Here is a 280,418-nt window from a genome sequence, read left to right on the forward strand (position 1 = left end):
GGATTTGGGGGGCAAAACGCCATCCGCCAGGGTGGTTGCGCACGAGAGCTGATGGAGAGGAGGACTCAGCAGCCTCCATCTCCCCGCGATTCCTGGGTTTCCACACCAAAACACTGCAGCCAAGAAGCTCCGAGAGAGGAGTATGGTGGGTGCTGGTGTGGGGGTGGCCAGAGCATCCCAAAGGTGCTCATCACCGGAGCTGGGAAGTGATCCCCTCTACCGATGCATCCATCCAGCTGCAGGGCTGCAGCCCCCAGCCCCGCGTGCCCCCCAACACCCCACATCACCAAGCTGCAGGGACGCAGCCCCTGCCACGGTCACACCCTGCCGGCAGAGGGGACACGGCTGGCTCAGTAGCCTCTGCAGCACCTCTGCTGCTGCACCAAGCCCCAGCAGAGCCGTGGAGCTGGGAGGATGGTGCCACCATCCCATTAAGCGTGGCCAGTGTCACTGTCCCGCTGAGCACAGCCAAGCACGATGAGGCTGTAGTTCCTCCGCGGGAGCCAGCACTTGGCAGCTGCTCGACTTACCATGCAAGTAGCTAAAGCACTATTTAACATTATTAATGCTAGATTAAAGCATTATTGCTAGTTAAAGCTTATTATGCTTAATAATTAAAGCAATAATTTAGCTTGGAGGCAGCCTAGCCGGGAGGGTAAACGCCTCCAGCCCTCGGTGCGTCCACCCTGGCACCACAGCACTTTGGGGACACTTGTGCATCAGGACGTGTGGCTGCAGAGGAGCTGATGGCCCTTGGCAGAGCCTCCCAGAAGGGCTGAGCCTTGCAGCCATCGCGGTCTGGCTGGACCCTTCCCCAGGGCACCAGAATTTGAGGAGATGAGCAGCTCCTGCTGAGCACTCAGCTCATCTCCCTCCCGAACGCAGCGCTGGCACCGGGAGGGCAGCCAGAAGGCAGATGGGATGCAGGTGGTACCAGAAGAATTGGGGATGCAGGTGGTACCAGAAGGATTGGGGATGCAGGTGGTACCAGAAGGATTGGGGATGCAGCAATGGGCCCCCCTCTCCCTGCCTGGGAGCATGGGGCCAGGGTGAGTGCCCCGCCGGTGGGGTCCCTCCGCACCCCCCAGGAATGAAGGGGCTGAAGTCAGGGCTTTGAAACTCCAAGCTTTATTCAGTTGCTTCGGCAGCGGCGAGCATCACACAGAGGGAGGCGGGAGGCAAGGCCATGGGGGGACAGTGGTGGCCGAGGGAAAGCTTGCTCCGCTCCCTGCACCCCGGCACGGGCTGGGGGCTCTAGTTGGTGGGGTGGTAAGCGCCGCGCTGGTGCCACTGCATGTCCCGGATGCGCCTGACCGACTGGATCTGGGGGTGCTGAGCGCCGAAATCTGAGCTGTCTTTGTAGTCCCCCTTTTCAAACAGGTACTGGTATCCCCTGTAGCCAGGGTACTGGTATCCCACCCACCTGGCGAGGCAAGCACGGGTGTCACGCATCGTCACCTGGCCCAGCGGGTGGGACACACGGCACAGCCAGGGCGGCTCAGCCCCGCGATGCTCCAGCATCACCCGGGTCCCACCAACCCCTGGTACTCACGTGCCGCTCTGCACCCGCACGGATGAGACCTTCTCCTGGTAGCCGTGCGCGTGGAAGCTGGGCACGTCGTCATCGATGATTTCGATCTTCTTGCCAGTGAAGCTGGGGTTCTCGTACAGCACGATCTTGTGCTCCTGGCTGTCCTGCAGCGGGGAACAGCAGAAATCGGGGGGCATCAGCAGCCGCCGGCACCCGAGGCTGGACGGGGGGCGCAGAGCCCAGGGCTGGGGGGGGGAACCAAGGCGAGGGGTTGGCACCGCGTGCCACCGTTCCCAGCGGTGCCAGGGGTGCTCCGCATCCCTCCTTCCAGCTCAGAGAGCCGGCACCCGCACTGGCGCTCGCCAGACTTACCAGCAGACGTCCTCTGCTCTGGGGTCACCTGCCACTGCCCCCGTCCCCGCACGCCCTCCGCCCCCCTGGGCTGGGGCGAGGGTGCGCAGGAGGGGGTGCCCCTGCGCCCGCGGTGCCGGGGAGGGCGGGGGAAGACTGGGGAAGCCTTCTGGCTGCAGACCTTGGTCTGGCGGGTGGGTAGTGGCTGTCTGGGTGCTCTCACCACTTTGATGGGTCTCAGGGAAGTGATGCTGTCGCTTCTCCGGCTGTTGGTCCAGGAGTCCCAGCGGGGGTACTCCCCCTTCTCAAACACAAACTGCTCCCCTTTGCAGCTTGCCTGCTCGTAGCCCACCCAGCTGGAAGAGAGCAGGGGATGAGCTTCAGACCGGGGAGAGGCGCAGGGACAGGCACCTGGGTACCAATCCTAGCAAACGCCCTCAGGCTGTGCCCCCTGGCAGAGCAAAAGCCCCTCTGCTCCCTGGTGGAAGCTGGAAACCCGCGGGGTGGTGCCTGGTGAGGTGCTGGCAGCGGTGCCAGGGTGGGAGAGGGCAGCTCTGCCTGCAGAGCGTTTCCTTGGTCCAGCGCATGGAGTCCTGAGGCTCTGCTGGCACCCACACCACAGGAGATGCTGCCGTGGATGCTGCAAGGTGGTGGCCACCCACCTTTGGTCCCTGGGGACCCACAGAAAGATAAGATTGCCCATGTCCCAGATGAGTCTGTGCTCCTGCCAGGATGCTCCACAGCTGCCCTGTTGTTCCTGGGTGCAGCGTATAGGCAAGAAACTCATCCTGGAGATTCCCCAGGTGCTTTGCGGGGGTTCCCCATCGCCCCCCACCTGGGATCACAGCCCCTCTCCAAGCACACAAGCAGAGGTCAGTGGGTGGATGGGGAGAGGAGGTGCCACCAGCAGCACCAGGCGCTGCCGAAGATGCCATCCCATCTGCCCAGGGACCAAAAGGAAAGGCATCAAACTGGGGTAAAACACCCCAAACCATGTCCATATGCCTCCAGCTCCCCTCCTGCTGAGCAGGGCTGGGGAACACCAGGGGACCCCAGCACACCCTCCTCACCGCAAGCCCCCACCAGGGTGGGGTGGGGAAGCAGCACAACAGCATCAGCTGTGTGAAACCTGGGGTGCAGCTCAGGTGCCAGCAGCGGGGTGACCCCCCCTCCACATCCCTGCCCCTGCCTCCCTCCCAGGCACCACAGCAGCCCCCAGTGCCCCTGCCACATACGGTCCAGAATGCACGAGGATGGAGCCCACTTTGTCCACACCGGCTTCCTTCAGGTTGGGGCAGGCACCGCTGAGCTCATGGCAGCGGCCCTGGAAGTTCTCCTGCTCGAAGATGGCAATCTAGAAGAGAGCAGGAGCCTCAGAGCTGGTCCCTGCAAGTGATGGGGACGCACTGTCCCCAGCCACCAGCTCAGCCCCACGTCTGCTGCAGCCCACACCTCTTGGTGGCCCCCCAAAACCTGCATGTCCATGGATTTTAACCAGACTGCAAGCAAGAATGAACATTTCCATGACTCTGAGCACGCAGATCTTACTCCAGGATGTCTGAAAGCTCCTGCCAGCACCAGCCCAGCCCCCTGGTGCTGCTTGCAGAATGATGCCTGCACTCACACCAGGCTTCAAGCAGCCCAGGCTCTGGCTGGAGCATCACAGCGGCCAGCGGGACACAGCGAGCAAGCCAGGCACCCAGCACACCCCGGGGAGGTCCCGGGACTCAGCGCTGCCAGCTCAGCACATGGATCAGCAGAACTGCTGCGTCTGCAGGGGTGGTGGGAGATTAGGAGTCGATCTGTACGCACCCACCCAACCTGCACCAGGACCACAAACGCCAGCAAAATCCCGTGCATCTCCTACCTCACTCCCCATCCCCTTGTCCATCTGCAAACAGCTCAGCACGGCAGCTGGTGATGCTCAGCACCTGCTGTTCTGCTGCTCCCAGCCCAGCCAGGACCCCAGGACATCCCAGGGAGCAGATTTTGGTCCTCAGCGAGGCTGAGCGTGCCCCGGTCTCACTGCAAACCCAAGGAGAAGCCACACACTGACCTTGGAGCTGGCTTGCTGCTGCTTGGAGGCTGGCATTTGGTGCTCGGAAGCCATCATAAGCTGGGTTGTCCACTGCCTTGGGAAGAAAACTCAGAAGGTTGAAAGCTGCCACCGAGGGCACTCCTGGGATTGTGCTCGTGGGCCCCATTCCTGTGCCCCCGTCTGTACCCCACAGCCCACTCGGCACTTGGTTGCTGGCTGCCTGGGCTGCCAGGCTCACTGCAGGGCACAACCAGACTCATTTTGCAAGGACCAGTCACCTTCAGGACTGCTCAGCAGCACAAACCTCCCCAGGCTCACGGAGGAGCCCAGGCAGCGCTTCCAGCACAACATCACCCATGACTGGACCTGCCAAGGGTCTCCAGCCCAAAGGATGGGGATCACGAGCCCAGGGCATTTCCAAGTCATTCCCAGCAGTGTCCAGCCCCTGTGGCCAGGCAAGGGACAGCTGAGGAGTCTGTGTCCCAGGTACCAGAGGAAGCTGCTAGGGAGAAGCAGTGGGGCTCCCATCGCCCGCCCTGGCCATGTGTGTGCACGTGCAGGGTCCTGGCACAGCTCTCACTACGAAGGACCCTCATCCTCAAGCCCAGCAGGACCCTCAGTGGCTAAGCAGGCTCCAAAACAATTGAAAACAGCTCATTCTCAATAAAACAAAAAGGGAACCATGGCTGGGCAGCGATACTGAGCTGGCCACCTGGTTTGGGCTGCAGAGACAAGGCTGTCCCCGGGGCTCATCCCTGTGTGCCTGCATCCCACTGCCACCACCGCACCTCTGCCTGCTGCTGCGGGAGGAGGCAAGGACAAAAAAAGAGGGCAATAGATAGAAAAGTCTTACCCGTTATACCAGTACCCGCTTGAGCCAGTGAAGGGCTGGGGACGAGAGGTGGAATTTATACCGAGCCGCAGAAGAATAGTGCCAAAACTATTTACAAAATAGTTAAAGCATGAGTCAAAGCGAGAATCCTGGATTAAAACCCAATGAAAACCAAGGTCAGCTGATCGGCCGCAGCCTTTGTCTCCCCAAACACCAAGTCGGGGAGTTATTTCATTAGCTTTCACATTCGCGTCGCCCGCTTTGTTGGGTTTGTTAGCAAGGAGATTTGGAGTTTGCATGCATCAGCCAAAAACATGCCAAGACCCAGCTCGGCCCTTGCAAACAAAGCGCCCGACAGCCCTGCTTCAGGAGTTTTGGAGCCAGAGACTTTATCCCACCAACAAACCAGCGAGCCGCCCCATCGCTGGAACCACCAAAAACTGCTGAAGTTGGCTCTTTCCGCGCATGATAAAACAAGCCTTCAAATAACTGGTAAGCGTCTGGCTTTGCCCATTTGCGTCCCCAGCCAGGGAGCGCCCGCGCCCCGCAGCCAGCGCCGCCGCACGGGACCCCGCGGGCTGCTGGGCACCTCAGGAGCCCCTTCCCACCGCAGATCCTGGGCTCTGGGGCTGGGCAGGGGCAGGATCCGGCCCTGGGGGTGCAGGCAGGGAGGCACCGCTCAGGCAGCATCCTTAGAGAAAAGCCAGCTCGGGATGCAGGGACGCCCGAGAGCCAGGGGTCGGGCTCATCCTCCAATATCACAGAATGGTTTGGGTTGGAAGGGACCTCAAAGCCCAGCCAGTCCCACCCCTGCCATGAGCAGGGACACCTCCCACTGGATCAGGGGCTCCAAGCCCCATCCAACCTGGCCTTGAACCCCTCCAGGGATGGAGCAGCCACCCCTGCTCTGGGCAGCCTGGGCCAGGGGCCTCCTCATCCCCACAGCAAAACATTTCTTCCTGGTATCTCACCTCAACGTCCCCTCTTTCAGCTTAAAAATATCTCCCACCCTCCTAGGGTCTCTAAGAAGCATCGCAGCCCCACAGGGCATCCCCTCCATCCTACCAGGGCCAATCCAAAGGCAGCAGCAGGTGCTCGCAGCCCAGGACGCGTCCCCAGAGCCGAGCTGTGCCTGGGGCAGGCGGCACCACCCAGGATGGGCTGAGGGTCATGGGCAGCAGCAAAACCCCTTTGCTGGCGTCTCGCTGCCGGCTGACCCAGAATGGGATGTCAGGGCTGGGGGTTGATTCTGGCTGTGGCAAACTGGGTTGCCTGGTGGGGGCAGGGGTGTGACAACACAGCCACCAGGCTCCTTAGGGGCTGTACAGCACCCACAGCCCCTCTCAGCCCCTGGAGAAGCAAGACACACCTTGTCACCCAGAAAGTGTCACCCAGGGTTAACGTTGCCCACGCCAGCTCTGTTCTGCGCACGTTCCTCGAGGGTCCCACAGAACATCATGGAATGGTTTGGATCGGGAGGGACCTCAAAGCCCATCCAGTCCCACCCCTGCCATGGGCAGGGACACCTCCCACGGGATCAGGGGCTCCAAGCCCCATCCAACCTGGCCTTGAACCCCTCCAGCGATGGAGCAGCCACCCCTGCTCTGGGCAGCCTGGGCCAGGGCCTCCCCGCCCTCACAGCAAAACATTTCTTCCTAAGATCTCATCTCAATCTCCCTTCTTTCAAAAGAAAACCATTCCCCTTCATCCTTTCCCTGCCCTCCCCAATCCAGAGCCCATCCCCAGCTTTCCTGCAGCCCCTTTCAGCACTGGAAGCTGCTCTAAGGTCTCCCCGCAGCCTTCTCTTCTCCAGGCTGAACAACCCCAACTCTCTCAGCCTGTCCTCATAAGGGAGATGCTCCAGCCCTCACATCATTTTCGTGGCCTCCTCTGGACTCACACTCAGAGATGTGCTTCAGCCCCCACCACCCCTCAGCACGTTCAGACACTCCCAGGAGAGCCACACACGGCGTCACGAGAAATCCCACCGTGACACAAAGGAGTCTGTCCAGTGAGGTTTGTTAGCAAGCGCCTACAACACTCTCGGCTCTCCTACCATCCTTCTCCGCTCCCGTGCCCTCTGCTGCGGCACCGCAGAAGGATCCAGCCCCTGCCCTCCCCCTCTCCCAGGCTAATTCTCAGGGTTCCCTGACCCAGGATCCCGCTAAACCTTCCCTGGTTCCAGTGTCCGGCACAACCCAGCCCCTCGCACGGCCCCGTGAGCAGCAGACACGGCGCTTGGCGCGGCCGCGATTCCCTCCCCTGGGCTCTGCCAGGCTCAGCCCTGGGCAGCGGCGATGCCGCCCCACACCTTGTGCTGCTCAGGGCTTTGATGGCTGCAAACCCAGACCCAAAGAGAAGAAAATCTCTGGAGCAGCTGTTCAGTGAGCAGGACAAAGCTCTCAGGTGGCCTCAATCCTCTCTCCCATCTCCGCCACCAGCCCCAGGGGTCCCTGGTGTGGCCACCGTGCACAACCCCGCACGGCTGAGTTCATCACCGCTGGGACACCCAGCTCCCTGCCCACGTCCTGGGGCTCTTTAACCCCAACCTTTGCCACCAAAACTCTCTCTCAGAGAGGCTCCCCAGGCAGCAGCAACCCTGGGTGTTAGTGGGAAGCTTCCCTGAAGCAGGGCTGAGGGCCCTGCAGGGTGCTGGGGGCACTCGCATCCCTCATCCCATGTCCTTTGGGGTGCACAAGACCTGGCACGGCTGTTCACGACATCCCCATCACTCCTGTGCCCCCAGGATCCCCCAGAGAATCCTTTGGGCTGGATCCCCTCCTGCAGCGAAGCAGGCAGGGCTGGGGAAAGTGGGAAAGGAGCCACCAGCAGAGCTCCCCAAGCCCAGACAGATACTGTGAGGAGGGGCAGAGCCACAAGAAGAGCTCTTAGCAAGTGCTCCGAGACCACTGTGGGCTGTCCCAGCACAGAGCTCACCCCAGCACCACTCTGGTCATGCCAGCACCACAACACAGCACGGCTGGGGGTTATTTTTGGAAAGCTACAGCCTTTATGTAACGCTGCAAATACTCGCTCTTTCCCTATTTCTGCTCTGCTCTGCCCAGGAGGTGTTGGGGGCACCACCACGGCTTCCATCCACCACCCAGCATCCCCGCAGACCCCCCGAGCATCACCCCAACCCCATCCCCGCACCAGGCAGGCCCCTGGCAGCCTCCAGCTCAGAGTTTATTGAAGTTTTTGCACAAAATAAACACCAAGGTCACAGCGTCAGCCGGTGGCATCGTGTCAGGCAGCCCCCGGGGCAGCGTGGGGCTGGGGCACCCCTCAGCTGTTCTCGAAGGAGCCCCGCTGGTGCCACTGCTGGTCCCGCACGCGGCGCACGGACTGGATGAGGGGCTGGTTGGCATCCCACTCGTTCCAGTGGCGGTACTCGCCCTTCTCGAAGACGTGCTGGCGGCCCCGGTACCCGGGGTACTCGTAGCCCACCCACCTGCAAGGGATGGAGGTGATGCTCAGCGGCATCCTCTCCAGGTAGAGCGGGAGGGCAGCAGCCCCACGCCAGCCAGGAGCCGAGACAGCGCCGGGGACTCTGCTCCCCACAGCCACACGATGCCCTGCAGCGCTGCCCAGGGCCACAGCTCCGCTGGCACCGAGCGTCACTGCCAAAACAAGGCTGTGGGGGCAGAGCCGTCATCGCGCTGGGAGGCAGCGGAGAGCCCAGAGCAGGGAATGGACCACAGCTTGTGGACTCCACCGCTCCCACAGTAGTGTCCTGCTCTTGGGGAGAGGACAAGGAGACATCACGCAGCACCAGGGATGCTGCCCTGGTCCTCATTGTTGCCTGCGGGCCAGGGGAAGGTGGCAAGGGACACGATGGGCGTGAGCGGCACCCTGGGGGCAGCTGCCCTGCCCTGCTGGAGGGGCTGTGCCAGGCATCCAGCCACCACCCCACCGTGACAGACGATGGGACCTTGTCAGAGCATCCTTACGTTCCGTTCAAGGCCCTGACGCTGGCCACGCGGTCCTGGAAGCCATGGGCCCAGAGGCTGGGGACATCATCATCCACGATCTCCATCTTCCTCCCTGTGTAGCCCGCGTTCTCAAAGAGGTGGATCTTGTGGTCAGGGCTGTCCTGGAGGGAAGAAAAGCTCAGGGGCTGCCCTGAACATCCCTAACACCCCCTCCCCGACCCACCCATCGCTCCCACCGCGCTGCTTGTCCGTGGGGACGCAGACCCTGCAGCAGAACCGCTCGCTACTCACGATCTGGAGGGGGCGGATGGACATCAGGCTGTCACTGCTGTGGCTGTTGGACCAGGAGTCCCAGCGCGGGTAGTCCCCCTTCTCCAGCACAAACTGCTCCCCGGCGAAGCCTTGCCGCTCAAAGCCCAGCCACCTGCGGGACCAGGGAGTCGGGGACGGCACAGCCACCCCCGCGGGGACCAGCACCCCAGCACGAGGCAGAGCGGCTGCTCCCTGGGAGCAGAAGGCAGGAGATGCTCTCACTGAGACCCCCCACACCAGGGCTTGTAAACCTTCTGCACCCTGGACTTACGGGCCAGCCTCCACCTGGATGGAGCCCACCTTCTCCAGGTCTTTCTCGATGATGTTGGGGAGCTCCTCCGTCAGCTCGCATTTCTTCCCCTGGAAGTTCTCCAGCTCGTAGATGGTGATCTAAATCACGGAGAGATGCCGTTGGCTGCTGCTGAAGCCACTCTGGGGAGAGAGAGTCCTGCGCCGCTGCAGGATCCCCCCCTTGGCAAACACAAGCAGCAAAGTGCTCCAGCTGTGTCCCCTCCACCCATGCCAACATCACTTCTCTCCCACAGCAAAGCCAGATCCTGCTTCGTGCGTGGCTCCCAGGCTTCACTCCATAGCCAGGTATTGGCCAAAGATGCTCGCTCTGTAAAACACAGGCTGATATTTCATCTGTGACAGGCTGGAAACAAGTTGACCAGCTCAAATACAGCATTAAAAACACAGAGGGTTTGTGCTAAGAGATCTCCAGGGCTGGGGGCTGTGGTCTCCTACCTGCAGCCTGGTCACAGCTCCTCCTTTCCTTCTCACTGCTCCCTCTAGATACGTTCATTCCCATGCCCCAGCCTGAAACAAGCTCATTTTTTGGCGTTTTCCTCTAAACTCTGCCTGGTGCAGAGACCACAACGCCTCCCCAGGACCTCCTGCTCCTGGCAGGGCTTTGGTGCTGAGCTGCAGGATGAGTTCGAGCCAGCACCAGCGGCCGGACACAGCGCTCGCAGGGACCAGTGGGGTCTGCAGAGCAGCCAGGCTGCACACCCCTGTGGCCAAGCACCCCCAGACCCTGCCTCAGAGGGGTCCCAGCTGAAACCCCAGAACAGACACCACGTCATGGGGGGTATGAAGGGACAGACGTGACACCCAGGAACTTCTTTCCACCCCAAAGCCATCAGCAGCCCAAGCTCCCAGCACCTCTTTACCCACTTTGCAGGCTCTGCTCCCACCTCCAGCGTTCCCCACCAGGAGAGGCTGTGCCCAGCTTCCCAAGCTGTGGGAAAGTCTGCAGCTAATGCCATACCTGCAGCTATTGCCATACCTGCAGCTCATTTCCCTCTGCCCAACCTACGAGCGCAAGAATTACAGCTTAAAAAAAAATGCACAAGGAATTCCACTGCTCAAACCTACAGCCGATCCGAGCCGTGATGGGATAATTTATCTCCCAGCTTAAAACGCTGCGCGGCTGCATCCCAGAGCAGCAGGCAAGTACTTGGCAGCTATAAACGCAGCGAGCAGCGTCTCCTCCTGCCAGGCAGCAGCAAATCCCGCAGCCGAAACCTCCCAGCCTGCAGCCCCGTGCAGCTCAGCGGGCGAGGAGCAGATTGAGCAGAGGGAACGGAGCACGGACACCAACGTCCTGCTGCTCCGGGAGAGCCGCTTGCTTCCCCAGGATAACTTGCAGAGCTCTGACACCGGTACCGGCCTCGCACACTGCAACACACGGTGACCGACAGAACGCCACGGAGTCCGGCCGCAACCAGTTGCCCCCAGTATACCTTGTAATTGCCACCTTGCTCACCAGCACCCTCCCCAGTCGCCATCTGCTCGGGGGGACTTTGCTGCTCCGTCATCGTGCCTGGAAAACCCAAACGGTCGGAGGTTAACACAGCGTCACTGTCCTAGAATCATAGAATCACCAGGTTGGAAGAGAATCGGCCTTTAAAGTGATTGCTAAAACAAAAAAAGATGAAGCTGGCATGGCAACAGGTAGCAAAACTTAATAGGGCAGCTGTAAATCCTCAGGGATGTCCGGGCTAGAAGGAAGCATTCCACTACCCGTCCTCCTCTCCCTCCTGCCCACGGGCCCCGTATCCTCACCCCAGCATCACCGTGGGGTCAGAGAGCCCCTAACTGAACCAAGCAACATTTCAAGCGGCACAGGATCCCTCTCTGACCCTGGGCAGCTCACCCAGTTGCTCAAACTCCTGTCTAAAAGCCCACGCTTTGTTTCCATCGGGAATTTGCCAGGTTTCGGCTTCCAGCCGCCGACATCTTTCCCCGCTAACGTAAAGGCTGGCTGCTCTCCCTTGCTCCCACAGCCCAGCGTCCCCAGGGGGATCAGACCTGGCAGCTGGAGCTGCTGCAGCCACGTTGGCTGGTGGGACAGCAGCGAGAGCCTCCTCCTTGCTGTCCAGGAACATCTCACAACGTTCCTACTCGAATAGGAAACCCCATCCAAACACGCCTCCCCCATCTGCTCTCGCTACGCTAACACAGAGGGTTGCCGAGAGCTTCATCGGAGATGAATAAAAGAACTGGAGTTTGACTGGCATCCTTAATCAAAACCCTGTAGCATCACTTCTCGACAAGCATTAGCAAAACAGTCACTATAGCAAGACCTCCACGCAGACATGCTAATTCTTTTTTAAAGCCCCTTCCAGTCCAAGCAGTGCCACCGCTACCTCTCCCGGCGTGGTTCCGCTCTGCCGGCCGGCGCGGGCGGCCCTGCTATTTATGGGTTGCTTCTGAACAGAACAGCACATTATTTGGACGCTGATACAGCAGCTGTGTCTACTGAATTCCATCCATGAGATTTCATCTCAATAGCGCGGGCTCGCAGCGCGCCATGGAAACGTTATTCAGATTTCTCCCGGCTGCCCTTAAAAATGTGCCACTCGCTTTACAGAAGATTAACGTCAAAACTCACATCAGCACGTTCACGCTGCTTCTTGCCAGTTTCTCTGGAAAACTCTCCCATCAGCAGTTAACAGGGGGAGTTCAGCCTAGAAACCAAGCACAGCGCAAAGCGAAAAAAAACCACGCTAAATATTTACAGCTTGTTTGGGCTCAAACACAAGACGAGACACGGGGTCGGCATCAGCTCCTGGGAGCTCTGCTGGAAGCTCAGTGGGGGAGCTGGATGCGGCAGGTAGCACGGCAAGAGAGCAAGGCTGGCACTTGAGATTTGGGTTCTCACTCCAGCTTTGACCCTTACCAGGAGGCATCATCTCCATCACCTTGTTTACACCTCAGTTCATCTCCCTACGCTGCCTATTCAGCACCTGCATCCACACTGCTCTGGGCTCAGGGAAACCAACAGGATCTTTTGGGAGCCAAGTAGATGGGTTCATCCATCTTTACAAGCAAAGTGTGTACCCAAGCGGGGGAAACACCATCCTTCTGCACCAGATGCCAAGCTGAGAGCTTTTTACTTTGCTGGTGGTGGCCTCGACTCCCTCTTAACACTAAGCTACATTCCACATATACACATTTCATTCTGTTCCTGCAGGATTTTCTATCTGCTCTGAGTGCGTCTCGCCCTGAAACCAGGAACTACACATGAAATATTTACCAAAATTGCCAAAAAGTTACTCTACTTGGCCAGGATGGGTGAACTTAGAATCATAGAATAATTTGGGTTGGAGGGGATCTTAAAGATCATCTAGTTCCAAACCTCCTGCCATGGGTAGGGACATCCCACTAGATCAGGCTGCCCATAGAATCATAGAATAGTTTGGGTTGGAAGGGACCTTAAAGATCAAAAATACCTGGGCAGATAGGGCAGATAGCTGGAGAATTGCTCCACACCAGCACCCGGAGGGGGCTCTGTGCTGCGATTTGCTGTATCACACCCCGCACTGGAGCTGCTCATGGCTCTTCATCCCCACCCCGGCAGCTCAACAGCACTTGTTGTCACTGGTCAAATGAGATTTTGTACCTACAGAGACCCCAGCATGGAGGGTGGTTTGATAGAGCCCGTTTCTATCCCAGTTCCTTTTCACACTTTCATCTTTTCTTTGAATACAGAACTGCTTGGATGTAAAATATGAAAGCGTTTCCGGACAGGAGGACTCGAAGGAGAGCACAGAATGGATTGATTTGTCTCTCTTACCAAAAACACAGCATCTGTTTTCAACAGCTTTGAGTTTCTCTTACCAGCCCGTTCCTGGCCAGCGTCCTCTTCACCCCTGGGCTCGGCAGGGGCTGCAGCGCCCATGGATCTTCCTTTCCCAAACTCACATTGATAAGGCAATTGCAGAAACATGACAGAAGGGGCACTAGATCTCAGTGATTTGTCTCCCTAACAGAACTCAATTTCCTTTTGCTGTCAGCCTCTTAAATCCCTTTGAGAAATGCTTATACTGTTAGAAAATAGGGGGTATTTTTCTTAATATCTACTTGCATCGTAACTGCACAGCATAATACACACAGCCAGAACGTCTTTATTCCTTAGGAAGCTGTACAAAGTATTTCCTATGACACTATTTAGCGTGACCCATATTCACGTGTTCTGTAAGGCTATGTGAAATGATATAAACACGTTATCTATACATAAAAACATTTTAAAACAGCTTAATATCACATTAATGCAGAAAGAAAAATCTGTAAGCCATTAGACCATATTTCTCCTGCTTCTCCAATCCCATGGGAAGAGAAGGAGAGACAAGGTCTAATGGCTTATTGGTTTTTCCATTAATTCATCTGATGATGTAGGAAAAGCCACCGAGAGCTCTCATGAGTGCAAAGCTGAGTTGATAAGAAAACAAACATTTGCTTTTCCTTTACAACATTCCAATTTGGGGGCCTCCAGGTAGGAGATGTCCAGCTCTGGTACTCACCCTTCAGGACCCGGGGGGCTGCAGCTGCACCTACACCACAGGCTTGTGCAAGCATCCTTCGGGAGGATGAAGATGATCTCTGACCGACAGCATCTTCTTCAGGCGAGCACAGCTATGGTGACACCACAGCCTTTGTGAACAGTCCCTCCCCAGCTTTCCTGGAGCTCCTTCAGGTACTGGAAGCTGCTCTAAGGCCTCCTCAGAGCCTTCTCTTCTCCAGGCTGAACAACCCCAACCCTCTCAGCCTGTCCTCATCTGGGAGGTGCTCCAGCCCCCTCATCATCCTTGCAGCCTCCTCTGGACCCATTCCAACAGCTCCATCTCCTTCTTATGTTGAGGATTCCAGAACTGGAACTCCCCACCTCCCAGCAAAACAAGCCATCCCAGGAGAGAGCGCGGCTTTACTACTCAGAGTTCGGTATCTGCAGTAAGTGATCATGAAATCCCTCCCACCCCAGCATGTGTGGAAATACCAAACTCAACTGCCTTGACAATTTCTCCCAGACCAGAGGCAGCCAGGTCCGTTCTGGTGACCCCTCTGAGCGCAGCTGGGGTGCCACGTACACAGCCTGTCCGGGTTGGGACCCCAGGAGTGCTGGAGATACAGTTCCTCTGGCTCCCCGCAATGAAGTTATCCATGTCATAAGGATGCTCTTGCTTCCCCCACATGAAGACACCAAGGGCAATTACACTGCAGTGCCAGCAACACTTTTCATAGTACAGGGAGAGGCAGAAGTGCCTTTTGCCGGGGCGCAGACTTTTAAAGCATCGTATTTAAAACTGTTTATATGACATTTGTCTTGGCACTGCCCTGATCCCCACTGAGCTATTGCAGTCTATCAGCTCTCCGTCCAATGCCTCAGCATCCACCCACAGCCTTGGGTTAATTCCTCGGAGAGGAGACACATTTCAGTGTTTGCACAAGTACTAAAGGTTAGAAACTGCTGCTGCGCCAGGTGAAACAGTCGAACAGTCTGCGTTTGTCAGTCTGACACAGTGCATTTCACAGTTTGGCAACAACTGTTTGCAAACAAGTAATAGGGTGAAAAGCTTCTGTGGGGCAGGAAAGCGTGGGGGTCAATTCCTATAGGGCCACATTGTCAGACCTCAAGGGCTGAAGGACAGACACGTTGCCTCTTGCTGTGCAGGAAATAAAACCAAAGCAGGAAAGCTCTGAACAGCTACTCAAAGTAAAGGGCTCGAAATTACACAGACTTTAAAGAAGTGATTCGCAAACAGAAGAATCAAATGGAAGAAATTCATAACTGGGGATTTCAATAGTCACTGAATGGTTTGGGTTGGAAGGGACCTCAAAGCTCAGCAAGTCCCACCCCTGCCATGGGCGGGGACACCTCCCATGGATCAGGGGCTCCAAGCCCCATCCAACCTGACCCTGAACCCCTCCAGGGATGGAGCAGCCACCCCTGCTCTGGGCAACCTGGGCCAGGGCCTCCCCACCCTCACAGCAAAACCTTCTTTCCTAAATAAAAAGACACAGAAGGGCAGCATCCATCTCCAAGTGACAAACTAAACCAGAGGGAGGAGTTCTGGTAACGAGAGAAGTGCAATCCAAAATGAAGGATTTCTAAACACTACAAACTACATACTCTCAGTTTTAAAAGCTGTTACTCTACTGATGTAGGTTTTTAAGCAAGAAAAAGCAGCCAAGCAGCTCTAAGGGAAGGAATGAGGACACTGCACTCCTCAGGGGGTGCCAGCATCTCCATCGCATTTGTGACACTTGGGATACTGTTAGGACAAGGGCTGAAAACTGCTCTCAGGCAGGTGCCAGTAGTTATCAAAAAGCATACCTGAACAAAATGCCAAAGCCAGGAGCTCCCTCCCATCTCCTGTTCTCAGCAAAAACCCCAAAGGTGGCAACAAAAGTAAAAGCACAAAAAAATTCAACAAGCATTATTTGGCACGAAAATAGAATTGTATAAAATGTATTACAGTATGTTCTATCATTTAAGTAGTAATAACATATTTATAGATCTTTTATTACATAGCGATAACCTGAAGAGAAGGAAATCGATGGTCAAATCCACGTACAACAAAGAAATGATAGAGCAGAAAAAACCACTTTCCCATTCAACACCATTCTAAAGATTCTTTTTAATTAGACATTTAAGCATCAAACATTTCTCAGTAGTAGGTTAAACTACTAAATACAGTAAGTTTCAGTGCATTGTCCAAGCAGATGTGGAAATGCAGACACATTCAAAGGGCTTTGTGGAAACCTAGTATTAATCCCCTCAGTTTCCTCAAACGCAGAGCAAACACTGCCAGTATGGAGTTTCTGACCTTCCTTTATTAGACCAAGAACCAGTAAATCCTCCAACTCTTGGCAAGGCAACACTGTCGACCGGCTGAACTCGAAAATCAAGCCTGTGTAAATATTCTCGTCAGCGGGGGGAACTTACCTGATTTCTAGACACTGTTTAAAGTAAGCCCCACGTCATCTGAGGAGGAAAAGCAATCATCGTTCTTCTCTTAAACCTACAAATGCTGCAGCTCCAGGCTGGCCAAAGTCACACAAGACACTTGTGTGTCACACGTGGTGTACGATCGATCACACACCTTCAGTGCTGCCATAAACCAACCCCAAAGGACACAGACGCAAAGCTTATTTTAAGAGTCGCCTTTTCCACCATCATCTAAAGGAAAGGGAAGAGGATAATATGTGCAAAATTGTGAAATCAGCTAAGAGGAGTTCCTTAACAGTCTGGTCTCAGCCGCACCCACACAGAGGTCCATCTCCCACCCAGGGTTAAAAGCCACATGGGATGAAATGCTCAGCAGAAATCTTGGGTGATCATTTCTTAAAGTGATTTCTTGGGTGAACAGCAGCAGAAGGGGCTGCAAAACTAACAGTGGCAACAGCTCTGATGGGAAATAGGGCAAAGAAGCAAGTAAGGACTTTTTTATGTAAGAAAAACATATTCATTCCATCGCCACTAAGAACAGGGAGCTGCTATCGGAACTAAATCCGGGAGAGAGAGATGCACATATGGGACTTGCCTCCTGACATACTGCTGTTATCTCCTACGAGCAGACTGGGACTAAAAATCACCTCATCTGTGACTCCTCCATGAGAAGAATTGGCACATGGATTTGGCAGCTACAAGCTTGATAGACAGCAGACCAGGCATGGTGGTAACCCCACGGAAATCAAGCTTTCCGAAACGCTGATTATAAAAAAAAAAAAAAGGAAAATGAGTTCAAGTGCTGGTGCTTAATCTTTAATATTAGAGAAGCCCATCAGCAGGACACGAGAAGTGCAACGTGAGGAGCAGCATCTGCTCTGGCTCCAGGTCTGCCTGACCCCGCGGCTGCAGGAGGCACCAGGGCTCCCACCATCCACGATGCTGCTTGCTCGGTCGAGTTGAGAGAAATACTGACGCCACACGAAAACCTCCCTCGCTGGGCTACATTGTTAAAGGTTTACTGAAAAGAGCACTTATTTGGGGAGAGAATAAAGTGTGTCTTAAAATGGACATCTTGGTTGATATTTCAGATTCTGTATTCAAAGATTAACATATTTGAGATATTAGTGATATTCACCACACCCGTGTTATGCATGAGATATCTATACCGCTAGAATAACATTGGTCTTACCAAAAGAAGAGTAAATGAAACTGAAGATCACATTTAGGTTATCCCACAATCAGCATAAAAATAAGAACTTAAACCTGGTATTTACAGATTAACAAATAATGAAGTGGGACTGTCCAAACTGCTATTAAAGTGACATTCAACAATTATTAACTGGAACCCTGATATGAGTGTAACATCCTCCCTCTTCCCTTACTTTTTTGTTATAAAAACAGTATTTACATGTATTTTTTTTTTTTAAAGAGAACTGGTTGACATTATTGCTTGATCCTTTTTAGGAAAGACATTCCAATGAAGCGATTATTCCACATGCTGACAAAACACAGAATATACCATTTCAAGAGTGACAAAAATTAACATTTTGTTCATCTAAAAATTATCTTCATCTGCTCGGTCAGCAGAAAACATGTAAATATAAGCCAATCAAAAATACATCTTACAAAAAAATAATCAAGTTTCCTTTTGCAGTATGGCAGTAAACATCATTTGTTCTTTCACTCTCACCTTCCACAAACTTCATTCTAAACAAGAGCTCACTATTTTTTTCCACCAAAAACAAAAAAAAAAAAGATAAATTCGATTAAAATTGTTATTTTCATAAACAAACACAAAGCCCAGCCTTACACCCAACGTGCCTACTCAAAGTCACAGTTCTGCGGTGCTGGACACCTACGTCAAAGTGCAGGCTTTGTTCAACAGCGAGGGGACTTTCCTGGTGCGCAGCACTCCTAGATCAAACATTACAATCTTCCAAGACTTTCTGAGACGCTAACTCCTTCCGGGCAGGCCCGAAGCGACCGCCCGCCCATCTCTGGATAGATACAGCTTTGTATTTGACTATGAATATTAAGCAGCTTTCTCCACAAAACAGGAAGGCACCATGCACATAGCAGTTGAGGCAGGAAGCAAACAGCAGCAACATGACGTGTGAAGTTTAGGTTCAGATGAGTTAAGGCTTCTGTTAAACTTCTTTATCTTCATCTAGTTAGAATCGCTATCTGGAAAGAGAAAACAGAAGCAATTGAAGTAGTGATATGACACGCTCAAGAAAGCGGTCAGAGCCCTCTCGGTGTCTGTAACGGGAAAGTTCCCACAACTGCATGTTGCTCTCGTAGTGTCACCTTGGTCTCATCCTGTTTAATGTGGTAAACACCCAAGAGCTGCCCAGAGCACTCCTGAAACAGCACATACCAAGGTTTACAAACTGGCGTGCAAGCCTGTTATTCAATGCTCTTGCTTGATGGAAGCACTATGAAGAGGCAGCACAAACAGACTGAGTGTGGTTACAATAAAATTATCTGCAGAGAAGCAGTGAAACTGCATCACTCTGAATGAAAACTTCACTCCTATGCTCTGCCCCACACAGAATTACTTTACACTCCTGGGTAGACCTTTCAGAGTAAGTCTGCTTTAATATTTATGCTTAGTGTGTCAGTATAACAACTCTGTAAGGAAACACTTATTTTAATCACTGCGTATGTTCGCTTAGCAAAGCCTCTCATTTTCTCAAGAGGTACCTTTTCAAACCTGATTCTCATAATGGCTCTGTCTCTTCTTTGATTTCAGCTCCTTCAGCCACTGAGGAGACTTTTCTTCTGACCTAAGACACAGAAAAAACCACTCTTTATTCCTTAATTGTAACAACTCATTGCAGAAACAAATAGTCATACACCATTTCCATACAACCTTGGGATGTCTATTTGTATTATTTATTTTTTCCCCACCCAAACGAGTACGAGTATCTTCCTGGGACTGGTAGAAGCCTCTCACCTGTCCTCCTTCTCTACGCTGGAGGGCAGCACTCTGCTGCCAGGAGTTCCAGGCTGCGGTTTAGGGGATTTGACGAGCTGAGCAGAACTCATATCCCCAGCACTCTCAGACACCTGTCTTTTCCGCAGCTGGGCCTAAAAAATAAAGAAGAAAGCTCGTTTTCAAGGCAGCACTCAGACTTTTGGAATGCAAACCAAACAACTCAGACTGATAAAAACAATCTCTGCCTGAATACAGTGAAAGGGCTCTGTATAAACCACATGGTTCTGAAAGCATGTTTGCTATTGCAAAGCTAATTTTTTTTCCAGATCATTTAATATCTCTCGCCAACAGTTAAAAGTGAAGAACATCACCACAAAGTTTGTCTACATATCACACCCACCCCCTCAAACAACACACAATGACACATCTGCAAAACGTCCTGGTTCTATTTCTAGAGAGAAATTTGAGCTGCTGAACCGGTCTGACTCATTGGTTGCGTTCTCCCTGTGCTCACCTTGAGAACAGAGTGGTCCATCCCTGGAAACACAGGAAGCCTCTGAGCATGTACAGAAGATGATCTTACAGTATGTTGAATCTTGTCTTCCTCATCAGAATCCTCCTGTTGCATAGTTTTCTTCTCTTCTAATTAATTGTTTTAAAAAAAAAAAAAGCAAAGGGGAGAAAAAAGTCAGAAGGCTTTTCACCTATACCCCTCTCCAGGTGTCTTCCATTTGGAGATGTATTGACAGTAATATCACCGCACCTCAGGACGGAGTTTAATCATAGAATCACAGAATAACCAGGTTGGAAGAGACCCATGGGATCATCGAGTCCAACCATTCCTACCAAAATGCTTCAGTACAGATCAAGGCAACAAACATATGAAGGACTCACAGAATCACAGAATAACCAGGTTGGAAGAGACCCACCGGATCATCGAGTCCAACCGTTCCTATCAAACTCAGCAACAAAAAGATTTCTTGCTGACAGAGATACGGGAGCAGAGGGTACTGCTAATTTAATCAGCGCTCCTGCTTCTGAACATTTCTTGTTCTGTGATCAACTAAGATTAATTCGGATTGGAAGAGACATCTGGAAGCTATCAGACCCAGCCCCTGCTCAAAGCAAGGCTTTGAATCAAAGAGGCTGAGCAGAGAAGTCTGCACGCTACAGAGATGGATGCGATGGGACAGGTGCCTTTAAGACACATTGGGTCCTTGGCTGATAATCACTCTCTAGCTCCCAGAAAAGCATTTCTTATCAAGGTAAGGCTTCAAAATAATCTAGGTCTGTTAGACCTGCCCGAAACCAACCACCACACAGATAACAGTCTGTTGATTAGGAGGCTACAGAACAAACCTGACTTTTTTAATAGGTCCTCCTCATTCCAAAAGCATCAGCAGCAACAGCCACAATTCCTCCGCTCAGAGGATACCAAGAGGATATCTGCAGCATGTACCTCATAGCACCAAAGTGCTGCAGGCACCATATCACAGACCTATAATGACTGTGTGCATTAAACCAGTCATTCACATCCATGAGCAAGGATTTTCAGTGCCTGACGCATTTCCTTATTGCATCCTAAGGAACAGGACAGGTCAGGAGGAGGATGTTTTTAATAGAATGGATTTGAAGGAACTCATTTATCCTTAACCGGGCCTCTCCAGTCCTGTAGTACTTATAGACACTACAAAGAAAGAACATTTATGATCCCCCCTAGAATATGAAAGATTGCAGTTGCAGAGCTTCTCACACATCCAACCGCAGCAGTTTCTAAACTCAGTATTTTCTCAGTGAACAAAATTCTCTCAAGTCAGCAGCCAGAAGTGAGAGGGAACTGCACCGAAGCTCTCCTCGGCCCTGGCCTGCCATCAGTCTGGCTACTGCAGCTCCTCTCATTCCCAAAGCCCCAAGGAATGGAGGGGAAGCCTGGATTAGAGGATGACCCAGCAGTGGGAGAAGGAGGCTGTTGTTATGCCTTGATGCAATTTCAGTAATGTTCTACCATCTAGAAATCCCTGCCCTTTGAACCAAGTTAATTACAGCTAATTATTTCACATAGTTGAGGGATACCTGTGGAATCTTTAAACATCCAGGTATTATCTGGCTCTTCCGTCAATGAAAATCTGTTTTCAAACTCCTGCCCTCTACTTCTTCGAAGAGAGTGAGAAATAGGAGCCCGACGGCGCCTCTTTTTGCTGAGCTGTACCCGAGTTTTCAGCGCACTGGAGTCCAGAATAGTGGTTTGCTAGAAAAAGAAAAAGTCTTTACTTCCAACCAGCCTGAAAATAAGAGTTTTCTCGTTCATAACAATTTCCCAACCTACTTCAACACATTAACCCATTCAGCTTAAACACATTTACCCAATTATTATTGTAGCTACTTAAAACTACATTAAAGAGAATTTATGATGAGGATAATACTATATTGTTGCTTAGTGCTACCTGGTTCTTCAGTCTCTCTTGGCCATGCATGTCTGATCTGCATGAATTATTTTCACTAAGCTAATAAAAAAATAACTGCAATAAACAGGATTTTGGGTCCTAGAGTGTTTTAAGAATACAAACCTTACTAGTTACTTCAACAGTTGAAGACTGGGATCTATAAAAAACAACTACACAATTCTCTCATAGTAAAGCGCTGTAATTCCATAGAATCATAGACTGATTTGAGTTGAGGGGCCTTATAGATCATCCACTTCCAGCCCCACTGCCATGGGGGGTTGTTCTTATGGGTTGCCATTCACAGGAATTTCAAGCCAATCAGAAGCAACAAGGAAACTGCAAGTGCTGGGTCACAGTGTTCAGAAAAATCTCTGTGGTCAGTCACTTCAAACACATCCATCTCTGTGCACGATGGTCAGACAGTAGCATTTACAGGGCAAAGGAAGGAAGTGGAAGTTATTTATTTAAAGTCATTTATTGTTGGAGACCTGTCCAGAATCAGCAAATATCACTGAGCCTTCTGTTCTTCAGAAGATGCAGTTTTATTTGTTTTCAAGAGATTTCAGGTCAGGAATAAACTTCTCATTGAAACAGCACCTCACCAGCTGTATTTAAAGCTAATAACGTTTTAGAGAGATGCCTTTAGCTGTCTGAGGAACGGCACAATACCTGCACTACCTGCAGAACCACCGACAGGGACAAAACATCACCGGCACTGCTTTGGGATACTAACACTGCCTTTACAGAGCAACAAAGTGCACTTGGGATGCCCTGCCAAAGGCTTGTTAACCAATTCCACAGCACACACAGATAGGGACCTCAAAGCAATGGACCGACACATGTAGCCTCTGCTTCAGAGCAAGAAGGGCTGGGAGACGAGAGAAAAACGCAGGCTTCTGCAGTTCCCCATAGATGACACCACCAGTGGAGAAGGGAGCTGGCTGGGAGCCCTTTCGAAGAACCTACGCAGGAGGCAGCTGTGATTTTAACAGTCAATTCTGCTGCACCAGACCAAACTGCCTCCAGCACAAACCTGCTTCCATCCTGCCTACGCTTCACAGAGCAGTCTACTTGACAACTCAGGAGGCGTTATGGCACTTTGACAGGCAAGGCAGAGGATCTGAGACCTTCCTTGCAGCTGCAGGATCCACTTCAGCTGGGAATCTGGCACTTAACAATGGATCTGCCATTAGATACTATATAATGATAAAAAGGTGCCCCAACTCTTACTAAAGACGAAACAATGATTCCCAGATGCTGTACTGAAAAACTGCAGCTGCATTAGTGCTTTCAAAGAACACTAAATCTCATCTGCGCACGACCAGAACTTACTGCTTTCACACCAGCAGCAAGATTCTGAAGTATAAAAAAGTCCTTTAAAGTGGAATTTTAAGCTACTACCAAAATAGATCAACCGAAAAAAAAGAAAACTATTAGTAAATGTCCTTATAGCCTTAAATGTGCATGGCTTATAGCACAGTAGTCTGTACTGATTTGTGCTATTTAATGGTTTTTCCCATGTTAGAGCCATTTAACTCTTCTATTACAGCTCATTGAGGAGCAGACAGAGAAAAAGCAGCTTTATTAAGCCACCGAGACATTAACTGAGGCAAGTAGCTTTTTGGAATCTCTTAGAACCTAAGCGTTACAGGAACTAGGAGATCTTTGTAGCTTTGACCTCAAAGTTTTCAGGCATGAAGTCAGCTGGGAAAATTCAGTGTGATAAAGAAAAGGCAGAGAAAGATTGAGCGCAATGTTTCACAGTGACGAACACAGGGAACAACACAATTAGTCTAGAACTGCAGTTTCCCATTATGGTAACTTACATCAATGAAAGAGAAATCAGTGGTCTTTTCATCGGGGTTGGTGTCTCCCACAGGGGGTAAATCAGTCCCATCAGTAGAGTCCCTATCAGTGCTGGAACGGTCCAAACTTGTACTCCTTTGGTCTTTTGAGAAGTCATGGTGATCAACCAGGGATGCAGGTTCCGTTTGAGAGGACAGTGAGGACAGGTGGCTATTTGGATGCTGCTTTCTCGTGGAAATGACATCATTTTCTGAGGAAGGGGATTCAGGCACAAAGCTGCAAATGAAGAAAATGAGGTCTGTGAGACTTCAGGGTAAGCAAATACATGCAAGTATAGCTCGGATCACACACACGCACATCTGAAAGTATTTTCCAAACCGACTGTTTTCCTAAAGAGCTTGTCTCTGATCTGAGGAGGAGCTGGTGAGAGGTGGGCAGCAGGTGGCAGCCAAGGGCTCTGGAAGCACAGGCTTCCTGGGTGCCTGGGGAGAGCATCCAGGGCAGCAGCACCTGCTCTCCCAAGCACTCCCAGAAATCCTCCCTTCGCCTCGACTAATAGAAATGAGCTGTAGTGTCAAGACCGAAAGCTGTATGCCACTATACATCTTGCTTGGTCACATTGGTTGGAGTGTTCCTTTCAATAGCAGGAGAGGGTAGTCAACACAGAAGACCCTTATTTATCAGTAAAAATAGAGCTGTCTTGCTTCTAATTTTAGAGACTTCTCATTTAAAAAATAAATCTAATGTATTTAGGGAGTTTAGACTATTTTTTCCTCTCCTTAACAAGAGTATTTTGTTACCAAGCGCCTTTTCTTGAGCAAATATCTAGGAAACTGCTCTAGAACCAAAAAAAACAGGACCACATATGTATTAATATACGCCTGTGTTTTAAACACTAGATCTTGGTATTTGGTACAGCCCACTCGATAGCAATCTCGGGAGGAAAACCCTTAGGAGTCTCCTGCAGAATAACAGCTTCCTACCCAGCAGCAGCGCACGGTACAATTTCCAGTCTGGCACAGTGAGCGCTGCACAGAGGGTTCCCAGCACATGAGCAGAGTGAAAGCCTCTTCCCTCCTTCAGCAGTGGGCCCCAGGATAATTAAGAAATTATACTAATGAGCTCCAGGGGGAAGGTTTTGTCTAGTATTCTTGCTTCAAATGATATCCGGTAACTGCAGCATTAGGCTTTAGATCCCCTAGAATATGGAAGAATGCAGAGATGAAGACTATCTGCAGACTTACCAGCATCCATGGAAATTACAATATTTATTAAAAGGCTCCCGTCTGATTTGTATCTCTCCAGAAAGCCTCTTCCTTTCTACATCCTATGGTTTCATTAAATGCAACTCAGCGCAGTTTTTCATCAAGGATTTGAGAGTAAATAATGATGGAAATACAGATGAGTTGATGGTTTTTATTTCACAAAGCTTTCTAATGGATTCTCCTCCAGAGTTCTTGCACAATTACAGATCCTTACACACCAAACACTGCAAGGACGACTCAAGCACACACACTGTTGTGCAGAGCGGATCCTTTCCATCTGAACAGCAAATCAGGCAGGAAATTCCTTTCAGAATAACAATCAAATATTGACACTTAAACCATTTTCACTTCTCACTACTGAGATGTCTTATGCATCTTTTTCTATTACTTCATTAGGTTTTATAAGCATATCCATAAGGTACCAACAACGTTCAGCGGGTATCATTTACACATACCTGCTCCTCTGGGAAATTACCCTTGATGCATCGTGCATAAATAGCAGCAGAATGGTTATGGCAAATACACAATAAACTGAGATCAACCTTCACATTCAATGGCAATTAAATTTAAGTAGTTTTAGGCAAGACTGTGCTGAAGAGGCCACAAGGAATGTGTTGCTTCATGTGAAATTAGGAGTTAAAAAGTGAAGGTATCTTCACAGTAACAAAGCCAGAATCAGAAGGCTGCTGCCACCACTTGCCTTGGGCATCACACACAAAATAATATCCATTTAAAATGCCGTTTTATACTGCATAACTGCAGATTCACGTCTTTTACAGGTAGCTGACACCCTATAGTTTTCTTTTCCAACTCTTTGTTGTAATCCAGCTTCAAGGATTTGAAGAAATCAATAGCTAAAACCTTATGAAGTCAAAGCTGTACAGATCCATCACCTGAAAAACAGGCCAGGTTGGATGGGACCTTGGGCAGCCTGATCTAGTGAGATGTGTCTCTGCTCATCGCAGGGAGGTTGGAACTGGATGATCTTTAAGGTCCCCTCCAACCCAAAGGGATCCATGATGCCTTTTATAGAAAAGGGAACCATTTATATTTATGATGACTGTTCTGATCTGAAAGTAAGAATTTTCTATAATGTCAGCTTGGAAAAGCTTACTATAGCACTCAAGAAAAAATAAAAATAATATCTTTTAAATCAGCTAAGAAAAACACAATTAACGCCTTCAAATTAAACCTTGTTCTTCTCCAAAGCCCACTGCAACCAGCCAAGAGCAGCCCCTTATGCTTATTCCATAAGCATATTTTAGTAGTGACTAAATTCTAGTTAAAAATGATGCTTCCTCCACCTTCCCAGAAGCAGAAGGACTCCATTTATGCTGTCACTATGCAGTCATGGCTTTTTATTTTATCATTCTCAACTTCAAAAGGAGTTCATTCACAGGTGCCTTAACGAAACACTCCTAAAGGGGCTAAAATAATCGCTTCATGACTCAAATCCTAGGAAATGCCAGGAACTGGAAGTTCCTCCAGCACAGCAGCAGTAGGTTTTGTCCCTGCTGCGTCGGTGCTCCCCATCTGCCCCCCAGGTGCCCTCCTTGGATGCAGGGCATGGTGCCTGTTCCACTGCTCTGAGCTGTGGGTTCAGCTCACGGCCAGATGCCAGCCAGGAGGACATACCAAGGTGCGTGAGGAAGGCAACACCACGGGTCATACGGCTGGCAAGACAAAAAGTCTAAGGGAAGTGAGCCAGGCAAAACAGGAAAGCTGAATTATCAACATCTCCTGTAAGTTCCTGCCTCTGGGCCGAGCAGAGGAGGAGACACCAAGCGCAGAGATGTGCTTGAGTCACCCATGGTGAGATGAGAAGGGTGTCTGCTCTTGTCCTGGCTTCTACTTCATAAACAGTAAACTGCAAACAGAACACAGTTTCAGTATATTCCTGGAAGATTCCCATTAAAAATTTAATATTTAAAGTACATTACTCTCATTCCTCTCCAAGTGTTGGAATTGATACACCAGTAATTGCCCCGTGAAGTACAATCAGTCAAGCTAGAGCAGAGCAAGGGGGGGCAAAATGCTGAGAAGTTACTATACTGTCATCACCCCACTGTAAAAAAAAAAAAAAGGTCTTATAGTGGAAACCAAATTCAGGGAGATTCAGTTCAATATTTGAATAATCCAGAATTTTTAGGTGGAGCTTTTCCAAATCAGCAAGAATCCTCCGGGTTTGAAATAGCATTCACACACTGTCCAGTCTGGAGCTGAGACAAGCACCTTTGTTAAGAAGGTGTCTGTAACTTACTGAGTCAAAGTTAATTTTACAGATGATGTGGATGTCACTCTTGGCATGTCACTTAGCTCACTGAACTTCAAACTGAAAGCTACCCGGATTTCATAAGCAATAAAGTATTTATAACACACACTTCTCAAGTGTACAACACACCAAACATAACTGGCATTAATGTCTGCTCTAAGATCTCAACAAATATAGCCTTAAAAAAACGCCCAACCCAGATAAAATGCTATTTTCATGCTACACTGAGCAGATAAGACATTGGCTAAGACAGCGCAGATCAAGCTATAATTTACACAACAGGTGTAAGCTATAAAAAACCTCGCACTTCAATGCTCTAGGCTTATCTCATTAAATTGTTTTAATAGCAGAAAAGCATCGATACCATCTTTCATTCAACTGATATTCCACTTCATCCTCTACTACACCACAGTAAAATGCTGCAGAGCTGGTGTGATGTGCATGCCGTACCCGAGGGTTTATCAGGACACATGAAGAGGTACCCTGTATATCGTCCAGCACCCATTTCCCATGGCTTTTGGCCCTTCAGCCTATCTGGCAGCACAGCTTTTAAGGCAGTGCTAACTACAAGAAAAGAAAATGCTCAAGAAAAGGCACTTAGTAACAATTTGGGAACGACCGAATGGATAAAAAACATAAAGCAACCCCCAAATCTCTTAAGCGCACCCTGTGTAACCATAACCAGACACGTCCTTATCTGCCTGAGATGGAGGAAATCGGACCATTTTAGCAAAATCTCCCCAGAATCCTAGTTGGGCCCATCAGAGGCACTTTCTAAAGGTGAAAGCATCTAACAAATATATGAATACAAATCCTAAAGAACAGTTTTACTACCCATGTTCATCTAGCAAAGCCATTTATTGTACTTTAAGGAAAAACTGTTTCTCCCATATCTTCTTTTGACCATTTTAGCACCAAAAAATAACATCTAGCTTGTGTTTCACTTGCTAGCAGACTTGTTAGATCTATTCCAGTCTGGTTTTGTCACTGCTTATAAAAGGGCTGATGCTACACTCTCCCTGGAGGATGGAGCTTAAACTTCAAACTTGATGGCAATTTGCAGATACTAAAGAAACACTTCTTCACCTATAGGCTAAAGAAACTGTATAGTCACTGAAAGCGAGCATGGAACTTTAAACAAAACATACATGCACACACACACACAAACCAATGGCTTCTCCCCCTTCCTCAGCTAAGCAAGAGCTTGTGTGCATAGCAGGGGGACCTGGCTCACCCTTACCTGTCCCCACTGCGCCGCTGCTCATTCCAGGTACCGTACCGGCTGTCGGGCTCCTGCACAAGCGTGTCTGTGTCCTTTGCTTCAGGGGGGTGTCTGGAGAAGCACTGCTTCAGCTGATCCTGCAACAGAACAATCACAGCGCTTCAGCATCCCTTTAGCCCTTGGCTAAATGATTAGCAGATTTTATTTGCTATAGTGATTACGAATTTACTAATTAAAGTCGGTCAACATAAAACTTGGAATGATCTTAACCATGGAAACAGCTCTGAACGCAGAACAACAATTCTCTATAAAATAAGCAGTGCTTTTCTCAGCAAATAACTGGTTCCGGAGGCTGGAATTGAATCTCTGGTTTTAGTACCTCCATTAAAATCATTCTGATCTCAGGCACACACAATTTTTAGAAGCACCTATGCAAACACAAAGAAATCTGCTGGGGACTGCATCGAATCTCCCCGAGTGCACAGAGGAAACATCAGCTCTGAAACATCAACCCTACAGCTCTGTTCTCAGATTTAATAAAAGGACTTTTTTTAGCTCCTTCTGGGGAAAACATTCAAAATAAAAATAAAAAGCATGAAGAAAGACGCATAAAGACACGCAGTAGAAAGTCTTTGACAGATTGATGTGTGCTAAGGTAAAGTTCAACCACAATGTACAGCGCAGAAGGACAGACCAGGGTGTTTTTTCTGTTTCTACTCCAAACTCTCATTCCCTACGTATTCTTATTTCAAAGATCTGCTGTTTTCATGAGGATAACACTGCACGCAAGGACCCTTCCCTTCCAGGGGAGAGAAGTGGGTCAGCTGGGTTTGCAGCAGACCAACATTAATACGCCCCAGAATACACAACTGCCACACCTTTTGTTTTGCACTTGTACCAAGTTACACGCTGGAGCTAGACAGTTACTAAAATAATACATTGTGCGCAGATAATTAAATGTTGGCCCCTTCTGCATTCATTATCCTGAACACACACAAGTATGGCTTTCAGTGCAATATCAGCTTGGCTCATGAAGATCTCAGCAGACAGAAGATTACGTTGTTTTCCAGTTGACAGAAGATTTTTCTCTCTTAAAAGCAAGAGTCCAAAAATAAAAAGCAACATCACTCACTCACCCCCTCCAACCCACCTGGTGGAACCCACTGGTGGAAACCACCAACACACCTATTCCACTTCAGACAGGATGTACAAAGTACCAACCATATTAAATTCAATAGGATCCCTTAATATTAATGAGAAAAAAAGATTGCACGTTTTCTTGTGCCCTTAATTTTATAAACCTAAAGAATGCTGCCTTAAGATTATAAAAATAGTGACATTAAGGATAATTCACCAACACTGGTACCTGGCTACTGAAGAAGCCCTACAATGTTTGGCTATTTCCATTTTCTTACCTCAGCTCAATGACTCCCTGCTGACAGAGTGGTCCATCTTAATGCAGAGCAAAATAAACAAACTATTACAATGCACCATTAAGAGACAAAACAAAATCCTCAGTTTGCAATACCAGATAGAACAGGGAGTCTGTGAGCTACCAGAAACAGATGTTTCCTGCTTTTCATCTTCCAGATGTTCCCACAGCCTAATAATTCACTGGCAATAACTCCTACACTTTATATACAGATACATACATCTATGTCGAGGGGTAAGCAAAGTTCTTACATTTTTTCAGCCCCTTCCAGGTATAAGTTTTAGCCCCAGTACAAGGCACATACCTCCAACAGCCAGAGGACTGGTAGGGGAGAGCCTGGCATTTCTTAGACTCCACCAGGCATTCCCTCCTGCTTGGTCTGGGCACATGTTTTGGTTTCCACAAATTCCTTCTCTAGCTTCATGATTTCATACTTTGCATCAAGGCTAAACTCACACCCCTGGGCTCAGCCTTCTGCTGTCACCTGGTGGCCACGTCACCTTCGCCAAGTGGATTCACTTCTAGGAAACGTGCTAACAAATACAAATCATTTTCTCTCCTTCCTCCCGGCTGCTGATGTGATGGGGTTTTTTTATTTTTTTTTAATCTCAATTTCACATTCTAAGTTACTGCATCCTTATAATCAATATGAACAGAGTATTTATCAACTTTTGCCACTTTCTGCACAGAAAATGTTGCATCCACATTAGGACCCATAACCACAGTATTTAAGAGCCATCTTTTATAAAAAGTGTAGTGTTATCATGAACGTGATGGTTGCAAGAAGAAAACATGCACAGTCCAGATAATAGCATTTTGGCAGCAACAGGAAAGAAATTTAGATGCAAACATATTGTTCATTTGAAGGCTCAGTAACTCTCAATAAAAATTTATACTGCAAATGAACTGATCAGCACATATTCCTCAACTTCAGGGAATATTACTTGATGTAATAGGTGCCTGAGCTTTGAGGTGCAGTTCTATAACCAAAATGGCACAATTGGCACCAAGACAATGATTTCAGATTCTAAAACCAGAACAAGCCTGAGAAAGAGATAACGCTACTACTTCTGTAGACATCATGAACTTCAATTCAATAAAACAGACTGAAACATCTAAATGTAAGGAATAAGACACTTCAAACTCTAGGAGATTACTATGTTGAGTAATGCTGTGCATTTTGCTCCTGGAGGAAGCTCCATATTTCAGCAGTCGACTGTGCATTTCCCAACCCATACTTTTTAATAGGCTAAATGACCAGCTGGAAAAAATAAACCTTCATTCAAGTCTACAAACGTTCCCTTAGGCCTAAACTACTTAAAGAGTCTGGATTCTGTCAGCTGAGAACCACAGAGCATTTAAAGCTGTGGGATAACCTGGTCAGCCAGCAGGGAGAGCAAAGGTACCAAGGACAACCCCAACAGGGAGAGGCAAGAGGAGCTGATGCTCTGTGGGCCTGGGGGGAAGGTGTCATCTGGGGGAGAGAGGTGACAGAAAAGCAATTTATCACCCCTGCAGCTTGGAGGAGACGGCGTGTGTTGAAGAAGGAAGTGACAACAAGCCATCAAGGTTATTCTTTCCAGCACATGATTATTAACAAGCACAAGGATGATGAGTTGTAGCTTTTCTTTTGAAGATCTCTTTCCTCTTTTTGAAGATCTCTTCTTTTTGAAGTCCTCTTCACTGCACTCCAGAAAGACTCAAGGTAATCTGGACATACAGAAGGCGCTGGGCAGCAAGACCTTGGAGGTGCTTGGGAAAATCCATTGCCTTCTTTTCCAAAATGTTTACTCTCAGCACAATAAATTTACTTTAAGAAACAGTAGAGGCTTTTATAAAAACAGAGGGATCACTTCCTCTATTGCCACCCCTTTCCAGCCTTTACGCTCTCTGGGTAGCACTTCATCACTGCTACTAAACTTTTGGGGTTTTAAATACCAGTCAAAATTACACAAGTTCCTAGAACCATACGTATGTACTGTTGTGTTCTAAACTAAAATCACATCTCACACATACATTTGCATTGCCTGGCATTAACATTTTACTTGGCACAGTTTGATGCTACAGACAAAGAGCATGAATGAAGAACAAACTGTGATTGCAAAACAAAAGCTTTAAAATATAGGATGGAGTGGGAAAACACTCTCTGTAAGAGACAACCACCCATTATTAACTCAAGAAGCTTGTGCTAATACTTGTGGTCCATTCTCTTTCATTACCCATCCCTGAGAGCAGGGACCAGGTTTGAAAAGAGGAGCAACACGTGGAGCCAGGCCACGTAACAGCCATTGCCTCGATAAGCAGAATACTCCTGATACAGTTAAAACAGACATTGCAAAGGAAAAAGCAATTAAAAGAGGAGTCTCGTCTCTTCTTGGCACACAAAATAAACAGAAATTAGGAATTTTCTTAGTTATAATCACAGAAAAATCTTGACAATCAATTAAACACTGCTCTCGATCCCCTATTCAAATGCTGTAATTCTCTGTGCTTTGATCTTTAACTTCATAATTCTTACAACAGGAGCCAGGAAAAAAATCAACTTAATTTTCATATAAAATAAAACAGCCAAGCTGTAATGATTTGCCTCTAGTTCTTCTTCTAAAATGAGACACGATGATTATGCCTCTTTCAGTACTCCCTTGGAATTAAGCTGGCTTTGGCAGCAGTCCAGGACTGATTACTCCTGCAATTTCCAGTTCCTGAAAATGATGCACATACAATATTGGTCCTACCGGCAGAAAAATTGACTGTAACTAAGAATGAATGCATACATTTACGTGAAAAAAATCCTTTGCACTGATGTGAAATAAAGAGCTGGCATACAAGGAATGTCAGCTGAAAGAGATCTCATGAGTCAGAACCTGCACAGACAGTTTCAAAAATATCTTTGTTTGCAAAAGAGACCAAGACATCAGACAGCGGAAACGACACCCCTCGGCTTGAAGTGCAAAACCCAAAGTTAAAATCTACTGCATATGAAAAGATAACCCCACAATGGGGTTTTGCATTAACAAGGCAGATGGTTAAAACTCAAAGAGGAAAAATTTTGCTAATTTCTTGAAAAGCTTTTATTTTTTTCCTATTTCTCTTTTTTTTTAATTAGAAGAAGTTGGAAGTTTGGTCAAATCATCTATATTCATAATTCCCCTGCCCCTTAAGTGTGATACTGCACTTCAGGGGAGTTTACAAGTCCTTAGAAATCCAGAAAACCATCCTAGTTGTTCCCCACAACATGCCAGGAAGATGGCAACGCACCTTACTCTATTAAAATTGTGTTTATTATTTCATGGTTGACTCTGCTTTGAGCAGGACACTGGGCTCAATGACCTCCTAAGGTCCTTTCTAACCTGAATTATTCTACAATTCTTCTAATGATTCTAAGGATTATTACTAAGATTAGATAAGAAACTATACCATATATACTAAGAATATAAGAAACTATATATTTTGGACCTCTAACAGAATTATCAAGAACAGAACACCGTATCAAACCCAAACCACCAACAAAAAACACTGCAACAAGAAGCCTTAGGAACTCTACAACATTTCACAACCCGTGTTATTTTCTCTTTGCAAGTACAGTAGGCAGAAAGTCTCCCTTCACACAGCCACCTTCCTAGGGTTTCATATATACTTACTATCCGGCGAATTAGTGCTGCCCACAAGGAGTAAGTCATGGTTCCAGACCAAGGCTCCAGGTAGTTCCCTAGCAACCAGGCAAGAAGATTGACCAACCCAGCCTTTAACCAAATTGTTGAAAGGAGTCACTGCCTCAAAGAAACGTCCCTGGCAGACGGCAGCACCTTCTGCCTCCCACCCCACCCTCCATGCTGCAGGGACAGATAAACACTTCCAGGAATTGCACATTTTCTTTCTGACCTCACTGATGAGGAAAGTTAAGAGACCTCCAGCACAGGCTCCACCCACGGGCATCCGTGCACGAGGACAACTTCTTCAGCCCTCCCAAATCCTCAACTCAGCGCAGCATCTTCAAACCAGGGATACACTTCTCAAACGCTGGAGACCAAGCCAAAGAGCAGCGACAAAAGTAATTGGATGAATCGATCTCATAACCTCAAGGTCTTTACATTACTCTACAGGCCCTCTCCTCTGCTGCCAGCAGGAGAAAAGACCAGAGCGAGCAGCCTTGGTGCCTGCTCCAGAGGAGCACCCACCTGCCCCCGTGCCCTCCAGGGAGACGACAAGCAGGTTTAACGTGCCAAACCGAAGCTGCTGCCGGGGGTCAGAGCATCCAAAAGTACTCGCACACTATATTTAGCACTGCTACATCCTAAGGAACTGCACTGCTCTACTCAAAAGACCTTTAAATCATAAATGTTTAATTTCTCCATGTGCAGAGGAGTACGTACCAAGTCCCATGGTATAAAACATTCCCATAAATGATATCAGCCACTACATCCTCACTGTTGCTATGCAACCCAGGGCTGCCACAGCCATATGTGTTTTCTCTACCTCTTCCACCAGGATACAATAGGCAATAACCAATCATATCCCAAATGTTAAAAGCAGTCAGCGTTTACCTCATGAAACGTTGGTTGGTTTTAGAGGGTGACTGGTTTAACTCCCCACCTTTTCACAGATTCCCAGCGTGATGCACAGGCCTGAAACCCAGCCCCTTCCCCTTGGGAAGGCATGATAAAAACAGCCAAAGTGCAGACCTAGTTTCGCAGAAATAAGGGGAAAGGCAAATGTCCTTTCCAGCCCCAAATCCGTGGAGCAAATGCCAAGAGCAAGTTGTGAGCAGCTGGTACTAGGAGTAGCTGGGTGGAGAGGGCAGAGCACACCCCAAGCCGCTGCATCCTACGTGCAGTGTTAGCTCAGCTGCTCTCCTTTAAAAGGTTTGTCCCACAGCCTTGCTGATGGGGAACACAGCCTTGGTCTTAAAAGCTAAACTCTTTTAGCTTCAATAATGTATTTGCATTGAATTGAAACGAAGCTAAATGCACGTATTTAACATCTGTCCTTTTGAAATGTTTACGCGCCTTCTATACAGTAAAAATATTTTCACCTGTACCAGAAAACCCAAACTGTGCAGACCCAAACACTAAAAATGATTCCACAAGGGGGTCAGTGCAGAGCCGACAGGGAACCTCCTCCCCACATCAGCACAACCTACTCACTGCAAGCAGCAAAAAAGCAGCCAGAGGAAACCCCTGCCAGCAAGTTCAATGATTTACTCAAGTTCAAACAGCACGGTCCCAGCAAAACCTTTCCAGCCTAAACTTGAACTCCTAAGAGGCTCAACTGTCACAGCTTCCCAAAACCCAGCATTTTCCACAACTTTTGAACATACAAAATGACTTCCCTTGCTTGCTGGTCTTTAGCTCATCGCTTCTCCTACGTTCATGGACCCTTCATGCAGAACCCCAGCTACACTGTGCCTCCGGGAGCCAGGTCCAGCCAAGACATTCACAATTTGAAAAGCAGTGGCACCAAAGGGCGACCCCAAGGCTATCCAGAGCTGACTGGTCACAACAGAGAAAGTAGCCAAATTGATCCAGATGAAGCTAGTTTTGCCAGGAATCTGGTTACCATCATGCAGTGAAACCTACTCACTGCTTTGCAGGGACTCTCAGTGACATTAACCTCCACGCTCCACTGCGGGTTTCAAAGACATTTTAGGGTTTGCCATTTTTAAGCCCCAAAAACAGAACTGCTCTGACTTGCTGTGAACACTCACCACACACAAACCATGTGGTTTCAGCACAAGGCTGAAGACAGCAGAGGAGGTTGAGCTGATGTGCCAAAAGCAGACAAGAACCAAAACTCTAAGGACACACCTTGCTGCAGCTGAGCAAGCCATGGCAGCGCCTTCTCCGAGGAGGAAACCAAAGCAGAGCAGAGTAAACAGTTGGGAACACCTTTAAAATCCCTCCTATATCAACACATTACATTTTCTTTTCAGTCTCAGGCAGCTAAAAAGAAATTAAACCCCAAGAAGCCAAGCCCAGCAGGATGGGAGCCAGCTGGTCCATCAGGAAGAGTCTGAGCACCCTGTCCCACCTCAGAGACAGAAACTCACTCCCAGAGGGCATATCTAGCTCCAGAAGCATTAATGGAAGTTGGCAGTAGGAGTTGAACAGGATCTCTCATCTCCAACATCACAAGTTACAAGCCAGAACATGACGATTTTACACTGGTATGGCAGGAAGGGAATAGATTTGCTGCTTTTGAAAAGCTACTTGCTTGAAATCAACACCTCCTACTTGAAATACTTTATTTCACAGGTCTTCCGCACAGTTACTGTTTTTCCACACAAGACACAAGCTAAACTTCAAACAAACATTCCTGGGGAAAAAAAGGGCTCTTTAGTTTAAAGTCTGGATTTAAAGATGTACAGAAAGCGACAGGATTTCTTGACAAGTGACTAACAAACAAGCAGACTTTGGGAACCGTGCACTGCTCGTTTAAACAAAAACCTCAGACAATTTAGATGATATTTTAGAAGAGAGCAGTCAAAATGCACACAGGCCAATGAACACCACTAGTATTTCCTGGAACAATCACAATGGTACAAAATTTCAATAAAAATGGGTTGCCAGCACTGACTTGTGTTCAGGCAGGTTTTGTTTAATGCAGTTTATTTCCCTCTGAAAATTGTTACCACTCTGTGCTTTAAAAAAAAATCAAAATAAGGTGAACGAGCACAAAATGTCCAGCTCTACATATATTTATGTTCTTTTCTTATGGTCTAAGAAAACAGTAAAAATCAGCCCCTTGCAGCCAGCCTAAATAAAATCACAGAGTAAAGTTGTCTAAGTGATTATTCCCATCAAAATAACAAGGGAAGAACAAAGGCAGTCTACTAAATACCCATCACTACAGTTTTATGGCCCAGATTTACGCTGCCAGCTACGTTCATGGCCTGTTAAACCAAAGAAAAGTTATTAAGAATGAAAAAGAATGAACTGTTCCAGTATTGGCCCTTGTATCTTCATTAATTAAACTGAACAGCTTTACTCCTCCCCCCAAAACAAGACAAACAACTCATTTTGAAAGCGTATTTCGGCAAACACGCTTCACACCACCATAACGGCTCTCTGGAATTTCAAAGATAAAAATCAATTCACTGATGGGATAAAAAAAAAATATTTAGAGAGCAATTCATTGCGCTTTTGGTGAATATTGGGGCAAAATAGTTCAGCAGCTTTTTGTTGTAGAGTCTATATAAAAACAGCAGAGGTCAAGATAAAAATGCCAACTTGGATTAACTTCTTTTTACAGTTTGCTGAAAGATGTTCACCAGAAATGACAAACGTTTGCAGACAGACCTTGGGGTCACAGAATCAATCATTTCTGTTCTATCTCAAAATCGTCTCCCAAAGAATCCTGAATACCTCTGAGGTTTCCCGCAGCTTTGTTGTTGATGCCAGCAGTCTGAAAGCAGTTCAAGTTAGAAAAAAAATTAAGTACTGTGCTTTCTTAGTGGTGTGAAGGGACAGATGAGGAACTGAACCACCACCCTGTTTGTATTGTAGGGTAACAAACCTAGAGATCCAGAATTACTGCTGGCTGTGAAACCAGATGCGATACCTACATTAGAAACATGACTGGTATCACTATGATTAAAACAGAGGCAATGTTTAATGCAAGCACCTCTGCTCACCCTGGAGGACAAGGTTGGATGGGGCTTGGAGCAACCTGATCCAGTGGGAGGTGTCCCTGCCTGCGGCAGAGGGTGGAACTGGATGGGCTTTGAAGTCCCTTCCAACCCAAACCATTCTATGGTTCTATCACAACAGACACCGAGCTGATGATGAGAGGAAAAAGGGGAAAAGCCTCAAAAAAAAATCTGGAAGAAAAAAACAACTTTAATGTAAAAGGTTTCACCAGAAAGTAAAGACTTCTGAAAGCTCAGCTACAGATTCACAGGTCTAATATTAATATACCAGAACAATAATGACATGAAAATCGGTCCCATGACATCATGTGCGGACAGTTTTCAGTGCACGGACCTGCAACAGCAGGGCCCCACCACGCCCGGGTGCCGCAGCCAGCAGGTTTCCTCAGCCCCCGGTGACACCTTTTTTCCTTAAATTAAATATGAGAACACCACATTACATCTATTTGTAGAACATACTCTCAGAGCAATTAGATTCAGTGTCAGTGGAAACAAAAAGGAGAAGTGACGAGCTGGGAAGATACAGCTACAGGAATAGAGCACAAGGCAAAAGGGAAGAAGGAAGGAAAAGCTTGCTGGGAAACAGCAGCTGATGAGAAACACAGCGTGCACTGGGGTTGTGCTGTGAATGAAGGCAGGACAAATGACAGTGTTCCATTTCAATCAAGAAATTAATGGGAGTAAAAAACGGAAAAATTATAATAATTTTAAGTCTTTTTCCCAACAGCCCACTGTGGAATTTAACAGAGAAACTCCTGAAAATAATTCTTCCGGCAATCCTGTTCTTAATTTGCACATCTTAAGTTCTGACTGACGAGCTGTTGGTCTGAGAACCACAAGATAAATTAAATCAGTGTTAGCTCTTAGGCTCATTTTATCCCTTTCTTGGCTTTTAAGCAATTCTTACGAACACAGCTGTACTTTCTCTAGGTTCAGAATCAGCGTGCCCTGTGTTAACCAGGTGTAACCCAAATCAAGAGAGAGGACAAATGGACAGCAACATCCATGCAGTGGAATGCACTCTTACACCTCCACTATCTTCAACATCAGCAGAAAGTTTATGCACAATATCTTAAAGTGTGCTGGTTGACTTGAGTTTTGAGAGGTTTCCTGGTCTTGTACAATGCCGAGTTCTCAGCCACCAGTGACAGCAGAGAAGAGCTGAACACCCCCAGCCCTCGCACAGCAGGCATGGGGTCAGGAGCTAGCCAGCCTGCCTGGTCCTTGCTTAAAATCTGCATTGCTAAAAAGTCTCAACAGAGTGACTGCTCTAGAATGCATCCCTAAAGCAAACAAGTCAGTTTATGATGAATTACAGGCTTTATACTAATTGCATAGGTTCTTTATAGAAAAATGTCAGGACTAGGTCAAACCAGGAACCTGCTCCAGCCAGATGAAACAATCACAGGTCAAGGTCTGTGTTCAACGTTGTTCTGCACAAGCCAACGGCACAAACTTTCACAAGTGCCAAGACCTGAAGTTTGAGCACAAGAGTTGGGTGCAAGTGAAACAAAATTCATGCATAAAGCCAAGTCCATGCAATATTACAACTGAATCTGAGGAACAGCATCTCCGATGGCCGTTGCCAGTGAATTACCTGGAAAGGTCACCCTGCATCTCACCATTTCTGCTCCGTAAGCAGCACAGTACAAGGACAGTAGGACAGTTGCCCTCTGCAGGTTCCACATTTCCTTGTTGCAGTCCTCACTTCTTTTAAACAAGTTCTTAATTCAGATGGTTCTAATAAATTTAAGACACCAGCTTAAAAAAGCAACCAACAGAACTTCATCATGCTAACACTGTAACAGTGGTTACCAAATATTTATCTCTTCATTCTTGTGCTCACTTGACAATATTTCCTTTTCCACTACAGTCAAACAGGAGATTAATTGCAAGCTAGGACAAAAATGCTGTAGCCATAACTGATAAAACGCCCTGGAAATAGCCCGTACCCAAACACCACACCTGCCCAAGGAATGCAACTCTACCTTCAATCATTCGATGAACAAATCTCCACGAGGCCACAGCAGAACTTTGTGCATTTCTACCTCACAACGGCTTAAAGAAAAACCCACCAAAATCCCACAACCCAGAACATTTTGGCCACTTCAAAGAGGAAGCTGCTCAGGATTTAGCCAAAGCACCAAGGCTTTGGTCCCGATTCCACTCTAGTGCACACACTTCCCATGGTGAAATTCTGAAAATTTTGGGTGCAACTCAAATCACCAGTTCAAGCTCTTCTCCTTGAAATTAAACAGATTCATTTACCCTTCAACACACTCTAACCAAAACCCATTGTGACTCCGCAGTATTTGCTGCAACTCAAAAGAGGGGCTGCGAGGAGCAAGGCAGTCCCCAGCCCTGCTGCAAGAGCCCACACCCCTTCCACTTGGGAAAGGGGCTTCTCTGTACACAACTGGCATTTCCTCCACTGCTTTGCCATGTCGTTTAATACAGACCACCTGAAAAAAAAAAACCAGAGACTAGGAAAGGTATTTCATGGGAAAGGAGGAGCAGGGAGGGCCTCTGCTTGGCACACAGTTGCAGTGAACCCATGAAATTACACCCTGCCCCTGCCCCACTACAGCCCTCCCAAGTCATGCAGGTCATACAACTTCAATTGCATGACAAAATAGCAATTATACTGAGAAAACACACCTCTTTCTCAATAAAAGAAGATAATAATGATCATTTACCATTGCCTGCAGAGGAAGAGTGCTTAGCTCCTCTTACAAATTTAGTTTCAGGCATTCTTTACTGACAAATTACCAGTGTGGATGTACAAAGTCTTGCTGACCTGTGGTGTTTGACATGACTGACCTGAGTACAGTTTCAGACTAACTTTCCCTTCCTGGTTTTAGACAAATATTTGCCCTACCTTTCTCTGTTACTTTAAAAAAGATCAATGACATTTTTTTCCATTCCCAAAACCTCGATTTACTGTGTTTGCTGACAAATGAAAATATGCATCTGTGCTGCAGAAAGACACCAGCTGGGAGCAGACAGACAGACACCACTCCCTGCAAGTGTTTGCGGACACTATTTTTAAACTGGAAAGCAGACAGGGTAGAGGTTTTGTTATTAGATAAAATCAAGGGGGTTGCATTGTATTCACTACCTCGAGAGTCTCAAAAAGGTGCATAGCTTACAAGCTCAGGTGGCTCTGAACTGGTCTGCCTCTTCCTCAAAGAGGAAAACCTCTGCTGACTCCGCACTGAAAACCTTCGGAAGGACTCTCTGCTCCGGGATGCAAAGTGCCTGAAGGAGGAGGTTCGCTTGAAGGGAGTCCTGCTTCCACCTTCCCCGCTAGTCCGTTCATGAGCAACCGCAGTAGTGACTAAATTTAGTGCTTCCTGTAAGGATCTCCGCACTGTACCCATCCACTGGGTCATGTGAGTTTGTGCCACTGTCAGTTTGTCTCCAAGGTAATCCATTTTTCCAGCAGAGATGAGAAATCAATATTCAGTAGCAATTACTGTAAAGTATATCCTCCTTAACAGCCCTGATTTTATTTTGCAAAACAGATTCCACTTATTAAATATTTCAGCTAAGGTGAATAGCACTTACACTGTAACCACCAGCATATTTCTGTATTTAAATAACGTAAGATATGGGTGGTTGGAGATTGGTATTTGTCAAGTAGGAAAAAATAAAAGACTTTTCCTACTTACAATCAGATTGCCAGAGCTCCATCAAAACATGTTTAATTCAGCCATGTTAAAGAGAGAAATCAAGGTTTAAATCCTGACACAGTCTCTTGAAATCTGTCCATTAACAAGCACAGAATTAGTCTCTCACTGTCTCATTTCAGAGCCGGAAAAGAAACACCCTTTTTAAGCCAAGTTTTTGTTTAACTGTAAATATCAAAAGGATAAAAAATATTGTATTCTTCTAGCTCGGCAGCTCTTCAGGTAACAGTACATTAAACGAAGTTCTGACGCTTCTATACAATCCATTTAGCAGCAGAATAATTAGGTCTTCTGAAAAATAAATCCAAATTATTTCCTTCCCCCAGAACTCTGCAGGGAGGGCTCAGCAGCGGCAGAATCCCCTCCTCACCAGCGTGCCCATCTTCAGAACCATTCCACAAGGTTTCCCCCTCCAGAAGCGCAGAGCACAGGCTGTCGAGGGACAGTGAAGCTGAAGGGGAACCGCGTCGCGCCTGCTGCCGTCAAGACTGGACTCGCTGGATGCTCAGAGCTGCCAAAAGATCTTCTGAATGACATCAGCTTCTCTGCTTCAAGGGGGGCTTCATAACAGAGGAACGAAGCCGGGAATGGCCAAACACCGTGCCAGCAGCCAGCATGGAGACTTTCCCCACGCCTGTTACAGCCGCCGCACACGCCAGCTCCTCTCCTTATGGCATCTGGAAGCCGCTGGATCTCACAGCTGTTTGCAAGCTCGCACAGCAAGGTCTGCCCTGCTCCCAACGCTCCCTGAACCAGGCACGAGAGGTTACACACAGACGAAAGCCTCCGGTATCCTATTCCCTCCTCCCTGACCCTGCCTTGCCTCTTCGGAAACAATGAGCTAGGTGAAACAGCCGCAGAGCTCTGCCTAAGGAAGGATCTGGGCTGGGCTTTATTATAGTACAGGCAGGGTTGCCATGGCAACCAAGGGACCAGCATCTGCTTGCTGCCTAAGCAGGAGTCGCACAGATCTATTGGAATGATTCATAGTTTGCCTATGTCACGTGTACTTACGGATTTTTAACCCTTCCTTGGGAAAACAACAGCAACACCTCCACCAGGGAATGTTTTACACTGACGCCAACAGGCTTCCTAGCCAGAGGGGGCAGGTTAGGACAGACCCACCCCCAGCTCCCGCTGTTTGAGTGGGCACTCGGGCAGCGCCAGCACCTATTCCTGTGTTATTATGGGATTTCCAAACTCAAACAAGACACTTTCAAGTTGGTGACTACAATATCGCTGCAAGATAATGATTAAACCAGAAACTCAGAACAAAGCTGAACAGGTCTGACCATTTCAAGCAGGTTTTTTCCACTTTCACACACTGCTAACAACTGCTGTGAGCAAGGGCTCAGTGTCAGTCCCTAATCCCACTCCCTTCCCAACAGCCGGGAGACCATGGGGTCAGGGTAACAGGAGGATCCCACAGATAAAAGCACCATGCAGCCAGATGCCACCTGCCATGGAATTCCTGGACACAGACCATGTGGAAGGACAGCAGAAATAAAGCTGAGGATTTATATCAATAAAGATTGGTAGTGTCCAAGTCAAGATCTGACTAGTTCAGAATGAGGGCAGACACCAGTAGGAAGGTAAGCAAGGCATGTTACAAGCTGCTCACTTTCTGTTTATTCAAGGGATTTTGGTTGCTGTTGCTTAATTTGCCATACAAAGCCCCATGGCCTTGCATCATCGCCTCCTCCCCTAAACCCTTCAGGAAGGGATTTAATGGAATTAATAATTTCTAGGTGGTATTTTATGAAATGGCTTTCACGTAAACTCTTATTATATCAGAAATGCTGCTTGGAAACGTGCACATAAGATGCTCTGAAAAATGAGGTGTCTTGCCTTTCAAGCCCTGTTTTTAAGAGTTGAACTTCACCAACCTGTTACTTGTCTCCAAGAAAAACTTCAGTGCCAAAATGCAGGTTTCCACATCTTATTGTTTCTGAATATCTTATTTATTTTTTTTTATATATATTTGCAAAGAAGCAGTCTAATAAAAAGGCTCAGTGTTAAAAGGGGATCAAACCGAACGAGAAAAAAATTTTTTCATAGAATCACAAAACCATTAAGGTCAGCCTACCCAGCGCTCTGGGTGGTGGTTGCCATGCGAGTCAGCAGTGCCTTCAACCTAACAGGATGAGCAGAGCAGAACTGAAGTTTAACCAACCTTCTGGTACATCACCTCTCACAGAACAGGAGGGCGTGCATAAATACACTTGCTGCAAGAACTTCATGTGTACATGACTTGAAGGAGCTGAAAATTCACTAGAGAATATTTTCTACTTTTCTTCCCCTGAAAAGTGAGACGTTATCCCCAATTTACCATTTTCATCCTTAGAAGTTCGCTAAACTAGTTGCTTATTTGATTCTATCTGCAATACTAAATTTAGCATCTTCTGGCTACCACGTGAACATACTGCGAGGTAGTTAAGTACACTCAGCATCTAAATTATTGCTTAGATTTACACTTCAATTAACATCATGGCAAAACCTTTTAGAAGAAAATCACACGAGCTTTCACCAAATTCAAATGGTGGAGGATTTTTCCACCCTTTCAGCTGAAATGCAGTAAGTGACTGCATGTTCTCCTGCCCAAGCTTCGTACCAGCAGCTGCTGGGAGACTGACAGACTGCGCGATCAAACTTAGCTTCCTCAGAAAATTCATGTAAAAATAAACAGGGTCTGAAAAAAAATTGATTCAGTGTTAAGAAAATGTGTAGTTAGATAGAAGAAATGTCCTCAAAAATCCCTCTCACTGGACACTGCAAGGACTGGCTAGAGTCACAATTCTACTTTTTTATTTTCACTCCTCCCACTGCCTGGATCTGCGCCGGGTGGGCGTGCAAGGAGGGGATTATTCTGCTTTATTGAATGGTCTGCTAAGTAAAATAACCCACCAAAATGCTCAGAGGACCCTATTACATCACCCAACCAACACCAAGGAACACTTGAAATGTTGACAGAGTTATCAAAGGCTGTAAGAAACTAAATAGCAAACCATGGTTTGGGACTTTTCCAATTCAAGTGACATTTCACCTGTATGAAAACCACAAAACTCTATCAAAAATCATCTCGAAAGACATATACCAACTTCTCAATAGATTAAGGGCTACACTGACCATAGAAGAACACCAATTTCAAAGAGCACGCTGCCATGGACAAGGTCTCCTGCCTGTTGGTGTGCACACAATGCCCCAGGAAAGCCTGGGAAAGGCAGAAACTTGTTCTCTCTCTTTCTTTTCTAAAGCTCCCCAGAAGATGATGCTCTGTAGCACTCCACACAAGCTTCCCTGCTGGAAAAAGCTCACAACTTTATTTTAATTAAGTAACAGCATGTGAGTTACACATAGGCTCTATTTACTACTTCTCTGGTGAATCCATGGACATTTTTTATAACCATTAGCCCACAGAACACAGCTCAAACCCTGCAGATGCTCTGTAACTGTCTCCGAGCCCCTCAGTCTTTCTGGCTGAGCAAGCGTTTGCTTCTGAACAAGAACAGCACAAGAGGAACTTCAACCCTTGAAAAACACTAGTGATTATCTCATGCTGCAGCCACTCTGGAGCTGACAAGGGTCTGCAGTTTCAGAAAACAGAGAGCACACATTGCTAACCAGGACTGCATTACTAATTACCGCAAAAGCAAATGGGACCTCGTTATTCAAACATCGCTGGATACTTTTATTATGAACATCTATTCCACCTACAACTCAGAAATACAACCCTGCAAAAAAGCAACAATCCCTATTTTTCCCCTCATTCAGTAGGAACCAAAATTCTATGGTTACATTATGTTTTCCAAAAGCTTCTTTCAGCTCATTTTGAATTTTACCCATTATCAAATAACCCTCATTATGCTAACGACTACATGGGACTGGAAGGTCAAATTAAAGATGGGCCTGCATGTAGCCCAGCACATAATGCACACGCCGTGAGGTGCAGGTGGAACCTGCAACACAGCCTCGTGAGGAGCGTGAGCCACTCGAGTCCACGGGGGCTTTAGCAACGGCTGGGTCATCCCACCACCACCTCCCTTCCAGCAGCACCAGCATGCATAGAACTAGGAGGGGGATTCAAGGTATCGAAAGGATACTAGGGATTAACTTTCACCTAGAGTGGATCCCTGATGATCCTGTGTCAGCAAACCAGATGGGACATACATTAGTTTAACTGCAAAAACAAAGTCTCTGCTTTGTGAAACCTCAGTCAGAAGACCATTCTCCTGATGTTTACCCACCTCACTCCCCAACACTCCACTTAAGTCAGTAATTATTAATAATTCATGCATTTCTTAAGTGTTTTCTGCAAGTCAGCATCTCGCATACAAATATCAGGATCGAGTACTTGCAAAAATCATGACAGCTTCAATTCCATCTCAGGCCTCTTTGTTTGTCCATCTCGATTACACTCAGTCTTCAGCAGCCACGGCAGAGCAAAGCCTGCCCTTGTAAGGCTGTTCTGCTCTTGCATTCCACATCCCCGCTCTTTCAGTTTCATTAGTAAGAGAACTTAAATTAACCTGTTGTGTTTGACATTATGGACTATTTAAAGACACAGCACTGTGCTGAGCTTAGTTGCATGGCTCCAGACTCAATTACGCCTTGGCTTCCTCAGACACTACAAAACAACTTAGGTTTTTTTATATGCTCCTTCTTTTTGCCTCTGTATTCCCTGTAGAGAATAGGAGAGGAGAAAGACGAAAGGGATTAGCCGTTTTATCTGGATTTGGGTTTTGGTGGGGGGGTTTCCCTTTGGTTTGGTTTTCATGGCAGTACAATTAATGCAATTCATTCAGATACCTGGACTGTTTCACCTACCACAAAAACCACACACAGTCTACAGTCAAAAGAAATGGAAGGGGGAAAAAAAAGAGAAAAACAGGAGTGGAATGGATGGAGTTTTTAGCACTAGGACTTTGTACAGTGCCTGTACACTGAAATCTCTTGTAACCTGGAACACTGGGTATCTCAATATCTACACTAAATATTTGTTTTCTATTCCTACTTTGGTTTCCTAACCAAATTGAGCAAATTAAGCTCACGTATAGAGTTTGAATTTATCCTTATTCAGAATTTAGGATGACTTGCATAGGACTTGACGTTAAAGGTGCTCCCCTCATACACAGAGCCAACTACAGAAGGGACTGAAATTTCTAGACTTTTTCCCTTATAATAGTTTATTTTAAAAGCCCTCAGAGGCCTCACAAACAAGTGAGCACAGAGAGACTGCAGCAGCAACAGGTTCTGGATCAACATTTGGGAAGTTTACGCAAGCACACATTAACACAAGAGACTTTTAAAGAAAGGTGCTGAAGTCCCTCATAAAGTATCTCATCAACATAGCCCATGGCTATTTTAGAAAAGCTTTATTTTTACAGAGGTAGTAACAACGTCAGAGTAACGCCGATCTCTTAAAGTAATGCATTTCGATCGTGGGAAACAATTACATTTTGAAATTCAGTGCCGGTGGCTTTGCAGACAAATACTTCAATTTAGTCCTCCAGACTGAAGAGCAAAATGAGATTTCCTGAAATTCATGCACCATAACTGCAAAAAGGCCAATGTAATAAGACTGTCTTTGCAATTTGCCTCTGAAATCTGAGTCTCATCTGATCTGGAACAGGACACAAGAATTCTTTATTTATCATCCAGTCAAATTTGCTTCAGGACAACCCTCACTAGGCAACTAATCTGTGTTCCTGTGAAGCCATCGCACTGCCCGCTACGCAAGTGTCCCCAGGGCCCATGGCACATCAGGACGACTGCTGATCATGGTCTCATCTCCTTCCCTGCAACGTAACAGAACGGCAGAAGCGCACGCTCTCGAAGTCCAAATCCCTTTGACAGCAGCTGCTGAAAACACAAGTGATACCGCCCACATGTTGCACATCCTTATTCCATGACTACTTTAAGTCCATCTAAACTATTACTACTTTTATTCGATAAATAACAGCCAAACTCGCCTGACTACCATCATGCTATCCTGCCCACTCCAGCTGAAACATCCATGGAACAGAGAAAATGATCCAGAACAGCCTAACTCCCAGGCACAGGGGGGTAGGGGAAGGCTTTATTCTCTTGCCTTGCTCTGCACTAACCTGACAACCCTCTCAAAGCACAAAAAGCATTATAAAAATAATCATGTTTTATGGCAAGCACAGTAGAGTCCCCCTGTGCAGGGGCAGAAAAGCAACAAGAACATCGCCCTGCCACAGCAAGAGGCTTCAGGGAGGTAATTAGCAGCTTCCCTGCAGAACCATGGCACGGGTTTTGTCACTTCCCGATGTAAATGAATGTGCTTTGCCAAGGTTTCACAAACAAATAGCTCAGAGACTTTGCACATATCTTCTTGAATGTCAGCTGAAAGAGGACAACAAAAAGGAACTAGGAAAGGCAAAATAAAATATAAATCCTCTCTCCCCATCTTGCACAGAAGGGGGCTTGGTTTTATGTGATTTTCTTGACTGTAGGTACTCCAGCCTGCTGACTCTGAACATGTCCATCTGCAGTAAGGATGACTTGGAGTTAGAAGCATGAAAACCAGCAGAAAAACACACCCGGTGCTTAGGAAGCACAGGTCAAAATGAGAAGCTAGAAGAGAATTAGAGGATTCAGAAGTGAGTATGAGGGAGGTCCTTGATCCTCTAACCCCAACAAGGTGGCAGGAACATTAAAGGGCTAAACGTCTCATACCTACCAAGTGGTAATTTATGAAAGCTGAAGCTTACACCTGGATGTGGATTCTCGTCTCACCCCCATCTTCTGACAAATAAAACATTCTCTGCAGCAGACAATGAGAATTTACCAACAACACTACAAGAACAGCATAAAACTGTTCAAATGTTCAGTGCGCAGATCATTAAACTCCCACGTGAAAGGCTCCAAACCACTTTCACATACAAAGAGCTACCACTTCTAATATTTTTTCTTCTTCAGTCCTTTAAAATCTGTGACCCGCTCTGATCCATGAATTTGAAACACACAGACATCCACACACTTCAAACAAGCCAAAGAATAGGAATTTTGCTGGCACATCATCTTTGCCCCTCTCATGCAAGAGGAACATTAGCGTATACGAAATGAAGCTTTTTATCACAGAGAAACATTTTGCAATGTTTGCTAAAGAAGGTCAGGTACCAAACATCTGATCTGCCTGCAAGTCCACCCCGTGGCAGGACTCTTCTTCCTAGGAACACTCAGTCCCCAGCACACTCTGCTCTCATCCACATCCCCCGTGCTGCTATCACTGCCCTGCCTAACGTTTTATGGTATCACAGGGCTCACGTCCATTCTTTCGATTATAAACCTTTCAGGGTAGATTTGTCTAACTGTTTCTCTAAGAACTCTAACATCCATGTACACGGCAACAATAACAAATCAAACCAAACCCCACAGCAGGATCACCTCAGCAAGATAAAGTTCTGCACCTTAGGTTCTCATTGAAGCACAGTCACATTTCACTTCTTACAGATTTATCTAAAAAATATACAGCAGAAGGGGTAAGAACAGGGGAAAGCAGAGCAGAGTCTTAAGCTCCAGACGTACTTGAAAGCTGTGCTTGCCTCCAAATTAACCAGGATTAGAAAAAGCAAATCTGTATTCTGTAAATCTGTATTTTTTGTTTTCCTTACAGAACTACGGTTGCGATAAAACAAAATGCAATAGTATTTTTCATGACTGAACACTGCACATACGCATTTATTCCTGCCAAAAATGATTTTACTATTGTTCTACCATGCTCATTTTTTATGGCACTAGTGAAAAAGTGCAGTTTCCTCTTTTCTTTTGTAGTTGAAGTGGACAATCAGCCATCCTTCCCTCCATACAAAATTCAATGCACCTTTACAGTAGTACTTAATTATTCCAAGATGAATAAAAATCTGTAAACAAAGGTAATTGTGAAATTTAGCTTTTAATCTACGTTTTAAATTTAAATGGTTTAAAAAACAATCCCCAGCAATAATGGCAACAACTGTAGTGCCAAAACAGTCCTCCAGAAAATCCTTGTCCCCCCAACTCTGTTCCTCTTGGACTTAAGAGCGATCCAGTTAAACATCCTGAACATGCACCGTTTTGTACCTTGAATTGTTTCAGTATAAAACAAAGCTACCAACGTTAGAGCTGAGGGAACAAGCTAAAAATACACTGTGTTGTTTGAAAGCCCATAGACACACTCATTCAGCACTTCCCTTCCATCTCAATGGAGGAGGGAAAACTGAAAAACAGAAGCAGGAAATTCCTACAGCACAAAGATTCTGGAAAGTACTAAAAATGTTTTCTTTACATTTATTTACGTCAAAAGGATCAAGCCAGGCATAAGATGGATTCTTAGTTTTTTTCCATTTATATGAATTCAAATCCAGGATGAAGGTGGTTTTTGGTTGATAAACCACTACCATACAAATACAGGACATTCCTCCAATGCAGACTAAAAACCACAAACAAATGAGCTGCAAGCTTAGCACTAAGCTAAGCATCAGCTTTTGTATCACCTAAGAAAGATGCTATGGAAAACCAGGAGCTAATCTGACAGTAGGGGAGATAGCCAATGTCAACAAGAAACACAATGTGAAACTCATCTGTAAGGGAAGGCAGCTATTTGCACAGTGAAATGAAAATATGAGCATGTAAACAAATACAAAGCAGGCTGAGCACCACATGCTCCCTGCAAACGTGCCCAAGCGTTCTCAGAAGCAGTTCTGTTGTCTGGATCAAACACATGATCTCAACGCGCGACTGATTCGAATCTCACTGAGGTCCCAATCTTCCATGAGGGATTGTCCCCAGCACGCCAGGCAGCCACAGGACCAAAGCTTCTGCCTGCAAAGGATCCTCTCACATCAAGGATGCAGAACCACGACCAGGGCTCTCACGTTAAAACCTATATGGGAACCGCTTTTTCTCTAGCACTTGATCCAATAGACTCCACACACTAAGCACAGGTAACTGCAAAATATCTTTAACAGACACTTCCTGAGGACAGAATGGGGCCTCAAATACTTCCAACTGCTACACTTATCACAGGGCAAAGACGGGAAGCGAGGGGAAGGGAAGTGAGTGAAAGAAAACAAGCATGAGAACATGCTACTGCTGCTCAAAAAGATAACGGGAGGAAGAGGGGTTGGGAAATCTCTTGCTCCTGTGAGTCAAATTACGTGCAAACAAGAAAGGACAATCTGATACGAAGAGATACTCAAAGCATTTCCTTCATGTCAATTGATATAAAGTTTTACTGCCAATTCAGACAGACCCTCATACAAGCAGTCACCCAAACCCCTCCTCACCAGCCCCCTTCTGCAAAGGCATCAAATCCCAACTCCTGAGATGACGCCAGATTCACCAGTTTCAATCCATCTCCTTAAAATTTTGCCATGAAATTCTGATCCATCTCATTACACACAGTCTAAGCAGTTTTGCAGCCCGACAGCCCAGCCAGAGCTCACTCTCCATCGCCCTGGATGGGGTTTGTCATCCCCACTCTAACAGCAGGAATCCCCTTAGGCCAGTAGAGTCTTTTCTTGTGCACAGCTGAGCCTTTGGGGAAGAAGGATTTGACCCACACACACTACATTTAAGCAGGTTTTAGCAGTCAGAAAATGTCTCCTCCAATCTCACAAGTTTTCGTGTTGCTTGGTAACGCTGCACCTAAAGTCAGGGCTGTCTCGGTGGGCTCCCGGCGCCAGGCAGCACTGGCAATTCCAAACGCAGCAAACACACGCAGCCCAGCTTCAAGAAGTGACAGACAGACAGACTGCGTGCCGTGCTGGGGAACGGTATGTGCTCTGCAGAGTCAGATTTGGTGCAAAGCATGCTGCTCTCTTAATTCAGTCAGTAAATGCCAAGTTTACTACTCTTAACTAGTGCATTTCTGTCATCCCTGTCAAAGAGATAAAATACAGAACTTTGTTACCAACTGCCTAGAGAAACTTGGGTGTTACTCCTCCTTCTTGCAGATGGTGCTCCGGCCAACTACAGCTACTGAAGGTTCAAACCTGACTTTTGGAACTCAGAGAACAATTCAAAGGAAAAGCATACCTTTTTGCACAAGGGATTTCCTTCTTCAAAGAGCAGTAACAAGAAGGTAAAACTGCATCTTAAATCATTTGGGCTGTTCTCAGCATAACCCCATGCTGCCAAACAACCGTCTGAACCACCTTCCCACTGCACAGCTGGGAAGCACCAAGTGCCAGGCTGTGCTTCCCATTTTCTCTCTATAAAACACTATTCCATGTGTCTTTCATTCACATCAGCCACTTCTCGATTGCAAGAAGTGGAACACATACCAGGGGTAAGTTTATACACTACATCCTCCATCCATTTTACCTTGCAACATAGCATTTTTATGGCATGTACTCGCCATTGTGTGCATGCGTGGTTCCGTTATTTCTTGGACTCTGCTCCTTCTGCCTCCTCCTCCCGACAGCTTGGCCACGCACAGCACATCAGCCCCACACAGCTCCCAGGGCCCCCGGTATGTGGTCAGTGCCCAGCTACACCCGGCCAACACACTCTGATGGAGCCCAGAGCTGTGTTGTGGTACAAGAACAAACCCGTAACTCTGCAGAAGGCTACATCTCATATCACTTATCTGGTTTGTTGTTACAGGTGTGGCCTTCGTTTGCATTTTTTAGATTAAGAGCATTATTTCCTGCTAGGTCTGGAACTCGCTGGAGCTGAAAGGCTGATGTACGGAAATTCCTCCTGCGTTCTCAACTTGATTTTCTGTATTTCCTGCCCTGACTTGGGAAGCACTGTTGAATTACAAAACAAAACCAGAAGTAACTCCAGTTTCATCTGACATCTACAACCTCCAACCCCAGCAATCCAAACTCGCCAAACACGTACTGTGGTCAGTAAATACTCCATCCTGCCTTCCTTAGTGTGGCAGGTGTATATTAACCTTTAACCATGAAACACTAAACCAGATGCCACATTTTTTTTTCCTCCAAGCTTCTTCCAGGCTTAAAAAGCAACTTAAGGTAAATCTGAAGAGAAGCTCTGCACTGCAGTAAAGTCATGTCACACCTTAAGGAAAGGCCACCACAAAGGACGACTTTCACCATGCTCAAGTTGCTCTCTAAAATGCCGTTTCCTTTCAGTACAGTAAACACGCGGTGGCTGTATGAACAACTCGCAACTGCTGAAAGAACAGGAACAATAGTGGGAACTTGGCTGCCTCCCAGCATCAGCGACATGGACAACAGCTTGGGAAAGCAGGAATCGAGTCAAAACAACTTTAGATCAAAATATTAGTGGAGAGGCAGTGAAGTTACCTCCTCTTTGTACGCAGAAATGAAATTTTACAACCCAGTTCAGCCTCCTACCAGAATCACACTCACCCCTTGAGATTCAGATTGAAGGGCAGGGGGGCAGGGGCAGTCGGTCCCCCAGCTCCAGCTACTCTGAGCCCAGAACAACACAGTCATGACCAAAAAATTGCCAGGCCTACAAATGGTTACATCTTACTGAATGCAAAGTTTACTGCTCCGAGTTAACCTATTTCATAAAAGCATTTTATGGTAAATTAAACTTAATAGCACACCTAATTATCATAAACTGTCTTGGATTCCACATGGTTTCTCTTGCACAAGCTTGGAAGCTGTGTGAGAACAAGCAGCCTCCCACAGCTGAACAGCTCTCCCTCGCGTTCTCGCAAGGAACAGGCTTCCTCCATCAGGTTTGTTCTGTTTTCTCGCTCTTCACAATGACACAAAATTAGAATTCCTCTTGTACAGCAGCATTCAGGAGTCGGAAAATGCCTTTCCAAATAGATTTTCCTCTGCAACAGGGCTTCATTTACTCATTACCTAAAAGGCAGGCTTAGCTGCTGACACAGACACAGCAGATGTACCTCAGACACTGCCTGGGTGCGAGGGATTTTTAAGTCTTCGGAAAAAAAACGCATGCCTGAAATGGGACTGCCCTGGCATCAGAAGTAAATCCTGTAACAGAACGGCAGCAGACACTGTCTGCAGGAAATTCCCAGGCAGTGCTCGTGATGGGAAGCCACACAGAGCACCTTCCCTCTCTTAAAGCAGGGATAACCATGACTCGTGGCATGCAGGTCGATGATTAATGTTTCCTTCTATCACCCATCAAAACGCTGTTGCAGTGACGTGCGACGGCAGCACAGTTATTATCCAGCTGCCACTTCCTCCAGAGTCACCTGATAAAGAGGTATCAAAACCACTCTCCAAAGACAGCAACTATCATCTTGTCAAAACAAACTTTAGATCTTACTTTTTTTAAGCAGCTTAAGTTCTTTTGATTTTATAATTATTGTTTAATGACTGTCAATAAAGACTAAAAAGGTCTTTCTAAACCACGGTGCTGCAGGGTAGCATTTGATATAAAACATGCTGTTTTCTTTTGAGTGCTTTCAGGATGGAGCATTTGTCTGCTATTTGAGCACAGACATGTGCCAGACTGAGAAGAAACAATTCATCAGGAATGGTACCTGGCATGCTCAGCCTTCTCACCTCCTGCCAGCTCTGTCCCCACCACAAGGTATCTGGCCTCCACTCACCCAGATGGCTTACATCACCTGATCCTACCTGTGACAGATCATCGTTTATCAGTGTGCTCCGACAGTAGCCTCAAATATATCAAAACCGAAATTACATCATCAAAATCAGGGCATCCCCACAGAGCACCCTGGGGCAGAGCAAGAACAGCTCACAACTTGGAGATGGCTAAGGAGAGGAACAGAACCAACTGAGAGCACTCCACTAGCAGCTGTATCCATGAGCAAGACAGAAAAAAAAAAGCTGGTTACTGGACAGAAGGCATGACAAAAGAACAGGAAACCTCACTGCTGTGGCCGCATACCTGGCATGCTGACCAGCTCGACCAATGCAAGCAGCTGGATAACAAATTATTGAGCTGCACTTAAAGGGCTTCTTATGCAAGTCAGACCTAAAGATGTCTTGTATCAGCTGCAGCAAAGCTCCTCGCCAGCTGGAAAAGGGTTGATGAATACCCCATGTACCCTGGAAAATACTCAAATATAATAAATATAGCACACGTCCACTGAAAGGCTGGCACTTGAATACATCATTATGATAATGAACCAATTAAAGATGATTAAAAGATAACAGCTAAGAGGATGGTACGTGATAGAGCACAGAAGGAAGTGATGACATGGAGAGCTATGATTCAGTCTCTGAATTTCAGCTGCTGAACTGCAGGTGACCACAATGCGTGTGGTGATCAGTGCGCAGTGCTCGGCTTTATGCTTATCTGAGTGTTCGACCAAAGGGGCCTAAAAACCAAACACAGCATCTAACTGAAAATATGACTGAAAGCAACTCAGTAAGTTTGAATTCCAGGCTGATGGAAAAGGCAGCAAGAGGGGTCAGTGCTGACACCAACTGGATGCAAAACAGCCAGCCCTGAAAACACGAGGAAGAGCACCGCTAGCAGCCTAGGGGAAAGAAAGCACAGGCTGCAGCAGGAGGGACCCAAGGTAGTCCTGGCTGGGGCTGCAGACAAACCTGTTCTCCCCTAGCACCAGCAAATGCTCAGCGGTACACCATACAGGTTGTTGCAGATGGTGTGAGAAATCTGAATGAAAGAAGGATCGTTAGAGTGCTGGAGTCAGAAACCCACAAGCTTCAGAGAAATTTCTTCCAACAAGCAGCCCATTCCTAGTATGAAGAAACAATTTACTGAGAGTGAACCAGAGTGGTGTTTGAGTCCTGTTCTTTCCGCTCTCAAAGAAACATCAAATGATTTGACCAAAACCAGACTGTATTATCACACCAGCCAGGAATTTCTGGTTCCTTGAACAGTCATCCTAAAGACTCCTAAAGGCTTTAAGCAGCAATCTGCAAGGCTCTATCTGCACTCTCAGCTTTCCTCTTCTTTCATTTTGGGGTTTTTTTGCTAGTTGGGCTACTTGCAGCAGTAGTTCTCAATAGCCCTTGTTAGTCCATCTTCTGTCATCAAAAAGCCCATGCAAAGACTTCCCTAGGAATCTGCTTCTCAATAATCCCCATTTCAGTGTTTAAAGAAAACCCCAAACAAGAGTGAGCTGCATCCAAGCATGCAGCATACCTCATCAAGAGTGCAAATGATCTAGGTTTGATAAGCTTGCTATTCTCTTTATTACAACTCAAACTTGAAAGGGTTGAATTACTGGGCAGAACTCTGCTTGCATCTAACACAATCTACCAAAAAAAACATCTTGCCAGGCACAAAGATTACTTGTCTGAAACTTAGCGCTGAGACTTAATGCCCTGAGCACAGGACACAGACTTCTTAGAGGTCAGTCATCACTTTGCACATAGTCATGTAGACCACAAACTATGCTGTGCTCAAAAATATTAGGAGGATTTCTTTTCACAAATCTCCTAACCCATCACAATGATGAACATCCTGTCCAAAGACCAGAATAGGAATCAGCAGGTACCTAGCAGACAGCTAGCACTGAGTGGGCCCACTGTCCAACAACTCCACCACTGTGTAGGGGTAAAACAAATACACAGCAGAGGAGATGCAAGCTATCAATAGCTCAAAATAGTAGCTTTAAAATTGGATTTTCATTATAGTATTTTTTAATTAAGAGCTACAGCTTCTTCACGCATGTCCCACTTAATGAATAAAATATCTTAGCTCCCCAAAACAGATTAAATAACACAAACCTTGACAACTAACCCTGACATCTCTGGTTTCTCCTGAATAAAAATAGAGAGAACTGATAAATATCTCCTTAGCAGCCTTCAGCTGTAACACCAACACAGAAAGTGACAAAAGGCGTGGCTGTGCTTTCCCCTTAACATTTCATTTTCCATATGTATTTAACATCACAGATATCACAATTACCTGTCCAGTATTTTCTTGCAGAAAGACAGCATACACTAATGAAGATGCCCAAGAAATGCTCCAATGCCCCTAAAAGAGCTCATAAACACAGGAAATTCTTCACCATGAGGGTGAGGAGGCCCTGGCCCAGGTTGCCCAGAGCAGAGGTGGCTGCCCCATCCCTGGAGGGGTTCAAGGCCAGGTTGGATGGGGCTTGGAGCACTTCAAGTACCATTTTCTCTCCCAGAAGCAAAACATTTCTCATCTCACAACTGATCAAAGCACAGACAGGGTAAGGACTGTAAAATTAAATGAGAGACACCAACTCTTTTGCTATGGTTTTAAAACACACTAGCAAACAGCGAACATGGAAAGGTTTAAAGTGTGAATGCTGATTATTTGCTAATTTACAGCTGAAAATGTAGCTAGATTAACGTAGAAAATACCACAAGCAACTGAAAACTGATATTCGATCCGTACAGAAGAAATTGAAATACTAAGTAATTCAGTTAAAAGTCAGACAGTATCTGTTCACAAAGGTTCTAAAGACCAATTCATCTTTTATAAAAGTGAAATCACCAGACAGATAGCAATCGCTGTGCAAAAGTAACGCTCCAAAGCTGGCAGCCCAGCACAGCAAAGCAGCCTGTTCCAAAGAGCTCCACTGAAGAGGGCCCTAAGGACTGTTTGACAAGGAAGTGCTCACCGAGATAAGCAAAACCTGTTAACAGTCAAATCAAAAATAAGTAAGGAACTGGAAAAATACAAGATTGTAAAGCCCCTGGTATTAGGCATTTTACTGAAATAGCAAGCAGCAGCACTAGCGAGCAGCGAGGGAAGGGGGACTTCTGCAAGTAGATGTCTCCAGAGTCAAAGACAGCTTTTAAATGAGTATTTCTAACATGCAGTATGCAAACTGTGTCTAACCATCGGGGTGGTAAACAAAGAGGCAGTTCCAGTTAATGAGAGAGTTATTTAAGGCACATTTAAGCAGGCTGCAGCTCCTGATTTTAAGCGAGTATTAAAGATAAAATAGCCCTTCTCACCCAAAATAAATCCCAAGTTTAATGTTACTATTCAGAACAATCAGAAACTGCAAAGCGAGGCCATCTCTACATTCTCAGGATTCCTGAGAACAGTTAAAAACGTCCAACTCTGTAAGGGCAGTTACACTAAAGAGTACACTCACCCACAAATATTGCAGCAACTTGAGCAAACGTGGACAGTAATAATACTCCATCTTCCAAAGCACAAAGTTAACGCAGAACCATCCTCGTTAAGACTCTGCCTCTCCACTCCTCCCCGCCTCCAGCCGAAGTTAAAAGCAGACCGCAGCAATTAAAAGCAACATGAATAATGTACGGTGTCTGTTTATCCGGCCCCACGTCACCACACTGAGCCCTGTGCCTTTAACAGATGCTGTGGCTACTTATAAGCAGTAGCTGAGCTACCCGCAGCATGTGACTTAACCACTTGTTATTTAGCATCTAACTGCTCCGACTTCTCCCATCTCGCTAATCCATAATGTGTTAGTCTAGAATTAATAACAGTACTTTGGGTTTTGCACTAAAAAGGTCTTCCTCTGGAAGGAAAGAGAAGCTTCTAAACCCACTCTGTTTTCAGGCTGGGTTATGAAACGCTCTTACCGCCAGCACAGTTGTCAGGGTTGCTGGCTGACCTTATTTTTCAGTAATGTACAAGAAATCGAGAAAAAACCACACACACAAGAACAGCTCCTGCTTTTAATATAAAACTGGCTTTTGCAAACAAGAAGAAATAGACACAACAAAGTGTCTTTTTTCTAAACCCCTGGAATGCTACCAGCAAACCAATACTACCAAAAAAGGAAGAAAGCCTGGGCCAACTGAGTTATTAACCAACACTGGGTCATCCTCCTCTGGGCTGTCTTAGAAAGAGGAAGCAGAGCTGTATGTGACCAGTGTAGGTGTTTTGTGAAGAGCGATTTAGGAAATCATAACATATCTACCCATTCCTACTCCTCCGAGCTATGTCCTTTGTTTGGATGGGAAAAGGAAAGACAAGGGACAAGAGCCAGCCCAAGGAGGAGTCTGATGGTCTTTCCCCTCCAGCACTGTTCAGGCTCCCACCTGCCCCAGGGGATGCCAACACGGAGGGGATACAAAACAGCTTCCACGATTCTCCTTGCCTTGAAATTTTCATTCTGTATGTTTAAGAAGAAATACCTCCCACTTTTCTAATCACCACCTGTAAGACTTTGTGCAGCTGACAAACACTTTTGATTTTCTTCCAGGCTGATTCAGTTTTTAGGCTCACAGAACAATTGGCACATGATGATTTCCGAGTATATCAGTTCCCATCTGGGAAGGAGTGAGGCTTTACACAATCTGAAGATGAGAAGGCTTGCTCTTCAGTGGGAGGAGAGAGACCTGTCACAGATAGAACTGGAAGCAACTGGTGATGGGTGACAAGCCAAACTATAAATTCATCTGCACGTGGTGATAAAATACTTATCTTCTCTCTTTTGCAGTTCATATTCAAAATATTTTTAAGAATCTGCTCATGATTTTCTTAAACAAATCCCCCACCCACACATCACAGTCTCAAGTATGTGCATCTTTTTGTGGATACCATTATGGATACCACATTTTCCTCAAAGAAAAAATACCAAAATTAAACATAAAATAAATAAAGATAACCAGAGGCTGCAAAATAATGCATGCCTATGTGGTTTTAGTACCAGTGCGTTCTGTTTTAACCATAGAGAGCACCAGTTTTGGTTATAAACCATAGCTGCATTCAAATTGCTCTGGTTCCAGATGAAAGCACAGTCCCTCCAGCCCAACACAGCAAGGGCAGTCACTTCCACTGAGGCAATAAGCCACACTGCACATTCTTCAGTATTTTATTCATACAACTCCTATCAGTCTTGATGACTTAATCAGGAGTTGAGGTTTGTGACTGAGCATCAGAGAATTACAGACCTGTGTCAGCTGTGACGGAATCATTATAAGTTATGAAAGACACGACTTGGAAATGTCTTCTGGAACTCAAGCAGTGCAGCTCCAGTGCCTGACAAGGGAGCACAGAGCGCGTGGCAGCCCCACGCCTTTCAACAGGCTGCACAGAGAGCATTTTTATTTTACACAGTTCTAACAGAGGCTCACAGTCCCTCAAACTGCAGTCAGGGTCTAAAGGAAGAGACTCCTACAACAAACAGTCCAAGGCATCGAGCCATGCAGACATGCTCTCTGCCTGCGAGAGAGCGAGAAATTTGCAGTCAGTTCTGTGAACTGAAATCCCACTTGTCCAGAGCAAACAGAAGAACAACATTATTTTATTATGCCTATACTGTGATGCAGACAGAGGTAAAGCACAACATGGCTTCATGAAGGAGTAAATATTTTTCAATGGGCAGAGAAAAGCTTTGTCTTCTCCACACTCTAGGGATGCAAACACAGGTATCTTTTATTCACAAATTTTATTCTTTTCCTTAGTTCCTTACTGGGTGGAAATAGTTCCCTTTTTAGTGGAACCAGCTACATCAAATGGTGAAAGGGGTGGAATTTATGTTGAAATTTATGTTTAAACACTAAGCTACAATTAGCAGAAATATTTATAACACAGCCATTTGCTTGTTAAGAAATACTAACAAAGCTTACAATCAAACTTACTAACCTCCACAAAACAGAAAGACCAAAATATTCACACAGAAATCATAAATCCAAAGAATTTGCCTTGCTGTTCAGCCGTATCTTTATCATTCCTGAACGCTAGGAAGCAGAATTTGATCTCCAATCCTAACCTCAAGGGCACAACAGCCCAGCGGACTCCTGCTGCATAAGCCACTTTCTGAATATCGCAACAAAAAAGCAGCCAAGAGAACACTGAAACATCCAACTACGCAAGCTGTCCTGGAAAATGCTGTTCAAGTAGTTGTTTGTTATCATGGGCAGATGGGAAATAATGCAATGCGCACATATTAATTTAAGTTGGTTTGTCAAACATCAAAGAACACAAGACAGTTCATTATGCTCCCCTAGCAGTGAGTGTGAATGCAAATAACTGTCTTATTCTACAACAAAGACAGCAAGTTGTCACTTCGAGCACTACAGTCTCACTGGGAAGAGAACAGTATCTGGAGTGACCAGAGAGATGTACTGTAGCATATTATTTGTCACACTGCACAAGAAAAAAAAACAAGTAATCACAACTAAACAGACAGATTAGAAACTGTTCAAATGAAACAGCAGCAGTTTTGTTCCCTTCTAATCCTCTTTCAAAGGTGCACGAGCAAAACACAGCCTGCACTCCAGTTCAGAGGAAATCTGTCACTTAAAAGTGATTCTCCTATTGCTCTGTGCCTACCTCTCTCATCCCAAACTCGAACACAACTACAATTCGTCTCTCCACCAGAGGGAAGTATTGAATCGTACAGATAAGAACAGCGACAGCAAACCTCTCTATGTTCTGCAAATAAAAATAAAGGTATTGACCTTGGTGCCAGAAGAAATGGTTTAATTTTACACAATCTTTTGCGATATCTACATGAGGCTTTGGCAAGTATATAAGTATGACAAGTTTTCCACCTCCCAAAGGCACATAAAAACCACTGCTCTGCACCTGCTCACTCGGTTCATATGCACGAAGGCCAGAACACCCTTCTGGCTACCATGGGATTGCAGAATAACCAATATACCGCAATTAGGCCTTTCAAAGCAATACAAAGGAGTAAAGCCTCCGATCCTACTGAACTCCAGTGGATGCTGTACACGCGAGTTTTCCCATTTAGTGAGGCTGACAGCCTTCCTTCCCTGTCTCAGGCTACATCTGATGAAGTCAAAGATTTATTTTGAGTACCCTCATTGTTAATGACCAAGCTGGGGAATAACAGTCAGCTTTCTCTGTGCACACTACCTGAATCACTCCATTATCCCAGCACTGTTTCTGACAGCACTTTTCTCACATATTTCCACCTTGTCAATGCCATCTCTATATATTTGCACTATAAGCTGATGACATATAACACTGAGGTGATTGATAACTGAATGATAATTGCCAGTTTAATATGAACAGTCAAACTGAAGTCCAAGCTAAGAATGGGAAAGACAAGGGGATACTAGCCCTTGGATACCTTCCATGAAGTTTGAAGACTACAACTGGAACAATCTGAGCCAGTTTCCAAGACTCCTATTCAGAACCTCGTTAATAAAATCCTTATAAGTTTGTGGGTTTTCTCTTTCCTCCCTAGAAGTGAAAAAAGAACTCGCTTAGTTACTTTTTGACTGTTCTCTGTTAAAGGGCTGCAAATAGCAGTGTGAGTAATCATAAACCCAGAATCTCTGCAGAGGGCAGTACAACTCAGTCACCACAGGAGTGTGCTCACAGCCTGAGGACAGACAGGATTTGACCTTGGGACAGTCAGCATGGTGAGACCTTGCAGTTACCCCCCTCTTGATACAAGGTGAAGTATTTTTAAAACACGTGGGACACTACAGTGTTCAAAACCTGAAAATATGTATGTATAGAGTTACAAAGAGTTCACTGTGCAGTGACTACCATATTATTCCAGTGTATCAAATCTGTTTCCATCCACAAGGTTAAAACAAAGGCACAGCACTTGCAGAGGTTCAAAACAAGTCTTCCCAGTAAGGAAGGATCCCACTGGTAGCAGTAATGTCTCTCAAAACTGTAGAGTTGTGGCTTTCACACGCTTTACTTTCCACATAAACATATAGTATTTCATTTACTGTGTAACTTTTGGAAGATCCAAGTCTTTGCTTTGTATTTCAGAACATCTGGACATGGGACGCTATTTCCCAACACAAAATTTACCTGCAGGATAAAGTCAAGAAATCCTCCTGCAACTCAGAAGAACATCACCCAACAGCTTTTTTAAGTGGGAATTCACCCCAAAAGGATGCACATTAGAGACAGATTAGACTACCTAAATAGGTCAGTTGTTATTCTTCACTGTGCGTTGCCTACAGAAAGAAAATTAAATCCATCATTTTCCAGGCTATGACATGGTTCTATTTGTCTGGACAAGGTTCCAGAAAAGATCTTCTGTAATCTAACCAGTTTGCATTAACCAAGCTACGAAACAAACAAAAAGTACAACAATCAAGAGCTATCGTAAGAGTTCAAGATAAAAATTCATGAAAGTCTCAAAGAAAAATGAACAAGCTGCATGGTAAACGCTTTGTGTTTGAAGATTTGCCATACACCAGTGTAGTGGAATCCCAGGGAAAAGTATTCTCTGCCAGTTTAACTCCTACTGCTTGGAAGACACATAGTTTCTTTTGCAGCTATTTGCAAAGAGAAAAACAGTGCTGAATGGAGTAATCCAGGCTGCACCTCCCTTCCCTCTCCTTCAGCCCTCACCCAAGAACACCCTCCAAAGCAACATACCGTCCCGCTGTCCGTCCTTCTGTCCTTATAAAAACTGTGGCGGCTCCTCTGAGTAGAAACCAAAGAGAAGTTTGTTCCTTCTGTTTTGTCTGAACTCTGCTTGGTCCACTCTGTCCTAGAAGCCTGTTAAAATAAAGGTATGCATTGTTACTAATACACACAAATATATGTTTAAAATGCCTCTTTGAATGAAAGCAAAGTTCAAAGCTGAAAATGCAAAATGGAAAGCATTATACCCATTGGCACCCAATGGGCTCTGCAATAGTGTATTAACACATCACTGTGTTAGGTGAATCACTTGCACTTCACAGTCGATTGGCAGTGATTTCACAAAGAAACAAGGGCTGTGAACCCAGGAAAACCAAAAAAAAAAAAAAAGCTTCTTTCAGAAAGAAAAGAAGGCAACCAAAAAACCCAACAAAAAACTCCACAAAAATTACTGCTGACAACTTATAAAACAAACCCAAACTGTTTCTTTTCCAATAATTAGAAAATTGCAGAGTTAAAACATTAACATCCAAGGTTCAGAGCATTAATAAAATCATATGAATGTGTTTTTAAAGTTTGTCAAGCTCTCCATGGAAACATCAAGAAATATTTATACACTTGAAAAAAATTCTAGTCATCTAGCACAACACAAATGTCGAGAAAATACAACCCAAAAAGAAATGAACTCTACTGAAAAGAATGTCTCTGCTCACTCAGTGACAGCTGAAGAAAAGTACAGAGACATAGTAAAAGCTTCGCCCCACCTTCAATTTGAGTTATAGGAAACACTTGGATACCATTTTGGAATACCTTTTTATCTTCATGGAAGAAAGATTCTGACTGAGATGTCATCTTGTGTTTCCATCCACTATCCACACTCTCCAAGGGGAAGCTCTGCCTGGATCGGTACAGGTCCTTTCTTCCCCTTATTTCTTGCATAAGCAGCAGGTTGTCTTTTCCTTGGCGGCTCTTTTCCGAGTAGGATCGTCTTAAATCTGGGGGCGCACTTCCTAAACCAGATGTATAGGTCTTCCAACTAGTTTTACTTCTCACATTGGAAGAGTCGTTCTTATCTGCACTGTCTTTGCTCCTCATCACAGAGCTCCCTGCTACATTTTTGCTCCATTCGCCTTCTGGAGACACCTCCAAGAACTGCTCTTTTGTCACCAGTGTCTTCTGTAAGAGGCCCTCATCTGTCTTTAGGGACAACTTGGAAGCAAAATTAACTTCCAGCTTTTGCTCTGTACCAACCGTGCTTACAGGCTGTACCTTGTCAACAATGAATTTTGAACTTTGGCTCCTGGAAGTTAAGTTCACCTCTTCATCTTCATCAAGAATGAATGTTTTCTTCCGAGTGAAATCCACAGGTGAATTTACAAACGTATCTGAAAAAAAGCTGCTAGGACTCCCCCAGTGAGGAGGGCTGAGCTTCCTGTCTTTAGGCTTTTGTTTATCAGGTTCAGTGCCACAGGATTCCAGCTTCTCTTTGCTCTTCTCATTTAGAATTGATTTCTCTGGCCTGTGGTACTCCTCTGCACGGTCACCTTGTTTGTTATTAGTGGAATAGTCATCTGCTCCTTTCCATTCTTTCCAGCTGTAGGAAGCGGTCCTATCTGATACATTTCTTTTGTTCTTCGATTTCTCCCTAATAAATAAACTGTGATCTTCAGAGAGCTTGTCTTGTACGCCACTGGCCTTCACTGATTCTTCTTTATATTCTGCCATAAGCGCATCAATATCGAGAATCTGGGATCTGTACCCATCCTCAGCCTTCCTTCCTGACAAATCGTAATTATTCTCACTGCTTTTCTGGGGAACCAGTTCACTGCCTGTACGTAACTGTGCAAAATGCAGGAGAGATCTGGGTTCATGGTAAGAGGAGACTGTTCTTCTACTACATTTGAGATCAGTTTGAGCTGTATTTCCCAGATCTTGTTTTAAGAGGAAGGTATCAACATCTATAATTTTGTCTTTAGAACGATCCAGATCTCTTTCACGAGGCTGTTGGTTTTCTTTCCTGGATATATGAAAATTACCAAATGCAGTGTTCTTGGAAAAAACATCACCTTTGTCTTCTTCTTTGACCCAATCCTCGCTAATATACAATTCCCGTAAGCCTTCTCTACAACCAGTACTCGGCGTATTTTTACTTGGCTGCTGCAATAAAGGTTTGGACCTTCCAGGAAAAACATGGTCCAGATTAATTGTTGCTCCCTCACTCGAGCTAGAAACTGTATTAACTTCACTTGTGCCAGGAAAACCAAAGCTTTTTTCTTTCTTGGTACCAGGAATCTGATAAGTCACTGCAAAATAAGTTGCCTTTGGCTCCAAGGCAGAACTCTGATTTTTCAAGTAATCATCGTGACTGCCAAGAACACTTTGGGTTCCCTCACTCCCTTTCACCCCTTCTTTGCTTTGTTTGCTTCTCTTTTTAAGCGAATCCTCATCCAATTGCAATGAATCTGTCCGACTCAGCCTTCTGATATTCTCAGGAGAGAGCCAGACAACTTCTTCTGTCTTGATGGAATCCTGAGGCAAGGTCCTCCTTCTCCACCTCTCAGAAATCTTCAAGTCTGAAACGCTACTTCTGGTTCTCCTGACCTTTTCTTCTGGATCTGTTACTCGGATTTTTTCACTGTTTTCACTAGCTGTATTAGCTAAGCTAAAGCCTTGTTCTTTGCAACTTAAGTCTAGACTTTTCCTTAACCCAAAGGCTCGTGATTCCTCTTTAACAGTTAGTACTTTCGTATCAGGGTGGTTGGTACTGGAAGATTTACAAAATATCCCGCTTGAAAGCACTGAAGAAGACTGGACCCCACGTTTATCTACACTTGTTGAAACAACTTCATGATCCAAGTTGGTTCTGAATTCATAGCTGTCTGTCCCACCTGTTCTAAAACTCCTTTTCTCAGAAGAGCATTTCACTGTATTAGGCCTCTCTGCTTTATCCACAGAAGAGACTTCACCCTTATCAGTATTAATTTCAGAATGTAGTTTGTTTACTTTTTCATTCATTCCCGAACATTTTGGTTTGTTTGTAGAATAAGGTGATTTCTCAGCTATTAATATCGGATCAGTGTCAGTTTTATCAGAGCCTTTTTTCTGTTCAGGTAAAGTGCATTCACTGGAGAAAAAAACATTAGATTCTCTAAACGCAGACACACTCGGAAAAGCTTTTGTGTCTCTATCTTCCAAAATAACCTTATCTTCTTTCAAGTAGGCAGTTTTACTACTCGCCTTAGCTGTCTGACCAATGTGTAAAACATCCTCATCATTTTTATTCTCTCTCACAGATGATTTTCTGGTTCTGAGTGTCATGGCCTTCTTTTCAGGAGCCATTGTAATGGCTTCACTAAGAGCTCTTTCACCGCACGTCTGAAAGATTTCGTATCTTGGCTCTATTCTTTGGGAAATCGGAGAGTCTTCTGCAGTTTTAGGGGTGGGTTTTTCACTTTTCTCACCTAAAGATTTTTCCAAGAGAATTCTCGGAGTCATTTTCTTGTCTTCACTTGAAGAACCTTTTCCTACATCTCTCTGTTTTGATGAATCCGATTGCTTGTGATACTCTTTCTTAATACCAGTGGTTTCCTCTACTTCTCCCATCCACAATCGTCTATTGTGCCCCAAAGTCACCACATCGTGCTTCACCTCAAGCTCATTATTCGCTCTCAGTGCAGAGTCTGTTCCAGGCTGATCAGCAGCCACATTATGCCTCTGGACATTATGGTCAAACATGGTGGCCCGGACAGTTTTAATGTAGGTCTTTTCCACAAGTGGGGTTGGCTTTAGCTTTTTTTCCAAGTTGCTTGTGAACGAGACTGTGTTCTCACTTTGCTGAGCAAAATGCCGACCATCTCCAAGGAAGCTGCCTTTCTGCTCTACCTGATCGGGTTTATTTGTTATTTTTACAACCTGCCGGGATTTCCATGGGTTCCCAGTAGTTTGTACTTCAGGGGAGTCTGTGCCGTGTGCAAGCTTGATCTCCTTACTCTAGAACAAGGAAATCCAACAGTTAGACAGTTTATTCAAAAGATGTATAACAAAGTTTTAAAATAAACTTACTTGTGCCTACTCTGTGCCACGCAGCCAGCCCAAGTTAAACACATCCCTGTTCCCTGAACACCGAATTCACTGACACAAAGCTAATCTAAGCAAGCACGTACCTCCAGCTTCCAAACTTTGATTAATACGGAACTATTGCACAGTTCAATTTTTATTTTCAATAGAAGAAAGAGAAAAAAAAGTATGAAGTGTTGATACATAAGATATGCCTGCGTTTCTGAGCTCAGATTTCACAAGACAAAACAAAACCAGCCTAACAGCTTTTACAGCAAATCAGAACTTTCTCTATAAACTGCACCGCTCAAGTTAAACGTTACTGAAGAGAAGCCTACAGCACATATTTAATAAGGAGCTGGGACCTGGATGTAGAAATACACTACACTAATGCAATGCTTCAAGGCTATAAAGGAGAAACATGGCAAAAAACTGCAACAGCCCTAGGCATTTCACTCTGGTTTTTCATGCATTAGAAGTCCCCTTCAAACAGCACATAATACTTCTAGCTCTATGTCACTGCATGCATTTAACAACATGCATATTTATCTTTTTAAAAACTCAACAGACGTGATATTCCCATACTTTATCAGCGTGTCCTAAAGATAGGCTTACACCAGCAAACCCATTAGGATTATGTCATTCTTAATGCTCTCAATACCCGTTTTAAAGGCACTGATTGATAAAGACACGAGGGAGGCAGGACAGCGCTTTCTCTGCCTTCTAAAGGCAAACCTAGCTGGAGACCACAGCAGCTGATGCTATTTGCTTACTTTTTGGTTTTCTTGCATTTCGCCAAGAGAGTCGTTTCTAGTTTCAGCAGATTTCTCAGGCTTCACTTCACTGCTTGAAGTCGGACTTGAAAACCTAAGACAAGAGAGTTCCATCAGTTCCTTCACTTCAGTTCACCAGCAGGTGCGCTACCTACCAAAGCAGGCTGGCAGAAATTACCCCATAAATTATACTTCTTAAAAGGAGAAACTTCACTATTTCATGTTGTAACTAACTGTATTTGGCGGTATCTAGACCAAAGGATTGTTGTCTTTACTGGAACGGGGTTTTTTTTTTGTGGTTTTGATCTGTATGAATTAGCGGATCTTGTATTACTGTAACATCACTACTCACTGCCACAGCTTAGGCAGAACAGACATCATAGATCCTTAGGCTTTAAATGTGACAACGAAACAACATTCCTGTCTGGCTGAAATCCTGATACTCTACACTGCGGGTCAAAGACAAGGTAACCATTCTTCTGCTTTCTCACAAATACAGAACCCTGCAGCCTGCAATGCTCACCTCCATCTCAAAATGCATGAAATTTTAAGTAACACGTAAAGGCCACAATACCAAAAGCTTTGGGGTTTTGCAGCTGTTATCAGGGAATATTTCATTCAGTTGTCTCTTTTAGAGGGTACAAAAAGGTGGGAAAGAATTTCAAGAGTAGTGGTATATAAAATAAGTACATTTAGAGGAACCAAAACACGTAGTTCTTTTACTGTACTGGAAGAGCAAAGTTTTACTGAATGAGATGAAGTTCAGGGGATTAAACATAAATTTCTCTGCAACCTACATCTTTGTTAAGTCCGCAGAAAGTGGTCGTGATTGAAGTGACCTGCGCACATTTCCTGGCTTAACATCAGTATTCTCTGTTGTCAGTTCTTTGATCCTCTGCTGGATGTTCAGACATTTGTGCTCCCTCTCAGCAGCTGATTGGTTAGGCTCTGTATCCATTGGAGTTACGTGATTTTCTGAAGTAAACAAACTAATATGTTTTTTAACGCTGCCTCTTACAATATTGTTCTCTTTTTCCGAGGAAGCTGCAGGGCTTTCGCAGCCTAGAAACCTGCAGGTTTCCTTCTGATCTGATTTTTTCCCCTCCTTATCAGTTCTGATTTCACTAGCAGTTTCATGGCTTCTTTCAGAAACACGCAAGTGCGTCATCACTTCTGGCTTTGTCTCCATTTGTTCACTTTTAGATTTAAGTTTTGTTTCCCATACATGTTTCCCGTTAGTTAGGATGCCAATGTCCTGACTGCTGCACTTCAAATTTGTTTTAGAAGAACTGCCTTTATTAATTTCAGTTTCTTCAGTTTTTGGCCCCATTTCAGACTGATCATGACAGCCACTGTCAGTAAAAGAAATCACCGATGCATTCTCCTTGCTTTCCTGAGATGAACAAGTCTTCTTGCAAGGCGAAAGATCTTTATGTTCAAACTTAGCTGTCAGGTCCATGGACAAAGGTCGTGGTTTTCTAGCCCAGGATTTCTCTGTAGGAGATTTTTCCTCAGAAGCTTCTCCAGTGCGATGCTTTTGATCTCGCAATGATTCCAGAAAAATAGCAGATACAGGTCTGTGCTTTGGCCTTTGCTGGACATCAGTAGAGAAATCAACTTTATTGTAGATATTATTTGCATCATCACCGGTTTTCTTTCCTGCATGACCTTCATAAGCATCCTTTTTTTCACCAGTTTTGAGGGGGTTCCAAGAGACTGGTCTAAGACTGGAAGAAAGCGATACCTGCCTATGAAGAGATCCCTCAGGATTCCTGGATGTCTCGGATGGCTGAGACTGTTTCTCCAGCTTCACGTTGCACTGAAGCTCTTTTGTTTGCAGAACATTAAACACCCTGCGGTCCTCAGCAGCCCTTTTTTCCTGCGCCAGGCTTACCTTTGACTGCTCTGTGCCTGCTGCCTCAAAAAGAATGACAGTATTGGCACTGGGACCAGTGTAGAAAGTCATGTTGGTGACTACTTCACTGCCAGCCTTACTTTCGCTTTCAATTACTTTCTGATCTACTAATGGAGGAACATTTCCACTCAGCACCTTAACAGATGATGTTTCTTCAGCAGCCTTTCTAATAAGGCTACTTGATCTGAAAGCTGGAATAGGTGGTTTTACATTTGCAAAAGTATCCGATGATTTGTCTTTAGAAAAAGGTTTTGGGAAAAGTCTTGGCCTTGATCCTAGTGATGGCATCGTTGCAGATCTCAAAGTACTCCCAAACTTGTTCTTCTCTTCAAGAGTTAGAGATGCTGAAGCCTCCTTTGTCTTGTTACTTGCATCTGAAAGCACACTTACATACGTACGGTGCGATTTATCCTCACTTCTGATTTCACTTAAGTCAGGGACTGTCGTCAAAGACGCCAAACTAGAATTTATTTCTACTCTTGTTGCCATAGCTGTAATTACACATTCAACAGAACTGAAAAAATCCAACAACGAAAAAGAATCTGCAAAAAAAGAAAGGAAATGCAAGTACTGATGTAGAGTCAGCATGAACATCAAAGAGCATCATTCTAATTTAAATTCATAAGGTAGCTAAACTCAGATTAAGGTGCCTTTCAGATACGCTGTTTACAGAATGCATCACATAATGAAAGACACACTGTTCCTCCAGCTAGAAACATGATTCATCGCTGAAGCCAAACAACCAAAGAACATGCCATAAAACCTATAAGAGCATCTGCACAGCCACAAGTTCCCATTAGTCGAGTAAATTCAAGGGTTGAGATGCTTAAAGATAAAGAAATTAACTTTTTTGAAGGAGATATCTCAGTGACAAACATCAGCCCCTTTTACAATAAAGAAAGTTGGAAATAATAAATACGTATTCTACAAAACTCCAATAGGTTTGCTACACTTACCATGATTTGCATTTTCTGCTGCAACCAGTCTATACGACCTGATTCACTTCTCATAGTGAAAACAAGATCTTGGTCGCCAAGATCACATTAAGAATAGGGGAAAGCGGCCACTGCAGCAACGTTGATCAGACCTGTCCTGCAAATAAACAAAGAGCATGTGGATTTAAGCAGGGCACACACCCAGGTGCACACAGGGAACGCTACAGGAGGCAAAAATCCTCAGCTTCTTAAGGAAGCAAAAACAGCTCCCACTTTGAAATGTAAACCCATAAGATTTAATGGCACAAATCAAAAGAACGTTTAATTTTCCAACAGTTAAAGAATCAGCAAAAAGCTATTCCCTAAAGCCTAAAAGGTGTAACTGTGGATGGTCAATAATAGGCCTGCACAACAGAAAGATCCAATTCGAACACAGTTAAAAGCACATTTCAATGAGCACAGTTTGCAAACTGAAGTGTTGTCAATCACTGCTTAAACACAGAGCTCAGCATTACTGTAATCTCAATTACTGCCATTTACTTCCTATTGCAAACCTCCTTTCTGTGACAGCAGTATGTGAAGTGCTACCTGAGAAGCTGACCTTCAAACGGCTGATTTTCAATCAAGTTATGACTTTTACCATGACAAAGCAGTTTTCCCAGCATCTGCCAACAAAGACAGGAGATTAGCTTTGGCTTTAATTATATTCTTACTGCAGAGATGAGGGAAAACCAGCATTTGGAATTTCAGCAACAAGAAGTAACCTGAATTATTCTTAGTGAGACGTATATTTAAACTTTGTAGATGCAGGTGGCTATGCAAGGTAAGATGCATTTTTTTTTCCTTTTAAAAGCTGTCATACTTTCAATTTTTAAGGAATTCTGGTTTTTTAAGAAATATTGTATTTCATAGCCTTGCATTCGGAGGCTCAACCCTCTTGTCTAATTCCGTGCAGCCTTTGAAGGTGCAGTCCTTGAACGCCTCTAACCTGACCTGTTTGGGTGTATATTTACCATACAAATATACCTATTTATAGGCTCTGTGGAATATGGATCCCCCTTGCATGTGAATATTTCAAAACCACAAACCACATAATATCGCCTTCCTGCATCTACAGTCTGGAAAAATGCTTTATTTCACCTTCAGCCTCATCCAATAAAGTAACAACCTTCTGGCACCAGAGATTGCAGAGCTTTATTTTTGTCCCTTTGCATTTCTGCCTTCCTCTCCCAGGCAGGCGAATGAACTCTGTTCACCTTGCCCCTTCCCTTTCATCTTTCAACCCACTTGAAATTCTGTCTTGACTACTTACACGCTATACTAGCTCCCTCCCAGTCCGTGACCTCTCCTTCCAAAATAGTCACTAACCCAATCAGCTTATAAGAATCAATCTCACACATCTTAACGAACTCTTCCTCCCTCTCCCACTCCTTATCCTCAGTAACACCATCAAAATCTGATTTAAATGCTCTCGCATTCCAAGGATGCAAAGGTTTTGTGAGGAGCACTTATACTCTAGAAGTCAAAGAGCAACACTTGCTGTAATCAGGGTGATGCTAACAGGAAACACTGCAAAGCAAAACACTAGGTGGAAAACCAGCAGCTGCCTCGCAGCACTTGAGAACATGCTCGCTCCTATCATTCTGTAGTTCTTTTCCCTTGGAAAAGAAGAAGGGGCACAGAGCTTCTTAAATGGAACAAAACTCGATCCTCAACGGAACGCAAGGCAGCGAGTATACAATGCGGGATATAATCCTTGCTAGCTGTACAGCTCATTTCTCCAGCCAACATTCCTAAAGCACAGTTTACCCAGCCTGATGATATTTGTTCCTTAGTGCTGTTACACTTCAGCTTTACAGGATCTCATTTTCTACATGAGCAAAGTCAGTTTTCAAGCTTTAAATTCCTATTACTCAGACACCCTACATATGTGGCCCAGAACAGACAAGCGCTCAAAAGAGGAGAGCAAAATATCCGAGGAATAAAAATATCACTCAGGTTTGGAAATTATAAAGCTTCTGGAACTTCAAAAAGCTGCACATTTGAAGAAGAGGAATCATGTTATCAACATCACATATAGCATATGGCAGACACTGTGTCCTGGGTTTGAATGCACACCTTGGGTTAGATAAACAGGTTTTTCTAATAAAATACTACCCTACCAGGCTGCCGATGTACAAAATTAGGGCAATTTAAAAAAAAAAAAAAAATCAACAACATCTAAATTGCTGCCCCACACTGGTTTTAAGCATCCCCAAGCACCCAAGCCACGTTATCACCTTTTCTGAGCACTATTGTTCTTCGTGCTCCCTAAGCTTTAGTCCTGCTGCCCTCGGCTGTTCCAGGGTGCACAAATAAACAACACTAAAATAGCTTTTTAAGTTCTTCCTGCATTTAATGGAAAGAATGGCATGCAAAGGCTTGGCTCTTCCCCTCTTGTCCTTCTTCCCCAGCTTCAAACCAGCTGCCACTGGGTTTTTTTTTGGCTAGCTGAGCCACTGCAGGGCGCTCCAGAGACACACACGCAAACCCAGTCTTAAATTCTCAATGTCTTGAGGCATTGTTTGGATTTTTAATTAAACAATCCATCTTTACAAAGCTTATTATCATTGCTCATTAGAAACCAAAGTGGATTATTCACTTCAGTGTTATTTTTGCAAAAAAAAAATCACACGGGAAGGGCTTCACCCAAAACGCAACTTTAATATTTATCATTTGCCTGCCCTGCCTTGCCCACCAGCGGCACATAACTATTATTTACATCAGTGGTAATTCCTTTCAGTCTATCAGGACAACAAGAGCTGCAGCCTGCAGATAATTTTTGCACCATGAATCACACGATTATTGCCAACTTCCTTGCTCCTAAACAAGAACATTTTAAATGACACAAAGCAAAATAATCTAGAATCTGTCTCTGAACCTCACAGCAGATAAGCAAGCCCATCTGGCTTTTGTAAGGATGGAAAGATAACAATTTTGCAGAGAAAATCTCTCCGCTATGGTTAAAAAAAAACAAACTCCTAAACACACACAAGGTTCTACTTCTTTAGGTACAACTTTACCAGCAAATCTGCTACCTATAACTCCATGTATCAGCAGCTTCTGCAAACTCAGCTTTGATGATGACTATTATTTGTCTGTCCTGCATGTTTTTACCATTATAGCAACCACAGGAGCCACTGAACACAAGTGCAATGACCACACAAACACAAGACAACAAGACTTATTTCATTCTTTGTACAAAAGGCTTCCCCGCAGTTTTAAACATTTCAGTTCTGAAATTTCTTCCTTCTTTTTGTTTTCCTTCCCCTCCTCACTGTCCAAACACCAATATCCACCTACAGCCACTGATGGCCGTTATCCTAAGCAAACCCCCTCTGCTGCTCCCTACAACACTGGGAGAGTTGCTGATTGGATTAAATAAGAATTAGCAGGGCAGATCCTATCACTCACTGCAAACGTATGAAAAAAAAAAAAAAAAAGAACTTAACCATGTATGCGAATTCTGTCAAGAGCATCCGACTCACTGTAGCACGGCCAAAATAACCTGGAGGGAAAAAAGACGCCCTCTTCAGAAACTTGTATAACTAAGTGGATCATGAAATTAATTCAGGGTAAAAAAATATTTTCCGATATTCACTGAATCCATCAGTTGTATTGAAGAGGACAAACAGGGCCTCTCGAAGAGAAAAGTTAACAAAAATACTGTCACAGTGGCTTTAACTTTTAAAGATAATCCTGGACAAATTCACTCACAAAGTAAGAGCAAGCAAAAAAACGCATTTGAAATATCTTGTCTCAGATTCACAGCAAGAAGTTCAGTAGAACAAGGGACTTGTTCTGCTCCTCAATAATCAAAACTAAGAGGTTGAGAACTTAAAAATACACATTCCAAATCTCACAGAACAGATATCTTGTGACCTGCAAAGCCCCACAGACCTTTCGCATGAATATTCGAAGCATTACAAAAGTTAAAATACTTATTTTCCATTCCTCTTTGGAGCCTCCAGATTTTTTTTTTAAAGGGACAGAGGACCGGTCTTCTGGATATTAAAGTCCGGTCTCAGCACAAGGACGAAATACTCCACTCTAACATTTTTTTCCACTGCAGGAAAAGATTAGGGTTTCGTTAAAGAAAGCGCCCAACCTATAAATAGCAGCATTTACAAGCACTTGTAAATCTAATTGCTACTGCCAGTACAATTGCGTAACCATCATCACTTGTTAGAGCTTCACTGAGGTCTAGACATGCACTGCAGAACAGAAATGTTTCCAGCCCACCTTTTCATTGTGCTGACATCTCAGTAACAAGGTTAAAACTTTACACCTTGTATTTTAATACCCACTATTGGAATAAATATTTGAACCCGTGTTAGAAGGGAGTTAAGAGTAACAAATTAGAAAGCACTACAAGCAAACAGCTTCAGTAATTCAAATTGGCTCCACAGAAGCAATAACACAGCAAGCTAACAGTGCAGCAGTAAATCCATCGGGGTGTCCGTGTAATGGACAGTGTAAATCTAAGACAATATTCTTGACATAGCAGGATAATCAATTGACTGAGACAATAATTTATGTTAAAATAGGATTCAACAGCAAAACGTAACTGTCCATAACCGAGATCGAAATGCACTGTGACAGCAGCTGGGAGGAGAGAGTCATCCTCCAGATTCCCTTCGATGTGCGAGACAAGGATCAGTCTGGAGCGAAAGACTTGTTAGACATCATTGTCTGCTTCTGCAGCAGTCAGCTCTGTGGAGTTCCCATAACAATGTGTGTGTCAGGTATAAAAACTAACCCAACAGGATTAATCTACAAAAGTTAGTCACTCCTAGCGAGCAGCAATATCCCTGGCCCATGTCTGCTCGGCAGCGCATCTGCGTTCTCAACAGAGAGAAAAGGTTACCTCTAGGAAACAGACTCAGAATTTCATCCTTTAAAAATGCCCAATTTGATTCTGCATTATCAGCCTCCTTTTTCTGTTGCTTTTCCCTCTCAAGCAGCCCAGCTTCCACCACACAGCACCGACGAACACAGCACCCACCACCCTCCACATCCAAAACATTAGCACCCAACGGTTTTAAAGGAAGAATCATAGAATCACAGAATAGTTCAGGCTTGAAGGGACCTCAAAGTCCATCCAGTTCCAACCCCCTGCTACAGGCAGGGACACCTCCCACTGGATCAAGCCCCATCCAACCTGGCCTTGAACACCTCAAAGAATGAGGCAGCCACCACTTCCCTGGGCAACCTGTTCAAGGGCCTCTCCACCCTCACAGCAAAACATTTCTTCCTAAAATCCCATCTCAATGTCCCCTCTTTCGGCTTAAAACTGTAACCCCTTGTCCTATCCCATCACTCCCTGAATCCATGATTCTTCCTAGTAAAGACAAATGTCTCCAAACATCAGCTGTGACCATACCTCCCCCTGCATAGCCATCACATTTATTATCAATTACACATTTTCAGGGTTTTCAGCTCCGAGAAGATTGCAAATTTCTGCACTGTGAGTTTTGAGGGCAATTACTACCATTCTTGACTTCTCTATCAAGATAAACTTTGTTAAAACCAGACTCTTGGCAAGATTTTTTCCTCTTCCTACATCATTACCAGGGTGTTCTCCTCAAGAGAGAGACCCATCAAGAGGAAACAGGCTGAAAGAGCATGTTAGGCATTTCCTCTGACCTGTACAGCTACCTCATTACATCTCATTCGTCCATAATTTCATCCCCTGCAAACCTCTCATTGACAGTTTCAGTGTAAACTCTTCTTCTCTTCCAAGTTTCACAGAGGGTCTAATTTGTTTCGAAAGCCTCATGAGACCTAGTTAGAGCAAATCCTAACCATGGAAAAGTGCTTTGAAATATTGGTGAATCACCATTTTTTGGTACCAGATGCTGTGCATCCTCACCCTCCGGCGTGAGTCACCTTTTATTTCCATCTAGCATTCGGCATGAGGGGTTCCACCCGGCTCATTAGTGGGTGGGTATTTTCAGAAAGCCCAACTCTTTTTGGCAGCTGAAATAGAGAACAAAAGCAAAACCTTGATTTCTGCTGGCAGAGGATGACTTTCGGCAGGAATAACACGAATTACTGGATAAGGCTGAAGCCAGCTAAGAGCATGTTTGTGCGGAAGAGTGGTATTCCCAGCAGGCCTCAGAAAGCACTGGTTTGTTTGCTCATGTCATCAAACATTTGTTTCTGTGGTCAGCTTCAACTCCTCTTAGTATTCTTTTTAGGCATCATCCTTGTAAAAGCATTTCACCCACAAGCAATGCCTGCAAATAACTTCCCCTCCCTCCAATTATATGCAGTTCAGCACGAAAAAAATCATTCCAGAAACAATCACATTGCATGCCAAATGAAATATTCATGATCAGGTTTGGCTACAAGCAAGAAAAATTGACTATGGGGAAAGATGTTCAGTTGTTTCAGGTAGAGCTCTGTTCCATACGCAGTTCCCAAAGGCCAACAGGGTTCCATTCCTGACACACAACGGCGGGTGGACACTTTAATTTGCAACCTGGCAAATTCCTTCACAAACCTTTTCATATTCATTATATAGCTTCCTCCTGGTTAATCAGTAGGAACAACACGGTCTTGTTGCAGGAAGCTTAACTTGATTTTTAATTGTATTTAAAATAACTTTTCATTAGAATAAATGTTTTTGCACAGATTCTAAACGAACAGGGTTAAATCCCTGGCTGTGTCTTTCATACTCTTATGCTGCCCATACTGAATATGATAAAATTAATCACATACTAATTTATTTATACCTCCCTTGAGTGGCTGGTCTCCACGACCTTGCTTTAGAAGAGGTGAAATTTGGTTCATTATTGTTTCAGAAATACATGACGGAGCTACTGATCCCTCCGACCTCGAGCAGACGGTGCTTTCGCCCATCCCTTTTGAGCTGAAGTCCACCAAGGCGAGGCAGGGCTGCATCCTCTCTAGAGGCTCAAGCTTTGAGTGCAAGCGCTCTCATTTCGCAGGCACACCATGGATGCAGCTGAGGGAGGGTAAGGAGATGGATGAGCCAGCTGTCTGCACACAGACAGAAACACAGGACTGGAAAAAACCTTTGGCATTCCTCCATTGGATACTTCGCTACAGAATGCCATGTTGAATATCACCTTTCAAAAGAAAAAGAAGCTTAGAGACCACCCACACCTGAAAATATTTACTGTAATTGTGTGTACTTCTTATCTTCCTGGCAGGGAGCGAATACAAAGGACAACTGCATCCAATCTCAGAGCTGGCAGGACACAGATATATCCCCACTGGATCTTCTGTTTCGCTCACTGCACTCGCTGTCTTCAGAGCTACCAGCTGCTGCAGACGCTCCATAAGCAGCACTGTATTGTCAGGACAGTTTCCTCCCAAAACACTGGTTAAAACTACATGGACACCGATACTGGATCTACCTCACGGAGTGAAAGCAAAGTTAAAATACCCCCTGGAAAATCACTGTGGTAAAACACTTTGCAAAGCTCATCAACCAAGATAGAGACAAGCAAAGCCAGTGAGAACTTCAGAAGGTGCCAAACTCCCATTGCTCCTGAGAACGTGACCCCAAGTGGCCTGCGAGTCAAAGTACTGAGTGAAACACATCCGTGGGCTTTAGTTTATTAAAAAAAATTCACCTACTTGTTACAAAAATAGGCAAGTGCTTTCACAGAAATACTGCCTGCAAGCAAAGGCTACGAAGACTTTAGAAATAAACCCGACACATCACCCTCTGCATCCAGGAAGGAATTTGAGGGAACGGATCATTTCATATAAACCAAGCTTCTGAAGGTCATCATAGCACAGAAATAGCGGGATGTGAGAAGACATTTCCTGCTTGCCTTTACGCGTGGCAGGTGCTTTTGTGTCAGAAGGGACTGTAAGGACGGACAAAGCCCATAATCCTCTGATCTTCCTCTTCAAATTCTAACAGGATTTCCAGTGCTGGAAAACACATTTGTGACCTGGCACAGTAAACCACCTTCAGAAAGTATAATCAGCTCACAGTGTTCCGTGACTGACTTGGAATCGCTAGTGTTAATTTATAAATGCTCTGCTTTTTATACATTCACCTGATTGCTGGAAAAAGGGATTAAGGAGGAAAGAACGAAGTCATTTCATCAGGACTAAGAAAAGCCGAGGCTGCTGGCCTCGGAGCATGCTGGGAGATCCCTTCAACAGTTTAATCATCTGAAGAAAACCTGAACCCATAAGTGGGAGGACAAAGGAAATGGGGAAATGGGATATGGGATAGAAGACCAAAAAGAATTACGACAGATTAAGAATTATATCTGTGTGTGTGTGTATGTGCATCTTCTCAAATGCAGAACACCTGGGCAAAGCTAAGCCACACTGTTTCCATAAGGAAGACAGTTTTCCTCCTGTTTTAATCCTCAGGATTTGTTCTCACTATAAAGGTTCAAAGCCGGCCGTCTCAGGCCACCATACAGCCACTGCCAACAGTTAGTAAAGAGCGGCTACTAAATGACCCTGGGAAAATGTCTTGGGGGGAAAACATTGTTTGCTGACAAGGCAGAGCAGAGCCAGACCTGTCGGGCAGCAAGGAGAACATCATTGCTTGATTCCATAAAGCAGAGGTGTGGAGACACACATACAGGCCAGTGCCACAAGAAGAGCTGTGCAACCACCAGCCCTGCACACGCACGAGGGCACGGCCGTGACTAACAGCTGTGTTTGAAGTCTAAGCATTCACATTCCTTTGCCTCTGCAAAAGGGAAGAGGATATGCACCATATGAGTTTTATACCTGTTCTTGTCCTGAAGGACAGATGCTGAAGCTGCACACCTACGAGCTAAGACCCACTCCCAGAAAGCACGTGCCACCTACAGACAAAACACTTGAAGCAAAGACGCTCTAACAGCTGCTGCTGCTTCTAAGCTTTTACCTAAGTGAAGAAATTTACTGCATATTCATTACAAACGTTCACATTCTGCTTCAGCCCTTACAGTTGTACCATTTGATGTCTTCACTAGCTTGTTTTCGTCCTTTTTTTCTGAAAAATCATGCAATAAAAAGCTCTGTGTCCAACAGCTTCAAGTCTTGCTGCTAACAACACATCTTCTTTCAATACAGCCAATACAGCCTAACAGCAATTTCTCCACTGACCATTCCACCTCTCAAATATGTCCCTTAGTCAGAACAGAAGCACGTAGTTTAGCTTGGTCAATATTCACACCCAAAATACTTGTCCCAAGTACCGCTCTAGAAACGAAGTGCAGCATTAAGGGAGAAACACATTTTGAACTGGCCCTGCTCCAGCCAGGGGGGGTGGACCAGACAATCCCTAGGAACGGACTACTCTGTTCCATGAGCAAGAGAATAATTTCTAAGCCGGCTTCTCTAAGTCATAGCAACCTTTGTCTTAAGGATCAAGCTTGCCATAAAGCTGCGCCAGGGCAGTACCTATGAAAGCAGATAATGATATCTCACTGCAAACTGATATATCACTAAAAACTGTAGGTGCTACCTAGCAAATTTTAACCAATCATGTTTTCTAAGATCTAGGCAGCTCAGCTCACACTGAACTGCCTAGAAAGGGAGAAGCACCTCCATCCCAAGCCCGGGGTCTGCAGGCACAGGGCTGACTGGCACTGCCAAGACAAACCCCAGCTTCACTGACAAGCTCCCTTTTGTGCACCAACACATCTCTCCCAGATGCACGAATACAGAGGAGTTTTTGTGACTGATCCTTGTATATGCGTGGTCCCACAACCCAAAAATATTTAAGGCAAAAATGGAGGGAACAGTAGGATTGAACTTGGACTTGGGTTTAGATGTCACTGGCATCAACTCTGGGGGGAACCACACTGAAAATCTAAAATTCAGCACCAGTTCTGGCAGACCAACAGCACACAGCATGGAAAACACCCCTCTCCTGGCTGTTTTACCCATCACTACGCATGACACAGCACACGTTATTGGATAAACCCCCTCCTTTTCCCAGCCTGTTGCTTCTGTAGGAGCAATTCAAGTGCTTTACCTAGAAGATGACCCATTTTTTAACAAGACAATTATTAACAATCTTCAACTGCATTAATTTTACTCTAGTTATGCCTGTCAGTCTACAGGTAGAGCCGCTAAAACTCATTTAAATTCAAATGGCCGTGACTATCAGATACAATTTCCAGTCACTTCCCACAAATATTGAAAAAATTACTAGATGAGCACAAGATGGGTGTATCTATTCTGAGTCAAATGAAATGTTATTATAAAAGCAAAATAGTTGGTGGCAATTATTCTCTGGGCCAAAATCCCTTATGTCAGCCTCTGCTCTACAAAACAATCCCATACTTTGAAATTAATCTTTTTTCCTCCCAAGTTGTTAATTTTCAGACAGCTCTTTGATCTCTTCCTTGTATCCTCAGCACAGCATTAATTTGGGCAGAACAGAGTCCTGCAGCAGGGTGCTGCTCCCTGCCAGGCATCAATAATCTGCTCCAAGCCGCGTACCCGTAAACAAGGTGCTATGTTAAGAATGTTGTATGTGCTAGAAGAGCCACCTTGATGATAAAGCTCCTGATTCTCCTTCAGTGGTCACATCTAGTTTTTCACATACGCAAGAAATAGCCTAAGGATGTTCCCTCACCAATGCAATCACCTATTTGAGAAACACCTCTGTTTTTCTACAGTTTGTATGTATGACCGCATGTCTTCCCATTTGTGAACAAAAGCAGCTTTAAGCCATGAACCCTGCCAGCACACAGCCTGATGTTAGTCACCAGTTACTACTTTGTTCTACAGAATCATAGAATCACCAGGTTGGAAAAGACCTCTGAGATCATCGAGTTCAACCATACCCATCTGCCACCTACCATGATGTTCTTACAGACCTTGATTTTGCTGAATGAATTATCGTTCAACACACTAGCTAGAAGCTTTATGACTGCAAAACACTCCCCTCCATCTCCCTGCATGCTTGAGAAAGCACAGAAAGGGAAAATCTGCCTATTAAATACCAGGCAACAGCTCAGACGCTTGGAAAGTTAACATTTTTATTGAGGGGGTGGGAAGAAAAAAATCAGAAGTGCAAACAAAACAGTAGCGAAATCCAAACCGTGGAGGCACTGAGAACCTGGAAATGCCAGCACTTGTGTGGAACACAGCTCCATGCAGGAGCATGGACAGGAGGTGAAGGGAAATGCAAGCGGCTACTGAAACAACATTCATGAGCCTTAACACAGAAGTGCATTTTAATCACAAGTGAACAGTGGTTTTCTAAACTTTCTGGTAAGTTTTAAGCACAGAAACCACAAAAACCACTCTTAACACATCAAAATGAAGATGAAAGAATAACATAAAAAAATTTAAAAGAAGACACTGTCAGTAATAACAAACAGCTATCATGGGCATATTTTAGAGTTCATAGAAGTTAGCTGGAATGATAGATCACAGCTATGTCCAGTTCACCCCAACCTGAGAACCTACACATGAGCACTTCCTTGACCGTGAGAAGCTCCCCTCAAATCACAGCCACCTAACTACACCAAAAGCAGCCCCAGCACCTGATCCGAACTGCTCAGAGCATACCCAAAGAGGGATTTTAATAGCATTTTAGTAACCTGAGAATAGTCTCAGGTTCAAACAGTGGCACTACGCTGCCAGAAGAACAATGGGAAACGGCCACTGGACACAACTTCTGCAGGAGGAATCCTGTCTCAACCAAATCAGTTACAGAACAGGAGCCATATCGATCCAAGGAGCTGAATGTTAGAGCCAAAGGCTTCTTCGGCTTCCTCAAGTCAGTGGCAAACTTGGCAAGTGAAACCAAAGAAATTCCTGAAGATGTTCTCAAAATGTTGGGTTTAGGTGTCCCTCCCTATTCACAGGATTTTCCCACACTCCATCAGCAACTGAGTCCTGGTGGAACCAGAGTAATCAGGAGGATGCACAGGTGCGGATCTCAAAAATAGAGTCACCTCACAGTATTTGAAGGAGCCAACATAAGGAGAAAATGGAGCAGGCCACACTTTAGAAAGACTTCAAAGTAGCAAGAAGAATCCAGCTTACAGCAGCCCTGACCAGGAGGCAGGCAGGAAAACATAACTTGCCTTGCCCTGAGAACTTGTGGGAGGGTATAAAGATGCTTCTAACTCATCAGGAGCAATATACCGAGCTCAACTTCCCAGCGTTATTATGAAAGACTTAACAGGCATAGAAGCATTACTATTTCTAGAGTCAAGCTCAACAGAAGAGGGCAAGATCTTTAACCTCAAAGAAACTATTTTCAGCCTCTATAAAAGCAGCATTTTAAAAGTCTTCTTTTTGCACACAGATAAACCATGAACTCGACCTAGTCTACCCTAGCCTTTTATCTTGATACAAAGTGCCTTCAGGAGAGGAAAATAGGTATTTCATCTTAAACAAGGCTTCAGCCTCTCCATCATGGTATCATCTCCGTAGATTTCAACTTCATGCATAAGCACCAGCACAACAGCGACACTATTTAAGCAAGTACCTCATGCAGAGAACTCGATATAAACCAAGATCTGCAGACATGTTTCTTGCACGTGATTACAGCACGGCACACAAAAAAAGCTTCTCCCTGCCCAAAACTAACCCTCAGTCCTCCGAGCAGAGAGCAAAGGCTCTGATGGAATCTGCAAGCACTGCAGAAGCAAAAGGAAGCACAATTCCAATATGTTTAACAACTGAATTAGCATAATGCTCACCACGCAGAAACGAGTTTCCCTGACCTTCTTGAAATGCTGATCTGTAACTATTGATGAATCTCTCCTATGCGGACTGTGATTCAACCGGACTAAGGAGGAAGTCAGGAATACACACATTCCCCTGCCCAATTCAGCAAGAATAGGTCAGAAACACGGAAACATCTCCTGCAGCCTCCCACAACCATGCAGCAATAGTGGGTCTCCCTTTCCTACTAGGTAAAATTGTATTTAGGAGAGTAACAAAGGATCTGAAGTTGTACTAGAAACTCCGCTGTAATCAAATCAATTCCTTTAATCTCTCCTTGGCAAGCAGTAACCAGAGAGCTGCAGTGATTTGTAAAAAAAATATTAGTTCTGTGAAGAACGTAAACCGAACACAATGACAGACAGTGAGAATCACAAGATACATAAATTCACACACATTTTAGAGACACTTAATATTATTTGCATAAATCAAGACATCTATTTTCTTGGACATAACTGTTACTGTAGGCTCAGACACGCAAAAGAAAAACCCCGTGTCATTTGTACATGCACACTGCAAGAATAGGATGGTATTTAGATAAGCCTGCAACTACCATGCTGCTTAAAACATTCTAAGGGCAGATTATACAAATATCTGACATTTAACGATGCCAATATAATTAGGGCAGTGTTTGACAACAAATAATAAAAATGACATTTCTTGCAAGGTCTCTAGGTAAAGGAAGGAGCCAGCTGAGCTGCACAACTTTAGCACAAATGCCCATTTTAGAAAGGCATCTCTGCTCATTTTGTTCAATGAAGAATTCCCAGTGTTCTCACAAAAAAAAAAAATCAAACAATTACAGTGGCCAAAAATTCCAACCCAGTTTAAAATGTTTTATGGCTCTGCTGGGCCGAATGCTTTCGCTACGGATGAGACAGCTTTGTCCATCGAAAGCCTTGTATGGTCGAACATACTTGCAGCAGATAAACATCCCTCTTCAATTTTGGCACAACTCACTCCCTACCAAGAGTTCCGGATACTATGGGTGAACTGAAAAAGCAGCCAGATTTAATCCAAGCTGAAGTCTGAGCTCATTAAAAGAGCAGAACAAAGACAAACTTAAATAGGAATTGCAATTTACGTCTTTCAAGTTCTCATCAAGCTGTAAAATAAAGACTATGCTAGTTTTACAACAGTAGGAACAACAAGTTTTAGAGCTTCACGTTTATTAATATCACTCGTTGAAAGGCATAGAAAGCATGTATTTAACCACTACTAAGATCAGAAAAGCCAGTCACTACAAAAACATAAACAGAAAGGACTGATGTGTATGGCAACAATGTTGTTTGTATCAGCAAAGGGACACAAACACTCATGTTTTAGTGCATTTCACTAAAACACTGGCAGCTTTTTACCGTTAGAAACTGAGGGGTAACATTGTTTTAGCTACTGGAATTACAGAAAGCCTAACAAACCAAAGCATTAGCATCTTTGCTTCATCACCTCTTCTCTAACGGGCCAAACCTACGTATTTTAAACAATAAAAGGCAGCACATTTCTTTTTCTTCTATTTTGCCATCTGTCTTCTTCACATCCAAGTGGCTCCTGGGCTGGCCCAGCTCGAGCAGCGCTCGCTTCCCAGCGACGCCGGAGCTCCACGGGCTTCGCTGCCGAACTGTAAGTGGGTCAAGCCAGCAGCCACTCGGCTCATGGCAATGCTCTCCCCAGCCCCCAACCAAATTAAAGGGGCATTTTGACCTGGAAAAAAGACTTAGCTCTCCTACCACCCTACATTAAAGCTTACACTAATTCTATAAAATAAGACAAGTGACAATTACACCAAAGCTGGAGCCATTCATCTGCTGCGTACACGCTGCTGGAACACACAGGCATGCTTTTCCCCTTTAAATGAAAACTATGTAGATCACAATTCAATTGCTGAAGGATTGGTTATCTTTTTCTACTTGTTACAGCAAGCTAATGACCATCCTGACTCATAATTACTACAATAGTAAGAAGCTTTCAGTTCTCACACTGCTGCAAGCCCAACACTTGTCTTCTTTCAAGCATACAACTGCTTTAACGTAGCCCAAAACTGAAAGTTTTGGCACTGTAGGCTGATAAGAATTTATAATCAAGGGCTCTGTAAGCGGCTTTAAAGGACCCCTTAACGATTTCCCCCCTGCAGCGTTTAAGCACATGTTCATAGGACATGACTCAAACCAGAAACAAGCAATGTTTCAGATAATAATCCTCTGTAGTCCCAGACTGCTCAAATTGCATCACCACAATTGTACAAGCCTAGGATAAAATTCATTTCCTCTCCTCTAGCATGTTCTGTAGAGATGAAGAGTATAAATACAAAATTCAGGTCCCATTGTTTCAACATAATCACAAGGTATTAAAAACCGAAAATACTTATTAATCTCCTCTTTATACAGATGATTTGATAAATAACCCCAAAGAGTCCAGAACGCTGTTTGAAGACTTTCTTGCCTGCAAAGTTCCAGCACTACATATTTCCAGAACAAACCAAAGACATGCGAAGCAAGAAAATAAGGCACCTTGACTTGAGAAAATAATCTAAAGATTAAATTGTTTACAAAGTACACTTCTTTTTAGAGTCCTGATTATTTAAGCCTAGTTCTGAGGAAAATCATCCAGTAGACCTCACACCCCTCTCTGATCAGATGTTCATAGTAACGCAAATTGATGTCCAGCCATGAGATAAAAGGCAAACATCATTGATTCATTTTAACCAGTAGCTGCAAAAAGATAGAGTAGCCATCATACTAAATTCTGCGTGTTTTGCCAAAACTCAACACCCGGGTTTTCTCAATACTTAGTTTTCCCTGCCACTTCATAGAACCTAAGATATGGAAAATACACTGCGTACAAACCTGCTTTGCCCACCCAAACCCATTGGAGGCAAATAGTTACTGACTTGCTATGGGCTCGATTTGCTACTTTTTTTTTTTAAAGCATGACTAGCGCACCACTGCAAAAGAAAGGCCCGAGAGTTCAGATAAAAGTTTCCATGTGCCTTTCAAACCTACTGAAAGGCAATCAAGTCAAAAACCACAGACAACTTTTTTCACCTCTTTCAAACCAGCAAGTGGAGCATCTCCTCAGAATCAGCTCTTTAGTCACGTCTCGCTGGCAGCACGTACGTGGGCAACGCAACGGCCAACGCCTGTCCAGTTCTAGGAAGAGTCTGTACAGTCAGAGGCTCAGAGCAGGAGCATCCAGAGTTTATCGAGCACTGTATCTTCCAGTTAAACTGTTCAACCTACCAGGTCTGTAGTCATTCTGAAGGCTGTGATTAGGATTCAAGGCTAGTTTGCTGCCAAGGGAATTCCACAGCCCTCCTGACGCTATTATTCCAGCCTCTTTGGCTGCAAACTCAAGACAACCACACGGATTGTACTGCAGAGGTTACTCCTGCAACCAGGGAGCCTTCATTTAAATCAATTTCTGAGGCAAAATGTTTGTGGCTTTTTCCATACGATGTCTTTGGGCGATTCCAACATACCAAACAAAAAGCACACCTAAAACATTGCAACATTCCCAGGTTCTACTCACCCTTTTGCATCAAACACAAAGAAGTGATACAGCCTGTGCTCACAGCATCACTGCAAGCTTCATGCCTGGGCTTGCAGGACTAAGGAGTTTACTTCAGTTCTTGCTTTTACAAACAGCCCACTGAATACAGCATGACCTCCTATTCCAGGAGCGTCCCTTTAAAGTTTTGAATAGACAGAGCAGTGTCCTCCCAAAAGCTGCCCGCTACTTCAGAATAGAAGGAGACTCAAAGGGCTGTGCCTGTGTTAAGAAATAAAGTACTAACGTAAATTAGAAGAAAAGCTAAGACATAAAATACCTCCCTACAACCAACAGCATCACATACGTTCACCAAGCTATGAAAGTGAGAGACTTCCAACCAGTATTATTCATATCCTCATGCAGGAAAACACCCTATAAGAATAACCTGAAAACAAGAAATGATGTTACCTATAACTGGAAGTTTTAAAACTTCATTTAGACATGCATGCACACACACCCCCCTTTGAGTGGTCACATTTTAAAATAACAACATAACTCAGTGTGACAAACTCAAGCTTGCCCTGGCTTGTGAGCAGTGCCAAGTCATCAATTTCTGTGGAAATCTGATAAAACATCCCAAGTCCTAGAGAAAAATCTCGATATGTGAGTCTTTTCAGTAAGAAACCGGTACAACTTTTAAACACGTGAGCGGCCAAAGGTATGAGAAGGGCAGTTGTTTGCAGCCACAACTGCACCGTGCCCCTAACTGATATGCTCAGAGTAATCCTCTCAAATATGAGCGCGAGTCCTGTGTCCCTGATCTGCAGAGCATTCCCCACAAGCACCGCTATGCTGAAAATTTTAAGACTATGGGAGGTTTTGTTACCGCTACCTAAAAACTCACAGACAGGAGAAAAAATCACCAGGAGTTCCATCAACTTGATTCTGATGATACTTGGAAGAGCTACCAGAAAACTCTGCGGCCAAAGACCAAATAAAGACTAATCCCAGGGCAGTGAAGGCAGCAACGCATTCTTCACCAAGGAGAAAGCGCTCATTTTTTACTTCCCAGTAACCAAGCACATGTGAAAGAGAGGGGAGGTGACAGGACTGGTTTCAAAATTATCTAGTAGCCAAAGAAACAGCAGCACTGAATGGAGCAGAGTCCAGGACAACACCCAAGCAAAATCACAGAGCTGTGCAAAGTATCCCAGGAGGCGTTAATGCCAGAGCTCTCCATCTGCCTTCCACCTGGGAGCTGCTGGTCAGGACTTGCTTCTTTTTCTTGTGGCCTAAATCTGACCTTCAGTCCATTGGGCAGTAAGGGTTGGCAAGCATTCAAACATGAATCTTTAGAGTCTGAAGTTCCTTCTTTCAATAAAATCTATTTGCATGTCATAACTGATTTTTTTTTTTAAACTTTGGGAGAAATCAGGCATCCTGAAGCACGTTACTGCTGCCAGGAGCCTGCAGACACACAAGTGGCTCAGTCAGCATCCAAGGTGATAGTGCTGCACGTGGTTGTAAACAGTATTAAAAATCCCCAAGAATCCAACAACAGCATCATCACCACTGCACGCAGCTCTCAGTAAGGCAAGGAGCAAAGGTAATAAATTGTTTAATCACCAGACATGAAAATTTTCAGAATACTTTGGAATCTAGTCAGTTAGGTAGCCCAGCAAGAAGAAATGCCGATGGGTACTCTGCCCTTTCTCCCCCAGCCAGGCAGGCAGCCTCCAGAACTGCAGCACGAGCACAAACCTCGCTGACATTCACGTCATTTACCACCCATCTATAAAAGGAGGTAGTAAAAATGACAAACGTCAAGTATTTGACTTAGGGAGCAGTCTTAGATTTTTACATCTTCTAGGGACTTTCACAGAATCATAGAATAGTTCAGGTTGGAAGGGACCTCAAAGCCCATCCAGTTCCACCCCTGCCATGGGCAGGGACACCTCCCACTGGATCAGGGGCTCCAAGCCCCATCCAACCTGGCCTTGAACCCCTCCAGGGATGGGGCAGCCACCCCTGCTCTGGGCAACCTGGGCCAGGGCCTCCCCACTTTCATTGTGAAGAAATTCTTCCTTACGTCTAGTCTAAATCTGCCCCTCTCCAGTTTATCCCCATTGCCCCTCATCCTGTCACCACAAGCCTTTGTGAACAGTCCCTCCCCAGCTTTCTTGTAGCCCCTTCAGGTACTGGAAGGTCACTATAAGGTCTTCTCAGAGCCTTCTCTCTTCTCCAGGCTGAAGAACCCCAATTCTCTTTCCATGCTGTGACACTTGAGATTCACTGTGCTCTGCCTTACAGACATTGGATGAGGAACATTTAGCTTAGAACTAGTTCAGAGCATTGTCTGAAAGAGAACAGACTGAAGTTTATAGGTATATTTCCAACAAACTATACACCTATCAAAAGTGAGTCACAGGCTGCGTCTCCTATTTAAATAGGATTCTTACCTCTTTATTCTGAAGTAGAAAGGCTTTCAGGATTTACTTGCTCATAAATCACTGTGACTGGTTTTACAAAAAAAAAAAAGGCATAGCACATAGTGAAGAAAATTCTACACTGAAAAAAAAACCCCAAGGTTTATAAATTCTTAAAAGATTTTTGGGGGGGGAGAAATTTTTTATGTGGACGAAGCTGCCAGGCAACTTTATCAGCATTTCTGCCATGCACTGTCTGTTTCCCTACCACACCCTAAAAACGTCACAGAAAAACAAAGAGAACCAATATTTTCACGTGGCTGTTAAAATGATGCAAAGCCTTCTAATTTATGGAAGGGAGACAGGGAAAAGAAAACACCAACAACCTTCGGTTCTGGAGAAAAAAGTACCTCTGAAGCAGCTAAACAACTTCACAGTTACCCTGGAAACACAGTTTACCTCTTCTGCTTCCCATGAAAACTGCCTGCAATTACCACAATGGAGTAAAGCATCAGCATTGACAAAATATCACTTGCTATATGCTGCAATTCCTTTAATGCAGACCCAGGTTTTATCACAAGCAATGCTTTATCTCAAAAAGAATATTACCAAACTCTGAAAAATCAAATCCATAGACATAGTAAAAGGCTACGATATCTCTTAATGGTATAGAAAAGCTCTGCCATCTGCCAGGCATGATTTCCCTTAATCCCATTCCCCACACAAATCAAAATCACAGGGATTACGCCACAGAAATAGAAGTCAAGTCAATACCTGAATCCGCAAGATTAATCTCCTACCTTCTGAGAGGAGAAATGCAAGAACAGTAACAGTGCAGCAAGCAGACTCGGGATGGCAAAGGTTTTCATAGGACCCAACGCGACACCACTCAGGAAATAAAGTGATTTTACTGATTAGCTGCACCCTTTCAGACTCCTGGTTTTGCTCCCGCCCAAATCCAAGCGCAGAACTCCATGCAAATCCAGGCAAATAGGAACTGACCTCCATGTGATCTTCTGCTTCAGCTATTTCCACCCATACACGGAACTCCACGTCCCTCCATCCACACATAAATCATTAGGAAGAAAAACGGACAAGGGGGTTGCATAACACAAAGGAGGAACACAAATCTGTCCACCCAAGCACCAGGCATGCTTCTAAAACAAAAACACACACACATGCACGGGCTGACACGCCACCAAGCAAAGATATGCACATCTGCAATCAAAACTAGACAGCACGATGACCTTAAACTGGCACTTAACCCTTAGTCTAGAGAGCGGCTATGTTCCCTAGAGTCCAAGGCATGAGAGGCACATACCGCACTTGTGAAACAGCCGTGTCCCTCCTGCAGGCTGCTCCTAACCCAAGTGGGAGTCAGCACGGCTGTAAACTCATCAGGAAGGACAGGGGGGCGGAGAATCTTTATTTGTACGTTTAAGAACGCCAAGCACATTATCATCGCTAATCCAGAGGGGAACAGATAATAAGGCTTACGCGAGACCTTATTACCACGTACTGGTACATAAAGGGTGTCTGCCAAGGATGGAGACTCCTTTTTCACCTGGAGTCACAGGGAAAAGACAAGGGGTAAGGGGTACAAGTTACTCTTGGGGAGATTCTGATTGGATTCCAGAAGGAAATTTTTCCCCTTGAGAAGAGTTAAACATTGGAATCATCTCCCCAGGGAAGCAGTGGATTCCTCTACACTTGAGAGGGTGCTGAGCTATCTCACTTAAACTACAGATCACCTAAAAGGCTGGACCAGATGACCCCCGAGGTCTCTTCCTACCTGGTATTCTGTGTTTCTATGAACTGCAGTGCTTACAAAAGTCTTCTTGGATTACAAAAACAAGGCTCCGATCTGCAGCACTTACCAGCAGAACATTATCCAAAATCGCCACAAAACTACCTAGAACAGCATAAACCTCACAAAATTAACAGCATGAAGGGTTTTTCTCCCCTTTTGGAACTCAGAGCACATGTAAAATTAAGAGCATGAAGGGGTTTTTTCCCTTTGTAACTCAGAGCACACACAAAGGTAAGAGGACGAAGGGATTTTTTTTTTTTTCTCCTTTGGAGCTCAGAGCACACCTGAAATTGAGCACGAAGGGAGTTTTTCCCTTTGTAAATCAGAGGGCACACATGAAATTATGAGCATGAAGGGGTTCTAACCCTCTGTAACTCAGAGAACACATACAAAACTATGACCATAAAGGGGTTTTATCCCTTCAGAACTCAGTACACACAAAATTAACAGCACAAAGGGGTTTTTTTGACTTTGAAACTCAAAGCACACATGAAATTAAGAGCACGAAGGGGTTTTATCCCTTTCGAACTCGGAGCACACACGACATTAATAGCACAAAAGGAGGTTTTGCCTTTGTAACTTGGAGAGACACACAAAATAAACACCATGAGGGGTTGTTTTTCCTTTTATAACTTAGAGCACACAGGAACGTATGAGCAGGAAGGGGTTTCACCCCTTTGGAACTTAGCAGAGATACCATGAACAGCACTAGAGGGAGGTTTTTTCCCCTTTGGAACTCGGTGCACACGTGAAATTAAGAGCACAAAAGGGGGTTTTATCCCTTTGGAACTTAAAGCACACATGAAATTAACAGCACGAAGGGGGTTTATCCCCTTTGTAACTCAGGGCACACAGAAAGTTGAGAGCACTAAGAGGTTTTTCCCCATATGTAACTCAGGGAGCACATAAAAATTATGAGCATGAAGGGTTTTTTTTTTTCCTTTGGAACTTGGCACACACAAAATTAACAGCATGAAGGGGTTTTATCCCTTTGGAACTCAGACAGCACATATAAAATTATGAGCATGAAGGGTGGTTAACCCTTTGGAACTTGGCACACACCAAATTAAGCAGCGCGAAGGATTTTTTCCCCCCATTTAGAACTCTGTACACATAAAAACATCAGCACGAAAGGGTTTTACCCCTTTGGAACTTCGAGAACACACAAAATTAAGAGCACGGAGGGGCTTTTACCCTCCGTAACTCAGCACAAGCATAAAATTAAGAGCAAGGAGGGGTTTTTTTCCCCTCTCAAACTTAACACACGCAAAACGAACAGCACGAAGGCTCTTTTTTCCCCCTTTAGGGCTGAGAGAACCCACGAAACGAAGAGCAGGAAGGGTGGTTTTGCCTCCTCTCCCTCTCCCCTCGCCCTTGGCTCTGACGCAGTGAAAAACAAACCCCCCTCCGCCTTCCCCGGGGCTGGCTACGAGGGCATTCGCCCTCGTAGCCAGCCCCGGGGAAGGCGGAGGGGGGATCCCAGGGCGAGGAAAGCGATGCCTCCCCTAGCCCAGTCGCCACCAGCGCCCCTCACCGTGGCTCCACTTACCCTGCCCGCCTCCCGGTCGGTCCCCGCGGGACACAGAGCTCCCCCCCAGCAGGGTTAAGGGGCTTTTGGGTGGGTGTAAAGGGAGGAGAAAGCCAAACAGAGGCCGCACCGGGGCCGCCCCGCCCCGGGGCTGCGGGGAGGGCTGGTCCAGGCCCCGTGGGAAGCGCCTCTGGGGTCGCCATGACGACCGCGCGGCGCGGCGATTGGCCGAGGGATGAATGGGCGCTCCGCGTGGCCACGCCCCCTTTTTTCCCACCTGCCCCCTTGGCGCGTGGCCACGCCCCCTTTCCCGCCATTGGAGGGTGAATGGGGCTCGCGCTGTGGCCACGCCCCTTTTTTTTTCCCGCCCGCCCCCTTTTCCCGCCTGCCCCGTGCTGTGGGACGCGGGTTCGAGTCCCGCCCCCGCATCTTTCGTTCTCGGTTCCCTGAAGGAAAAGGGTGAAGGCAGCCGCTCCACCGCTGCCCTTCCTCCTCCCCTGAGGAAAACGCATCCTCCTGACTCTTTCTCCAGCCTCCTGACTCTTCCTCCAGCCTCCTGGCTCTTCCTCCAGCCGCCCACCAGGGCTCCCACCAGCCCTGGGTGAGAGGCACCCCAGGCAGGCAGGAGCTTTCATAGAAGCGTAGAATTCACGGTTGGAAAAGACCTTGGAAAAGATCGAGTCCAACCATACCTGTCCGCTACTAAACCAGATCCCTGAGCACCTCATCTTCCCATCTCTTAAAACCCCTCCAAGCATGGGGACTCCACCACCTCCCCAGGCAGCAGTTCCAGAGCCAGAGACACCTTTCCACGCAGAAATTTTTCTTTCTGCCACCACAGTCAAGCTCCTCCACTTTGGACCACACAGAGGGACCCTCCCAGAGCCTCCTGCTACTGCAGCCACAGCCTTTGAATCATAGAATCATAGAATCAGCAGGTTGGAAGAGACCCACCGGATCATCGAGTCCAACCATTCCTAACCATTCCTAACAAACACTAAACCTCCAACCATTCCTAACAAACACTAAACCAGTGCAGGGAGCTCAAATGGCAGCCTGGAGGCTGCCAGGACCCCAGCCTAGAGTGAACATCTCCTTAGGGAGCGTTGCTCCTCATAGAATCATAGAATGATGAACAGGCTGAACAGCCCCAACTCTCTCAGCCTGTCCTCGTACGGGAGGTGCTCCAGCCCTCAGATCATCTCCATAGCCTCCTCTGGACTCGCTCCAACAGCTCCACGTCTTTCCTGGGCTGAGGATTCCAGAACTGACACGGAAAGGCACTTCTTAGCCAGACACACCCCCCACCCCAAGGAATGGCATCCAAGTCTCTGAATGTGCCCTCAGGCACCTCTTTTGCCCCTTCACCAGGAGACACCACAATTCTAGTAATTCAAATGCTCCAGATGCTGCTTTTTGTCATTACAAAGGTGTGGATTTGTGTGACAGAGAAGTCCAAAGTCCCCAAGTCTGGCTCGTGACTCATGGCAGGCGGGCGATGCCCACGCACGGAGCAGCTGGGGGACATGGGGGTGTTCAGCCTGGAGAAGAGGAGGCTGAGGGGAGACCTCATCGCTCTCTGCGTCTTCCTGAAAGGAGGTTGTGGAGAGGAGGGAGCTGGGCTCTTCTTCCGAGTAACAAGGGATAGGTCAGGAAGGAAATGACCTCAAGTTTTGCCAGGGGAGGTTTAGAGTGGATATTAGGACAAATTTCTTTCCTGACAGAGTGGTGAAGCCCTGGCAGAGGCTGCCCAGGGCAGGGGTAGAGTCCCCATCCCTGGAGGGGTTCAAAAACCGTGTAGACATGGCACTTCAGCACGTGGTTTAGCAGGTGTGGTGGGGTTGGGCTGATGGTTGGACTGGATGAGCTTAGGGGGCTTTTCCAACCTTAATGATTCTGTGCAGGAGAAGGCAGCTCCGCATCCTCACCCCAGCTCTAAGCAGGACCTCGAGAGGTCAGGCAGCAGGTCCCACATCCCTGCCATCAGTGGGGAACCTGCCAATCTGCCATTCCCCAGCCCTCAAGGGACCCAATCCTAAGCTCACCTCTTCTGCAGGTATCAGGGATCCTGAGCAAATCATCTCCCTCCCTCCCCGTGACCCATTCCCCAGCCGCGGGAGGGAGGTGATGCTTCTTGGCGTGCCCTAGCTATGTGGGTGCACAGTAGCTGCCTCTTAGCAGGTGCATGGATGGGGGCCAGCACAAAGGTTTCAGCAGCAAAAGCATCCAGCTCTGCAACAGCTGCAGGACTAAACCAGCGTGCCTCACCCCTCTGTCCCCACCCTTGTTGTATACGCCCACATCTCGTTTAAATTAAGATCCCTTTCCCACACAACCCCCTCTCCTTGCTCCCAGATCAGGATAATAAATGCGTTTTCCCCACCTTAGCAATCTTTTCATCTTCACCACACGCACGAACACAAAGGGATTCCCAACTCCCTGACTCATTTGCCTTTCTCTTTTCCAGAAACCAAGACGTAACTCATCCCCTCATCCACCTGTCCCCCCCAGCACCCACCCTGCAGCTCAGGCTGTTCCTGGCAACGGGAACTTGTGTGAAGAGAGTGACCACGGCTCGGATCGGTGCATCCACAAGGAGGCTGTTATTGCTGCTTACGCCTCTTTGAAGTGGTTCCTCCCATGGCTTGGGAACCCCTGCTCTAGCACATGCGGCTTTCAGCAAGTGATGTGAAAGAACAGAACCGTCTGCTCAGTTATTCAGGAGCCGCTTTAATGGCACCGACGTGCAGCGACAGAGCCAGAGGTGAGAGAACTGGCCAAGCCAGGCTCGGGAGGCTCCGGAGCCTCTGGGAGGTTGCATTCAAATGGACAACTTCAAGAAGAGGAGACTCGTTCCCAAGAAGCTGCTGCCTCATTTCCCACTGTCTGAGGAGGAACTTCAGTGTGCGTCTTTGCTATGGCCTGCGGAGATGAGACCTGGGAGCTTCAAAGCGGCCACAAAAGCTCTCGATGCTTCAAGCCTTGGCAGGCCAGAGGCAGCGGCTGCACCTGCACCTGCAGGGCTGCGGAGCCGCAGGGTAGATGCAATTGGTGCAGAGCAGGCTGGGTCTCGACCAGCCTCCAGAGCAAAGCTGGAGGGGCTGCATCCTCACTCTCCATCAGCCCCTGTTGCCCTGGGGACATCCCGGCCATGTGGGAAAGGGAATGGCTGTGGCGCAGATCCAGCACAGAGCGTGGGACCTGCAGTGGTGCCGTGGGGAGCTGGCTGCCCCACCGGCCACGTCGCTCAGCTCTCACACCCCAATTCCAGCCTCAGGCAGGAGATCTGCTAGCCCAGCACAGCCCAGCACCCTCCCACTGCTGCAGGACCCAGTGCAGGGCATCCAGCGGTGCCTCAAGGAGGAGTTTCTTCTCCCATGCTCTCCCCACCATGTGAACCATTCTCCCACTGTGTTTATCAGCAAACGTTGGGCTACAGTTAACCGTGATCTAGGGGCAGAGTTAAATGCAGAGTCCTGCTCTATCGCCCCATGTATATAAATTAGAGCTGTAATTCCACCCTGTGATGCGGATGGCGATAGCAAACAGACACTGCCAGACGCATCTCACGCAAGCATTAGAGATTCGAACCTTTGGTTTATGATTTCACCAGAGCCATCAGTGCGATCATATGCAAACAATAGAAAGTGAAGGAGTGCTTGTTCTCGGGAAAAAAAAACAGCAGGGCCCTCATCTCTGAGAAGTTTTCATTTTCTCAATGCAAACATTCTTTGTCATCAAACCAACAGAAGGCTCTGCCTGACTGATGCAGCAGTTTACTAGCAGCTCAGGTGAGAATCGCCACTGTTTCTCCTCTCTACCGTGCAATTAGAGGGTGGGACCTTTACAGAATTAAACTAAGAATTGCACAGAGCAGTGAGAATACCAGCAAAGGTTGCTGTACCAGCAGGGCTGCTCCAGTGTTCCGGTTCCTCTCACATAGTCTGTCAGTGCCCTGTAGTGGAGAAATGGGTTAATTGCATATGCCACGAGGAGTGCCTGCCAAACTGCAGCCTTCCTGTCCTGCAAACCTGAGGTCAGGAGCTCTCAGGTAAACACCGCTGGCCTGCTGCCTCTGCGGGGATGAAAGTCTGCTCCCGGTCACCAGGCTCTGCTGGACTTCACCGGCTGCAACAGCAAGATTCCCTCCTTTGTTCCAGCCATAACAATCTCCATCTCTTCCTGCTGAGCAAGTTGCTCCTGTTACAAAGAGGTGGAGATGCATGGAAAACCACTTCATTTGGGTCTGGAGAACAAGCAGCTGCTCTTCTCAGTCCCACGCCGGTTTGAAATGCTCTGGCCCTAAGCAGTGAAGCACTTGCGTGTCCTGCCTTGCAGCCCTTCACAAAGTAAGTGCTCCCATGAAAGCCAAATCTATCTTTGAAGGTTCAAGATGAGGCCCCAGGAGGAACCAGCCAGGAGCTCCCTGCACATCTCAGGCATTAAGTACTGCAAGAAGGTGCTCCGCTGGCAGCTACAGATCATGCAAAAAAAGGAAAGCAGAAAATCCTTCTACTCTCCATCACCACCATGGTGGGGGTCCTTGAAATGTTCCTTTCCTACCTCTTCGTTTTCATCCACCATGGAAATCAGCACAGAGAGCACTAAATGCCCAGCTCAGAGCACAGCAGAGGGCACAGACCCACCACAACCTTCCTGAGAAAAGCCCCACTGCCCATGGGACCCTATTGCTGCTTCTCCTGCCCCTAAGCTTGACTCCTGACTTCAACAGGAGCAGAGCTGGGGGAAGGAACACAGGAGAGAGAGTCCTGATTTAAAGTTTGTAAACCACACAGCCCCAGGTCAGCCTGCTGGCTTTGACCATCCTTTGCTCCTCTGGGTGCTGAGCAGCCCTGACTTGCCAGCCTGGGAAGGGCAATACCCCTCCGGCAGGTGCGTGATGCCTCACAGGATTATACCCCCAGCATCCACAAACTACTTCTTCCTCCAGAAAGGAGAAATCCAGCAAGGCAAAGGTCATCAAACCTTCTTTATCCCTCAGCTGCTGAAAGCGCCAATAGCCAGAAATCCTTGACAAATAAAACCAAGGACAATTGAATATCAAATCTCTACATATAATGCTCTTCAGTAGAAAGGAGCTGTTAGATTGCACTGTGGTGAAGGTTTTATTGCTGCACAGGGAAAAATCAGTGGGTGTGGAATTTTTGCCAATTATATAATCCCCGGTGGCTTTGCCTCTGCTGGTTTGGGCTGGGACGCGGCTCCCATCCCGCCCGGAGGCCTGCCCTGCGCTATCAGCACCCGGCACATGGTGGGACGTGGGGGCAGAACAAAGGAAAGCAGAGTTCCTGGGAGCCTGTTTTTGTTTTCCGGAGCAAAAGAGCGACTCAGATTTCAGCTCGCGCTCCTGTAACTCGGCCAACAACAACACGTTGTTACTCAAAGTGATAAGGGTGAGTATCTTTGTTCCATTTGCTAAAGTAATAAAAGCTCAAATAAACTTGTCCACCCAACGGCCGGCTCGGTCATTAAAGCAGAGCCCACGCGCTGAACCCTGAGCTCCCCTCGCACTGACAACGTCTTATTCCCAAACTACCTCCAGGAAGCTCCTCGGCAAATATGCTTCTGTCTAAACCACCACAGATGAACTCAATTTGTGCATTATCATAGCAGAGAGCTTTCTGATAAATATAATGAATGCTTACATATTCTAATACGGCTGCTAATTGTGTTGCAGAAATGCTTTCGCTTCCTGAGAAACACTCCAGGAAAATAGCATTCTGCTTCCTTATGCTTAAGAAATGACTTAACACACCCCTGCGCCTTTGTCTCCTGGAGCTGAGCTTGGTTTTCATGGCTGGGAGGTACATGCAGAGATCACGGAAAATACTGTAAGCGCAAATTGCTCCAGCCCAGCCACCACACACAAATCCAGCAATTGGAGACTCCAGATCTCTACTGCACGGACCTCTGGCTTGGGTGTGGACCCAAGGCTGTCAGCGTGGCTTTGTGCTAATCATAGAATCATAGAATCATAGAATCACCAGGTTGGAAGAGACCCACCGGATCATCAAGTCCAACCATTCCTATCAATCGCTAACCCACGTCCCTCAGCTCCTCATCCACCTGTGCCTTAAACCCCTCCAGGGAAGGTGACTCAACCCCCTCCCTGGGCAGCGTGTTCCAGTGCCTTACCCTGCCACCAGGGTCAGTTAGTGGTGCCAGAGCAAACCCTGCTCTACTGGTGCAAAATGGGGCTACCTGTTGGATTTTCCCACCTATCGCTGCACCCAGTTGTAAGACTTCGCATACTGGCTTTCTTTTCCCTGGAAAAGGGGATCTTAAACAAGCCAGACATAGCTGGAGGTGTTAACAGGATGGAGCAGAGCTCAGCAGAAGCAGATGTTTAGACTAGAAGTACTTTGAGCTGAGATTTAACGTGTTCATGCATGCGTGTTAACAATGTGCTATAAATACTCCTGGTCCTTCCCAACAGTCGCAGCCACCGTGAGGGGCAGCGCAGGTGCCACGCGCTGTGATGTTGTGGGGAGGGAGCTCTACAAAAAGCACTAGCAGCCACTCTACTGGATTTGCCCACACAGCCCCTGCGCTGCCCCTTCATCCCCATCCCACACCTCCTCACCCCCTGGTGACACCGACACCGCCTCGGGCTGCCCTGGGCATGTGCCACCGAAAACTGGTTTGTCCACCGTGGCGCTGCATTCGCTTGGCACCCCAGGGGCTCCACTCACGCAGCCGAGGATCAAAACAGACCCCGGAAAATACTGGAGCTGCCACCACCGCCCCGCCTGCCCCTGAGGAGCTGCCACCCTCCGACACCGGCTGATGGGGAAGCATCCAGTGCCCTATTCTGCAGCCCCGTGCACAGCGGTGGGAGCAATTCCTCTTCCCGCAGTGGGGAGAAAGTTCCTACAGTTCAGGAGCTTCGCAGGCTCCGGCGCTGCATGGAGGTAGCAATTCTGAGAGACGTGTCAGCGGCTGTACCAGCTAAGTGCACTTCAAAGCACAACCTCAGGATATCTGCTTCTGTGAGAAAGTATCCCGAGTTAAAAATTAATGAAATTCACTTTTAGGATCATTTGTTTTCCACCACCCCAACAGCAGGAGTTTTGCCAGGCTCCCTGCACCGCGAACACAGAACGTTTCTCCTTTTCCACGCTGGTGACTCGGCCTCTAGTGATTACATTGCCAATTAATATTAGGTAATTAACACATTTGCAAGGGCTTGCTGAATCCCACCCTGACATTCTGCAAACTACGCGTGTTTGGGGAGTGTCTTCATCAGCCTTTTGAAGTTCTTAACTCTGAGTTCCCTGGCAATCAATTCGCCTGCACTAAAAGCTGGTGCTGTGCCATGAGAGCAAATGTGCCCCAAGAAGCAAACATATTAAGGATTAATTAAATATCAGGTTTTATTTAATTAAGCCTCTGCTCATAAGTATGTAGAGGCAGGAAGCTGGAGGTAGTGTCCCATCTTGCTTTCACTTCTATCCCATTTTTAGAAATGCATTTTAACTCGGTGCGGTACAACACATGACATCCAGGCTGATGAAAATCTGTTCTGCCTCCCCAGCACAGGAACTGAAGGTGGCTGGTGGCACCGAGCACTCCCAGGGTCAAGGTTCACTTCTTCCCCACTCCCACACACGACACCCGCCCAGGGAGAGCGCTGGAAGCCCCCACGAGCACCCAAAGACCTGCTGGAGTCTACAGGGATGACAAGCGCCAGCTCCAAGCACAGGATCCTGTGAGCAGCTCGTCCTCCCACTCTCCTCTCATCCTCCTTGCGTTTTCTAATGAAAAACTCGTCACTCCTGTGACGCGCTTACCTGCAGCCAGGAAGGCAGCGCAGCCGGTCACACCACTACCAGGTTAAAGGTCTGGAGACAGATCCAGGAACTACCAAGGCAAGACACTCAGATCAAGTCCAAGGTCATTTTACACACCTTCTGCACACCCAGGCTGCACTAGAGGAGGATCACAGGCAGGAATAAAAAATCGCCACCAGGTCCTGGCTCCGAGAGCAGCAGAGGCAAGGAGGTGTCGCTGCCCGGCTGCACGCGGCACCCACGCTGGGTCAGGCAGCAGGGCCACGGGCTGCTGGGACACAGGAGGCTGAGAGAGGCAGTCGTAGAATCATAGAAGCATAGAATCACCAGGTTGGAAGAGACCCACCGGATCATCGAATCCAACCATTCCCATCAATCACTAACCCATGTCCCTCAGCACCTCGTCCACCCGTCCCTTAAACCCCTCCAGGGAAGGTGACTCAACCCCCTCCCTGGGCAGCCTCTGCCAGGGACCAATGACCCTTTCTGTGAAAAATTTTTTCCTAATGTCCAGCCTGCACCTCCCCTGGCGGAGCTTGAGGCCATTCCCTCTCGTCCTGTCCCCTGTCAGGGAAGGCGAGGACCGTGATGCAGATCAAAGCAAGCGCTGCAACAGGGGAGAGGTGCAAAAAGGAGATGAGGTGGCAGCAGGGTCTTGGGGAGAAAAGGGACTCAATAGGAGCAAAGGATGGCTCTGAAAGCTGGGAGAGAGAGAGAAAAAATAAAAATACTTCAAAATGCAGTGGCTGCCAGGGATCCTGCAGCTTCTGCTTCTCACCTGGCTGCCTCCGTGCCTCCAGGACCCAGATCTCTCTTGGCAGAGCAAAGCTGTTCTCCATCTCCTGCGGAGCGAAGAGCAGGCTCTGGGACCCGCTGCACCTGGAGCTGCCACAGGGTCCAAGGAGGAGAAAAGGTGATCGTGGGGCAGAGAAGCACCCATCGAGCTTGGGGCAGGGGGCACGTGCAGAGCTGCAGCTTCCAAGCACTGGGTTGTGCTTCCCCAGCCCAGTTGCAACCCCCAGCTCCCTCCTGCAAGCTCTGCCCATGCCCCGAGTGACCACGGTGCCACCCGCTCCGTGTCACCAGCTTTGCAGCGGGGCTGGGGCAGCGAGTGCTGGTCCAGTATCGGGGCGTTCCCCCTCAGTGCTCACAGAAACAGCATTTCTGAAGGCGCCTTTTCAGAGTTCCCCACGTTTGCCGTCTCACCGGGGACCGCGCAGTCGTAAAGAACCACCAGGATTTTATTAATTTGAAAATACATTAACCATAGAGAATAGAGCTTTAGTTCTTCTTTCTGAACAACAATAAGGAACAGTTTACATAAAAAAAAAATCAAAAGCATGGATAAAATAATATAAAACAGATATTATACCAGTGTGGAATTCGAATTATCTAAGAACATTAGCAGCACTTCTACAAATATAGTAAAAGCTATATAGTGCTCATTAAGCTCAGATAGAGCAACTCCCAGAGACCAAAATGGCATCCAACATAGAAAAGCAGCAATTCAGTGTAGGGCAACAGAAAAGTCTAATGCCAACACATCAGATACATTCATAACCTGCTGTTGAGAGGTAACCCTGTGTCCTGCAGAGCTGGGGACAGTACCTGTCACCTCCCCGATGGCTGCAGCAGGGCGACAGCCCAGCATCGCCCGCTCACCCCGCCAAGAGCTCCAGAACATCCCTTAGCACTCGGGAAGTGAGGATCACGGGTCTAATGTCACATCCGAGGGGGAAAAGCATTAATTCTCTTTGTGAAAAAGAGCTTTCTCCTTCCCGGGCTCCTAGGAATTTCCCTCCAAGAGGAGACTGAATTTCTGAGAATTTAAATACTTATGAAAATGATATTTTTAGTCTCACGGTATGTAGGATTAGGATTTTTGAAATTTTTTTATCTTCCTTAGCAGTGAAGTCATGCTGATTCTTAAAACTCCCAGGTACTTTTTGAGATCTTGTGCATAGTTTAAATTTTAGCACTGATTTACTTCTTTTAAAAAAAAGGGATAAATGGTGCTTTTAACCCCTTACAACGAAGTTGATGCGAAGTGGCCTTTCTCTGTTCGTGAGCCATCGCACCCAGACCAGAGGCTGCCACCTGCAGCTCCACCTTTGGCTCCCTGCTCAGCCTCCATGTGCAAAATCCATTAAAAAAAAAAATTATTAAAGTACTGAATGAGAATTTAAAGGTTTAATATGCTCATCACTAATCTCAAATCAAACACATATTAAAAGACTGCTATGGCTATTCCAACAACGCACATTCTCCAGGAAATTCAGGATTCAGACAAAGTTTAGAAGAAATCCAAACACTCCAAGCTGTAGAAATGCACAGCTACGGCACCAAAACGTTAACTTGGGCCCACGCTGCCACCATAAAACATAGAGACTGGGGACCAAACACATTTCAGGTGCCTTAATATGCAACACAGATTTACTGCAGGGCAGGCAACAAGGATAACAATCGCCATCAGGAATAGTCCCTTCTCTTGATCCGGTTTTCACTTATCAGTGATGACTGTTGATACCTGCGTTTCTACTGCTGGCTCTAGTTACAATAAAAGGTACATCGAGGGACGTTAAGGGATGTTTAAAGCGTTAGAGGCTGGACGAGAGCAGAACAGCGTGGCAGAAAATTCCCCATGCAAAAACCAATCTCAGCCTCCATGGAAAATGTTAATAGCAAAGCAATTCAGAGACTCAACAGTCAGAGAAAAACTCCTATAAAAATCACACATTTAGGAACAAAGACAAGTCCTAAAGCGTTTACACGAGCAACACTAAAAGAGATGGGTACCAAGAGTTTTTTAGGAGGTTGCACCAGCAGGAAGCTCAAATGCAGGAAGAGAACCCACTAGGAACTCCCTCGGGGGAACACGGGGCCAGGACACAAACGTTGGCTGTATTTAAACAGATCGAGATTATCTGTGAGCTGAGCAGCTCTGACAGAGGATGAAGTGAAAAGCCCACACCTCTGCGGATGCTCAGTGTGTGTGTAGTGTGAGTGGAACAGCTCAGCCTACGGAGTCTGTGTCCTGTGCTCAGGCTCAGCTCTGGAGAGACCTGGGGCAGAGAACACTGGCCAGGGGCAAAGGGATGCAAATCTCGCCGTGTTCAGTGAAGTTTGCAGCAGTCTAGAGGGAGAAGACACAGCAGCTCAAGCCCCTGGTCCCACAGAGCAAAGAGCAGCAGGCTAAAGATAGTCCCCGGCTTGCAGTGCTGCTGCATGGGGTGGATCTCGGGCGCACAGAGCTGCTGGGATGAGACGTTCCTCTCCCCTGAGGAACCAGACAACATTACTGTATATGGGCAAGCGTTCCCCTGCGACGGGCTTCTCCCTCCGTGGTAAACAGGCAACCCTCCAGCTGCTCAGCCAGCAGAGATCTGCACCGTCTCGCAGGGCCACAGGGAGTCACGCTGCCAGAAACCCAGACCAGGGCAATCCAGGAGAGGGGCAGAGCGAGGCAGGAGAGGCTGAGGCAGGAGAAGGGCTGCGAACACCCTGACAACAAAACCTTTCCTCAAATTTTAGTAGCTTTTAACCATTGGACAGATCTCAAAGCCCCAGATGCCCGTGTTCCTTCACTCTGGGTCTCCACGACCCCATAAAACCTACTGGTCAGAGAGGGCTCAGCAAGGAGCAGAGCTCCCACCCACCACAACTTCTGATGAGGTTCAAAACTGAACTGGGACCACGTGTGTATTTACAAGTTTTAAAGTCAGAACTAAAATCAAGCCAAGCTGAGGCGATGACAGTGGTTCTGCTCTGAGCTTCCTGTTGCCGCACCAGAACAATTCTCAGAGTACAGGGACAGTGACACACTGGCACATCATGGAATAGGTGCTATAGAAACCACACAGTTCTTAGAAGCGAAAGATTTCTTCTCCCCCTCAAAAAAATAACCCACTTAATTCACATATTTTCTCTCTATACTGTATATGTATTATATATAGACACAATTTTCTGGTAAACATTTACAAGATATCGTAAAGAACATTGAAAAGATATATCTCCAGTTGCGTAACGATGCACACTCACACACTTCAGTATACAAGGACAAACAGTAATGTACAATCAATAAATAAATACTTTTTCCCCCCAAGAAGTTATTCAAAAAACACTGCTACTGAGCGGCCCAGAGACACTCTCAATTAATACAGACAGCAAATATTGTGCAGAATTTCTTGGCTGCTTTTGTTTAAAGCCCAAGAAAAGAAAAACAGAAGCTTGAAAGATAAAAGTGTCAGTGATGTTGCTTGATAAGACCGTACTGAAGTTGACCTCTTGGTTCTTGCTCCTCAGGAAGGGGAGGACAGAGCACTCCCCCTTCCCCTGAGGAGAAGGTGATGCAGGCAGACCATTACCTGTCCTAGGACCTAAAAGGAACAAGAACAGCCTGGCAGGGAGGGCATAAGCATTTTGCTCTCCTTTGTGGAAAGATGAAATATTTGCAGGTAAACGAGCAGATCTGAAGCTCAAATGCCTTTGTTTTCTCTGCTACTGCAGACTCTTTAGAGATTCAATGCAGGAAATCACTTCCAAGAATTTCCTAGGCTGTTAGTACCCATTTGTTTGTTGGGTTATGGGCAATGAAAGGCTCCCTATCACTCTCGCCCCCTGCTGCAGTCTCCTTCTCCAAAGGATTCAGTACATCCTACTGCTCCCTGTTTTTTCCAGCTGCAGCCTCTGTGTCCCAGTGCTGCAGAAAGATGAGCTGATCTGCTCAGAAACCGCAAATCGCTTCACCACACCCCGCAGAACTTCTCTGAAGCAGCAGGTATCTTTCCTGCAGATTTACGTGTCTTTTTTTTCTGCAAGCAACATCCGACACGTGCCACAAGTAAATACCAAACACAGTCAGCACAGACAGATGTTGCACACAGGAGAAGGGAAGAGCCTCTTTTCCCTTCTGGTGAGCAGCGCTCCGACAGCAAGAGAAGGGCAGGGCCTTGTCTTGCAGAGGGGAGGAGAGCACACACACATCACACATTGCATGGAGGGAGAACACAACTTTTTGCAGCAAATTTTGAGAGAAAGTACCTTTACAGAGAGCTACAACCCAGCATCTTCCCTGCTGCCGAAAGCACACGCTCGTGGCAGGCTTCTGTGGCCAGGACGAAGAGCCCTCCATGGCTGAATTAGACCTACCAACAACCCACACCTCTCCTTCTCCTTAATTGTTTTTACCTGAGTTGAGAAATGAATCCAAACCCTTTGCCTTAGCAGGACACAGCAGCTCAGCCCTCACGCTGGCAGTGCTGGAGAGGCACTTCATGCAGTGTGCGCTCCAGAGGCTGCAGCGCCGGAGAGCCACTGCAGGAAAAGTGGCCACAGAAGTGCATCTTCCAAAAGTAAAGACCACTCAGGGACCTTGGGCTATTTTCCTCTTCACAGGCAGGTGAAAGAAGCCCACCAAGACCTAACTGGAGGCTTTCGGTGGACTTAAGGGGCTTTGCAGCCAGCCCCAGAAGCACACAGAAAACCTGCAGGCACCAAGGGCATTGTGTGCACTGTCTAGCTTGGAGCAGCTGGTCTTTCCATGAACAGAGGAAGAGACAGGCATCTTCAGAAGGAAAGTCAGGACAGTCACTGAAGTCAGGAGCTCTGACTTGCCTTGGAAGGAGCATTCCCCTAAGAGGGGTTGCAGAGGAACAATGGGGAGACCAGACTCCTAACGCGAGCAGCTAGAGTAAGGCAAGTAAGAAAACCTCAAGTCTAGAGTTCCCAGAGGAGGTTAGGACCAGATTTTCCAGTCTTCAGAGAGCGTTACAGAGGCTAGATTTTGAAAGAAAAACCTGATGCTGAATTTGGAGCTCTTCTGAAAATCCATCCAGAGTCGAAACTCTTAGTGTGCTCAGATACTATAGTAACAAACAACATAAAAACCCCAGGGAGTGAACAGAGCCCTAAAAAAATACTAAAGGGGATGCTAGGCATCAAGGGACAAGATCAAAAGAAGAAGAATTTCTGTGATCAAAGTCCCTCTGCTACTGGCAGAACCTCAGAACGTTAATGAGAAACTGAGCACTGGCAGCATCCCTGTCCTGCCCAGGCTCGCAGGGCTGGCTGGCTTCCCCGTGCCGCGGGGTAGAGGCTGTCCAGGGAAGCAACTTTATTTCCTCACAACAAAGGCTGTCGAGCCCGAGTCAGCCCCGAGGAGGGCTGGCAGCTCCGCTCTCCCAGACCCCGAGCTCCGACCTGGGATGCTGGCAACTACCTCAGCAGTTGTGGTGGTAACCACACACGCTGCCCTTCTGCTGCAACAAGGCAAGGAAGTCTTCCCAAGCGAATCCTTAGCAGTAAAATGCAATCGTACAGATCTTTGGTTAAGTCACTGAAGAAGGCTGCGAAGACCTGAGCCGGGGCCCCCGGACCTAACACTGAACACAGCACTTGGAGAGCTAAGGGTACTTCCAGTTTAAACAGCAGCACGTGTCCAACTACCTTAATTCCACAGGTGTGGCACTTGGAGAAAAAGGAGAAGGGAAGGAAGCATTGAAGGGGAGTCCCGGCTCTTTGTCTGGATGCATCGTCTTCACCACATCCTTCATTTGTTCTCAATCAGAGTCTGGACTTTATAGACAAGGTCCCGGGCCAGCTTCAGGATCTGCTTGGTGTTGTGTCGCTCGGCCATTTCTGGAACGCAGACAGAAGGAACCCACAAAGAGGTTAGAGCCGTGCAGCCCAGTGCCCCAAGGAGTCCCCCCAGCCTCACAGCTCTTTGCATTCCAGTCAAACTCCAGGTGGGAGCTGAAGCTGTGAATTCCTGCCCAAATTCCCCTGCACCACCCGTCCCAGAGACCTCTGACTCTGAAAAGCCATCATTAAGTACCTCATCTCAGGATGATGAGAGTCAGAGGAAGCACAACCTACACTCACAGCTCCCTCCAAGCCAAGGATGGCAGGGAGGCTTCCCCCAGGCACAACCAGACCCCACCAGAGCCCAACTGTTTAGGGGCAACAGGTCTCTTTACTATCGTATTCCAAGTATCAGCATCACACTGCTCTGTTTGAAACATCTCCCAGCAGAACCCAGACACGATATTGTCAGACAGGCATGTGCTGCCCACATCTGAGCTGCTGCCACAAATTCAGCCCAAGAACACAAGCGGTACCGTTGAAAAACTTGATGATGTCTGTGAAATCCATGTTGTTCTCCAAGATGATATCCCTGTACATTTCCACTAAAGCCAGGGCTATGAAGAGCACATAGTGTGCAGAGGAAACATGTGCAGCTGCCCAGATGGTCTCCCAGACAGAGAACACATCATCATACACCAGCTCTGTGAAGAGAGGAAAAAGCCCAGCAGTTACTACACCAGCCGCGGGTTTGCAACCATCCTGACTCACAAGAGTTCACAGCAGCACTGGGAAGACACGCTGGGTGGTTTCTTCCCACAAGAACCTGTTCCAGTTGGAAGCAATCAGTCAGTCAGCTGTAGAAACAAATATTCTAGCCTGCAGCAGGTGGCACAGGCTTGAGGACACAAACCCAGTAGAGATTCACCCACAGCTCTGGAACAGCAGGTTCTTAATCTAGAGAGAGAAGCCAACCACAAAGCTACCAGGGAAAAGTAAAACAAGAACACAGAGTAAAAAGTTCAAACAACTGAAGTTGTAGAGTGCACCAAACCAAGAAGTGTGCAAGCATTGCAGATCTGGCCTTCCCCACCCCGTGCTGCTCTCAGCTGCCTCCCCCCACCAGCACGCACCTCTCTTGAAGTCCAGGAGAAACCATCGGTAGCAGAAGTAGAAATGCGTATAATCACCATTCTGGTGCATCAGCTCAAAGAGCTCAGAGTCCAGAATCTGCCAAGAAAAGCAAAAGGAAACCCATCAGCGCTCAGCAAAGGCAGCAGCCATGCCTCTGCCTGCCTTCCTTCATTCCCACTGCTCTCCTACCACACCACATCATCTTCCACACAGCTTCTCCCTCCTTTGCAATCCCAGCGTATGTTATTCCACATTATCTTTACGCTGCTCTTCCACCACTGAAAGCTCATCTCAGCCCCTTTGAGACCCTCCATCCCAAGTTTCCCTCCTCTGGTCTGAGAGGCTGCTGTCCCTGTGCCAGGATGCCCCTACCTGGATGAGAGATCTCATGTTGGCAAAGTGGGTGTCCATGGCCCCCCCGTGGGGGAAGTTCTGGTTCATCCTCTTCATAAGCTCAGTGAAACAGCTGAAAGCCAGAGCCTCTGGAGAGGAAAGAGAGAAACAGGCACTGCTTGGCTGCACGGACACTGCTGTGTCTGCATCCTTACAACCCACCCGCAGCAGGAATATCCCTCCCTGCTCCACACACGCAGAGCCAGCAGGGACTGGCCTCAGAAACACACCTCACACTGTAAAAGGCACCCACTGTCCCCAGGTTGAGCTCTCAGGAGCCAGATAGCATCAAGGACAAATGGGATGGTGCCACCAGCCACTCCACACCTCCAAATATGGAACCCCTTGCTGCAAAGGGTCACCGGCAGATCCCCCCAGTAGAACAGAGTCATCCACTCACCGTCATCCAGGATGACCAGGAGAGGGGCAAGCAGGTCACACATCCCCTGCACGTAGCCAATCTCGATGTGCTGCCAGATGTAGCTGTGTGAGAGAGAGGGAAAAGTGACCTGTGAGCCCATTCCTGGGATGCTGCCACCAATGCGCAGCAGCAGACAGGGTAAAATCAGCCCTGTTTATTCTGTACTTCACTCTTCTACAGCTGATCTGGAAATGATTAAGTTTCTGTGGTGACTTTTCAGGGAAGTCAGGCATGGCACAGCCCTGGAACAACATCCCACAACAGCCATGGCCGTTGCATGGAAATCAGCATATGGAGAAGTGGAATCATAGAATCACTTGGTTGGAAAAGACCTTTGAGATCATTGAGTCCAACCATACCTGTCCACTACTAAACCAGATCCCTTAGCACCTCATCTGCCCATTTTTTAAACCCCTTCAGGGGTGGGGACTCCACCACCTCCCTGGGCAGCCTCTGCCAGGGCCTGAGAACCCTTTCAGTGAAGAAATTTTCCCTGATGTCCAATGTGAACCTGCCCTGGTGCAGCTCCAACCCCTCAATGTCCTTCTTGTAGTGAGGAGCCCAAAACTGAACCCAGGATTCGAGGTGAGGCCTCACCAACACCAAGCACAGGGGCAAATCAAAAAGCACAGCAAGGTGGGGTGGGCAGTCCAAGGGCAGAGACCGATAAGAGGTTGTTAATTTATCTCTCATCCTCACCCTTCCCCCTCGATTCATCCTCTTGGCTCTCTCGCCTGCTTTGCCTCCCTGAACCAGTGTCCCAGAAGCACACAGCCCTGCTGAGATATCTTCCCATATTTGGTAGCAAGTTAAAATGCGTTCAGAAAGGATTCAGCTCCGCTGCTGGCACCAGGGAATGATCTTTTCCATCCTGCCCACTATTTTTCCAAAAGTTGCTGTATCATAAAGTCTAATCTCAGCAGAGATCTCCAACTCTGGCTGTCAGATGAAGCGACAGCTCGAATGAAATTGCGGCTTCTTCTCATATTTGCAAGATGAGTAATAATATTTTAGCCTCCACTGCCCTGAAAGCAGCTGCAGCTGCTGAGCTGGAGCTAGTTTGAGTTGGTGAATGTCACACAGCAACCTTTTTAGTCACAGGGACTAAACAAAGAGAATCAGAAACAAGCTCAGGTATTCCTGTCTCCTGGGTAAGCACTAACCACTTAGTTGCTTCAGGCACTTCCTCATTAGCGCCACAGCTCTGTGGGCTGATCCTCATTAAAACATTTTCCAGGCATATTCCAAGAGAGCAGGTGGGCTGTGCTGGGCTCAGACCAGGAGGCAACACGCCCGAGCCGCCCCAGGGAGCCCTCGGCTTTGGCCAACAACCCAGACTCATGGCTGTCACGGGGCAGAGAAGCACCGGGCAGGGCAGCTGAACTGCTCAGTCTGGTGAGCACAAGGTCATAGAATCATGGAATGGTTTGTGTCGGAAGAGACCTCACAGCCCAGCCAGTTCCACGTGGCAGTCCCCACCCTGACCCCCGCGGCTCCCACCTGCACATGATGTTGCGGAGCTTCTCCAGGTTGGCGGGGGTGAAGTACCAGTAGTTGCGGTCGCACCGCTGCACGTCCTTCTCGATGCGGTGCAGGTTCACTGTGTACATGTCCAGGAGCTCTGGCTGCCCAAAACAAACGCAAAGTTGATTTGTTTTCAAATAAGAACAACAAAAAAAAGAAAGTTGCAAGGGCACTGGAGTGACAGGGCAGAATTTGAGTGGAAGGCAGAGAACTTCTGTACAAAGAACTGCAGGATTAGCACAGGGCAAACAGACAATCAGGCAGAAACCCACTCAGCAAACAACAAGTACCTACTTACAGAGTAGGTGACACCCGTCGAGGAGACAGCAGATGCTTCACCATTGGCCAGATCAGCTACAGGCAGAGAATCCAGCTGAGGGTACAAACTCTCCATCTCTGGCTCCTCAGAGAGGTTATCTTCACTCTCCACCAAGCTTTGTTTTTCGACTTTGCTGTCTGCCCAGCTCTCCACCACAGTCAAGGCCACAGCACAGTGATCACGCACGACCCCTGCCGTGCTCTCACCCATGGGAACAAAGTCCACGCTTCCGCTGGTGGGAAATTCACCTTCCAGGCTGTCCTGGCCCTGCAGCTTCTCCTCCTGCTGGGCACTATCCAGGTCCTGTGGGGCTGGCCCATCAGTCTCACCAGCCTTTCCCTGAGAGCTGGCTGAGGATTTGGCGGTTTCCAGGGCACTGTCCTCATTGCTGAAGCTGCGCTCTGAGAATCCGGATGTGATGGAGAAGTTCTGGGAAGAGGGGTGGCCAGAATCAGGGGAACACGTGCCGTTGGGAACCGTCCCATTAGAGATCTTGCTTTGTTTGCCATCTTCTAGCTGAGCATCTGCCTCTGTCTGTTCCACTTCATCAACGGATTCAAACACCTGCAAAGCACAAGCAGAGCCACGTGACAGTGGCTCCACATCTCTGCTACAGTGTGAGACAATTTCAGCCTGAGCATCCAGCTCTCTGTCCCATTCTAATCAGATTCTCAGAGGAATATCTGGGCTCAGTCCTCACCCTTTACGTTCCTCTGCCTGGATATGGCAGGTCAGGGCTTGGTCATTTGCACAACTTGGAGCCTACAATCCCTGCTCCAAGGGACTACGCTTTACTCAGCGTAATATATTAGGCAGAACGTCATTTAAATAGGTTGGTTAAACACACAGTTACTAACGTATGAAGCATCCAAGGGCCCTCAAGTGTGAAGGCCATGTGGGGGTTGGTCCTTCAAGCCTAGGCAGAGCAGGCTGGTGAATATTAAACATCACCAAGCAGTGCAAAGTTCTGACCTTAGGGGCTCCAGAAGCAGGTTTGCAAGTTATTTACCTCCTCCAACTAGTCTGTTTGCCAGAAATCACTATGGTTATCAACTAGCGATAAGCTCATGCTGGGGCAGAGAGCCGTACGCTGTTGGGTGGCCAGTGTCTGAGGGAATAAGGGGACAAAGCGCTGCCGCTCACCTGCGTGCTGGAGCTGGAGTCGCTCTGCAGCCGGGCAAGATTCTGTCGGTCAGAGCTGCAGCTCTGCGAGGACTGCAAGAAAGAAGAGAAAAAGCCAGTGAAATGGCAAAGAGCATGATATCTGGAGTCGGGGAAGGCTCATGCCACACTGTCAGAGGTGGATGCATCAGCTTGTGAAGAACAAGCAGAAAATGCATCCCATAAATTCTCCTATTTGACTCAGGGAAGATGTTCATGACACATCAACTCTGCCGTGCAGATCCATCACACAGCACAGCTCTCTGCCTTAGCCACCATTGTCATCAACTGCCTGAGAAGATGACAGAAAAACAAAGTCCCAGGCCAATCCAGTTGTTCAAACACCGTATGTTTGGGTCTGAAAGAAACTTCTTTCCTTTGCCCTTTGGAGAGGCCACGCTGTCTTCCTGGAGTGCAAATTTCTACAAATCCCTGTCCTAATTTGGCAGCAATGCAGCTCACCCCATCTTAGTTTATATAAACGATGAAGTCACATGCTATAAAACAATCCCTCCAAGCATATTAATGGTTTTTCCTTTTCTTAAAGGACAAATATTGATGTTTGAAGCCAGACTCAGTCAAGGCAGCCCCTGTAAAAAGCCAACAGCACCCTTTTCTGGCTTCCAGCTGAAGCGCAGAAGGAAGCACTGGGCTTTGCTGCACCCAGTTCAGTGTTTTGCCTCGTGAGTTCCCTCTGAGCAACCAGCATTCACACAAGAGCGGGTCCTCCCTGCACAAGGAGCCTGCAGCCACTCACGCTGTGCACAAATCGAGTTCTACAGAGCATTGCAATGACATCACGCACAAACAATAGGGGTTGAAGAAAACGTGACACGTTCAGAACAGCAGGAGTTGTCCCCACCCTAGCACTGTGGGTGTTGCTGGGCAGGGCTGCGACGGAGAGAGGAAGGGTGACAGTTTTCCTCCATTACCATGGGAGTATTTTATAACAGGAAATCATAGGTTGAGATGGGAAAAGGGTGAACCTTTGCGTGTATAAACTCTGCAGAGGTCAGGGAAGGAGAGTGAGCAAGAACTGTGTCTCCATCCCTCCTTGAGGCACAGCGCGATAAGGAGTCTGGGTGGGTTCCCCTGCACCCCCTCACCTCGTTGCTGATCGTCGAGTCCCTGTGCATCATTCTCTGGATGTGGGAATCCAGACTGGCCCCAGAGGAGCACTTGGCCAGAGCTGCTGCGTGCGACTCCTTCTCGCGCTGCCGGACGATGGCCTCGCAGCCCAGCCACTCGGCCATGGTGTGCTCGTAGCAGGCACGGATCTGGTCATCAGCCTGCAGTGTTTAGAGAGGGTCTTTGAAGGGTTATCCCCAGAATAACCTAGAAACCAGCTCCTCCTGCACACTCCCAACAGCCCCGCACAGATTAGTCTTTATTAGCAATGGGTAGATGAGACAATGCCACCCATGGCCTGCACAGCGCCAGCCAGAGCCTGACCCACAACATCTCACAAAAATTAGGATGGAAAAATAACCATCCCCCCCTTTCCTGCCTTCCAGAGGTGCACGGGGCATCAGTCAACAGCAGCTGCACAAGGGATCATCGAGCTTGCTTCTATCAATTCTTGCTTACCCGAGCCCTTCTCCCAGCTCCTATCTACAGCTGCAGTTCAAAGGGGACACAATGCCCCAGACTTCATAGGGTGGGCTCTGACAGACAGGCAATTCGAGCTGTGAGATGTCCAGGGCACACCAATGCAATACACCTGATTGCTGAGCTGGCAACACACCCATACCAACCTCTTTCCTTTCTGCCTCTGTCATCCCAAACTGATAATGACCCAGAAGAAACGGCCAGACAGCCTTCCTGATCTCGTGCTGGATCCCTCCATAGTAGATCAGACGCAGCAGCTCCTGGTCCTCATAACTCTGTGGGAAGAGCTCCGAGTCAGTGCACAGACACATCGGGGAGATGCAAGGACAACCCCAGCCTGGCCTTGCTGCCTTGCAGCACCCAGAGTGCTGCCAGATGCTAAGTACCCGCAAACTCACTGCTCATTCATTGCAGATGCTCTCTCAGACCTGCGCTTGGGCTTAAGCACAGGCAGAAACCCTTGTGGATGGGGAAACACTGGCTCACCACAGCCAGAAAGTGGCCCGAAGTCACTCAAGGTCACTGCTGAACCCCAGAGCATGTTAAGGAGAGCAGCCTTTGCTCCCTGGCTTCCACATTTCAAGGAGCCCTGGGCTCCGTGCAGTCTGGGGCAGGCTGAGAAGTTCCCCAAGAAGAGAAGCCACTCAGTCTGCTTCACTTCATCATGGTACAACCACAGAAGTGAGGCTGCCTGGACGTCCCCAAGCCCACCACAACTGGCACGTCCCCAGAGCACCGGCCCTACCGCGCTGTCCTGCAGGTATCGCTGCCAGATGTCCACGGTCAGTCCCGAGCTGGCATTGCAGGGCACATCAGGAGACACGATATTGTGGTTAACCAGCGCAGAGAGGTGGGTTCGCACTGTGGAGAGGTGTCTGCAATAGGCCAGCCCTGCATCAGGCAGAAGCAAACATTCAGCTGGGGAACGCAGGGAGCCATGAGGATGAAATGCAGGAGAAAGCTCTGATGAATCTGGTTCCTGAAGGGGACCCTCTGAAGCTACATTCTCTCTGAAGCAGGGAATCTACTGGGACAGGTCATTGTCTCATCATCTTGTACCACCAGCACTGCTGCTCTTTCAGCTGAAGTCCAAGGATCTGAGTTTAGATGCTTGGTCCAAACCCCGAGTGTGCACTTGTAGGACCCTGTGCACAACACACTAGTCCCAGTACCCTTGGCCACTGCCCCACTGCTAGCGCAGAGCACAGGACTTATCCCTTGCCCATCACACATCTTAAGGCATCATGGATGTGATGAGTACTCACAGCCATAGAAAGCCCGGGAGAGGATCTGGTACTTCATATTGTCACACAGCAGCTTCAGTGGAGCTCTGCCAACAAACACATCAGATGTGAGGAGAGGAAATGTCCCTCTGCATTCCCTCTGATTCTGCTTTGATCTGACTGTTCCAGCTTTGCCTTCACAGAAGCACCACAGGACCTCTGCCCAGTTTGGGAACAGCAATTCCTGCTGCCAGGACACAGTCACAGAGCAGCTGAGACACCTCAGATGAGGGGCCAAGCCTCACTCCAGCCTCAACACATCCTGCTGGTGCCTGCAAAGGGTCCCTGGAAAACTGGGCTGAGTGTGAGGCTGGAGACGCCACTTAGAATCATTAAGGTTGGAAAAGACCTCTAAGATCATCAAGTCCTATTGTCAGCCCACTGTGCCTACTAAATTATGTCCTGAAATGCCACATCTACACGGTTTTTGAACCTCTTCCAGGACAGGGATTCCACCATTGCCCTGGGCAGCCTCTGCCAGTGCTTCACCACTCTTTCAGTAAAGGAATTTTTCCTAATATCCAACCTAAACTTCCCCTGGTGCAACTTGAGGCCATTTCCTCTTGTCTTATCACTTATTACCTGGGAGAAGAGACCAACACCCACCTCACTCTAACCTAACCACATCTGCGGAAGCAATGAGGTCTCACTTCAGCCAGACTGAACAGACCCAGGCTCCTCAGAGGTTCCTCATGACTCGCATCACACCTACTGTAGTTCAGCCACCAGCTGGGCTGTAGCCCCTGTTTTATTTCATCCACATTTCTCAAAGCCAGCAGCAGCAGAGCCGTCGTACCTTTCGTGGCTGCAGCCGTTGGATGGTCCCCCATCAGACGAGCCACTCTGAGAGCAGGAGGAGCAGGAGGACTTGCGGGTGCTAGGTTGCCACATGGGAGGCAGGGCAGCACCTGGGGCGTCCATCAGGTCCTGGGGCACTGTTAGGGCAGAGAGAGGAGCATCAGCAACTGAGCAGCACTGCCCTGGGGTTGGGAGGGCGATGGGAGGTGAACACAGAGGAGAGTTTTAATCAGCAAACGTAGCATCCCACACTCTTCCCAAGGAAACTTCAGCTACCCAGTAGGACCCCCACCAGGTAATCACAGCACTGGTGAGCTCAGGAGAAAGGAAAGGAGGCAAAGAGCATTGATTAGAGAGAGCGAGAGCACTGTCTGCTAATTAACCACAGCATCTCTAGCAAGCTGATCTTGAACTGCTGAGTGCCAACCAAGGCAGAAACTAGTACCCAACCCAAACAGACTGTAAAAAAGGGGCTGCAACACCGTCACATATGAGAAAAAACATCAACCATTGCCCCAGGAAGAGTGGATCACTGGAAGGGGAAATGTCCCCATCTCAAATATTAGGAGCCCATCCAGGACTCAGAGGAAGAAGGGAGCATCCAAATCACAAGACAGGAGATAAAGACTTCAATTAAGTAGCTGAGAAGGACAGCATGAGCAAGTAGCTTTTCATGTTGTCACTTGCTAAATCCCTGCTTAAACAGAAATGATCCTGCAACGGCTTCGGATGCTGCTCAGATGCCACCCTGCAAAGCAGCCAGGCAGAGCCAGGGCCAGGGGAGCAGGCAGCCCCGAGAGCTGCTCTCACCCCTGGCTGCTGCCCTGGCCTGGAGCAGCCCCTGCCCTTCCTAGGAAAAAGCCATCACAATGAAGGTCAACTGTGGGATGCAGAAAAACAGACTAAGGAAGAATAATCCTAGTTGTTCCTCCTTGAGAATTAAAACATGGCAGAAATTCCAGCCTCCAGCCGGGAGAGGTCTTCCTCACTTGCCCTTGGGCTCACCAACTCTCCCTGTTCTGGTATTCAATAGCTGGTACTTGTTGAAATATTCCTATTCAAATATAGGTTGAAATATTCTCATTCAAATATAGGTTGAAATAATCCCGTTTCCCTCCTATTGGGTAGGAGCCGATGGGGCAGTGACAGTCAGCAGTGACCGAGGACAGCTCTGCAGGAATTGTGAAGTGACAACACAGGCAAGAGAAGCACCAGACACAAACAAGAGCTGGATTACACTGATGCTGAGTGCCCCCCAGCGTGGCAAGGGGAGGTCGGGATGTGATGGGGAGACTCGGAAACCATTTAGGAATCACCACCATCTTGCTTGTAGCTGCAGTCCTTGCCTTCTTCCCTCTCACAGCAGCGATGGACATCACAGACGCAAGGAATGGGTGAAAATTACCATTAATGGTAACTAGAGACAGAGAGAGGACAAAGGCATAAATGATAAGGGGAGAAAGGAAGAATCTCTAGAGAAGAAAGAAGTGATGCAGTTCCAACCCCCTTGGGGAAGGTCTGCAGGAACCACATAGACTTTGATGATGCCAGCTAAGGAGATTGCAGCAATTCATTTCACAGGAAATTTGGCCCCCAGCAAGAAATTTTAAAGGGTAGATCAAAAGGAAGCTGCAGAAAGGAGCATCGCGCTCTGCTATTTTAGCCTCAATCAGATTTTTATCTGACTCACTGGATTGCGTTAGTCAGCTAAAGGCAGGGAGAATAATCTTAACTGATATTATGGAGGAGTCACAGGAGATGCGATTGCCCCTTCCAGCCTCAAAAATATAGGAATAAGTTTTTGATCTAATTTCATAGCTTTCTAAAAGCACTCCACAAGTCTTCTATTACGCTCTTAGTTTTCTCCCTTACAATGTCATCTACAACGTTCCCAGAGGTCAAAAAAAAGAATCATTCCTAGTATCCCACGAGAGTAGGACAAATGTGCTTCAGCCAAGTATGTTGTTCAGATCATTCCCAATCAGACATTAAGAAAGATTTCTGATTTGGTCAATCCAACAGCATCCTCTTCTTTGCCCTGGGAAGGGAGGGAGTAAAGGCACATGGGTCGAGCCTGGTGGTACAGAGAAGGGTGCTGTAACCTCCCCTAACGTTGAAGGAACACAGCTGGATTTAATACTGAGCTGGCCTGGTGACAACAAGAGAAGGATCAGCTCTGGAGGCTCATGATGGTGAAGAGAGACCCCTGAGGAACATAACCAAAGTGAACCTTATGACTGAAATAATGTGCAAGTGTTTATTTTTCAACCACGAAGGCAGTTGGAGGCTGTTGGGCAGCTACAGAAACAAAGGACTTGGTAGCAAGTGAAAGGTTAAAACAAAAAATAACCCCCACCCAGACACGATGTTGAATGAAAGGCAGGACAGCTACCAGCAAAGCCCATTGCGCCAGAGCAGTTCCCTGGCACAAATTGCCACGTGCCTGTCAGTGCTGCATCCCTGCCTGCCCACACTCCTCGTGATAACCTGCCTGGAACACCCTCTGCCAACACACTCACCGAATTCAGACTGTGTCCCTGGGTAGATTATCCTGAAAACGTAATCCGTGGCTTCATCATCTTCCTTGTCAGATGCAGACTCGGAGGAGCCCTGGGGACTTCGCTTCCTCAGCTTGGGAAACACCTTCCCCTGGAGGTGAACAGAACCAGTTCTTCATCAGCCACCCCGCGCCCAACCACACACACAGGCCAACGTGGACGCTGCCTTGCTGACCAAACTGCTGCCTAACACAACAGCCTGGATGATGTTTGCACATTCCCTGTGCTGGAGCAGCTGGAGCAGCCTTTGGATTAAGCTTGCAATGACACAGTGGATAAACAAACCCATTTGCGCACCAGGGATAGGAAATCCATGAGGCATCACCAGGTCCAGGAGAACCATACTCGCCACACCTCACGGCCAGCACTCCCACATCACCTCCCTTTGGATTTGCCCTCATTTGGGTCTATTTAGCTGGTCAAGACCACAAGCTAAACCAAGCTGCCATGTTTCAAGCCTACTTTCCCTCTTAGTTTTGTGAGGAGGATTGTTTAAAATGCAACAGTCACTTAAGCCAGGCAGAGCGCACTCCCCATCAGCTCTACTCCGAGATACTCCACACGGGAACACCAACAAGAATCATGGAATGGTTTGGGCTGCAAGGAATCTTAAAAGATCATCTCGTTCCACCCCTTTGTCATGGGCAGGAACACCTCCCACTGGATTAGGTTGCTCCAAGCCCCATCCAGCCTGGCCTTGAACCCCTCCAGGGATGGGGCAGCCACCCCTGCTCTGGGCAACCTGAGCCAGGGCCTCCCCACCCTTACAGCAAAACATTTCTTCATAACATCTCATCTCATCTCAATCTCCCCTCTTTTGGCTCAAAATCATTCCCCTTTGTCCTATCCCTGCACTCCCTGATCCAGAGCCCCTCCCCAGCTTTCCTGGAGCTCCTTTCAGTACTGGAAGCTGCTCTAAGGTCTCCCCAGAGCCTTCTCTTCTCCGGGCTAAACAACCCCAACTCTCCCAGTCTGTCTCACAGGAGATGCTCCAGCCCTCAAATCACCTCTGTGGCCTCCTCTGGACTCACTCCAACAGCTCCATGTCCTTCCTAAGCTGAGGACTCCAGAACTGAATGCAGGGCTGCAGGTGAGGCCTCACCAGAGCAAAGGAGAGGGGGAGAATCCCTTCAAACTCAGTGCTGTGGGCTCAGGAACAAGCCCATTCTCAGGGTGCCTACCTTTCCCCGCTGTGACCAGAGGGGTGGATCCAGCTGCCCGTGCGGCAGGAGACCATTCTCCAGGCAAGACAGGAACTGCAGTAAGTGCCCTCCTCTGGGGAACCGCAGCGGGGGCCTCTGAATCCCATCCTGGCTCACCAAGACGACCGTTCCACCGCTATCTACTATTAGCAACAGTGACAGCAGAGAGAAGACACAGACATGAACAAGGGAAACAGTACCAGTCAAAAATGCAGAAGGCAGGCAAGAAAGCCCAGGGAACTGTCTTTCTGGTAGGGAAAACAATTTCTTCCCAGTTTGGATTCTTCTCTAAGCCCATTACAAGTGTGAGCCCTGGAGAAGGCTAGCCTGGGAGACCAGGCTCCTGACAGCCACAGTGCTGCTAGGTTTTCCTAGAAGCAATTCCACAGCAGTGACCACCCAGAGCTCTGGACACCTGTCCTGGAGCTGAATCAGAACATCCCCCTATGGACCCTCCCCAAAGATCTAACGATGCAAACGTCAGGGTGACAACACCCTCCAGCAGCTCCCGAGGCTTGTCCTTACCTTGCTGGTGACAGTGCAGATAGACAATCTCCTCCAGGCGAATTGTCATGGCATAGTCCCAGTACACGCTGGAACAGAAAAAAAGAGAGGAAGTCGTGAGCTTCAGGGAGGCAAGGAGCTCTGCTTCTGTTCACATCAGCTCCGTATCCTGCCTCCAGCTATCCTGGCACCAGGGGAAGCTACAGAACAGATGAGTTCCCAGCAGCAACACAACTACCACAAAGCCAGCCTGAGTCAGTGACAACATCTCTACAGAACTAGTAACTGTCCCTGCCACTACAGCTCGACCGAGGCAGGCCCAGTCCCACCTGCCTCAGGTTGTTTCTCTACCCTCACGTTGTTCCCAGACACGGACAACACACCCAGGGATCCCGGCAATTGCAGGGAGGGATGTGGATGTGCAGAACTGAGGACTCTCCTCTGGGCACCTTGGAAAGGACGCCCCATCCTGCTGCAGTGCTGGGGAAGCCCCAGGAACCTGGTGGGAGCAGTCCTGGCGCCCCAAGGGAACGTGCAGTGCAGTCCAAGTCTGGGCTGCTGCTTTGCTGAGCTCCTGGCCCCAAGTAAGCAAGAAATAAACCCCCCAAATCTGTGCTTTTTTGTCAAAGCTGAAAGTAGATTTGGCCCCAATTCAGAGACCACAGGCACCTCAAGGTGACTGAGGAAACCTAGAAAACACTGGAGAGCTGCTGGCCAACAGGTAGGGCAGACGGACACCAGGAGGAAGCCAGAGAAGGGGATCTCACCAGGAGACACGTGGCCTCACTCAGGGTTCCATTTCTGTGGAGAGCTCAGCAAGAGCACTGCTCCATGAGGAGGTCAGTGTTTAATAACATCCTATTTCCTCACAACAAAGCAACTTCCAGATTCTGAGCAGCATTATCTGCCCCTTTACAAAAATAGTGCTTAAAATATAAGCTCATCCAGACAGTTAAGGACGGGAACGGGTGCGCAAGAGTCACTCCTGGTAGATTCATACTTACTGTGCCATTTGACTCCTCTCTTCCTTGGTCACATCTTGACACTGGGAAGTTTTAGAGCTTAGGCTGATGCCCAAGACAAGAACTCAGAAAAGTAGTGTAGAGATGAAAATAGGGTATTGGGCACAACAGAATGGCCCAGGGGCCAAGAAGAAAGGGGAAGTGAAAAGAACATAGGTAAACAAACCCAAAAAATCTAGAACTGAGAATAAACAAAACTGAAAACACATTTTGCTGAAGAAGACCCCTGAGGGCAATCAATGAAACCACTTTGTGTCTTTCAGAACAAGCACTCTCCAAGCAATACCAGAGCACCTCACACCATCTCCCACCACCCACCCTTCCCACCACCTCAGGCCTCCTTACCCATCCCTTCCCCTCTTACAGACTCAGGAATGATTGTTCTGCTCTGCGTGTAGCAGAAAAACATACTGATGACCTTGGACACCAAATCCGCAGCCTGAGCCTGAGGAGGGTTTGCCTCCCCTCTGCCCCAGCATCAGGGCACACTGGGAGCAAGTCACCTCTTCTCGTAGTCCAGATCCCCCACGGAGCCGTTCATCAGCTGGTTGGGAGTCCACTTCAGTGCCATGATGTCGGCAGCCTGGTGAAGGGACAGGTATCCCGGGATTGCCTCCATGTCATCTCGCTTGAGAAGAGAAACACAGGAACAGAGTGAGCTGGCAGAGCAGGCTGGAAGACACCAGAAGCATGAAGCACTGTTGAGGCTGACCCATGCTCTGGCGCAGTCCTGGACCACAACACAGCCCTGCCTCCTGTCTCTGAGCGCATCCAACATTGAGACACCCACAGTGGTCCTGCAAAACCTCCCAGCAGAAGCAACAGGACATCTCACCAGTTTGGAAAAGGGCCAGGAGCAGCTGCCCAGCTGAAGCAAACTTAACAGCTCCACCTGAGCAGTTTGTACTTTGTTAATTGACTACAGTAAGCAGGAAGGGACAGGAGGAGGCATTTCGTGTCCTCTGGTCAAGAGAGGAGCCCGTTTCTACTTGGACGGAAGCAGAGCTCTTCCATTCTACTGGGAGGATCTATATCACCAAGACCTCAGCAAACACAGTCCAGTCTCTGCCTTCCCAGATGAGAAATGAGCCTGTGCCTTTCTCCATCAAAGGGCATCTTGGGACAGAATTACCCAGCAGGGAGCAGAGCACTGTTGTAAAACCCAGAAGGCCCAGCAGGTACTTACTGGCTGCACCAGGACATTGTTCTTGCCATAGAGGAGCGTGGCTCGGGAATTCTGGTGCAGTGACTCCACGTAGTCCCTGGCGGACAGCGATGGCCGGTCATCCATACTGCCACTCGAATGCCTTTTCTGAATCTAGAAGAGATCCACCTACAAACGTTAGGTCAGCACAGACACCTCCTGATTTCAAAAGCTTTCTTCCAACTCACTTACACACTTCAGAAAGTCCCTATTAGAAATCTTTCCCTTTGTTTCCTCTGTGGGGATTCCTGGCTCTAGCCAAGCTCAATTCTGTACCATAGAATGGTTTGGATTGGAAGGAACCTCAAAGCCCAGCCAGTTCCACTCCTTGCCACTGGATCAGGGGCTCCAAGCCCCTTCCAGCGCGGCCCTGAACCCCTCCAGGGATGGGGCAGCAACCCCTGCTCTCGGCAACCTGGGCCAGGGCCTCCCCACCCTCACAGAAAAACACTTCTGCCTAACATCTCATCTCAATCTCCCATCTTTTGGCTCAAAACCATTCCCCCTCGTCCTATATCTGTCCTCCCTGACCCAGAGCCCCTCCCCAGCTTCCCTGGAGCTCCTTTCAGTACTGGAAGCTGCTCTAAGTTCTCCCTAAGTTCTCTTCTCTAGGCTATAAGGCCTCCCCTGAGCCCTTCAGCTGCCTTTGCTTTCACTCCATACACGCTGTTCCCACAGGGCAGAGACTGCATGACACAGAGGGGCAAGTTCCCACCACTTGTGGCTTGAAGACTTCAACTGCCCTTTTCTACCTTCCCTCAGGGGGTTTCTCTGTCCTTCTCAAACAGGTGGAGCCTCAAACCCTGTTGAGCGCTGCCCGTGGGCCCCAGGAGGCCTGCTGGGGGCTGTCCCTCTCGCACTCACGCAGAGCGCGGGGCGCTTGGTGGGCGAGTCCTGGCGGCAGTGCGAGCTGTGGATCCGGTGCCTCTGAACCAGCTCATCAGCTGAGGGGTCTGTCCAGAAGTGGTCAGCGGTCTTCATCTTGGTGTACTCCAGCGCACAGGGTCCCACTGCACAGAGCAGAAAATCACAAACAGAAGGAAGTCACTGGTGCTGTTCCAGTGACCACAGTCACCCCTCAGATCATGTGCATGCTGAGCCCTGCGCTGCAGCACCACGATGCTTCCCAGAGCCCAGCCACAGCCCTCACTTATGCCCATCAGGATTAGTAAAGCCTGTGCAAGGAAAGGAAACCCTCGAGCTCAGCCTTACAGCTCTACATCTCTCTTCACTGCTCAACATGTGGTCTTCACGAGCGCTCCGCAGGGCTACCTGTCGAGGGCTATTAAGTTTCTGAAATTCTTACTAGAAAATAACTGCATTTCACATCCACATCACAGAACTGGGCTCACAGGCTTGGAAAGCAAGCTACAAGGAAAGCGTTACCCAATAAAGATGCAAGAATTGGCCCATCCACAGGATCCATCAGGAGAGCTTCTTTCTCATAGTACTTACTAGAAGAAATAAGAGAGAGCAGAATGTTGTAGGATTTCAGTCCCCTGGGACTGCAAAATGACAGAGATAGTGGTTTAAAATCACTGCAAAGCCCTTCCTTCCCTTTCTGCATCACTCCCTGAGAGTGATAAGGCAAGAACCACTCAACAGGCTGTTTCTGGTAGTGGTGAAATTCCTGGGCCCTTCTGCAGCACATTGTGCCCATCACCATCTCCTAACAAAACATCCTCAGGATGGGAGACGACGCCTCCTCAGGAGAGGACACCACAGCAGGCAGTTTCCAAAAGACATGGACAATGCAATCCCTGACAAGCCAAACATCAGCAGAGCAAGTGTGGCCTGTCTTTATTTCAGGGAGTGTACGGTGGCCACCAGCAGCAGGGTATCAGAGTCCTCGTGATGGGCACAGAGTGACACTACTGGCCTGTCTCACCCAGAGACTTCTCTGGCCCTCTTAGAGGCACCTCAGCCTCAACATCTCCAGCATGGTCCAAAGGGGAGATGATGGTAGTGAGCTGGGAGAGGCAAATGGTTGGCCTGGGTCAGCACTTACCTGCTGTTTTCTACCAAGTAATGCACAATCTTATCCAAGACCTTCTCAAAGAGGGCTGTGCGGATCCAGAGGTGCTTGATGGCTTGAGGAGACAGGTTGGGCAGCTTCGGCATCTTGCGCACGTTCTCCGGGATGCCCTGGACTTGATTTCGTCTTTAGGGGCACAAGGCAAAAGACAACATCATCACAGGTTCATCCTCGAGCACTGCAGGAGCGCAGGGCACTCAAGGCACCTTGTGGGGCGTGAGGTCAGGGTTTCAGTGGTGGTAATGGTGGTGGCTGGCAGATACACAGAGCACAGCGTGGGGACAGGGCTCTAGAGACTGCTCTCCCCATCTATTCCATCCCCTGCTCCAGAAGGCCCACATCTGCATTTGAAAACTGACTTCACTAAATCAGTGCCTCATGAGAGTCCTCCAAACCACACACCTCCTCCACTGGTGCCTGAGGACAGCAGTTCACAAGCACAGCAGCTTATCTGAGGACAGCATGAAGATTTCTGCCCCCAGGTAGCTGCTCCATCCATCTCCATGGTTCCTGTCCAAGGATGAGTAAGCCACTTGCAAACAGCAGTTGAATTACTGCAGGTTCAAGCCCTGCACGTTGAGGCAGAGCAATTTTGGTTCCAGTTGGCTTAGTCCACTGGTCCATAAACTGTGACAGTTCTGGAGCAAACATACTTAGTTGTCCCTGAAGCATGAGACAAGGGGCAGAGGGAGTAAGAACTTGTCCATCCTAGTTTAAACCACAACCACAACTCCCTGTCTCCTAGAAGAGCAACCAGTTCAGTCAAGATATCAAACTCAGGACAAGAGTCTGCGCGTGGCTGTGCCGGTGTGATCGCTGTTACCAGAAAAAGCAATTCCTCCTGTACAGGTGATCCACAGCCAAACCCAACTACACACACACCAAACCAGAAGGAAATATGGGATAACAGCAATGCTGGTGCCTTACGCATTCTCAATGAGCTGCTCCAGGTCTTGCACTTTCTTGCAAAGCTCCTCTGCCAGGGGATAGCTCTTTCCCACCTTCATAAACAGAGCTGCTATCTTGTTGCTGCGCAGGAATCCTGCTGCCCTCCGCTTCAAGCCGTACAAGACACACGCTTCCACAGCAGCTGCAACAAAGCAAAGTGGTTACTGAAGCAGCAGGAGAGCTCGGAGCTCACGTCACGACAGCCCGTCTCCTGCTGCATCCATCACCTCACTCCACAGCAGAAATGTTTCCCAAGAGGAAGCCAGCGCCACGTTCTACTCCTGCACAAGCAGAGAGGAGATTAAAGAACCCAGATGTTCAATCCAAAGCAGCAGACAGTGGCGCAGCTTTTCTGCCTGCAGAGCCATCCGTTCTGCTGATACAGAGGCATCATTTCAGTTTTGCAAAACAGAAAAAATAAAACTGACGTTGGTGAAATCAATTAGAAGTTTGGCAAATCTGAACAAAAGGAGTAGCTTGATGGAAGTAAATGTGAACCACGGGTGTGCCGAGATGCACATGCTTCAAAGGAGAGTTAACTTGTGCCTGCTGAAAGATTTCTCCCTGAAATCACCCAGGAAGGACTAGTCAGGCAGACTAACTTGTCTTGAACTCACTTATCTGAGCAACCAACAGCCTAGAGAGATCCTACTAGACTCATGATGAAATGGGAACATGCAGATTTCGGATCACAGCAGTGGTGTCTCCTTGGCACCAACAGCGAGCAGTCTGTGGTGACATGGCAAGCTAGCAGCCTGGACTAGGATTTGTGGGAGCACAGAGAGGGAGAAAATAGAAAGGACTTGGACTGCAGTGCTCACAGCCCTTTGTCCCCAAAACAGGAGCTGGCTGTGCCACACGATGTAAACAAATCGATGCAAACACTGGGAAAACTCAACACGAACAGAGGTCGCATCCTGCTTCCAGGTCTGTGCCGGCATGATCGCTGTTACCAGTGGTGATTTTTGCAGCAGAGGAGCAATCAGCTCATGGCGTGGCAGCAATCGCATAGATCAGGAGCTGCCAAGAGCCCACTCAGAGTCACTCAGGTTAAGCCTATGGGAGTAAACAGTTTATCTGTGCTTTAATGGCTTGAAGCAAAAGTGTGGCTGCACAGCGCAGTGATGCATCTAGTGGCACTAAACAGTCTGAAACCAGCTCAGGTGACTGGGTTCTTCACAGGGCCAGCAGCTCCAGCCAAGCCTGGGGCAGAGAGCAGCGTCACTGGAGGGCACTGCCAGCCCTGTACCAGACTTGGAGTCCCTCTCCCTTCTCTCCAGTGCGCTCCTGAGTACAACCACTGTCATTAATCAACGGGCTAGCTGGAAATATGGGATGTCAAACTCCTCAGACAATATATTTTAAGGCAGAGAACATCCCCACCTGGCCTTCAGGAAAATGTCCTCATCAGACATGCGACAAGCAAGCAGCGAGCGAGCTGCATCTCCTCTAGGTAGGATAATTGCTTTACTGTGCAGAGAAACAGGCTGGCATTTTCCTAGCAGGTTTCCTGCGAATCATAGAGAAACCAAACAACTCCCTAATGTTTTCCCTTTGGCTCAGTTTGAGGGATGGGTACAGCAGAACAGGAGATTTTGGCCCTGGTGCCCTGTTTTGGGACGCTCCAAGCAAGGAGGAATCCCAGGAGCAAGAGACTGGTGAACTGAGCATTTCTAAATCAGCAGAGGAAATGGGGCAGTTTCTTCACAAAAAATCTCACTGTTCACACAAAGAAAAACCTAAAGGCTATAAGAGAACCTGGGGATGAAGCACAGACAATGCCAGCAGCTCAGTCTTCCTTTGGACACCCTCCCAGCTCGGTGGTGAATCAGTTGACTCCTTGTGGCTGGTACTGGGCAGTTGGGTCCCTATGCAAGGCTTCGCCAAACTCCCTGCACTTGGCTTTGCCAAAAGGCAGTGCCAGGCCCTCACCAAACAACAAAGAGTGCCTGGAAAGCACCAGCCGCCCACCCTCTCCTGCCAGGCTCCCTGCCCAGAGCCCAAGTGAAGCCGGCTCTGCTGGCGATGGGAGATGGCAATGACTCCACAGAAAGATGCGCACACGTACAGGCTCCGACGGCAATCTGTTTGCCAGAGTCCCTTGGGAAGGCTCCGGATGGATGTCTAGTGTCAAACACAGACTTATTAAAGAGCCTGATCAAAGCACTGGAAAATTACACAGACCTACAGTTCTGCTGGCTATTGATCTGGGCCTGACAAGAAGCTTTCTGGCACCCCTCCTTCCCAGGAACCCAGCGCTGCAGAGCCAGCACACTGAGCCTCCTGCAGCAACCCAGCAGATGCTGATCGCCTCTCGCTTGGGAAGGCATTTTTTTCCTACAGCTGAACAACTCTGTGGAGCCATTTAAATAGACATTTCATGCAGACCCATCACCATCAGCTCCCAGCACTGAGAGATGCTCTCATTATCTCTGCCCCGCTTAGCGCCATGCCCGAGTTCACTGCTGAGTGGGCAGCAACTGAGGTGCTGCGAGACACGGCGTGTGCTGACAGCAGAAAAGCAGCACGGCTGGGCCAGCCAAGTCCTGCTCACTCTGCTCAGCCTCTCTGAGCTGCTGGATGCAGGGTTGAGCAATCTCAGCACTGATGTGGACCACAAACTCCTCGCTCATGCCAGCCTCCAGCCCTGCTGCCGGCTCTCCATCAGCATCCCAGGGCAGCGTGAACGTGACAGATGCCAACTCGCGTTTGTCTGCTTTTGATCCTTCTCTCACGGGCAAAACAGGGCAAAACTGCTCTTTCCTGCCACACCACTGGTTTCATTGGAGGGGTTTGCGGTACACTGGCTACCCAGAGGGTCAGAAAGGCTCGACGAGGAGGGTGGCTCTTCTTACAGAAAAGGGCAGCACTGCTTAGACAGAGCCAGGCTTGCAGCACGCTCTGCTTGTCAAGGAAAGGGCTTATTTATAAGCTCCCCCGGCTCACAGAGAGCCACAAAGCCGAGGAAGGTGCACATACTATTCAAATGAGAGAGCAGCAGCAGACAGACCAGAAGACGTAGACACCAGAAGCCAGTGAAAGCGCAGTGGCATCATTAAGCCAGAAGGAACCAACGAGCCGTTCGTGCCTGGGTGCCTCAGCTCCGTGTCGCAGGAAGCTATAAATAATTCCAGGCTGTGAAGCCTCGTGCTGCACAGAACAGCAGAGAATGAGTCACACCTTGAAGTCTGTTCTGCTCTTTCGATGCCATTCGGTCGACAGCATACAAAGGCACAGAGGCCTGAAACAAGCACCTGCATGTCTTTTAAGTGAAGGCCTGGGAGAAAAGGACGAAAGCAGCCTCTTCGCTCTCCAAAGCAGAAAAGGAGACCACACAGCTCCCTTCTCTTTCTTTTTTGTGCTTCTCTGCGGGTGCTACAGTGTGACGGTGCTGCACGAGCCTTCTTGGAGCAACTCCTTCAAAAGCTGGTTGTCATCCTTTCTGTCATTTGCTTCCCAGCCTCCAAATTAGCAAGCTGCCCTTCAGCTATTTGTAAATGGAGGAGCGCTGCTCCCCTCCACACGCCCCTGTAGCACTTGCTCAGCAACAGCCACACGGCTCCAGCCTGGGAACAGCAGCAAAAAGCTCTGCTGAGAGCGCCAGGCACAGGCTGCCCCTTACCTGGAAGCCACGGCTTGTGGTGTCAGAGTAGAGCAGCCCAGAAGTTCCCTGGCAGCTTCAGTAACACTGGGATTGAGAGCATCCCCACCAAGCTTGCTGATGACACCAAACTGTGGTGTTGACACACAGGAGGGAAGGGATGGATCCAGAGGGACCTGGGCAGTCTGGAGAGGTGGAGCTGGGCAAAGCTCATCAGGTTCAACAATGCCAAGAGCAAGGTCCTGCACCTGGGTCAGGGCAATCACAAGCACAAATCCAGGCTGGATGGAGAATGGAGTGAAAGCAACCCTGAAAAGGGCTTGGGGTGCTGCGGGAGGAGAAGCTCCATACGAGCCAGCAACATGTGCTCGCAGTTCAGAAAGCCAACCGCGTCCTGGGCTGAAGCCAAAGCAGTGGGACCAGAAAGGTGAGGGAGAGGATTCTCCCCACCTCTGCTTTGTTCTGGTGAGATCCCACCTGGAGGCCTGCATTCAGTTCTGGAGTCCTCAGCACAGGAAGGACATGGAGCTGTTGGAGCAAGTCCAGAGGAGGCCACGGAGATGATCTGAGGACTGGAGCACCTCCTGTACAAGGACAGGCTGAGAGAGCTGGGGTTGTTCAGCCTGGAGAAGAGAAGACTCTGGGAGACCTTAGAGCAGCTTCCAGTGCTGAAAGGAGCTCCAGGAAAGATGGGGAGGAGCTCTTGATGAGGGAGGGCAGGGACAGGATGAGCAGGAACAGTTTTAAATTGGAAGGGGTATGGTTTTAAGATGAAAAAGGGAAGATTGAGATGAGATCTTATGCAGAAATGTTTTGCTGTGAGGGTGGGGAGGCACTGGCCCAGTTGCCCAGAGCAGCAGTGGCTGCCCCATCCCTGGAGGGGTTCCAGGCCAGGTTGGATGGGGCTTTGAGCAATCTGATCTTTCAGCTGAGAACTGTTCCATGCCTGAAGAAGCTGCTTTACCTGGGCATTAACTGCGCCCGTGGCAGGCAATTCTCCAGTTTGAATGGATGACCAAAGCTGCATAGAAGGGCCAAATAAAATTTTGCTACCTTGATTGCAAACTCTCCTCTAATCGATCAGCACCGACCTGATTAGATGGTGAAATTCTGTTTTCCTCTGTCAGAAGAGAGAAGGGAAGCCAACGTGTTGGACCACTAGCATCGCCCTATGGGCTGGCCCAGCCCCCAGAAAGCATCGCCACCAGCTGAGAGCAGCCTGGGCACCGCAGCCAAGCGAGCTCGTCAGCCACATCGTGCGTTACCACAGCGCAGTCACAGTTTGGGCTGCCACAAACCGTGCCGCTCCATGGGAGCTGGCAGGCTGCCCCGAACACTCCTCCAGCTGGCCAAGCTCTGTGCCGGGCAGAGACCTGGCCTCAAACTCATGACACACACCACTGGGAGCAAGGCTGTTTCCTCCTGTTCTGCACTACCTTTGAGACAGAATCTCTCCTCCTCTCCTTGAGACTCCAAAGTCCTTGCCCACAGCTCCCTCGGCATCCACCACAGACAAAAGCCAATAGCTCTTCTAGGTTTGTGGAAAACAGTTTGCCAGGATTTCGATGGATCCATTCTGAAACACTTCCACGTTTACAAAATTGTCATACCAGTAGAAAAAAAATAGGTGAAAAAAGCAGGTTAAGTGAAAAGGAGAGAAGCCTATAACTTGCACAATATCAGAGATCTGCCACAAACTCCATTTAAAATTCTTTAGCCTCTTTGCTCCTGCACTCCCGCAGACTGAAGGCTCCTTTCCATAAATTCCCATTCCATAACAGCAAAGAAATATTTGGACTTAACAGACCTACTGTTGAATCAACTCTCAAAGGAATTTAAAAAATATTATTTCTAGTGTCTCCTAAGTGACTGCACACACTGCCAGCATCCCTCCCTCTTCTGACACATCTCGATATATTTTAAGCACACAAAGAAGGCCTCGAGGACTCAGACCGCTGCCAGAAGAATTCATCCTCGGGTACAATCACTTCCCCAGCTCTGGCACAATTCCCCAGGGCTGGAACGTGCCCCCAGGAAACACACATACCCTAGTCCCAACACCAGGTAGGGAAAGTCCAACACGAAAAGCATGCTCCAGCCCCTGTCTGTGTCAGCGTCCCACCACCAGAGACTCACCACAGAAGGAGATGATGTGACTGCTGTCCTCATGCACGAACTTCCTCGTCACCGCCTCCTCCATGATCTGCTTCACCTGTTGAACAGATGCCAGGTAGAGAAAACATTGAATTTCAGCTGTAGACCAGAGTGAGGAGCCCTGCAGTGAGGTCAGCATGAGATGCTCTGCTTGCTTCGTGTCCATAAGGAAACCTCCTCTGCTCTCGGACTCTTCTAATCACATCTAATTGCGCACGAGGTCTGATGGGGAATCTGTGCATCTTTGCCTGCTAAGCATCACCAGCTATTGCAAAATGTCAGATTTTTTAAAAAAAAAAAGAGAAACTTCAAAGTAGGAAAACTACGAGCAGGGATTTAAGTGCAGGAATCAAGCATCATCTAGATAAAAGGCATCTAAATCAGGATAACCACATCTCATATTTAACGCCTTTACAGTATTATGTTCTTTCATTTCATGGGGTTTGACAAATTTCACGTGACACAGCTGACCCAAATGACTGGAGCTGTCGAGCAGTGCTGAATTCCATGCCCACCTGGCACCAAACGTGAGCAGAACTGCTATTTGCATAGCAATGCAATCAGCACTGCCCTCTGACTGAGCCTGTGCTGCTCAGGACACGCTACTGGCACTCGTTCCAGTGCAATCAATCAAACGGAAGCCGCTGTGTAGTTTGCACATCAGCAGCACCATTAGGGGAGGAAAATAAAGCAAAATCTACATAAATTGGGAGCATTGTTTTTGCAGACACAAGATGGGAGGTCAGACCTGCCAGGTAAGCTGGTTGCAGAGGACCTGGAGAAGCTCCCAGGACTGCCTGGCTACTCCACAGCAGTAGCTTCGAGGAGTCTGAAGAGTCAAGGACTAGCAGCTCATCCTACCCTGCTCGGAGCAGTGGTGACTTCCACCCTCAGCTGCCACGCTCCCTAATCTTGCTAAAATCAGCAGAAGACCAGCTGAATGTTTGGTCCCTAAACATTCAGTTCCTCACTGATTCTCCTTTTAAATACAGAGATGCCAGTCTGCCTGGATCTCATCTTTCTGTGCCGCTATACCATCTTGCTTTTCAATCTTTGGTTTCAGAAAATGCAGGGGAAAGGGCTCACAGTTGAGAGATGTGGGTGTAAGAGAAGCACTGCTTATCAAGATGTTCTCTCTGAAGGCAGAGGGAAAAGGAAAAAATAGCAGGTCAAGACTTGACCAAGCAAACCTTGCAGGTAAGAGACCTTTAATGGTATCATTAGGGGAATTAGACTCCTTTGCAAGATATAATCAAGGTCAGTTACGCACAGCTGACAGCTCAATAGAGGAAATCCTTTTACAAATACGGATTAAGAATAAAAGTCAGATCTGAAGGAAAAAGCATATCTCTGCACGTCAAGGCAATCGGGTCAGGTCGCTGTGCCGCCTTGCTCCGGCGTGCTGGGTGACTAACAGAGCTTGCTCCTGAGCACGACAGGAGCAGGACTCGCACAATGATTTCACCTGTATCCCAGCAGCTCAGATGAGCTGACGGTGAGTCAGGAACTCGCAGCAGGGAACGTCATTGAGATGTGGACCTCGGGACCGGAGGTGGGTTGGAGCGCTGGGAAATTCACCCGAACACAGCATGGTACAGCTCCTAAAGCTCCTCCGTCCCAACCCTTGGAGCCGTGACTCCAGCAGCAGGAACACCCCAGGCTCAGAGGGCTCTGATTCCAGAGACTGGCAGAAAAGGTCCCTCTACCTCAACACTGTATTGTGGCAAAACCTGCATCTGCCCCTTACCAGGCACGTCCCAGCAAGATGAGCCCAGGGGAGGTCTACAAGCCCTTCACGTCACTACACCTGATGCAGTTTTGTCCCCTGTACCATCACCACACACTGAGCAGCATAGAAGCGAGCAGCTACAACCCTCATTTAGCCTTCATGGCTCCAACAGGGTTTTATTTTAAACTTCAACAAGACAAGGAACACCGTCAAACAGAAATGGGACAGAGCAAGTCCCAGAAAGAAGAAAGGAATCCCTCTCTTTTTCTGGCTGTGTTATAGCCAGACGTATCACAGAATCACAAAACGGTTTGGATTGGAAGGGACCTCAAAGCCCATCCAGTTCCAAGCCCTTGCCATGGGCAGGGACACCTCCCACTGGATCAGGGGCTCCAAGCCCCATCCAACCTGGCCTTGAACCCCTCCAGGGATGGGGCAGCCACCACTGCTCTGGGCAACCCGTTCCAGGGCCTCACCAGCCTAACAGGAAAACATTGCTCCCTAAGATCACATCTCAATCTCCTCTCTTCCAGCTTAAAACCATTCCCCTTCATCCTGTCCCTGCACTCTCTGAGAATGAACTTCTGATCAGCTTCTGATTAAAATTAGGAGCACACGCCAGCGTTTGGCTGCTCCGATGCGATGCCCCCAGCCGCAGCCACCGCAGGGCTGCCTGCTCTGGGGCACCGACCATCTGGTTATTCCACGCCTGTGGAGCAACCAGCACAGCGGGACGCCAGCCCTGCCCTGGCACCTTGGTGCCAACACAGTGCGAACAACCTGCACTTTCATGGCACACAAAAGCCCCTTTCAAGAGATGCAGCTTAACGGAAAACTACTCATTAAAAGAAAAAAAAAAGGCAATGTATTGACTGAGTTTATCACACTAAACAATAAAAAAATTCAAAGATACCTGAAGAAATAGAAGCAGAAAGGGTGTTGTGACAAGGGCACTCACCTGCCATGATGGGTCTACAGCTCCATGAAGGGAGGTTGGAAAAAGGTGGGTGCTGGTCTTTTCTCCCAAGAAACAAGGGATAGGATGAGAAGAAACGACCTCAAGTTGCACCAGGGCAGGTTTAGATTGGATATTAGGAAAAATTTCTTCAAAAGGGTTGTCAGGCACTGGCAGAGGCTGCCAGGGAGGTGGTGGAGTCACCATCCCTGGAGGGGTTTAAAAGACGGGCAGATGAGGTGCTCAGGGATCTGGTTTAGTAGTGGACAGGTACGGTTGGACTCGATGATCTCCCAGGTCTTTTCCAACCAAATGATTCTATGATTCTATGAAATACAAAGCCCCAGCAGCTAAGGACGGACAGATATAGTCTCGGAACAGAAAATAAGCATTAGACCCAGAAAGTTTTCAAGCAAAACAATCTTACATCTGCCCATAGACAGGCACAGCTGGCATCTGCATGACAGCTCCAACCCAGAGAACCATAAAACTCTTGAGAGGTCTCCCATGTTGTTACGTGCAGATCCCAAAGGACCCTCCTCCCGTGGCCTCTCCACAACCAGCTGGGATTACAAACCCCACAGCAGCCGCAGCCATCTGCCATGCCGCTCCCGCACTCTCTCCGGAAAGCAAGGCACGTTTGTGACACTGCGGGGATGGAGAACACCAGCTAAACCATGTCTGGCTCTCTCCATAGAGAAGACTTGAACAGCCTCTAAATACACTGCATTCCAGCATTTTAATGCTAATTCTCATATTGTAGCCAGAACAATCTCCACAAATGAAGCTGCCCACTCTCTATCCAAAGCCAGCCTAAGGAAAATGAGATGTTTGCTCTTCTTTTCTTAGAAAGGAAATTAAAACAGCATCTAATAATTTAGCTGTAGGTAAACTCCAGAGGGTTATCATAAAGTATTCCACAACATTAAAACACCCCTCCTGGCTCCAGCTGTGAGCAGAGGACAAGGCTACACCCCTGCTCTGGGAGAGCAGAGCCCCAAGGACACTCCACACCAAGGGGTCTACGCTCAACAGCATTAATCCCAGTTCCAAAAATACAATAGGCTTGACATTACCATCTGAATCACTGAGTCATGAAGAACCTAGCTAGTCCTCTGCTTCACGTGTACATCTGAATTACAAGGAAAACATGTTTTTTTACCTCTTCGCCCCACGTTCAAAGCCGGATACAAGAGTTCTTGTGTTATGGTGTTCATCAAGGGGATGAGGAATCCTAGCGCCTGCACTCCAGACCAGGGATTGGAGCCGACAGCCCCACACCTCCAGCGAGGCTCCTGCTCCCAGAGGGCTCAGCCTCTCCTCACGTTCCCTGGGCTCCATCACAGCCGAGACATTGCTATGAAAATGTTGTTTCATTAACAGCCGTTTTTCCTTTTCCCACAAACCCTTACCTACTCAACAGCGCCCAGACCCCAGTGAGGGATGCAGGTTTAGATCTCTGCTACAAAATTCCCAGGGCTACGCTTCATCTCAAAGTCCAATTTTCCCACAACGGAGCTTAACAGCTGTGCCCACTCCCAGCTGCCATTTACACTGGGGGAGCAAGCCAAACATCACAGCAGTCCCAAATAACCACCGAGGTGCAGAGATCAGGAGCAAACCAATAATTCCGGGTTTAACTAGTCTGAGGCAATATTGACTCACAGCCCTCTTTTACCTGGCTGGATTTTCCCAGGCAAGTCACCACACAACCTGTACTCTAGATTATTTGGTGATGTTTACAGTCACAGTCTTCCCTGCCACGCTTCTTGCAAAGCCTTTCACTGGTTGTTACGGCACGTGGATTGACACACAGGATCTCCATATGCTGGAGCGAGTCCAGAGGAGGCCACGGGGGATGATCCAAGGGGAGACTGAGATGAGATCGTAGGGAAAAAATGTTTTCCTGTGCAGGTGGAGAGACCCTGGACCAGATTGCCCAGAGCAGGGGCGGCTGCCCAATTCCTGGAGGGGTTCAAGGTCAGGCTGGATGGGGCTTGGAGCCCCTGATCCAGTGGGAGGTGTCCCTGCCCATGGTACGGGGTTGGAACTGGGTGGACTGTGAGGTCCAACCCAAATCATTCTATGATTTGAAAATGAAATGCCTGCCTACTGCCTGTCTTGCTCCTCTAGCTGACATCCTTTTTATAGCAGACTTGTTTATAAAATCCACATTATCAAACTCAGTGTTGCAAGACACAGTTTCTTATCTTCCCAGCAATGAACACCCTTATTATTACTCCAAAAGCAAGTGCCAGACAGACTTTCCAGCACCATTACAAGTTGCAGCCAAGCTCTGCCACTTATCTAAGAGTTTACTAGCTGGCCATTAAATAATTCCAATTAATTGTGCTCCACGCAGTTAAAACACTGCAACACTGCCAGCTTCAGAGTACATGCATTATATTCATATACATCCAGAGCTGTCAAGGACTGTCCCCATCCATTTCGCGGGACCAACAGAGAGCACGGACCCCCAGAACGGCGACAGCTCTAACGGCACCAGGCACTTCCCAGTCACTTGCCCTTAAAGCTACTTGGCAGCTCCATATTCTTGCTGCCACAGAAACATTGATTGCAATCCTACCAACTGAGACCTTTGGCTTTTCTAAAAGCCTTATTTAATTATTTATCAGTGCTTACTGAATAAAATATAGCACCTTCAGCAGCTGGGGAATCATGCACCTGACACACGTGGGATTTGCAGGCCAGCCAGCAGAGCTTCTGCAGGAACCACGTGTGCTCATGGCTGGGAACTGGGCTGAGTTTCCTTGGAGGGCAAGGAGGAAGAAGGTGTTAATGCATATTAACTCAGAATATCTGGACAGTTTGCTGGAAAAGAAACCAAAATCACATTAAGTGGAAGGGTCCACAATGTAATCTCGTACCGTGCAGGAAACAGGAATAATCCCAGCGATGTATAGCACAGAATCATAGAATCATTAAGGTTGGGAAAGACCTCTAAGATCACCCAGTTCAATCGTACCTGCTGACAGTATTTTGCACCAAACTTTCTTCATAGGGCAGCATCTTCAGGCCAAAACTCCACACATGTAACACTAATTTAAGATCAGTTATGTTATAGACAGTTCTATTCCTGTTATGCTTGTCAAACACGCATCTCCATGCCATCTGTTGGCACTGCTGGTACCACGCTCTGTAAGATGCTCAATAAAGACACTGCAATATTTCAGGGAAAACTTTAGTCATTTCTCTGTTTTCAATGCCTGCTCTCAAAGCTTTACCCTGTTTTTTTTCTGTACCCATCACACCCCAAAGCTTCTGTTTTCCCGAGGTGCTAAATGTTACACTGACAAGCAGTTTGGATTCAATGAGCAAACATAGCAAAGCCTGACGCTATCTGCACCAAAACCAGGTGCAACCTCCAACCCTGGCTTGCTCTGAAGTCCTAAATTCACACAAAATCAGGTATTGCCATGGCAACGGCCAGGCCACCACGAGGAGAAGAGGATGGCATTTTGGCAGCAGAGAGGCTGAGTGGGGAGGAAGAAGGCTCCTCTGGCACAGAGATTTCATCTGCCTCAACACTGAGAAGCAAGATGAAGGAAGGAGGAAAGCAGCACGAAACCTGCTCTGGGTAGGAAAGATCAAGCCGGGGGTTTCTGGAGCATGAGAGCACTTCTGCACACCACTGCTTTTATCTTCAAAAGGCGAGAAAATGGTCCCCGGCGATTAGTAATACTCTTCAGAAGAGATCGATGCAGGCAATTGAGAAAGGCTGCCTTACAGCAGTCTGTTTGCTTTTGATAGAGGAGCATTTGAAAAAGGCTGACCTGGGTGCTTCGCAGACATCAGAAGGTCCCTCTGCCAACGGCAGCGTTCATTACAAACCTGCAGCTTATCATCCTCATCTTCATTTTGTCTGAATAGTTCTGACAGCTACATAAGGGCCTTTTTTTTTTTTAAACTGGCCTTGAGAACATTTAAAGCCATCAGCATTAATATTTCAAATCCTAATACTGTTAAATTAATTTACAATTTTCTACCAATCCAGAATGAAACAGCTGGCATTGACACCCGCTACCTGACATTTCGGATATACAGGCACATGTACGCACTCCAAAAAAACCAAACCCAAGCCACAAAAACACTGCTATTACCACGAACCAGAGAATAAGGGTGCGTAGTGGGGGCGCTTCATTTAACGAGTGGGAGAAAGACAGATTGTTGACACCTTGATGCGTGCTGATGGAATTAGTCAACGGCTACAGAGTGACAACCGTTCAAGCTATTAAAAAATAAACAATATATGCACAGCACAGGAAGGACATGGAGCTGTTGGAGTGAATACAGAGGAGGCTATGAAGATGATCCAAGGGCTGGAGCACCTCCCGTACGAGGACAGGCTGAGAGGGTTGGGGTTGTTCAGCTCGGAGAGGAGAAGGCTCCAGGGAAACCTTAGAGCAGCTTCCAGTACTGATGCTTGGAGCCCCTGATCCAGTGGGAGGTGTCCCTGCCCATGGCAGGGGTGGAACTGGCTGGGGTTTGAGGTCCCTTCCAATCCAAACCACTCCATGACTGTATTCTATACAACATAAGACCCTGGGACACCAGCAGGCAAGCTGGCTGTGGTCAATCAATGGTAGTTTTAAAGGACAGGTAACCAAATGTTCGATACAAGCAGAGCAGCTACTGAGTAAAAGACTTAAAGCTACTTGCTGAGTGGCAGGTTAAATATAAACTAATTTGCTACAGAAGAATAAGCAATACAACTGTTTACTTTCATATTCCATTCAGCATTTCAGCCAACTCCTTTTCCGCACACAGCATAGCACAGCCCGTATTTCCTGGGTAACATCTGCTTCCCAAGCCATTCTTGTACACAATGCCATTACCTGGAGGTAGTCAAAACCAGCACAAAATTCTCCTCTATTTGAAAAGAAACTTTCTTTGGAAGGAGAAAAGCTTGGGTGGCAAGAGGAATATTTTCAGTTGAGACTCAAACACCCTTTTAAGCCTGGGTGTTTTGGGCTCTGCATTTAAAGAAGCCTCCTTCTACCTGATAAAAGCTCTAAAAAAATCAGGGAGTATTTGGTTATGGTTCCCACCCTGCGTAGCAGGAAACGGGATTCCTCACAAGGTCATGCTTGCGCTCTTTTCCCTGCAGGCTGCTCACAAATAGTCAATTTTGCAGCTTTCAGGATCAGTTTCATTTATTACGACCATATGAGAGAGAAGACAGTGACAGCACAACTCATTTCAACCCACAAATCTACTGCAGAGAAGGTCTTAAAGACAAAAATGCATTAACCATGGTAACAACCAAATATCAAAGTCCACGTGCATTTCTATTTGCTGTTAATCCACCTTCTCTAATCAGACCTTGTCTTCACAATATTCCATAGAATCATAGAATGGATTGGATTGGAAGGGACCTCAAAGCCCATCCAGTTCCATGGCAGGGACACCTCCCACTGGATCAGGGGCTCCAAGCCCCATCCAACCTGGCCTTGAACCCCTCCAGGGATGGGGCAGCCACCCCGGCTCTGGGCAGCCTGGGCCAGGGCCTCCCCACCCTCACAGCAAAAACAGAAGGAAGCTCCTGTGCCCTGTCCGAGTGGTTTAAGCAGCAGGCCGATGGGCAAGCCTCGCCTCCCAGCCTCCAGCAGCAGTTGACGTGCAGTCTGCTGTTTTGTCTCTCTCCACTCAGGAGGAGTCACAGACAGACGGTAATAATGAGATCTCAGCTTTACCCACGATGCTAAATAAATGTCATACCCTTTTTCTGGTTTAATAGCTGTTGCCAAGGCAACAAGTAGTATTCCTTACCGCCACACCCGGCACAGGATTAAAGGTGGGAAGTGGTCTGGATGAGCAGATGCTCTGAGCTGTCACCCTCACCAGACCTACAACACACGCCCCAGTTCACCCACTTCAGGCAGTGTCTCCAGCAGGGACGTTCCACTCTCCAGAGCCCATAAGCTGGTTATCAAGATGCTTGTAAGATCAGAAACAGAACACAGAACGATAGAATGGTTTGGGTTGGAAGGGACCTCAAAGCCCACCCAGGTCCAACCCCCTCCCACTGGATCAGGTTGCCCCAAGCCCCATCCAACCTGGCCCTGAAGCCCTCCAGGGATGGGGCAGCCACCACTGCTCTGGGCAACCCTCGCGGGAAAACATTTCTGCCTAAGACCTCATCTCAATCTCCCCTCCTTCACCTGAAAATCATTCCCCCTCACCCTATCCCTGCACTCCCTGATCAAGAGCCCCTTCCCCAGCTTTCTTGTAGGCCCCCCTTAAGTACCACACATCACAAGCTCCAAAATCTGTGGGGACAGACCACAGGCAGAAGATGACAACAGCTCCTGGCAATCCAGTTCTCCACCACATATTCAGAGCAACTCAGGTTCATGCACAGTGGGTCCCACCACGTTCATAGAATCGTTAATTCTGGGAAAGACCTCTAATATCAACTCGGCAGCTACAGCCAGGTGGCTCACGCAGCCCACCTCCACGCACACACAACACACAGACTACGTGGCAGAGCTGTGGGACTCTTAGCTCCCTGTCTGCATCTACCACCATGGAATCATAGAATCGTTTGGTTGGAAAACACCTTGGAGATGGAGTCCAACCATACCTGTCCACTGCTAAACCATCCCTGAGCACCTCATCCACCTGCCTTTTAAGCCCCTCCAGGAATGGGGACTCCACCACCTCCCTGGCAGCCTCTGCCAGTGCCCGAGAATCCTTTTGGTGAAGGAAATTTTCCTGATATCCAATCTAAACCTCCCCTGCCATAACCTGAGGCTGTGCCTTCCCATCCTATCCCTTGTTACTTGGGAAAAGAGACCAGCACCCGCCTCACTCCAACCTCCTTTCAGGTAGTCGTAGAGAGCGATGAGGTCTCCCCTCAGCCTCCTTTTCTACAGGCAAAACAACCCCAGGTCCCTCAGCTGCCTCTCATAACGCTTGTTCTCCAGCCCCTTCCCCAGTTCCATTCCGTTCTCTGGACATGCCCCAACACCTCAATGTCCTTCTTGTAGCGAGGGGCCCAAAACCCAGCTCCCGGTGACGATGCTACGCACGCAATAAACACTGAGCTCTGCACACAACACTGGATAAACTCAGAGAGAGTTAAAGATGCCCAAGAAGAGAGACCAGAGCGAGCAGATGGAAATGCCATCACCTTGCACTGCACACACAAACACACATGGGAACATTCCAATTTTCCTGGCCAGCCCTGTCCATGCTGAGCTCTCTGACACCCTTTGCTGCAACGCAGGGTCCAGCCCATCAAAGCTCCCAAGGTGAGCGGCAGTGGAGTCTCTCTTTATGCCTGTGGAAAATCACAACTCGTGAGAGTGGCTCTGCCACCAAAAAAATCCCATTTTTAAAGCACAGAGGACGCGAGGAGGCCAAAACCCCCCAGGATGCTCCTTCACCTGCCAGGGAAGCGGGCAGCATCCCACCTCGCTGGGGTGGGCTCACGGTGCGACCCCTTCCCCTGCTCGAGGAAGGGGTTTGGGGGGAAAGGGGTGTTGGACTGGCAGCGGGAGAGCGGGACGCAGCGGGGAGGGGGCACCCCCTGGGCCAGGGGCTGCTCCTGCACCCACCTCCTTCTTGACGGTTCGCAGCAGCCGCTGCCGGGTCTCCACATCTGGGGGGAGAAAAGGGGGGAAGAGAAGGGGGGAGGCAGAAAAGGAGGGGGAGAAGGGGGGGGCAAGGAATGGGGGGGACAAGAGGGAGACAAGAGGGAGGAAAGGAAGGCAAGAAATGGGGGGAAGAAGGGGGGAAAGTGGAGAGAGGGGAGGGAGGCAAGAAAGGGGGAGAGATAAGATGGGGGCAAGAAAAGGGGAAAGAGAAGAAGGGGAAAGAAAGGGGGAGAGAGAAGAGGGAGCAAGAAAAGGGGAGAGAGAAGGGGGCAAGAAAGGGGGAGAGAGAAGGGGGAAAGAAAAGGGGAGAGAGAAGAAGGGGAAAGAAAGGGGGAGAGAGAAGAGGGAGCAAGAAAAGGGGAGAGAGAAGGGGGGAAAGAAAAGGGGAGAGAGAAGAGGGAGCAAGAAAAGGGGAGAGAGAAGGGGGCAAGAAAGGGGGAGAGAGAAGGGGGAAAGAAAGGGGGAAAGAGAAGGGGGAAAGAAAGGGGGAAAGAGAAGGGGGAAAGAAAGGGGGAGAGAGAAGATGGGGGGCAAGAAAGGGGGAGAGAGAAGGAGGGGAAAGAAAGGGGGAGAGAAAAGAGGGGGGGCAACAAGGGGGAGAGAAGGAGAAGGGGGAGAGAAGGAGAAGGGGGAGAGAAGGAGAAGGGGGAGAGAAGGAGAAGGGGGAGAGAAGGAGAAGGGGGAGAGAAGGAGGGAGACGCGGGGGAGAAGGGGGGAAGGAGAAAGGGGGAGACGAGAGGTGAGGTGAGCTGCCCGCCGCCGCCGCCCCGGCCGCAGCCCCTCCCCGCCGCCTCACCCGCCGCCGCCATCGCCGCCGCCGCCGCCGGCCCGGGGCTCGCTCCGCCCGCTCCGCCGGGGGGTGAGGGGGGGGGAGGCGCCGCCCGCACCCAATGAGCTCCGGGCACCCGCGGCGGGGGCGGCGCTGCGGCACCACCGGGACCCCCCCCACGGGAACCCCGCCATGGGACCCCCCAAAACGAGACCCACGGGGGTCTCGGGGCTCAGCATCACCGGGACCCTCCGAACGGGACCCCCAGGACCCCAGAGATACAGCATCACCGGGACCCCCGAAACGGGACCCCCCAAATGGGACCCCGAACGGGACCCCAGGGACACAGCACCACCAAGACCCCCCAAACAGGACTCCCAGGATCCCAGCGGCTCAGCATCACCGGCACCCCCCAAACGGGACCCCCAGGATCCCAGGGACTCAGCATCACCGGGACCCCCCGAACGGGACCCCCCAAATGGGACCCCCAGGATCCCAGGGACTCAGCACAACCGGGATCCCCCAAACGTGACCCCCCAAACAGGACCCCCAGGATCGCAGGGACTCAGCATCACTGGGACCCCCCAAATGGGACCCTCCAAACGGGACCCCCAGGATCCTAGGGACTCAGCATCACCGGGACCCCCCAAACGGGACCCCCAGGATCCCAGGGACTCAGCATCAGCAGAACCCCCCAAACGGGACCCCCAAATGTGACCCCCAGGATCCCAGTGGCTCAGCATCACCAGGACCCCCCAAACGGGACCCCCAGGATCCCAGGGACTCAGCATCAGCAGAACCCCCCAAACGGGACCCCCAAATGTGACCCCCAGGATCCCAGTGGCTCAGCATCACCAGGACCCCCCAAACGGGACCCCCAGGATCCCAGGGACTCAGCATCAGCAGAACCCCCCAAACGGGACCCCCCAAACGGGACCCCCAGGATCCCAGGGACTCAGCATCAGCAGAACCCCCCAAACGGGACCCCCAAATGGGACCCCAGGATCCCAGCGGCTCAGCATCACTGGGACCCCCCAAACGGGACCCCCCAAATGGGACCCCCAGGATCCCAGTGGCTCAGCATCACCGGGACCCCCCAAATGGGACCCCCAGATGGGACCCCCAGGATCCCAGGGACTCAGCATCAGCAGAACCCCCCCAAATGGGACCTCCAAGATCCTAAGTGCTCAGCACCACAGTGCCACGGGGATCCCCCAACCAGGACCCCCAGTCGGGACCCCCAGGATCCTAGGGGCTCAGTACCACCGGGCACCACCCAACCGAGACCCCCAAACCAGGACCCACAGCTCCCAAGAGCAAAGTGCCACCGGGCACCCCACAAACAGGACCCCAGGGGCTCAGCACCACCAGGACCCCCCCAGCCAGGACCTCCAGGTCCCAGGGGTGCAGCGACACCCGCAAAGAGGACCCCCAGCTTCTGCCAGGCACCCTGCAACTGAGACCCCCCAGCTCCCAGGGGTTCAGCCCCACCGGGCAACCCCCAGATTTGGATTCCCCCCAGCAAGGCTCCCACACCCCAGGGCTAAGGTGCTCTGAGGTGCCTGGGGGTGGGAGCTGGGGGGGCTGGGGGACAGGGGGATGGAGCACAGCACACAGCTCGGAGCCCTTGGCACGTCCCCGTGCACTTTGTGGTGGTCACAGCCCTGTCTGGGGAGCCTGGGAGCTCTGGGAGTCACCTGAAGGGGCTGTCACCTGGCTGTCCAGGTGGGTTCCTCCATGCTCTTCTACACGGGGAAGGCAGCAAAGGGCTGGGGACCAATTCACAGGAGACCCAAGGTGCCTCCTATCAGAATCCCAGCCCCTCCAGGGAAAGCCCTGCCTGGCAGCTGCCATTGACATCTCTCCTGTTTTTCTCCTCCTTTGCTGTTCCAGGACATTTCCATAGAAACAGCATCCCGGCTCCTTCGCAGTCCGGTTTCCAATAACTACAAACCGCATTAGCACGAGGGCAGCGGCGCTCGGCCTCGCCGCACGCCAGCGTGTGGCCACCAGCCACTGGGGTGGGCGGCCCTGGCTGATGGTCACTGGCATCTCTTGGGAAGGGACTCAATCCCCTGGCTGATGGTCACTGGCATCTCTTGGGAAGGGACTCAATCCCCTGGCTGATGGTCACTGGCATCTCTTGGAAGGGACTCAATCCCCACACAGAGAGCAGGGAAGTTCTCCCAAGTGACAAGTGATAGGACAGGAGGAAATGCCCTCAAGCTGCACCAGGGGAGGTTTCGATTGGTTATTAGGAAAGATTTCTTCACTGAAAGAGAGGTGAAGCCCTGGCAGAGGCTGCCCAGGGCAGCAGGGGTGTCACCATCCCTGGGGATGTTCTAAAAACTTGTAGATGTGGCGCTTTGGGATGTGGTTTGGCAGGCACGGTGGGGTTGGGCTGGTGGTTGGACTGGATGAGCTTAGAGGTCTTTTCGAACTTTAATGATTTGACGAAGTTCTCATCCTGTTAAATATTCCCAGCCCCACCAGTGACCCACCTCCCCACAGCCCCGAGCACCCCTCTGCTCCACATCACGAGCTGGGCTGCGTTCTCTGCATCGGAGCAGCTGCTTGTGCTCCGTGATGGTGCTCGGTGGCCCTGAAGATCACAGGAACCATCCACCTCAATTTCTCCCAGTGCTGGGCAGGAGGACAGAAGGGAGAGCAGACTCTGGATTGAGAAGAATTCACACACACACGCACACACACACCCCTCCCCTCCTTGTATTTTACTGCTGGCCCCAGGGCCAGGAGAATACCTGCATGCACCATCCACGGTAGAGAAAACCTATTTCCTGATGTGCTGTTTGCTTTCCCTGTTTATTTGCTCTCTGAAAATGGTGTTAACAGGGGTGGTGGCAAAGCAAATGCTACTGAGCTGCAGCAACAGAGCTTGCTTGGGAGCGTGGCTGCCGATCCAGGTGGATCCCAGGAAGACTCTGGGACTGGGATCCAGCCTGGGCAGCTCAGGTTGCTGCTGCCTAGGGTCAAAACTCCCATCTGCAGTCTCGGAGTGTTGATTTGACCCTTGGGATGCTGATCTCAGGCTCCCTGCGAGAGGCACTGCACTCGGCGTGCCGTGTCGGGGCTCTTGTGCCTCTCAGGTCTCACCAAGTGGCACCGCCGCATCTCTTCTGCCCAGCAGCCTCCTCTCCACAGGAGAGCCCTATGGATGGGGTCCAAAAGGGGGACCCTATGGACTTCAACAGGGGGCAGGAGGTGCAGGATCGAAGATGCTGAGGGCTGAAACCTGCCCAGCCTGCAGCTCGCCCCTGCCCGAGGGCTCACGCGGTGCCTGAACGGAGCTCCTCTGCTCTGCAGCCCTGCCTGCCATTTATTGATGACCGCAGGTCCTACAGTCTTGCAGAGGCAATTAAGACAAGCTAATAAACAATCATAATGAAGGCATCACAGCCTCATAAAACACCATGAAGGAGCACCATCAGATACCAACAGTGACTCAAATTACCGAGGGCAGAGGCAGCGCACTTGCCCCCCTGATCCCGAGCTGTGGCTGGGACAGCGCACGGCCGTGGTTTTGCACCAGGATGCTGAGATGGAAAAGGGACCAGGGCACAGCACGGACGTGTTACACGCTGCACCTTGCATGCTGTGGTCTCTCTGAAGCTTCTGCAGCCCTCGATGAGACCGTCCCAGGGCAGTGGAGTCGCCATCCCTGGAGGGGTTCAAACTGTGTGCTATACAGGGTGTGGGAGTTATTACTAATTTGTTGTCTCCCTCTAGGGAGAAATTGGCTGAAACAAGCACAGGGACAAGACCTCAACCTCCACAAGCCTAGCTGGTTCCTTTGCCTTGGAAAAGTTTGCTTTTCCCTGGATTAGATGGGTGGGAAACAATTGGCCCCTGTTTTCTAAAGTCTGGAGAGCTTAAATGAGAGCACGTTGAACTATACTTAATGTGATTAAGTTACATCTCTGAGTATCATGCTAATTAAATTAAAGTTCCCACTGCTGCCTCTGTGGCTTAAACAGGATCGGTGTTTTAAGACCGCAATTCACTTCTCTGCATTTCATTGCACGGGTGAGCAGGTAGGATAAAAGCAATCTGCTAATCAAATAATCATGCTGTTTAGAATCAACTCCGGACTCGATGGAAATTCAAATTTAAATCTGATTTGGGCTGGTTTAAACTACACATTTTGAATCGAAAGTGATTTGTGCTCTGAGTAAAGAAAATAACAGGAAAAAGCAAAACTAAACTGATGAAAGGAGAGCGCAGAGTACGTCTCACCAAGATGCTGCGGGCGCTTAGGCAGCGCTCTGGGTGATGTGTGAGGGAGCAGCCGGCTTTCAGAGTGTGAGATTATTTATTTTCTGAGTAAATAAGAGGCGAAGACCCTGTTGTAGCTGCCTGGCGGCTGCCCCGCCACCAGCCAAAGCAATTGGATCCAGCGTTCCTGACTTCAGCTGGGTATTATTTCAAGTACTACACAGCCTCCATAGCCTCCCTGAAATGCTTCTAATTGAATGCAGAAGATGAACAAAAATACTTGGCTACAATAGCAAAACAATGATAATTTACCCCAAAATACCTGCCCATCTGACATGTGGTGAGCACCCAGAGCCCCACACGGTACGGCTGGTGGGCCAGTTTGGACCAGCGCACACAGCTCCTTATCCAAGTTTGGAACACTGGGACAAGAATAAACAAAGCTCTGAGGAAAACTCTTCTCTCCAGCAGGTTGCAAAGCTGGGAGCTCAGTGCTCACAGGGCACCAGGACTGGGTCTAGGAGCACAGCTCCTCATGATGAAAACCATCTCCAACAGCCCCAAGAACCTGTGATGTTTTTTCCAGCTTGCAGCTTCTAGGAAAAAAAATGAGATTTCAAAGCTCTCTTTTCATTGATTTGACAGCGACAGCCTTGACCTGATGCTGGAGAGGACACAACCACATCAGCGGGTCAGCACGGAGAGGCAGCGGCACGGGAGGGTGATCAGGCACCCAAGGAGAAGGTGGGAGCTGGGGGAGTGGAATGGGAGCGCTGGGTGCATTTGTGGTTCATTCACCAGTGAGGACCCGTTGGGGTCTGTCAGGGATGGAGAATGCTGGAACAGCAGCATCGGCATCGAATCGACGGTGCGGTACGTCGGCTTGGCTGGAGCAGAGCAGCATCAGTTTGCTTGGAAAGTGATGCTGGTCACGGCCTCAGCATAGAGAGCTTTTAGAGATCTGCATGCAGGCTGCGCATCCCTCCCTTGAAGAACCACCATGCAGCTCCGGTTTGGGGCTGCTCTGGGATTAGCTATAGCTGTGCCTGGATGCTGCTGTTCCTGCATGCCCAGCTCTGCCCAAGGCGTGAGTACAAAGCCCACCTTGGGCCTCTCATCACATGTAATTTAAAAGACCAATGTGGAGAATCACAAAATCACAGAATGGTTTGGGTCAGAAGGGATCTCAAAGCCCATATAGTTCCACCCCTGCCCTGGGCAGGGACACCTCCCATTGGATCAGGGGCTCCAAGCCCCATCCAGCCTTCTAAAGGCTCTTCAGGAGAGCAAACAGCTTAGTTTTAAGAAGATGCCAGTGTTTGAACAACTGCTGCTTCTCACCCAGGGGGAGGACTCACGCTGGCGTCCCACGCTGGGGGATGCTCTGGGGCTCCTGCTCCCCGCAGACCACCACGGCCCATCTCCCCACCAGCGCAGCCAACTCCTCCTGGGGCTGGGAGTGACACTGGTCCCAGCAGCTGAGACTTCTTGAATGGGGAGCAAGACCTGGGTGCAGGAGGCTCTCCATACTCAGCACACGGAGCGGTTGCAGGTAGTCCCCCTAGGGAAAAGAAGGGTCAGCCACAGAGAAAAAGCCATTCTTTCTGCACAGTTGCTATGGCACCGGCTGCCTCTGCTCTGTCGTTTATGCCCTTAAGATGGTCCTTAGTCGGGGAGATTAAACCTTGTTCCCCCCAGAATGCTCCTCAGCAAAGGGGATTTCTCACCTTCATCGCTAAGCGAGGGATAACAGAAAAGCCTGGGTGGCTGCAGCCCCTCTGCCAGGCTCCCGCAGCCCCAGCAGCTGCACGCAGCCCTGGCTTTCCTTCCTAACCCGTATCACAAGGATTGCAACCGAAATTCACGGCTTTGCAAAGTCCCAGGAGTGACACAAATCCCGTATAAGCCCACAGGAGATTAATTGTCCCTCATCTACCTGTGTGCAGGGCTTGTGGAAAGCGGCACCCGCAAAGCCACGTGCAGACGGACTCACGGAGAGGGGGTCATGCTGGGACCCCCCCAGTCTCCACTCGCTCCCCAACCAGCGCAGGGTCCAGCACAAGGAACCAGCCTGACACCCTCCAAATAGAATCATAGAACCCTAGAACAGTTGGGGTTGGAAAGGACCTTAAAGATGATCCAGTTTCAACCCCCCCTGCCAATAAACCTCTTTGCCTGGAGAAAAGCACCTGCAGAAAGCTGCTCCCAGTCCGTCTGCACAAACCCATGAGCAGAAAATTGTTGTGTTTTCACATGAGAGGTGTTAAAAGGAACAATTATTTCAGTTCCACAGGCAGAGAGGGAGAAGCGATGGTGAGCACAGCCCACCCTGTGTGGGTATCAAGAGCAGGGGGGTGGCAGGAGTGGATCCACCACCCATCACTGCCTGCGGGGAAGGGGCAGCTCGGGGCTGGGCCCCCCAGTTTGATTGTCCACTGCTGGGGTCCCCACTCTGGGTCAGGGAACGTGGTGAGGTGGCAGCCAAACATAGGAGGGCAAGGAAGGGTAGAGGTTAAACCAAAACTATCCCATTCCCAGGACTCCTGTGCTCACGCTGTGCAGGCGAGGAGCTGGTTGGGGGGTCACAGAATCATCACAGAATCATAGAATCGCTAGGTTGGAAAAGAAGCTCGAGATCGTCAAGCCCAACCGTACCTGTCCGCTACTAAACCAGATCTCTGAGCACCTCGTCTGCCCGGCTTTTAAACCCCTCCAGGGGTGGGGACTCCATCACCTCCCTGGGCAGGGGAGGTTCAATCCCAGCTGGATTGGACCCACTGAGATGCAGCCTGTCCCTCCTGCAGCCCCGGAGCACCTGCCCAGGGACCAGCATCAGCCCCTCGAGCCTCAGACAGCCCCAGCAGCCACAGCAAAAAGACCCTGCATGGTTCTAACCGGACAATCCACACTCCTCCATGAGTGTGTCTGAAGGATTAACAGTGTCCAGAGGTTTCTTGTGCTGGCGGCTGGCGTCATGTTGTCACAGCAACCCGCTAACTGTGGCCCTAAGAAGCACTATTCCTGGTTTGATCTCTTCTGTAGCTTCTTTTAATTACAGAGAGCGCCTGGAAAAGCCAGTGCCAGACCACCCTGGGGCTCAGGGAGCCACCGGTGACCCCAGACGAGGGCTTCGCGTGGCACCAGCCCCTGTGTCACGGCTTGGGGTGAGACACAGGGACCTGCCTGGGCTGTCAGGGTGCACAGGCACATTTCATTGGAAATAATATTTGCTGTTAAACTGTCAAAATGAAGAGAGAAATGGCTCTAGGCACACTGTCATCTGCTCCTCGATTACATCCAGGCTGCAAAAGTTATTTCGCTCCCAAGTGGCTCCTTTGCACCAACTCGAACCCCTGCAGAAAGACCCAGCAAGTCCGTGAGATCCAGACGGGGCGATGCGGGACGGCTCAAATCGGGCAGCTCTGCTCTTCGTTTCAGATCGTGGTTTAGCAGGCACAGTGGGGTTGGGCTGGATGAGCTTAGAGGTCTTTTCCAACCTCAATTATTCCATGGTTCTATAAGCGATGCTGCCTTCTGGCAGGGCCCAGAGGCGCCCCGAGTCCACGAGGATCCGATGAGCTCCCAGCGAGTGCTGGTTGAGTTCATTTATCTCCTGGCTTAGTGGCACCTTCTGTCTCCCCTCGCTCCACAGAGTTTCCCCCTGCAAGAACAAGCAGTCAACTCCTTTGGTGGGTCCAGTGTCGTCATTCGCAGTGTGGTAATTGCAAACTGCATCAAGGAGAAAGAAATAACTTCTTGTCAGGAAGAAAAGCACCACCTCTGTGTGCAAATCAGCCTCAAAATCCACCTTCCCGGGTGCAGACCCAGGGAGCAGAGGGGATAGAAATCCACGCGGTGAGGCTGGTCCCTGGTGCCTCCGCTTGGAAAACTGCTCTCCCCGCCCCGTCTTTGATCAGAGGGTTTCTCTGCACTCAGTGCTGTGGGTTTCCAGCGAGAGGTGGGGAAGCGCAGTCAGCCTGACCCTCCCCTCCTCGGATCTGTCATCAGCAACAGAGAAATCCTTCCCATCCCCAAGTTACTCAGCCTGAATCCTGCAGGATTTACCAGGGTGGCAGGATGGCAGAGCAGCCTTTCCCGGTGCCCAGCCCTCCTTGGCAGGGCACAGCCACCCACCCCGGTCCCACAGCGAGCCCCACGGCCCCGGGGCCCCAATCCCACCCCAGGGACAAGTGGAGCAAAAAAATGGATTTTCTCCTCTCGGTCATCGGCTTCGCTGTCGATCTGGGCAACGTCTGGCGGTTCCCTTACATCTGCTACCAAAACGGAGGGGGTAAGGACACTGCTAGGGTTACTTAAGTCTTCTTTCGGAGAAAAGAAACGTGTGTTTCATCTTTCCATGCTGAAAAACCCGCTGTTTTTTTCCTTTCTTTGTCTTTAACTGCTCCTCTCTGGAGAGGGTGGTTTAGAGACAAACCCAACTTCAGTCTCTTTTCTGTTTTGTGTCTTTCTTCATCCAAAATCCCTTTCCACTGACTCTTTCCCTGGCGTCGTTCATTCCTTCCCCAGTTTGGTTAGAGGTGCTCTAGGATCACAAAGAGAAAACCAGCACGGTCCAAGCTGCATAAAAGGTTTAAGAATGTGCAGATTTGGGGTGGGAGGTTCATACACTTTATGATTTTGTGGCTTTATGAAAGCAACGCTTTCTGATGGTTCATATCTTAAAATTAATCCTCACGAGCATCCCAGCCACAGTGCTGGACCCTGCGGAGCAGCCTCAGCTCCTCGGGGTGCGCAGCCCCCGTGTCGCTCAGGGTGTTCCCTTCTCTGAGCGATCAACAGAAAGTTAAGATACAACAGATAGAGAGTTAAGATACTGAGAAGGAAAAATCCTTGAGTAAATGACACCTAAATAAATTGCTTTAAATAGAGCCGGGTGGAAAGACCTCTTGCATGGAAATTAAAAAAGTGAGGAATGAAAATTTTGTGCTGTTTGCAAAAAGCACGGTGGATTTAATTGCCAAAGTCAGCATTCGGGTAACGTCCTCAACTGCTTGGGAAAATAAGAAGGAGATAATTAGTACCGTACTCAAGGCTAAAATGGGGATCCCAGGTGCCCACACGGAAGCACAGTTATTTGTGACTTGCTCCTGTGGGGCTGGGAGCAAAACTTTACCCGCTTTTCCTGGACGTGGTTCAGGCAGATGCTTTCCTCATCCACCCCACGCACGCAGGAGGGTGAGGAGTTCCAGGAGCAGCTCTTGGAAAGGAGGCTCGTGGTCCGTGCAGAGCGAGAGCGCTGATCCGGGCCGGCGGTGGGCTCATCCCTCAGCTGAAGTTGTTCCTGGAAGAGAAACCCTTGAGGAGCTGAGGGTGGAGCATGTGGAAGTTTCTCATAGAGAGGAGCCGTGGGGGTTAAATTAACTAATCCCAGCAGGACTATTCTGCACGAGCATGGTGCACAGCTCCAGTTCCAAAACCTCCATGGGGTACAAATGCAGCCCTGCTACGGATGATATGGTTATGAATAATGCAGATGACAGCGTTAATTATTTGTGTCTTGGGGTGACCATGCATATTCAGTGGGATTTTCTCCAAAACTCTTCTAGACCTGAGAGGTTCTTGGTGCCCCAATGGCGCCTTGATGGGTTCTGTGGCTCTTAGCACCGACCCCACCAAACCATCACTCCTCGCTGAAGGCTGGGACTGACACAGCAGCTCAGTAAGCTGGGGTGCCACTGGGCAAAGTCCTCACATAGAGCCCCTCTGAACAGATAATTTGCAATGTATCTTTACAAAGATGCATCCAAACCCCTCGACCTGCTCCGTGACCCATCCTTGCAGCCGCGGGAGGATTCGATGGGGCAGCCGGCGTGGGGCCGCAGTGCTCACTCTGCTCCTCGCCCCGCAGGAGCCTTTCTCATCCCCTACACCCTGATGGCTGTTTTCGGAGGGGTGCCCCTCTTCTACATGGAGCTGGCCCTGGGGCAGTTCCACAGGACGGGTGTCATTCCCATCTGGAAGCGCATCTGCCCCATCTTTAAAGGTAAGAGACCTCCAGCCCCAGGCCAGCGGCGTTGGCGAGTGGGGCCGTGCAGGTCCCCGCAGCCACATCCCAGGGAGCGGGGAGAGGGCTGGAGCAGCGCCGGCTGCTGAGCCTGCTCCACTCACACCCCAGGCATTGGCTTTGCCATTTGCATCATCGCCCTGTACGTCTCCTTCTACTACAACACCATCATCGCCTGGGCTCTCTATTACCTCTACTCCTCCTTCTCCGGCACCTTGCCCTGGGCGAGCTGCGACAACCCCTGGAACACACCCAACTGCACCAACTACTTCGGGAAGAGCAACGTGACCTGGACCAACTTCTCCAGGTCTCCTGCCGAGGAGTTTTATACGTGAGTGCCCATATGGATGCGTTTAAATCGGGGCGCATCCCCTTGGAGGCACTTGGGAGCAGGACCGGGGTGCCTGGGAGGAGGCTCTCACCTGGGGATGCTCGTGGGGAGCTCACGGTCCCACTCCTCAGTGTGCCAGGGGAGAGGTGAGCACGGGATTGCTCGCCCACAGGGGCAGAGCCAGCAGCACCACGCTGGCCTGAGACACCTCCCCGGCCACGGGGAGCCTTGCCTGCAGGAGGAAGGTCCTGGAGATCCAGAAGGCTGGGGGTCTGTATGACATAGGTGGCATCCACTGGCAGCTGCTCCTCTGCCTCTTCCTCATCTTCGCCATCGTCTACTTCAGCTTGTGGAAAGGGGTGAAAACATCAGGGAAGGTAAGAAAGAGGGTTCCAGCGCTACCCTCACCTGGGCATCGACGTGCTAGAGCCCTGGGCTCGTGGGGGCTCGCAGCCCAGCACACGGCATCCCCGCCAGGGCCAGGTGGAGGGTCTGAACCCTGGCGAGCTCTGTCACCTCACCTGGCTGCTTAACCCTGAGGTGGTGACTTCTCCCCACCCTTCAGCCACCCAAGGCAGCTGGGAGCGAGCTCCTGGGTGCTCAGCAGAGCAGCTGTGCCGGTGCTGGGGGTGACGGCTGCCTCTCTCCAGGTGGTGTGGGTGACGGCCACGCTGCCCTACGTCGTCCTCCTCATCCTGCTGGTCCGAGGGGCCACCCTGCCCGGCGCCTGGAGAGGAGTCATCTTCTACCTGCGTCCAGACTGGGGCAAGCTCCTGAGCACCGCGGTGAGTGCGCGGTGGGACGCGCTGCCCTGGCTCCCGCTGCCCCCCAGCCCAGGGGTGGCAGCACCCAGACCCCCTTTCCTGGGATGCCCACCCACCCCTGCCCACCAGGCTGGAGCAGCAGGGCTACGGGGCCCTTGTTCCCACAGAAACGACCTGGACAGGCTCTTGGAAATGTAAATTTATAATTGGATCACCCATCTCATCGCTGCGGGGTTTTGTTTGTGCTGCGCTCTCGCCCTGGCCTCACAATGGGCTTCCTGTGGGCAATTAGCAGGCAGCACTTGAGAATTCTCATTAAAGGTGATGAGGGATGAGATGCTGGTGTGCAACCTGCCTGGATGGGAGTGGGCACAGGGGTCTCAGGGCTCCCCTCTGCTTCGTCCCTGCTCCAGGCACGGGGGAGCTCAGCTGTTGTTGCTTAATTCTGCAGCTGCAGGACCCCAGGGTGGAATCGAGCTCTTTCTGTCCCACAGCAGCTCCCTTTGTGGGATATTTCATGGTGGGACAGTGCAAAAACCAGGGAAGATTTGGCATATACCACCAAGAACCCCATCCCTGTGCCCTGGGGTGGCCGTGCCATGGGGTGGGCACCTCCCAGCCCCATCCTAGCCCTGGGATGCCCTGCTCATTCTCCACCCTGCCTGTTGCTTCTCCTGCCAGGTTTGGGTTGATGCTGCTGCACAGATTTTCTTCTCCTTGGGCCCTGGGTTTGGTGTCCTCCTTGCTCTGGCCAGTTACAACCATTTCCACAACAACTGCTACCGGTGAGCTCCAGCTGAGGGTCCCTGGGGGCAGGGGGGGGCTGCACCAAGCAGGGCTGCAGCAGAGCCACATCCCAACAGCTCCTGTGCCCCGTGGGTGCAGGCTGAACCTCTTTCCCTACTTTACTAGTGGGTTTGGAATTCTTCCGCGGGGAGGGAACTGGTGGGGGTGCCGGCAAGCAGGGCAGCTGAACCCTTCTCTCTGGTGCCCAACGATAGGACCCAGGAGGATGTGCCAGGGAGGGTTTGGTTGGACATTAGGAGCAGGTTCTTCCCCCAGAGGGTGGTGGAGCACTGGAGCAGCTCCCAGGGAAGCAGCCAAGATGCCAAGGCTGACAATATTCCAGCAGCATTTGATTCTGCTGCAGGACATATCTCACCGCTTTCTGCTTTCTAGGGACGCGCTCGTCACCAGCACGGTGAACTGCCTCACCAGCTTCCTCTCCGGCTTCGTCATCTTCACCGTGCTGGGCTACATGGCTGAGATGAGAGATGTGGAGGTGGAGGACGTTGCAAGAGATAAAGGTTTGCCTCGCTCCCTGCCCCGTCCTCGCCCCGCGGTGCCTGTGCACCACGGCAGGGGATGCCCAGGGTCATTGCAGGCTTGGGCTTTGGCACAGCGGTTTGTGCCCAGGGCTGGTTCCCAGGAGCAGAGGACAGCGAGGTGTCTGGCTCCTGTCGCTCAGCTGGGGACAGGCACAGCCGTTCTGGCTTTTCTTCCCACGGCTGTGGCTGTGCCAGAGCAGCTGGGGAACAGAAAACAGACCAACATCCCTTCCTAGGGCCGAGCCTCCTTTTTATCACCTACCCCGAAGCAATCGCCAACATGGTAGGATCCACCTTCTTCGCCGTCATCTTCTTCCTGATGATGATAACGCTGGGCCTGGACAGCACGGTAGGGAGCGTGACGGCCGTGTCCCCAGCGGGGCTGGGAAGGGCTCTGTCCCCCAGGGAACTGGGGGTGACAAAGGGAGCTGTGACCTCTAGAAGGAGGGCTACCTGCTCCCTCCGAGCGTGGGGATGGAGGGAGCATCACACCGTCATCTCCAGCGGGTCTGAGATTGCTCCTCCGAAGCCTGTTAGAGGGGAGCATCATTCCAGAGGGAGGGGACAGGAAGATTTTTCCCAAGAATGAGACTGGTCCCGCATCTCACCTCTCGTGGTCGTGTTTCCTCTGCAGTTTGGGGGCTTGGAGGCCGTGATCACGGCTGTGATGGACGAGTATCCACAGGTGCTGGCCGGGCGACGGGAGCTCTTCGTCCTCGGCCTCATCACAGTGTGTTTCCTGGGCTCCCTGAGCACCCTCACCTACGTGAGTCCCGCGCTGCTCCCGTTTCCCCCACGTCTGCTCACAACAAGCCCGGTGCAGGACCTTGGCAAGGAGCTGCTCCACATCCCCGCAGCGTCCGAGCCATCCTCCCCTCCCTTGTGCTCTTCCAGGGGGGAGCCTACGTGGTGAAGCTGTTGGAGGAATTTGGTGCCGGCTGCTCCATCCTGGCCGTGGTGCTGCTGGAAACGATAGCTGTCTCCTGGTTTTACGGTAAGAAGCTGTCTCTGTTATGAAAAACACCCTGCAGGCACCCACACGGGTGTTTAGCCTCACATGTGTGTGTAAATGCCAGGGGAGCCGGGGGAAGAAAGCACGTGTGTGGCTCCTGGTAAGGCTGGGATGGGGTTTGGAAGGCGTTGTGCCTGCACCGTGTCCTCCCCGGGGTCTCTGAGGCCATCACAGCTCTCTCTTCCGTCAGGGATACAGAGATTCTCCCACGACGTGAAAGCCATGCTGGGCTTCACCCCAGGGATGTTCTGGAAGGTGTGCTGGGTCGCCGTCAGCCCTGCCTTGCTAGCGGTGAGTGTCTCCAGCCTGAAGGAAAGAGCAGGTTGGCAACCCTGCTCTGAAGGCACCACAGGGGAGCTGCTCTTCCCTCGCCAGCCCCCGCGCTGCCCGGCTCCACGGGCACCTGCGCTGCTGGACGCTCCCCTCTCGCTCGCATGGGATGAACAGTTCTGGGCCCCTCACCACAAGAAGGATGTTGAGGCTCTGGAGCGAGTCCAGAGAAGAGCAACGAAGCTGGAGAGGGGGCTGGAGAACAAGAGGAGCGGCTGAGAGAGCTGGGGGTGTTCAGCCTGGAGAAGAGGAGGCTGAGGGGAGACCTCATTGCTCTCTACAACTACCTGAAAGGAGGTTGTGGAGAGGAGGGAGTTGGGCTCTTCTCCCAAGTGACAGGGGACAGGACGAGAGGGAATGGCCTCAAGCTCCGCCAGGGGAGGTTTAGGCTGGACATTAGGAAACAACTTTTCATGGAAAGGGTGATTGGCCCCTGGCAGAGGCTGCCCAGGGAGGGGGTTGAGTCACCTTCCCTGGAGGTGTTTAAGGCAGAGGTGTACGAGACGCTGAGGAACATGGTTTAGTGTTTGATAGGAATGGTTGGACTCGATGATCTGGTGGGTCTCTTCCAACCTCGTGATTCTATGGTTCTATGAACATGGTGCTGGGCGAGCGGAGCAGGTCCTGGGGCTGTAGGACCTGGTGTCTGGGACAGGGAATTTCACAAAGAAAAGGAGCTGGAAGTGCGCTTTCCAGCCTCTCCCGCAGCTCCAGGGTGAAGCGAGGAGCCAGCAGCTGGCTGCCCGCAGGTCCCTGTGCAGCATCCCACCCTGTCGCTGGCACAGCCACCTGCGGGGACATCGCTGGCAGCTCCGCAGCGCTGAGCACCGGGGCTGCATCCGTCCCCTTTGAAACAGCAGCTCCCCCGGCACTTCAAAGGTCTGCGAGAAGCAGAGGGCTCTAATCTCACCGGATCTGCAGCAGGAGAGAGGCCTTGTGAGGATTAATTACGGCTCCGTGTGCTTTGTCCAGGTTATTAAGAGAGAAGTATTATAATCAAAGCAGACAGGGAATGATCGCGTGGCAGCACGGGGACGTGCATCCTTCACAGGCCGCTCTCTCTCTGTGGGGTTTGTCAAATGAAGAAGATGAAGACCTCCCAGCCCACACCTAGCGAGGGGTCGCAGCTTGGGAAAGGTCACTGCAGCATCCGCGCTGGCTTTTTGTGCTTAGGGAAGCAGCGCTGGCAGCAGGATGTGGACATTAACCTACAGGATGAGCTGCCATCGGTGCTGGGCTGATGTTGCAGCTCATCTGCTCTTCGTGGGGAGCCGACGGGGCTGGCTGGCCAGGGATGCCTGGCCATCACGGAAAAGCTTTCCTGGCCCCCCGTGCTGTGTTTGCATGGGTTTGGGGGGCTTTACACCCCCGCTGCAGCCCTGTCCCTGCTTGTGACCTGCAGTGGGGCACGTCCTGCTGTGGTCCAGCCCCACGAGCCGGTTCAACCGCTCGTTACAGTTCATAGTCATCAGCTCCCTCCTGGACCAGCCGCCTCTGACGCTCTTCAGCTACCAGTACCCCGCGTGGAGCATCTCGGTAGGATACCTCATAGGAGCATCGTCCTTCATCTGCATCCCCTTCTACATGGTCTACAAGCTTGTTTGGACGCCAGGGTCTCTCAAGCAGGTCAGGAGGGAGGCGAGGGCGATCCCACGGCCCCTGGGCAGGCTGGGGGTGGGTAGGGACCCCTACCCGGGTAAAGCTGAGACTGAGGGTTGAGGGCTGGGAAGGAAACTTGTGGCCTTTTCTCTTTGCCCACTTACCCCATCCAGCGCCTCGCTGTCTGCATCCGGCCCGAGAAGAACACACGAGCCCCCCAGGCAGAAGGGGTGAACATGGCACCTGTCCTGTAGTCCAGCCGCACGTCCAGGGGAGGCAGAGACTGCTCCGGCTTCTTGCTCCTGCCCTGATGAAGCAAGGGGACAGGCAGAAGAGAAGCTGCCGTCACCTTCCTCGTGGCCACCGGCCCCCTGCGTCCCCCTTGGCAGACCAGAGCCCGTCCTCGCCGCGGGCAGGGAACCCTCTGAGACCACGGCACCTGCTGCAGAAAGCCAAGGACCAAACTCTTCTGGTTTGGAGGTGACTCCTGGCGAAGGCGGAGGCGCAGCGGCTGCGGCGAGACTGCTGGCTGATGGTACAAGCCGTGAACACGCCTTTGAGAGATGCTCGTGCCCTCGCTGTGCAAACGCGCTCGGCGCAAGCAGTGCATGCCTCTAGCCGTGCCGGGGGTGACGTGGAAAATAAAGTTGATATCAATGATTAGGAGATCAGAGGAGGGAGAGGAGATGGAGCTCAGTGCGCTGGCACCGCAGGGCAGCTGGGAGCACAGGGCTGGGGGAGGCAGAGGGGCTGCTGCTGCCCGGACGCACAAACACCTTGTTCTGGTGCAAAGGGTAGAAGGCAGCAGAGAAATTGTGCGGCCCCTCAGGTTGCTCCCAGGACCGCAGCGCTGCAGCCAGGCAAAGACCTTAATACATCTTGTTTGAACAACAAATGCTGGGGTCAAGATGAAGAGGCCCTGGCACTGGTGTGCAGATAGTGATGGGATGCAAACAGGGCTGGGGATGCACAGAAGGCTGGAGGAGCACACAGGGTTAGAGGAGCACATGGGGACCAGGATGCAAATGGTGATGGGATGTAAATAGGGCTGGGACGCAAACAGAGCTGGGGATGCACACAGGGCTGGGGGAGCACATGGGGCTGGGGATGCATGTAGGGTTGGAGGAGCACATGAAGCTGGGGATGCTCACAGGGACTGGGATGCACGTGGGGCTGGGGGATCTCATGGAGGACCACATGGGGCAGGGGATGCATATGAAGCTGGGGATGCAAATAGGGGTGGGGGAGCACATGGGGCTGGAGATGCACATAGGATTGGAGGACCACGCAGGGCTGGAGATGCAAATAGGGCTGGGGATGCACATAGGGTCGGAGGAGCACACTGGGCTGGGATGCAAACAGGGCTGAGGATACGCAAGGGGTTGGGGATGCAAATAGGGCTGGGGGAGCATGTGGGGCTGGGGATGTGCATAGGGTTGGAGGAGCACGCAGGGCTGGGGATGCACATGAAGCTGGGGATGCCCACGGGGCTGGGGATGCAAATAGGGGTGGGGGAACACATGGGGCTGGGGATGCACATAGGGTTGGAGGACCACATGGGGCTGGGGATGCACGTGAAGCCGGGGATGCAAACAGGGCTGGGGGAGCATGTGGGGCTGGGGATGCACATAGGGTTGGGAGAGCACACTGGGCTGGGATGCAAACAGGGCTGAGGATGCACAAGGGGTTGGGGATGCACATTGGGCTGGGATGCAAACGGTGATGGGGTGGACATGAGGTTGGAGGAGCAGGTGGGGCTGGGGATTCCCATGGTGATGGGATGCACGCAGGGCTGGAGGAGCACGCAGGGCTGGGGATGCTCATGAAGCTGGGGATGCCTACGGGGCTGGGGATGCAAATAGGGGTGGGGGAACACATGGGGCTGGGGATGCACATAGGGTTGGGGATGCACGTAAAGCTGGGGATGCAATTAGGGGTAGGGGAGCACATGGGGCTGGGGATGCACATAGCGATGCAAATAGGGCTGGGGGAGCATGTGGGGCTGGGGATGCACATAGGGGTGGGGGAACACACGGGGCTGGGGATGCACGTGAAGCCGGGGATGCAAATAGGGCTGGGGGAGCATGTGGGGCTGGGGATGCACAAGGGGTTGGGGATGCACATTGGGCTGGGATACTAAAGGTGATGGGGTGGACATAGGGTTGGAGGAGCAGGTGGGGCTGGGGATTCCCGTGGTGATGGGATGCACGCAGGGCTGGAAGAGCACGCAGGGCTGGGGGATGCTCAGGCCGGGGGGCGCCCGTCCCCGCGTCTCCCCCAGCTCCCCGGTGGGTGCCCGGGGCGGGGCGCAGGAAGGGGAGGGCCCGGGCTGACAAAGCCGGCGATGGCGCTGCGGGGCTGGGCGATGTCGGCGCTGGCCACGCTCGCCCAGCAGCGCGGCCGCCCCTTCGCTGTGCTGCGGCACCAGAACCTGGGTAAGGGGCCACCGGGGGAACGGGGGGGGCAGCGCCGGGAGCAGCCCTGCTGCCTCCCCAGGGGGGCGCAAAGGGGTTTTAGCTGGGGAAACGGCTCGGGGAGGGTGCGAGCAGCCTGACCTGTATGTCTGCCTCCTCCCGCAGCGCTGCTGGGCAGCATCCTCAGCGCCCTGCTGCTCACCATCATCCTCATGGCCATCTGCGTCTACAAACCCGTCCGGCGGCGGTAGCGGAGTGGGACACGGTGGGGAGAAGCGCTGCTGAGCTCACCTGGCATCCAGCGATCCAGTGTGGCCCCCAGCCTGGTACCCAGACATCCCACCTGGCACTCGGCGTGGTACCCATCCATCCTTGGTGGTACCCATCCGTCGCGTCTGGTGCCCAGCGTGACACCCAGCTGTCCTGCCTGGCACCCAGCGAGGCATCCATCCATACATCCATCCTCTGTGGTACCCATCAGTTCCGCCTGGCACCCCGCGTGACACCCAGACATCTCACCTGGCACCCAGTGTGGCATCCATCCATCCCTTGTGGTACCCATCCATCCTTTGTGGTACCCATCAGTTCTGCCTGGCACCCCGCGTGACACCCAGCCATCCCACCTGGTACCTAGTGTCTCATCCTTCCAATCTTTATGGAACCATCCCTCCTGCGTGGCGCGCATCAATCCTACCTGGTACCAACCCTGACATCCAGCCGTCCCACCACCTCTCCTGCCGTGCCGTGCCCTGAAATCATGCACGCAGCTCTCGGCCCGCGCAGCATCGCGTGGCTCCATCGTGACATCGCTTCGTCTGGGTGCTGGGAAGGACGCCCCGGTCCTCGCAGACTGATTCCTGTGCCGCTCCAAGCCTGGTTGGGTTTGAGCAGGGTCTGACAACGCCGCTTCTTTCCAAAAGGCAGCGTTTCAGCGAGGCTGAGCTGTTGTGATGTGCCTGGAGCATCCCTGGGGGTGCGTGTGCACCCAGAGGCTGCGGGAACGTGACCGGCCATGACCTCCATCCTCCCCAGCGCCAGGGAGCACGAGAACACGGCCACTCTGCTGACATCGCTGGCTGCCGGGCAGGCCCACGCGCTCGTTTATACCACCTCTAGTTTTGATTCAGTTCCTTGCTTAAAGGCTGAGTCCTGAGGTCAAAAATAATCCAAAGGCAGAAGCTCGGCAACCCTCGGCAGCTGTGGCTGCTGCCTCTGAAGTGAGAGCAGAGCCGGGTGCAGCTGCTTGGGGCCAGGCTGGCCATTCTGAGAGTGTTTGCTTTAACTCTTAGCCTTGCACCAAAACAGCCATGCTGAACCTGTTACAAACTAGGATGTAGGCGAGGGGTTCCAGCTTGCGCTGAGCACTCATCTCCTTGCAGGTGGATTTGTGCTCTGAGCAGGGTCCTGTCCTACTGCAAACAGGAGCTTCCAGAAGTCTCTAAGCCAGGCAGGTCCTTGAAACTGCTGGGCTCAGGCTCTCTGGGAGTACCTTGTGTTTCAGCTCTGGACAGACCTGTTCTTTGAGTAATAAGTTCAAGTGTTTACACTGAAGTCACACCTGCATTTGAATGCTGCTATTTTTGGTTCTGCACTGCTGAAAGTACTAACTGGATTTTGCTCATTAAGTACTACTTTGGTATTTAACATAGGGGACGTTTGGGCTAGTAATTTATTTAGTATTTTAAAACTTAACTTGCAGAACAATTGTGTTGACCTGCTCTCTTTGTGCTGCATCCGTTATGTTTTCTACTCACTTAGTTTTAAAGGACGCTGCACACTCTCATTGCAATGGGGGGAGTTCTTTCCTGCTGTATTAGTAAAACAAGAGTAGCAGTCTGCTTTAGGAGTGCTCCAGTTACTAATCCCCATGAAATGTGAGTGAGGAAGCGAGGTAACGCTGTGTTATTGCTTTCTGATCCTTTGCTGGTTTTGATCCGAGTCCTTTATCACTGATTTTTCTGTCCTCCGTCTGGTGTGAAACTCACCCTGTAGCTACGTGCTAGTCATCAGTGTGTATAGCAGAGCCTGCAGCTACAGCTCCAAGTTCCTGGGAGCAGCATTCTTGTTTGCATTCATTCTTCACTCCCTGCTCTGTCTCTTTGTACAAATAAAAAGCTAAGTAAACAACCCTGGACTCTTATTTATTCATGAATGTTCTGTTTGTTATTAACTCAGCTGGAGCTGTTGGAAGGGAGGAGGCAGGCCCCTGCCCTGCCTCTGATAATCCAACACCTCTTACCCTCCAACAACTCGCTGCCTTTGAACTGTCCGCATTGTGCTGATTCCCTGTTTTCAAAATGGGGAGAATCAAAGCTTGGCTGGAAACATCAGGAAACGCGTTCCGTGGATTATGTGTCCATATCCGACTGAACCACAACCATCATTGATAGTTTCATAGATGAGAATGTTGCCTTTTCTGTACAAGAAGGTGGATAATTCTTAAAGAAAGACTCCGGTTACTACGTTAGAATAAAAAGACTTGTGGCTGTATTATAACACAGTGCAACATCTTTGTTTCTCCTTCCCACATACACAGAGGATGCGAGGGTGCTTTTTACCTATACAGAGTAAGATGGAAGCAGGGTTTAAGTAAAACAGTGCCTGTTTCAGGACAAACACACAGAAAGGAAAAAGATCATCCCATAAGCCCACCTAAATTTTTTTTACAGTCCCCAACTAAGAAGCAGGAACAAGAGACTTGAGCTGAAACTGTTCAGTGCTCTACAATATGAAAAACAGAGAACAAGTCACCTTGAAAAAAGATTTTCCCCTTCCTTGGAACCTCTGAAATCCATAACAGAAAAAGCAACGTCAGACAGGTGATTTTATAAAGGCAACAGCACTCTTTATTTCCGCTGGAGGCAAAAACCGGTTTCATCGCCTACCTCACAACTTTGTCAAGAGCTCAATGCAAGGCTTATTCCCTTTTATTCCCCCACTGTAAAAGCCACAGTAATACCCTTTGGAAAGAAAGATGCAATTCCAACATAAATCACTGCCACCGCGCAAGAAAGTCTGCTTCCTGCAAACACCAGCTAAGCTATTTTGGGATGCAAGCTGTATCTTTAAACAAAAACGGTGTAGATATACCAGATCTAGCGTACACTGAAGGAATCTTAATTGTTTGCTATGTAAAACAATGGATTATTGGTTTAAAATAGGGTTCCAAGTTACCAACCATCTCACTGGTTATGATCAAGTCCATTTTACAGTGATTTTGTACTGGTTAATAGTTGGTCACGCCCTGTTTTGCCCAAGGAATAAGTGCAGGATTAGGTAGCAAGATCAGACCTTTTGTACCATAGGTTCTTCACACTACTGCCAGCCAGAATGGAGGAATATTGCTCACATTTAACTAGTGTAAGGCTTTCCTGTGGATGTACATCATGTACTTGTGGAGTGCACTTGAGAGTCACAGTGCGAGTACTGTAAACACTGACAGAAGTGCAGGTAAAATAGCTACAAATCTATTGCATGATGAAAGACCTGAGGAAAGCTGGTTAAAACACACTTGTGAATCCTTACAATGAGTGTAGTCATCTTGGCTTGGTTTAAAATCAATAAAAATAGTCAGATAAAAAAATATATGTATTCACATGAAGGATGAGCATTTGAATTTTAAAAAGCAACACACGTTTCCCTTTCAGATGACAGAATTAAAACTTATCTTCCTGTAAGTATATATTAGAATCTCACCTGAATTTTTTTTCCTGTCCGAATTTAGCACCACGCTCACACACACACACCCACACACCCCAAGTGATCACAAAGAAGCACCTGTACCTATCGCTTATTTTCTCACTGCCCTCTCACTGTGGGAGCTAGCTGGTTTTGAATCACTGCAGAAACTGCTGCTTTACTAGGCAGATAGTCCCATTTTAAGAACTAAAATGTTACTGGCTACTTGTTTTGTACTGTTTCAGAAAGCACTGGTTTAATCTTGATTAGCTGTTCAAGTATAAAATTATCCCTCGTAAGCAGGAGCATGTGAGAAAATCTCAGTAACTAGAGAAGAGATAATCACATACAAACAAAACTAACAGAGAGCATCTGTCAGCATGAAGAACTAGCCTATGTGTGCAGATGCCCATAGATATTCTAGCATGTAACGACTGGAAGAAACAGACAATGGCTTTGAACTATTCAGAAATGAGTAAGCAGATGAATATTTCTTTGGTAAGTAATGGCGTTTCCAACCTGGACTTCCCATAAATCAAATTCTCAAGCTTTACTGCAATCCTATATCCTGACACTAAGCAAAATTTCCATCTGCTCTTCAATAAATGGTAAGATAAAAGCTTTACCTTCAAAGCTAAGACTGTGTGGTTGGGGAGCCAAATGCAGAGTCCTGTGACCTGAAACTCCCTCAGACAAAAATAAATCAGCTTTTTGTAGCCAATGTAGAAGGCAGGTGAAATGAAGCAATCCAGGAGTGGTCTTCAGTCTGATAGCTCCGAAAGCCTTCAGTTCTATGCAGATTTGGTCATCCTTACTTCAGGAAATTGCTAAGGAGTTATTTTTCCACGAGAGAAAGCTGTAAAACCTGCTGAAGCTCTGCATCTTCCTCTTCACGACGTTGCTTCTCCCGTTCCTCCTGCTCTCGGACAGACAACTCCATGGCAAGCTGTAAGTCTCTCTCAAAGCTGGAAGGTTCGCTAGGGGTGCTGCAGTGTGAGTTACTCGAGCTCGCTAGATAGCTCTCCTGCAGCGCCCTGAAGGAGAAAAAGAACTTCAAGTAGTAAGAGAGTGAGCCTACTTCACATTTCCTGCAATGATCCTGCTTAGCAACTGTTTTCTAACTGCAAACCTGAAAATCTCTCTCTCGAGGGCAGAAAGCAGTTTTCAGAACGAGTACAGTTGTTCTAACATCCATAAAATCCCCAACATAAAACCTGTTCTTTGGAGGCTCCTCACAATCTTTCATACATACTAGCAGATAAATTTTCAATGGATTTCTAAAAGCATTCTCACATAGTTTAAAGGTAACATGATTTTCCATGTACAAAAGAACCAAGAGGATGCAGTTCTTTATGCACACAAAGATTTCCTGTGTAAAGAACAGATGCCACAGCATATCCACAAGGGTCTCTTAAATATATGTGGCTAAGTTTTCAATGATTTTGAAAAGAAAGAAGAGCTACTCTGAAGCGTGCAGCATCTAATAAACAAACTTTCAATGCAGAGGGACCAAACTCGCGGTTTCAAGAGCAGAACAGAAGGACTGTGTTTATTTGTTATTTAAAGAATATGTTCTGTGCACAGACCAGCCCCACAGCTGAGCTAAGGAGCTTTACTATACAAGCCAGGGAGGCCCAGTTTAGAGTCCTCATTTCCTGGAAAAGTAAAAGTTAGGAGAAGCGTAAGAAAAGAGACCTTCTGTTCTGTGCATCTGCTTATCCACACACACACACAAAAAACAATTCCTCCATGGTACTTGCAAATGCTCTTGGAAGTACTTTTGCTCTGTCACTGCATAACTTCATGTGGAAAAAAATGAGTTACCTCTGATATTGTATATTGAAGTCCTGTGAATACGCAACTGCTCCATTGGAATGCATTCCCGCTTCCTAGAAACAGCAAAAGACAGACAATTCCACAGCAGTTAACAGGTCTGCAGTGCAACTCACTGAAAGGTAGTTCTTTAAATCACTCTCATTTCTTCTTTGAAACACATTACTGTATTTTTCTTTTCTGAGGTTCTTAGAAAAATACGTCTGACAGAGGAGCAGCTAACGCTGCGTAGTCCTTGACAAAACCATCAGATTACACAGACCCCAGCACACTTACTCTGCTTCCACCAGATTCCAACAAACTCTGCTGAATAGCAAACTGCATGATCTCATTATCTTCATCCTGCACGTGGATGCTCTTCCCGTCATCTAGGACGTGGTAAGATTTGGGGATCTCAAACACTGACTGGTCAACCTCAAAATTAGTACCTACAGAAGACATACACAGTTACAAACATGGCATAGAATATTTTTACAAGTAGCAACTTAAAAAAACATGGTGAATGTTTATGCATGATTAAGCTAACTCCAAAAATTCAGATGAATGACCTGGGCAAATACACCAACAGGCTTTGAAACAAGCAAACAAGCACAGCAGTAAAACAGAAGGCAGAGTCTTTCTTTAGGATGCTGGCAAGTTATACAAATAAAATCAGTGGCTGAACTCTGACAAAACAAGCTGGGAGAAGAAAAAAGGGTGTAAAAGTTAAATACTGTGGCAGCTCTTCAGAGGTTATTCCTAACTGATGCATCTGTGACAGCTCACAGGGCAGAGGATTGCTGGATATATGCAGTCATGAGCATCCTACTCAAACGTAATCCACTCTTTTCTGAAAGGGCCTGCTGATTTGGCTGTTACTACACCAATTTTGTATTCCACTTCCCATAGCTACAGCTTGCACCAGAACTTAGACCTTAAAATACTCAGGAAAGCTTGCTAGCGCTCAGTCTGGCAGGCACAGAAAGGGCAGAATGGGTCAGTATGATCAGTAACACACACTCCAGACCAGCTGTAAAGCATTGCAGCATCTTTTCACCTGTGAATGTTTCATTCTCTGCAGTTATCCCATCCCTCTCTTCTGTGCATTCCACTGACAAGAAACTTAAAAAGATGCACCCACTGCATCTTTCCCCTCCTTACCCGAATCACATTGTGCACCTCCAACCATTTGTGATGGTGTTTTGTCAGCTGTCCTGCAGCCATTGACATTTTCAAACGTAATTCGGGCATTCAGCACATGAAATAGAGGAATTTCTATAAGAAAGAGTACAAGATTTCTGTCAAAAAGAGAACTCTTGTCACTAGTGCACCTACAGCCACGTTAAACATTCAACATATTTGTGGAATTGTGGAAAACAAACGCTGCAAAACAAACAGAAAGGATGGAAACCAAGAAGATACAATAAAAGTTGCTAAGCATTACCGATTTTGACAGGAAATCCTGGTGGAAATTCCAGAGTGATGAAATCCTTAAGTCTGGCAAAATGAGCACTAGTTCTGGCCATCAAATCGATGATTGGAGTGACTTGTTCCATAAGAGACAAGGGAAACTCTTCACTCATCCACAAGGTTGCTTTAAATCTTAAGAACATTGCACAAAAACACTCTCAGTTTACAGTTTAAGAACAGATGCAAAGCAAAACACATAGCGCTGTCACCCACTTTACACATTTCAAAGAGTCAGAACAGTTACTGCTCTAAGAAACTACACCACGTTCGTGGCCAGACCAAAGGCAAAGCACAGGAGGTTACTAATAAGTTACAGCACTACTCCAAATGTTTTCTTTTACTTGGTGGAACAAGAAATAGGCTACAGCAGAATTCTTCAAGATGTCTTTTGATTAATTTTGAAAGCTGGGGGAAAATCACCCTGGCTATTTGTAAAACTGGTTTCCAGAAATTAGAGGACTGGCAAGAGATAAATTAGAAATAGTGGCTGGTTGGATTTTTTTCCTCACTTTTGTGTTCGAATGGTGACTTCTTTCGGTCTCCCTATGTCTCTGCCTTTCAAATCAAATTCTGGGTCAAAGTATTCCTCCATAGTAATAGCAGTAGGATTGTTACTTGCAGCATACTCTGTTGTTTTGGTCGTACTCTATCAGGAAAGAGGAAAAAGACACAAACCAAAAGTATGGAATAAGTAGACTGTGGCTACTACAAGAAACTTTTAAGTTAACTCGTGTGAGGTAACACATTCATTATTCTAGATACCAGTGACACATCCATAAATACTCCAGACACTCACCTGAGCACCATACTCATGCTCCACTGTACCCAGAAACGATTCCAGGGGGTTCCTGTCGGCTTCAGATAACAGGAGGAAAACCAAAAAAACCTATTACTATTAATTAATGGTAAAATTCACGTTCACACCAGGCTAACAAGCAAGCCTTCTGACCCAAAGAGAAGTAAGCCACTCACATTTCCTGTATGCTTTACCTAGTGAGCCCAGGACTCAAAGGTGACAGGACACAACAGGCACAATGCACAGAACAGAACCAAGACTGGCAGTGGCTTCTGTCGCTAGCAGATAGCTTTATTTCCTCCTGAGCCCCAAGGTGGGCCAGCAAAGGGCAGTGCTTCCATATAAACTTACTGTCCAGTCACCCTTTACTCTAGTTTAAATACTAGAAGAAATTATTGGACCAAAACAAAACAAGAAACCCAAGCAAACAAAACCTACATGAATCTTGTAATCAAGTCCAAAGCAAAGTAAAAGCATGAATACATTCCAGAGCTGGAAAAAGCCAAAAAAAGCGCAGCCTTTTAAAACTTCCAATAAACTTTCAACAGTTTTTAAGGGCTCCTCTTTCCTCTAAATACAGCTCGCATAAACACCAGTTCATCTGTAGGTTAGGAGTCAAGTAATGAGCTACCTCAGACACACAATAAAGTGAACAGCAGGGCAAAGAGAAGTATTCCACTCATCTCCCTGCCCAGCTCTCCCGCAGTCACACAGAGGAGGTATCAGAGAGCCAAAAGGTTCTACGTATTTCCAGTTAACCTATAGGAAAACTACCTTTGTATCTTTTCTTCTCCTCTTCTGTTAGATGTTCCGTGCGGATTCTTGTGACCACATTCACGTTGTTTGCAATGTAAACCTTTAAAAAACAAAAGCACAAGGACAAAAACGAAAAAGCATCACAGATTTAAAAAAAAAAAAAAGAGTTCTCTCTAGTAAAACACCACCCACACAAATCTAAAGACACACTAAAGCAGCATGGATCCACCTCTCACCGCCAGAGATCTTAATCCTTAGCACACTGGTAATCAACAAGAAACACTGCACGTGGATTTTTCCCCTCTTTAGTATCATGGCAATACCACATAATATTTTCTCCAGACCCCTGCTAAGACTGAAGCTACATGCCACCTGCTGGGCAAGTGGATAAAAAACCACACACAGTGGTATTTCCAGACATCACGGATTTCACCAGCATCCTGTGCTGAAAGAACAGCAAAGGATTTGGGGCATTGACTTTGATGGCAACAGAAGTCAACCTCTAAACAGAATTCCTAGAAAGCACATTTACACACTTTTAAACATGCTTTTGTAACTAACCAAACCAACCTCAAAACTACATAGGTATTTTTAGGGTTGCTGGAAAGAATCCCCACCTAGGCAGAGTTTTTAAGAGAGAACGGGGAAGGAAAGTCAGATAACTCTGTTTCTAAACAGAGGTCACTCATGACAAATTAAATACAGTGTTAGTTAATTTAGCAGGAACAATATGAGCACTTTTAGGAGAAAACCTTCACATAAGCATAGAAAGCTATGCAGAATTTATTCTTCCAATAAATGAAATCACAAAATGTAGTTTACTGCACAGATTCCAAAACCTCGGCTGCACACAGGCTTATGAATGAGGGAAGTAAATTCTTGTGATTCTTAACTTCAATTCCTAAAACAGTAATGCTGTAATGCCATCTTCAAAAATATTTCACAGAAGACAAAACCAGTGTCACACGGAACAAACGTAAGCAATATATGAGTCACCAGCATGGTCACGGGCTTTAATTTACCAGCAGTCTTTTATTAGTTAAACTCATGATGGAACTCAGGGCAGCAGGAGGCTGTTACTTCCTGGCAATATTGTTTCCAGAGAGTGCTCAAGGCACTTCACTAACCGGTTCTCATCTTTTAAACAGCAGAAGAATGACAACACTCAAGAATAAGTTAAATTCCAGGTTTTGGATAGCAGTTCTAGCAGATACGCTGACTCTTTGCTCCTTTTCTCCTAGAAATGCTTTGATCCTCCCTCTCCTCTGCTGCTCTTCCTGCATATGCCTCGCACAAGCCTGGCAGCCTTACAGCTCCTCACTCCTGCCCAGTTCTGCTGGCAACACAATAAAGCTCTTGATAAGAACTTTAAGACTTGAAATATTCAAGAAATAAGGGCAAAACACAGCCACACTTCGGTTAGCTCCAAGACCTCTTAATTATATAGAATGGGCTTTACCTTTGCTTCATAACCATTTACAGCTTCTGCTTTTTCTGTCCTCCATACCCAGAATCCAGATGTGGTTCTGACAAAAAGTGAATACCACAAACATCTGTACAGTCACATTTCCACACAATCCCAGACGATTTTTCCCCATAGTGTTTTTAAACATTCTGTAGGTTATTTGATCACCAACCCCAGACAAAAGCACAGGCCAATCTGCCCACATGCATCACAAAAGGGCTGAGGAAGTAGTGATGGTTTTGTTCCAATTCAGCCTTTGGCCAAAGTCCAGAGTCTCAGGCACAGATTTGAGATTGAGAGGTGGATACCTGAGCCACAGATGGAGGTGCCAACCCAAAAACTTACAGAATTAGTTTGACAGCCCAGGCACGGCAGCTTTTAACACACAGCTTAATTTCAAAAGTCACCTGTCATTACAGCTTGGGGAACTGGGTGGCAGGAATACTGTCTAGGAAACCCTACTTTGAGGACATGCAGATGCTGCAGTAAGGAAGGCTCCGTGAATATCACAGGGACTAATTCTGGGCAGCTTTGAAAGGGTACTAAATATTCAGGAGAAAGCTGCTGGAATTACACATCTCGCTTTGAGAACACTTGCTTTGTACGATTGTGAGGGTGGTTTGCTGCCTCCCGGAGCACTCCAAAAGGAGCTCCATCAAAAGGAGTGTTTGAACTCAGCTGACAGGTTCCTGGATAAACATATGTAGTAAACAAGGAAGACAAATGCCTGTCTGTAGAAAGACACATTATAAAGAGATCCGTATTTAAAGTATTAATGTGCGATTTTACTTACGTAGCTACAAGATGCGAGTTCCCACCCATTAGTTTTATCACTAAACACACAGATTTGGGGTCAATGCAAACTTGTAACGAGACGTTAACACCAAATCTCAGTGATAAGATAAACTACCTTTTCTGCAAACCAGTTCCTTCAGCTGGAAACCTTCTGCCAAGCAATAGTGGCAAAGCTGACCAAGTCAAACTTCTTAATCTAATGACATGACAAAGTCACTTCACATCTATCTCTAGACCATTTTTATTACCAGAGCTTTTGAGACCCATCTTTAAAGCTTTACTCCAAGTATGACCATCCATGATCTTGAGGTGTTTATTTGTTAAGAGAAAAGTTGCATCTTACCTTTCAAAAGCAATATTTTTTGTGTCAAGGCACGTATTAATAATTGGAGATGTAAGGCGTCTTTCCACATCTTTCCTTTTTGGTGTCATAGATCCCAATGTCAAACGCTTCATGTGTTGGGAAATCTCAAAACGCTTCGTTGTAACATATTTATCATCATGATTAATCTCAATTAGTTCTGCCCAACCTCCAGTATCTGTTGGAAATTGTAAGTCTCAGCCTAAAAAACCTTAGCAACAGTATTCCAGAATGAAAAACTGAGAATATGTTGTATAGGAAATCAAGGTGGACACTAATTCACTATATTTTGCACTTGGCTGAGATAAATAATCATCGATACAGCAAATCGATACAAATTTTATTTAGGGGGAAGGAGAATGGAAGGGGGAAAACTAAGTAAAATACTGAAGGAAAATTTTAATCCTTATACCAAATTTTGACCTCAGATTTACTCAAAGGAAAGAAATTAATCTGCTATGTTAAAACACAGAACAGCATCTCTATGAGAAACTTCATGGAATTTATGTATTTGCCTCAACAGGTCTCTGTGCAAAATCAGGATTTCTTATTGGGTTTTACGCAGTATTTGGTGATCAATGGTGCAGACGTGCTAAAATATTTACCTTCTCCCTTGAAAATTAAACTACGCCTTCCTCTCTCCCAGTTCATATTTTCAAAGCCCAGTAAAGTGATATCAACACGCAGCTTGGCACCACTTTTCCAGATGCGGCAGACATCGCTTGGACAAACTCTAGAAACCAGTGGGACTAGAAAAGGAAAATGAAAAATAAAATTATATAGAAAATACTGGAGAAACTAAGCACACTGGCAGTCTGAACTTGTGCAGAAGCTCCATCCCTGACATGGGATTGCTCAGTACTACGATCATTACACCAGAGGATCTTCTTTAGCTTTAAGGACAACCAGTTTAGGGAAAAAACCCACCAATTTTAAATTAAGGATGAATATGAAAAGGAAGATGACATTAGATGAGACCAAAAGATGTGAAATGGCATTTCCCCGTCTATCTTTTGTGACATTTGCACATAAGCCAGTCTCTGCCTACAGTTTAGAAGAGGTAATGATGACTAGAATTCTTACCCCAACTAGTGAACTCCCATTTCATTTCCACATAGAAGTCAGGAGTCTGGAGAAGGAAAATACCTTATGAATACGTCATGAAATAGGTTTAATACGTCATGAAATAGGTTTAATCTAACATTCAGTGCAGGATTTCTCATGAACACTTCAGACAAAGGAAAACAAAAAAAGAACAGAACTCAAGGTACAATAAATGAATGCTAAACCACTGACGCTGAAACCAACAAACACAACAGACACTGCCTGCCACTGCTGCTTTCTGATGTTCCTCCCTACTGTACTACAAGAGCTGAGATTAAGACTACACTGTTGGAGTTCACGGCTAAGAATTTCAAAGTAAAGTCAAGGAAAGTCTCCATCTCTCACAGCACCGTGGAATACGCGAGTCGAAACTAAGAACACAACTGTGCTTCTGATTTCAGTACACTGAGCCGAACCACCTGGATGAGAATTGCAGTTTGGAGTAACAGGTGTACACTAAATAATTACCTCATTGATCTTTTGGAGTAATTCAGGAACTCCTCCAAGTGTCATAGCAGTCTGCTGGTAGTCCCGATGCTGCAGGATCATTTGTAGCATCTCTGGATCTCCTGTACTAACAGCCTCATGTAAAACTGAAAGGAATCCAGACATGAGCAAGTTTCAGCTTGCTTTCTGAGCAAAGTAACAAAATACATCTGCAACTGAAAAATAGTAACACAACTCCTGTTTTCCAAGTTATCCTTACCTGTCCATCCCTGTGCATTCTCTTTAGTTACGTCTGCCTTGTGTTGGAGAAGAACTTTGGCAGATTCTATGTAACCCAGGGAAACAGCAAGGTGCAACAAGGTCCGGCCTCGTGGATCACGTTGATCAACATCCTGTTGAGCATCCGAGAAAGAAATAATGCTGAAGCTGCCCTACCAAATCAGAGCAGACTGAGCAGAGTTTATATAAACAAAGTTTGTCAGTAGTAATCCAGGAGTCAATATTCCCTAGGTATCCCCACGTATCAGTCTGTGGTGCAGTCAACCCAGTTTTCCAACACCATTGTGAGGCCCTCCTGCGCTCTGCACAGTGCAATCTGACTTCCCTGCTGCAAGAAAAGGAGAAGCAAAACAAGGCCTATAAACCCAACACAGTAAGAGCTGGTGTCACTGTAAGACAGGACTCAGTTCTTGTTGATGCTTCTCATTTCTTTTTCTGACACTACTTCCCTCCCTGTCCCCTTCAGATGGGATCTCCTTCAGGAGCAGATGGGAGCTCTGTGCGTGCTGCACCACGGACAGGCAACAGCCTGAGACCAACAAAGGGTTTAACATCATCCAGCGTAACAGGGGGAAGTAAAACCAAAAAAGAACGGGGCACACAACACCAATTTTGTACAGCGCTTTTTGAAAGTATACAAGCAAATGTTTATTACAAAGCATCTATTTGACTGACACACACAGCACAATGAAGAGTGAGAGCGTTTTGTACAAGTCACTAGAAAAAAAACAACACACTACACAGGCATAAATATCCAAAACATGCAAGCACAACATACTCATACCTTACATATTTCTCACTATTAGCTTAGAGATTTGAAACAGAAGAGCATCTATAACTAAAGGAAAAGGGGAAAGTCAATAGCAGAATAAGAAAGGAAAGTTATTACGCGAGTTAACACGGTTATCTGACAGCATTATGTTGGAAAGATCACACGCAGAGCAGGGAAAGCTTCGTTTTAAAGCATTCCCTTTCCACTTCTGTGGTGGAATACTCATTAATTTGCTTCCCCACTTCCTACGCTCCGGTGCCTACTGCACAGGGAGACAAAGGACTCCAAGGCATCCCTCCCAGTTGCCTTTGCTGCTGTTAACCGGTAACCACACATTCCACCCATCCTTTGCCATACCAAGTGCAGCTGGCAAGTGGCTTTTGGTTCCCTCAAGCACCCCTCTGACAGCAAGAAGCTTATCCCAAGGAAGCAGGAGGAAACGCATCTTTGGAATACTTTGAAAAAAAGAAGTTATTTAAAAGCAGATAAAGGAAGTAAAAAGCATATATGTTTCCATCTCAAAGCGTTGCTCATTTCCTTATGGTATAAAGCACTGGAGGTAGGAAGCAGCACTTTGCAGGTGCTAACTGCAGTCCCAGACTAACAAGAAGCAGGACAATCTTTATTTAACAATGAATTCTCATAGACAAGAGTGTTATTGAAACAGACATAAATCCAGAGGGATGGGCCAGTAAGGTTAACAATGTCGTTAAGAAATAAGATTGCATGGATTAGATAAAAAGTAACTGCATTCCAAAGATTCTCCTTAAAATAGGGCAGGAGCATGCTCTGAGCAAGCGTTAGTAAATTGAGGGGTACTGTTAGAATTACAGACGGCGGGCACTACTCAGGAGGTGGCACAGCTGATCTTCAGCATATGTAGTTGTGGTGTCAGGCATAACCCAACTGATATCCTCTGCTGCTGCAAGCTATCCCTCACACTAGTTAACATCAGAGCTTTTACGCAGCATCTCAGCAAGAAGGATGTTTGCTGCGTGAGCTTTTCAGATCACTTCCTTACGTCATTTCTCACTCAGCCATCCCAGAGAGGGAACAGCTTTGTATTTTTCTCCACTACTGCATGAAACAATGATCCCTTTTTTTTTTTACTAGAGATGCTTGAAAACATTCCAGCCAGAATAAAAATGCTGCCCCCACAGTTTTGGGCAGCTATGAATCTATAAGAACTGCTGGCCCTCAGCAAGCTAGAGGCTTTGGCAGCAGCAGCCACCTTTTCTGCTTGTTGACTTCCCATTAAGGTAAGCAGTATTTGTTGCTTTTCTGGCACAGAAAAAAAAACTTAACATCCATCATACCTGTTCTTCCTGCTCCGTTTAGTTTCCTGACTCATAACAGTTTCTAAAGAACTATTCTGTAACACAAAGTATATTCCTGCACCTTCGCACATCCACAAATAAAAAGGGAAAGATAAAAAAGAGCAGCAATCCCACAGGCTCAGCAAACAGACCTGGCAGTGCCACCAGGCTTCCTTTTCCCTATGCAGGCAGTGAGCGAGGGGAACTGGCACAAGCTCTTTTAGGGCCACCAGCCCCTCTCTCGCCAGGTGTCCCCATTACCTTGTCCTGCAGCTCCTCGTCCAGCCGCCTGTAGTCATTATTCCAGACCAGGACGTGCAGGGGGAATGCGCTGCTGGCCCTGCCAGGGGAACTCATCATGCCACACACCTGCAGGAGCGGGGGAAGCAGGGTGCCTACCCTCACTGCTCCCCCTGTACTTTGGACACCCCAGGTCACCCAAGCCCTCCTCTCTCCTGGCGCACACTGGCCCCAGGTAGGGAAGGAAAACTGGGCCACAACCCCCTGTGATCCCTTTGCCCTGCTCTATGCAAAATCCCACGCCTAGGGCTCCCCTATTCCTAGGAACAGCCTCCCCTCCCCCAAGTCCTACACTCCTGAGAGTTCCCTGCTCCTCAAAGCAGCCCCTCCAAAGCCCCACACTCCTGGGGGTGTCCCCTGGTGTTCCCCACAGTCCTAGGGGTTCCATGCTCCCGGGAACAGCACCCTTCCAGGTCCACACTCTTGGGAGCATCCCCTGGTGCTCTCCAGAGCCCCACACTCTTAGGGGACTCTCCCGCTCCTGGTGCTGCCCACACTCCTGGGCATCCCTGCTCCTGTGCCTGCCTCCTAGGGATCCTCTGTTCCTAGGAACAGCCCCTCAACCTCACACCGCACTCACGGGGACCTCCTGCTCCTGGGCTCCCCATCCTCCCCCTAGCCCTACACCCGTATGCTCCCCATGGCCCCACACACCCGTGCACCCCCTAGCCCCAGCTCCCCCCAGCCCCACACCCCTGTGCTCCCCCAGCCCCAGCTCCCCCAACCTCACCCCCTACTCATGGGGATGCCCTGCTCCCGGTCTCCCCATCCTCCCTCCAGCCCCACACCTCAGCGCCCCCCCAGCTGCACACCCCCATGCTCCCCCCAGTCCACTCCTCACCCCCCACTTATGAGGATCCCCTGCTCCTGGGCTCCCCCAGCCCCAGCCCCTCCTCACCCCCCACTCATGGGGATCCCCTGCTCCCCATGCTCCCCACACCCCCAGCCCCTCTCACCCCCTACTCATGGGGACCCCCTGCTCCCCACACCCCCAGCCCCTCTCACCCCCCACTCATGGGGATCCCCTACTCTCCACACCCCAACCCCTCTCACCCCCTACTCATGGGGGCCCCCTGCTCCCCACACCCCCAGCCCCTCTCACCCCCTACTCATGGGGACCCCCTGCTCCCCACACCCCCAGCCCCTCTCACCCCCTACTCATGGGGATCCCCCCGAGTCGCTCCTTCCAGCCTCGCCAGGACAGCAGCCGGGCCGAACCACAGGGCACCCGGAAAGGGGGGAAGAAGCTTCCCCTCCGCCTGCCGCTACAGGCGACCCCACGGAAACAGGAAGCGGCCGGTTCCCGCCCATCCCACCCCACCCCCCCGCGGGCGGGCAGATGGAACGTCCCGCCCCGAGTTAAAGGGGCGCAGCCCCTTTAATCGTGGGCGTTTCAGGCTCTGGGGTTTAAAGGAGCCGCCTTCCACCTGGTAAAAGCTCTGCTAAAATCAGGGAGGGGTTGGTTATGGTTCCCAACCTGCATAGCAGGAAGCAGGGTTCCTCAGAAAGTCATCCTTGAGCTCCTTCCCCCGCAGGCTGCTCACAAACAGTAAATTTTGCAGCTTTCGGGATTAGTTTCATTTATTGTGACCATGTGAGAAGGAAGACAGTGAAAGCACAACTCATTTCAACCCGCAAATCTACTACCGAGCAGCTCTTAAAGGTAAAAATGCATTAACCGTGGAAACAACCACATATCGAAGTTCCTGTGCTCGCTATGGTGCGTTGGGCAATTTCAATTGAAGTGTGGCCAGCAGGGTGAGGGAAGTGATTCTGCCCCTCTACTCCTCTCCTGTGAGACCTCCTCTGGAGTGCTGTGTCCAGTTCTGGAATCCTCAATGTAAGAAGGAGATGGAGCTGTTCGAACCGGTCCAAAGATGATCCGAGGGCTGGAGCACGTTTCCTGTGAGGACAGGCTGAGAGAGTTGGGGTTGTTCAGCCTGGAGAAGGCTCTGAGAAGATCTTATAGTAACCTTCCAGTACCTGAAAAGAGCCTACAAGAAGGCTGAGGAGGGACTATTCATAAAGGCTTGTGGTGATAGGACAAGGGGGAACGGTTATAAACTGGAGAAGGGCAGATTTAGGCTAGACATTAGGTAGAATTTCTTCACCATGAGAGTGGAGAGATCCTGGAACAGGTTGCCCAGGGAAGTTGTAGCTGCCCCATCCCTGGAGGTGTTCAAGGCCAGGTTGGATGCGCCTTGGGTGACCTGATGTAGCGGGATGACCCTGCCCATGGCAGGAGGGTTGGAACTAGATGATCTTTAAGGTCCCTTCCAACCCGAACTAGTCTATGATTCTATGATCCCTTCCCTCTGGACCCATCCCTTTCCCTCCAGCGCATCAACCGTGCATCACAGCTTGGCGTAACCACCAGACTCGTGGAGGGTGCCCTCAATTCTACTATCCACGCCTGCGACAAAGAAGCCAAACAGCGCCGTGCCCGAGCAAACCCCCCCTCGAGCCCCGAGCAGCAGAGCAGCCGCCTGCCAGGGGCAAACATGGCCGCCCGGCCCCTGCGCCAGCACCCAAGATGGCGGCACCGGCCTGCTAGGGACAGACATGGCGTCCCGCGCTGTGGTGCCAGCACCCAAGATGGCGGCGCGGCCCCGCCTCTCGCCGCCCGCCCCGTTCCCCTGGCGAAGGGCGGCTGCGCGCTGCCGCCTCGGCCCGGCCGGTGGCGGGGGGCTGGCGGCGGGGGCGCCCGGGGCCGCGCCGGGAAGCGGCCATGTCGAAGCGCCTGAGGAGCAGCGAGGTCTGCGCCGACTGCAGCGCGCAGGGTGAGCACGGGCGGCGCGGGGCGAGCCCTTCCCCCTCCATCCTGGCAGCGGCGCTTCCTTTGGAGGGGAAAGACGGGAAATCATGGAGTGGTTTGGGTGCGAGGGACCTCACAGCCCATCCAGTCCCTCCCCTGCCATGGGCAGGGACACCTCCCACTGCATCAGGGGCTCCAGCCCCATCCAGCCTGGCCTTGAACCCCTCCAGGGATGGGGCAGCCACCCCTGCTCTGGGCAGCCTGGGCCAGGGCCTCCCCGCCCTCACAGCAAAACATTGCTTCTTAATGTCTAATTCTAATCCCCCTAATCTAAATGTTCCCCCTTCCAATTTAAAATCGTCTCCCCTTGTGCTATCCCTACACTCCCTGATCTAGAGCCCCTCCTCAGCTTTCCTGGAGCCCCTTTCAGTCCTGGAAGCTGCTCTAAGGTCTCCCTTGAGCCTTCTCCAGGCTGAACAACCCCAACTCTCCCAGCCTGTCCTCATAGCAGAGGTGCTCCAGCCCTACAGATCATCTCTGTGCCCTCCTCTGGACTCACTCCGACAGCTCCATCTCCTTCTTATATTGAGGATTTGAAAGCTGGACCCAGGGCTCCAGGTGGGGTCTCACCAGAATGGAGCTGAGGGGCAGAATCCCCTCCCTCCCTGCTGGTCCCAAGGCTCTGGATGCAGCCCAGGACACGGTTGTTTTCTGGGCTGCAAGCGCTCATTGCTGGCTCCTGTCAACCTTCTCCTCCACTAGCACCCCAAGTCCTTCTCCTCAGGGCTGCTCTCTGTCAGGTCGTCCCGCAGCCTGTATTGACACCACAGGTTGCCCCAAGCTTGCATTTGGCCTTCTGGAACCTCAAGAGGTTCATACAGCCCCTCTTCTCCAGCTTTTCCGAGTCCATGTGGATTGCCTCCCACCCTGCTGATGTGCCAGCTCCACCACTCAGCTTGGTGTCATCTGCAAACTTGCTGAGGGTGCCCTCGATCTCTCTGTCTATATCATTGATGGAAGATATTAAATAGCACTGGTTCTAGTATGGACCCCTGAAGGATGCCACAGCAAATAGACTCTCTTAAGATTTGTTTCGGAGCTTTTAGAAAGCAAGCATGCTTTAATCAGGCTTGGGCAACGCGAGGGAGTGATCATCATTCCTGTGCAGCGAGACAAGAGCTGGGGACAGAATGCATTTCCCACTTATATGCATATGTACAAATTTTCCCAGAAATCTTATGCACGTTATAGTTTTAACATTACTGTGAACTTCACAACAGTCAAATCTCTTGCTAAGTTGGCGCTGGCTCCCTTCCAACCCAACCCATTCCATGATTCTATGACCACGGGGCGGACTCTGGGCACATCCCTGATTGTAGAGGTTGGGGGAAAGCAGAATTTGAACATGTTCAGTCTGTGACTTGCCCCACAGCCTGAGCTGAGTGCAGGGATCCCAAACTTCTGCGGGAAGGATGTTTTGAAATGTCCTGTACACTTGGATTGGAAATGTTCAGTGAGCAACACGTGCTCCGTGTTTACACACATGCCGTCTGTCTTTTGCTGCAGATAAACGTGGGAGCTTATTGAAACAAATATAATTTTCAGAAAGGCAGCAGCATCTCCCCCTCTGCCCATCTGTAGTTTTGCTGTTCTTATATTTAAAACTGTCCCGTTTGCTTTTTATAGCAACTATGTATATTTTTTCTCTTTTCTTCTCAGCGTTATGTTGGTTTTGTTGTTTGTGCCATGTGCTGCTTCTAGTATAATTACTTAGGTACATACTGTAATGAATTAAAATGCTAATCATGGAACAGTTTGGCTTGGAAGGGTCCTTAAAGACCATCCCATTCCAATCGCCCTGCCGTGGGCAGGGACGCTTTCCACTGGATCAAGTTGCTCAGAACCTCAAAAACATTTGAATATCTAGAAGATACAGTGTGGGAGAGGGGACAACAATATCTGTTGTCGAAACTTCTGTTTAAAAACCTGCAAAAATAATAAAAATCCCAAATTAACTCCTAGGGAGTTGCTTTTATCTTCACAGAATTTTGTTTTCAGGATAAACAGAGCTTGTCTATCTCATGCAGGCAGTTGTCCCTATCTCGTACAAGGTGACATATCTATGCATTTAAGTATCAGTGGCGTTACAATGCTGAGATAAAGTTGTGTTGCTGTGTTTGCGTTTGTTAAGCTCATCAGGACTATGCTGTGAAGCAGAATCACTACTAGGATAATCGTGTAAACTGGTGGTTTTATTTGGTGATGGTGTGACAATATAGCATTGTCAGATATTTACTTGATCTTGGTGAAGAAATCTGCTAGCTTATCCATGTATATGAATAAATCTTAACTTAATCTTTTCTTAAACAAAAAAAAATGTATATAAAAAAATGTCAAACCCTTCTCTGACTTAAATCAGTGAGAATTTGGCATTGGAATGATAATTGGTGATCTTTAAGGTCCCTTCCAACCCAAACTGCTGGCTGTGCAGCTGGGTCAGCAGGAGAGACTGCACCCTTTGCACCCAATTCAGGTGTAGCCAGTGCGGAATGCCTGGCTGCTCTAATAGTTAGTACTTGCCCCTCAAACTTCATCGACTTCATCTGCTGCTGTGTTGATGTGTGAATAGTTCTTTTTTACGTGAGGTGATCTGACGTGCACTTTTCTGGTGCACTTCCTATTCTCGGGCAGTTCACTGTGCACCCTCGCGGCTCAGCCTTGTCTTCATCACACGCTTCCTGTTTTGAATCGCCCTGCCGGGTTCCTGAAAGCAGATTTGGCCTGTTTCTAGACACAGAAAGCAGGTTGCGGTGCTTCACTTTCTGTCGCTTGTTGATCAGTCCACTCTCCACCAGGCACACTGTCGAACCCGCTTTGTTCCATATCGTTTATGCTTCTAAACTGGGGCCTGAGCTGCTGTCAGTCCCCTCTCTGGCAGCACGAAGTAGGAGAAAAAGCATTCTCTTTGCCCACTGTGCTGAACTTCTCAGTCTCCTTGCCAAATCTCTTGTCTTTTTTTCTTCTTTTTTTTTTTGTGACACACCGCCCACGTTTCCCGTGCTGCTGGCTTTTGTCAGATTCTACGTAAATGTAAACTCTTTCATCAATGAAATTTCTTTTTAAGTAGTGTACAAGCTGCAAGCAAGGACTCAGCTTTTTCTTTTCAGGAGGATTTTAAAGCCCTATTTCTGCTATGAAATGACCAAATAAACAGAAGCTTGCTTTATCATGGCTAAAAGGCCGTTGTTTGAAACCCATTCAGTTAGGTATTGAGATGGGTGTAAAGAAAAAAAAACCCTAATGATGACTTTTAGTCCAAATGGTGAGGTTCACAAGCAGCCTGTGACCAGTGAAGGAAACAAGAAATGTAACGGTTTTCATAAGAATCCTATTAGTTTATGAATGAGTGCTTGATAAGGTTGTCTGTAATGGAAAAGGATGAAACTCATTAATCTGGAAGGCTGTCTCCATTCTTTGGTTGTTAGGTTAGCACTAATGCATCTCATTTCATTGTTATTTTTTCCTTCTGAGAAGTGAAAGTTGTTAAAATAATAGAATGATTTAATAAGGAGGTTGTGTGCTTGTTATTAATTTGTTTTTTTAAAATTAGGTTAGGCTTTTTTCCTACAACTTATGCTTTAATTTGGCTCTGGGCTCTGATAGTTATCGTCTGTGAATGGATGCTCTCATCGCTTGTGGCCCGTGGTTCGAACAGGTTTGCCTGCATTGCCTTCAGCACACACACACCATCAACTCGGCTTAGAAACCACAACTGTGATCAGATCTCACATTTCAGGGATTCAGTAAATTCATTGCATGGGCCAGAGGAAACTTTCATGATGCACAATTGCTCAGATGTATTGTGACAGGATGCAGATCTCCCATCAGATACCAGGCCTGGGTTGTGCTCACTCACTTGGCTGCAAACCCACCTCTGGGTTTGAAATTAAGAAGAATTTTCCAGCATAGAAGAGATCTTGAATTCCTTTTTGTTTCTCCTGGGATGCGCTAGGTCTCTTTGCTACTCGGTTACTACAGAGTTCTTGGCAGGTTGAATCTCTCATCACTGATGGAAAACCCGAGTTTCTCCTGAAGACCGAGCCACAGAGGGACCCTGGTTTAATGTCCTGCTGTGCGTAAATTCAGTTTCACTCTGATATAATGTTCCTACTTGATTTTAAATTTTTTGATGCTTGAAGGTGCATAATAGCTAGGATATATATTATTTACTACTCCTGTCTTTCTGATTTGCGTATAAGATGGCTCCAGTTTGGATCTGTTCAGAGTTTTGAAGTTCATATTTTTGACAGTTCTTGACTTGCTGCTTTCTTTTACTGTGATAGTCTTGAATATTTTAATTATTTAATGTGGAAATTAAAACCCATTGTAATAATATAGAACTGAAGATTGACAGGTATGTGAAAAGGGATGATTGCTATTACCACGTTTTACTTAGAGACTTCTGAGTTTTCGTGAGAACAAGTAGGTGCTATTGTTAGAAATATTTCTGTAGGACTCCACTACAATGACATGAAAGCACTTCAAGGAGGCAATAAATTTGGTGTCCTGTTGGGCTTACAAAGGAAAGTGTTCTATTTTCTTAGAAGGAACTACAAACAGTGGGGCTTTTTCTTATTTTTGCCACAGTCCTCTTGCTGTCTTAAGATTCCTGCACCCCCAGCCAGTGCCAGGGCTCTCACTTCCCCAGCACCCAGAGGTGCAGTGGGGCTGTAGTGTTTGCAGGCTCATACAAGAGCTAAACACTAAAGCTAAGGTTAGAAGGCATGGCTCCTCGTTTTAGACTCTGCATTTGAAATACAAGGTCGTGTTGTCTTCTGTGTTGTAAGCAACGTACTCTCTTTCAGATCCTTGCTGGGCATCTATAAACAGGGGCATTCTGATCTGTGATGAGTGCTGTAGCGTTCATCGGAGTCTGGGACGTCACATCTCTCAAGTGAGACATCTCAAGCATACACCATGGCCTCCAACACTGCTGCAGGTAAAAAGTAAAACTGTTTCTTCCTTCATTAAAACTATATTTTTTAATACTTTTTAATGTCATCTAAATAGTGAATCTTTTGTTTGAGAGGGACTGGTCCCCTTACGCTTTCTTTTTCTAAATTAGCCTCCTTTTATTTCTCTTGTTTTGCTCTGATGGACCCCTGAAATCAGAATTGCCTGTGTCTTTTGGATTTGATACCTTTGTTTGGAAGGCTGCCAGTTTTTCTTTCAGACTTCTGCAATGCATCTGCTTCAACATAAATTTTCAATATATAGTCTCTTTTCAGTAGAGCTGCTGCTGGGAAGACAGAAGAATTTTAAGGGGCTTCTTATTACTTTCCACATAACAACCTTCTAGATGTGTGTCTGGTTCTGATATCCCAGTAGGTTATGGATGATGGCGCACACAATATGAATCTCTGTTGGTTTGCTGTCAGCTTGAAAGTAATTACAGATATTTGATTAGTCAGTCTGCAGCGAGCAGCAAAATTTCTTTACTGCCTGTTTGTCTACGTTTGGGATTTCAGATGGTTGAAACGCTGTATAATAATGGTGCTAACTCCATATGGGAACATTCATTGCTGGACCCTGCCTCTGTTATGAGTGGAAGGCGCAAAGCTAGCCCACAGGATAAAGTGCAGTAAGTGGAAAAATACAGAATTTAGTTTTTATAGAAGTGTGATTGTTTTATTTAGCAGTGACAGAGGCAGTAAGGTATCAGTGGGAACCTCTGTATGTGTTGTTGCTGGAAGAGAACAGGAGCAAACAAGTTGTTTATTCACTTGTATTTCTTTTTAATTTCCAATGATTTTCTAGAAAGTTTTTGCAAAAACAGAAATCCATTGCTTGAACTCTCTGAACTCTTGATTGCTGACATCTGCCTTTGAGTAGTGAGGATCTTTACTTGTGCTTGAATCAAAAGACTTCTAATCCTCATGCTTCAGTTAATTGAGTGCTGCAGAGACTGAGTTTGGTTGATGAATTACAAAACAGATTGAGAGATTATTTCAGTCACTGAATATGGTGCTTCATTTTAAAATGTAAATAACTGCGTATAGTAAGTATAGATCTTAAGTTGGCATAATTTTACATTTTTTGTTCACTTCTAAGAAATACACACCACACCCTACATTCTGCAGGTATTTTGATGTTTGTAACAAAAGCCTGCTGTGTACAGTCAGACAATCTGCACGGGGTTGTTTCTCTGATGAAAGGATTTTTCCGTGTCTAACTTTGCTACTGGCAGCATGCAGAGATCTAATTCAGTCTTGTGAATTTTCCTTTTTCTAGAGCATCTACTGTTGTGAAAGCACTAATATTTATTTTCTTTTCCTTCTGTTGCTTGGGTTTCTCTTTACAGTCCCAATAAAGCAGAATTCATTAGAGCCAAGTATCAAATGTTGGCATTTGTTCATCGCTTGCCATGCCGTGAAGATGACAGTGTTACCGCCAAAGATCTCAGTAAGGTTAGTATGTTTTTTGCTGGCAGCCTGCAGAGTCTACAGTTTGTGTGTAACAGAAATCTGACTGAATTACTTTCATTGCTTTTGACTTGAGATAAATATTACTGTTCCTTAGCACTTAAACAAACACAGCTTGACTTCAACTTGAAGCCATGGGTTTTTTTTGGTAATATATATGGATACTGGAGATGTGGATGGTTGAGAGGCATCAATTTAGGTTAGCTTGGAGAAAAATGTTTACACAAAATAGCTATAGCAAGAATTCTTCCATAGGCGTTTCTAAAATCACAACTGAAAAAGCAAATGCTGATTCACAGTTATTGCTGTTGTGTTAAGTACAATCCTGCTTCTTTTTCAGCAACTCCATTCCAGTGTAAGAACAGGGAACCTGGAGACGTGTTTGCGATTACTCTCCTTAGGAGCTCAAGCCAACTTCTTTCATCCTGTATGAACACTTTTTTCATTATTTTGATATACTACCAGTTCTTAAAGTTTTCAGTGTTTAATTTCAAGTGGTATTTCAATCTTCTACTCAGACCTGTTGATTGAGCGATGTGCTTTTCCTTCATTACTTACAGGAGAAAGGAAACACCCCACTCCACGTTGCTGCTAAGGCAGGACAGACTTTACAGGCGGAATTATTAGCGGTTTATGGTGCTGATCCTGGCACGCAAGATTCCAATGGAAAAACTCCAGTTGACTATGCAAGGTAGAAGACTGACGTGTGATGCTCTTCTGTACTAACTGATGTTCTTAAATCACACGATGAACCTGCTTAGATATCATTCTGTCTTGAAAATAATTTGACTGTTAAATGCTAATAAGTACCTTTCTCAGAAAGATTAAAGGCATAAAGAGTATAAATAAGCATTTTTGTTATTTTTTAGCCTGTATTCTCCTGGATGCATAAGACAGCAGTTGTGATCCCAATGAAACAGGCTGAGCCAAACTAGGCAAAATTGGACGTTGCTGATAAAGTAGAAGCTGGACATTTGTATAAATAAAACATCCTTGTTGCTCTGGTTGCTTTTGAATTGAGGCCATACATGGAATCTGAAGACTGGATAGGTCACTTGGTCGCAGAACGCAATATGCCAGAATATTTTCTATTTATTAAATGTGGGATCAGGCGAGTTTGCTGCATGAGCTCAGGAACTGTCTAAAAACTATAAATCAAGTATTCATTATACCCTATATAATCTGCTTTTTTCTACAGCAAAGCAGTGGCAAAGCTTTTTCAGGGTTTTCACTCACTCACTTGGGGAAGTTTATAAACGTTTATCTATATGTTTTCTTCCTACTGAAACATCCTGTTGAAGATCCTGCTGTGAGTCTGTGCTGTGTTGACACACTCAAACATGCAGTGTTGAACAGTGGCTTGTCCTAGATCTGTTTGTCTGACCATTTTTACCTTTTTGTATGTCTCAGAAAAATTACATGAGTTTTTCATTTTGTGTTTGTCTAAATCAGGCAAGGGGGTCATCATGAACTGGCCGACCGCCTGGTGGAAATACAGTATGAGCTTACAGACAGGTTAGCGTTCTACCTCTGTGGCAGGAAACCAGGTAAGCAGAGAAACTGCACTCTTGAGATCTTTCTGTGTTAATTCAAGGTCAGTTCAGACTATGGGACATAATGTTTATGTCAGTGTTACTCCACTTTTTATATGCATTTCAAATATTCTAACATTATAAAGGACGAATTTAAGAAAGGACATGGTGTAAGTTTAGTGAGAATGCACTTAAAATTCAGATAAAACTGCAGGATTTTAAGTATCCCTAAGTTAAAAATTAAGTTCCTTTCTGTTTTTCCATGAATACGTGCTCTGTAAATGGAGTTAACCTGAAAGCGTGGAGAACCCACTGTATAAGATCAGATGAGCTATGTTTAACTTCAAGCGAATTCCAGGGGAAATACAGATGTTGTGAATGTTGGATAGTCTGCAGGGAATGATGTAGAAGCTCTTCAAAGTGGTTTCTCCCCATTAACATGAAAAAGCAGAGAAGTATTCAATTAAATAGGTACCTTTTGAACACAAGCACGCTTTGAAATTTTTAGTCATTAGTTAGAACTTTTAAAATGCAGTTTTAATACAGTTGATAAGCTTTAATTGGAATCTTTGATAGCACCAGGAAATTGTGGTAGGAGCCTTTTAAGACTTGCTGACTTCTTGTAATTGGAAATTGAGTACTTACATGCAAGATGAATTATTCTATGTCTGCCTGTTGTGTATATTCTTGGGTTTCTCATTGCTGTGTCTTTTAGTAAAAGTGAATCCCAGCTGGATATCGCGACAGCTTTGAAAACTGTGGTTGAATAACAACCTATTAAAGTGCAATTTGTTTTCATTTCTAGAGCATAAAAACGGGCAGCACTTTGTTATACCTCAGATGGCAGACAGGTAAGATGCTGATTCCATGCCATGTCTGAAAATGGCAATGTGAAAAAAACTAATAATGAAGTTTCCTTTTCTTTCTGAACTTTTTAAGGTTGTTGCCGTTCTCACTTTTTAATGTGTGCCTTCATCAGTCTTGGAAGACTTTTTTTCCTAGAAGGAATATTGCTATTTAAACAAAAGAGAGTGGTGGTAAATGGTGTGAAATCCAGCTGGAGGCCAGTGACAAGTGGGGTTCCCCAGGGCTCAGTGCTGGGTCCAGCCCTGTTCAATGTCTTCATCAATGACCTGGATGAAGGCATCGAGTGCACCCTTAGCAAGTTTGCGGACGACACTAAGCTGGGTGGAAGTGTCGATCTGCTGGAGGGTCGGGAGGCTCTGCAAAGGGATCTGAACAGGCTGGACCGCTGGGCAGAGTCCAATGGCATGAGGTTTAACAAGGCCAAATGCCGGGTCCTGCACTTGGGGCACAACAACCCTATGCAGTGCTACAGACTGGGAGAAGTCTGTCTAGAAAGCTGCCTGGAGGAGAGGGACCTGGGGGTGTTGGTTGACAGCCGACTGAATATGAGCCAGCAGTGTGCCCAGGTGGCCAAGAAGGCCAATGGCATCTTGGCTTGTATCAGAAACGGCGTGACCAGCAGGTCCAGGGAGGTTATCCTCCCTCTGTACTCGGCACTGGTGAGACCGCTCCTCGAATACTGTGTTCAGTTCTGGGCCCCTCACCACAAGAAGGATGTTGAGGCTCTGGAGAGAGTACAGAGAAGAGCAACTAAGCTGGTGAAAGGGCTGGAGAACAGGCCTTATGAGGAGCGGCTGAGAGAGCTGGGGTTGTTTAGCCTGGAGAAGAGGAGGCTGAGGGGTGACCTCATTGCTCTCTACAACTACCTGAAAGGACGTTGTAGAGAGGAGGGTGCTGGCCTCTTCTCCCAAGTGACAGGGGACAGGACAAGAGGGAATGGCCTCAAGCTCCGACAGGGGAGGTTTAGGCTAGACGTTAGGAAAAAATTCTTTACAGAAAGGGTCATTGGGCACTGGAACAGGCTGCCCAGGGAGGTGGTTGAGTCACCTTCCCTGGAGGTGTTTAAGGCACGGGTGGACGAGGTGCTGAGGGATATGGTTTAGTGTTTGGTAGGAACGGTTGGACTCGGTGATCCGGTGGGTCTCTTCCAACCTGGTTATTCTGTGATTCTGTGATTCTGTGAAAATCAGGGAATTGTAGAGATTTACTGTATTTGTTAAAATGCAAGATAATTGTCTTAAAGGAACACATAATCGGGATTCCTAGGAAACAGATTTTGTAGATAATACAGGGCCCCATGGTGCTAGTTTCTTCATGCTGCATTTTGAAACTAAAGCTTGCAAGAAAGCTGCGTTTTTATTTGAAAGTATTCATACTTTTGAACATCTGGGTGCTTTTAACTTTTGGTTATGATCAATGAAATCATATTTGTATAAAACTTATCCAGCATTAATCATAAGTTGCTATTTTTCTTTTATTGCTATGCAATTGGAAATAAGACGGCTGTAAGTAAACTACTGTTCAACCTATTGCTTGCAAAATAACTATGAAAAAGTGTGATAAAAATGATGTAGTTGTTGGTAAAATAGCGTTAACAATATCAGTAAGATCAATGTGTTAAAAACTACATTAAAAATACTGTAAGATTAATATATTTCAAATAAAATAACATTTTAATCACTAAATTATTGAAAAGTAGAATTTGTGTTTAAACAAGCCATTCAGTGCTGTAGATGTAATGATCACTTCTTGTTTTCATAGCAGTCTAGATTTATCAGAACTTGCAAAAGCAGCCAAGAAGAAGCTTCAGTCTGTAAGTAAAACTTCTTTGATTAGATGTGGCAAACTAGCCGCTCTCCCACAGTAAATCTACTTCACCCCAGATACACGAGGTCTTGTTGTGACCAGCTAGGAGACAAAAAAATCCAATAACCAGTAAAGGAAAAGTGTAGAACGGGATTGTTGCCTCTTTATCCAGCAGTTGGGTGGTTGTATATGTTTACTTAATGGTTCACTTGTTATGTTTTCTGTGTTAGGTTTCATTTCTTTTCAAGCTATAATTCTCTTCTTCCCCAGCTAAGCAACCACTTATTTGAAGAACTTGCCATGGATGTGTATGATGAAGTTGACAGAAGGGAAACAGATGCAGGTAAATGAGACTTTCTGGAATGTGTACAAAGTAAATTTGAGTAGTTACATTGCGTAGCAGGTGACAGTGCCAGCATATGTTCTGTTTAAAGTACTTTTGTATTCAGTAATTACCGATAATGGTCATTTCTTTGTCTTGCACTGTCTGAAGACGATGTTAATTGAAAAAAAATCTTGTGTTTTTTACAACATAGAGAACCCTGTGGGGGAAAAAAAAAGCCTTCCTTTGGATTGATTGTGTTTGCATTTGAAATTGTGGTCTCTTATTCTTTGACAAGAAACGCTGTCAAATAGTACCAGAAAGTGATTCCCTCTTTTTCTTTCTTTCTTCTTCCTTGGACAGTTTGGCTTGCTACTCAGAATCATAGTACACTTGTGACAGAGACCACAGTCGTCCCTTTTCTTCCTGTAAATCCTGAATATTCCTCAACCAGGAATCAGGTAGGCAGTCTCCTTAATACGCTTTTTGGAATAAATGTCACTGAGCCATCACCTTGCTGTAAGTGCTGCAGTCTTAAGTCAAACTCTACTCGTTGTCTGCTACATGACGTACTTCTGTTTTTCTGCATTATTCTGTAATTCAGGGAAGACAGAAACTGGCTCGATTTAATGCCCACGAATTTGCTACGCTAGTTATAGATATTTTAAGTGATGCCAAACGAAGACAACAGGGGAACCCACTCACAGGTTCAAAAGGTGAGTATAATTTTGTCTGTCAGCTCTTCTATATGCAGTTCTTCAGTAACTTAATCCAAACCATAGCCTCATTCCAAAACACAAGAAACTAAAAGAGAAAACCATAGAATTTTGATTGGTTTGACACAAATAATACATACCTCTTAGGAGGATCTAAATTAAGTTTTGCGAACTGGGCTACTTGAATGATCCTTTATTCTGATGCGTCGTCTTGTCTCTCTTTTGAAGATATTTTCTGATTTTACCTTTTTTTAAAATTACTTTAAAGTATGTGCTTCCGTTTCTTCTCCAAACATCCCAGCACGGTTTTAAATGGTATATGTTGATCTACAGAAAACGTGGAATTGATACTCAAATCAATCAGCAATCAACATAGTAGTGAGAGTCAAGATAATGACCAGCCTGATTATGACAGCGTTGCTTCAGATGAAGATACAGATCTGGAAACAAATGCAGCGAAATCAAGCAGACAGAAGGTAGGCTTGAAATATTTACACGTGCACCAAATTTTGTTCATAAAGATAATCTGCAGCGAGTCTTTGTCCTTGTGAGGGGATTTAACATGCATAAATGAGCAGAAAATTGATATTTTCATTCATTTTCAGATTATTTTCAGAGTCACGCCTCAGTCTGTGAACTTGAACCAAATTAAGTGTTGTGACGTAAGGAAAAGTAATGACTCTGGAAAGTAATGTGCGCCACTGTGCATGTCTTGAGTTAAGCTATAGGTGTAGTTGCACAAATGAAATAATTGGATCTACCAAAACACTTCAGTCAGTGGTTCCATGGTATTTCACAAGCATTTACTGCTTCCTGCTGAAGAAATATTTACAGCAGACCAATAGCAACTGAGTGTTTTAAACCATTCCTGAAAATAATGCAGCATGGTTAAAAAAGGACAATAAATCTGGTAGTTCTGGTTTAATCTTCCGTGATAACATGCACACTAGATATTTATTAAGCTATGACTTTCCGGTTCTTTATTGCATATTTTAAAAAAGGTCCTTACGAAAGAGTATTATGTCACTGAAATGTTGAGACAAGTGGTTTTGTGCATGGAGGAGCTAAGAGTGGATAAACAGCAAATTTCTTCTATATTGGGCTAAAATTATTTTAATGAATGGATCTTATCAATTTGGGCTTGATTTGAACCCCGATTCCTTTAAAGTAAGAACATGAAAAGCTGTCGAAATCCATTGTCTTGTTTTGTTTTAGTAGGCTGCTTCTCAGTGGTGTAATTATTGTTCTGTTTATAGAGCCTGGATTCGGACTTGTCAGATGGACCAGTGACAGCCCAAGAATATATGCAAGTTAAAAATGCATTGGTGGCTTCTGAGGTAAAGATTCAGCAGTTAATGAAAGTGAACATCAACTTGAGTGACGAGCTGAGAATCATGCAGAAAAAGGTAATAGGCACAATAACACAACCCCTTCCTCTCTTGGTGTATTTTAAATTGACCAGAATAAAACTGCACAGACTGAAGGTGCAGTAACTCAATATTAGGGTAGTGAGAAAACCTATCTTAAAACGGAGCTGCTTTGGAATCAGATGAGATTCTAAATGTATATGCTAACATGGGGTTTAATGTGTTTTTTGTGGAGGTGATGATGATTTTTTAGTTCATTTTGACACGCTTTCCAAGTGACAAGACAGTTGTTGCAAGTTTTGTAGGTTTTTGCTGTCTTGCTTCAAGATAAGCAGTTTTTAACACTGTGGAAGTGAGTGCTAGCACAGATCTTGCCACGTGCACATCTCAATATATTGTACTGCCACCTTGTCTAGTAAATACTCTGGATTTTTTTCCATTAATAAGCCTAGCTGGAATGAAGGGAAGTTAAAACCCCAATGGAGTTTGGCAGTAGAAAATAATCTGGAATGTAACAATACAATATAAAGTATTTGTGTACCAGGAGGCCAATATTTATTTATTTCCTTGTCTTTTAATCCATGGGAAATAGCACGTATGAGATATAATAGTAAACTCAATTACTGCTTTAAACCTTCAGCGTGGGTTTTGTTTAGACGAGCGTAAGGTAGAGGCGTCTCATTTGCAATATGAGTTACTATGTATAGATAGTCTTATACAAACAGAAAGCTGAACATTTTTTGCTAAAATCCTGAGTTTAAAGCTCAAAAAACCCAGTTTGGAAGCCAGTCCTACTGCTAAACATTTCTTTCAGCTTCAAACACTGCAGAGTGAAAATACCAACCTCAGAAGACAGGCCACCACCAATATATATCAGGTCCAAACTGGTTCTGAGTACACAGACCCTGCCAACAATTCTTCTTTAAAGCGGCGACCGTCTGCACGGGGCAGCAGGCCCATGTCCATGTATGAGACCGGATCAGGGCAGAAACCCTACCTCCCCATGGGAGAGGTCACGTACCCAGAAGAAAGCATCACGAGACTGCAGCCTTTCCCTCCACATGTAAGTAGAACTGCTGGTGCTTCTGCGTTTCTCCTCATGTTCAGCTTTTCTGTCTCTTCCAACCGTGCTTATTTGCCAAAGCTGCTCACCTGCCTGCTCCACAGTGAATTCAAACTGTAAGAGTCGATGCTGTTTGCTGTATTAACGTGTCTGCAGGGGCTTAGTGTTCTGCAAAGTCAGAGCTATAACAGTTCTGGAATATATGAAGTGGAGCTTCTGGCTTCTGCTCAGCTGGTTCTTTTAACCACAGTATATGAGCCAAATATCAATGTGTGGCTGTTTGAAAACCAGAAGGGAAACAAAAAATAGTATTCCAAGAAGGCAGGTGAAGTTCATGGGCTTCTTTCTTGAGCTACACAGATATGTGCAAGTTTATGGAACGTCAGAACCACTTCTCAAAGATAAAATACAGTTGGAGTGAACTTCTTCATTAGGCCACCAGTTTCTTATGCTTAGTTTGGAATTTTAAATTATATTGGCATATTGATAGAAAGGCAGTTCTGGCAGCAAGAAATGCCAGAATTCTTTTGTATGCAGAACATGACAGTGCTTTCTGTAGGTCCTTTGGTCATTTGGTTTGAAATTGGGATGGAAGTAGTGGGCCTGAAGCACTAAATTGTTATGTGGAGCTGGTTAATTTGGTGTTGTGGTGAATGTGTTTTGTACTCTGTGGAATTCAGCATCTTTGGAATATCAGTATTATAGTTAACATGAAATCAGTTGTATTTTGAAAGAATTAACTTCACTGAGGCTTAGCCAAATTCTCAGAATCATTCTTGCTTCATGTCATCTCCATGGTTTTAAGAATGTTCCTTTATTTCATTTAAGCATTTATTTGTGTTTTGTTTTTGGTTTTCCCGAGTGTTTTTCTCTTTCCCATTTTTTAGATCGGGAGGAGTGCGTTTGTGACCTCCTCTTCATCTCTACCTTCCTTCCCCTCCACGCTTTCCTGGTCAAGGGATGAAAGCACACGAAGGGTTAAGTACCTTCCCAATTGGACTTTTACCTGGAGGAGGCAGCAGTCTCCCTAGAAGCCCTTACGCTGTCTTCTCCCCTTTTATGCTGCCTGACCTTCATGCTTGCATGAAGCAGCGCTTCATCACTTTCCGTTTCTTCTGCCACGTGCTGTGGACACTTGCCTCTCTCTAACTTCACACCAGCTAAAGTCTTTAGCACTTAACACCATGCACTGTTACTCCAGATCACTCCTTCATCTGCGTAACACTGAAAACAGACAGAAGACAAGTCAGTCGCTGTTTGGAAAGTAATTTCATGGGCATTCACTGGTATTTCATAAATCAATACATAACTCCTCCTTCTGACTAAACTGCACTGCATGAGGCGTATGAAGCTGACTGGGTCCTAGCTTTGAAGCCTGTTTTCTCTGGGGGCTGTTGGTTTGCACCAATCCCAACTGGTACTGATTGACTCTTTATCTGACAGATGTTCATTAGGTTGTTTGAAGCGAGTTCTTTAAGCATCCAAACAGGTAGCCACTTGTATTGCCCTCTGATACATTTGGAATCATCTAGCCTGCTTCCTGCTGACCTTGAGAGACGAAAGCCCGAATGGGCGTGGGGATTCCTTTTAGCAAAGTTCCTTTCAGGGCAAGATTAAAGACGCTGAGAGCATATAGAAGAAACTTACCTTGGGTTCCATCGGGATCTACAGAAGTGTGTTCTTGAGGGTTTTGTTAACTACAGAATTGACGCTGTAAGAAAAATTGTGGTGTTACCAAGAAACACTAAATGCATTCTGCCGGCTTCTGTTATTCCAAAGACCCTGTCTTTGCTGAGGCCTTATCTGGGAGCTATTAGCTATTGGAAGAAGCCTTGTCCAGCTTCTTAAACTGTTTTTAAAACACTGTTCATTTGAGTTTATTTTTGTTGGGTTTTTTTTTTATTTTTTTGTAGTGGGATATTTAAATCTGGTCTGATTCATCTGCTAGAAGTGAGCATAAAATGGCACCTTGCTAAAGAACACATTTAGCAAGACAAGCAGTTTGAGAGGCTCGTCTGTCCGGGACAGCTGCTTTTAGATTACATTTTATTTGGAATCCTTGAACTAATAGTGAGTTACATATTCAAAGGAAGGGAGAAGCACATTGCGTTTGCAGCTTCAGAGTAATGTCTATTTTTGCCTCTGAAGGGGCTGTGACTAAAGCAACGGACCTTGAGCAGATGCATCCTGATGTTTCACAGACCGATGAACTGTGGAGGCAAACAGCCTGTAGCTTTTATGCTGCTGTTTGACCAGCCTGAGCTACTGGCTTGCTCTGCTTGCAGAAAGTACCTTCTTCATCAGAATGAGCTGATTGCATTTTGAGGTTTCACTCTGACCAAGTCTCTTTGACTTTGAAGCAAATATCAACACAAGGGTTTAGATGCCTTATTTCTTAGAAAATAAGGAGTAGCTTATACCCATATTGTTCCACCACGTGTTCAAAATTTAGGCCTTGCTTATTTCCTTCTTAAAACAAGACTTCCCAAGAGCAGACTTGAAAGAGAAGTGTTTGTATTCCTTTTCAGACTCCCACGCAGCTGTAGGCCTTCACTCGGGGTTCAGTCTTCATTGTAGATTTGGCCTCCAAGCTCATTTTGGTGTCTCACTCTTCATCCGTCCTTTACTTCAGGTTCAGACTCCCAGCAGGACCAGCCTCCTACTTTGCAGTGGGCCTCCCACACTCACTCTGACCTCCACTTTGTTTGTCCCTACAATACTCAGTCCAGCCCTCGTTTCCTTCTGTGCTTACAGTGCTCGCTCTGGCCCTCACTTCCCTGTGTACCTGCTGCCCTTGTTTCACTCTCCACTTTGGAAGTGACCAGCCACCTTCCTTTTGACACCCATTCCTCTGTAGCCCTCCACTCCCAGTGCTTAGGCCCTTGCCCCGATTTTATCCGGTGCTCTGCCGTGGGCCACAACTCTCACTTATTTGGCTTCCCAGCCTTGTTTTGTCACCAGTCTGCCACAGGCCACAGCTCTCCTTGTTTTGGCCTCCAGTCTCCAGCAGACTTTAACTGTCTTCATTTCAACTTCTAATCTGTACAGGCTCCAGTTCTCCTTGATTTGCTTTCCTACATGCTCTTTGGTCTCCCACCCGTAGTTTGGCCTCTGTTCCACACTGGGCCTCCTGCCATCATTTCAGTCTCCTGTCTTTATTTTGCCTTTCATGTTGCAATGCTCCTCCACCCTCTTCGCTGTCCTGTTCTCCGGTGGACTTCCCAAGCCCAGGTCAGCCTTTGCTCTGTGGTCAGACCTTCATGCTTGATTTGGCCTCTGCTCTGTCATGGCCCTCCCGTGCTGGATTTTGTTTCCACTGTGTTCAGCGTCCCACGCCACGTCTGGCCTTTGGCCTACTGCGACCTTCCTGCTCTTGGTCTGCCCTTTTTATGCGTGGTGGGCTTCCCCTTCTTGTTTTGACTTCCTGCTTCATGGTGGTCCTGCCCTCCTCCTTTGGTGTCTGTCCCCCTGTGGGCTTCCCACTCCATGCCCACGTGGCAGGTGAAGGATTTGGTGCTGTGGCTGTCTGTCCTGCCACGTTGGGTGCTGGGGCAGGGCCCTCACTTGGAGGTCAGTGGGGCCGTACCGTGTTGGTAGCACCCAGGCCCTCAGGTGCAAGGTGGCAGCAGGAGCCCAGCGTGGGGCAGAGGGGCTCCCTGGGCTCCAGGGCAGCGGCTGGTGCAGGGCTGTTGTGCTAAAGAACGAGGACGTGGTGCTGCTACAGCTTGGGGCTCTTCTTTTCCGCACAGCACTGAAATAAATCTGTATTCCTTGCAGACCTCGAAGCTGGAGAAGCAGAGCAGTGTGTCCGAGAGCGACTACGATAACCCCACCACCCCTCTGGAGCTGGAGGAGACAGGGTAGGTGCAGTGACTTGGAGCTGGCAGCACAACTTCGTGCTGTTGAAGGACGGGGAGCTGTGTGAGCAGCCGGGTCTGTCCCCCAGGGCCAAGCTCTGCTCTGTTCTCTTGCAGGTCAGGCAGGAAGGGCCGGCAGAGGAGCGTCATTTGGCAGGGGGAGGGATCCATCCCTGAAGACGCCGACGCAGCCCCCAGCTCCAGTTTGCCCAGTACAGAAGATGTGATTCGGAAAACCGAGCAGATCACTAAGAATATTCAGGAGCTGCTGCGAGCAGCACAAGAGAACAAGCATGACAGGTAAGGCACGAGTGCTGGAAAAGCTCCAGAGCTTATGAGGAAAGGAAGATGATTCTACAAGCATTTGCAGAAGTACCACCATGACCACCTATGTTAACACTGGAGATCCTAGTTTCACACCTACAAAACACGTAGGTCCGTGGTGTTTCCTGGTGCACTCTGGTGCCCCGGGATGAGAAGGGATGAGCCACCAGCACAGGTGGTGGGAACACCCTTCCTGTCCAAAAGGCCAGCACAGCCCCCTGCGAGTGGGTTCTGGCTGCAGCACTGCCTGCCCTGCCCACAGCTGGGATGGGGAGTGCTGGGAGCAAAGCACTTGTGAAGTCCTCCTCCGAAAGTAGTGTTTCGGTTAGAAATCAAACGTGTTGCAGGGAATTTGGTGTAATTCGGGTCTTCAGATCTCCGTGTCCTTAGTTAAGGACACCCTGCAGGAATGTGATAGTGATACCAAGTCTGGCTTCAGGAAAAATGCATGGAGGCAAGCCGAACTTAGCTTTCCTACTGAAATATTAGTGCAGATAACATACCAGCCAACTACTTTGGACTGTTGGGTTCAGATACAGACATAGCTGGGTAGACAGGAGTCTGTCCATCAGCACATGAGGCAACACAGAGCTGAGTTGCCTTGAGGAGCTGCTGGCCCCACAGAATGATTTGTTTTCAGAATAGGCATGAGCGAGTAACAGCGATACTGCCCTTGACTGATCATCAGGGGGTGCTCCTGCACAGCTTGTGTAGAAGACTGTAAATAAGAGTTAGGTCTTCCCAGGTTTGCACACGTTTGGTCTGGAGCAGCTCTGGTCTCCAGAAAATTGGAATTGCAGGCTGGCAGGTCTGTGTCCCGTTCTGTGTCCCCTCCCTAGCTCCCTGCCCGTCCTTGCCTGTGAGAAGCAGCAGGCGATTTATGTTAAGCCCTCGCTTCCTGCCTTGCTGCAAGAAGTGCACAACAATGGGGCCACTTTTGTTCTGTGTTTTTCCTCCTTGTACTTTTCTATTTTTAGAAGGGACAGCAGCCTCTCCTTCTCATGCTGAATGGCGAGTTCTGATGTGTTTGTGCTGGGCTCGTTGCCCTTGTCCGTAACCTTTTCCACTGCAATCCCTTGTTGCTTGTTTCTCATAGATCATAATGAGAAGCCTTAAATGAGTTTGGGTTTTGTGTGTATTACAGTTTAAAGTATTTTAATTACAACTTTTAAGAAATCATTGAAAGAAACAATGCAGCGTACCTGGTCTCTTAAATAGAACAGATTTTAAAACAACTTGTTCTTTTCTTTTTTGTTTTCTCTTCTGTATCATGACTGGAGTGGGGTGTTGGCCAGTACTTAAATGAGGATAGTCTTGCAAAACACTGAACTGTGAAGCTGCTGTTCTTCATTTTCCTGTTCTCTGGCTTTGTCTCAGTGAGCTGAGAGCTGCGTAGTCTGGGGCACGCAGGAGATGCAGTGGGTTTGTTCTGCCATCCTCTTCCTGCACTAGGGGAACGCTTCCTTAGCAAAGTGAGGTACTTGGGATATAATAGTGCAGCTTCCAGCTGGTGCTGGGAACGCTCTAGACAAAAATCATGCACCAGAGAGCAATAAAATGATGCAAAAATATCATCTGTTAATGAAACGCCTTCCTTTTTTTTTTTCCCCATGCTTTCTTCTCTTTCTTTTCCCGTGCTCAACTGGCTGAGTAGACCCGTAGAGCGTGCGGGTGCGCTCAAGCTCAGACACAGCCTCGGCTGCTTCAACACGCTGGTTCCCTGGGCTGAGAGAGCTCCCCTGCAGCCTCTGACCATCCCGCAGCCCAGTCCTGCCTCCTGGTACTCTGGCCTCTGTCCCTGCCTCCCAGGCACAGTGTCCTCTCTCTCTTTCTCTCTGCTGCCTTTTTCCCTCACACACACTGTCTGCACAGGGGTTGTTAAAGGCTATGCATGAAATGAGAAAGAAACTAGAGATAACTCACACAAAGAGTTACCAACTTGTGATGTTAGCTGTTCAGTTGAAGCTCCTCGTGTTGGTTTAATGGGGAACAGAAGCCCAGCCTGGAGCTGTGGCTGTCTCTGGTGTAAACGATTCTCCTGTCTCTATTCTGTTTGTTGTCCATTGAGATAAATTAAACTGTGACAACTAACAGCACGATGTGGGCATTTGCAAAAGTAACAGAAGTTTCAGGGTTTCCAACGAGCCACATTCGCTGCCAGCAGCCTGAGCTCGCACCTGGGGATCAGATGAGACCATTGGCATCTGGAATCAATGAAGAGAGATGTGTGTTTATGTAGTGTCATCCAACCTGACAAAAATGTCATTTATTAATGCCTAAAATAAAAGTGAAATGTAAGTGAGATGCTCTTTGAAACAGAACTTTCCAAGTTCTAACCCCAGTGGCAAGGATCAGGATTGGAGGAAGTGGGTACCACAAGTTCCTGCTAATGAGGGATTCTCTTTTTCCAAGCTGTCACTTCTTCCTGGTGTCTTACTGGAATGTGTGTAAACTCAACAAGTATGTCAGCTTATTCCATGAGCTCACAGTGAGTGTTTAGACTCTAAAATAAATCCGTTCCTCTAAGACACACTAAACTTCGCAGCTAACCCAGGAATGTATTGTGAAATAGGTGTCGTTAATCTTGGCCTCTTTCATTCAAGTTGTTGTTAGGACTTTGCCTGCCTTGTTAGCAAAGAGTTTAATCAGCAAACTGGCTTTTTAATGAGGTAAAAGTACTGTTCAGTGTGGCTTGCAGGGAGCAAATTGTTAACCTGACAGCAGAATGAGAATTACAATGAACTTGGGAGACTTCTCTCCGCTTCTAGTTTATTTGGAACAACCCATGTGATTTGAGACATATAGAAAAACTCCTTTTTAAGGCAATTTTCCTGCATCGCCAAAATGACCCCAGTGTGTCGCTTCTCCGTGCGTTTGCAAGTGACCTGGTTGTGCACCTTTGGTGTTGCTAGATGACTGCAGTAATGACTGTGTGAGGGCTGGGATTTGGATTGTTTTTCTGCTTGAAAGGGCAGTCAGTGATCTACCATAACCTACAGACACTGACTATTTTCTTGAATGCTGTTGCTTTGTGATTTTTGAGATTCTCTTGCTTTTGACTGCATCACGTTAACTAACTTATGCTAAAACTGAGTCTTTGAAGCATCAAAACCAAGTCTTTTGCAGTGAACCTTTTGACAGACCCCACTAACACAGTGCTTCACAGCAGCTTACGGTAAATAGTTGTTAGATCTGTTTCAAACAGACCACTTTTCATTTGGTAAATAAACCAGAAGTGAATTCTAGGAGGATTAATGGAACTTACGTTTGGTTTATTGGCTAAATCAAGAGAATTACTGACTGTTTAGCCTGAAACTCATCCCCTGACAGTAGTTGGCAGTTTGGAAATGCACAGACCTGTAAGCTGCTGTTTGAAAATTGTGTGCTGTCTGTTCACTGTGTATAAATTAATCCAAGGAGGCATCTTGGTGTTCTTGTCACCTTCGTGTGATATTTTACTTTCTGTTAAACGTTAACAAAAAAGCAAGGTATGAATTCTGTACTGGAAGCTTGGTGCTACCAGTAGTTGTCTAGCATTCCAGTTTGTGAAGTGTGAAAGGGGAAATAAGTGCATGGGGCTGCATTCCTAACTTCGACTGATAACGAGCTGATGCCAGGATGGAAATAAATCTCCTTGAAATTAAGGTGTGTCTTCATCGTGCTTCTCTGCCACAAACTCCAGCCTCCAGTCCGGCTGCTGACCCTGAGAGGCACATGTTTGGTACAGAGATCACACAGAGTTCAGCTGAGAACCCGAGGGTTAAAAGCTTGCAGAGGTCAGATTTCAGGTCTTGCCACCAAGTGCTTTGAATACAGCTTGGGGCGTTATGGTATTTTGGAAGTTTAAGTTAGAAGTGTTCTTATAAAGGCTTCTACTGTGTAACTTAGATATAGAAAAGCAGCGCAGAAAAACCACATTGCTTCAGAGGCATAGAGAGTCCTATAAATAGCAACACTTGGCTGCTAAATGACTTTTAAGGGTTTGGATGGCCAAAATTCAACTCTGAAACATAAAATCAGTTGAAACATCTGTGTGTTTAATTTTTCTTCAGAGGTCACTGGGTTTTTTAGCTGCTTAAATCAATAGCAGTTATAAACTTTTCTTTCAGTAGACTGGTTTTGCAGTCTCTTGGCTCTTTTGAAACAAATGAATCGAGGTTTCCCTAAAATGGCAGTAAGCTGAACTTAGATCCCGCATACAATGTTGGTTGTAATCACTTTTGATTGTCAACACTGCACTGAGAGGGAAAAGTTGCCACATGTTGTTCAAATATTTTCGTACGGCAGAATCTTTCTTCCCATTGTGCCTGGCTGATGTGAACAAGTTTGCTCGGGCAGGCTCTCCCACACATGACAATAATGATGATTGTGCTACTGCAAACAGAAGAGCTGAGCAATTCTCTGTACAATTGGGAGATGAATTCTAGTGTTTCTGTATTCAGGGGGTTTGTAACGTGGTTGTTTTTACAGTAGTAGTAGTGGTGGTGGTGAAATTAAAGAGGAAAGGGAGTCTTTACATAACAAATAACCCATCGCATCTTTTTGCAGCTATATACCGTGCTCTGAGAGAATACACGTGGCAGTGACAGAAATGGCAGCCTTGTTCCCAAAAGTAAGTGCCTTTCAGTGTAAAAAATGGTTTTGGCCTCTTCCCTTCAGTAAATTAAACCCAAAAGCCGAAGGCAGGAGAAACGAAACCTTGCGTCGTTGTTCTTATTAGCACACCAACTGGGAAGGGCGAGCGTGTGAATCCAGGCCTTTACTTTTATTCTTGAATGTAAAACTCTTAAGAATTGCATGCAGTTCCTCCAAAACTGGAGGCTGCTTCCATCTAGCTTGAGGGGTCGTGTGGTTACACAGGAATTCTGCTGGACTCAAGGTCTCTCTCAGGGTTCCAGTCGAGTGCCATTGCCTGGATTTCCTATTTGCAGGTTTGTTTAGATCTGTTATCCATATATCACAGTGATCTGTGTCTTCACAGCGAATTTTAGGGAGGGAAATCTCCGTGATTAAGTTTTTGTACCTCCATAAAACTGCAAGGAGAATCTAACACTGTTGTGCATACCTGAAGGGCTTGTCTTGAACACTGTTTTGTACCCTGGTGTCAGCTGGGACACGGGCTGGGCAGCAGTAAATGGGCACTAGAAAGTCTGTGTGAGTAAATCCCTAAAGGAGAGCATGAAGCAACATTCCCTGAGTGCTGCCTGGCAACGGTTTGGAACGTCTGCGAGTTGAGAGAGGAGAAATTCTGGGAGGTTGTTTCATCTGCCCCTACCCTGTGTCTCTGCAGTGATGTTTTTTAACATCTCCTCCAGCCCAGAGAGGGCCTTTCAGAAGCAAGGCCACAGCAGTAGCAGTTCTGGATTAAAGAACCTTTGTGAAGCTGCCAGCTGATTAAAAATGCTCCTAAAATGGTTTTGTCGTTCTGTCAAGTTCAACTTCTGTTTTCCTTTCCCAGAAACCCAAATCGGAACTGGTAAGGACTTCCTTGCGTCTGCTGACATCTAGTGCCTATCGACTCCAATCTGAGTGCAAAAAAACCCTTCCCGTGGAGACGTGCCCCACGACGGACATCCAGCTGGTCACCCAGCAAGTGATCCAGTGCGCCTACGACATCGCCAAGGCCGCGAAACAGCTGGTCACCATCACAACCAAAGAGAACAACAACTGAGTCACACTTGGCTTTTTAGTCTTGGGTTTTTTAAAGGTTGAATTTCAAATACAAGTGTGGAACCATTCACATTTTTACGAGAACTAAAGGGGAAAGAAACTTTTTTTTTAAACTCAGTATTATTTTTGCATGTTTTCTAACAATTTTATGATTAATTTAACCCACTGCCTTATTTTGTGCCTGTGTTACCGGTTTAGTTACAGATAATAGCATGTTGCGAATAGCTGTGAGCCAGTATCACGTACCAGCGGTGTAACGAGCTCTTGCTTGATGTTTCCTTGGGGCCACGTTCTGCTTTCAGATGTTGCTTGCAAAACTCTCCTTGAAGTCAGCTGTCCATATCGGAGGGCAGAACCTCGCCTCTGCTCTCTCCGTCCTGGAGCCTCGTGTGCCGCGGTGTCGCTGACTGGGAAACCTGCAGCAACGCAGGCTCCGAGGGCTCCGGCACCATTAGTGCTGCCCAGCAGGAGGAAGGCTGTAGTCCCATAACAGAGTACAAGCCCAATGTTATCTGTTCCCATATCAACTGTCGTGCAATAATATTACGGTTTTAGTCTGCTACCACACTAGTCGTTGTGGGCATCCGAGCTTATTCCATGTAAACTATACAAGGTCTTTGTCACTTTATCTGTTTTGGAAGGAATTTGAAACGTTATAGTTATTTCCTTTAGTTGTCACTATGCCATTAATATGTGTTTGATGTTACTTTAGGGCATTAGTGGTTAAAATATTATCCTCTGTTTCTGATTTAATAATTCATTCTTAAGTTTCCTTTTACTGTCAGCTTCACCATCTCATTCGCAGCAGCACTGCTCAGGAACTCACGATGCAGCTTCACTAGAGGTCTCTGTGATAATTAACAAAACAAGGCAGTTAGAAGGGGGCCAGTGCAAAAGCAGCTCCCTCTGCCATCGCGAGTAACCTCTGTACCTCAGCAGATCCAAATGTGAAGAGATTTCTGATCTCTAGGAAGTTTTATGCAGATCTTCCTGAGCTGGGCTGCCTGCGCGGAAGGGAGCTGGCAGGTGTCTGTGTGCGCTCCAGGGTTGTTTCATTCCTAACAGTTCACAAAACTTTGTCAGTCCTGCTTAAAATAAGAGTTCTTTGGGAGTTTGAATTCCATAACGGGTGGGGGAAAACATCACTAATTCTTGCCTGTGTCCCATTTGGAAGCACGTTGTCATTTCCCCACCTAGAGCAGCCTTGTAGTTAAGAGCAGAAACTGCAGCAGATGATGTGAACATCGAGACAGCGTTCACAGGAACAGCTTCTCTGCCATGGCTCACGCAGGCCTGCAGCGCCTGGTCTGCCAAAAGCAGCTCTGCGAGGCGTTTTGGTGAAAAACTGTTACGTTTAGGGAAACAAACTACAGCTCAGCAGTTTGTCCGTTTTCAAATCCCACTCTGTTTGTACACGTAAACACAAAGAGCCGTAACAGTGAGGGTTCTGGTGTGTTGTACTGCGCTCCCTTTTTAAAGCAGTGCAGGTTTGAGGGAGGGAAGGAGTGGAGCAAGCTGATGGCAACCCAGTAAATTCATGTTCTTCATTGTGGGGCTCTTTGTTTCCTTTCTGCACTTCTGGTTCTTAACTCCTGGGAATGCAGAGAAGCAGGGATCAGAATTGCAAAAGACGCTTGTAAAACTGATTTCAGAACTATGCTACTGGCGCTAAAATACATGGATAATCTTCTAAGAACTCTTAAATTGGCGTCACTCAACAGCAGGATCGTGGTTTTACATCTCTCAGTGTGTCCTTTTCTTTCGCATATCCTCCCTGTTTTCCAAAGCAGAGTAGTGCAGATTTAGGTTGTGAGTTCTCAGTTGTGTGTCCCGGAACACACGGACACTTTGGTAACTGCAAGCCCTTGTTCCAGCTCCGCCAGCTTGATTTTCCAACCCCCCACCCCTTGTGCTTGTTGCAAGGCTTAGCTATAACACCACGGCCAACCCTTAATCGACTTCCCCTTCTGCCCCTTCCGCAGCATTTCTGTGCTCTAGGTTGGTGGTGGTTCATGCTGAGCCAGCGCTCGCTCCACAACCACAGTGACTCGTGGGAGACACTCCGGAGGTTGTCGGTAAAGCAGGAGTGCTCCAAGCTTGGCCGACGCGCTGCATCTGCTTGTCCCAGAGAAGCAGAGCAGCCCTCGATCAGACAGCCCTGCGGGGCAGGGGGTTTGACACACCCACAGCAACCAGGGTGATTTTCTTTAGAGTAGATCTTTTGTTTTCCCCTGCAAACAAACCTGCTCTTTCTTTACAAAGTGCTGCATAGGAAAAGTAAAAATGGGTTTGCCTTTTTCCAACCCTTGTATTTATCAGCGTCGTTCTGTCTGTAAAATATTTTGACTCAATCTTTTGTTTATTGTATTGCTATAAAATGCAAAAACCCTTTCAGCGTATGAAGTTATTTGGGGTTATTTACTGCTGCTTCTGTAAAGATCTTGACAGAGTAGAGCCTGATCTTGAGCTGTGACAAGGAATTGTGATCAACTAAAACTGCTCCCCTCCTGTTGCCACAGCAGTTTGCTTGTGTAAGAAACAGGCAGCAGGTTGCAGTTATTCATTATCATAGAACCATAGAATAGTTTGGGGTTGGAAGCCCCAGTTCAACCCCTGTGAGGGGCAGGGACACGTCCCACTCGATCAGGGGCTCCAAGCCCCATCCAACCTGTCCCAGGGCCTCCCCACTCTCACGATGAAGAAATTCCTCCTTCTGTCTAATCTAAATCTGCCCCTCTCCAGTCATCACAGGCTGTTCCAGGGTCCTGGATTAGCCTCGACCGCAGCTCAGTCGGCAGCTAAACCGGGGAGTTGTATCCCAGTCCCCGTCACAAAGGGGAAAGGGAAAATGAGAGATGTATGCTGGAAACCAAAACTAAACCAGCTTTAATCAAGCAATTAAAGGAAATAAAAATATTATTAATAATAAAATACACAGATTTCTATAAAACCAAACACACACACACATCTCCTCATGACTCTTAAGTCCATCCTGAAGCTGCAGAGCAAGTTCATGGGAAATCCCAGGGTGGACTCAGGAACTGGATTCAGGAACACACGATCAGGACTGGGAGCAGACAGACAGACAAGGTCCTCATTGGACATTGGCCACCAAAGATGAGAGATTGACCCTCTTGCTTGACCCGTTGAGGTCGTGGTTTAGTGGTTGATAGGAATGATTGGACTCGATGATCCTGTGGGTCTTTTCCAACCTAGTGATTCTGTGATCCCTCAGCTTTATCCCACATCCGATGCACACGGGACAGAACACTCTGTTGGTGAGTTTGGGGTCACCTGTCCTGTCTGCTCCTCCCTGCAGGTGCCACCCTTTTTGCGTTCCACCACCTCGAGGATGGCCTTGGTTTACAGAGAAGTAAGTATCAACAACAGCCTTTCCGCGTACCTTTCACCCCATTATTTGGTGATAACACAGTGTTCTTGCCTCTAGAGGCAGACACTTTAAAAAACGTGTCATGAACCTGCAGAAAATGAAGTTACGTAGAAGAGGCTGAGCTGAAAAGTTAGTGAATTGGTGCTGCTTTAGCTCAAACCCGAACACAAAGCCACCATTATTTCAGGAGTTCCTTGATTCTTCACAGTTGTGTCTCTGTAGTCTGCGCCGGCACCAAGTGCTTGTTCCTTGGGTGCGAAGGCCAAGAATCCTCAGGTCCACGCTGCTCTGGGGTAATTGTAGAGCTAACAGGGTCAAAAGAAAGAGCATAACTTCTTTAGAGGCTCTACAATTAATGTCCCGCACACGTGCTGCTCAGCATGCAGAGGAGGAACACAGGGAATCACCCAAGAACAAGCATCAGTAACATTTAAGAGCTGTAACTTTCAGGCACTAACACCTCCTCCCAGCTTTCTCCGTAGCTGCTAATTACAGAGGTGACTGCGCAGTAGCTCACGGCTTCGTATAAGAAATAAGATCTGCTGGGCATGATGTTTAGGGAGGATTCCTCGGTTCAGCTTAGTTTTTAGGTCTAGGCAAAGCGCGCCAGGAGACGAGAACACACTGAGTGGTGGCGAGCATCGCACCGACTGCGCTGATGCAGCCGATCATGCTGAAAATCATTAAAATAACATTAGAGGCAGCGGCAACGAGTCTGCCTCCGAAGATATTTAAAAATGGGAACCTAAAGCATGGATGCCAGCAGAAGGAAAGAAATTGATAAGAGAGAGCTAGAGATCCCTGCTAGAAAGAGCACCAGGGGGTTCTGTCCTAGCAGCGTGGGGCAGCTAAGGTACAGATCAGAAGCAGCGTGTCAGGGTGAGGTTAACGCCGCTGCCTACCCTGCTGCGATACCCCCGCTCAGCCATGCGCTGGGCCTCCTGCCGCACCAGCTCCTCGCAGCGCTGCCTCACGGATCTCGCCTCGTCTCCCTCCTCCCTCTGGCGCTGCTGCTCCTCCCGCTCTCGGCGCTCTGGCAGCTGGGAACAGAGGAGACGGGGCCGTCACCGGGACATCAGACTGAGTGAGGTCCCTCCACACCCAGGTAAAACCCAAAAAGCGATCGGCACCTGTGCCTCCAGCTCCTGCCTGCGGGCTGCCTGCAGCTCCTCCTGCCGCTCCTTCTCTCGCCTGGCCAGTTCTTTCGCCTCTTCAAGCTCTTTAATCAGCTGCTCGCGATGCTTTATAGACTCCGCTTGGGCTCGTCTGTTTAACTCCATCTTCTCTTGGATCTGGCGCTGCCTGCCTGCAAGGACCTTAGTGAAAGGGGAGATTAAGGGAGAAGACAAGTCAAGAAAGGGGCCAGACAGAGAAGAACTGAGGAAATCTCGGTGCAGACAGGTAAACAATTCTCAGAAAACCTTATCAGACAAGCAGGAAATTTCTGCCCTGGGTACTGAAGGCTGTAACCCCCTGGAGGGTGAGGGGCTACAGCCAGAACGACCGCATCATTGAACAGAAAGAGAGACCTCATCAAAAAAAAATCACCTCATTCATCAGGTGATCTCTGGCCTTCTTCTCTCTTTCCCATTCTTCTTCCCTCTTCTCCCACACTTTTCTAGCTTCTTCTCTAAAGGAGAGAGGAAGAATTATCTCCAAGGTTACTACTTACAGAGAAAAAAGCCCTATTCAGAATCATAGAATCGAATCATAGAACCATTAAGACTGGAGAAGACCTCCAAGCTGACCCAGTCCAACCACCAGCCCAACCCCACTGTGCCTACTAAACCGTGTCCTGAAATGCCACATCTACATGGTTTTTAACCCCTCCAGCGATGGAGACCACCCCCCCCACCACCGCCGTGGGCAGCCTCTGCCAGTGCTTCACCACTCTTGCAGTGAAGAATTTTTCCTAGCGATCAGTCTAAATCTCCCCTAGCGCAACTTGAGGCCATTTTCTCTTGTCCTATCACTTGTTACTTGGAAGAAAAACCAGCACCACCTTGCTACAATTGCCCTTCCATCTTTTCCAACCTAAACAATACTGTAACCCGAAGCAGCTTTTATCTATGAGCTCCAGGATAAAAAAAAATAAACAACAGGTAGGTTTTGGAATGACTGAGACTGAACTCCTCCTCCTCACAAGTACAGAATCATTGAAAGCTGGTTACAAAGTACTTGCAACTACAAAGCACCACAAGGCCAACCAGACACCTCTTTCTAACATCCACTTTCAAAGCCTATTTTCAAAGCCACGAATGGGGCTTTCCCAACCAGGCAGGACACATGGCACATTCACAGCATATTTTCTTTAGCTGATGCTCAGAGGTGACCAGACTTACCTACAAATCGTCTGCAGCTCTGCTTCCCTCTCCTTTTCTAACTGAAGCTGTTCCTCAATCACCTGTTTCATCCAGGCAGCATCTGCGACAGCTCGCTCTCGTCGCGCGGACTGGCGGCGTTGTTCCTCCTCTTCTTTCTTGAGGAGCGCTAATAAGATTTGCCTATCCATCTCCTTAAGAGAAACCACACGATTAACACCAAGCCCACAGGCTTCCAGCCCATGTGCACAGCTACTCTCTACAAACTATTGGTGATGTAGTTTCGAGGCTGAGCTCAAGAACACACCTTGCCTGCTGGCTTCCCCATCACCTTTTTGCCCTAGGCCTATTCACAAGGGGCTTCCTAACTAATTATCTCTAGGCATCAGAGGCAGAGACAAAAGAAAGCACAAAGAACAAGTTTTTTCAGCACACAGTATCTGTAATATATAAATCAAAGGGTGTTTTCTCTTACCAGCTCCTCTTGTATCTGCTGGGCTCGTCTCTTTAACTGGGCGTTGCACTGATGCCTCAAAAAGCGACTGAAGGAGGGAAAAAAGGAGAAAACACTCAAACCAACTGTAAAGCCCTGTGATGTTACACACCAGAGCTCAAGAAAGTACAGCTGTGACAACAGAACTGACACGCACAGAAGTGACAGAACTACCTGCTACTGCCAAGATAGAATCATGGAACGGTTTGGCTTGGAAGGGACCTCAAACTTCATCCAGTCCCACCCCCTGCCATGAGCCGGGACACCTCCCACTGGATCAGGGGCTCCAAGCCCCATCCAACCTGGCCTTGAACCCCTCCAGGGATGGGGCAGCCACCCCTGCTCTGGGCAGCCTGGGCCAGGGCCTCCTCACCCTCACAGCAAAACATTTCTCCCTAATATCTCATCTCTATCTCTCTTCTTTCAGCTTCAACCCATTCCCCCCTGCCCTGTCCCTGCCCTCCCTGATCCAGAGCCCCTCCTCAGCTTTACTGAAGCCCCTTTCAATATTGGAAGCTGCTCTAAGGTCTCCCTGGAGCCTTCTCTTCTCCAGGCTGAACAACCCAAACTCTCCCAGCCTGTCCTCATATGAATAAAAAGAAGTAATAGCACCAGCACATTTGCTCACTGGCTGCTCTGGGCTCTTCCATCAAAACCCAAATATTTACAAGCCACCAACCCTATGAGAAACGCCTCGTCCCGCTGCAAGTCCTGTTGCGGACATAAGAACAAATTCTGTCCCAGCCCTGCTGAAACAACCCATGCTCCATCACGTACCCAAGCTCTTTCCTGTTCCGGTGCTCTTCCATTTGTTTCCTTTCTTCTTCCAAGTTCTCCAGCTCCCACTGCTGCTTTAATAAATTCTCTTGCTCTTTTTTCAGCTTTGTTGCCTAAAAGGGAATAACACCAACCAAGGAAGAGTAGGTTGGAGGTAGGACATCCCAGAGGGAGTCTTTGTACTGGAGTTCATACCCTGTGCTGCTCTTCTGCAAGCAATGAATATTCCTCACAGACTTCATTTGTGCCTCGGTGTCTCACAGCACGAGGCACTGCAAAGAGGTCTAGCTGACAAAGCCTTTCACCTGAACCTCTCACACTTAGAAGTTTCTACACATCTTTTCCTCATCTGGTGCAGCACAAAAACATGCTGCTGCTTCAAGAGGTGGAAACAGAAGCTCCCAGAACTCAGTTACTATGGCAGCGTTTAGGGGAAAGGCCCACGTTACCAACAAGAAATCACATCACAGCTACTTTGCTCCAGATTTAATCTGGTGGAAACCCAGAAGGAAGAGGTCAGGTCAGTGCTGCTCTATTTCCAACCGACACCATGAATTTCCTTCTCAAATGAGGGGAAGCTAAAGGTTACCTCTGTCTCCCGTAATTTCAGTTCTTCTATTTGTTGAAGCAAAGCCTCTGCGTGCTGCTTCTCTTCCAGCCGACGCCTCTCTTCCTCCTCTCGCATTCTTTCCAGCGCTTCCCTTCGTGCAATTTCATACTCGTTTTCAGAACGTTTTTTCTCTGCGAGTTCAGTTGCTTCTTGCTTTCCAAGCCAGAAGGAAACATGACATTTAAGCTTAGGCTAATGCAAAGAAACAGCCTCTGCCTCACAAAACCCACAAATCACACTCCTGCAAGCTGACACGTACTGGGGAAATACAGAATAAAATACACTAGGGAGGAACCGAAGGACAAAGCAAGATGATCTGGCAACAAGTGGCTGAAAATGGTTGCAGTTACCCGTCCTTTGCAGGACCCTGTGCCAGCCTGATGCTAAGCACAGGCGGTGTCTGTAGAGGAGGGCGAGCTGCCTGCCAGCCAGGTCAGATGGAACAGGGTCACACCTCCATCTACTCCCACACTTCGAAGCTGCCCTGGTGACCAGGAACACCAGAGCCACCCCAGCCTACCTCAGTTTTCTGCATTTTCCCATCGCCCCAAGCCTCCACCACGTGCTTCTTGTGCAGCTCTGACTCCGCCTGTAAACAACAACAGGTGCCATTAGTGTCTCTCCTGTCCCCCAGCACCTCTCTCCTGGTTTCTGGAGTGCTGCTAGCCCAGCCCGAGCCCTGGGGTCCCAGCAGGTTCTGCCTCTGCAGAGATGAGCTTGTTTGGGTGCCCTCAGCACCCACCAGGCCCCAAGCTGAGGGTCAGTGTCACACACCAGCTCTAGGAAACACCACAGTGACACCGAGACCAGAGCTGTGGCAGCGACAGCAGCAGGCCGGCCAAATAAAGGATAAGGAAGCCCCAAGGACAGCTGGAACAGCTTTAAAAAGCACCTGAGATATTTACATCACAGGCACTGACTTCCTGCTCTGAGCCAGAACAGATTTCAGACCATTTTTGAAGAACACCAGCTTTGAGGGGACTTCTTACACGGTTAAACCGTTTACTTCTTTGCTTTTTGGCTAACAGAACCTAGGACGACTGCAGTGAGTAATAAAAACGATACATGATGACTTTCCAGTTAAAAACTGGTTTAGTAAATGCAGGGCAGCAGGGACTAGAACGAAAGCAGCGTCACCTCCTGGAGCTCGGTGTTGTTTTTCTCCCAGCGCTCGTGCAGGAGCCGCTCAGCAACCTGCGAACAGGAGAGCGCGGTTACGGCCGAGCACAGAGGAACCGGAGGCACCCAACCCTCCCGTTAGTTACGTGCACTGAGGGCTGAGAGGTTTCCACCCCCGCGACACTGAGCAACCCCTCACCTCTCTCCTCGGCTGCTCCCGGCCGTCCTGCAGCTCCTCTCTCCGCCGCTGCCTCCCGGCAGCCTCGGGCCCGCGGGCCCCCAGCTCAGCCGCCTGCGCCTCCTGCTCCTCGCTCAGCAGCTGCCGCAGCCGCCGCCGCCGCTCCTCCAGCCGCGCTGCCGCCTCCTCCGCCTCCCGCTGCGCCGTCGCGGGGCTGCCGAACACCGGGCGGGTCACCAGCAGCGCCCGCCATGCTGCCAGGGCCTCCCCTCCCGTGCCCGGTCTCCCCTCCCGGTGCCCGGTCCCCCCAGTGCCCCGTCTCCCCTCCCGGTGCTCAGTCTCCTCTCCCGGTGCCCAGTCTCCCCGGTGCCCGGTCTCCCCTCCCGGTGCCCGGTCTCGCCGGTGCCCGGCTTCCCCTCCCGGTCCTCGGTCTCCCCTCCCGGCACCCCCCGCCACCTCCTCTCCCGGTGCCCGGCCCGGTCCCCCCTGAGGCCCGGTCTCCCCCTTTCCAGGCCTCCCCTCCCGGTCCCCGCTGAGGCCCGGTCTCTCCCTTTCCAGGCCTCCCCTCCCGGTCCCCCCTGAGGCCCGGTCTCCCCTTTTCCAGGCCTCCCCTCCCGGTCCCCCCGAGGCCCGGTCTCCCCCTTTCCAGGCCTCCCCTCCCGGTGCCCACCATGGCGGCGGGGCCCTCGGCTCGCTCCACCGCGCCTGCCGCGAGCAGCAAAGGGCGGCGTGGGCGAAGGAGCGGCTCGCCCGCTCCCACTGCTGCCGCCTCCGCGCCTCCAGCTCCCGCCGCCGCCGCTCGGCGACCCAGCGCTCCGGGGCCCGGCCCCGCGCCGCCCACCGCAGCGGCGCCGCCATCGCCGCCATGACGGGCCCCGCTACGGGCGCCGCCGAGGGACACGGGGCCTCAGACGCAAGAACAGCCGCGGCTACGGGCGCCGCCGAGGGACACGCCGCGCCGAGCTTCGCGGGGGCCGTTCGCGCAGCCCCAGGATTCAGCTTTAAACCCCTTTTTTTTTTATCCTGTGACGCCCCGAACTGCACCCAGGACGGGAGGGGCGGGCGCACCAGCGTGGAGCAGAGCGGGGCAATCCCCTCCGTTGCCCGGCTGGCAACCCAGCGCGTTTGCCATCATCTTAGTTCTTGTTTCCAGCGTGTTTTCCTACCATCTTCTCCATAGTCACTGTGTTTTCCACTCAGCGTGATGCTAATATGGACGATTTCGGCTGTGGTTCCCTGTTCTCAGCCCTCTGGAGCGCAGCCAGCTGCTCCTTTGCTCCCGGTGCCAGCGTTTATTGCCCTGTAGATACCTCGGGAGGGGTAAAGGCTCCTGTTCGTGCTGGGTTTTGGCTGCGATGCCAGCCTGGGGAGCTCACCCTGCACCCAGCCCCAGCCAGGCTGGTTAGCAGCTGAGCTGGGAGGTGCCCAGCACCCAGGGATGGGGGCCCAGCTCGACTGAGGCGGCAGCCCCCGTGTATTGCGTAGGCCCCAGACTTGTGCCAGCACCTTCCATGCGAGCCAGAGATTGGTATCACCCCACAACCTGTTTATCCAGTACAGCCGGTGAAAACAGATTTGAGGCCTTGTCACTCATAAATTCCCTCTTCATGCAGTGCTGTTTGTGAGCGCCTCCATCTGCTCCCATCCCCTCGACTCCATCCGCTCCCATCCCTTCACTCCCATCCCTTCTCATCCCCTCGCCCCCCTCCACTCTCATCCCCTCATCCCCATCCCTGTGCTCCCCCTGGGTGTTCAGCCTGAGCTCACACTGTCCAGCTGGAGCTCAGTGTCGTTTTCCCTGGCAAAGCTGATTAATTTTAATCACGGAAGGCGGTTGGTTTCCCAGGCACAGGCCAGGCTGCGGGGAGCGATGCGCTAACCGAACCCTCGGCTCCCCATGAAAAATTCATCTGCCCTGAATAATTAACAACCCCCAGACAGGGATTCTGCACCCGGGCAGGGCTGGAGCGGCCAGGGCAGTGTAAACACCGCGGCAGGGGATGCTCTGGTTTCCCCGCCGTGCAGTCATGACCCGTGCGGCCCTCATGGGACCAGGGATGAACCGGGCTGGACTGAGCCACCTCCTCCCGTGTTCAAACCAGGATAGAGGGCTGGAGGGGGAGAACGGAATACGGGGCTGGAGGGGTGTCCGGGATGTGGGGCTGGAGGTGGGAATGATGTGCGAGGCTCAAGGGGTGGAATGGGATGCAGGGCTCGAGGGGGGACCGGGATGCGGGGCTGGAGGGGGTGATGGGATGCGGGGCTGGAAGGGGGAAGAGGATGCAGGGCTGGAGGGGAGAACATTGGCATGAGGTTTAACAAGGCCAAATGCCGGGTCCTGCACTTGGGGCACAACAACCCTATGCAGTGCTACAGACTAGGAGAAGTCTGTCTAGAAAGCTGCCTGGAGGAGAGGGACCTGGGGGTGTTGGTTGGCAGCGACTGAACATGAGCCAGCAGTGGCCCAGGTGGCCAAGAAGGCCAATGGCATCTTGGCTTGGATCAGAAACAGCGTGGCCAGCAGGGCCAGGGAGGTTCTTCTCCCTCTGGACTCGGCACTGGTGAGACCGCTCCTCGAATCCTGGGGTCAGTTCTGGGCCCCTCACCACAAGGAGGATGTTGAGGCTCTGGAGAGAGTCCAGAGAAGAGCAACGAAGCTGGTGAAGGGGCTGGAGAACAGGCCTTATGAGGAGCGGCTGAGAGAGCTGGGGGTGTTTAGCCTGGAGAAGAGGAGGCTGAGGGGAGACCTCATTGCTCTCTCCAACTACCTGAAAGGAGGTTGTGGAGAGGAGGGAGCTGGGCTCTTCTCCCAAGAGACAGGGGACAGGACGAGAGGGAATGGCCTCAAGCTCCACCAGGGGAGGTTTAGGCTGAACATTAGAAAAAAATTCTTCACAGAAAGGGTGATTGGTCCCTGGCAGAGGCTGCCCAGGGAGGTGGTTGAGTCACCTTCCCTGGAGGGGTTTAAGGGACGGGTGGACGAGGTGCTGAGGGACATGGGTTAGTGATTGATAGGAATGGTTGGACTCGATGATCCGATGGGTCTCTTCCAACGTGGTTATTCTATGATTCTATGATTCTATGAACCGGGGCGCGAGCGGGGACGGGCTGTGGAGCTGGAAGGGGAATGAGGTGCCGGGCTGGAGGGGGGCACTGGGATGCAGGGCTGGAGGAAGGGCCGGGAGGCGAGGCTGGCGGATGGGACTGGGATGCGGGGTCGAGGCGGGGGAACGGGATGTGAGGCCGGAGGGGGGAGATGAACGATTCCAGGACTTGAGGCGGGGATGGGAGGCGAGCCTGGAGAAGGGAACGCGATCCAAGGCTGGAGGGAGGAACCGGTCCCGCGGCTGCGGGGAGCGCCGGCCTCACCCCCTTGCTTTGTCTCCGCCAATCAGCACCTCTCCTGGCATAGGCCACGCCCCCAATCCCGCCCACGAGCTGCGATTGGTTGCGGGCGGCGGGCTCTGCGCACCCATTGGCTGACGGGGTGAGGGGGGCGTGTCCCTGCCGATCGTCTCTGCGGCGCCATTGGCCGGCGGGGCGAGGGGGCGTGGCTTAGGGCGCGCTGCCGGGTCCGGTCCGGGTCCGCGGGTCGGTCCGGTCCGGGCGATGGCGCTGCTGCTGGAGCACGAGTTCCGGCCGCTGCCGGCCGACAAGCAGATCGAGACGCTGCCCTTCCTGGAGGCCGTGGCCCACCTGCCGCCCTTCTTCGGTGAGCGGGGCGGGGGCTGCGGCCCCCAGGAGGAGGTGGGGAGGTCTGGAGAGAGTCTAGAGAAGAGCGATGAGGCTGGGGAGGGGGCTGGAGAAGGAGCGGCTGAGGGAGCTGGGGGCGTTCAGCCTGGAGAAGAGGAGGCTGAGGGGAGGCCTCATGGCTCTCTGCAGCTACCTGAGAGGAGGGTGTGGAGAGGAGGGAGCTGGGCTCTTCTCCCAAGGGACAGGACGAGAGGGAATGGCCTCAAGCTCCACCAGGGGAGGGTCAGACTGGATATCAGGAAAAAATTTTTCACAGAAAGGGTGATTGGTCCCTGGCAGAGGCTGCCCAGGGAGGGGGTTGAGTCCCCTTCCCTGGAGGGGTTTAAGGGACGGGTGGACGAGGTGCTGAGGGACATGAGTTAGTGATTGATGGGGATGGTTGGACTCGATGATCCGGTGGGTCTTTTCCAACCTGGTGATTCTATGATTCCACCAGCCCCGCCACCGCGCCCAGTAGTGGTGTCCCGTGGTCTGGTGGCTGCTTCCCCTTCCCCGGGTGCCACCTTGGCCTTGGGTGCTGCCTCCTGCACCACGTCCCGGCCTGCCGGTGGCCGCTCAGCCTGGGCTGGGACGCTCCCCATCGCGTGTGCTCCAGGGATGCAGCGTTGCAGGGCTTGGGTTGCATCACGGTGTTGTGGAACCCGCTGAGCAGCCCCGTTGGGAAACGTGCAGCCGTCCCCAGGGCCCCACGCCCGAGCAGGGCCCGGCTGCCTTCCCCAGGTGTCGCTCAGGGCGCATAGCTCCCACATCCCACCCTTGGACCACGACGCCCTGGCCGCCCTCCACGATGCAGCTGTTGTGTGACGGTGCGGTGGCCGCACAATGAGCAGAGAGGGTCCTGTGCTCGTTGTGCTGCTCCAGACCCTCTCATCGGGGCTGTGACCTGGAGTTGGGGGTTGGAGGGCAGGGACAGGCGCTGCATCTCCATGTGCGAAGCCTGAAGAGCCCTTTGCTGGCCACTGTCTTGGCGCCTCGGCTGCGGTGAAGCTGAAACCTGTTGGTTACGACTTGGGATTTCATGCTGTCTCTTGTGGCCCCTGATGATCAATCGTCCTCCCTCCGTGTTCCCACAGATTGCCTGGGGACTCCCATTGTCTACTCGCCGGTCAAAGCAGACCTGGCTGGAAATATCAAGGTAGGAAGGGGCACAGGAGGGCTCGGAGGGGTGAACACTGGGGAAGAGCTGCTGTGGAATTGGAGATACAACACCCAGAGGCGTTTAGAAGTGTTTTTCGTCCCATGGGGGCCTTTAGGCTCAGCATTGGCTTGTCTGAATGTGGTTATTAATGGGGCTTCTTGGTGAAGACACCGTTTAACAATCGTGGCACTCGCTGCAGTCACCGCATCTCCGTGTGACGCAGCCGTGCGCACCAGCCCAGCAGCTCCCGGGAGCCAACCCCCCTTTCTCTGCTCTTTCAGAAAATCCGAGCGGTTTACGACACCAACCCTGCCAAGTTCAAAACGCTGCAGAACATCCTGGAGGTGGAGAAGGAGATGTACGGCTCCACCTGGCCCAAGACGGGCGCGACGCTGGCGCTGATGTGGTTGAAAAGGTGACTCACGGCGTTGGGTTGCATGCTGGCTCGCGAGGAGTGTGTTGAATGCCAGCTGGAACCTGCTGCAGAGAGCGTGGGTTCAGCTGGTCCCTTGGGGTGTTGTGTTTTGGGGCATGAGCAGCCATCAGCCCTGCATTTTAGGATCATAGAATCATTGAGGTTGGAAAAGACCTCTAAACTCACCCAGCCCAACCCCACCGTGCCAACTGTACCATCCCCAAACTGCCACATCTACATGATTTTTTAACAATCTCCAGGGTTGGGGATTCCACCACATCCCTGGGCAGCCTGGTCCATTTCATCACTCCTTCAATGAAGAAATTTTTCCAAATATCCAATCTAAACCTCCTTTGGTGCAACTTGAGGCCATTTCTTCTTATTCCATGTTACTGGGGAGAAGAGACCGGCACCCACCTCGCTGCAACCTCCTTTCAGGGAGCTGCAGAGCGTGATGAGGTCTCCCCTCGGCCTCCTCTCCAGGCTAAACAGCCCCAGGTCCCTCAGCCGCTCCTCTTAAAACTTGTTTTGGGGGTCCTGGATGCACCAGGCTCAGGGGGTGCCTTGTGGGAGGCCAGGAAGCAGCACTCCCTTTCCCACCCCGACATCTCTGGTTTTCTCACAGGGGCCTGAAGTTCATGCTGGTGTTGCTGCAGAGCATCTCCGATGGCGAGCGGGATGAAGAGCATCCAAACCTCATCCGAGTAAATGCCTTGAAGGCTTACGAGATTGCGCTGAAGAAATACCACGGCTGGATGCTGCAGAAGCTCTTCATGGTGAGCGTTCGCATCTCCGTGTAGGAAAGCGTTCTTTCTTCAAGCCCGGCTGCTTTGTTGCGCTGAGAAGTGATGTTGGTTTAGGGGAATGTGGGCTTGGAAACATGAGAAACTGCTGATCTGTTTTGAGCTGTATTTCCAGGGGCTTTGCTCTGCACATCCCTGCTTCTCCGAGGGTCCAACTGCTATCCTCAAGGTTGTTCTGTGCACCTCTGAGCACCTGGATGCGCATGGAACAACCTAAAGCAGGGTCTCTGGGTGTTCAGAGGCACATGGACAACCCAAACCAGGGTCTCCAGGCACTTAAAGGTGCATGAAACACCCCAAACTAGGGTCTCCAGGTGCTCAGAGGTGCATGGAACAACCCAAACTAGGGCCTCCAGAAGGTTGGAGGTGCACAGAACAATCCAGATCAGGATCTCTGGATGCTCAGAAGCGCATGGAACAACCCAAACCAGGGTTCTGCATGTGGGATGGGGAGGACTTACGGTTTACAGGAGCCTTACAGCTTCTTCCCCTGTTTTCCAGGGCTCGGTCTACGCTCTTCCGTACAAATCTGATTTACTGAAGGCGTTAGAGAAGGGTAAAGAAGTCAAAGAGGAGGAAAGCATAGAGAAGATCCATCAGTTCCTCTCGAGGGTTACCCCCATCCTGGATGCAATTTATGAGATGTACACAAAGATGAATGCTGAGCTGAGCTACAAAGCCTAAAGCTCTCACGGGACTGGCAAGCCTTAAATCAGGTGTGACGGGTGCTACCTACATCTTAATCACTGAAGCAACCGGGGCTGCTCCCGGCTGTTTGATTCTTGTCTGGATCTGCAGTGGATAACCTGTTTTCTAAAAAAAAATAATTAGTTTTCTATTGAGACTAAGTAAATAAGGCACTTAGACCCTGCATCATCGTAGGGCATCCCAAGCTTTTGCACTAAAGAGGAAAAACAAGCGTTTCTAGTCCTAACCACCAGGTTTGTGTGCACCACGGCGCGGGGAATGAAGCGTGGCCGGCAGCTCTGCCCTGACTCTCCGACTGTGCCCTCGGCTGTGCCGTGCCGTGTGCCGACCCGATGCCGCTTCCATCACCGATGGGCACCTGGGGGAGAACTTATCCCGAATGACGCCAGCAGCGCCCGTGGTGGAGGAGCCGATGACTCTCCTGGGTGACCCCAACTCCTCCAGCGCCTGCGTGGGCGCGAGTCCCCTCTCCCAGGACGGCTGCGCCGCAGGCTGAAGCTGAGGACTGCGGGGTTTGTGGAAGCACGTGTTGCCTTATTAACTGACAGCCTCGCGGCACTGTGAGCCCCACGAAATGGAATAAAAACTCACGGTACCCTGGCCTGGGTGGCTGCTTCGGTGCTTGTTCGGGGCTCAGTGCCTCGGGGAGGGGGTTTCAAGGGGTTGTCTGGGGGAGGGTGCTTTGAGGCATTTTCCAGGGGGGGCTGGTTTGGGGTGGGAGATTTAGGGGGGGCTTTTTCTGGAGGGGGCTGCTTTTGGGAGAGTTCGGGAGGCTGTTCCTAGGGCGGCTCATTCAGGGTGGTTGCTTGGAGGGCTCTTTTGGGGGAGAGTGTTTTGGGGGCCTATTCCAGGGAGGGTGCTTTGAGGCTGTTTCTGGTAGGGGATTGTTTTAGGGGGAGTGTTTGGGGGGGCTGTGTCTGAGGGGTGCTGGTTTTGAAAGAGTTTTGGGGGCTGCTTCAGGAAGGATATTTCAGGTCTTTTTCCTTGGGGGGGGGATTATTTTGGGTAGGGTGTTTGGAGGGGCTGTTTTGGGAACAGTGTTTTGGGGCTTGTTTTTGGAAGGTGTTTCGAGGGGGCTGGTCCTCGTAGGGGGTTTTTTTGAGGAGGGTGTTTTGAGGTTGTACCTGAGGGACTGTACTGGGGAGGCTGTTTTGAGGTTGTTCCTTGAGAGGGCTGTTTCAAGGAGGGTGTTTTGGGGGACTGTGCCGAGGGGGGCTGGTTTGGGGAAGAATTTATTGTTTTCAGGGCTACTTCAGGGAGGGTGTTTCAGGGCTTGTTTGGGGAGGGTGTTTTAGAGGGGCTTTTTCAGGAGGGGCTGTTTCAGGTTGAGCTTTGGGGGCTGTTTTGGGGAGGGTGTGTTGAGGGGGCTGGTCCTGGTGGGGGGCTGTTTCAGGGCAGGTGTTTGGGGGGGGGAGGTGCTGTTTTGGGATGGTTGTTTAGGGGGTTCGTTTTGGGGGAGGCTGTTTTAGAGCCATTTCTGGTGGGGGATTATTTTGGAGAGGGAGTTCAGGGGGCTGTTTCAGGGAGAGTGTTTTGGGGGGGTGGGGTTCAGGAGGGGCTGCTTTCAGGAGAGTCTGGGGGGCTGTTCCTGGAGGGGGGTGGTTCAGGTGGTTGTTTTGGGGCTGTTAAAGTTGGGGAGATTGTTTCAAAGAGGATGTTTGGGGGCTCATTTTGGGGGAGGGTGTTTGGGGGGTTGTTTTGGGGCTGTTGATGGTGGGGGGATTATTTCAAAGAGGGTGTTTGGGGGGCTGTTTCAGGGAGAGTGTTTTCTGGGGGGTCTCTTTCAGGAGGGGCTGTTTTCAGGAGAGTCTGGGGGTCTGTTCCCGGGGGTTGCTGGTTCAGGGGGTTGCTTGGGGGGCTGGTTTTGGGGTGGATGCTTTGCGGTGTTTCCCGGGGAGGGGGCCGGTCCCGGAGCCGCCCCCGGAGCGGAGCGGGGCGGGGAGAGGCTGCTCCGGGGCCGGCCCCGCGGGACTCGGCGGCGCCGCTGGGACGGGAGCGGAGCCGGGGGGGCGGCTGGACCCCGACCAGGTACCGGGGCGGCACCGGGACCCCGGGAGGGGATGGGGTCCGGGGCAGGACTGAGCCCCCGGGGCAGGGGATGGAGCCCCCGGGGCAGGATCTGGGGTCCAGTGCAGGATGGAGCCCCCGGGGCAGAGGATGGGGCCCCCGGAGCAGGACTTGGTGTCCAGGGCAGGATGGAGCCCCTGGGAGAGGACCTGGGGTCCAAGGCAGGGGATGGAGCCCCCGGGGCAGGGAATGAAGCCCCTGGGAAAGAACATGGTATTCAGGGCAGAGGATGGAGCCCCTGGGGCAGGGGATGGGGTCCAGAGCAGAGGATGAAGCCCCCGGGACAAAGGATGGAGCCCCTGGGAGAAGACCTGGTGTCCAAGGCAGGATGGAGCCCCCCCGCCCCGTGAGGATGGAGCCCCTGGGGCAGGGGATGGGGTCCAGGGCAGGATTCAGCCCCTAGAGCAGAGGATAGAGACCCCAGGGCAGAGGATGGAGCCCCTGGGGCAGGACTTGGCATCCAGGGCAGGATGGAGCCCCCAGGGTAGAGGATGGAGCCCCCGGGGCAAGACGCGGGGTTCGGGAGAGGGAATGGAGCCCCCAGGGCCAGGGATGGAGCCCCTGGGGCAGGGGATGGAGTCTGGGGCAGAATGTAACCCCTGGGATAGGGGATGGAGCCCCCAGGGTAGAATGTGGGGTCAGGGGTGGAGTGCCTGGACAGGATGGAGCCCCCGGAGCTGGGGATGGTGTCTGTGGCAGGATGGAGTCCCCAGGAGAGGGGATGGAGCCCCTGGGACAGTGGACAGAGCTCCTAAGTAAGGTGCAGCCCCCGGGGCAGAACATGGGGTCCAGGTCAGGATGGAGCCCCTGGGGCAGAGGATGGAGTCGCTGAGGTTAGGGATGGACACTGCAGGGTGCAGGGTCCGGGGCAGGATGGAGCCCTCAAGGCAGAGAACGGAGCCCTTGGGGCAGGACATGGGGGTCAGGGCAGGATGGAACCCCTGGGATGAGGAGAAGGCTGCAGGATGTGCTGAGCGACGCAGGGTGCATGGGCTCGCTGGACCACCAGGACCCCTCTGGCCTGTTTCAGGGCTCACTGCTCCAGAGTGAGCTGCCTGGTCCCTTCCCACAGGGACCAAGAGCTTTGAACTTCATCCACTGGACCCCACCAAGCCCGTAGCTGTCGCCCAGGTGAGCGCAGTCCCGCTGGTGCGGTTTATTTTGGAAGGCGGCTGGTTCGCTCCGGATGAGCGTTTCCACCTAACGCGCTGCGGTCGCAGTGATTCACTCCTCCCCGGAGCCCGTCGTGCTTTCGTTTGAGGAACACTTTCATGTGGCAAAGGCTAACGGGGTGTCCTCCCTGCCACCCGCCCAGGCAGGTCCCCGTGCGAGCGCCAGCATCCGTGCCCCTGTGATGGGCTGGAGCGGGGGACTAACTGGGGATACTGGTCTGACTGGGAGGTGACTTGGTGGAGAGCTGGGGAGAGGTGGGTGCGCACGTTGGGGAGTGGGTGGGAGGGTTTGTGTTGGATCCAAGGGCTGGGGCTGTGCCGGTGAGCCCTGGCGCGCAGTGAGCTTCTTGACTCATCTATTCCGTGGGGTGAGGAAGTCAGAAAAATAAGAACCCAAATAACTAACAAGCCAAGCAAAAACCCCATTGACAGCACCTTTCCTGGCAGCAGCTGCGCCCAGGGGAGCGCCCAGGCTGACGGCACCGGACGGTGAGCCCGGCATTTCCGACACGAGCTTCCTGCCCCGGTCACCGGTGGCAGCGCCGACTCCCAGCTCCACCTGCCCTTTCCGCTGGTCCTCTTGCTTCTGGGTCGCTTCAGCCTCGTGAGCATCCTCAGGGCTGCCTTGCACCCATCTGAGCCCACGCCGTGTTTGGGATTTCCCTCGCACTGTGCTTGTCCCAGGGCTGAGAGTCCCAGCACAGCCGAGGAGTTGGGTACCCCATCCCTGTGCACGACCTCCGCGGTTGGCGTGCTCAGCAATCCTCTCTCCTCTGTTGTCCAAGGACAAATCCACCTTTCGAGGGCCCGTGTTTGCCTGGGGTCAGGGTGTGGGACCTGCAGGCTTTGGCAGGTGCTTGTGGAATTTCTTGCAGAGAGGGGGATGGCAGGAATGTCAGCAAAGAGCAGAAATTGTGTTGGCTCTGTGGCTTGCCACATGTCTCCTGGGGCTGCACTGTCCCCGCTGGGTGACACCTAGGGCTGTGCCATCCCCACTTGGTGCCACCCAGGGCTTCTCTGTCCCCTCTGGGTGCCACCCAGGGCTGCGTCATCCCCACTTGGTGCCACCCAGGGCTTCTCTGTCCCCTCTGGGTGCCACCCAGGGCTGCACCGTCCCCACTTGGTGCCACCCAAGGCTGCACCATCCCTGCTAGTTGTCCCCTCGGGTGGCAGGGAGGAGAGGATGCAAGGCTGCATCAGGGTTTTGGGGCTGTTTGCATCCCCTGTGTGTGTGGGAGCATCGCGTGCCCCCGCTGTGGGGCTGCCCTGGGTGCTTGCGGGACAAGCTGCCTAATTAGAAGGACGTTGTCCAACAGAGATCCCTGTCTGTCCCAGGAGGATCCAGCCTGCCATTATGGGTGATTATACAAAGCTGCAGCTTGGCAGAAAATAACATGTTTCCCGGCTGCTTTTTCTGTCCTGGATCCCGCAGGGAGGGCTGAGCTCCCCAGAGGCAGGAGCTGGGCTGAGCTGTAACACTTGACGTGTTTTGTGGGTGTGTTTTGGTGGAAAACGGGGCTGGGGAACAACCTGGGGTCCCTCACCTCCCTGCCCTGCCTCTCTGTGCCCCTGCCAGCCCGAAGGGACCTGGGGGATGATGGTACTTGTGCTATGGGGCGCTGCTCTGCTGGTAGTACGTGTCTCCTGCCGTTCCTACTGCCTCTGGGCAACCTAAACCCATAATTTCTTGCCTTAACCGCGTGCTGCTGCCCCCCTGTGCCACGTCTGTCCCCGTCCTGGTGCCCAGCCTGGCACCTCCATCCCCATGGGCACGCAAAGCCAGGTCATAGAATCATAGAATCATAGAATCACCAGGTTGGAAGAGACCCACCGGATCATCGAGTCCAACCATTCCCATCAAACACTAAACCATGTCCCTCAGGGCTGCAGGAGCTGTGGGGCATCACGGACCCGTCCTGGTCTCTCTCCCAGCCCCGCCGCCGTGGCAGCTCCCTGCTGCCTCCGAGAGCTTCTCCGCGCACAGGGTGTATCCCAGGAATGTTTTCTTTCCTTGGGCGGCGGATCGGAGCACACAGGGTCTGCTCTGTGCCCTGTCCTGGGCTGCACCCAAGCCGACCGCAGCGGGGAGAGCCAGTGGGGCTGGGCTCCCCCTCGCCCGGGACGGCTGCGCTTGGAGGCAGCGCTGCCGCCCGTGGGGCCCCGCGGGCACGAGGGATCCTGCAGCTGGGTAGGTGGGTGCTGGGGAGCATCGGAGCCGGCGCGATGGGCTGGGGGTGTCCTGCTGGCCCCTATCCCTGATGGGGCTGATACGGGACCCGCTGCCAGTGTGGGGGCACGGAGACCCGTGGGAGAGGATGGGGAGGGACAGGGCTCTATAGGAGGTGACGCTGGGTTTTGCTTTTCCAGGTCTTCTCCTCTGGTGGAAAGAGCTGGGGGTCAGAGTTGCCCAGACAGGCTTCTCATGCCTGTCCCCCAGCCCGGGAGCATGGCAGACGCCGAAGACGCCCCACATGCCGTTGGCAGCGATGCCGGCGAGGGTCCCGGGGACGATGGGTCCCTCCAGAACGACTCCTTCCCGCTTTCCTCACTGGCCAACCTGTTTGAGAGCGAGGACGCTCCATCCCCTGCCGAGGCAGCCCGGGGTACCCCCGGTGCCGGGGATGGGAAGCAAAACCTCCGCATGAAATTCCACGGGGCGTTCCGGAAAGGCGCCCCGAAACCCATGGAGCTGCTGGAGGCCACCATCTACGAGTCAGCCGTGGTCCCCGCGCCCAAGAAAGCCCCCATGGACTCCCTCTTCGACTACGGCACCTACCGCCACCACCCCAGCGACAACAAGCGCTGGCGCCGGAGGCTTGTGGAGTGAGTACAGGGGTGTCCGTGCCCCCCGGCGCCGGCAGGGAGTGATGGGGTGGGCGACACGCTGGGCGTGTGGGGCACAGCACTGCAAATATGAGGGTGCCAGGCAGCTGGGGAGGGGGATAGACCCCCCCAGAGCTCTCCCTGGGCAGGGGGGCAGCTCCGAGTCAGTCCCCATGGCAGCACCAGGCTGTGCCGTGGTTGGGGTCCGCAGCCCCTCGGTGCATGGGGCTGCGAGCGTGGCTCCCCTTCCCCCTTGCCAGCCCCGTGAAAGAGGCTCTGTGCGCCCAGCCGCTCCCCTGGCCGGTGCGGCCGTCTGGCTTCCCGGCATGAAAGGGCTTTTCAGGAGGGCCTCCACCCTCCTGCGCCAGGAAACCGGAGCTGGGAGGGGGGCAGCCGGTGGCCGGGCACACAATGCCCCTCTGTGCCCGGCACCTGGGGCGGCCGCTGTGGCCCCCGCCACGTCCCCACCCCAGGGGTGCAGCCAGCTTGGGGAGCAGCGGGGTGTCCCCGTGCCCCATCAGGGGTTCGGTCCCCTGGGTTGGCAGGGATGCGGGTGGGTGGAGGTGGCCGCGATGCCCCACGTGCCCCCAGCCGCAGGGATGCTCAGCTGGGGCAGACGCCGTCTCCGCTCCCCCCCATTCCTGGTGCTGGAGCGGGCTGGTTGTCCCCAGCCTGTCCTCCTTCCACCAACTGCTCAGACCGGTCTGGTTTCACCTGCATCACTGGAGCGTGGCTGAACCCGTGGGCCCTTCCTGCTGGTGGCTCAAAACGCTGCAGCGCCCGGCTGGGAGCTGGCCAGGTGCCCACCAGTCCCCGCAGGCCAAACTGGGAGGTCGGGATGTCGGGAGCGCTGGGATGCTGTGGGTGGGGAGGCTGCCCTGGTCCCATGGGTGACCCCACCAGGAGGGTCCCCCCTGCCTTTCGCTGGCAGCTGAGCACCCTCCAGTTCATTGCACGGGTGGGAAACTGAGGCAGCGGCTCCATTTCCCAGCCTGGCGCTTCTCCCGCAGGAAGCAGGCACCGAGCGCCAAGGCGCCGGCTCCCAACCCACCTCCGGTTCTCAAGGTCTTCAACAGACCCATCCTCTTCGACATCGTCTCCCGGGGGTCTCCAGAAGGCCTGGACGGGCTCCTCTCCTTCCTCCTCACCCACAAGAAGCGCCTCACAGATGAGGATTTTCGAGGTGAGCACCTGGGGTCCGCTCTGCCCTGGGACACTGGTGGTCCCCGTGTCCTCCCGGGGACGGTGACGCACAGGCAGGGGATGGCGTGTGGTGCTCGGGAGGAGCTGGGGTTTGATCAGGGAGTGCAGGGTGTGGGTCTGGGCGCTGCCACAGCCCGGGGGGCTCCCCTGGCCCCTCCTCGACACCTTGCGCTCCCAGAGCCCTCCACGGGGAAGACCTGCCTGCCCAAGGCGCTGCTCAACCTGAGCGGGGGCAGGAACGACACCATCCCCGTCCTCCTCGACATCGCTGAGAAGACGGGCAACATGCGGGAGTTCATCAACTCGCCCTTCAGGGACGTCTACTACCGAGGTAGGGGGGTGTGGGGCTGTGGCCAGCCCTGCCGAGGCACGGGGACACGGGGGAGGTGCAGGGACTGGAGCAGCAGGGACTCTGGGGAGGATAGAGGATGCTTGGGAGGTTGGGGACTGGAACAGTGGTGACCTTGAGGATGGGAGAGTGCTGGGGAGGTTGGGGAATGGTGCAGTGGAGACTCTAAGGAGGATGGAGGGTGCTGGGGAGGGTGGGGAATGGTGCAGCAGGGAACTTGAGAAGGTTGGAGGAAGCTTGAGAGGTTGAGGACTGGAGCAGTGTGGGCGTTGAGGAGGTTGGAGGAAGCTGGAGAGGTTGAGGACTGGAGCAGTGTGGGTGTTGAGGAGGTTGGAGGAAGCTGGAGAGGTTGAAGACTGGAGCAGCGTGGGCATTGAGGAGGTTGGAGGAAGCTGGAGAGGTTGAGGACTGGAGCAGCCTGGGCATTGAGGAGGTTGGAGGATGCCTGAGAGGTTGGGGACTGGAACAGCAGGGACCTTGAGGAGAAAGGAGGGTGCTGGGGAGGCTGGGGAATGGTGCAGTGGGGACCCTGAGAAGGATGGGGTATGATATAATGGGGACCTTGGGGAGGGTAGAGGATGCTGGAGAGCTTGGGGACCAGAGGAGCGAGGCCTCTGGGGAGGCAGGGGAGCTCTGGGGAGAATTGGGGGCTGGAGCAGCAGGTACCCCAGGAAGACTGAAGGCCTGGGGGAAATAGTGGAGCGAGGCAGAGGGTGATGGGTGCCGGCGGGGCAGGTCAGACAGCCCTGCACATCGCCATCGAGCGCCGCTGCAAGCACTACGTGGAGCTGCTGGTGGAGAAGGGAGCAGATGTACATGCCCAAGCCCGCGGACGCTTCTTCCAGCCCAAGGATGAAGGTGGCTACTTCTACTTTGGTGAGCAGGGAGGGAGCCGGTGGGTCACTGGGGGGGTCCGGGTGAGCCGTGGGGATGTCCCCACGGTGGGATGAGGGTGATGGGTGCCCCAACGCTGTGCTGCCCCACAGGTGAGCTGCCCCTCTCGCTGGCCGCCTGCACCAACCAGCCCCACATCGTGCACTACCTGACGGAGAACGGGCACAAGCAGGCGGACCTGCGGCGCCAGGACTCGCGCGGCAACACCGTGCTGCACGCCCTGGTCGCCATCGCCGACAACACCCGCGAGAACACCAAGTTCGTCACCAAGATGTACGACCTGCTCCTCGTCAAGTGCGCCAAACTCTTCCCCGACACCAACCTGGAGGCGCTGCTCAACAACGACGGCCTCTCCCCGCTCATGATGGCTGCCAAGACCGGCAAGATCGGGGTATGGGCACCGCGCCGAGGTGGGACCCGGCTGCCCTGCTGCCCCACTGAGCCCCTGTCAGCTCCTGGCTGAGCCCTCTCACGCTTGGTGCGTGTCTTTGGCAGCAGTGAGCAGCACAGCTTCTCTCTGTAGATGAGATCCACACATACAACCTATTAACGTGGCTAATTAACCTTTCCCTGATGAACCCCATGTCCTCATCCCATCCCATCCTTGCCCTTCACTTGCCCTCATCCTCCAAGATGCAGGCAGGGGGCGTTTAGAATCATAGAATCACCAGGTTGGAAGAGACCCACCGGATCATCGAGTCCAACCATTCCCATCAATCACTAACCCATGTCCCTCAGCACCTCGTCCACCCGTCCCTTAAACCCCTCCAGGGAAGGTGACTCAACCCCCTCCCTGGGCAGCCTCTGCCAGGGACCAATGACCCTTTCCGTGAAAAAATTTTTCCTGATGTCCAGCCTGACCCTCCCCTGGCGGAGCTTGAGGCCATTCCCTCTCGTCCTGTCCCCTGTCACTTGGGAGAAGAGCCCAGCTCCCTCCTCTCCACAACCTCCTTTCAGGTAGTTGTAGACAGCAATGAGGTCTCCCCTCAGCCTCCTCCAGGCTAAACACCCCCAGCTCTCTCAGCTGCTCCTCATAGAAACGCAGAAGCTGCCGCAGCCGGGGGGGACTGCAGCTGCAATGGTGCCCCTGCACCCTAGGAGCACCCTGGGGTGGGTGCAGGGACGGGTTGGGGTGCTCATCGGTAGGAGGAGACGTGCCTGGGGTGGGGTGGGAGGATAGCAGGGTGCCCCGAGCGGGCAGGGGCCAGGTGTGGGTCTACCTGCAGGTGAGCATCCTCCTTCTGGCAGATCTTCCAGCACATCATCCGGAGGGAGATCACAGACGAGGATGCCCGGCACCTCTCACGGAAATTCAAGGACTGGGCGTATGGCCCTGTCTATTCCTCCCTCTACGACCTCTCCTCGCTGGACACTTGCGGGGAGGAGGTGTCCGTGCTGGAGATCCTTGTCTACAACAGCAAGATTGAGGTGTGTAGGGGAGAGCAAGGGGGGTTCCACGGGGCCAGGTCCCCGCTGATAGCACCCGTGTCCCACTAGAACCGCCACGAGATGTTGGCCGTGGAGCCTATCAACGAGCTGCTGCGTGACAAGTGGCGCAAGTTCGGAGCCGTCTCCTTCTACATCAGTGTCATCTCCTACCTCTGCGCCATGGTCATCTTCACCCTCGTCGCCTACTACCGCCCCATGGAAGGCCCTGTGAGTCCTGTGGCTGGTGCCTGCTGGGTCTGTGCCCCAAGCAGCCCCGCGAGCCCTGGGATGGTGAAGCAGCTCAGCTCTGTCCTTTCCCTGCAGCCCCCCTACCCGTACACCACCACCGCCGACTACCTGCGCCTGGCTGGGGAGATCATCACCCTTCTCACCGGCATCCTCTTCTTCTTCACAAATGTCAGTGTGGCGAGGCAGGGGGAGTCCTCCCCTGGAACAGCCGAACCCTCACGATCTCCACACATGGAGCGACTCGAGGGTGGTGGCCCCGTGTCCTGAGGCATCAGCCCGTGCCGCGATGCCCCCTGGACACCGGGACCCTGCTGCGCAGCCCTCAACCTCTCCCTCTCTCCCCCAGATCAAAGATCTGTTCATGAAGAAGTGTCCAGGTGTGAACTCCTTCTTCATCGATGGCTCCTTCCAGCTGCTCTAGTACGTGGGAACGCCTGGGGGCTCTCCTGGCCACTGCACCCCCAGGCTTGCAAGGAGCAGGGTCTGACCCCGGTTCTCCTCCAGCTTCATCTACTCGGTGCTGGTGATCGTCACGGCGGGGCTGTACCTGGGCGGCATCGAGGCGTACCTGGCAGTCATGGTCTTTGCGCTGGTCCTGGGCTGGATGAACGCACTGTACTTCACTCGGGGGCTCAAGCTGACAGGGACGTACAGCATCATGATCCAGAAGGTCTGGTGGAGCTGGGACTCTTCTTCTTCCCCAGCAGGGCTGGTTCTCCTATGGATGTGTGGCCCAAAAGGAGAGTTTTCCATACTCACTTGGGGTTTCTAGTGGCTCACCAGAGCCCTGCTTGGCAATGGTGCCCTGGCACACACCTGGGTGCTGTGGTCCAGCACATCTCACTCCTCTCTTCATCACTTGCAGATCCTCTTCAAAGACCTTTTCCGCTTCCTCCTGGTCTACTTGCTCTTCATGATCGGCTACGCGTCAGGTAGGCACCTGGCCAACGAGCTTGGGCTCAGGGGAAGGCTGAGCCCTGTGGCATGATGTGACAAGGCTAGGCAGGGGGTTGTGGAACCATGTCTGTGTGTCCTACCTGCCTGCAGGCTCAGCCTTTGCCTCCTCCCACGGTGGAGAGGGACAGGGGCTCAGCCAGCACAGAGCCACACGGGGACCCATCACGGGCCCCATTCTTGCTGCTGCTCCCATGAACCCGCTGCCCCGTCCTTCCTCCTCCAGCTCTGGTGTCCCTCCTCAACCCGTGTCCCAGCAGCGAGTCCTGCGGCGAGGAGCAATCCAACTGCACGGTGCCCACCTACCCCTCCTGCCGGGACAGCCAGACCTTCAGCACCTTCCTGCTTGACCTCTTCAAGCTCACCATCGGCATGGGTGACCTGGAGATGCTGGAGAGCGCCAAGTACCCCGGTGTCTTCATCATCCTCCTCGTCACCTACATCATCCTCACCTTCGTGCTCCTCCTCAACATGCTCATCGCCCTCATGGGTGAAACCGTGGGCCAAGTCTCCAAGGAGAGCAAGCACATCTGGAAGCTGCAGGTACCACCCCCCGGAGCTGCACTGCCCCACCTGGGTGAGGGGCTCCCGTACCTCCATCCCCGAGTGGCTGAGGGGTGCCTGGTGTCCCTGGCAGTGGGCCACCACCATCCTGGACATCGAACGCTCCTTCCCCGTGTTCCTGCGGAGAGCTTTCCGCTCAGGGGAGATGGTCACCGTGGGCAAGGGCACCGATGGGACGCCTGACCGCCGCTGGTGCTTCAGGTAAAGGGGGGTCCCCTGGGGAGATGGGAGCAGCCGAGCCTCTCCCACCACAGCGAGCAGCATTTTGGGGTGCTGGCACCGTGTGCTCATTTGCTGGGTAGTTTGTACTGATCTGGGGCCAGGTGGTATTGCTGGTGGTGGGATGGACGCAGGAGCTGCCACCCTGGTCCCAGCTGCCCCACGCCACCCTTACGCCTCTGACCATCCCCCCTGCAGGGTGGACGAGGTGAACTGGTCCCACTGGAACCAAAACCTGGGCATCATCAGCGAGGACCCGGGCAAGAGCGACACATACCAGTACTACGGCTTCTCCCACACCGTGGGCCGGCTGCGCAGAGGTGAGCGCGGCACCGTGGGCTGGGAGCATCCCGTGGGATGCCGCTCGCAGCCTCTGAGGAGCCCCAGGAGGAGATTGGCTTTGGGGTCCAGGCGGTGTGGGGATGGCCAGGGAGAGGGGAGCAGCCACAGGCTCCCAGCTCTGCAAACTCCTGCTGTCTCTGCAGATCGCTGGTCCACGGTGGTGCCGCGTGTGGTGGAGCTCAACAAGAGCTGCCAGCCGGAGGAGGTGGTGGTGCCGCTGGGGACTGTGGGGACGGCAGAGGCGCGGGAGCGGCGGCACGGCCAGGTCTCCAACTCTGCGCTCTAGCCCGGTGGCCCTGGGAGCTGACGGACTCTGCCTGGGCTCCCGGCACGGCCAACGGGATCGGGGACTGGGCTGGATGGTGCTTGTCTGCTCCTCAGGGATTCGTGCAGCCTCTGTTCCTCCATCAGCCGCTCTCCTGGTTGGTGTCCAGCCCGGGTGAGGGGTCCTGGCCCTGTCCTGGTGGTGCTGGGCGTCTCCAGCTCACGGAGCTCCAGTGCTGCTGCTTCGCTTTGCCGAGCTGGGGCTGTTGGCCACGCTGCGCCAGGACCTTCTGCCACGGGCAGGGTGTGGAGCGCGTGCCCGCTCCGATGGTATTTGCCACACGTTTTTTTTGCACAAGATTTTTATGACTATTTATTTAGTAATAAAGGCTGACCCGCCGCCCCCACCACCTCCTGGTATCGACTGAATCGGGCTGGGAGAGCAGCGCAGCAGGTAGGGCGGTGGGAGGAAGCAGGAACCCACTGCTCCCTGTGCCAGCCTGGCAGGGCCCTGAGATCACAGGATCACCAGGTTGGAAAAGACCCATCGGATCATCGAGTCCAACCATTCCCATCAATCACTAACCCATGTCCCTCAGCGCCTCATCCACCCGTCCTTTAAACCCCTCCAGGGAAGGGGACTCAACCCCCTCCCTGGGCAGCCTCTGCCAGTGCCCAATGACCCTTTCCATGAAAATTTTTTTCCTGATGCTACAAAGCGGGCAGAAACATGTGGGGCAGAGCATCCTGTGCCTGCTGAGATGGGTGGTGGTCGCGGTTGGCTGCAGCACGCGGCGTTGCTGCCCTGGCCTGGAGATGGGGAGCCTGGAGCACTGCAATCAGCCAGCGGCACACGGCTGCAGCACGTGGTGCACGGGTGCAGTGTACAGCTGTGGTGCATGGCTCTGGTGCACCGCTGCAGCGTGCAGGTTCAATGAACAGCTGCGGTGCACAGCTGCGGCACGTGGCTGCGTGCAGGGCTATCGTGTGCGGCTGCAGTGCGGGGCTGCGATGCAGGGCTGCAGCATGGATGCAGCGTACGGCTGCGGTGCGTGGCTGTGTGCAGGGCTGCAGTGCACAGCTGCGGTGTAGAGGTGCAGCAGGTGGCTGTGGTGCATGGTGGTGGCGCAGGGTTATCGTGTGTAGCTGCGCAGGGCTGCAGTGCACAGTTTCGGTGCACGGTCGCAGTGCAGGGCTGCGGTGTAGAGGTGCAGCCGGTGGCTGCGGTGCACAGTTGCAGTGCAGGGCTGCAGTGCACAGCTGCAGCACGTGGCTGCGTGTGAGGCTACCGTGCAGGGCTGCGATGCAGGGCTGCAGTGTAGAGGTGCAGCAAGTGGCTGCGGTGCGTGGCGATGGTGCAGAGCTATTGGGTGTAGTTGCACAGGGCTGCAGTGCACAGTTATGGTGCACAGTCGCAATGCAGGGCTGCAGTGCACAGCTGCAACTTGTGGCTGCATGCAGGGCTATGGTGCAAGACTGTGGTGCAGGGCTGCAGTGTAGAGGTGCAGCAGGTGGCTGTGGTGCATGGTGGTGGCGCAGGGCTACCGTGTGTAGCTGCGCAGGGCTGCAGTGCACAGTTTCGGTGCACAGTCGCAGTGCAGGGCTGCAGTGTAGAGGTGCAGCCGGTGGCTGTGGTGCACAGTTGCAGTGCAGGGCTGCAGTGCAGGGCTGCAGTGCACAGCTGCAGCACATGGCTGCATGTGAGGCTACCGTGCAGGGCTGCGATGCAGGGCTGCAGCGTAGAGGTGCAGCAGGTGGCTGCAGTGCATGGTGGTGGCACAGGGCTATCGTGTGTAGTTGCACAGGGCTGCAGTGCAGAGTTATGGTGCACGGTCACAATGCAGGGCTGCAGTGCACAGCTGCAACTTGTGGCTGCATGCAGGGCTATGGTGCAAGGCTGTGGTGCAGGGCTGCAGTGTAGAGGTGCAGCAGGTGGCTGTGGTGCATGGCGATGGCGCAGGGCTATCGTGTGTAGCTGCGCAGGGCTGCAGTGCACAGTTAGGGTGCACAGTCGCAGTGCAGGGCTGCGGTGTAGAGGTGCAGCAGATGGCTGTGGTGCATGGTGGTGGCGCAGGGCTATCGTGTGTAGCTGCGCAGGGCTGCAGTGCACCGTTTCGGTGCACAGTCACAGTGCAGGGCTGCAGTGTAGAGGTGCAGCCAGTGGCTGCGGTGCACAGTTGCAGTGCAGGGCTGCAGTGCACAGCTGCAGCACGTGGCTGCATGTGAGGCTACCGTGCAGGGCTGCGATGCAGGGCTGCAGCATGCAGGTGCAGCAGGTGGCTGCGGTGCATGGCGATGGCGCAGGGCTACCGTGTGTAGCTGCGCAGGGCTGCAGTGCACAGTTAGGGTGCACAGTCGCAGTGCAGGGCTGCAGTGTAGAGGTGCAGCAGGTGGCTGCGGTGCACAGTTACGGTGCACAGTTGCAGTGCAGGGCTGCGGTGCATGGCTGCAGTGCACAGCTGCAGCACGTGGCTGCATGCAGAGCTACTGTGCACAGCTGCAGTGCAGGGCTGCAGTGTAGAGGTGCAGCAGGTGGCTGTGGTGCACAGTTGCAGTGCAGGGCTGCAGTGCACAGCTGCAGCTCGTGGCTGCGGTGCAGGACTATGGTGCAAGGCTGTGGTGCAGGGCTGCAGTGTAGAGGTGCAGCCAGTGGCTGTGGTGCACAGTTGCAGTGCAGGGCTGCAGTGCAGGGCTGCAGTGTAGAGGTGCAGCCAGTGGCTGTGGTGCGTGGCGATGGTGCAGAGCTGCGGTGCATGGCCCAGGGCTGCAGGGCTGCATCTCACCGGGGCTGCTGCTCCACTGGAGGGCACCACACACCGTGCAATGCCGGCCGGGCTGGCTGTGGGGCTGGCCAGCCCTGGGCTCTGGGGAGCCAGAGGCAGGCAAAGCGAGGGTTTGTGCTCAGCTGTGCACCCACTCCTCACTCCATCCTTCGGGGGGAAACCAGGATGCAGGAGCCTGTCCACAGGATGAGGCCACTGGCCTGCTGCTGCCCTGCTGTGGGGCAGGGGATGGGGCTGGGGGCTGCCCAGTGGGAGCAGGATGAGCAGTGCTGAGGATGCTCCATCACATCACACTCTTTAGAATCATAGAATGCCCTGAGTTGGAAGGGACCCCCAGGAACCATCGAGTCCAGCTCCTGTCCCTGCACAGGACACCCCAACATTCATTCCACGAGCCTGAGTGTGTTGGCCAAATGCTTCTGGAATATTGTCAGGCTTGGTGCGGTGACTGCCTCCCTGGGAGCTGTTCCAGTGCTCCACTCCCTTCTGGGGAAGAACCTTTGCCTTATGTCCAACCTGACTCTCCCCTGGCATCTTCCTGCCATTCCCCTGGGTCCAGAGAGGAGCTCAGCACCTGCTTCTCCCTCTCCTTGTGAGGAAGCTGCAACCACAATGAGGTCTCCCCTCCATCTCCTCTCCTCCAGGCTGAACAGACCAAGTGACTTCAGCTGCTCCTCGCACAGTTTCCCATCTAAACCCTTCACCAGCTCCGTGCCCTCCTCTGGATGCTCTCCAGTAGCTTTAGATCCTTTACTGGGGTGCCCAAAATTGCACCAGTACTCACGGCGGGGCCGCCCCGGTGCGGAGCAGAGCAGGATGTGCTCCCTTTCTGCTCATCCCCAGCGCCTGCAACGATGCGATTCCCTTTTGCAGCTGGAGGTTTTGCAAGTCTGAAGGACCAATTTGCGTGGGCACGGTGGCACAGTGACACGGTGGCAGAGATGCTGGCCCTGGAGGCAGCCCAGCTCAGTAAGCAAATGATATAGCAGAAAAGGAGACACTTCATCTTCAAACTTGATTACTCGCCGTTAGCTTTAACTGCACTGTCTCCGTTTAAATGTGATTTACATATATCTCTCATATTGTGGTTTAAGTATTTCCCCAGGGTGAGGGAATGAATAAGTTTCATTATCACTACTTAGGAGAGGCTGAGGTTTCAGCTCTCAGCTCACGCTGCATAATCGAATGAGGAGCTGAGCCGGCTCCTGCTTTCACGCCGGCTGTTATTTGAAAATGATAAACTTTGCTTTTGCCCATCCTGGCAGCCAGAACCCTCTGGGTACAGAGCAGAGAGCAATGCGTGGTGGCTGGGGAGCCCCAGTACAGGACCAGAGATGGGCTCTGGGCTGCAGCTGCCCTTGGAGATGGGATTTTCCACTATAATTGGAAATAAACTGATTTTTTCCCCTTCTCTGCAAATTCTAATGTCCCAAGGCTGAGGAACCGTGTAGGAGTAGGGTTTAAAGTGGTTGGGATGCAGGGAGGGTGGACATTGCTGTGCCCTATGCTGTCACACTGGAGCCTGGTGGCTCAGTGGGGATCATAGAACGGTTTGGGTTGGAAGGGACCTCAAAACTCATCCAGTCCCACCCCTGCCACGGGCAGGGACACCTCCCACTGGATCAGGGGCTCCAAGCCCCATCCAACCCGGCCTTGAACCCCTCCAGGGATGGGGCAGCCACCCCTGCTCTGGGCAGCCTGGGCCAGGACCTCCCCACCCTCCCAGCAAAACATTTACTCCCAAGGTCTCACCTCAATCTCAGTGGCTGCAGAGGTTGGGGGCACCCTGGGGGCTGGGGGTGCTTGGGTGCAGCCCCCCCCGTGCCACCCTGCAGCAACGACAAACCCAACAAAGGGAAGAGAAAAAGCACTTGTCATCCACAATGTGGAGCGCGGAAGCAAATTTATTTTTAGATAAATCTGAAGCTTAATTTGTGAAGCTAATATCAATCAAAATGAGAGATGGGTTTTTTTAAGTCCTTTTGCAGCCATGCAATTTATACTGCTTGTCTCTTCTCCCCGCTCTCAAACAGCAAGAGCGGCCGCTAAGTTTAACATCAGCCTCATGCACACCTGCTGTTAGAAATCGTTATTGAGTAGGGAGGTGTTTCCAGACCCAAACCCAGCACCATCTACCCCAGCACGTTCCTGCAGCACTCATGGGGTGATGCAAGGAGCAAGGGTGGTGATGGCTCCGACCTGGGTGCAGGGACATATGTCCAGGCAGGTCCCTGTCCCATCTTCACTCACCATCTACCTGCACTTCGGGTCCCCACGGGCTCCCCAGTTCCTGCTGGATCCAGCTCTGTGCAGTCCTGGGTGGAGGTGGGTGCCCACCAAGGAGGGACCCATTTATTTTGCATTACAAGTTTGGAGTCTTCCTGTGCCCGGCGAAATCCTCCTCGGAGAGGATGCGATCTGAGGGGAGAATTAACCTGCTAAATAATAAAAACCTCACGCACCTCCTAATGAAATGTAATGACTTCGAGACCTGCAAGATGGATCGTGCTGTCGCTCCTGCTGCTTGCCCTGATTTATGGCGACGTGGGAAATATGATGGAGGCAGCGCTGATGTATCCCCCGAACCAGTAACGGAGCAAAGTTTCTTCTGCAGCACCCAAAGCCCCTGACGATGCTCTTTGTACCAGGCAGCCCTGGCCTCGGTAGAGGCCCCTGCTTTGGTAACCCCCAATCATAGAATCATAGAATGTTTTAGGTTGGAATGGACCTCAAACTCATCCAGTTCCACCCCTGCCATGGGCAGGGACGCCTCCCACAGGATCAGGGGCTCCAAGCCCCATCCAACCTGGCCTTGAACCCCTCCAGGGTGGCTTTCTGGGCTTTGAGCACACCTTGCTGGCTCAGTGCATGAGGGAAACCACATGGAGAGGCTGCAGCCAGCACTGCCACCCCATGCCCAGCACAGAGGGACCCACCAGCACTGCCGTGCTTCAGCCTCACGTTTCTTTTGACGTGACATCTTTTTAATGACAAAGATCTGAGCAAATATTTTCCTCCAGCTGGTCTAATTTTAACACACAGGCAGGCAATGGCACCCCCTCCCCTCCCCCAGTAACATTAACCTCTGTGAAAATTTCCTTTTGTCCCAATTTCTCTTTGTTCCCTGGATCAGCTGTCACGCCGCTTGCTGCCGGTGATGGAGCGGTCCCCTCCCGGCATCCCATAAATATCGGCAGAACCACATGCGCCGTGGTTACGGCAAGAGAGGAAAACGAGACAAATGGAGCCGCGCTCCCTGGCTGCAGCCACGGCCGTGGGGTGGCTCTGGGCATGGGGCTGCAAGGCACTGTCCCTGGCCCTTTCCTCATCCTCATCCCCTTCCCCATCCCATTCTTGTTCCCTTCCCCTTTCCTATCCCTTTTCTCATCCCCATCCTCACCTCCATCCTCTTCCCCATTCCCATGCTCATCCCCATCCTCTTCCCCATGCCCATCATCATCCTCTTCCCAATCCCTTTTCCCACCGCCATCCCTATCCCCTTTCGCATCTCCATCCCACCCCCATCCTCATCCCAATCCCCTTCCCTATCCCCATCCTCTTCCAGATCCCCTTCCCCGTCCCTATCCCATTCCCCATCCTCAGCAGCAGCCAAAAAAAAAGCATCTTTGCCTTCTGCAAACAAGCCCTCTGCTCCTGTTAGTGGCTCCTCGCCCACGTCCACAGCCGTGCTGGGTTTTTTGTGTCCCACCACGCACAATTCCAGCTGGTGGCTGCGGAACGGCTTGTGGCCTCTCCCTGCTGGATGCTCAGCCCTGGGGAGGATCACCCAGTGCTGCTCCTCAACCCTCGCATGAGTTTCTGTTGGAACCAGCAATGGGCAAGTTTGGGGAGGAACGGGTTTAATACAATCCTGGTCGTGCAGGTGAAGTGGAAAATAAAGCAAACCCTGCCCCGCCGCCGCCAGCCCCCTCCCCGGCCGGGATATCGCCGTGCCATATGTCACCGCCGCGGGACGCAGGGGCCGGGGCGATGCGCTGTCCGCCCAGAGCTATTTGGGATTTAATACTATTATCCTAATGCAACCGGCTCATTGTTAGGGCTGGGAAGCTGCTGCTGGGGCAGAGCAGGCTGTGAGCTGGGCGAGGGGAGCGCAGCCCCCCAGGCTGAGCGGGGCCAAAGGGGAGACCCCACCCTGCCCCGGCACCAGGAATCATAAAATCACAGAATCACCAGGTTGGAAGAGACCCACCGGCTCATCGAGTCCAACCATTCCTATCAAACACTAAACCATGTCCCTCAGCACCTCCTGCCAGAGGGAGAACTTGGTGGCAAACTGCCTGCAGGTGATGGGATGGCGGTGGAGATGCCGCTACTACAACAATTTGGAAGGAGGTTGTAGGGAGAGGAGGATATTGGTGTCTTCGCCTAAGTGATGGAATGAGAAGGAACACCCTCAAGCCGCACCAGGGCAGGTCCAGATTGGATATCAGGATAAATTCCTTCACCAAAAGGGTTCTGAGGCGCTGGAACAGCTGCCCAGGGAGGTGGTGGAGTCCCCATCCCGGGTTTAAAGACGGGCAGGTGAGGTGCTCGGGGATCTGGTTTAGTGGTGGGCGGGTACGGTTGGATTCGACGATCTCAAAGGTCTTTTCCAACAAGTGATTCTATCATTCTGGTGGTGGCCGCTTGTCCCCATCGCCCAGCGAGCATCCCATGGGTGCACATGGGGCCGCAGCCCTAATCCCTGAGGATTTGGCCCCCACGCGCCCGCCTGGCCCGGAGTGCGAGGCGGAGGCTGGCACCGGGGCCGGATTAATGGCTCAGCATCGTTAGCGGGTTTATATTATTTATAGGTTCTCCTCCATGCCCTAAAAAGGTGTAGAGCAGGGAAGTCCTGGCTTCAGGGGGGGCCACAGCAAAGCAAAGAGACTCCAGAGCACACATCCAGCGATATCCTGGTTTTACTTTGGGAAAAACACCATCCGGACACACGGCTTGCGGGTTTTGTGTTGGTTTTTTTTTTTTTTGTTTTTCTCTCATTTTTAAAACAATCCAGTGCAGCCAGCACTGCTCACAGTAGAATATAATGGTCAATTTTAGTATAAAAAAAACATTCTCAGAGATTTGTAAATGCACTTAGTGCTTGAACAGGCCTTGCAGGGATACAGTACCTCTTTTCCGAGCACAATCACCTTGGGTTTCCATCGGGGTATTTGCCTTTTTTTTACCTTTAAACATCAAAACGCTTTGTATTTTGTGGTGCGAGCCTTTAAATGAATAAATCTCTTAAACACATAATTACACAGAGTGAATAACGGACCGTAATGAGCATTTTGGGACTGTTTTTTTTCTTAAAAAAAGGAGGAATCAAGAGGTATGTGAGCGCCCCGGGGACCGCGGTCGCCTCGAACCCAGAACCAAAGGAGAAGTGACAGTAAGGAGGAAAAAAAAAAACCCCAAAACAGCCTGGGAGTGTGAGATTTGGGAAGGTTCCCGGGGTGCTGTGGCACGGGAGAGGGGCTGGGGGTCCCGCTGGGTGCCCGGCACAGGGCAGCGAACCTCCCCGGGGAGTGGGAATAGGAGCCGGTGGGCAACACAGGGCTGGGAGAGAGGAGGAGGAGGGAGAGGAGGAAGGGCAGGAGGAGACTCTGTAGCAGCCAACACAGAGATGTACAGCCTAGTCAACTAAGAAAAAAAAAAACCAACCCAATAAAAACTTAAAAAAAAAAAAATCTGTTCAAGTTTTCAAGTGTTTTTTTCTTAAATAGCCTCCCCAGTTATTAGCTTTAATCAAAGCAGTGCAAGTTACGGATTTCAGCTACAGGTCAGGCGCCAGCTCCCTGCGGCCACTGGGCTGGGAGCATCCCGACCACGGCATCGCGCTCTGCCCCGCACGGATCCGCCCGGGCACCCGCAGGGGTGCGGAGCGGAGCCTCCTCTCCCTGGATAGCAGCAACTCGTAGCGATTCCCTGTTCACATTCGTGGAGATAAAATGATTTCTGAGCTCTGTAGACAAGCGGTCCTTCAGCATCGGCTTCCAGCGCGTCACGGGTACGGCCAGTCTGGGGACCCCGGTGAAATCCCAGTGTCCCGGGGAGCCCTTCGGGCAGCCGACCCCGTCCCCCGCTCCCTGTCCCCCTGCCCTCGCTGCCGTGGTCCGGTGCCCGCGCGGTGCCAGAGGGGAGCCCGGCTCGAGCCAAAATCCTTGCCCTGGGTTTGGGAAAAGCAGCATCGGTTCCTTATCTGTAGACGGGCAGGCGGATGTGGGCGTGCTGGTGGTCCAAGAGCCTTGGCACAGACACGGTCTCGTAGCCCTTGCCCAGCATCTGCTCCTTGATGCAGGGCGGGTGGATGTCGTTGATGAGATACTCGAGGGACTGGAGGCTGCTGCTGAGGATGGAGGTATTGCAGAGGGTCTTGCTGGGCAGCCCCTCGGCCGGGGGCACCCCCAGCTCGCGGGGCCCGGCCCCCAGCTCGGGCGGGTTGTAACAGTCGCTGTTGGGGGTCACCAAGATGCTGTTCCAAGGCGGGGCGAAGTACTGCCCCACCGAGAAGTTGCCGTGCATGCAGTTCAAAGGAGACGAGCTCACCTTCTCGGCCGCGCCGCCCAGGGTGTAGGGGCGCGAGGCGCCCGCGCACGTCTCCGGGGATTTGCTGAGGGCACCCCCGCTGCCCCCGCTGTACATTCGCAGGTGCTGCTGCTGCTGCTTCTGCTGCCACACCAGGTAGTCCATGCCCTCGGGGTAGATGCCCGCCTTGGGTGCCAGAGCCACGGCCGGGTTGGAGCCCAGCGCCAGCTCAGCGCCCTTGCGGCACTCCGGTAAGACGGCGCCGGCGTACGCGGCGGCACCGGCGAAGGCGCCGTGCTTGGCCGGGCTGGGGTTGGTGGCCACGACCGCCGGGCAGCCCGGCTGGGCACCCTGCGCCTGGCACTGCTGATTGATCTGGTAGATGATGCTCTGGATGGAGGGCAGGTTGGAGGGCGGCAGGGCCAGGCTCCTGCCCGCCAGCGGCAGCACCGAGGCCGCCACCGTCACGTTGGGGGGCACGGGACCCTCCAGCTGCTTCTGGCCGCTGTGGTAGCTCAGCTGCCCGGCGCAGGAGGGACCTTGAGCTAAAGTGCTTGACGCGGGGTAGGGAGCGACGCCGACCTGGGCGGGCGAGAGCTTAGTCCGCTTCCCCTCCGAGTTCTTCACCACGCTTTTGCCGGAGGCTTTGACGATGGCCAGGAGACCCTGGTACCCGCCGGCGTGCAGCGGGTACGGGCTGTAGCGCTGCCCCGTGGTGTCATAGCCGTTGACCGTCCGGTTAAGGTGCTTGTGCTGGGGGACCCTGATGTTGGTGGGGAAGATCTTGATGGTCAGCGGGCTGTTGGCCACTTTCTGTGCGTAGGCATCCAGCTCGGCGGGGCTGGGGTAGCGCGGGGAATGCATGGGTGCCACCGTCTCACCTGCGGGGAAAAACCAACAGGGTGAATCCGGCGCTGCTAGGAGAACGGGGACCTGGAATCCCAGCACTCAGCACCTCCTCCACCCCAGCTCCCACTCGCTCCCGGCAGAAACCAGGTCAGGGCACCAACCTGCCCCTCCCGCTGACAGAGTCACTCCTAAGTGGCCTAAAATAAACTCGGTGTGGAGAATGGAAATGTCACTTTACCCAACGGGGGAATCTTTCTCCGAGATTGGATTTAAACTACATTATACAAGCAATTTCATGGGTGCTTTGCGCTGCTACGAGAACCTCACCAAAAATGGAAAAGCATTGCATTTACCAGCCATAAATCAGCAGTTCCTATAATGAGCACAAAAATGTCACTTTTATGCAATTTTACAGATGAACAAAACTGGTGAAATTAACTGTGGTAACCCTACTGGAGTCAGCAAAAGCAGCTGCAGAAAAAAAAATTATATATGTATATATTTTTGTTCCTTTCAAACTCTTTCCCAAGCAAGTTTCTGCCATTCTGGTGTGAAAACTCATTTGTCGTACCCATTATACTTTCATTTGGAGTTTATCTTGAGTATCCAATGAGCCACCAACTGTGAAAATGATTAAATCTACAAAATCTATCTAATAGATGGAATAAATTAGGTGTTTAAGATCTACACACACACACACACACACAGACACACACACGTATGTATGTGCTGGCACATGGGGGATGACGCTTGGTCCCCAAACCCTTGTCCCTGCCAGAGGACATCGGTAGCACTTCCAGAATGCCAGCCCTGGTGCCTGCCCGGAGCCAGGTTTTGCAAGGGAGAGATGGTCAAATCAGGGGGATTTGGGGCTGGTAGCCCACCCTGAGGAGCCCCAGCCCTCCCAGGGCCCCCCTTTCCCTGCTGCCGGGCAATTCTGGAGGCTCCCAGGCAGCGCAGAGCCCTGGTGCCCAGGGGAAGGGGACTGCAGCGCTGAGCATCCTCACGGGGACACTGGGAAGCACTTTGCTCTTGATGCCACCAGGGCCAAGGTCACTGCAGCAGAGCCGCGTCACCGGCTGCGTTCAGCACACCTAACGAGGTCGTTAAATGGGTTTGCAACACGTGTCTCAGTCCTGCTCCAAGTGACACTCTGGCGCGGCACCCGTGGTGTGCGTGGACGGGGATGCTCGGAGGAGCCAGGCACGGCGCTAAAACCAGGATCCAGGGGGAGGTTGGGGCATTGCCAGCTGCAGGGCTCCTCGTCACCCCGCAGGCAGCAGCGTGATGCTCGGGGGATGCCGGAGTGAGGCCGTGGCCGCTCTCTGTCCTCTCCATCACAGCGCTGCGGCGATGATTTACCAGGCAGAACGGCAGAGAGCTCGCCAGCCATTCCTCCCATTAAGCAAATGTTATGGGCTTTTTACAGGTGTCTTAAATAGACATTGTTATTAATGAGTATATTAAGCCAATTAAAACCAGGGCCTTTGAGTACGATTTAATGTAGCTGCCAGGAGACGGGAGGCACGAAGTCAGCAGCTCCCTGTGGCGGGACACGTGCAGGCGCGTGGCACCGTGGGCCGTGCCATCCCGGGCACAGGTTATCCAACATCCACGAAGCTCTCGTGCCGGGGTGGCACCTGCAGAGCAGCCAGGGAGCTGCACAGGCACACGTGAGGGTGCACGCTGGGCACGGGCACCCCACGAGCTGGTGGGTGCAAGGGGGACCCTGCCTGCCCACCGGCACAGAATGGCATGGCACATAGCACCGGCACCACGAGCCATGCACATCTGCATTCCCCTTCATGCTGGCACCGCTGTCCTTGGAGGTGGCAGCATGGTGAATACTCAATTAACATGACACTAATTAGCTGGTGACACTTGCAGAATCCCTAATGAGCCCATTCCACAGAAACGCTCCTTTCCAAGCAAAAAAAAAAACAAAGTAAATGGGGCCACTGCTGGAGGGAAGGTGGTGGCATTGCCCATGGGCACCAAGACCCCATCCCTGAGAACCAGGCTGTGGGCGATGAATTTGGGGTGGCCCCACAGCCCCCCTGGAGCAGAGCTGCCTGCGCCGCTGTGCCGAGCTCGGCTGTGGGGATCCCACCCTGGGTCCCAGCGTGTGCCCGGGGAGCGCCGTGGCAGCCCACGAGCTGTCCCAGGGGCAAGCCAGGAGCCACCTCTGTCACCTCTTCACACCAGCTGGGTTGGATGTGACAAGGCACCAATTCGGTGTGTTGTCACCTATCAGGGTGATGCACCGAACCCCTGCCGGGAAAATTACAGAGCCACCGATTTCCCGGTGCGCTGGCGGCTTCGCGGCTCCATCGCTCCCCCTCTCCACAGTAATTACTGCTTTCTAATGGGCTGTAATTACTGCGAGATGCAAACTCTCTCCGAACCGCCGCCGTCACCCGTCGGGCGCAGGCAGCCCTGTCACCAGCCGCTTTGCCCCCTCCTCTTACACGTGAACCGTGGGAGCTGTGACACCGGGGCTGGGTTGGCTGCACCACAGACCTCTGGTTGGCGTGGTTCATCTCCACCAGCTTCCGACACACGGGAGGCTCAGCCAGGCTCGCTGCCACGAGCATCCCCACCTCTCAGCAGCCCTAAACCAAACCCAGCAGCACGGCGCGAGGCACCCACCATCCGTTGCTTCTCCCAGAAGATGCTGAGCTGGCTCCCAGCTCCCACCCTCGCTGGCGTTCCCACGGGATGCAGCCAGCACGCTCCCAGCTCCAGGCTCCCCCTCCCTCCCTGACCTGCTCTATTTTTCCAGCCTGCACTCAATAACAGCCAAATAATTGAATCTGCTCAGCAGCCAAAGATTTGTTTTGAATTTTATTGGAATTTTAAATTGTTTTGTTTCTTCAGTATTTTATTACTGTAAATGGAAAATGCATTGCCCGCAGTAATAATCCGATGGCTTTTTATATTACTCCAAGCTTCTGCTCAAAGCATTATTGGAAAGCCAGGCAGAAACGAGAAGCCATTATAATGGCAGCACAGGCTTATAAGATTACGCCTCCAGCTAAACAACTTTTTACTTTAGCAAATTGGCCACCAAACCCGGTTCGAGACACAGATGTAAATCCCAGACCCCACGGGTGCCGCAATCCGGAATAAATCTCGGTTTATGGGTCAGGGAGCTCCAACCCCACCGCGCCTGGAGCACTCGGGGCTGTGGAAAATGCCTGATAGGGATGAGGGGAGGCTGCAGGAGGGGTGGGCAGGGGATAGGGGTGCCCTGAGAAACCCCCCAAAAGCCTCTCCTGGCATGGGCACCTGCTGCTGGCATCCCCAGCATCCTTGGCATCCCCAGCATCCCCGGCACCCCCTGCATCCCTGGCACTCCCAACACCTACAGCATTCCCTGCATCCCTGGCACCCCCGGTATCCTCTGCATCCCTGGCATCCCCTGCATCCCTTGCATCTTTGACATCCTCAGTGAGCCCTGCCCCGTGTCCAGCTGCAGCCATAGCCCACAAGGGCTGGGAAAGAAGGAAAGATGAGGAGGAGGGAAGCCACCTGAAGCCATCCTTACAGCAGGGGAGACCAAGGCTAACCAGAGGCCGATGATCCGGGGCTTGTGCCACGCAGGAGTCGGCTGGCACAAACCCACAACAGTCCCCAATTACCCCCAGCCCCAGCCTGGCTCCCCTGGGACACAATGGGCTCCAGCAAAGCCCAGCTGCCGGGCCCCTAATTAACCCCGATTTTAACTGTACACTTTTAAAAGGCACTAAAGCGGTTACAAAGTGGAGAACAAGGCAGGGTTAATAGCGCAGACCTAAATTGCAGGCCCGCGGGGCCCAGGCCCCGTAGCAATAATAGACCTGTCTGGGCTGCTCAGCTGTCAGTCAGGCGAACAATTCGGCACCCGAGGAGCTCACAGGAGCGGCAGCATCAGGGCTCCGGCAATCAGTGTCTGCTTGGGGAAAGCAGTTATGGGCTCAAAATGGTGCCACGAAAGATGCTCCGCACCAGGAAGGATGATCGGCACTGGGAAGGATGGGCTGCACTAGGAATGATCAGGACTACTCAGTATTGGAAAGGTTGCTTAGGACCAGAAAAGATGCTCAGCACCAGAAAGGATGCTCAGTACTAGGAGGGATGCTCAGGATCAGAAAAGGTGCTCAGCACAAGTAAGGATGCTCAGTACTAGGAGGGATGCTCAGGACCAGAAAAGGCGTTCAGCATCAGTAAGGATGCTCAGTACCAGGAGGGATGCTCTGCACCAGGAAGGATGCTTGGCACCGTGAAGGATACTTAGCACAGGGAAGGCTGCTTTGTGACACTCTCACATCTTCCCTGTGCGTCCCCTGGCCTGGGGCTGGTGGCAGCATCCCTGGCTAGGTCCCTTTTTCCCTGGAGGAGGGCGAGTGCACACACCAGCAATATACAGCTTTAATTTTCAGGCCACGATGCTGCAGGAGACGCTGCCCTCCCTGGGCGGCTGCCCCGCTCTGGAAGGGGACTGTGAGTGAGATGTTGGGGTGCATGGGGGGATGTCCTGGGGATCAGCAGCTGCAGCACCACAGCCCTGAGCAAGGATTCACTGGGAAGAGGCAGCAGCAACACGTGGCACTGAACTGGTTAGGAGCCAGCATGAGAGCTGTGCAGCCTGCCACAGATGGGCTCCCTCTCTCCCTCCCTCTCTCCTATCCGTTCCTTCACTCCTCTGTGAGATAAGATGGGACAAAATCTTTTTTTTTTTACACATTGAAAGCACTAAAATATTTTGCAACAAGAGAAAGAAGTAATCTTGGAGGTAAATCTTTATAAAGCAAAGCCACAGCTCAAAGCAACCTAGCAACTTGCTCAGACCTCACTTCCCCGCAGCCCCAAAGGAAAATGCTTTTTTTCCCTTTTTCAGATGAGATCAGAGCCGCTGCCAGGGCTGCCCCAGCTGCCAGGGAGGACACCTGAGGGCTCTTCTGACCCAAACCACAATGCAAAGCCCTGGCTGCTCTGCCCACTCTCCCTTCATGCGCTCCCATTCCCACGTTCACCCCGGGAAGGGTAATTTCCCAGGGGTCGCCTTGCCCTGCCCCAAGCACCCTGCTGGACCTCCTGGTCCTCTCCCTCCCTCCCCATCCTGCCCTGCCCCAGTTACAGGGAAGTACTGGTGGTTCCAGACTGCTCTGGTGCTTTGTTCCTGCTCTGCTTCCCTGAGCTGGCAGGGCAAAAGGGCAACAATTAGGCAGGATTTTTAATTTTCATGGGGGCAGGATGGGGCGGGAACGGGAGCGAAGCTGAGAGCAAGAGGCAGAGGGAGACGCTGGGGACCTGAGACATCACTCAGTGATCGGCATGCCAACGGCTGACATTAAAAAATAATAGAGCTGCAGCCTCCAAATGAATTAAAATCTTCAAGAACCAAGAGCTCATCCCCTGGCTTTGGGACCAGGCTCCCTGTTCCCCTCACAGCACAGAGATCCCAATGTCCTCGAAGCTTCAAAAAGCATGAAAAAATCCTCTTTTTCTCTGCCTGCAACACTGAGAACAGATTTTGGAAGAGCTAAACTCTAAATATTTGCTAAACACTTGGAAGAAGCCTAAATATTTGGAAGACACTTGGAAGAAAACAAACAAAACCTGGTGCATTTAACAAATCCATGAAAGATCCTTGAAGACTGGGTCCCAGCTCTGGGTGGCAAAGCTGACTGGGCAGGAACCAGCAGAAAACACCTCCCAGCAAGACCCCCCTCTGCTTCGTTGCACCCCAAAAACTGCCCAGGGGAGGTGTGGGACCCACACTGGCTCTCGGAGCGGTTCTCCTCAGGGCTAGGGATGCACATCCATGGGCTGCCCTTCTCAGCACTAGGAAGGATGCTCAGGATCTGGAAGGATGCTCAGGATCTGGAAGGATGCTCTGCGCCAGGCGGCTCGGGCTGCTGTCACATTGCACTGGCTTTCCCACCCTGTGAAATGCGCTGGTTTCTATGGTGACGGTGTCCCCAGGATGGGTGGCGCAGAGGCCACCGCGCCGTGGCGGAGGAGCCCATGCACGGTCCCCAGCCCCCCAGGAGCACAGCCCTGCCAGGGAAGGCAACAACCCATGACCAGCACCCTCAGCAGCATCACATCCACCCTGGAGATGCTGCGTCCCTGCTGGAGAACCCCACACGGCAGGACCCCCGGTGCCCTGGCCCCCAGTGTGAAGCCAGGACAAAAACATCCTCTTGCAGAGCATCCTTGGTGCCAGGAGCCTGGGTAAACGCGGCCTGGCTTCGGGGGCTTAAATTAACCCCAGGCACAGAAATAAGAGCGGGAGAAATCCATCTGAATAAATGTAGGTGGCAAACCCCGCGCGGCAGCCGCGCAGGAGCCGTAATCTGCAAAGACAACAAAATTCATGACAAAGCACAAAGGGAAGCGCCGGGCTTCGCCGTCCCCAGATATTCATCCGTTAACACGTTCCCTTTTTAGGCTGACATGTCATTTCAGACGGGCCTTTTTTTCCTCCCCTTTCTTCTCCCCCTCGACGGCGCGCGGCTCTGCCGAGGCGGCTGCTGAATTGGATCACCTCAGGGCGAGCACTTTATTATCTGCAGTCAAAGCGTCACCACAAATACCCGTCTACACACACACGTGTCACTTCCCATTTGTCTCCTCCACGAGGTATTAGTGCCGCGCGCCGCTGCGCACTCTGCCACCGCAGCCACCAGCGCGGCAAAGGCAAACGGCGCCGGGCAGGAGGCGCAGCGGGAGGGCAGCATCGTGGCTGTGAGGGCATCCACCCCACTGCTGCCCCGATGCCACCCCAATGCCATCCTAATGTCATCCCAGTGCCACCCCAGTGCCGTCTTGATGCCATCCTGATGCTAGCCCAGTGCTACCCCAATCCTGCCCCAATGCAACCTCTCGGACACCCCGGCACAGGCCTGATGCCAGCCTAATGCACCTCCTAGAGCCACCTCAACACAACCTCCATGCCACCCCAATGCCATCGTGATACTGCCCCAGAGCCACCTCAACACAACCTCCGTGCCACCCCAATGCCATCATGATACTGCCCCAGTGCCATCTCAACGTTGTCTCAGTGCCGTTCTGATACCTACCCAATGCTCCACCCAATGCTACCCCAGTGCCACCCCTATACTGTCCCAATGTCACCCTTCGGACACCCAACACTGCCCTAACAGAGCCCTGACGCCAGCCCAGTGCCCCCAAGGCGACCTCGACGCAACCTCCGTGCCACCTCAACGCATCCTGATGCTGATCCAAGGCCACCCCACCGGTGTCCCAACGCCATCCTGATACCTACCCAGTGCTGCACCCAATGCCAGCCTGATGCTACCCCAATGCCACCCCAATACTGTCCCAATGCCACCCTTCGGACACCCAACAGTGCCCCGATGTCCTCCTGATGCCATCCCACCACGCAGCTGCCCAGGGGACCCTGGGACTGGGGGGGTCCTCACCATGACTGGCAGCCCCGCAGCTCATCCCAGCCGCTCCCTCTGCTCTCCTACAGTCAATTAGTATTTGATTAATTTTAAAACACGAGCTTTGCATGCTAAGCACGGCTGCTGGCACTCGCAGCACCTTGTCCCCACTGCGGGGAGCAGGGTAGGGGATCGGGTGCCCCATCCCCGAGTCTACAGCCCCACCAGTGCCTGGGAACCCGCTCCATGATCGATGGACTGGTGTGATCCTGGGAAGCCTGGACACGACCCAACCCCCTCCAATGCCGGCGCGTTACCAGTGACACCCACGCAATGACCTTCCCTGGAGGGGTTTAAGGGACGGGTGGATGAGGTGCTGAGGGACATGGGTTAGTGATTGATAGGAATGGTTGGACTCGATGATCCGATGGGTCTTTCCCAACCTGGTGATTCTATGATTCTATGATTCTATGAAAGACCAAGGCTCTGACCTGGTGGGACACAGTCCCACCCCGGTGCCGAGCAGCCCCCTCTTGCCCATCCATCTCCCACCGCGCACGTGACCGATCGAAAAGTGTTTTTGCAGCGTTTCCTGGCAGGGAAAGTGCAAGTCAACAGCACATTTCGGGCACAGCAGTTAATTGAACTTCTTTTTATGGCACGTATATAAATACACAGAACCATCATTAACCGATCCCTTCCAGAAACTGAAAATGAAAGAATTAATCTTATTTCACTCATGTGTAACCCCTCATGAAATTAAAATGATATTTTATGGGTGTGTACAAAAGCAGAGCCTTGCTGCAGCTACTTTAATGAAAATGCCCTTGGAATAAGTAGAATTGGGTAACGAGAAGCCATTAAACAGGGCTTTAGCCCATACGCAATTAAACAGCTTTATCACTGATGAGCGTCCCCATGGGCAAGCGGGGAGAGGTGCGGGTGACCCTGGAGCTGGGTCTCCACTGCTTTGCTGCTCTGAGCCCTGGCCATCACCACTCGTTAGCGTTTTAATAACCCAGCTGGAGCCCAGCGAGGGCTCACGCCACCCCATAAAAAACTTCGTGCACCAGCCCCATGCAGCCAAGGTGCAGGATCGGGAGTCTGGGAGCCAGATCCAGCCCCACCAGGAGGCTGTGCAGGGTGAGGTGGTGCTTGGTGCTCACAGGGTGAAATGGGATGTTAGCACTGAGGGATTTTCCCCGGAGGTGTCCAAGGCCAGGTTGGATGAGGCTTGGAGCAACCAGATCCAGCAGGAGGTGTCCCTGCCCAGCAACTTGATGAGCTTTAAGGTCTCTTCCAACCCAAATCTACTCCACAATTCTACGACTCTATGATCAGTCCCAGCTCCAGATCCATCCCACTCCCTTTACCAGAGCGCACATCCTGCACCCTCAGCTGCACGCCCAGCTCCCCGCTGCCCGCAGAGCACTGCAGGATGAAGAAGGGCATATAGAAAGTAACATTTAATTAAATGCAAGCCACTGCTACATTACTGGAGAGAGCAAGAGCAGGAAAGGGTTTGGCCAAACCGAGAGTGGTATTATTTGATTTATAATTTAAATAAAGCTCAGGATTCCTGTAATGCGCACAGAATAAAATCAAAAGGGACCAGGCTGCTGGAGTTAATTGGACGTGATATTTTCCTGAGGATGCCGCTTCTCCGCAGGCTCCTGCTCCTCGGCTGGAGGCAGGCAGGCTGCGGGCACCCTCCTGCCTCCTCCTCGAGGATGCGAAGCTGCCCTGGGATTACTGGTGAGGGAAACCGGCTGCTGCCATGAGCTGGTGAACCCCACAAAGTCACCTGTGACATTTAGCAGGATGGATTTCGTGGGATGCAGCGAGCCTGCTGGGATGCAGCCCTGCCGAGATGGGGGGGACGGTAATTAGCAGGAGATCCAAGGGGCAGAACCGGGGATGAAGGCACCAGGGTTGTCAGCTCCCAGCACGGGCAGGAGAATTAGTCAGCTCACCTTTTACGTGAAATTAATACAAAAATTAATCAGCGGCGCAGGCAGGATAATAGGATTTCACAGTGGTGCTGGGCCAGACGGCCAATGCGCCAAGAGCCAGACTCATTTAATATCGACAGAAACAATGCCAGAGGACAGAAATAAGACCCATAAAGATAATTACTGAGATACTCAGGAGCAAATTAAGTAATCGGAGCCACTTCTAAATTGTGCCTCGTTTTAAGAGAACGCTATCTTTGTCGATTACCTACACGAGCTTTAGGAGGCGGCAGGAGGTTTGGCCCCGCGCGCCGGCTCCCTGGCCCCTCTGCGCCGCGCTTACCGCAGGTGCCATAAATAAAGAAGGGGAAATCGTATTCCAAACCAGATGCGTGGCCCTGGATGTCACCTGCAATTTAATTTGCGCTGGCAGGAGGCAGAGAGGAGCGCGACGTGCTGGATTTGCCCATAATGAGCGGAAACACATGGGCAGCGAAACTTTGATTAAGGTGACCTGGCTGGTGGCGAGCACGGTGTGGGAGTCGGGCTGGGGAGACCAGACAGTCCCACCCCTGCCAAGGGCAGGGACACCTCCCACTGCATCAGGGGCTCCAAGCCCCATCCAACCTGGCCTTGAACCCCTCCAGGGATGGGGCAGCCACCCCTGCTCTGGGCAACCTGTGCCAGGGCCTCCCCACCTCACAGCAAAACATTTCCTCCTGAGATCTCACCTCAATCTCCCCTCTTTCAGCTCAAAACTGTTCCCCCTTGTCCTGTCCCTGCCCTCCCTGATCAAGAGCCCCTCCCCAGCTTTCCTGGAGACCCTTTTAGCACTGGAAGCTGCTCTAAGGTCTCCCTGGAGCCTTCTCTTCTCCAGGCTGAACAAACGCAACCCTCTCAGCCTGGCCTTGTACAGGAGGTGCTCTAAATCTGGGAGAGCACAGTCCTGCCCCAAGGGATGGGGCACAATCAGCAAAACCCTGCTCCCCCCTACTTCTTCATGCCCACTGGGGTCCAACTTGGAGTCAGACCGTTGCAACCTGCCCTCCTCTGACTGGTGCAGTTCAAGGACCCTCCTGCATCTCCCAGGACGCAGGTGGCTGCACCCTCGAGTGGCTCTTTGCCCTGTTGGGTGCCTTGCTGCGTGGTGACACCACGTATGGGCTCCTGCTCCCCAGACCTCCTTATTTTACCATCTTCTCCAGGAGGGAAATGCTGGAGAGAACCAACCCCCCGGCAGGTGGGTGCTCCTGGTCCTCAGCATCCCCATGGGCTGAGCCGCTCCCTGACTCTGAGCTACAGGTAGGTGTCCAGAAACCCCTGCCAGGCTCTGCCTGCCCATGGGTCTCAGACCATTCGCTGGGCTAATTAGCCCGTGGCAACGAGGCACTCCAGGAGCCGGACCCTTGTGCCAGCGCTGCACCGCTGCGTGCTGCTCAGGCGTGACGGATCAGGAATAATTTTACAAGAGCAACATCCGTCTTCCTTCTAGACACTAATAAGAAGGAGAACCGGGTGGCATCGCGAGCTCCAAGGCAGCGCAAGTGCTTGGGGCTCCACACACGCACCCACTCACTTTACCACCTCGCTGAGCCCCCCGAGAGCTGACACCCACACAGGTGCTCGGGGTCAAACAGCACCAATCCTGCCCACCCCTGCGACTGGTGACGGACACATAAGTTCTTCCCTGCCTGCGATGCTGGGCACCCATCACCCTGCCTCATCATCATCTGCTCCCCACAGCGTTGCTGTGTTGGGAGTTTGGGGAACTTCACCCCAAAAATAACCCTCCTGGCTGCCGATGCAGCCCAATCTCCCCTGGTGCGATGCCGGGGGGCTCCTGAGCATCACCCAAACCCCACTCGGCTGCGTTGGGGTGTGCAGGTAGAGGGGAAAAAACATCTCCGGGAAAATACAGATCATTAAACAAATGCCTGGGGGCTGTCACCGAGTAACAAGCGGAGCTTTAGCAGCTGATTTGTCTTCAGCCGGCAATGTTTAAAAATCCAACTGAGACCAGCAGAAAAATATCCACTCCCCTCTTTAAAACACACATTCATCACTTGAGAATCTTAATGCGTCTTTCTCAGCCGGGGAGGTCAAACACGCCTGCCTAAAGCAGGCTCATTAAATATACATTTAATCATGGTTTGGATTGAGAGACAAAGGCTGGGAGAGACAGGTGCTTTACTGGAGTGACCTTTTGGAACCCATTTTAATGTAACTAGTTTACAGCTTATCTGAAAGGCCAGCTCCTGGGGAAGGCGAGCTGCGGCAAAACGGGGAAAGTAATTAGGGGGGGGAAGGGCCGGTGAGGTTTGGGGGACAGCAGAGCAGGCAACGGACGCATCCTCTGCCGCCGCGCTTCCCAGACAGCTCTGCAACGTTTTCTGAAGTTCGACTTATCAACCAGAGCAACCCAATTTAATTTGCTTATCTTGGCTCCTTCCTCCCCATTGCTTTCCCCCCGCCCCCAGCTTCTCCTGCTCTTTTTAATTATCAGTTAAATAAATGTCTTTTTCAATAAGGGAAGCAGCATCAAAGCAGCGTACATTCCCTCCAGGCACTTACACTTGCGCGGCTCCAGTGCCTTGTTGGGGCAGGCGAGGTGCTGGGCTGGGGGGTTCTGGGTTCTCTGCAGGCAGGCCAGCATGGTCTGGGCTTCCCGGCGGGCAGTGCCGCCCCCGCTGCCGGCTGGTGCCCTGTGAGAGAAGAAACCACTGGTCAGGTGAGAAAACCCGCTCCCCTCACTGCCCACCACCCTCCTGCCCGCCCGGCCGCTCCCCACACAGAGGAGCTGGAGCTGGTGAGCTGCTGGTGCCGACCGCGGGCGTGTGATGCTCACAGCCCTTTGCTCCTTTGGAAAGAAAGAAATAACTCTGAAAGCCTAAAATATGAACGTGTATCTCAGAATCAGAGAATAGGTTGGGTTGGAAGGGACCTCACAGCCCATCCAGTTCCACCCCTGGCCATGGGCAGGGACACCTCCCACTGGATCAGGGGCTCCAAGCCCCATCCAACCTGCCCTTGAGCCCCTCCAGGGATGGGGCAGAGCCAGCGCATCCCTCCAGCACCGTGCTCCTGGCAGCACTGGACCACTTTGCCAGCCGGTGCCTCTCAGAAGACAGCAACCCTGCCGGCTCCAGGGGAAAGACAGCGTTAAAATCCTGCTCGGGGTCCTGGGATCCGTCGCCAGCTCCCAGCTGGCATCAAAATCTGCTTGACAAAAGCTGGAGGGGTCAGGCCAAAGTCATCGCCGCCACCGCTCTGCTAATTGTATATCCTTCACGAGCCGCCGCGGAGGGCATGAATGATAACCAGTTGCTGCTGACACCCTCCCACTGCTCCGGCTGGCGCAGGGAGGGATATTCCCACTCGGAAAGGGCATGGAGACGTGGGCAGGAGCAGCAGCCAAGCAGGCAGCGATGCTCGTCCTCCAGCGTCGCGGCTTCGGAGCTATCACTCTCCCAGTTGAACCGATGGCTGGGTGGCACGGCTGGGTGGCACGGGTCCATCGCTCCACTTGCTGCGTCGTGAGGGAATTGTGCCCTCCCACTGCCATCTGGGGAGCTTCCCGCATGCTCCAGGAAGCGGTGCCGGGGCTGGAGCTGTGCACGCGCCGGCAGAGCCTGTGACTGTCACCCACCAGGCGGCAACGCGTGGATGGACGCTCACCAAGCCGTGCCCAGGGCTCTCCTCGCTCCCCCAGCTTCAATACCCCCCTTTAAAGATGCCTTCGCAGGCACCACGAGCGCACAGATCCACGCGCTCACAGCAACCTCGTGCCCCTTGTCCCAGGCTCTGGACTCGTCCCCAGGCTGGTGGGACCCACGCTGGGGGTCAGGGTTGGGCTCTGCCCGAGCCAGGGGTCTCGCCCGCTTCCCCCACGCTGCAAACTGGGAGACTCATTAGTGAAAGGTGTGAGGAGCAGGAGGGGAGGAGGAAGCCATCTAATACCAAGCAGGTGTCTGGAGAAGCCAAATTGTGCTGTTTTCTCCCAATAATGAAGTATTCATGAGTAAAAGCCTTTTTCACTACTTTCTTAAGATACTAATTTCACAACAAGCGCCTTGTTACCATGCAATTATTCCAATCGTGCATTTCTCCCAGATTCCATCTGTCCTCGCGCTCTCTAAATGAAAGACAATCATGTAACCACCTTTCATTATTCACTATTTTACTTTCAGCAAAGGTACCCTGAAAGAAATGATTTCCTCTGAAAGGGACTTTTATTCAGTTTCAAAACCAATTTTCTCCTATTACTGTCTTAAAAAAAAAAAGGAGGGGGGGCAGGGAGGTGTTTTTATTTCATGCATTACATATCCTTTGTTAACGCAGCTTGCGGTAAAAGCAGCCGTATCCATTTTCTGGCTTCGATTTCTGGTAATTTTAAAATATGCCATTACAATCAGGCAGAAATTATACAGTTTGAAAAGAGAATGAAGTGCTTCTTATTCAGAGGCTGAGCGCACTTGACTGCCAGGGAGCTCGCCTCTCCCCGCCGGGACTCGGGGTTCATTACGCAGCCCCGCTCCCCGCGTGCCTCGGTTTCCCTGGCTGCATCTGCGCCGGGGAGATGCTGCATTGACCTCGTCCCTGCAGGATGGACTCGGGTCGGGGCACCCGGGGCCACGCGGGGGATGGCTGCCCTGGGCACCTGAGCCTCACCTACGCAGCGACCTCGGGGCTGGCGTCCCGCCGGGTGTCACCATCTGGCCGATTAGCGGGTGGACGTCACCTCCTCCCCTGCAGCGAGGACAGGTCCTCACCGGGACGCCGCCCCATGTCCCCATGTCCCTGGCACGGGGCTTTGCGGGCTGCTTGTGCCAGTGCCGGATGAGCATCAGGTCCTGGCTGGTCCCCAGGGAAAAAGGTTGCTGAGAGCAAGGAGAAATCAGGGAGCAAGGAGAAAGCACCAACAGGATGTGGCAAGGAGAAGCCAGCAGGGGTCCAAATCTGAGTGCCACCAGGAGGGAGGGTGAGGATGCTGCCAGGGCCAGAGCGCTGAGTCCTTGGGGCTAGCGGGCACAGGAGCTGCGGGTGCCCTGGGGACACCCCGATGCTGGCAGGGGTGCTCTCCCCACCACTGCCACACATCCAGTGCCCTCCTGGAGGAGCATCCCGACCTCAGCCATGACGCAGGAGCATTCAGCCAGGAGAAACGCAGAGCCACACGTCAAACTCAACAAAGCTAACTCAGACCCCAGTTTTGTCCCCACCTCCCAGTGTCGCGTGATGGAGATGATTTTCATAGAATCATAGAATCACCAGGTTGGAAAAGACCCATAGGATCATCGAGTCCAACCATTCCTATCAAATACTAACCCATGTCCCTCAGCACTTGGTCCACCCGTCCCTTAAACCCCTCCAGGGAAGGGGACTCAACCCCCTCCCTGGGCAGCCTCTGCCAGGGACCAATCACCCTTTCTGTGAAAAATTTTCTCCTAATGTCCAGCCTGAACCTCCCCTGGCAGAGCTTGAGGCCATTCCCTCTCGTCCTGTCCCCTGTCCCTTGGGAGAAGAGCCCAGCTCCCTCCTCTCCACAACCTCCTTTCAGGTAGTTGTAGAGAGCAATGAGGTCTCCCCTCAGCCTCTCTTCTCCAGGCTAAACAACCCCAGCTCTCTCAGGTTTCCAGCACCTTACGCTGTGCTTCACCCCACTTCTACGGCCACGCTCGACAACTATGCGTGCCCTGGTGCTGCACGTGCCGCAACACCAACTCTCTGGGTCCCAGCACCCTGCCGAGCACCCCAAAGCCTCCTAAAGCGCCCGTGGGCGAGCGGGTGGGTGGCCCAGCACAATGGGCATCTGTGCCGCAGCGGCATTTCGTTAATGCCACTCAGAAAAGCCCCTGAATCAGCTGATGGGAATTGGGCGCTGGGCTGACCGAACGCTTAGCGCCGGCTTAGTTAGCTCCATCTGCATTTGAACTAATTCCAATCAGCAGGATCCGATTTAGTTCAAGCTGCTCTGGCTCTTTCGTGGCAGGAAAAGCAACACTCAGCAGTTTTGCCCCAGCGCCCCGAGTCTGCACGGCCCCTGCCCAGCCTGAGCCAGTGGCAGAGCCGGCACCGAGGCACCCGGGGACAGCGGGACACTCTCGGAGATGCCAGTAGCAGGGCACCTTGAGGATGTCAGGAATGGTTTCCTTGGGGGCACCAGGAATGGGGTCCCTGGGGAGACCAGGATCAGGGTCGCCTGGGAGCCCCAGCTCCCACAGCACCGCTCCCCAGCCCAGCATCATCGCCTTCCACCATTCCCCAGACCCTCTCCAAACGCTCCTTCCCACCCCCCGCTCCAGGCTGGCTAATTTCAAAGCCCTATCTCTACATCGCACTATTTATAAGCCCAAGGTCTTTGTGACTTTAATAATAATAAAAAAAAAAGCCTCTCTGTCTAAAGCCCCCATGACGTGACGGGAGGGTTTGGCACCTCCTCTGACATCAGTGGCTGATAAGTCAGGCTTATCTCCTCCGAGAGCCCTGCGAAGGTCCCTCCGGCGAGATAAGGCCAGCGCAGCTGTCGATAGAGGCTTTCGCAGGCGAGGATTTAGATAAAAGAAAATGTGACGGGAGGGGGTGGTGGAAAAAAGAACTTTTAAAGTCTCAGCCTGAGCTGGGTCTGTACCGCTGGCCGGGGACGGCAGGAACAGCTGGGAAAAACAGGAGCCAAGGTCTTGGTCACCATCCAGGCTCCGGTGTAACACGCATGCATCCTTCCCCAGGTGTTATTGGGGCTGCCTGTGGTGCGAGCCTATAAAAAAACGAATTTTGAGGCTGGGAGAGGCAGCGGGGCCGGAACGGGGATGCTGCGAAGCTGTTTGAGTCACGCCGCCATCCTCCTCCTGGCTATTAAAAGACAGGGCAGGGTTTGGCACAAGGACAGGAGGTGACTGGGTCACCCTGGCTCGAACAGGCACATGAGGCTTCTGATGGTGACAGACAGACAGACGGACGGCATGGGAGCAAGGTCAAGGCTGGTGGCACCAATAAATGAAGGAAAAGCCCCAATGTGCCGAGTACAACCAACCCAGAGGGATAGGGGTGTCCCTGGTCACAGTAGCTGCGGTACCGCAGCTCTGCGCTGGGATGGAGGAGAAACCCACAGGAAAGGTCACATCGCCATAAATCGCAGGCAGCACCAGATAAAATAAAGCAGAAAGTTGGATGCCACCGTGCCGAGGGCTGCAATAAAGCGCGTTGCGACCTTCCCCTCGCCCGGCTGACGCTCCATCCCACCCGGTTAATCCGCTCCCCTCCGCGTGCTCCAGCCCCAGGCCTTTCAGGGGCCCCGTTAATAATTAAATGTTAATCTAAAAAGCAATTTTAGCTGCAGTGCTGCAGATCTGGTTAGAGATTACATTAGCATGTAAGAGTCAAGGGTAATTTTCTCTAACCCCTCTTGTGATCTTTAAAACCCGCAGATCTTAACGCAACACCAGCTCCCTCTGATTAAAATTGGAAGCTGGGGTTTGCAACGGATAATGATGCTGGAAGTGATTATTTTGCTGCTCAGGATCTCTCTGGAGCGGCAGGGGAGTGGGGGCACATGGGGGGACCGACCCACACTGGCTGCAGAGACCAGGGAAGGTGTCCTGGGTGAGTCCTGGACCTGGCTGCCACCACGCAGAGCTGCACCCTCAGCTTGAGGGTCTGAACCCTGCTTGGCTCTTCTCCAGGGTGCCCTCACCCCCGTCTTCTCCATCACCCCCCGCCCCAGGAGATGGGGCTGCAGGGAAAACCCCACCAAGGATGCACATCCCACCGAGTCCAGAGGTGCACAAGCCTCTCCGAGCACACCCCACAGGGACAGGATGGTCCCCTCCAGCTTTGGGGACACCAGGAGGGACGCAGCCAGCCAGGGCCAGGCAAAGGCTGCACCTCATCTTAGTGGGTGGCTGCTGCTCCGACACGGCGAGCATCCCATCCCCATCTCCTGCTTCCCCAGAGCTGCCTGTAGGTACGGAGGAAACATTTTGCTGCCCTGCTGCTGGTGGAACGGTGACTTTTTTGGATGGCCACCATGCTGGGAACTCACCAGGCACAGCACCAGCACAGGCAGCAGGGGCTGCAAACCCACACCAGTCACTGGACACAGCATCCCTCCCCTGCCAAGCAGGACGGAGCATCCCCTCGCTGCTGGGTTCACAAGGCACCTTGCAAGGAAAGAACTCTCCCATCCTACCCAACACCGAGGTTTCTGCTCCCAAAGCTACTCCAAGGAGAAACCCCTTGGACTGCTCAGAAAATCAACATCAAAAAACCTCCCAAAATATCCTTTTTCTTACAAGTGGAGCCAGGAAGGCTGCGATGGGGGCGCGGCTGCCCCAGCCCGGAGAGGACATGAGCTAATTGCCTCGCAACTGGTACGAATGACCCGATGGAAGAAATAAGGTATCAGATGTGTCCATAACGATGGAATTAAAACAATTCGAGTGCTGTTGAGCGTTTGCAGACATCCCCGCACAGGGCTCGGGCAGTCTGGTTAAATTTATGTGTCAGCTTTAAGGAGGCCTCTCATCAAATGAGCTATTTTGGGCAGAGATTAAAGATCTATTTTAGCTGCGAGCGAGAACAGCTCTCGAAGAGGTTAATAATGATTCTGGAAACCTAAGCGTCTCCAGCGCCCCGGGGTAGCACAGGCAGAGCCCTGGGCAGGGCTGGCAGCTCCTGATGGCAAGGAAGAAGCTGCTGGGTGAGGAGAGGCTGCGGCGCTGGGCAGGCGTGGGTAATTGGAAGTGGCAGACGCTGGCACGCGGCTGCTGAGAAGGTCATTATGTGGGGCTGGGAATGAAATGCCAGGAGCGAGGAGGGGAGCAGCCCCGTTAGCAAAGGTCAGGGCTCTGCTCGGGTAGCTTTGGTGGTGTGGGCAGAGCCTGATCCTGGCTGCACACACAGGGCCAGCACGCAGCGTGCAGGCAGGATCTGCTATAAACGTGTATCCCCTCTGATCTGGTGCCCATGGGAGTGTGCTCAGTGGTGAGCTGGAGGCACGCTGCCCCTGGGGGCCTTTTGACCAGCTCCTTGAAGCAGAACCTCACTCTTCCGACACAGTTACACCGCGCTTCCATCCTGCACAGGGATAAGGGGCTTGGGGAATCATAGAATCCATAGGTTGGAAAAGACCTTTGAGATCAAGTCCAACCGTACCTGTCTACCACTAAATTATATCCCTAAGCACTACATCTACCTGCCTTTTAAAAACCTCCAGGAATGGCAAATCAACCGCCTCCCTGGGCAGCCTCTGCCAGTGCTTGATAACCCTTTCTGTGAAGAAACATTTCCTAATGTCCAAAGTAAACTTCCCCTAACACAGCTTAAGGCTATTCCCTCTCCTCGTCCTGTCACCTACAGCTTGGGAGAAGAGAATGAGCCCACCGAGCTGCCCACTATCCCCAGCAGTTCCGGATGCTCACGACATTTTGGTCCCAGCCCCACCAGAGACGTGGGATCAAACCAGCAGAAAAGCCAAGGAAACCTCCAGAGCAGCAATTAAAAGCACTCTAATGAGCCAGGAGCGCAGCCCAGCAAGCGCATCCATCCCCCAGGCGCATGCAGCACTCACGTCCCTATCTGAAACCCAACGGACTCGACGCTACGGACACCAAACTAAGCTTCCCAGCACGGTTCCTCCTGCCCCATCCTGGGGGCTCGCCTGCCCCTGACGGTGGCTGGGGGCCTGGTTACTGCGGCATCACCGTGGTGCCCGGGCCGGCCAGCAGCCCGGCCAGCTGCACCGTGCACGGCAGCCAGGCGTGCGCCGCTCAGTAATTACAGCCCCGAGCGCCTGAGCTGTGAAAGAATCTGACGAAGGAATCCAGGGTAGATCGCGCTGCTGAAATTACTATAATCAAAGGCTTTCACAAAGGCTTCAAATGCAACCAATTACCCTGAAAGGCGAGGCAAGAAAGGAAACAAATTAACGTGTTTGCACAGAGCCACCGCAGCAGCGCACACATTGCCCCGTGCTGCCCTCGACCTCGGCCAGCCGCTCCTCTCCATCCCCAGGTCGTGCTCCCCATCTTTACAGGCTGCTCCCCATCCTCGGATACCCATTCCCCATCCTCAGGTACCTGCTTCCCACCCCTACATCCTGCTTCCCATCTCTGAGTTTTGCTCCTAATCCCTGCATCCTGCTCCCCATCCCCAGCTCTTACTCCACATCCTTGCATCCCGCTCCCTATACCTGGATACTGGTCCCCATCCCTGTGACCCACTCCCCATCCCCACCGCTGCTTCCCATCCTTGCATCCCACTCCCCATCCCTACCATTGATCTTCATCCCTGCATCCCCACCCCTGCAACCTACCAACCCCCCCAATCCTACCGCTGCTCCCGATCCCTGGGTACCCCTCCCCATCCCCACTGCTGCTCCCCATCCCTGCACCCCACTCCCCATTCCTATCACTGCTCCCCATCCCTGGGTTACCACTCCCCATCCCTACATTTGATCTCCATCCCTGCATCCCACTCCCCAACCCTATCAATGCTCCCCATCCCTGGGTACCACTCCCCATCCCTCCCCATCTCTGCATCCCACATCCTCATCCTATCACTGCTCCCCATCCCTGCGTACCCATCCCCACCACTGCTCCCCATCCCTGCATCCCGCTCCTCATCTCTGCATCCCACATCCCCATCCTATCGCTGCTCCCCACCCCTGGGTACCACTCCCCATGCCCATTGCTGCTCTCCACCCCTGCATCCCGCTCCCCATCCCCACATCGTCCGGCTCCATCGCCGCTGCCCCTGCCCGCCCCGGGGTGCAGCTGCACACAAAGGGGCTCTGTGCCCGTCCCTCGCCCCGTGGCCGGCCGCTGCCCCGCCGCCAGACAAAAGCCCTCCCTGTGCCGGCAGCCGGGGCCGGCGCAGGCTCGAGGAATTGCCAGGGTGGCCCGGGGAAACCTCCCTCCCTCCTCCCCCGGCACTGGCTGGGGTCCCCGGGCCAGGGGAGGCGCAGGGTCCTCAAAGGCGCCCATTGAGCGCAGCCCCACGTCGCCCGTCGACAGATGGGGAAGCTATTCACTGTCAGCCCCTCACCCTCGCCTCCTTACGTTACGCTTCGTCTGTGCTTCCAGTCTGGGGGAAAACAGGGGAAAAAGGAAAAAAAAAAAAAAATCAACTCCTTTCTTCTTAATATTTAATGAGAGTCCATCACCCTAAGTCTATTTTGTAATACAAAGCTCTGGAGATTTAAACCCTTCTCACCCAGAGAGATGGAAATGAATGGTGCTCTTTAATGAGCTGGTTCAGCAGAAAAGATAGATTTCTGAGATTACTGTTGGAATTCTTATAATTGATGTGTACTTTTGTAATGAGGATTATACCACCATCCGGTCAAGTAATTCTGGCTCTTCTCCCCCCTTCTCCTGAGCTCACCCAGCTTTTGGGGTTCCCTGGGGACCGGCTCATGTCCCTGAGGGGAGAAAGCAGCACAAAGAGGGGGGAGAAGGAAAAGGCAAAGAGAAATTGAACAGGTTTTTCTTATTTAGGCATAGATAACCTAATGCAGCCTCCGAATAGGGAAGATAAGGCATCTCTCAAGATTTATATATTTGTTTTATAAAGCCTCGCTTTCCCCCACCGATCGGAGGCCGGATGAGTTGCTGAATGTCGAGTAATTAAAAGGAACAAGAGAACAATACGCGCTCCTGCTGAAGAACGCGGAGTTTCCCTGGGATGTTTATAGCAATTGTATGAAAATGTACAAGCTGGGATGGCAAGAGCTGACAGCCGCGCCGGAGCAGTCGTGATTGCAAGCTGGCTGCCTCCCCTGGCTGATTGGCATTAATTGTGCGCGTTTGCAAAGCAGAACGGAAAGTCTGACATTAGCTGCAAGCCAACATTTCTTTCTTAATAGTCTTAATGATTACGACGAGAGCTGATGATCATTGTGGGGCATTAACAGTCCAGAGAGCGGCTCTGTGGCTTCTCCTGGCAGGGACCAGAGCTGGGCTGTCCCCGTCCCTCTCCTCATCAGCCCCACACGAGCAACAAGAGACGCTCCCCGGGGTGGGCTGGGGATGCCATGGGGTGGGCTTGAGGGGCCAGAGGGACACACATACATATACACCAGATAAAACTCTGGAGGGGACAGTGACAAGGGAGGGGACAGCAGCCCCCTGCCCTCCTGGGGTTGAGAGCAGCTCCTGCCACATCCCCTGGCTCTGCCCCATGGGAAAGAGTTGGGTGTGAGGGGGGACACCAGGAGGGACACATCTCCCACTCTGAGACCCCCGAAGGGTCCCCGGGGATGCCCCACTCTGGCTGTGCCCCACGGGAAGCACTGGGTGCCCCAAACGCAGCCACCAGGCACCGCAGAAGGGGCTGCCCAGGGAGCAAAGGGAGAGGAGAGCAGCCTGCACACAACCCTCATAAACAGCAGACCCCCTAATTAAAAGGCAGCTAATGAAACCCGAGTATTCCAGACTTTCTACAAGGCTGTTTTTTTTGGATGCCCTTGAGTTTCACCGCTGCGCAGAGGCGTGCGGGAGGGCGAGTCGGCAGCAGAGCTCGGCACGGGATGATGATCCAACCGCAGCCGTGGGAGAGCTGGAGCCAGACGTGCACAACAACCCTCGCCAGCCCCGACCCGTCCAGGTTTACACGGGAGGAAAAATCAATGCCCATCGATTCACAGTATAAAGCGGGACCGCGGCGCTGGCAGCCGGCAGGCAGCCGGCATCTGACCAGTGCCGAGCAGAGGACACGGCTGGGGTCACCTCCCTGGGGACTGGTGTCCCCGCTGAGGTGCAGGGCTCGGGGCGCAGCCGGGACCCCGCAGGCACCAGGCTCCTGCGGGCAGCGAGCAGCTCTGCCAGTCCACGTGCCGCAAACCCTTGCAGCAGCAGCCAGGACACATCACAGCGCGTGGGTGGCCCTTGCCCCTGTCCTTGACAGGACACGGTTGGCACCCACCCCACCACCCCCTCCAGGGCCACCACACAGCCCGTCGGGATGGGCAGATGGACAGATGGACAGACAGCCTCAGCCCAGCTCCAGGCTGCTTCAGCTTTTCATCTCTTTTTTTTATATATCATCTGTGTTAGCCAACACATCACTCAGCTTTGGGCTTTCTGAGCTCACTAGTACTTGTTCCCAGATGAAAAGAAATAAAGACTCCGTCCTTCTCCCCCTTCCCCCTCCCTCCCCAAAAAAGTCTGTAAAGAAGAGCTATAAAAATGGCTTGTTATCTCACCTAGCGATGCTCAGACTGTATGTTATTGCTAATTGGGTATAACATCCTTGTCTTGTTCTGCTCTCTGAAGCTAAATCAAGAAAGCACCACTGCTGCGAACTAATTATATCTCCGGACTGCAGACTCCAGCTTGTCTTCCCCTTTATTGAGTTAAAAAATGGTCACTAACCTTAATCTCTCATATACCCGAGCATTAAGGCTGCTGAAAAACCACCAGTTCCACCTTCATCCCAGTCTATGCTGGGAAAGACGGAGCGCACAGCCCGGCAAAGGCTTGGTGCTGCTCCAGGACCGGGACACGGCCACGTTTGAGACCAGAGGTGCCTGTCTCTGCCACAACCCTGTGGCACTGGAACACCAAGACACCAGAGACTCTGCTCAGGTTTCCCTACCATTGAGTCCTTACCCTAAAGCAGCTGAGGCTTTCTGTGCTGCACACACCCAGAGACCAAGCGCTGCTGCTTTTCCACTTTTCCTTCTTACAGGGAAGCTGGAGGATCTCTCGTTAGGATGTTTTTAAAATCTGAATTTTGGGCAGCGCTCTCCTGGTCCAAGCCTGGCAGGTGTGAGCATCTGGGTCACACGTGCACGAAGCAAGGGAAGTGGGTGCTGCCTCAGTTCAACCCCATCAGCTCCCAGTCCCAGCCCAGGACCTAGCTTGACGATCCCGTTAACACCGTGGGTTCCCCACAGGGGCAGGGACGATGCGGCTACCCAGCTACAGGTGGCTACAGCCAAAGTGCTGCAGTTACCAGAGCAGCAGGGCTGCACGCTACAGAGCTGCTGCCACGGCACCGACCCCTGCAGCAGGTCATTGTGAAAAAAGAAAGCATAACTGGACCCCCAAAGGGGATGGAGGCGAGCAGAGGGGCTTGGGCACTGCAGCTGTGTGGGGTGGCCCCATCCCTCCCTCAGCACCAGCCACATGGGGTGAGAAACTTAAGCAGAAATGCAAGGCTGCGGGTCAGAAACCGAAGAGCAACAGCACCGAGCTCAGCACCGTCCTGGAAAAAACATGCAGATGGTGTTACTTTCCAAAGGGAAAAATCAAGCTCTGGTTCTCCCTGTGAGCCAGGAGCATCCCTTAAAAAATTGATACTTCCCTGACTATTAATTAACCTGAACCACTTAAAACCGCCTTCAATTTGTCAGGTTTAACTGCCAGCTCTTCTCGGTAAATCAAGCGTCGTGCGCAGGGGGAGGCTGCGCATACGAGGAGGGAGCAGGCGATGAGCAGAGCAAGCGGGGCACCCTGCACCGTGCTCCTCGCCACCCTGTCCCCCCGCCCCGAGCAGGGGTGATGATATTCATACCCTGCAATTAGCCAGGATGCGATATACAACACAACAGCCGGGTGGGGAGGCCGGGGGGGCTGCCGAGCCCCCCACCCCGCAGCATCCCCATCTCCCTACATTGCCCTTGTTGTGCAATCAAGGCTGAATTGGAAAGCAATATGAATATTTATCTCTGACAGTGAAATCTCCCTGCTGCCGGGTATTAAGGCTTTATTAGTGTGTGGTTACCAGTGAGGCTAAGCCAGCCCTCGCTCTAGCCCGGAGCACGGCACAGATGACCTACGAGAGGCAGATGGCAAACGCCTCACAGAGCCCCAGACCCCGGGATGTGCCTGTCCTTGCTGTGCACCCCAATCCCACACAAGGGGGTGGGAGACGGTTGGGAGCTGGGTACCCTCCTGAAAACCCCCTCCTCACCCAGCACCAACCCCTCACAAACATCTCCACAAGTCAGGGCTCTTCCCCAGCTCCTGCACCACACGGCTCCCCGTTTTGGGTTAAAACGCTGATGTATTCTCTCTTTAGTGAAAGGAGTCCCAGGGGCTATAAAAATTCCCAGCAGGCTCCTGTCAGTCTCAGGTCATTAACTTTCTTTCATTGGGAGTTTGTTTACAGTCAGCCATAAATAGCTGCGCCTGCATCCCTCAGCCAGCCAGGATTGGATGGGATGGGGTTGCCCAGGGATGAGGTTGCCCATGGGATGGGACTGCCTATGGGATGGAACTGCCTATGGGATGGAACTGCCCACGCAGGAGGGTGCAGCACCCTGGGGCATGGAGTCCAGCGCTCATCCATGCTCTATTGACTTTCCCACGTTTCCCACCAGCCCAGGGTCCCATCCAGCACGCACAGTGTCGTTTGTCACGAAACCAGCTCAGCCTCACAGAGCTGCAGGGTCACCTTGCGCTAAGCCGGAGGGAGCCAGGGTGTGCATTGGGCACGCTGGTGGTTCAGGTGGTGCCTTTCCCAGCAGAGGAGGAGGAAGGAAGCTGGTTGGAGGTGCTTGCACAGGTGACCTGGCACCTGCTCTGCACCCTTAGCCAGAGGGAGCCCGGCCCCTGCATCCATCGCAAGCGCTAACCTCGTGTCAGGACCTCTGCGTGCTCGAGGTGCCCCGGTCTGGGTGCACGGAGCCCTAGAAGAGACCCCAACGCCCCTCATCTCACAGTGACCTCAGCCTCAGCCATCTGCCCTTGCCCAGCAGCCCCTGGCACCGGACACTTTACCAGCACGGAGGTAGAAAGCAGGAAACCCAAGCACACCACCAGCACGACACCACGCTCCTGCCAGGCTGCTTCGCACATCAGGGCTCCTTCACGCCCAAACACACCCGGGACAGTCCCAGAGCACCCGCTGCCTGCCCGGGATGCACCCACAGCACTGCCAATGCTCTCGCACCCCGAGCACACCCTGAGCCCCCTCAATGCCCCAGCAGCTTCCACTAAGCCTCCCCACGCGGAGTCTGCTGGGTGTGGGTGCCCAGGGCTGGCAGCGGGATCACAGAGGACCGGGAGCTTTATTTACTGTATGTGACCGCGTTGGCTCTGCCACGGCCATGCGAACCCACCACCTGCAGCCCTAATAAAGATGCAGGAGCGCGTGGCTCCCGAGAACCACGACTTGGCGGGGCTCACTTGGAGCACCGGGCACTGGTTAAATATTTATACCCCAGCTCATTGAAGCACCCGGCTCTCACTATGAGGCTGAGAGGGGAACATCAGAGCCCAGGGGCGCTGCCACCAGCGCAGCCAGTGCCCGATATCAGGGGATGCTCAGCATCAGCAGCCCCACGCTGGCACAGATGCCAGGAGTGGGGACTCAGTGGCATAGCCCCCCATGCTGTGCCTCATCCCAGGGCTGCAGAGAGGAGCTCCTGAGGGCAAATGGCCACGAGCAGTGCAGCCAGGAGCCCACTTCTTGTTTTATTCCAGCTCTAGGAAGGGCTGATGCACGGGGCAATCGCACAACCCAGCAGCACCACAGGCTGTGCGGTGAGCTAAGAGATTAAACCCCAAACTCACGCGTGGTGACTTCTGCTCCTCCATCCGTCCTCAGGAGAGCAGGAACTCGCCAAAAATCACGGCCTCATCACTCACAGTCCCCTACGTCTATGGAAATATCTATATTTTAAACCACAGACTCGGCACAACCTGTAATCAGAGCAACACAAATAGCCCCTGCTTCCCATGTAAATTAAAAACACCCATTAGGCAGATTTCAAAAGATGTCAGTAGGCTTATAATTATACACGACATCCTTCCGAGATAAAAGCGATTACCGGGGATGCAAATCACTTAGCAACCAATCAGTGCCCCCAGAGTGCAAAGCACTGACCAGCCATCCATTTTCGCCTCGTCCTTTTATTCCCTGCATCGAGCAAATACAAACACAGATAAAGAGAGGCACAATAGCTCTTGACACGCAAATAGGTTAACATAATAAAGCCAGCTTTAGCCGGCTCACTCGAGGGAGAAAAGCAATTCTCAGGCAAGCAGGAGGTAATAAAACAGGGCTTTTGTGTTCCTGGCTCCCATTCTCACCCCTGCGCCAGCTTTGCTGCATTAGCTGATAGGCATCGCGGTTTGATTGAATTACCTTTCATGAATATTAGCTTTTTGAGGAATGCGCAGGCAGAAGAGAAAGAAGAAATGTCTTATTTTTGCATGCATGCGCCCCGCTGCAGACAGACAGACAGACAGACATGCGGCGGCACAGATGCCGGCGGGGCTGGGAGCCGGGGGGGGGGTCCCGGCAGGTGCAGCCCCCAGCTGCAGCATCCCTGCATCCCTGCGAGCAGCACGGACCCCCACCCGGGCACCAGACACCACCCAGGGACCTTCTTCTGCCAGGAAAGGATGTTCTGACCCCAAAAGGAGCTGTGGGGACACGAAGCTCCTGCCACCGTCACCCTGGTACCCGCTCTGCGCCCCTCCTGCCCTTGGTACCCAGGCAGCAGCAGGACGCTCCCACCACAGATATTAGCTCTTAACTCGCTGGGGGCCAGGATTAGGCTGGATCAGGGAGCAGATTTACCCCACATGAGTTCAAGCCACGGAGGAAACCCACTTTCAGACCAAAACGAGCCGTGCTGCCCGGCAGGGATGCAAACACCCGGCACTAATTCTGCAGGCGCAGTGGGGAGCGCGGGGACAGCTCGGGGACGGGTGCTGAGCGCCATGCTGGGCGCAGACCCCCACCACGGGGTCGTGGGACCCAGGAGACCCTGCGAGACCACGTCCTTCCCCAGGCAGGGCAGCAGGCTGCAATTAAAAACCAGCCCTGGAGAGAGCAGGCAGCCTGCGCGGGGAATGGACCAGCGTGGTTCAGGCTCAAATCAAACAGATAAGCAGAGAGGCTTCAAAAAACGAGGTGACGTGGCTTTCCCAGAGGCACTCGCTCCCTTGGGGCATGGCAGGGCAGCAGCCACCCCATCGCCTCCCTCTGTGGGCTCCTCTGCTGCAGCCTGGGGATAAATATTCAGATAAATATTTCAGTTTTCAATGATAGGGTCGGCTGAAGTGGTGCCCACCTCGCAGCCAGCACCGCTTTGGCACCGAGAACGCGCTCCACTGGTACCAACCCACTCGGCCAGCAGGAAAACCGTTCCCAAAGCCAGTAAAACAAGCCAGGCTCCCGCAGCTGGGGAACAGCCTTCTCTTCCCCAGCTCGAAGCACAAGGTCAGAGGAAAGCATCGAGGCAAGAGCTTCCCTCGCCTTCTGCGATGGCTTCGAGGCAGTCTGACCCCACAGCACACAATTCACACCACGGCACCTGAAAATCCAAGTTTTAAGGATGCTTAATAAGAGAAGTCGCTCCTGGGGGCCTGGGATGCCAGGTACCCTCTGTCAGGGATGTTTCCCACCTCATCCCAGAGCCCACCTGCGAAGGGTCCTGCTGGTACGACGAGGCACGTGTGGGCACCTGGACCAGCGAGCATCAGCACATGCCGGATGGCAACACCCCCTGCGAGGGGATGGGAAGGTATAAAACTGCTAAACGCCACAAAATCAGCCTGAACCACATGCGGGACGCTCCTTGCGGAGAGAGGGGCCACCCGGCTGTGCCCCCAAGCTGGCAGAGCCTGCCCAGCACACGCTCCTAGCGCTCTGCCCTCCGCGAAGCCTCCAAACAAGGGCATCCCTGGCAGGAGGATGCACTTAAATACACACACACGCACGCATCTTGATCAAAAAGACTCCCCACAGAGCCATCTGCGCCCCGACAACCAGAGCCAGGCGAAGCCCCGATGCCAGGCAAACCCATCCCTTGGAAAACTTTGCTGCTGCCTCTCCTTGGGAACCAACCGGAGCGATGCCACCGGTTTTGCCCCGCCGAGAGGGCACGGCGATGCCCCTCACGGAGCTGTTCTGAGCCATCCCCAGCGTTCCACGCCCGACTTCCAGCATCCAGACCCTGCCTCTCCAGGCATTAAATTCCCACGGCTCCCCCCTAGAGCCAGAATCAGCTGCCGTGGGGCTGAGCCACCTCCCCGGGCACCGGGAACGTCTCGTTTTCTGCCGGGGACCGAGCCTGCTCGTTGCTTCTCGGTGGGAGCCCAGGAGGATGCTCAGCAGGGTGGTCCCCGGGTACCTCATTCCCGGTGGATGCGATTCCCAGCGCCGGCGGTCCAGGAGATGCCGCAGGGATGCTCCCTCCGCTCCGGGAGATGCAGGAGGCCGGCGGACAAGCTCTTCTGCCACCCGACACCGCGAGAGGCAGCCGGGGGCTCGTCAATAAAACATCGCAGGGTGGTTCCTTCTCTCCTCTCGCTCCTTTGTGACCGGCGACATCCACCCCGGGGCCGGGGGTCCTGGCTCTGCCCCCTCCGGGGCGCTTCCCCGCCGCCTCCCAGCCCCGAGCCGAGGAGAAAAATAAAACAAACCGAAAAGAAAAACCATTTTTTTTTGTTTGTTGGTTGGTTTTCCAGGCGAAAAAAGAGGAAAGCGGGGTGGGCAGGAAAGCAGCAGCGGCTCCCGGACGGCTGGAAGTGTCTCAGCTTTCCTCGTGGAGGCACCCGTGGATGTTTTATTTCCACTTACGAGGCAGGCGACCCAAAAAAAAGCCATTAAAAAAAATTAAAAATGAAGGGGAGGGAAAAAAAAAATAAAATGACAAAAAAAAAGTTGCTTTCGTTGCTTTCCGGTAGAGATGGGCGAGCCGGTTCCCAATCGGTTTTTAGCCGGTTTTCAGCTGGCTCCTAGTCGATTCCCGGTCGGTTCCTAGTCGATTCGATTCCCGGTCGGCTCCCAGTCGCTTCCCAGCCGGTGCGGCGGCGCCGCCTCCTGATGCGGAGCCCCCCGGTCCCCCCTTCACCCCGGTAACCGCCCCCCCCCCCCGCTCCATCCCCGGTCCCGTGTCCCCCCCCCCCTTCCTTCCCCTCGGTTACCGTCAGAGCCGGGTCGGTGCCGGGTGGGTCCGGTGCGGGTCGGGGCGCTCGGGGCCGCCCCCCCCGGTACCGTCAGCGCTGCCGCCGGGCCCCCCCCGCCCCGTGCACGGCCAGCGGGCGGCGGCTCCCGGGCCGGGGAGGGGGGGGCGAGGGGTGTGGGGGGGAAATATCCGGAGAAAAACGGCGGAGAAAAAAAATACCAAAAAAAAAAAATTTTAAAAAAAAATCGATAATAAAATTCAAATTAAATACCCCCCCCCGGCGGCATCACAGCGCGGAGCCTCCGCGGCCTTTGTGCGGGGGGGATGCTCGGCGGGGCGCGGTCCCCTCGGGGAGATGGGGGGGGGGGTGTCGGTGTCGGTCCTCTCGGTGCTGCCCCCCGCCCCGTGCGGGGTCCCGGAGCCGGTTTAGGGCTCGGTGCGGGTCCCCTCGCTGCTGCCTCCCGGTGCGCGGCTGCCCGGCGGCGGAGATGGAGATGGGGGGGGGCGGGTCACACACGTCTCGGTGTCGGGTCCTTTCGGTGCTGCCTCCCGCTCCGATACGCAGCTCGGGGTCGGTCTCGGTCCCTCCGGTGCCGGTTGCGGGTTTCCCGGTGCTGCGGAGACACTGAGCGCCCGGTAAGGTGGGGGGCGGGGGGGCAGGTCGGTGTCGGTCCCCTCGGTGTCGCACGGTCCCCTCGCTGCTGCAGCGGCTCGGAGGAAGGGGGGGAGGCTCCGAATCGGTCCCCTCGGTGCTGCCACCCTCCCCGGTGCACGGCGACACTGAGCACCCGGTACCGGGAGTGGGGGGGGGGGGTGAGGCTCGGTGCCGGTTCTCTCGGTGCTGCCTCCCTCCCCGGCTCTGAGCGCCCGGTGGGAAGGCGGCTCGGTGTCGGGTCTCCCCGGTGGCGGAGAACGGGGTGGGGGGGGGGTGTGGGGGGGGATGCGGCTCGGTACCGGTCGCAGCCCCCTCGGGTCCCGCCCCGGTGCGCGGCTGCGGCGACACTGAGAGCCCCGAGCCGGGGCCCGGCGGCCGCACGCGGCTCCGGCTCCGCCTCCCCCCCCCCCCCAACCCCTTCTCCGCCTTCCCCCGTTACCAAGGGGACGCGGCCGCCGCCGCGCGTCCTTGCGGGGAAGAATAGGGGGTGGAGGAGGAGGAGGAGGAGGATGGAAGGGATGGAGGCGGAGCCCTCGCGGCTGCACGCAGCCCTTTCGCGGGAAAACTCGAAAGGGCGGGACTACAACTCCCATCGTCCCCCGCGGCGCCGAGCGCAGGGCCCTGCGCTCGGCGCCGCGGGGGACGATGGGAGTTGTAGTTCTAGGTGCCACCCCCCCACACACACTTAAAGTCCCACGACGGGGTGGGTTCGTGGGGATTGAGGGTGGCTTCTCGGTGACAGCCGCCCCCCCCCGAGGTGTCACAGCTCCGGGAAACGGGGGCTGGGGTTCACCACGGGATAGCCAAAGCTCTCTGCGTAGCCGGTGGCCACCACGGCGAGGGCTGTGGCCACCACCGAGCTCCCAGGGCAGAGGTGTCATGGCGGAGTCTGCCCTCAGCCCCACGAGTCCTGAGCTCCTTTATTCCTTCCTCAAATCCATCGTGCCTTTATCCCTTCCCCAAACCCGCCGTGCGAGGCCAGAGAAGAGCAACGAAGCTGGGGAAGGGGCTGGAGAACAAGAGGAGCGGCTGAGAGAGCTGGGGGTGTTTAGCCTGGAGAAGAGGAGGCTGAGGGGAGACCTCATTGCTCTCTGCAACTACCTGAAAGGAGGTTGTGGAGAGGAGGGAGCTGGGCTCTTCTCCCAAGGGACAGGGGACAGCACGAGAGGGAATGGCCTCAAGCTCTGCCAGGGGAGGTTCAGGCTGGACATTAGGAAAAGATTTTTCACAGAAAGGGTCATTGGTCCCTGGCAGAGGCTGCCCAGGGAGGGGGTTGAGTCCCCTTCCCTGGAGGGGTTTAAGTGACGGGTGGACGAGGTGCTGAGGGACATGGTTTAGTGATTGGTGGGAATGGTTGGACTTGATGATCCAGTGGGTCTTTTCCAACCTGGTGATTCTATGATTCTAGGCCTTTATTCCTTCCCCAAACTCACCATGCCTTCATTCCTTCCCTAAACCCGTTATGCCTTCATTCCTTCCCCAAACCTACCATGCCTTTATCCCTTCCCCATCCCATCACGCCTTTATCCCTTCTCCAAACCCACCATGCCTTTTTATCCCTTCCTCAAGTCCACCACGCCTTCATTCCTTCCCCAAATCCATCATGCCTTTATGCCTTCTCCAAACCCAACACACCTTTACCCCTTCCCCAAACCCACCACACCTTTACCCCTTCCCCAAGTCCACCACGACTTTATCCTTTCCCCTAACCCATCATGCCTTTATCCCTTCCCCAAGTCCATCGCGCCTTTGCCATAGGCTGTGAGACCGTGAGCATCCATCGAAAGAGCAATTCCAGAAACAGCCTGTTCGCTCCTGCCCATAACAATGCTGAGGAACCCAACACGTGTGTGTGTGCAGCATCCCCAAAGCAGCCCAGCGTGTGCCCCTGGAGCTCGCTGCCTTCCCACCTCCCTCCTTCCTTGCAGCTTTGAGCTTTGAGGAGGTTTTTTAGGGAGCGGTTTGGCTTCTCAGCGCCTTTGCAGCTCCTCCATCCAGGGCAGCTCCCCAGACATCAGAGGTGTTGGGTGTGAGGGAGGAGAGCTGAGCCCCAAGAGCTGTTCTGGGAGACTGGGTACCTCTGAACGTGGGGAGATGCTCCAGTCACCACTTCTGATCCAGCGAACACTGAAGGTTGAGAAATTAAAATAATAGCTAGATATGCTTTCAGGAGAGCGATTCCTCTGTGTAATTATAATATGTATTATCCTCCCTGTGAAAATACATTATATTGAATAAATTCCCTCTTTGAACAGGGCTATTCATACTGTTCATTTGTTTCAGTTCAAACATTTTTAGCTCATATATCTGGCAGGTTCTTGTGCAGCTTTGTACGTACTCTGCGGCTTATTTATCTGCTTTCTGCCTTGCAATGTAGGCCAGTGATAAGAATAAAAACCATTATAGATTTGTGAACAGCACTTAGATTTTTCAAAGATAATTTAATCAAAGCTATTAGTAAGTCAGGAAGAAAGATTGCTTTTTATTCGGCACAAAATAAAAAGAGAGAAAAGGAGCCCTCATTCTGCTCAGAAAATGTTTTAACCACCTGAAGTCACTCACAAGGACTTGAAAGGGCGATGGTGGTTTTGCTAGGGAAGAGATCCATCTTGAAAGACAGAACTTCAAAAGGTGGGTGTTTCGACACTGCCTTCAAGAAGGCACCATTAAGCTGTTCTGACCTCCCCATTTACATCCTTTTTGGGCTTTTTTTAAGACTTTACAGAGAAGAAACACTTTTGTGATTCAGGGAACCTTTGCCGGAACATAAATTTCACCCGGTGATGTTGGGAACACAAGGAGAGCCTTAATCTGCTAATGAATGAGCTCTGCAAAGTGCGACCGGCTCCGCTTCCACATCCAGAGGGATTGAATTGCAAAAAGGAAGCGGGCAGCCCTGGCTGCTGGGGGAGAGAGATTTTTTTAAAAGTCCTTTTGCTTTAGCACGAATAAATAATGCATCAGCCGGATCCGAGGTGGCGGTGGGGACGTCCTTCCCCTGCGGCACTGGGGAGCCCACCCCAAGTTTCCCATACTCGCCGTTGGGTTCATGAAGCAGAGATACGCGGGCTCAGAACCGCTGCTCTTTAAGCCGACGGTGTCCCTTTAATTTTATATCATTATTTTTGACCGGCGCTAGCAATCCGGAGCGCTGAGCGTTTTCATCTCTCATCCTGACAAATGCACGCTGTAATTCTTTGACCAAAATGTCAGTCTGCTCTGGAAATGACTGGCCCTCAGAATGAGAAAGATTTCCAGGGGATTAAAACCGGGCCATTACTCTCCGCTCTAAATGCATTCAAGGCTCTGAAAGCCGGAGCTGCTTTTCTTTCCTTTTGTACGAAAAGTTATTGACTTATCAAGGTTAAAATACATTCAGTATGGCCCAATAAAACAGGGATATCGCCGCATTCGTGCTGTCATTTGCAGGTCCGTTTTCATGGCAACAGGGCTCTTTTCTGCACATTAAACGGTTCAGTTGTGCAAAGTTCAGACATTACATAAACAGAGAGGTAACAACAAAAAAAAAAATCAATGAGCTCATAGGCATGGAAAAAGGAGATAGCATTGATCGGGGCCGGCATCGATATTTGGGATCGCAGCCCTCCTTTGCTGGCAATGGGGACACAAAGAGATGCTGAAGGACATGAAGGGGGGGATGATGTCTTCACCCCCCTGAGCAGCTCCTGCCTATGATTAATATCACCCAGGCACAGCCTGGCACCGTGAGGGATGCCCACTCGCTGGGCTTGAGGGTTTATCAGCGCTAATAATGGTGTTGGTGTGCCGGTGGGCGCTTTCCACAGCTGATTTTTGGTCCCTGTTCCATGGCAAATCCCAGGAGGTTTTTCTCCCAGCCATTTCCAAATGCACCTCTGGGATGGAGGGGGTCTGGGAAGTAAGCAAGGATGGGGCACACGCTGAACCGAACATATTGAGCACCTTTGGTGCCAGCCCCGTGCTGTGGAGGCTCCGGCAGGCGCGGAGGAGCCTGGTGCTGGCAGGGTGCGGGGGGTTTGGGCCGGTGACTTTGATGCTGATGGGAGATGTCAAGCTTTTTGCTTCCCAGTCAAAGGGGTGAGAGAGATTCCAGCGTTAAAACGCTTGTTAAAGGAGAGGCACCAACATCTGTTGGGAGAGCAAATGGAGAGCAGGAGTGAGACGGCCAGGGGCAGCCAGGCGTGAAGGAGGAGGAGGAGGAGGAAGGCAGGAGCAAGGGTTTCTTGGAGATGCTGCTGTGGCATTGAAGATCTGCTGCCCTTCGCCACATACCTGCACGTGGGCTTGCTCCTCAATCCCAGATCTCACTGGTGTGAGAGTAGCTTGCCCACTGGGAAGCCTGAGGCAAAAAAATGGTTCCGTGTGGCTACTTGCTGGGGTTCCCAGAGACAGAACCCCCCAGCACTGGGGCCGGCTGGGGAGAACTGGTGCCTGAGGGCACAGAAGGCACTGGTCTGGGCATGGAAAGAACCCTTTTAGGCAAGGAACTATATCCCAAGAGCATCCTTCTCGCTGTCCCCTGGGCGCTTTGCAGTGGGAGGTGCAGAGGAGCGGGGCTGGGCAGTATCTGGGGGCAGCCGCCCTGGGTGCTGCAGGGGTCAGGAAGGCAGAAGCTCCTGTGCTCTGCTTCTCCCAGTTTATTTATAGATTCAGCAAGTTATTCAGCTGAAACAAATCTCCGTTTCAGCCGGGTCCTGAGGCCAGCGGCAGCCTGCATTATCTCACAGACAGCCATACATTAGGCGGTGCGAATTCTATGGGGGCATCAGCATCCTGGCTCAAACAACCTGCTGTTTGTGGGCTGCAGGAGGGTGAGGTGTGCCTGGGTAGGGTGATGGTCCCCAGGGTGCAGGTGGTGACTCGAGGACACCCTAAGAGCAATCCAGGACCGATTGTCTGCAGCGAGGGGAACAACTGTGCAGGGCACAGGGTGGGCTGGCAGGGGTGTGAGGGGCTGGGGAGCCCTCTGCCCTCCAACACAGCCCCCAGCCCCCTTGACAGTGACACTGGGAGCGAGGACTCGCTGTCAGCCCAAGTCTATTTTTATTCCCTGCTTAAAAATATCCCGGTCCGGGGCACTGGCACATGATGGATCATCGCTTCTGTGACTTCCCCCAGGGCCTTCCCAGCTCTGAGATGAGGAGCTGAGTTGGGTTTCCTACAAGAGCACCTTGCACCCTTCCCACCCAGTAAAAACACAGAGAGGACATCACAGCTGTCACGCTGTGGGGGTGCTTTGGGGGCCAGGGCAAGACACAGCAGCAGCTCTGAGTGCCCCAGCATGGCCCCACGCCAGCTCCGCACCCCAGCAGTGGCCAGGGAGCATCTCAGCATCACTGCATCCTCGCTCTCTGCTGTCCCCACGCTTAATCCCCTGCCAGTGGCCAAGCAGATCTGGTGCCTTTTTCTTTCGTCTCCATTTGCGTTTTGTGAAAAATTTAACCTTGCTCAAAAGCCTGGGGAAAAGCCCTTGTGAGCAGGGAATGGAGAGCAAGGAAGAGCAGATCCCAGCCTGTGGTGCATTTTCTAGCCCTATTAGTCACGAGCCTCTGATGCTATGAGAGATACGGGGCTGACTGACAGGTGATTTGGTTTTATCTCACCTGGGAACATTTCATATCCGGCGCAGGGCCATTTTGCAGCCTCTTTGTGCTGGAGCGCTCGGCAGCATCGCTGGGTGGAGGCACAGATGAGGGGGGTCCCAGTGCCTCTGGCCACTGAGGGCACCGACAGCAGGCAGCACCCCAGCCCTCGCAGAGCAGGAAGGCATCACCTGCAGAGAGGGGTTGGCGGTGACAACCACCTCTGTCTGGGTACTGTCCCCCTCTCCGTGTGGCATCACCTCCTCCCTGCTGATCCCCAGGGCACCTTTCAGCCTGCAGAGACCCATGGAGACCAGGGTGCCTCCTCCTTTGGCAGGAGATCATAATCCTTTGGCTCTCCAAGCCACTGGTTCCTGGAAAGAGGAGGTGATCAGGGCCAGGCGTGATGCTGCCTCTGGGTTTGCTCCGGCCCCAGCCCTTCCACGTGGAGTTACGCATCTCCCTCCTGCATGGATTTTTTATTTCCCTTCCTTTGCTATGAAACTGGTTTCCTTCTCCCCCAAACTACTCGATGATGCTGCTTAATTGCATTTACGGAGCGGGGCTGGCGTGTGCTGTCAGCCTGGATTGCAGAGTGGTCTCTGCTGAGGGAGGCAGCCCGGGGGGAGCTGGGGTTTGTGGGCAGCTGGGCTGGAAATCAGGCTTAGGGAGTGAAATTGGAGGGAGATGGAGATTCCCGGGAGACCTTCACCTTTAACTTCACTGCTTTTTTCCCCTCCAAATCTGCTGACACTTGGAAAAGGGGAATCATTGCGATTTGCTTGGTTCAGCAAGTTCTCCCTCTCCCCTGTGCCCCTCCTGACCCAACAGGGCTCTGCTGGGCTGCTGGCATCCCCAGCACGGCGGAGGGTATCGACCTGGAGGGAGAGGAAGGTGAACGATTCCCAAGCCCGCCCTGGCAGGACATCCCTGTCCCTGTAGTGCTGAGTGATGCCCTGAGTGATGCTGCAGGGTGGGACCAGAGCCCTGTGCACCTCATCAGTACTGGGAGAGCCAGCACAGCCTCGCAGCCAGGGAAGCACCCGTTTCAATCCTCTTGACAGTCGAGAATTTAAAATGATTTATTAAAAATGTATAAAGCCCGGTTGTTGGTGTCGCTACTCTGATAAGAGCATCGTCTCCTGCGCCGCTCCCGTGGCAGGCGCGCTCAGCTCAGGTTTATGTTCCCCTCACTCAAACAGCTCTCACCGTGGCACCTGCATGGGGAGGGGGAAGGATCCCCCTGCTCCGCATATTAATTTTCATCGGGCTGCCGCAGGCAAACCCGCTCAGGCTTCGAGAAGTGTTAGAGCTGAGCCGTGACCTGCGGGAAGGCAGCTTCCCACTGCAGCCAAGCGAGCACCGTGCTGGCAGGGTGATGGGCAGGAGCCCCCTGCCCACGTCCCTGGTCCCTCCTGGCCACAGCACCTCGGCCACCACCACGCAGGGTGCTGCTTCTCCTGCCCCACCTGTCCCAAGCAGGGTTGCAGCCCCTTCTCCCTCCAGAGGTCTGAGCAGTGGGGCCTGGTGACCTGCAGCACACAGATTAACGGAGACGCGGAGGGTGTGCAAGCAGCTCCGTCACTCCGTGACGTGTTCCAGCCTGCGGCCGTAAATCGGTTACAGTGGCTTGGCCGTAAAGCCGAGGGCAGAGGGGAGACAGGGACACCAGCTGCCCTGGCGTGGCAGGGGTCAGCGGAGGCAGGTGCAGCAGCATTGTGGGTCCAGGATGGATCTGTGGCCCTACTGCCTCCCTGGATTTTCCCAGTGATGTTTATTAGGGGGCTCTGGCACCCAACAAAGTGAAAGGAGTGGGAAACCACTTCTGTTGGCTGAGACCCCTTAGGAGAGAGGGGTCCCCAGGCCCAGAGCCCCCTCTCCAGCACCACAATCTCTACGCGCAGGGGTTTGCTCCCCCAAAGATGCTCCAGTTTGGACAATCAGGGTTTTGTCCCCACTTTAGCACTGGCTTTCTGGGTGACAGGGACGAGGTGACAGGGATGCCGAGGGCACCGCTGCCCTGTGGAACTGAAACACTTGTCCTGACCCCTCGGGACGCTGCCTGGGCCCATGGCCCTGCTCAGGGTCTCAGCAGGACAAGGCAGGCACGAAGCTACGAGAGCCCCGGGGAGGAATGCTGATAATGATTGAAATCAATATTTTTGCAGGAGAGAAATAAAAAGCCTCATCAGAGCCATTGGCTGGAACGCTGCAGGGGGAAAGAGGAATCGGACATCCCAGTCGGTGGTGTTCTGGCTCTGCCACCTCTCTGTGCCATCCTGGCCTCTGGCTCTGCTTCCTTTGCTGTCCCTGCTCCCTGGCACTAAACCCTGCCTGCTCTCAGCAGGGTGTTTCCAAACCGGTTGCCTCCAAAGCAGATAATTGATTTAAACCAGGATTTTTCTCCTATTTTCTTTAAAGCTGCTTTCTCCGCAGCACTTTGCTTTTCTCTGGCAGCCCAGCCAGCAGCATCAAGCATCCCCAGCTCAGCTTGGGCTGCGATTGTCCCTGTGGGACCATATTCATCACCCTGCGAGCTGCAGCGGGGCTGGCAAGGGGGAAGCCAAGCCTTGGTGACCAAGCCAGCACATCCATCTCCTCTAGCACTGCCCCACTGAGACCACGCAAACTGGGAACTGTGTGCGCGGGTGACGGGCTCTGTGTGAGCTGACCCCAAAATCCCTCCTGGAAAAGCCGTAGATCTCATTTGCCAGAGCCTTGTTGTTCCAGGATAACTTGATGTGAGCTTGCTGGAGCCCTGAGCCTGACGGTACTCCAGGCCAGGGGCTGCAGATCCCAGGGATTGGCAGAGCCATCCCACCGCTGGCAGCATCCAACTCCCAGTACCCAGCTCCCAGCAACCAGCTCCCAGCATCCTGCTCGCTGCAGCCTGGCCAAGCCATCCCCACCTTCCTCCTCCACTTTACCAAGCCAATTATCACCCAGAAACTAGCACGATGCCCAGGTGTACGGTCCCAATTAGGCCTTGCTTAAAAACAATTTCAACGCCGTTATAAGCTTTCTGCTTCAGAGCAGGTTGCCCTCAGCTGCCACTGCCCAGGGACGGCTGTTGTCCTCACCGAGGAGCGGGTGCAGGGCTGGATGCCAGTGCTTGCATCTGCTCTTTATAGGGGAATCCGCTCCTGACCCCACACCGTCACCCTGGGGTGGCTTCTCACCCCTGAGCCTCTGCGGTGGCACAGGAGCCATGCCGGCACAGCCAGAGCATCCCAACCCTGCCACCTTGGAGATGGCAAAATGCTGCTGGGAATGCAGAAAGTGCTGGGAATGGAGAAGCTTTGGTCATGTCCTCATGTCCTGGTGGATGGTGCTGAGCGCCAGGGTGATGCCCTGCTTTGGGGGCCCCAATCCCCATCCTGGGGACAGCAGAGTGGCCTCACGAGGTGACAGAAGCTGGAGCTGGGGTGCAAGGAGGATGCTGTGTACATGTGGGGATGCCCACAGTGAGGTGATGGCCAGGATCGGACCCAGGAGGGCTCGGCTCCCCTCGCATCCCATGGCAGTGAGATCCAAGTGCTGGTGGGTGTCCCCGCTGCGGGGCTTTGATGCGCACAGCGAAAGAGCAAAGGCGGCTGCCTTGTGCTCCAGGAGGCTTTGAAGTCTCCCAAAACAGAGCAGGGGGCTCAGGGAGAGGCAGTTGGCCCTTCCCTGCCAGCCCGGCCCCCACCCAGCCCCGCTTTCTCCCCCTTTTCATCTCCTTGTTCCCAAGGAGGTGCCACCTCCGGCTCACGCAATAAAACCTGCAAACTTTCCCCCAGAGCCCCAGCTGGGATGCTGGGACCGTGTTGGGGGCTGTGTGACACCAGGACCCCCTTGGAGGTCCCAGCATGCTCTCTCCCACCCCCATGTCCACCCTGAGCTGCTCCCTCTAGCACAGGACTGACCCCCACTTTGTGGTCCAAACCTTCCCCAGGGACCCTACAGATGACAGCAGGAAGGTCCTTGCCCAGTCAGGTGACGATAATTTGCTCTCTCCTTAATTCTCAGCACATTTTATCTTTCCCCTTCTAAAGGCAGAAGAAAAAAGAAGCTCTTTTCCAACACCCCCGCTCCCCCTTTTCCTTTTCGGTGGCCTCGCTCAGCCCCGGGAGGGTGAGTGGAGCCCAGTGGGGACATGCAAGCCTGTGTTTTTGTGAGAAAAAATGTGCATTGATCATTTCTGGGAATCAGACTGTGTTTTTTACTCTGAAGCATCCATTATACACAGCTGCTTAATTGACGAGCGCTGCCTAGTCACCTCGGATGCCGGAGTAAAACAGCCTAAAAGCTCCAGCGCAGAGGAAGTCCGCGCTTTATAAATTGATTCAGTGGGAGAGAGAGGGAGCAAGCGAAAAAAAGCATTAATTACAGATGCTTCTGTGGGCACTGTTTTATGGCAGCGAGACCAGGATGTGGGCAATTCTCCTAAATGTGCTGATTAGACAGCACTTCATGTCTCGGAGCACATTAAATGGGCTCTGTAAAGCTATTAGAGATGCAGCACCATAAAGAATTGACGAGAGTGAGCGGCGGCAGCGCAGCCCGGGGCTCCTGCCCAGCTCCTGCTTGCCCAGCTCGGCAGCAACAAGTCACTGGTGAGGCCAGAGGGTGCAGGAGCCAGGGTGAGCCAGTGTGATGGGGAGCAGTGCTTCTCACTGGTTTCCATCCCTGGACTCTGCTGGGGTCAAGGGGCTGGGGGCTGCCTGTGCCCTCCTGAGGTCCTGCAGCTCCTGTCGGGTCCCATCCCTGCTCTGAACCCCCTAGCTCCCCTCTCTGGGCATCCGCTCCCCACCAAACCCCAGCTAGGCTGGGGTGATGCCTTTACTGGTGACCCTGACCATGATGGAGGGGCTCAGGCAGAGCTGCAGGGAGGCAGGAGCTGCTCCACCATCTCCTGGGTGCTGGGGAGATGGGACTGCTGCTCCCCAGGCTTCCTCTGCCTGTCGTGGAGCTGGGAGGACAAGGCTTGCTGCCAGCTCAGGGGATGTCACCCAGGGGATGTCACTCAGAAGACAGGAGGGGTGCAGGGACAGCATGCTGGATCCCAGCCACCACTTGTCCCAACGCCCTTTTCGACTGTCCTCATCCCTGCAGGGATTGTCCTGACTCATCCCACTCTCAGGAGCTGAGGATGAGCCTGGCTGCACCATTCTGGCTCCCTCTGGGTCTCTCCTGGTTTGATCTTGTGTCGCGGGAGCATCACTTGAAGCATCCCTTGCAGCATTCCTTGGGGCATCACTGGAGCATCACTAGAGCATCCCTGGAGCATCTCTTGGACCATTCCTTAGGGCATCCTGGGAGCATCCCTTGAAGCATC

The 280,418-nt window shown here is 50.6% G+C and overlaps 11 protein-coding genes across 36 annotated transcripts; 4 read left to right on the forward strand and 7 right to left on the reverse strand.

Moving 5' to 3' along the window:
- Positions 1-1,136: 1,136 nt before the first annotated feature.
- On the reverse strand, positions 1,137-5,234 carry CRYBB2 (crystallin beta B2). Of its 3 annotated transcripts, none has more exons than XM_069871162.1 (6): positions 4,774-5,234; positions 3,939-4,014; positions 3,118-3,236; positions 2,064-2,238; positions 1,553-1,695; positions 1,137-1,423 (listed from the first exon to the last, which is right to left on the reverse strand). In XM_069871162.1, the coding sequence occupies exons 1-6, from the start codon at positions 5,049-5,051 to the stop codon at positions 1,255-1,257; spliced, it is 960 nt and encodes a 319-aa protein (XP_069727263.1). In that variant the 5' UTR covers positions 5,052-5,234; the 3' UTR covers positions 1,137-1,254. The 3 variants fall into 3 exon arrangements, with proteins under 3 accessions (XP_069727263.1, XP_069727264.1, XP_069727265.1); XM_069871163.1 differs by having other exon boundaries at positions 2,106-2,238; positions 4,774-5,186; XM_069871164.1 differs by having other exon boundaries at positions 3,939-4,010; positions 4,774-4,793.
- A 2,694-nt stretch (positions 5,235-7,928) lies between these two features.
- CRYBB3 (crystallin beta B3) lies at positions 7,929-16,994 on the reverse strand. Of its 4 annotated transcripts, XM_069871166.1 has the most exons (7): positions 12,734-12,800; positions 11,893-11,968; positions 10,742-10,821; positions 9,268-9,386; positions 8,976-9,108; positions 8,703-8,845; positions 7,929-8,203 (listed from the first exon to the last, which is right to left on the reverse strand). In XM_069871166.1, exons 3-7 carry the CDS (start codon positions 10,814-10,816, stop codon positions 8,038-8,040), a joined length of 636 nt encoding a protein of 211 aa, XP_069727267.1. In that variant the 5' UTR covers positions 10,817-10,821; positions 11,893-11,968; positions 12,734-12,800; the 3' UTR covers positions 7,929-8,037. The 4 variants fall into 4 exon arrangements, with proteins under 4 accessions (XP_069727267.1, XP_069727268.1, XP_069727269.1 ...); XM_069871167.1 differs by lacking the exons at positions 11,893-11,968; positions 12,734-12,800 and adding an exon at positions 16,878-16,994; XM_069871168.1 differs by lacking the exons at positions 11,893-11,968; positions 12,734-12,800 and adding an exon at positions 13,805-13,849.
- Positions 16,995-17,024: 30 nt separating this feature from the next.
- Positions 17,025-69,963, reverse strand: KIAA1671 (KIAA1671 ortholog). Of its 4 annotated transcripts, XM_069871157.1 has the most exons (12): positions 69,833-69,963; positions 67,759-69,418; positions 66,962-67,055; positions 62,943-66,122; positions 62,145-62,267; positions 28,199-28,317; positions 23,442-23,697; positions 21,245-21,419; positions 19,686-19,813; positions 19,190-19,323; positions 18,937-19,019; positions 17,025-18,417 (listed from the first exon to the last, which is right to left on the reverse strand). In XM_069871157.1, exons 2-11 carry the CDS (start codon positions 69,363-69,365, stop codon positions 18,941-18,943), a joined length of 5,895 nt encoding a protein of 1,964 aa, XP_069727258.1. In that variant the 5' UTR covers positions 69,366-69,418; positions 69,833-69,963; the 3' UTR covers positions 17,025-18,417; positions 18,937-18,940. The 4 variants fall into 4 exon arrangements, with proteins under 4 accessions (XP_069727258.1, XP_069727260.1, XP_069727259.1 ...); XM_069871159.1 differs by lacking the exons at positions 62,145-62,267; positions 62,943-66,122; positions 66,962-67,055; positions 67,759-69,418; positions 69,833-69,963 and adding an exon at positions 56,944-57,155; XM_069871158.1 differs by lacking the exons at positions 62,145-62,267; positions 62,943-66,122; positions 66,962-67,055; positions 67,759-69,418; positions 69,833-69,963 and adding an exon at positions 40,407-40,922.
- A 36,073-nt stretch (positions 69,964-106,036) lies between these two features.
- Positions 106,037-141,159, reverse strand: SGSM1 (small G protein signaling modulator 1). 4 transcript variants are annotated; one of them, XM_069871407.1, is made up of 26 exons: positions 141,140-141,159; positions 140,305-140,348; positions 130,023-130,098; positions 124,265-124,427; positions 123,311-123,463; positions 122,689-122,756; positions 122,167-122,312; positions 121,285-121,416; positions 120,602-120,726; positions 119,098-119,165; positions 118,552-118,712; positions 117,332-117,461; positions 116,050-116,229; positions 114,811-114,949; positions 113,997-114,061; positions 113,477-113,622; positions 112,878-113,006; positions 112,230-112,412; positions 111,106-111,177; positions 109,942-110,526; positions 109,620-109,744; positions 108,099-108,181; positions 107,678-107,787; positions 107,305-107,401; positions 106,708-106,875; positions 106,037-106,228 (listed from the first exon to the last, which is right to left on the reverse strand). In XM_069871407.1, exons 1-26 carry the CDS (start codon positions 141,150-141,152, stop codon positions 106,140-106,142), a joined length of 3,450 nt encoding a protein of 1,149 aa, XP_069727508.1. In that variant the 5' UTR covers positions 141,153-141,159; the 3' UTR covers positions 106,037-106,139. The 4 variants fall into 4 exon arrangements, 3 of the variants coding, with proteins under 3 accessions (XP_069727508.1, XP_069727507.1, XP_069727509.1); XM_069871406.1 differs by having other exon boundaries at positions 118,552-118,715; XM_069871408.1 differs by lacking the exon at positions 116,050-116,229 and having other exon boundaries at positions 118,552-118,715.
- A 7,996-nt stretch (positions 141,160-149,155) lies between these two features.
- Positions 149,156-156,988, forward strand: LOC138727877 (sodium-dependent serotonin transporter-like). The gene is made up of 13 exons (XM_069870703.1): positions 149,156-149,636; positions 151,215-151,349; positions 151,482-151,701; positions 151,940-152,078; positions 152,352-152,486; positions 153,147-153,250; positions 153,645-153,772; positions 154,030-154,142; positions 154,428-154,559; positions 154,688-154,787; positions 154,996-155,096; positions 156,594-156,761; positions 156,908-156,988. The coding sequence occupies exons 1-13, from the start codon at positions 149,423-149,425 to the stop codon at positions 156,986-156,988; spliced, it is 1,770 nt and encodes a 589-aa protein (XP_069726804.1). The 5' UTR covers positions 149,156-149,422.
- A 5,014-nt stretch (positions 156,989-162,002) lies between these two features.
- Positions 162,003-175,780, reverse strand: ANKRD13A (ankyrin repeat domain 13A). 5 transcript variants are annotated; one of them, XM_069871376.1, is made up of 16 exons: positions 175,651-175,780; positions 174,461-174,568; positions 172,092-172,224; positions 171,854-171,978; positions 171,365-171,410; positions 170,887-171,030; positions 170,264-170,459; positions 169,120-169,186; positions 167,679-167,760; positions 166,905-166,963; positions 166,618-166,754; positions 166,083-166,240; positions 165,800-165,913; positions 164,936-165,087; positions 164,651-164,715; positions 162,003-163,860 (listed from the first exon to the last, which is right to left on the reverse strand). In XM_069871376.1, exons 2-16 carry the CDS (start codon positions 174,557-174,559, stop codon positions 163,662-163,664), a joined length of 1,776 nt encoding a protein of 591 aa, XP_069727477.1. In that variant the 5' UTR covers positions 174,560-174,568; positions 175,651-175,780; the 3' UTR covers positions 162,003-163,661. The 5 variants fall into 5 exon arrangements, with proteins under 5 accessions (XP_069727477.1, XP_069727480.1, XP_069727481.1 ...); XM_069871379.1 differs by having other exon boundaries at positions 174,461-174,539; positions 175,651-175,762; XM_069871380.1 differs by lacking the exon at positions 175,651-175,780 and adding an exon at positions 175,398-175,412 and having other exon boundaries at positions 174,461-174,539.
- A 1,390-nt stretch (positions 175,781-177,170) lies between these two features.
- GIT2 (GIT ArfGAP 2) lies at positions 177,171-203,651 on the forward strand. 7 transcript variants are annotated; one of them, XM_069871306.1, is made up of 21 exons: positions 177,171-177,279; positions 182,120-182,253; positions 182,783-182,895; positions 183,616-183,721; positions 184,077-184,163; positions 184,297-184,427; positions 185,189-185,283; positions 186,074-186,119; positions 187,897-187,948; positions 188,212-188,284; positions 188,627-188,724; positions 188,868-188,979; positions 189,313-189,455; positions 190,236-190,385; positions 191,161-191,409; positions 192,297-192,386; positions 195,187-195,269; positions 195,384-195,566; positions 197,245-197,370; positions 200,139-200,202; positions 201,049-203,651. In XM_069871306.1, the coding sequence occupies exons 1-21, from the start codon at positions 177,228-177,230 to the stop codon at positions 201,259-201,261; spliced, it is 2,400 nt and encodes a 799-aa protein (XP_069727407.1). In that variant the 5' UTR covers positions 177,171-177,227; the 3' UTR covers positions 201,262-203,651. The 7 variants fall into 7 exon arrangements, with proteins under 7 accessions (XP_069727407.1, XP_069727408.1, XP_069727410.1 ...); XM_069871307.1 differs by having other exon boundaries at positions 187,900-187,948; XM_069871309.1 differs by lacking the exon at positions 197,245-197,370.
- Positions 203,652-204,123: 472 nt separating this feature from the next.
- On the reverse strand, positions 204,124-211,048 carry TCHP (trichoplein keratin filament binding). 2 transcript variants are annotated; one of them, XM_069870989.1, is made up of 12 exons: positions 210,820-211,048; positions 210,171-210,363; positions 209,990-210,046; positions 209,373-209,441; positions 208,832-209,005; positions 208,243-208,355; positions 207,448-207,514; positions 206,994-207,166; positions 206,200-206,281; positions 205,782-205,967; positions 205,554-205,691; positions 204,124-204,956 (listed from the first exon to the last, which is right to left on the reverse strand). In XM_069870989.1, exons 1-12 carry the CDS (start codon positions 211,014-211,016, stop codon positions 204,924-204,926), a joined length of 1,482 nt encoding a protein of 493 aa, XP_069727090.1. In that variant the 5' UTR covers positions 211,017-211,048; the 3' UTR covers positions 204,124-204,923. The 2 variants fall into 2 exon arrangements, with proteins under 2 accessions (XP_069727090.1, XP_069727091.1); XM_069870990.1 differs by lacking the exon at positions 209,990-210,046.
- Positions 211,049-213,754: 2,706 nt separating this feature from the next.
- GLTP (glycolipid transfer protein) lies at positions 213,755-217,566 on the forward strand. The gene is made up of 5 exons (XM_069870728.1): positions 213,755-213,861; positions 214,976-215,037; positions 215,322-215,455; positions 216,081-216,231; positions 216,760-217,566. The coding sequence occupies exons 1-5, from the start codon at positions 213,759-213,761 to the stop codon at positions 216,940-216,942; spliced, it is 633 nt and encodes a 210-aa protein (XP_069726829.1). The 5' UTR covers positions 213,755-213,758; the 3' UTR covers positions 216,943-217,566.
- Positions 217,567-218,934: 1,368 nt separating this feature from the next.
- Positions 218,935-229,897, forward strand: TRPV4 (transient receptor potential cation channel subfamily V member 4). 3 transcript variants are annotated; one of them, XM_069870924.1, is made up of 17 exons: positions 218,955-218,994; positions 220,106-220,164; positions 222,573-223,028; positions 224,039-224,211; positions 224,410-224,562; positions 225,316-225,456; positions 225,567-225,865; positions 226,723-226,902; positions 226,972-227,130; positions 227,227-227,319; positions 227,498-227,571; positions 227,656-227,821; positions 228,017-228,083; positions 228,332-228,648; positions 228,743-228,870; positions 229,087-229,208; positions 229,374-229,897. In XM_069870924.1, the coding sequence occupies exons 3-17, from the start codon at positions 222,628-222,630 to the stop codon at positions 229,514-229,516; spliced, it is 2,616 nt and encodes an 871-aa protein (XP_069727025.1). In that variant the 5' UTR covers positions 218,955-218,994; positions 220,106-220,164; positions 222,573-222,627; the 3' UTR covers positions 229,517-229,897. The 3 variants fall into 3 exon arrangements, with proteins under 3 accessions (XP_069727024.1, XP_069727025.1, XP_069727026.1); XM_069870925.1 differs by having other exon boundaries at positions 218,978-218,994; positions 222,643-223,028; XM_069870923.1 differs by lacking the exon at positions 220,106-220,164 and having other exon boundaries at positions 218,935-218,994.
- A 7,300-nt stretch (positions 229,898-237,197) lies between these two features.
- FAM222A (family with sequence similarity 222 member A) lies at positions 237,198-268,974 on the reverse strand. 2 transcript variants are annotated; one of them, XM_069870971.1, is made up of 3 exons: positions 268,884-268,974; positions 251,575-251,705; positions 237,198-239,689 (listed from the first exon to the last, which is right to left on the reverse strand). In XM_069870971.1, exons 2-3 carry the CDS (start codon positions 251,654-251,656, stop codon positions 238,479-238,481), a joined length of 1,293 nt encoding a protein of 430 aa, XP_069727072.1. In that variant the 5' UTR covers positions 251,657-251,705; positions 268,884-268,974; the 3' UTR covers positions 237,198-238,478. The 2 variants fall into 2 exon arrangements, with proteins under 2 accessions (XP_069727072.1, XP_069727073.1); XM_069870972.1 differs by lacking the exon at positions 268,884-268,974 and adding an exon at positions 265,518-266,234.
- Positions 268,975-280,418: the final 11,444 nt, after the last annotated feature.

Source organism: Phaenicophaeus curvirostris, chromosome 17, assembly GCF_032191515.1.
Source record: "Phaenicophaeus curvirostris isolate KB17595 chromosome 17, BPBGC_Pcur_1.0, whole genome shotgun sequence".
NCBI classification, from domain to species: Eukaryota; Metazoa; Chordata; class Aves; order Cuculiformes; family Cuculidae; genus Phaenicophaeus; species Phaenicophaeus curvirostris.

Bases quoted from the DNA above. Each gene is read 5' to 3' on its own strand.
- LOC138727877 (XM_069870703.1), top strand. From the start codon at position 149,423: ATGGCAGAGCAGCCTTTCCCGGTGCCCAGCCCTCCTTGGCAGGGCACA. The intron at 149,637-151,214 runs GTAAGGACACTG...CTCGCCCCGCAG, and splicing joins CTGCTACCAAAACGGAGGGG to GAGCCTTTCTCATCCCCTAC. The intron at 156,762-156,907 runs GTCAGGAGGGAG...TACCCCATCCAG, and splicing joins CGCCAGGGTCTCTCAAGCAG to CGCCTCGCTGTCTGCATCCG.
- GIT2 (XM_069871306.1), top strand. From the start codon at position 177,228: ATGTCGAAGCGCCTGAGGAGCAGCGAGGTCTGCGCCGACTGCAGCGCG. The intron at 184,164-184,296 runs GTATGAACACTT...CATTACTTACAG, and splicing joins AAGCCAACTTCTTTCATCCT to GAGAAAGGAAACACCCCACT. The intron at 190,386-191,160 runs GTAATAGGCACA...CATTTCTTTCAG, and splicing joins TGAGAATCATGCAGAAAAAG to CTTCAAACACTGCAGAGTGA.
- TCHP (XM_069870989.1), bottom strand. From the start codon at position 211,016: ATGGCGGCGATGGCGGCGCCGCTGCGGTGGGCGGCGCGGGGCCGGGCC. The intron at 207,167-207,447 runs GTAAGAGAAAAC...GTTTCTCTTAAG, and splicing joins AGCAGATACAAGAGGAGCTG to GAGATGGATAGGCAAATCTT. The intron at 205,692-205,781 runs GTGCCGATCGCT...CTCTGTTCCCAG, and splicing joins GGCAGGAGCTGGAGGCACAG to CTGCCAGAGCGCCGAGAGCG.
- SGSM1 (XM_069871406.1), bottom strand. The intron at 107,788-108,098 runs GTGAGTGGATGA...TTTCCTCTCCAG, and splicing joins CCTGGTCATCCTGGATGACG to AGGCTCTGGCTTTCAGCTGT. The intron at 106,876-107,304 runs GTGCGTGCTGGT...CTCTCTTCACAG, and splicing joins TCTCCTGGACTTCAAGAGAG to AGCTGGTGTATGATGATGTG.
- FAM222A (XM_069870971.1), bottom strand. From the start codon at position 251,656: ATGCTGGCCTGCCTGCAGAGAACCCAGAACCCCCCAGCCCAGCACCTC. The intron at 239,690-251,574 runs GTAAGTGCCTGG...TTTTCCCCGCAG, and splicing joins GGCACTGGAGCCGCGCAAGT to GTGAGACGGTGGCACCCATG.
- KIAA1671 (XM_069871157.1), bottom strand. From the start codon at position 69,365: ATGGCAACAAGAGTAGAAATAAATTCTAGTTTGGCGTCTTTGACGACA. The intron at 67,056-67,758 runs GTAGGTTGCAGA...CTCTTGTCTTAG, and splicing joins TCTGCGGACTTAACAAAGAT to GTTTTCAAGTCCGACTTCAA. The intron at 23,698-28,198 runs GTAAGGGTGAGC...CTTCATTTGCAG, and splicing joins CAGCGGCGCAGTGGGGACAG to CTTTGTGCCTGAATCCCCTT.
- CRYBB2 (XM_069871162.1), bottom strand. From the start codon at position 5,051: ATGCAAACTCCAAATCTCCTTGCTAACAAACCCAACAAAGCGGGCGAC. The intron at 4,015-4,773 runs GTAAGACTTTTC...TTTCTTCCCAAG, and splicing joins AGCGGGTACTGGTATAACGG to GCAGTGGACAACCCAGCTTA. The intron at 1,424-1,552 runs GTGAGTACCAGG...TTGCCTCGCCAG, and splicing joins GTGCGGGTGCAGAGCGGCAC to GTGGGTGGGATACCAGTACC.
- CRYBB3 (XM_069871167.1), bottom strand. From the start codon at position 10,816: ATGACGGAGCAGCAAAGTCCCCCCGAGCAGATGGCGACTGGGGAGGGT. The intron at 8,846-8,975 runs GTGAGTAGCGAG...TCTTCCCTCCAG, and splicing joins CCATCCGCCCCCTCCAGATC to GACAGCCCTGACCACAAGAT. The intron at 8,204-8,702 runs GTAAGGATGCTC...CATCCCTTGCAG, and splicing joins GTCAGGGCCTTGAACGGAAC to GTGGGTGGGCTACGAGTACC.
- TRPV4 (XM_069870923.1), top strand. From the start codon at position 222,628: ATGCCTGTCCCCCAGCCCGGGAGCATGGCAGACGCCGAAGACGCCCCA. The intron at 225,457-225,566 runs GTGAGCAGGGAG...GCTGCCCCACAG, and splicing joins AGGTGGCTACTTCTACTTTG to GTGAGCTGCCCCTCTCGCTG. The intron at 225,866-226,722 runs GTATGGGCACCG...TCCTTCTGGCAG, and splicing joins CCAAGACCGGCAAGATCGGG to ATCTTCCAGCACATCATCCG.
- ANKRD13A (XM_069871376.1), bottom strand. From the start codon at position 174,559: ATGATGAGTTCCCCTGGCAGGGCCAGCAGCGCATTCCCCCTGCACGTC. The intron at 167,761-169,119 runs GTAAAGCCCATT...TGTTTTTTAAAG, and splicing joins TAAATGGTTATGAAGCAAAG to GTTTACATTGCAAACAACGT. The intron at 165,914-166,082 runs GTAATGCTTAGC...TCTTTCTTATAG, and splicing joins AGGATTTCCTGTCAAAATCG to AAATTCCTCTATTTCATGTG.
- GLTP (XM_069870728.1), top strand. From the start codon at position 213,759: ATGGCGCTGCTGCTGGAGCACGAGTTCCGGCCGCTGCCGGCCGACAAG. The intron at 215,456-216,080 runs GTGACTCACGGC...GTTTTCTCACAG, and splicing joins GCGCTGATGTGGTTGAAAAG to GGGCCTGAAGTTCATGCTGG. The intron at 216,232-216,759 runs GTGAGCGTTCGC...CCTGTTTTCCAG, and splicing joins TGCTGCAGAAGCTCTTCATG to GGCTCGGTCTACGCTCTTCC.